Source organism: Neopsephotus bourkii, unplaced genomic scaffold, assembly GCF_033783945.1.
Source record: "Neopsephotus bourkii isolate Nb327-2 ecotype Australia unplaced genomic scaffold, CSIRO-AGI_Nbou_v1 NB_54, whole genome shotgun sequence".
NCBI lineage: Eukaryota > Metazoa > Chordata > Aves > Psittaciformes > Psittacidae > Neopsephotus > Neopsephotus bourkii.
In genome coordinates, this window is record NW_026900571.1 from 816,889 (window position 1) to 1,105,246 (window position 288,358).

At 39.8% G+C, this 288,358-nt stretch overlaps 5 protein-coding genes and 3 long non-coding RNA genes across 15 annotated transcripts; 4 read left to right on the forward strand and 4 right to left on the reverse strand.

The window, feature by feature from the left end:
- Window positions 1-2,463: 2,463 nt before the first annotated feature.
- On the forward strand, window positions 2,464-11,071 carry LOC133211909 (uncharacterized). The gene is made up of 4 exons (XR_009725320.1): window positions 2,464-3,667; window positions 4,315-4,421; window positions 5,629-7,926; window positions 8,740-11,071. It is a non-coding gene; the product is annotated as an uncharacterized LOC133211909 (long non-coding RNA).
- An 11,018-nt stretch (window positions 11,072-22,089) lies between these two features.
- OCIAD1 (OCIA domain containing 1) lies at window positions 22,090-39,128 on the reverse strand. 2 transcript variants are annotated; one of them, XM_061352753.1, is made up of 8 exons: window positions 38,989-39,128; window positions 38,147-38,231; window positions 34,394-34,447; window positions 33,902-33,949; window positions 29,325-29,454; window positions 26,987-27,195; window positions 25,385-25,534; window positions 22,090-22,549 (listed from the first exon to the last, which is right to left on the reverse strand). In XM_061352753.1, exons 1-8 carry the CDS (start codon window positions 39,037-39,039, stop codon window positions 22,512-22,514), a joined length of 765 nt encoding a protein of 254 aa, XP_061208737.1. In that variant the 5' UTR covers window positions 39,040-39,128; the 3' UTR covers window positions 22,090-22,511. The 2 variants fall into 2 exon arrangements, with proteins under 2 accessions (XP_061208737.1, XP_061208747.1); XM_061352763.1 differs by lacking the exon at window positions 38,147-38,231.
- A 61-nt stretch (window positions 39,129-39,189) lies between these two features.
- LOC133212058 (uncharacterized) lies at window positions 39,190-40,480 on the forward strand. Its single transcript, XR_009725374.1, has 2 exons — window positions 39,190-39,531; window positions 39,863-40,480. It is a non-coding gene; the product is annotated as an uncharacterized LOC133212058 (long non-coding RNA).
- Window positions 40,481-44,449: 3,969 nt separating this feature from the next.
- FRYL (FRY like transcription coactivator) lies at window positions 44,450-208,481 on the forward strand. 6 transcript variants are annotated; one of them, XM_061352826.1, is made up of 64 exons: window positions 44,450-44,801; window positions 58,548-58,755; window positions 112,918-113,117; window positions 119,857-119,910; window positions 124,270-124,409; window positions 124,880-124,976; window positions 127,249-127,328; window positions 128,287-128,367; window positions 128,843-129,011; window positions 130,083-130,175; window positions 133,165-133,263; window positions 134,683-134,784; window positions 137,531-137,575; window positions 140,762-140,865; window positions 141,492-141,600; window positions 142,577-142,663; window positions 143,296-143,467; window positions 144,158-144,290; window positions 144,513-144,620; window positions 145,915-146,152; window positions 146,761-146,946; window positions 147,040-147,126; window positions 147,974-148,242; window positions 148,674-148,869; window positions 149,870-149,994; window positions 152,734-152,791; window positions 154,396-154,487; window positions 154,937-155,109; window positions 155,590-155,750; window positions 156,268-156,378; window positions 157,301-157,455; window positions 157,697-157,796; window positions 158,938-159,106; window positions 159,883-160,142; window positions 161,060-161,200; window positions 162,970-163,138; window positions 164,210-164,294; window positions 164,662-164,774; window positions 165,235-165,385; window positions 165,720-165,823; window positions 166,286-166,471; window positions 168,128-168,332; window positions 169,222-169,343; window positions 169,847-170,037; window positions 170,702-170,796; window positions 172,041-172,648; window positions 173,250-173,347; window positions 174,209-174,379; window positions 175,367-175,507; window positions 178,048-178,242; window positions 179,903-180,064; window positions 180,341-180,415; window positions 181,474-181,657; window positions 184,321-184,526; window positions 185,416-185,586; window positions 189,598-189,851; window positions 192,167-192,374; window positions 194,302-194,451; window positions 196,997-197,095; window positions 201,728-201,796; window positions 205,135-205,152; window positions 206,105-206,215; window positions 207,575-207,771; window positions 208,134-208,481. In XM_061352826.1, the coding sequence occupies exons 3-64, from the start codon at window positions 112,998-113,000 to the stop codon at window positions 208,390-208,392; spliced, it is 9,111 nt and encodes a 3,036-aa protein (XP_061208810.1). In that variant the 5' UTR covers window positions 44,450-44,801; window positions 58,548-58,755; window positions 112,918-112,997; the 3' UTR covers window positions 208,393-208,481. The 6 variants fall into 6 exon arrangements, with proteins under 6 accessions (XP_061208810.1, XP_061208785.1, XP_061208795.1 ...); XM_061352801.1 differs by lacking the exons at window positions 44,450-44,801; window positions 58,548-58,755 and adding exons at window positions 70,974-71,326; window positions 91,258-91,350 and having other exon boundaries at window positions 181,474-181,650; window positions 184,323-184,526; XM_061352811.1 differs by lacking the exons at window positions 44,450-44,801; window positions 58,548-58,755; window positions 137,531-137,575 and adding exons at window positions 70,975-71,326; window positions 91,258-91,350 and having other exon boundaries at window positions 181,474-181,650; window positions 184,323-184,526.
- A 5,017-nt stretch (window positions 208,482-213,498) lies between these two features.
- On the reverse strand, window positions 213,499-214,915 carry ZAR1 (zygote arrest 1). The gene is given in 5 exon segments (XM_061352397.1): window positions 213,499-213,702; window positions 213,704-213,741; window positions 213,744-213,849; window positions 213,923-214,015; window positions 214,096-214,915. Coding segments are annotated over 5 exon segments (1,140 nt in total). The 5' UTR covers window positions 214,876-214,915; the 3' UTR covers window positions 213,499-213,579.
- A 420-nt stretch (window positions 214,916-215,335) lies between these two features.
- On the reverse strand, window positions 215,336-217,734 carry SLC10A4 (solute carrier family 10 member 4). The gene is made up of 3 exons (XM_061352408.1): window positions 217,221-217,734; window positions 216,654-216,864; window positions 215,336-216,074 (listed from the first exon to the last, which is right to left on the reverse strand). The coding sequence occupies exons 1-3, from the start codon at window positions 217,604-217,606 to the stop codon at window positions 215,559-215,561; spliced, it is 1,113 nt and encodes a 370-aa protein (XP_061208392.1). The 5' UTR covers window positions 217,607-217,734; the 3' UTR covers window positions 215,336-215,558.
- Window positions 217,735-231,912: 14,178 nt separating this feature from the next.
- On the reverse strand, window positions 231,913-267,503 carry SLAIN2 (SLAIN motif family member 2). 2 transcript variants are annotated; one of them, XM_061352900.1, is made up of 9 exons: window positions 267,056-267,503; window positions 256,874-257,022; window positions 252,128-252,292; window positions 250,873-251,034; window positions 249,463-249,822; window positions 246,883-247,020; window positions 242,035-242,112; window positions 236,395-236,713; window positions 231,913-234,580 (listed from the first exon to the last, which is right to left on the reverse strand). In XM_061352900.1, the coding sequence occupies exons 1-9, from the start codon at window positions 267,412-267,414 to the stop codon at window positions 234,514-234,516; spliced, it is 1,797 nt and encodes a 598-aa protein (XP_061208884.1). In that variant the 5' UTR covers window positions 267,415-267,503; the 3' UTR covers window positions 231,913-234,513. The 2 variants fall into 2 exon arrangements, with proteins under 2 accessions (XP_061208884.1, XP_061208893.1); XM_061352909.1 differs by lacking the exon at window positions 242,035-242,112 and having other exon boundaries at window positions 267,056-267,486.
- On the forward strand, window positions 252,285-255,889 carry LOC133212063 (uncharacterized). The gene is made up of 2 exons (XR_009725375.1): window positions 252,285-252,404; window positions 253,811-255,889. It is a non-coding gene; the product is annotated as an uncharacterized LOC133212063 (long non-coding RNA).
- Window positions 267,504-288,358: the final 20,855 nt, after the last annotated feature.

Sequence of the window (288,358 nt, forward strand, 5' to 3'; positions counted from 1 at the left end):
GACTTATGACCCCATATACAACTCATTTAATACATTCTCTCTGTGATACTCATGTACTAGAAGCTGGTAAAAATAAGTATGTCCAGGTTTCTATTGACCTTTTGAGACCTTTATAAATACTGCTGGCTACTTCTTCCAACATAGGCTGGCCACCTGTGTCGGAATGAGTGTGCATTTTTGTCAGTGTAAAAGCCCAAGCCTCATGCGATGTGGGGGAAGCAGAGTCTTTGCGGGGACGCCCGCCAGGGTTAAGCCTGCCACCTCGCACTGCAATGATGCTTCTCGGAGCTGGTTTCTTGTTAGTCTCCACAAGGTCCTTGTGCCACGTTCTGTACATGGGATTGCGTAGTGGAAGAAATGATTGTTGGGATTTTGTGCTTCAAATATTGTAGTTGTGTGGAGTGTGCTTGTGGGATCCCATGTGTGTGTGTGTGTGTGTTGAGGGCAGACAGTGTTCTGTGTATTTTTTTTTCTTTGTTGTTGGGTTGATATAAAAGTTTTTAATGGGTAGCAGTTTAACATTTCGGGCAAGAAAGGGTTAATGCAAAAGTGCAGTTGCCGGCAGGTATTTACGGTTGCAGGCAGCTGTAGCTGCTGCGGGAGCAGGCTGGTGTTCGGTGTTAGTAGCAGCCGTGCAGGGTGAGTGACCTCGGGGAAAAAAAAAGGGGCAGTGATGCTGCGAACTCCTATTTTAACCTGTCTGCTTCTCAAGAACTGATAACCTGGAGAAGGGGGTATATTTGTGTCCTCCTGCCTACAGGTCCATGGCGACTGCCTGCAAAGTTTGTCAAGCCTTGCAATGAGCTGGACAGACGAATGGAGGAACCTGATGCCTCAGCTGCAGGAGCTGACTGTGAATACCCCAAGCAGAATGAGATAGAGGAAGAGAAAAACTAATGATTGCAAAACATCATTTGGAGGCAACTGAAAAGTAACAGCTTGAATATGTGTGTTTGTAAAGTAGCTATTGTTAGAGGCTTTGATTTTGTGTATGAAACCACCTGTATTTACTAGCCAGTTGCTGATAAGAAACTACACCTTGTATTATATGAATTTGTCACTTGTAAAAGAGAGTATACAAATTTGTAGTAGCTGCTAGAAAATGCTAAAGCAAAACATAGAAATATTCTAATGCAACGGTAGTGTTATAAAGCAGGTAATGGAACAAATTAAGAGGGTGAGAGAATTCCACTGGTAAGAAATTTCTTTGGCTAGTCCCTTGCTGCCATCAGCATCTTCAACATGCTGCTGCACCCTGTAATAGTTACTCTGCTAATGTAAATCTGTGTGCCTTGCCATAATAACAGCTTGTTATTGGATGAAGCAGGTGAAACTGCATTGACAACAAGGTGCAAGGACTGAGGCTGACCAAATGCCTGCTGCCACAATCAAGGGCAAGACTGGGTTGGCCTCTGTGCCTGCCACCAAGAAGAACCTTAGCTCCGCTGCTGGCTGCAACCCAGCAGGCGTGGAGCGGTGGGGACACATGCCATGCCAGACCTTGATGTGAAGGATGGCCTTCCCTGTTACCAGAGAGCCATACAGCAGAAAAAAGGGGCAGGCCCAGCAGCCTGTAGTTGGCGTATGTTGAAAATATGATGTAGCCCAAATCCCCTGCTCAAGTAGGGTCATTCAGAAGATACATAAAACAAAAAGGGGGAGATGTGAAGACAGTGTTCTCACAGGAGAACACATAATTGGTGCAAAAACTGAATAATCCTGAAAGATACAGCAAGGCCGTGAGAGGCCCGAGGAAGCTTAAGCAAGCAAGATAAGAGGCAGCTGGAATTCACTGAGTTAATGAGAACTGTGGACTGTTGGCAAGCTTTCGAGGTCAAGTTCTCACACCTGTGCTTAACCAATTATGTGTTAGTCGCTAAGGGTCTTCAAGACATGTATCCAATCATAATATGCCAAATCACTGTAAGTGCCTGTAAGAAATGGTATATAAGGAGTTAAAGCTTTGTAATAAACTGGCATTTGCTGATCACATTGGTCGTTCCTGCGTTGTCCGTGACTCCTGCATCAACAGATAAGCAAAGTTTTTCATTCTGAAGTGGTCAAAATGGCATTTGTTGCTTCTTTTAGAGAAAAAGATTTCATTAGGTTTCCACGAACTATGTTCAGTTAATCGGACACCCCCCAGCACTGTAGGTCGTGCACGGTTACCTGACTGTGACTTCACTAACAAAATAAACCAGTGCTCTGAATTCCTTTGGGGAAATAAGAGGACTCGGGAGGCACCTCATCAACGTGTTCATTCGTTCCCGGAGCAACCCACGGGGAGACGGGACCTGCTGGGTTGTAGCCGGAGTAGGCGAGACCAAGGAGCCCGGCGCTGAGAGGCGCTAGTCTGCGTTTCGCCTTCGCGGCGCCCCAGCACCACCTGCCTGGCCCGGCGTGCCCGCCTCTCACCGGGACTCGGCGGTCAGCCTGTGCCGCCGGCGGCCAGGAGATGGCAGTGGAGCCCGGCAGGCAGCGGGTCGGCACGTTCCCCGAAGGCGGCTGAGAGGGGCGTGGGACGGAGCCGGTGCCCGCCAGGCTGTGGATGCTGTGCGGCCACACGGGCTTCCGGGGCCGGGGGGTACGGGCTCCTCAGCGGATGGGCCCGCCCGCCGCTTCCCCTTCCCCCGCTGGCCCAGCGCCCCGCGGCGGGGGATCGCTGCCAGGGGAGCGCTGGTCTCCTCCTTTCCGTCCCGCCCAGAAGGGCCTGAGCTCCGCGGAGCCGGATTTCTCCCGCGTCACGACACGGAAAGATCGGGGCAGGAGGCGGCTCGGAAGGGGAATCTGCCGCCAGCTCCGACACTTCGTCCCTGCCCCTCCGTCTTCCCCACCGGCCTTCACCCAGCGCCGAGGCGCGGAAGCTGGGCTGGGTGTAACAGGCCCGGTGCCCGGGTAAGAAGTGAAGTTCACTGCCGGCTGGAGAGGACACCTGCCCATGGCAACCACTCTTTATTCCCACGAAACGTAGCCCTGCCGGCGTTGTCCCCAGCTACATCCTTAGCCTTAGAGAAAGCAGCAAGTACAAAGTAATACCCTGTTCTTGGCTGGCGTGCTGTGCCTCGGCTGAGTGACCGTCGGCAGGCGTCTGAGCAGGTGCTGCGGCTGGCCAGGAGCGAGGCAGTCATCCGGTTCACTTCGTGGTGTCCAGCCAGTTGTTGGTAGGTTGCGCTCTATGAAAGACCCGGTGCAGCTGTTCTGTTGATTCTCCTAAGAAATAAGAGCCTGGTTTTAAAAAATAAAGGTCCAGCTCAGAAGATACATGTGAAACATCATAGTGAGTCTTCCCCTCTTCCTTACAATGGACACTCAGTCCTTGAAAGGGCCTCTCTGAAGTCCTAATTATCTCAGTAATCGTACTTAAGTGCCACCTGCCCTGGGCAAATGCACAGTGTCGCCACTGTAAATCACAGCCAATTCCATACACCAGTTAACATGCAGTTTTGGCTCCCGCCTTCTCCAGCAAGTAATCTTAGAAATTGAATGGTCACCATTCCTATACAAATAGGAGGCTTCTTACTGAAAACAGAAGTAGAGAAAGTTGGCAGTTCTCACATCCAGAAAACTTACTAACTTCTTCCATACTGCTGCTTCATGACCCAGTTAGAAGAATCAAAACCATGAGGGTTTTGAGAATTTCAGGAGTCTTACATTAACTTGTTTTCCTGTAAATGATCCAGAACTGTTCTTGTAGAATAGGAAGGGTTTTTTGAGTATTTGATCCTTGCAAACCAGATTGATTTAATTATGTGTAATACACGTATTTCAGTTAATAAGAATGACATCCTTGAGGAGATCTTCCCAATGCAGCTTAGAGAATATGCTGTTGTTACCCTAATGATTACACAGTTGGGTTGAGAAAACAGCAATAAGTCTTACAGTAAAGATATGTGAGAAAGTTACATTTCTTCAGTAGGTAAATGCAAATATTTTGGGAGATGACAGTTGTCTTTCCAAGACACAGTGCCCCAAAACACTGGAACACTTTCATTCCTGAGATAGGAGGCAACATGTGTGCTAAGTACTAATATTAATTATTACTATTATTAATTAAATAATATTTTGAATAACTCAGCTCTGTGTCTGCTTTGTTCTTGCCGTGTAGCTTTCAGCTTCATTCCAAGTGGGAGAGTTACCGGGAGGCTGCTTATTTTGGGGATTCTTCACTATGTTGAAGTGGAAGTGTAGCTGAATAACTTATAATTCCAGAGAAATGTATGCTGAAGACAATACAGGAAGTTAATGGAAAGCTGCAGCTTGTTGTAACCTACTGTATACTCCTGATTTTATATTTTTATTATTTATTTTCTCCAGTGACTCAGCTTTTTTATCCTCATGAATTGCTTAAAACCCATTGCAGCAGTTAGAAGCCAGATCAGTCAGTACTTTCAGTGATGATTTTTATGCAGCTGTCTGCACAGGTGGACTCTGTGAGCATATCAGAATAAGAAGACTTTGTGTCATTGATTGATGTAAACCTCTTTGAAGTCTTATGCATTTTCTCCCATGTCTTTTTGCACTAAGTGACAAGAGACTGATGGAAAATTAAATTGCTCTTATTTAGTCAAGGTGAGGCAGTCAGTGAAAAGCTGTGGCTCTCCCAACATTATGTGGATTTTCAAACTTAAACTTGTGTGGCTGGGAATAAAATGCAGATTGGTTTGAACACAATGCTTAACTGTGTCATTTTACCAGGGGGAGAGGTGGTCATATTGCTTCTGTTCCATTACCTAAAAAAGCATTGTTGTCCGAATATCTAGAGCGTGTGAAGCAGACGTTGCTTGAACATTACAGCTGTGTAACTGACCCCAAAATAAGTGCAGGAAGTGATTTATACAGTAATATTATGAATGCCAAAATCTATTCAGATTATTAAATTGTTGCATATGCTTCCTGTTTTACTCTGTCCTTTGCAGTTGTTTTAGCCTTGTTTAGTGCCACCGTTCTCAGAAGGTACTTTTTGAAAAGCAGCAGTGCCCTGTACATTGTTAAATAAAATGCAAGCCCATGCAGCAAAGTGCTAGGGAAAAATTACAGTTTAGAAGTTTGAATTACTCCAGAAATGCGATTCCTTCTTGCTTTTCCCTGGTAGTACAGTTCTCAGGCATGGACTCTTAAACTTTTTGGAATCTATTTATTCTTACAGATTTTTATAATTTTTTTAAGGATATTTGTAACTGGATTGTGTTTGTTGGAAATGCATGTATGGTTTGTGATAGGCTTGCATTATGAGTCCCGTGGAATCCAAGCTTGAGGTGACAGCTGTGAGGACAGCAGCAGTACAGTGATTCTGTACATTTTCAGTACAGCACACCAAAGTTAAATTTTTGACCAGCAATACAGTGAAAACTAGGAAGGTTTGGGATGACTTGTTCATATTTGTTCTCATTTCTTTATGTTTGAGAGTGCTCTGCCAGGTCACGATCCAGCATCTACTGCACTTACTGACTTCCCTGTTTGAATTAGGCTATACCTAATTGTATAGCTAGTGATACACTGTGCTGTAAACTGGACGTGATAGGTGACTGGATGCTATCTGATGTAAAAAATATACTTTCATCTTGGCCATTATTATTTCTAGGTGAACACTGAACTTACAGTGTCAATCTTATGCTTTGGCTTTAGCAGAAAGAGAGGGAGCCAAGTGTAAAACACATAATTTCTGCTGACCAAGATCAGCAGCAGGATACAAGGAAAGAGACAATTTCTTCTGGAACAACCCAACAGGAAAGTCAGGCATCTCCACTAAAGCGAATTGGATGGGTATGCTGGGTTTCCTCCCTCTTATTTTGGTGCTGTTACTGGTGAATAACTAGGATTTTGCATTGGTCACTTTTCTGAAGAAACAGATGTCTGTTACCTTAAGCATAGAAATGGAGAGAAGAAAGGGCTATGTGGTACTCTTGCCGGTTCACTACACTCAGAGGGCTAGGAGCTTTTGAGTCTTAAGATAGTGGGCTCTGATTTATGCTATGCTAGGTAAACTAGTTATGAACTGGCAGAGCCCTAATGTCTAAGTACTAGTCCAGTATAACCTGTCCCCATCAAGTCATGCATGCAGGTGTGTATGTATGTATTCTGAAGGGGGAAGGCAAGAGTACTGCACAAGAACCTGCCCTCCAACTGTACAGAAGATGGGCATTCCTCTCTCCTCTGCTGGAGAAATCAAGGAATTTAAACACGATATGACCTTGTTGCTAAACAGTCACTGCCAGAGAACACAAAATTGGGCTGATCTGCAAGGAATCTGGGAGCTACACAACTGTGCTATATTAGAGCTGACTTTGAGCTAAAACAACTAAACACCTGGCAGGGTGTATTTGGGGGCAGAAAGGTTGCAAAGCCTGTTGGAACACTTAGGGCTCTGACACTCATTTCCTTCTCTTTCAATCAGCCTGTTTGGATTTTACTGTGTTTGCTGTGACCTTGCTTTGAAACCAGTTTGGAGTGGTTCTGTAGGGTCTGGAGTGGAGTCAGTTCTGTACTGTTTACCTGAGCAGGACCACCATTCACTTTAGTGAGAGCAGTGCTTGAAGAAGGGCTGATATATTTATTAGCTAAAAATTGAAATGTGTGTTTGAGGCCAAGAAATGCATTTAATTAATTATGCTTACAAAATTGCGGATCAGTCAGGCATAAAATGAGGTAGAATTCCATGCTCTTTTTCCCAAGGCACTGCTTGTTCTACAAAGTCTGGTTTTGCTTTCAAGAATATTTGTAGATGTGCTTTTACAGATTGTTGAAGTTTCAACTCATTTTAACTTGATGATTCTTTTTTCCCCAGCTTTTGTTGCTGAGCACAGCATCATATGGTATGGGGTATCCCTTCGGTCAGTTGTGGTCAGCTGTCCCAGCTGGGTGTCCTACCAAATTCTTGTGTGTCCCTAGCCCTTTTGCTTGTGAGGCAGAAACAGAAAAGGCCTTGACTTTGTGTAAGCACCGCTCAGCAATAACAAAAACATCCCTGTGTTATCAACACTCGTTTGGTCACAAATCCAAAACACGGCACTATACCTGCTGCTGTGGAGAAAAGAAACTCCCAGCCAAAGCCAGTACACCATGGATTTCAGATGTCCACTAATAATACTACAAGTGCTAACGCTGGTAACCAAGTTATCTCCTAAAGGAAACTAGAATAATCTATCCATATGTCAGTACCCAGGATAATGGAACACAAGAGAGCACACTGTCACTTCTTTCTCACAATCAAAATGGAAAAAAAAAGAGCTACCATTAGCCTAAAAGAAGCCTCCCAGCAATCTGATTATTACGAGAGTGAAGCAGTATGGTTGAGTTCAGTTAATGCCATGAATATATTTAAACTGCTCAGAGAGAAAGTTAAGCCAGTTAGGGGAATCTGGCAGAGCTTATGTTGACCCTTTTCTGAATACTTGCAAAATCTGCTTTTAGTGAGCTGAAATTGACTTTTGTATGGGGCAGGACTTAATTTTTAGAAACTACTGCTCTGCCCTGCTTACTTCCTCTCATTCCTTTCCCAGAAAGATGATGTATCTATCTCATGAGAATGAAGTGGCTAACAGACATAAAGCCATGTACTTCTGGGGTAAGCAGCAGCTGAGCTATTTTAGGGAATGTACAGACCAACAGGATGAGTGGTTTTAACTTAAAACCAGTGTAGTCCTTTCTGTTTCTGTATTGGGGTATCAAGTATTTCATCACACTGCTAACAACAGAACAAGGGGGTTTGCTTGTTGGGTTGGGTTTTGCATTGTATTTTATTAGGTTTTTAAATAATTTGTCTTTTTCAATTGATATCTTTTTTCTTCCTGTGAGATTAAATTCAATAAGCTAAGCCAGGTTTATCCTTTCAGCCAGTGTTCTATTGTCCCATCTCACAAATCCACAGTGATGGAGACATTTCAGGGAACCATGAAGAACATAGAAAGGAAAGTTTCTGATGCAGAGGTGAGTAATCCAAACTTGTTTTTATCACACTGAGAATGACTTTTTGATGTACTTCTGCAAAACTGGCTCCAAAATAGCATGCCATTTATTGTAATGCATTGGATTTTGTTGAAATATTCTTGTAGGTTAACTCTGTCACCTTATTTTAAGTTGAGCAATATGTCATTCTAGGGTCAATCCTTGTAAGTAAAGAGGGTTGAATTAACCTGTTGTTTAATATGAACTTACATTAACAATCACAGAGTTGGTTCTATTCTTGAAGTCTGTATTAAAACAACCTTAAGGCATGTTTTACTATATTACATCCTTGCCTTTGAATGAAAGGCAGGCATGGCTGTGCATCTTGGCTCAGTTAAATTCTTTAGGTGTTAGGACATCTAAAAAATCAGTTACCAGGTGTTTTAGTGCCTTTTAAGCCCATCATGTGAGTTTGTATCTAAATTACACATTTCCTGAAAGAAAAGGGTTTCAGCATTTAATCAGAGCTGCTGTCCTTACTAGTGTTGCAGTATTAAGGAGACATTCAGATTATGGAAGCTGTTATTTAGTAAATATATATCATGCATTAGCTACAGATGCTACAGCATGCCTGATGTCTGGCACTGTATGAACACATCCTTGCTTGAAGAGATAGTAATCCAAATGAACAGATGCAGCCGATGATTAAGATAATATGCAAATTTAATGTTTAAAAGATGAATAATGTGTTTATAAACATATCAAATATTCAACATATAAAAGTGTAACGAGTTTAACAAAAAGGTAACAAATTTTGCCTAACACCAGATACTCCCCTCCTTGTTATTTTTACAGCTCTTCCTTTGTCTCTTGGGAGCATGCCTGTCACCCAGGGGCTAGTCTCAAAGAGTAAACGTAAAAAATTCATGAAGGTCCTAAGTTATGAAGTTGAGATTCCGCAATTTCTACTGAAATGCAAGTTTCCTTAAAGCCTTCTGTTTTTCAAGATCAGTATTCCTCTCACTCATCGCCATCACTCTTCCAGTGATTTGATCATTATGTATGCATTACCACAGTCATGCTTTTGAAAGAACATGAACTGAAAAGAGAATTCATTAATTTAAAGACTGGTGGCTACATTCTGTTGCCATGATCACATGTATTTGAGTAGGCTCTTCCCTGGGGCTGCTTGTAGGGCACAGCATTCTACAACCTGAGCAGGGGCACCAGGATCCGGTACTGTAGTTCTAACTGTTAGTTTGTTTGAAAAATGCTGGCAACATTTTTACAGTGACCATGTATCAATATGAATACAGCTTTGGTGTAAAGGGACAAGGAATGCTGCCAAAGTGAGGAGACAGAGAGCTTTTTATAGAGATGGCCTGTTATCTGCAGGCTAACACAAAAGAGGATTGTATTCCATTTATGTAGTGGATGAGCCTGCTTCTACACATTGCACCTTGAGTTTCCCTTCTGGGGGTCTTGACTAATAACATCAAGGTTAGCATTGTGGGTAGAATGAAGGGCATCCACCCTGAAGACCACTGAGAAGGGGGTATACCATAGGAGCAAGTAAGACAGTCCTTCAGCCTGCATCAGTGGCCAGTTACAGCAAGGGCAGGTAGGAGGAAAAAAAAATTACAAAGCCTGAAGCAAGAAGCAGGAAAGAATCCAGGGGCTATAAAGGATGCCCCCAGAAATCATTCTCCCCTGTCTTTCCACATCTTTCCCCCAGAAGAATGTGAATTTTTATGCCTACAGAAATGCCTGACTTAGGAAGAGTGAATAAGCTTTCCATTGTATCTCTGTTCTTCCATTCTTCCCCCGCATAACAAAGCTATTACTTTCCTCACTTGGCATTACACAAAATGGCTATTCATCACTCTTTTGTATTACTCACCTTGATTCTAACTATGTTTGTGCATTATTGGTAGATACAATGGCAAGGACTCTCTTTTCCTGCTCAGAAAATCCTTTTACATTTTGGCAATTGCTGGAAATCAAAGTTAATAATAATGAATGGGGGCTTATTGGCTGAGACATTTAGATGTCATCTTTTGCAGTTTATGTCCCACAGAGCAACTACAAAAATTGGAGAATATAGGCAAGGGATTACTTCTTCAAGAACATTTGCCAGCTTGCTGTGTGGTTGTATTAGAGGTAATCCAGCAAAGTTCTTTCATATTTTATCTGATTTCAGTACTGTAGGCATTGCAATCATACTTGCAAAGAATGTGAAGTAAAATTGGGATCTAATGAGAAAGAGGATTCAAATCCTTCAACTTCCTAAGTCTCAGATAGGCAATCTCAAAATTTAAAATGAATCCTCATTTTATTTACCCTGTTGATGGCACTGTTGTTTGGAACCTTTGAACAATATAGTGAAAATCATGCATCTGAGCATTATTCAAGGAAATATTATCTACCTATGGTTTCTGATGAAACTTGTTTCTTCATTTTTTGCCTTACATACATTTCATGCTAATTTGAGATCTCCCATTTCTGAGGAATTCCTACTTTAGCTGTACCAGAGTATTGCTTGTTCATCTAATTGGAATTAATTTGGATTGACTACTTGTATAAAAACAAGTATAACTCCTCTAAATTTCCAGCCTTTTACTTAAGAATCTAATAATCACGGGTAATGTTGATATTCAAAGATACATTAAAATATTGATAATCTAAAGGCAGACATAGTTGGGAGTGAGTTTGTTTATTTGGTGGTTGGTTAGGGGTTTTTTTGCAGGCAGCACTGTGGCTTGGCTAGAGCCTTAGTAAGGGGACTGTAAGAGTGGTGCTAGAGCAACTACATGGTGGGGCAGGGGATGTTTTAACCCCAAAAAGGGGAAAGTTCCCTTTGTAAAAAACTAAGGTTTACAGGGTGGAAGGCAGGGGAGTGTTTAAAAGCACTTTCCCTCTTTGTCTGTGAAAAAAGAGGCCAGCAGTTGGGCTGTTTAAAAGCATTTTCACACTTCCTGCATGTGGTAAGCTGGCCTACATTTCTCAGAGGCAGGAGAATGTGTGAAACTGTTAGCAAATAGCTTGGCTGCCTGCACGATTGGAGAGCAGAGGGCCTGTTTGAAATCCTGCCATGTGAGTTTGTTACGGCTCTAACTGTGGCTTGGAACAGAAGTCTGATGCAGAAATCATTGAATTGAGTCTGTTTGGTCTGTGTTATATAGAAATATAGATATCAGTTATGATCCCTTTCTTGTCATTAAGTGCATGGCTGCAGACAACTTACAAGGAGGAGTATCCTGGCAGAACCTGTTTCATTACCCAGAAGAGAGATTTTGATGGATTTTTACTATGCAACAATACATTACGGCAGCAAGGATAGTCCTGAAAGAAGCTGTTAGAATAAATTCCTGGTTTTAATCAACTTTGCCACTGCTTGAGCATTTTAAGTCAAGAGCTGCAAGTGCTCACCCACTAGCAGAAAAAGCACTTTGCTTTAGGCTCCACTAATGGGGCTGCTGCCAAAAGGGTCCATGTTTCTCCTGTGCTGGCTGTAGAGCTCATGAAGCACTGTGGCCCTCCAGATCAGCTCACTGCTCTTGCTGGGTATCAGAACCATAAGGAAAAGGGGGGGGGGGGGAATCAAACCTTTCTGAGTGGTAACTTACAAGTGCCAGCATGAAGGAGGGAGCGAACCAGACTTCAGTAACTGTGAATGAACAACACTCTAAATCTGTTAGCAGTTGTAAGCTTAATTGATGCCTTGCATTACTGTGCTGATTAAGTGGTTTTGAAGATTTTATCTTAAATAAATGTTTGCTTATGTAGGCCAGTGTCCTCACCTATTTTGAACAGGGACCCCAAATCATGTTTAATTGAGGATGGTCACTCACTGGCAGTTACCAGTGTAACGGAATCAAATGTTGATGGTGGGATTTACTTCTGCTGTTCATCAGAGCTGAAGCTTGCTGAACCTTAAATCCAATCATAGTCTCCTTTTCAGCTTTTCCCTTTTCCAGCCTTCCTCTCTGAGCTGACAATATTTTTTTTGGTGTGTAAGTTCCAATTAGCTTTTATATCAATTCCAAATTGTCTCAAATACAAAGGAGTCTGGCAGCTGTATGAAGGGAAGAATGAAGGATGCCAGAGGCCCCTCTGTTTATTTTCATCCTGCAAAGGGTCCTGGAATTTCGTCTGTGGAACCTGTTCACTGTTCCAGCTCACATGTTCAAAGACGGTGCACTTTTACCAGCCATGTGATTTGTTTTCTAGAAGGGCAAGAAAGCTTAGTCAGAAACTTAGTCTGAAAACAAATATAAGAGGAGGATTTATTTTGAATTTTAATTGCTGGAAGGAAAAAGCCATTGTATTTGGGCCACTGTGATATTTTGAATTTGCCAGAAATCAGTTTTGATGGACGGGTTTTAGAAACTTAGGAAAAGAAATACTGTAAGCCTTGCGTTGTTTTCTGTGTTGTTAAGTGGTGAAAATAACCTTTTATGTTTTAATACAAATTCTGAATTTAGCATGCTGTGCTCTAGAAATGTACAGAGACCCTTCTGACTGCTTCTCACCACTGTCCAGGCTAAGCATACAGCAGCACAAGCTCTGGCATTGCCTGAGAGAACCACCCAGGTAAAACTATACGTGTGTTGCTGAGCCCAAAGGTGATGTATTTTATCCTCAGGGACTTCGCAGAGTTCTCAGTGAAATCATCAAGAAGCTGCAAAAGCAAGGTGCCACTCAGCTAAATACGGGGTCCTTTCATTTCATTTACAGATGTGCCGAAGATGATAAAAATCCTATGGAACAGCTGCTGCTTTCACAGCTTTTATTCAGTAGAGAAGAAATAATGTCTTTGGTTTGGTGTAAATTGGTTTATTTGAAGTAGTTGCACAGTGTTACATAGTTCTGTTCATAGTAAATAACAGTTTCTTGTCATGCACTTTTGGGTTTTTCCTCTTCTCAGCAAGGTGTGGTTTATTTTCCTCCCTTCAGTGCAAATTAGCTCTTATTGATGAAAAATTAGATTTGTCTATTGCACTTAGATGCTGGCAATACTTTGTGTAGCAAGCAAAATGGCATACACTGGAATGTTTGCCTTTTATGTCAAAAGGAAAGAGTGCGAGGATGTTTACATGCTTTTGCACTGTTAAGCAGCTATTCAGACTGAGCTGACTCATTGTTTCTGGGGTATTTTAAAAGTACTAAGCTAGAAGTTCATTCGGTTATTGTCATGCTGCAGTTGCTGCACTGAACCAACTTTTAATAGCCCGGTTTTACACACAAGTCCACTTTGTCAGGGCTATCAGAAGTGTGTGCCACTTACACAATGAACAAGAAAAAAAAGGTCTGCACACAGTCCAAGGCTAGTAAATGTTGGTGAAAAACACAGATGGCACATGTGCTCTACTAACAGTATGACACACAAACTGCCATGAAATATCTTAGGAATCAAGAATAGACACTTCCCCTAGACACAGCAATGGTGTTCACATGGAAATCAAATGTATGGCCACTGAAAAGTTTGGGCTTCGCTGTCAGTCGATGAAGGCTGTCTTCTGTGTTTGTCTCTCCTTTTTGTTTATTTGGTTTTATACTATGCCTCTGGTTAGAACCCCTGTTTTGAACTAGATTCTTTGGGCATCTTTACATGGGCACAAAGAGATTCTGCAAAGAGAAGTATAAAGTGACTAACAGTTGGTTACTACGCACAAAAGGCATTCTGGATTTAGCAAACTAAATACTCACCACCCTGATGAGGCACTTGGAGGGTCTTTCCTAGCCAGGCAGCAACCAGGCAGAAGGACAAGGGTTACACTAACTAGCCTCCCTTCTTCTTTTGCTTTAAGGTTTTACACCTTTCCAAAGGAATGAATGCTTGAGCTACTGAATTCTTGAGGTGCTAAGAGCACCTGCCTCACCAGGGGCTTTAATGTTACGCCTTTTAACTCTACAGACTTTTTCCACAGCTCTTTCTTTGCAGCCTGTGCCAAGGGTACACAGTTGTGCTGTATCAGAGCTGATGCTTGGTATACCGGCAGGTAAGGCTTGGGGGCCCTTCAGCAGGGCTATGGGGAGAGAGGGTTCCACAACCACGGAGAAGTCAACCTCTTCTGTGAAAAGATGCAGTGTCACTAGTGTGCTGTGATAGCAGCAAAACCTGTGTGGTGCCATGTCTTAGATACTGTCCCTTTACCTCGCGTCTGCTGACAAGAAAACAGCAACAAACTGCACCAAGGTTAGTTGTGCCTGGGCTCTCTGAGGCAAGCCATTACCTCCATGGGATGCCGGGGACAGCAGTGCGTGTGACAGAGGTTGTTCTTGTGGTCAGTGTTACCTCCTGGGATTGCAACTTAGTCACTCAACTTTGCTTTAAATACAATATTCAGGCTCCCCATTACTTTGCTGTAATAAATGTACTCTTATATACTAATTGTGTCGATCTGAGTTCAGGAGTTACTGTGATACTGGTCTGGAAAAGAAGGCTGTTTGTGACTCTAAGCTGTATATATAAATTTGTGCATGTCAAATGGAAAATGGTGCACAGCTTATGGGCAAAGTGTTCTTTAGAAGGTCTTTAAAAGCATTCTTCTGCGCTTCAGCAGATTTATGCCCAAATAATTTTCTAAGCCTGTCGGGTATCAAGCTCCACATAATACTCCTTGCTTTGAGGAATAACAGGGCGTGTGTTTGGGCAAGGTTGTTAGTTAATTTTGTCAAAATACAATTTCTACTGCTTTGCTTGACCAACAGTCCAGTCAGGTGTGCAGCTGGGCTACGAGACTCTATGAGGTAGTAGTGATACTGCAGTATTTCCAAAATACAGCTTAAAACGTTTAAAATAATGTAGCATTTAACTGACTTTCCCCAAAGCACCAGCTACAACAGAAGGAAGACTCAGCACATTCTGTATCGTGGCACTTACCTTGATAAAACTGGGGGCAACTGACTTTGCTTGTGCTGGGACTCACAGGGTGTTGGCATTTTCCCAGTGGCTGGAAGCGTGTTCTAGAGCTGGAATCAGACAAAGCTGGATGTTTTATCACTGGATGGTTTACAGGACCTAGTTGAACTTTTAAGCTGCTTAAGATTTGACAAAGAAACATGAAATAATGCCTTGTAGCTCACCGGAGAAGTTCTATAGGAAAGCAGGCACTGGGGTGTTGGTAGTTGTCCTGCATGATGCAGAAAGGGATGTTTAAATGCATATTGATTATTTTACATTATTACTTCTTGCAAAAGGGAGACAGGAAGAGCTGGACAAAACCTTATGTGCTCTCATGGCCAGACCCTCATGCTTTTTCTGCTTGGGAAGATAAGCTCCTGAGGATTAACAAGGAGCTCTAAGAAATGTAAGTTTGTACGGCCATTTTGTGGTAATTATGCACAGTTTAATGAGCTAACCTGTACTGACAGTTTCTAGCGTGCATTCCATACAAGTCAGCTGAAGAATCTGGTTTTAACTGAGGCAGAAGTTGAATACATTGAATTTGGGGGTTGCTATTTGAAAAAAATAGGGAAATTTTGTAATCTTTATTTCAGTCTGGAATAAAGGGGAAGAGATCTCCAGAAGGAGAAATAGTTGACTTTACAAAGGATCAAGCATTGTTTATATAGTGCTAAAATGTCTTTTAGCATTTTCTTCTACTGAGAAGAAGATACGCATTCCCCTTTGGCAGGAAGATGTTGCAGAAAGGCTAAAAAAAATCCCATTAACATATACAGCTTCCTATTAATCGTTTGTGTGTGGAAAGTAGAGCTTGCTTTCTTCACCCAGGGAAGAGGGAGTTTAACTGTGTGCTCAGACACATCACAGCTTAGTTAAGTCCACGTACTTGCTAAAACCAAGAAACATGATACATCCTTCAGCTGTAATGCATGCAAAGTATGATGCTGCATGTAAGCCTCAATCCACTTTATGAAATTATAACTAGAAAAAGGGTCAAAGAGGAAAGCTATAATGACGTTAACCTCAAACTGCAGTAGAATTCTCTTTGGGATTTTTATATTAGCTGTTTGAAATAATTTTACAAATACTGTATTCCATCAGAATTAAAAAACAAATCAAAAAAGTTGTGTTTTAGAAGAGAAAGCAATTGTAGGCTGAAAACAAAGCATATTCCTGTTTAAATCCCAACTTAGTAGTTGGACTTTAGGCAAGTCAGCTGGTCTATAATTCTCTTAAAACTGGGAATGGAGATGAAAGCTCACTATCAAAGTTTTTATAAATCCCTATAAAAATAAGATATGGCTCCTTTTATTATGTTTTGAGAGGAGAATGAGAGAGTAGGGCATGCTGTACAATGACAGTTAATGGAAGGGAAGGCAGAGGTTGCAATAGGAGCGTGCTGGACGAGGCCAAGTGGGAAGCATGAAGAGGCAGTTGGCTCCAGCACCACTCAAGTGCCTCTGACAGCAACGCTAGTTTGGGAGCAGCAGCTTCTTCCTCATGACTATTTTTAACAGTGAAAGAGCTCTGGTATTTTGTCCCACATTACCCAGCTCGTTTTTGGCATCATTTGGAGCTCCATTTGAGAGAGCTAAAACGATCCAGCTTCTGACATCAGTATTGCGGTAGTTCCACATCTTGGAAATACTGAGCCACCTGTGCTTACAGATTTAGCTTATATAACGTGTACTGTTTTCCCAAGCGTGCACTTCATTTGAGGAATCACCCCTAAAATAGGTGGATTTGTAAAGTCCTATAGTGCCACAAGTATACCTGTGACACATTATGAAGAATCATTACAGCTTTCACATCAGGATGTTATGCCTCACAAATCTGTTGATGTTTTATTGAGGGAGTGGACATGGGAACAAAGGGATCTACTCCATCCATGCTGTGCACATGCCTTGGTGTGAGTTTGGGGTTTTTCCTCTTCTTTTTTCTTCCTGATAAGTCTCTCAAGACAATGAGGTTCTCAAGAAATAAGTGAGACTCTTCTCTAGGCTGGTTTAAAATCTAGAAGGCTTGAGAGGGCATCTGCTCACCATATTAATGGGCAATCTGACAAAGGAAAACGTGACTGAGTTTCTTGATGACAAAACGATAGAGCTACACAAAAATCTCAGCAGTGAGAGCCTCTAAGCTCATTGGCATAGGAAAAAGTACTAACTGCATCACACAGCTGGTTTTAAATTACTCTGACATTCTCAGTGCAGAGATCTGGGAGTCATTTTGCATAGCTTTGCATAGTTGCAAGACATATCAGTAGTCTATGACAGCCAAATGGCAAGTAGAATATTAACAATTCCTAGGAAAAAAATGAGGAATATATAGCCTTATACAACAGAGCAATTCTGTGTCCTGTCCTCATCTTGAATATTGTGGTGCTTCCAGTGCACCTCAGAAAGTGTACAACAGAGCTGAGAGAGAGAAAAAATTAAATGAAAAAAGAATGATCAGAGGTACAACATTATTTCTTCACAAGAGCTTCAATAACTCACTTTCCAGGTTGAAAACAATGCAAGATGAGGAATATGGTATCTGTAACAGTGTGAAAGAGCCATAGGGAATGAGTAATTGTTGCTTTTGTAAAATGACAACTAGTTGGGACTCAGTGAAATCAGATTTAAAGCCAACAGAAGTGCTTCTTTATACAGCACAACTCCATCATGGATGTTCTTGCCACAGAACATGAGAAAAAACCAGCTCCAAAAGGCATGGTCTACAGAGGCTTGGTGGCTGTCAAACATCTGGATTTGCATGGTCCAGGTGCAACCTTCGTGTCAGGAAGAAGCTTCTCTGCTGTAGTCAGAGGACAGGTGGGCATAGCGGTGACAAAGCAACTTCAAGAGGGATACCCAGTCAGCATGGGAGATGGGGTGACCATTATGGTGATTCCTATGTTCTTACAGCTAATGAAAAAACAAATTAAGCACCTTGCCAAATGAACCAAACGCCAGGTTGCCAATATCTGGAAGTGGAAACACCTTCAGTCTGTGCAGAGAGCCCAAGATTCCTGAGAAAACACACCTTTGAATTGTTTTAATTACAATATAGTATTTGTCTCTGCTGCTGAAGGATAAAAAAATACTAAGGTGGGAATGGCTGTTTTTCCCATTGCCTTTGACACACAGATTGTTTGAGAGCAGTGGCACCTCCCAAGCAGGTGCTAGAATCTTGCATGAAAACCCCACTTACCTGAACTTTTAAGTGTCACTTCTCACATATGTATGTTCAGAGCATACAGCAGCAGTGCTGTGGTGGTTAGGCACATCAGCAAACTCAGGTATTTCAGTGCAAGAAACAACTTTAATACTTCCTCCAGAGGTGTAGTTTAAATCTACCCTTCACTCATGCCAGCTCTAGGCTGAGATTTTTGCTGGACATGCCCAAGTTTACTTCCTGTTATGTTGTCATGTGTGTAATACTTCAACATACAAATCCGAAACCTTACCCAGCAGCAAGTGCTTGCTATTTAATCACTCCCATTCTCACAATGAGCTCTACAGATCCAGTAGGATGTAACAATATTGGGAGCTGCCCTGGCTGCTGTCAGACACAGCCTGCCCTTGTGCAGGCAGGGGGCTCACCCCACGCTGCTGAGCAGATGGCAGCTTGGGCAGCTGCAGGCTAGCCTGACCTTCTCTTATGTGCTGCTTCTCCTCCACTTCTCCCTGCGCAGCAAGGACCTGGCAGGCTGAAGAGGCTCCTCCTCACTCGCTTGCTGGTCCCACTGACTTGTGTCTACAATGCAGCCTTCAAAGCCAGCTGACAGCAGCATGTTCTCTAGCATGTACAGAGCAAAAGAGTTAAAATTAACACAGCCCTTTGTAGAATGGTTTGGCTTGGAAGGGACCTCAAAGATCACACAGGTCCAATCACCCTGCCATGGGCAGGGACACCTTCCACTAGACCAGGTTGCTCCAAGCCCTGTCCAACCTGGCCTTGAATATTGCCAGGGATGGGGCATCCACAACTACTTGGAGCAACCTGTGCCAGTATTTTACCACCCTCACAGTGCTTCTTCCCATTATCTAATCTAAATCTGCCCTCTGTCAGTTTAAAGCCATTCCCCCTTATCCTAAAACTACCTGCCCTTGAAGAAGTCCATCTCCAGCTTTCTTGTAGTCCCTTTAGGCACTGGAAGGCTGCTTTAAGATCTCCCCGAAGCCTTCTCTTCTCCAGGCTGAACAAGCCCAACTCTCAGCCTGTCTTCACAGGAGAGGTGCTTCAGCCTCTGATCATCTTCACGGCCCTTAACTCTTCAATGCAAGCATGTAGCTGTATACACTGGACTGCATGACAATACCAGCAGAGATGTTTAGTCCTACTTAGCATGGCTTGTTTAGAAGATGATTTAGACATTGTCAGTATCCATCACTGATGTTTGGGCATCAGCTACTGCAACCAGATTTGCTATTTCCTGTATCAGTGACACTGTTTTAAAATGCTAGTTATCCTGAGATAGTTAACAATAAAATTTAAACCACAGAATTAAGCCAAACAAAATTTATGTTTGTTTTAGATTTATATAGAACCTAATTTTAGCTTATTGAAAATAAAAATCTAATGCACCAGAAATGTGCTTCCTGTACGGATTAGAGAAAATATAGCATTCCATGTAAGGAATGAACTGGAAAGTTCTGATTTAGAAGCTGTTCATGCCAAGATTGCATATCATGAAAACAGAGTCCGAAATCATCACTGAACAACTGGAAAACCACCACCACAAAGGTTACACACCATGGATTTTTAATCCTGAATACTTTTAGTCTCCCTATGGAACTCTATCAAACACTCAATTTCTCTTACATCTTAACTTTTTTTTCTCATTTCAAGGGTAAGTGAAAGTTGTATTTGACTGAATATCTTGTCTCAGGTGATTGTGCAATGTCATCATCATGCATCCTTTTTGTTTACAGCAGCATCACATGGTTATAAAGTAGCTCATATAAGACTCTTTAGTTTTGCAAAGCTATGCTTCTGCTGAACAGGAGATATTATGAGACTGTTGAAACTATGTATTATCCTTCTTCCATGTATCTTAAAAGCTCAGGGAATTTAATATTGACCAATCAAAACCATAAGGTAACTTAGTAACAATAAGTAAAGAAGCAGCAAGTATTAAAGCACTGATATATAAGCAGCATAGTAGCTGGTATCCCTAACCTTAAAGAGAACAAATGCTTTAAATCACAGCTGTTAAACTTAAAGCCATTCCCCCTTGTCCTGTAGTTACCAGCATACAAAATAAGCATTCTGCAAACACTGTTGTTTGGGAGAGCTCAGTCTGAAACAGGCATCACCTCTTCAGCATTTAAATAGCAGAGTTGAATACTCTGGTTGCTGTGTTTGTCCTGTACTTGCTGGTCTCCAGTCAGTATTTTGTCAGGAACACACACATAACCAGAAGCACGCAGCGAGACAAAAGTACATAGAGCAGCACGCACACAGCACTTGATACTGGCAGTGCTGCTGCAAGATGCAGTGCGGCAAATCCCCGAGACTGAAAAGCCAAGGATGGCCAGAACAGGAGGGTTGAGCCAAGGTTCCAGTGTGGATATTAAGTACTTGATTACACATAAGTGAGTCCATTGGCACAATAACGTTCACGGCTAATGTCAAGAAATAGAGGAGGTCTCACTTTTCAGTGTCCACACTGCAGAGGTATTTACAGTAACTCAGTCAGGTCCCCAGATGATCATTCACTTATGCAAATAAACAACTTGTACTACGAGCATGAGTTAAGATTCCTGAGAAAAACAAGTTACTATATCCTTATATTCATTTACTTGAGAAAATAAAGTATTATTCCAAATCCCCCAAAATAATGTAAAAGAAATAAATACTTCTGTTGGTTCAATAATTTGTCTTTTAGGTGTTGCTACTTCCTCAATGCCATAAGCCTGCTCCCGCAAAGTTTTCTCACTTGGAAACTTCTCATTCATCCAAAATTTTCATTCATTCAAAAGAAAAAGCATTTCTTGATTTTAGAGATGGAAAACCACCACCATAGGCATCTGCTCCTACTTTATTATCTGAATCTTCTGCCTCCTGTTACTTGCATAACTCACAACTAAGACACTTTATGAGCAGTTTCATGATAAATCTAATCACAGAATCATAGAATGGTTCAGGTTGGAAAGGACCTTAAAATCAGCCACTTCCAATCCCCCTGCCACAGGCAGAGATGCCTCATGCTACGAGACTCTCTAACTGAAGTCTCTGTCCAACCTGGCCCTGAACGCTGCCAGGGATGGAGCAGTGCACTAAACCCCACAGCAACAGAGTTCTGGCAGACTTTGTATATTTTCAGAGTTCTCCCATCACAGGCACCAGAACCACTCTCTGCAAGTTAAATTTTTGTTCCAACTTCCAAGGTTATCCGATTAGCACATTCCTTTCCCTTTTCAGAAGATGAGTTTTTCCGAAAGCAATCTTCCTTGTTTGATTACTGTGAGCAGTATGCGGCTCTTTGAGCATCCCATCTTCCCTCCTTTTTTTCCTCCCCATTTCAGCTGATGGCTCTGCCCCTCCTCAAAATAATCTTCTCATTCAGGCTGCCCTGCTGCAGGACCACTAAATCAGAAATGTCTTTGAGAATTTTCAGCTTGGTAGGTAAGCCGTTTTCATATCCATCAAGGTTTTCAGGAATGCTTTGATGCCAACAAATTCACATGGGTTTTGCTCTCCTGCAGCCAAATCCCCAAAATAAATGCAACGCTGTGAGATGCAATAGCACAGGTGGGAATATGAGAATCCCTCATGGAAGACAGTATTTGGATTGAGACGGAGCAGGTGATGCAAATATCAGGAAATACTCCTGCAGTAGTTCTGCTGATGTTAACTCTTTCCTTACAGGTACTAACGATGCAGTATTCCACTGATTAGGACCTCTTCTCCATTAACATGGGGGTTTTGTCATGACATGCACAAACTGAGAAATATAACTAAATCCACAATACGCAATATTAACAGTTAATATATTATTCAAACTTTTACCACAGCCTGTAGTAAAATGCAGCTTAAATGCAGCTACTTTAAGTATCTGCAGTTGCATTTGCTCACTTTCTTCTGGAATAACTAAAGAGGCCCAGTTTGGGCAAGTCAGAGTATTGGTCTGAAAATACAGCTGGCACTTTGAAACAGTTCTGTAGTACAGTGAAGTGTGTTTGGTAGGTTCCTCCACCCTTGTTTCCCAGCATAGCTAGCTATTATTCCAGATACCGCGCTAACCAATCATGACACCAGTCTGAAGTCTCCAGCTATCACTTTCAAAACAACACAAAGCAAGAGGCGAGTTCTACAGGTAACTTTTAATGCAAGTCTTGGAAATTTGAGAAGATTCTGATTTTTTCCCCCTTCCCAATACATGTGATCGCATTTCTTTACATATATTTTTACCTTCTGCTATGCATTTATATTAGTTATTGCAAGTTACCCTTTTCATTCTTCAACAGTAGCACAAATGGTTTATAGCCATGACACCTCACAATAGCCTCGCTTGCCATTTAGGCAAAATAAAAAAAAACCCAACACATTAAGCCTGAATGCTTGCTTTCTTTTTTCTTTTTTTTTAATCTTCTGGCAAGTCAGGATTTTTTCCTCATTTATTAAGAGCCGTGCCTGGCAGAAGACACCAAAGATGCTCATTCTTGTGACTAATCTAGATGAAGTTCAAGTCAGCTGACATCATCTTCTTCACTTCTTCATTCAGCTCTTACTCATCCCAGGTATCACCATACTTATTTACTTTCACTAAAGAAAAGAAAAAACAGTAGTCACATATGACTCAATTTAACTGCAAAAGTTTATCTTACAGACTGCCAAAAAGTATGGTGAAATGCGTGACCATTTGAAGCGGTGAGCGGGGAGTGTCAGTCACAGCACAACAGACATCCAATTAAAGCTACTTTGGAATAAATGGGGAGAAGCGTTTGTTAATCATTCTTCTTTAATGAATTAATAGTCAAGAGGCCTACTGTGCTAATTCCTGCTCTACAGGGTTTGTAATTACTTGGAAACAAATGTAACATGTGGATGAAACAAAGACAATGGGAGGAAACAGGCAAGGAATGTTACAATAAATAACGTGGCTACATAATCCAGTTACGTGCACAGCTGGATGGATTCAGGATAGTTAAAAACACGTTCAAAGACAAACAGAAATCAGTAATCCCTACTAGGAAACTACTCAGCCATTATTATTTGGCAGCTTCCTTTAGTATAGGAGTGATTCAGAGTAAACCAAAACCAGGGCACCAGTCTTAATGGATTTATGCAGAAGTATGTCACGAGTAACTGAACAAGGACCAGAAAGTGAAAAGATGGTCTCTTGAATACAAGCTGCCAACTAGTCTGTAACTGACTGCCATCACTGATCTACATGATCCAGTAGGAATGCTGGCACTAGTTAGGGAACTCTTTATAAATCTACTTGCAGGTTAATTACTAAACCCCCTGTTTATTAATACCCATCTGCAGTAGAACCAGTGGAACAGAGCAGAATGCATGGTCTTTGTTTCAGTGAGATATCAGCAAACTTTGCATAATGCACCCACAAGTCTCTTGTAAGCAGACTAATAACTGCAATGAGGCACAATGAAATCTCTCTGAAAGCACAGTTTGATTTCCATTTCTATTAACCCTGGCAGATGAGCAGGCCACACTCATTCCCTGCAAAATAGTCCATTGCAGGTCACTATGCAGATGTGTATGTATTTGTACAGCTACAAAGAATGGAGCAGGCACCAGCAGATGAAAGTTAGGCACTACATAAAGCTGCTTTAAGTGTGGTTTGGCCTTCCTTATGTCCTTGCAACAAAGGGCAGAAACCACTTTCTGTTTGCTAGTCCGGTTCCTATGACCAAGGTAAGAAGATGAACAAAGGGGTAATGCCTCAGGTTGTAGGAAGAGGCATATGACAAGCAGCATGTTCAGTGTGACACAAGAAGCTAAATCAGATCTTAGCCTGCAACATCAGTAGAGTTCCTGAACTGTAGATTTAAATGTACTTCTACTTGTTAAACATCTCTGAATTGCTGCATTCCCCCTTACCCTTTTCCCTAAAATTACAAAGAGGTAATCTTAAAAGTTTATTTACAAATCTCATACACTGCTCAGTGTAGTTCTATTCTTAAAGCCTAAGTATAACAATCAAATGAACACAGAAACATAATAAATAGAATGCAATACTTGGTCAGTATTTTATAGAGGTCTTTTACTGTCCTCAAATAACTAATAATAAAGTAATGAAGGCATATTCTCATTTCACAGCCACAAGATTTGCCATGCAATAAGGCAAGGTTTGCAGAGTACTGCTAAAGATCTGCGTGTATGGTTTTCAAGTGACATTTCTAGGCTCTCTATTTGTGCAGAAATATCCTGAAAAGACACACTGTGTAAATCAGTGAAGTGTCACCTGACAGAATTTAGAGGCAATCTGAAACTGAGCTTCAATAATTTTTTAACATCTCATCTGGTATAGTCACAAGATAAAAGAGAACGACTTTCATAACCTTGAAATAACAGATAAAAATCCTTGTTCTGCAGCTGGTGGTAATTTTTACGTCATGATTGTGTAGATCTGTCCATCCAAAGACGGATGATCTGGACAAAGTAATTCACAAGCATGAAATAAGACCAGTACTCTCTCGTAAGCAACGCTGTTCCAATGCTTACTCTTGCTGCTTCGGAACTTTTTGCTTGAGCATACTTTCCCGTACTTATTACCACCTGTCATGCCTAAGAGGAGATGGCAGCTATTCCTACAAATCTTGTTGCAGCATGATTGACGACACCGGACACTGCACACAAACCCAAACGATCCAAGCTGACTACTTCAGCAGTGTGTTAAACACCAAAGCATTCCTCTGCTAACATCACTTTCACACACATGCCACACTAAATTAAAAAAGTTCTAGAGCAAGTGATGATGAACGGCTTCTGTGTCTCCTGTGCAAAAAAAAAGGACTGAGTCAAAAAGGTGACTGAATGGCATCTTACTGCTCAGGACATTGCAGGCTTATTTTGCTGTGTAAAGTTTTGTTTTTCACTGTGAAAACAAATCTCAATATTGCTGCCAAATACCGTTTCCTTCCTTTGAGTTTTAATGTAGAAAATGAAGCTCTACAAACAATGCCTCTTTAGAAATGCACTAATTCCACATGAAACAACTCGTAAATACCCCCCCTCAAAACCATCAACCATGTGCTCTATTCTGAGAGAACAATGCTATCTGAAGCATGCACCCACTTCCATGGCTAAAACTCTTCAGTATGGCTCAGAGCTCAGAGAACTCTTTGTTGAAAGAGGTGGCTTGATATAGTCAATAACCCCAAAGTTCTGAGATTTTCAGCCTGGCACTGAGCAATACAGCTAAAGAGGAGTTAGAATTTGCTGTTAGAAAATCAGTGTTTTTTAAGAATTAATTTGAAACATGAAACTACAGACCAGATCGCATGAGATCCCTGCAGATACTGTGAAAATAAGCTGCTTAAATGGTAAACAGAATTAAGCCTTGGGTTTGTGACCGTTTTAACATTATTGCCAATACCCATATTGACTATGTATTTCTGTAAACTGCTATATTACCTTCCTTAGCTGGTTTTTCCTGTGAAAACTTGCTTGGAGTTTCTGCCTTTGGTGGCAGCATTACCTCATATGTCTCTCTGTGTTTATTCCTTAATTCCTCGTATGTGATGCCTTTTTTTTTACGGCTTTCTTCTGGAATTGGATCAGGATCTGAAAACAAAACAAACATTAAGATACAAGAAATGTCATTGCACGCCAGAACTTGGCTACAGCCTGTTCCAGAATGCCAGTTAATTACAGCTCAATCCCAAATGAAAAAGAGCATGACAGCTGCAGTTCTAAACGCAACTGAAAATGTATGTGGTCTTTAATTAATCCATTCCTTTTGTCCTTCTCATTGTGTCAAACTGCTTTCGAAAACTGGCAGTTAACTCCTTTTCTTCATTTTACCTAACGGAAATCCTAACAACCATGTGGCAGTTGACCGATAAAATACTTCTGGTTACTTTATGTAAAATTTATGATAATCTTACATTTCATATATTTATGATTTCTGATGAGAAAGCTAGGTGAATCTCAAGGGTTTGCATTTAGGCTTTAAATTCTGCTTTCAAAGAACTAGGACTACTGTCGTATGTCACCTGATAAATATTTTATCCTTTTATCTACATTTATAATACAGAATCTCGGTCTGATAGTTTCTACCAACTATCAGTTGGTATCTGTATCGGTATCTATCAGCTATCACTATATTTGTGATGAAGTGTAAGTACACATTCACATCCAAGTCTTATAAAAGACTCATGTGTGTGTGTACATATATATATATATATATATATATATATATATAAAACCACTAAACCCCAGTTGCATGAAAGGGCCTTTTTCTGAAATAAAGGCTCATCTATAAAGGGTTAAAAAATCCACAGTAATTCAAATTACATAAATTTGCATTTGACAGTAACTTCCTCCTTTGTGCCCCAGAGAGACTTGAATTCAGAATCTTGTGCTTCCCTGCAATAGCTGAGGACAGAGTTCATACTGAAAAGAAGGGAACAGCTGCACCAACCAGTACTTGAAAACCATTTTAAGTTCTCTGTGAGAAAATCAGCTGTTACCAGACAGAATGCAATATGCATTCAGTTCTTAAAAGATTTAAATGCTTGTCCCATTATAAAAAACAGTTTAATGTCACTGAATTATAGTGGTGTACAGTTGCAGCACCACCACTGGTGAAAACACACTAACCTCAGAAAGGCCAACAGGCAAATAAATGGTAGAGACTGTGGTCAGTGAAAAGATGGCGGATTCACCATAGCTTCAATCAAACAGAACTTCAAGTCAGGCTAAGTTTTTTTGCAGATTTATGTTCACAACACATTAAACCATATAAGTTAATTTACAGACTTTACTTGCAATTAGAGCTACAAAATATGAACACCCCCCCCCCCCAATTTAGATTACAGTTAAGAGCACTAAATAATACATATATTGTGTGTACAAGCAATTCTGGGAGCTTCAAGTTGTTCCATTCAAAATCACTATATTGAGCCATGTATGTCTGCACAGGATGAAAATACAAAGTTTAGTAAGAGAAGTATCGAAGAGAAAGGCAAGAGTCATCATACTACAGACTGCAAAATGTTTAAAGACAAAACACACCTTGAGCAGCATAATCAGTAATTCCTGTAGGTGAGGATTCATTTAGGGAAGCACTGAAAGGAACAGGTTCATAACTTGAGAGGGCTCTATCTGTTGAACTATAATCATCTGAATAGCTAGAAGGAAGTGGGTATCCAGCTCTGGGAGAAGAAGATTCGGTATATGACTGAGAAGGCATGTCTGAAAATTCAGATTTCCGACTGGATCGGCTGGAAAATAATGAAATATTAAATACAGAAATATTGAAGTTAAAAATGGAACTGTAAGAGTAACAATATGTGCAGTTAAAGCAAATACTCTTTTAAATGGTTTAGTTTCCAACATGGATTATCATCTTAAAGTTTTGGGTGCAGGTTTTAATTTACATTGCAAAGACCTATACAGTCCCTTCCCCAATACTCCTCCCTTCCTCCCAAAAACTTAAGTCACACCTGAAAATCTCTCAACAGAAACAAAAGAGACAATGTATTTTGCACTTTACAAGACAAAAAAATGACAATCCCTTCCCCCAGGGAGTCTTCAGACAGAAAAAAACCTACCTCTGACACAGACAGAACAGGATGTACCCACCTAACTAGTGGTAGCAGGAACTATAGGTATTTTTAAAGGCCTTTCAAGAAGAATTTGCAATTTAAAACCCTTCATCATTAGAAGCTGCTGTCATTGATCAGTACCAGACAGTAGGAAAGGAGAATGAAGAGTCGTCTTGGGGAAATCAAATTATGAAGGTTTACTGAGTTGCTGAATTCAGCAGAAACATTAATGAATTTTCTCTTCAGAGACAAAGATAAAATCATCTCCAGAATATTCTGGAAAATGATGCTTGATACTCTAAAAAACATTTGCTGCATACTCAGAATGGCCCTGCAAAGCACCACGCAACATGTCTCTATTGAGAATGCCACCACTTGGTGCCACTAGAAAGTCTCTAGAGTATTTATTCATTTTTTTCTTTAAGTTTCTGCTTAGCTGTCCTTTTAGTTTCCTATGAAAAACATCTGCAGTTAGTCTTTGTTTTATTCTCACACTAAACATACAGAACTAAGCCACTTTGGTCTCAATTATATTTTTAAAGTATATGCAAACACAGTCTTAGAGAACTGTGTAACATTTTAGCTCCTTACCTATTTTTAACAGCAAATCAGAATTACCAAAATACATTAACTAGTAAATTCATGACTACAAAATTGTAACGATTTCTCTGGAAGGCTTAAAAAAGCAGAAGATTAATTTAGATTAATCATTCATCAAAGGGTGGGAGGGGAATTATCCCTTGGTAAATAAAACTTAACAGATACAAAAGAAGGGGGCATTAAAGGTTGAAGGGACTTATTGGTGCAGCAGACAATGGTATTTAAACAGGTTCTCATCTAGAAAAAGCAGCTAATGGTCATAATGTCTCACTAGAAATTGGAGCGGGGTGAAGGGACAAGTCCAGCTCCAATTCAGCTAAGAATTTACAGTAAATAAAGTAGCAATTCCTAAAATTATGTTTGATGCCATAAAAACACAAACATTCCAGAATAAAGGTAAATCTTGCAGACAACAGTGCCATAAATCTGAATTTATAAAGTAATTAAGAATTTATTCAAATCCTTTCTAAACATTTACTTAGTGCATGCATACAAGGACTACTCCTCACTATCCAAACAGTATTTTCTCAGTTTTAAATGAAGGCTTTAAGTGAGATATTCCAAAAGGAGTTTGCAATTAAAAACCACTTGAGGTAGAAAATATTCTGGAACAAAACAGGAAATAGTTTTAAGAACCTGATGAGTTTCTCATATGTACAGCATAATGCTGTTACAGATGTAAAGGATTTAAACAAACAGCAGTAAGTTTGACCACCATGCTTCTTCCTGCACTGATATTGTTTACTGGGCTCTTTCCTTTGATAAACACTGAAATCATTTCCACCCTCTTCCTACTTCAATCAAACCAAACTATGGGAAAAACTTTTAGAATGCAACACTACTTCATTTCAGTTAACTTAGCTTACTTCTAAACTAAGTAGGCAACTTCTGCTGTCACCCTACTGTAAGTAAATTCCACAGAAAAACATCTTAATTTACAGGGAATACATTTTGCTAAGGATATTTCCTTTCCTACTCCTTGAAGTAATCAGTTGTACACAAAGAACCCAAAATGCATGTTTTATAGCTGGCCAAGTGATACAGACATGGCTTCCTCAAAGTGGTTGATTTGCGTTAACAGAGCAAAGAGGGAAGGCACAGCTCTGAAGGTCTTTCAAAGCTGCAAATATAGCTTTGATCTCTTAGTGTTTAAAATGTCCTATTTCAGAATAAGTTTTAAATTCAAAAGAGAACTGAATTCTTACTTCGGTGAACTATGTCTCTGAGCTTGTCGTAGAACATCTCCTATTGGAGAATCCTTCAGCTGCTTAAATTTCTCGCTACAGATGGGCAAGTAGGAAATCTTCCCAGCCATGTATCCACATATTCCAGCAACTTTTTAAAAAAGAAAAGAGACTGGTTTATACATTGCATTATAAAATACAACATAGTTTTAAAATAATTCCAAATAAATTATACACTATCTTGAATAAAAAACAGATCTAAATCAAAACCATACGGTAATCATCTCTGCTTCTTTTGCAGACAAGGAGTACTAAAACCAAACACAACCACAGAACAGAGACACAGAGCAACGATTTACCCATGGCAAGAGCATCAAATGATTTCAGCTGGTACCTGATGAATGAAAGGTGACCAGCACATAAAGAAAAATAATTGCAATCAGTTTTTTCCAAGATCCAGAAATAACAATTAACTATCAAAGGTGCTAAAGCAGTCAGGAATAAGCAAAGGCAGTAAATTCTGCTGATTTATTCCATCAGAATAGTGAGATCTGGAAAAGACTTTCACTAGTATGAAGAGAAGTGTACATTAACTTAGCATTAGGCTCAGTATCTTCTGAAGAAGGTTCTATGATACGGCTGCCAAAGGACAAACAACTGAATTAACTGAACCCTTGCAGTCACTGGGCAAATACTTCCAATTCCATGCCTGAGTGATTTTCAGCTGCTAGACAGGATATGAGAATAAGCGCTCATGGCAGCTCTTTCTTGGTTTAAAATTGGTGATTTCCATCAGCTGGCTCCTTCAAGTTTTATGAGTGGGTCAACTGGAGCAGGAAGCGATTCGCAGAAAAACTCTAAGAACTCGCCAACACAGGTTAAGTTGACAAGCACGTATTCCTTATTGTGGTGCCGGGAGACATGAGGGGTAGCTCCTCTGAGTGTGTCTTGCTTGAGCACTAAACAAGCTGTGATTATATAGTCATCAAACATACATATTCATTACATTACATGCATATTCGTAAAGCTACTTTTACATGACATCATTCTTCTAGAAAATTCCTCCTGAATGTGCACAATAATGTGGTCTTTGGGACCCCTGGTCGTCGTTTCTTCTCATCTTCTTCCTCACTTCATCCTTTGGCTGAACTTTAGGTTTGGAAAGTCCCATTGTCATGCCAGCAAACACTAGTTCAATTCTAGCTGGTTATTGTAAAACATTTACCTAAGACACTTCTTCACTGTCATCTACCGCAGTGCTCTTACCCATTGCTATTGTTGCAAAGCTACCAAGCTCAATGTTACTTAACACAAAGCAGAACTAATTTTACTTATTTACAAAAGCTTATACTTCACTTTGTATTTCTTTGTTTCAGAAGCAGCATGAAAGATTCAATGGCAATTAACAAAAGTCCTGTTGTTGACTTTGTAGGAGAAAAGGACTAGACCCTTCTTCCTTCATATGCAACATGTATTTTCTAAGTACAAAGACTAAGTCAGGGAAGAGTTAACTATCACTAACATTAATCCTCTGAAGTTCTCACACTGTAGATTACATCACCTGGGAATCAATATAAAAGGTGATTTTATCCTATCCTGCTGTGCTGGTACTGAAATTATGATTCCTGATCTAATGCCTGTATTTTCAAAAGGTCAAAATGCTTTTTTCAAGGGAAAAAAAGAGAACAGCCACAACTACAAGTGAAGACTACAAAATGAGAAATATAAAGGTTTAGCTGTTTAGGTCAAAAAAAAAAAAAAATTGGAAGACACATCAAATGCTGTAAATACACAGAAAGGGAAAAATTACAAGCCCCCTAACAAGTATTTGAACTAAATACTGAGCAAAATACAGCTAATCAGCAAGGTGATTACCAAAGCAATGATTGCTACGTAATTTGGTTTCTCACAGCCAGATGATTCTTTGAATTCAGCATATTAAATTAGACACTGTTGCAGGCTAACATGAAGTAGGATGTACAGATCTCAGCCTTTCCTAACAGCTCTATGCTATGTTGAAAGGGATACTGTCAGTGTAGCATATCAGTCAGGACTAACTAGAAGGTCCATTAAATGGTCAGAGTGCGTAGAAGACTACTGAGAAAAGCTGTAATTCCTGTGAGCAGAAGAACATCCTGGAATCTGAAAATTCCTATCTAGAAAATGAAGTACCTCACAAAATTCCAGATACAACTAGAGTAGGGAAAGATGAAAGATACAGACAGAGAAAAAACCCTAATTCAGCTATGGTAGTTAGATATAAAAGACCAATTAATGGAATGAGACATAGATACTGTTCAGAATAAGAATCTAAAGACCACAAGTGACATGCACCATTACCAAAGACAGACTACTGTAGTCAATAGATGGAGAAGCAATATGCTCAGATCAACAACACCAGAAAAGCAAGAACTGAAGAACTATCTTACTGTTGTCTACTATCAGCTAGCTATGAGCTAGCAGCAGTGCCTGGAATCACATATGCCTTTCTTTCAGAACTTAAGGAAGAAAAAAAAACCAAACCAAAACAACTGCACTGCTTCCTTTAGCAAGATTTCACTGCAGGAGGAATGTGCAGTTCAATTGTGAGGCATAATTTGGCTCTGCAAACTATGCCCTGGCAATAGTTTTCAGGAAGATCCTGTAGACAGTAGGATCTGACAGCAGACATCATCTGACCTAAGCAATATGAGGATGAAACAAAAGCTGCTTAACTCAGGCCTTTTACACTCCAACTATGTCCCAGAAAAATCCCCGTATTTAAAATGCACATAAATCACAAGAAGTTACCTACTAAAAGACAATGAAAAGTGGAAAATTCTTCTAGTACAAAATGAAAGTCCAGATGCCTCCAGTGTCCATCAGAGAGAAGCCAAAAATATTCTGGCTTATAACCTTAACATCAAGAACAGTTAGTCCAGTCCAGGTGCTCTCTATTGTTCCCCTTGATTTCAAAACTTCATTCTGTTTAATAGGAAGAACATAGCCCTTAACTAGAAATGTGGAGGAGCTCTCAGTAATTCTGTTATTTATTACAACATCTGTGTTACACCATTGTTTGGCATTCAAAGAAAGCAAGTAGAATTTAGCATAAACAAATGGCGGCCCTAGTCCCTCACATTCATTTATCTGCTTAAACAACACTTCCTCTACTACAAATCATGGGTTTTACCCTCTTCCCACTGAAGTAAACTGTAAGGGTAACTGGCTGTATCTAGGCAGATTGGCAAGATGGCAACTTCCTGTTTTACTGTCATGTATTACATTGAAAAGGTTAATTTATTAATTTATTTGTGATTATACTTAATCCAAAATCATTCATTGCCGTTTTCCTACAATTGTACATACATAATGTCCAGGAAAAAAAGGCACTAAAATAGCCTGAATGGGACAAGTGAGATGCATGAATAAAGACCTTCAAATTAGGAAGGGAGGGGTGGCTGTACTCTGGCAAAGTAATTTAAAGTAAGCTTGTACAGTATCTATTTACAATGCTTTTGTCTTAAATTATTACATTACACTTGTCAAGCAATTTTATGGAAAGCTAGATGAATAAATGGAAAGCTCTACCTCTTGACATTGAATAGGTTCCTGCAGTATGAGATGTTGTAGTTAAGGAACGTAGCTAAGAAGTTGCTGACTGACAGAACTAATTCCAGGATGGCAAAACTTGTTCATTGGCTATATCAGATCATTTACTCCTATCTTCAGGCACAGTTGTATCAATGTAAGAACTGACTCTCTATGTACTGGATTCTCTATCTGGGACAGCAAATCCTGCTTATACATACAAACTGAGGGATGAGGGGTTGGAGAGCAACACTGCAGAAAGAGATCTGAGGGTCTGGGTTGATGACAAGTTGAGTATGAGTCAGCAGTGTACCCTGAAAGCCAAAAGGGCAAACCATGTCCTGGGATGCAAGCACAGCATAGCCAGCCAGTCGAGGGAGGTGACTGTCCCACTCTACCCTGTGCTGGTGCAGTCCTACCTCAAGTATTCTATGCAGTTTTGGGTGCCTCAGAAGAAGGAGGACATCAAACTTAGAATGTGCCCAGAGAAGAGTGACCAAGATGGTGAAGGGTCTTGAGGACGAGACTTACGAGGAGTGGCTGAGGTCATGTGGTTTGTTTAGTGGAGAAGAGAATGCCAAGGGCAACCTCATCACAGCCTACAGCTTCCTCAAGGGGAGCAGTAGGATGGGAGGTGCTGATCTCCTTTCTCTGGTGACCAGTGGTAGGTCACAAGGAAATAGAATGAAGCTGTGTGAGGGGAAGTTCAGACAGGACATTAGGAAAAGGTTCTTCACTGCAAGGTTGGTCAGTCCCTGGAACAGGCTCCCCAGGGAAGTGGTCATGGCACCAAGCCTGTCAGAGTTCAAGGAGTGCCTAATGATCTGCTTAGTCATATGGTTTAGCTTTAGGAGCATGGAGTTGGACTCCATGATCCTCATGGGTCCCTTCCAACTTGAGATATTCTGCTCTACAGAGTGGAGTCACAGTGAACCAGCCAGCTAGTTTCATGCAAACTACATCTGTGTAACAGACTCCAGAACCTAAGGCATGAATACAAGCTGAATTTATATGTTGCTTTTACTTACATGCAACTTTTACAAAGGAGCCAAATCTTGAGCTGTCTCTTAGAACACCTGAAAATTAGGATCAAAGTAATTAGGAATAAGTTATTAAGAATTAAGCTGAAAAACATCAACTGTAGTTACATTTCTAGGTAAAGGTTACTCTTTTAACGTTGAAGAAAATTCAAGAAACCCAACATCTAAACTCCCCATAAAATTATAAAAAAGAATAATCTAAGAATTAGCACTTTAATCGTACCACACATATTACGACACATACAGAATATGCTTCATAATCACTAAGATATTGCATTTGTCAAACAACAGAAAGCAAACGTGAATTTTAATTTAAAGTTTTGCTCTTTTGATTTTAGGAATTGCAAGTCATGTAGCTGAACAGTCTGAACTTCTTTTAACTACAATAAGAAACTATATTATTATAGTAACTGTATTAACAGCAGAAATGCATTTCATCTGAGCAAATCCAAATTAACCCAAAGTATGTTTACACTTTACCTTTCTTAATTAAGAAGCTAGTACCAAGCATGCTCACTGCAGCCAGAGGAAAAGCTGTGAAGAGGAAAAGCTGTTTAAAATACGATTTTCAATATTTTCAACTAAATTTAACAGAATATGCAATAACATGAGAGTTTCTAGGCCTTACTGAGTTCAGCAGTATAAGAATGTAACCCTATAATTAACAAACAATATACGTTATGAAACATTCTCGATTCCAGATTTTAAGTCTAACTACAAATTACGTGGTACTGGTTAACGAGTCATCCTGTCTTCATTAGCTTTCATGCTTCCTAAAATACAGATGGTCTACAGCTCTAAGGGCAAGCCTCCTTGTCTGGTTACAACTGCTCAGCATCCTGGTGCAGAATTTTAAACCAGAGAAGCATAAATAGTTCTTCAGGGTGGAAGGCAGTTACATGGAGGCCAGTGCCTCTAAATATTTTTCATCACCAAAAGTCTTGATTTTGTTTCAACATAAAAACTTTGGGGAAAGTCTGACTCTTACAGAGATATAAATCAAATTGATTAGAAGTAGGTAACGTGTTTCATTCACCAGCGAATTACGGAACAGGGCAGCTTTTTCTGTAGCTTACAGATCAAACTGTACAACTCTGGGGAAGGGTCAGGAATGCAGAGAAGACAACAAACACAGAAGAGCTGCGTACTGATTTTTATCATATTGAAAGATTCCCGGTGGCCAGAAGCATGTGAAGATGGCAAGAAACAAAAGGAATGCTTATTTACAGCAATGATAATTTTGATATTGGGAAGACTGACTGAAACTCTTCACAAAGATCGCCATTCCTACACAAGATACAGTGTCACCCATAACTTTAGGCTCCTGTCCTATTTGTTAATTACATGAAAGATTTAGGTATGTCATAATAAAATTACATTTTATGCAAGTCTGAAAATGCGTATGTAACAAAAAAGCTCAATGACTTTAGGGGAGAAACTTTTGCTACAGCACTAGATGTTTACAGAGCTTATGCACATGATCTGCTAACTGAGTTCTTGTTTGAAGATAAATTATATTTTTATCATTTGGACAGCACAGTATTAAACTTTGCAAACTAACAGCTAATTCCTTTGCAAATTCTGACAGATCTAGGTCAGGAATGCAACCAACATTGCAGGGTAAATATGATAGGATGTCACTTTTAAGAGAAAGTATCGGCTACTTGGTTCAAAGCAAGATAACAGCAACACTTCAAAATACCGAATAAAATCTTCCAATCTATTATCAGATAAAACCGTGATGCTTTTGGAGATTTCAGACCTAGATTTTCTGAGCTAGAGAATGGCAATGCAGGTTTGAAGCTAAATTGTAAGACAAAGAAAACCAAGGGCATGTGGGTTGTTAAAAATAAGAATTCAGAAGAACTCATCACAGAGGACTTCAGTCTAACCCTCAGAGGTCTGAAATGGTTTATAGGCCCTACACAAATATTCTGAACATCAAAGACAGGTTACACATTTTAATGGAAACAGCTATTCATAGGTGAGCTTACAATTGACCTGAAATACTCACAAGAAATTAAGAGAGTAATAAATAAACAAAAATTGGGTTCATACATAAAAACTATTAATAATTACTCAAGTGTAGAAAAAAAGTGCAGCTTAACAAATAAGAACATGTCAATGCTTCCCACTGCTACGGGCAAAAAGTACTTTTTTTTGTTTGTTTCAGGAACAAAATAAATCCTAGGAAAAACAACAGAAGGCTGATATATGAACAGCCCATAATTAAGGACGGGAATGGAATGTACCCTAGTCAAAATGGTTTTACAGAAAAAAAGCTGTATCAATCTGGTTTGATTTTGTTAACGAGATTAAAAGTACAATGGATAAAACTGTAGATTATAATACGAATTACTAAGCATTACATTTTGTATTATACCATGTGATTAAAAATTAGTAATACCAGTAAATCATATATTAAACTGAATTCTGAAATTACTAGCAGGCATTTCTGAAATAGAAGCTGCCAACAGAAACTATGGCAAAACACAGAGGGCTTACAAGAATAGGTAAAATCTAAAATTTGAATAAAAAACTTGAAATTTTGAATAAACAACTGAAAATGCACAAATGTATAGCAATAATATGAATAACAAGAACTGATACACTAAGAAGGGAGGATGTCAGGGCAGTCACACAGGTGGCCCACACCTCTTGCAAAAGGACACTCAAATACTGCGCGTTTAATACAGGGAACACAATGCTCCAGGCACATATAATGCAGAACAATGAAACAGAGTAGAGCTAGAAAAAAGTGATGGGCGGTAGGCTTACATAGTGAGGTAACAGCACAGTACACAACCCCTGGAAAAAGCATCTTGCATTTACTGTTGTAGCTCCCTAAAGTGAAATTCGTCAAGGTTCCTCAGATTTGACTGTTCTCAACAGCACCTTCATGTTGCTGCTTCTGCCTCTGCATAAAGATACACAGGGCAGTAAATTACATTGCCCATCAAGAACTCTCAGCAGAACACCTCAAGGGCAATAAACAATTCTCTCCTCTCGTGTCTTCCAGGACAGAGATTATCAATATGCCATAACCAACCTTCACTTTCTTACGAATGAACCCGACTCTTCTCACTTATAAAAATATAAGGAAAATGGCTGGATTTTAGCAAACAAGCTGAAGATTTTCAGGTATCTGAATAAACATGGAAGAGGAGAATACCTCTTCCATAAAAGCAATGGAGAAAGATAAAGCAGAACTTTGAATCTTTAATTCAACATCACAGTGCCATAGGAGTTGCCCCTGAAAGGGCTGGCTTTCAGGAGAAACCAGAGCCCCTGTCTGCTAAATTTAGCAAATCAGCTGCTAAATTCTTCCTCAGTCCTGGTTTCTGCTAAGCCACCTATCACCATCAGGAGTAATCTACTAGTATGTGACAGAATAGTAGGTAACAATCACATCAGAAGGCTTCTTCAAACCTCTTGACCAGGTGTCTAAAAAACAGGTATGCGCTGAACCTTTGGGTTACAGAAGCAATGTTAAAAAGTAATGCCATCAGTTCTCAATGCTTTGTAAAAAAAAAACAACCCACAACACAACAAAAACCCAAACCAACAACCAACGAACATTTCAAATAAATCAAGATGAGACAGAAAGTATTCTGTGAAAACAATGTGAGTTTACGATTCCTGTATACTAGCTGTAATACAGAAATCATTACTTGACTGCAGAATCATGGCTTTTATTTGCAGTGGAAAGGTGCCCAAATGTCTGCTCACACACAGACACAGTTTCTCCAAAAACTGAGCTGAGTGACTACTTATGTTCTGTACTTAGTGTTCTCCTCAGAAGCATCCATAAAGACAGAAAGCAATGGTTGTAAGTTAAACTATTTTATTCTTGCACTCCAAAGATAACAAAAGTTGAAGACAAAAATAACAAAAACCAGAATCATAAATGAGACTCCATTAATTATATCTATTTTCAGACTTTTCATAGGCATATTAATTTAAAATATGAAGGGATCGTATGATAAAGCATAAGCCTTAAAAATTATGTTGTGATGTCTACAGAAATCCTGAATCCTGTCCTACAAACTCTTAATAAATGGAAATCCTCCATGGATCAACTTCCACCAGAATGTAATCTTAGACTATGTGAAACTTGTTAATGAACTGTTAGTGATACACTGACACAGGCCTGCCTTGCTTGCTGCCTCAGACAGCAACAAAAATTAAGGGTGGAGGAAAAGCAAACCAAGTTCACCAGAAAACTGAACTCACCTCTATACCTGGCACTCTCTTCAGCACATTCCTTAAGGAGTCTTCTCTCCTCCTCTGTCGGCACATAAGGCTTAGGTATTTCCCTCTTTCATTGGGGAAATAAATTACAAGAGTGAGCAAAAGAAAGGTTTTGGGGGATTTTTCAATTAAAAACTCTAGCTTTCACACCTTGCAGGACCTGTACTTTCACACAGCTACACTTAAGGAACTGGTGACTTTTGTTTATAGATGTCACAGGAAGTATTTAATTTTTAAAACCCAATGGTTCCACAAGTGATACAAGAGAGTAGAAAACATATTGGGTACAGTCAAATTCCAACTCAGCTCACTCTTCCTCCTTTAGAAAAGCCAGCTTTTGTCCTTGCAACCAGCCCTCCAAATGGACAAAAACCTGTCAGCTCATTAAATCTCTTTCTAAAATACTTGCCAAGACTTTAATTACACAACGCCTGCTGCCCGTTTACACTTATTGAAAGCTAGACAGCTGTTCCTACCAGAGGTGCGCGACTCTGCAGCCGCGAAAGCGTGCGACCGGGCGCTCTGCCAGGCCGCCAGCTGGGAGAAGGGCAGAAGCGAGAAGGCCGCCGGTACCGAGAACACCTCCTGCTGGGGCAGTCCCCCGGAATACCGCCAGGCAGGCCTTAAGGGCACCGTCCCCGCGGTCCGCAGCCCTCCAGGGAGCTCACGGTAGGCCCAGGTAACACGCTGCCAGGCAATCCCGCTGCCCGGCCGGCGGAGGGCGGGTGCAGGCCCAGGGCCTGCTGCCTCACCCTCAGCAGAAACAACCCCACCACCGCTCCCGCAGTCCCCCGCGGGCCGCGCCACCGAGAGAACGACAGTACCTCGGCCGGGTCGCCGAGCTCCCCGCCGCCGGGGCCCGGCCCGGCCTCCATGGCGGGGCGGGGAGGGCACTGCGACCCACCGCTGACCCGGAAGTCCCCGCGACGCTGCTAGCCGCGCTGGCTCCGTGCGCATGCGTGGAGGAGGCGCGGGGATAGGGACGCCCCTATTAGGCCACGGCGGGGCTCCTGCTCAAGGCTAATGCTGGCACGGGTATGGACTTTGCGCGGCCTGCCCCTGAGGGGAAACCTGGCGGAGCAGACCCCGGGGTAGGCCGCACTACTGCGCAGAGGCCGCTGTTGGGTAATCGGGGCCGGGTGTTTATTTATGCTCAGCAGCGGTGCGTCCTGCATGGGAAGGCTGTGGAAGGGACAGAGGGAGGGCGGGGAAGGACCGAGAGGCAGCAGCTGAGGCTCAGGGCATTCATTTCAATCGAGAATGTTTCCTTCCTGTGCCTTATCTTGTTTCCTGCCTGCTTAAAGAATGCCACCCTTTAATGCTGTTTGAGAGCAGGCGCTGCTTCAGGGGCGGCCAGTCCTTTAAAGGTAACCCTTGCGGGGCTAGTTTGCTCTGTGCCGCATTAATCCCCACGTTGGTGCTCCTTGGTTTTCAGAAATGGTAGCAAAAAGCTTTTACCCACCCGTGCCTACTTTAAGCATAGGTATGTTACCAATAGGTAGGTTACCTGGTGGCTAAAGATGCGTGGCCAGAACTGACTGAAGAGGAAGGATGCCTGTTGCCCCCCAACAAGAGTGTATTTGAATTGGGACGAAGAAAGAACCTGCTGGCCAACTGTCTGAATTTTGAAGTGGTAAAGGTTTGGTGGTTGAGGTTATCCTGAAGTGGGTGATTAGGAGTCTGTGTGCTTGCCTCTAGCTAACACTGCTGGAGTGGCAGAAGTAGTGGATGCTTGCAGTCTATCGGGAACTCTGAAAAGCTGAGGAACAAATAAAAAGATGTTTCTGATAGCGCAGTGTGTGCTGTGGCATTTTCTTGTAAACATTCACTACTGTGGCTTGAGCTCACCATATCCTGATCTGCCTCTGCTTGCCTGGAATGCACCACTCCCTTTAAGCCTTTCCTGGAGTGAGCCATTGTCTCTTTACCCTGGAATTCAAGAGAAGAGGCTTAAATTGCTACTGTCTGGTAGCTGTACAAAAAAAAAAATCCCGTGCCTGAAGACAGGAGAGGGAAGGCTGTGGAGATTGAAGGTGGCTGAAATTAGTATGGAATGTGGATGTGAAATGTCTGAAATCAGTAGAGAATGCAGCCGCAAAATAAACACTGTGGGCATGTGTAGGACCCAGGACAAATGGACTGAGGAGTGTGTGGGAAGTAGTAGGTTTGGCTGCACCAATAAAGGTGTAGAGGAGATGGACTTATGAGTATTGGACGCCTGAAATAAGCTGGGAGGGTAGAACCAGAACCTATGAATTGTGGGGTTCTTAATTCATAGCTGTCATAATACAATAAAGACATTTCTAGTTTCCATGAGATTGGTAGTAATCTGTTCTATCAGGCAACCTTAATATCTGCTTGTCACATTGGCCCACCCTCATGAAAGACACTCTAGTATGTGAACATCTGTGATGCATGTCATTAATCGGCAAGGGCAAAAGATTTTGGCCACATTAGCTCATCAAAGTTTTATTTATGGGGCTATATATAGCACAGTTATAAAGGTAATTTATTTCATGCTGCTTCCTGCTGGGCTTTCAGTACATTCTAGGCAAAGAGTGCAACGGGTTTTTAAAGCTTGCATTTTGGTAGGGTAGGACATGTTCATGGATGGCACCCTCTCCAAACATGGAACTTCAGAGGGGAGAAAATGGCTGTGGATCTCCTTCACAGAAGAAAATGACTCTGAGCTGTTGTTTTGCCTCCCCATTGTTAAATTAATACTTATCCATTCAGTTTTCTCACTTCATTATCCCCAAGTCCTTTAGACTTCCAGTGGGGAAAAAAAAATAATACTGCAATCATGCAGGAAAATGCTGAGTTTACTGTCCTTTCAAAAATCTTACCTGTTTGACATGTGCAGGCTGCTTGTGAGATACTTAAAGGCACTTAAAAGTTTCACCTGGCTGCATACATCCATTTGCTGGCTTAGAACTGCAGCTGTAGGGCCACATTCAGCATGGATGGTAGAGCATATTCACATCCTTTGCACTTCATTCTCAGTCCTCAAGACTGTTTTTGAACGTTGCCCTCAGACAGCAGTCTTCACAAGGATGCCCTTTTTGACATCTGGTCTACTTCTACTGCTTCCTTTGTACTCATGCAACTACTAAAAACTTCAATTTAAGGTCAGTGATGGTATCGCTGGGTCCTTCTGATGGATTACGTGGAATCTTGTCTTCAGGTAAGGTTTAGGACTAGCTTTTTAACACCTGTCTATAAATCTAGTATCTTGAATACTATTTTCCCTACTTCTCCTTTGACAGGTGATGTTATCCAATATGGTATTTTTGTTTAAAAGTTGATGTACTAGAGTAGTTCTTTGGAGATGCCAATTGGGGAGCTCTGAACTGTTTAATGACATGCATGATGCTGGCTTGATGCTTCAGCAGCTGTTTTCCAATTGCTGTTTTGTGTGTTTTTAAACATGTTCAATCTACAAAACTGACAGACTATTTGTAAACAGGCATAGCATAAAGTTACATTTTTGCCCTACTTGAGGAGTAAACCAATTCTTTCTAGATGTAATACGGCTCATTTACCTGTGACTAAACTTTTTAACTTTTATGACTTATTATCATCCAAGAGTGATGAGTATATTTGAGATTTAAAATTCTGCAGTACCAAAGCTTGATTGTTAACCTTTACAAATTTGAAATGATTTCTTTTGAAGGAAATGCCTCAAAGAAGGAAAAAGGGAAGCTTTTGAACAATAAGATTCTTTTAAAATGAACCGATTACCTGGTTAGGTAGTCATCAGTGAATATTTAGAACTCTTGAAGCTGAAGCTCAAGAATTAATGGGGTGAGATATACATAGACTGTCAAGTGGTTTAAAAGCTTATCTTTCTGGTAAATTCTTTTCCATCCCCTTGTTCAAGTTAGTGACAGGCTTTATACAGATCCACTGCAAAACAAAGAGGTGGCTTAGGACTTTAGTTTTACGATATTGCAGAAGACTTAACTGAAACAAATAGACATGTGAAAGAGTTGGAATATATGCTGCTCTGGTAAGGAAAGTAGCTAAACCAAGTGCTGGAAGTTTATGTGTTCCTGGAATGGTGATTTTTTTTGTTGTTGATGTTTTCTGCTTGGTGCTGTGGTCAACAGAATAAAACACAACAGCTGAGAGCTGCTGATTCTTCAGCGGCTGCCAAGAGTTAACAGGGCTGTACTTGGAAAAATCACTCTCCCTAATGAAGAAACAACAGAGCCTCATAGCAAAAAAAAAAAAAAAAAAAAGAGCATTGTTGTAACTACCACAACTGGTGGCAAACAAAGGATCAGTTATTTGCCTGAAGCATTATGGTGCATCAGCAAGAACCAAGAGTGGGTGTCTGTGGAGCTGAGACTCAAAGCCTCAATTACTGAGGACTTTACCCACATTGATAATAATTACTAATAATTGGTACTGTAATATACTTTGAAAAGTGCTTTACATCTTAACTAATCCTTAGGGCTATTTTGTAAAGCAGGCAGGTAACAGGATAATCTGGGCTCTGAAAGTGGAAGGATTGTGCATCCTGTGAAGTTCAGGTGCTCAGGGTTCAGTACCAATGGTCTGGTTTTCTTTGGTTGAGAAGCTCAACCACTCATTTCAATTGCACTGGTGTACATGCATTTCCTGGGAAGGTCAGGCTGGGCTCCTAACTCGGGATAACTTCAAAATCAGATGTAACTTGTGACATACTTTGCTTCAACCAGTTGTCTGATATCATGCACACCACCAGTAGCAATGAATCCTGTTTTTCTTGTTAGGTCTTCTATTACCCAACATATGGACTGTGGTACAATTGTTGTAAGAGAATAAGCAACTACTCCATTCACAAAATTCTTAAACCTACAGGAGTTAACCTGAAATATTCTTCTCAGCTGCAAGTATATAATTTTTTCTTCTCCTGTTTAGTTGTTCCTACTGGTTTCTGCAAGTTGCTGCACATAACTGTCTTATGGGTGTAGTGCACATGGACTTAAGTAGTTGAGCATGAATTGACCTTTTAGTTGTACAAAGTGTGCAACAGAACTTGGAGCTTCTCTTAACAGAGACTGGCAACTGTTGTGCTGGCACATTTGTTGTTTGTAAAAAGTGTACTTTTTACTCAGTTTTGTTTTTGTTGGATATGGTTATTATAGCACGGTATTTGAAAGACAGGCTTATGTTTGACAGCGGAGAACCTGTGACTTCACTGTTCTTTCTAGCCCTGTTTTGCAGATCCAGTGTTACCATTTTAAATTGCTTGACATACTGTTTCTTTTCCCTCTCCCTCCTCCCTGTTTTTTCTTTTCAGGCTTGGAAGTTCTGAGGCACTTGAACAGAAAATACAGTTACTATCTAACTGTTTGAATTGTTAGTGGTGGCACTGTTTCTGGTTTTATTACCATCGGCTCCAAAATCTTTGCACTGGTTAGAAATACGCTGTTATGTTCAGCCACCAGACTTCTTGTATTACTGAAATCTTGGCCAGTCCAAGATGGATTTTCCGAGGATGTTGTTGTGAATTCATGCTGTGCCTTTCCGTCCGTGTCACTTGCATTAGAACGAACCTTACAGACTGGCGCTGTGGGAAGTACGGGAAGTCAAGTTCCGATGGCCGAGGCACCAGCTGCGGTGTAGCGTTGGTGGAAGCTTCCCCACTGTCTCTCCGCGAGCCTGAATCCTCTGGGGGGGAGTCCAGCGGCTCGCCTTGGTCCAACAACGAGAGTAATTTCGGGCAAAAAGACGGCAGTTGTGCGGCTGGCCGAGGCACGAGTATTTGTCCTTATTCGCTGTGGGGGAAGGGCGTATTTTCTACCCGTTTCCTACGGGCGAAAGGGAGCCGTGCGGAGGAGACCTCACAGGGCCTCATCGCTTCGTCAGCGAGGAAGCCTCCCCAAGGTTTCCCAGACACGCTGCTGCGTGCCTAGAAGGCCGCTTCATTCCCGGCTACCTCAGCCATACCGGCCTTCTTAACGTCTTTTAGCGACAGCGATCGGTCCTGCTCTCACCGGTACCGAGGAGGCTTCCTTATGTCACAGGCTGCCCCTCGACGTCGGAGACCACCTTCTCCCCGGAAGCGCCCGCCGCCGCCCTGCGCGGGGCCCCGGCAGTGGGCCGGCTGCCCGGGCGGGAGCTCGTCCCTCAGCCTCCCGGGGAGGCTGCGAGGGGCGGGGACCGGGCATCTCAGAGCGCTCCCACGGCGGGCTGGCCGCAGCGCGGAATTGGCTGCCCGCTGGGCCTATCGCAGCCGCGGGAAGTTGGCGGGCGCCGCCAATCGGAGACTCTCTCCCCCTCCCGGCCTCACGATTGGTACAAGGGTGAGGCGGGGGCGGGGCTAGGAGGGCAGGCTTGGCGCTCAGGAGCCAATGGGGAGGGAGCGGAGGGGCTTTCCCGCATGAGTGCCGCTCTTCTGCGCCAGTGAGCGTCAGTTCCTGGTGGAGCAGTGTGTGCCAATGGGGAGCCGAGGGAGGCGGGACGGGCGAGCCGGGCCGTCGAGTTACCGGAGGGGAGAGGCTGCGGCGCGATAAAGCCGGCGAGGGATGCTGGCGGCAGGAGTCGCTCACCAGTTCCCACTAGGGTCGCTCTGAAGGGGACTGTAGCTACGGTGAGGCGGCGGCCCCCCTGGCTGAGTTGGGAGGCAGCGCTTCCACCGGCGGGATAGGTGAGGCGGTGGCGGCGGAGGTGGGACCCGGGACCTGGTGGTGGCTGGGGAGGAGGGGGCCGTCCGCGCCGGGGAAAACGGACCGAGCGGGGCGAAGGAGTTAGGAAGCTTGCACTGTGTTCAGCCTCTGCCGTTGGCTCGGTCCCTGGCCCGGGCCGCTTTGTTTACGGAGGGAAGGGCAGCGTGCCGCCGGGCCCGCCGCCGGGGGGCGTGGACAGGGGCAGGGAGGGGTCGTGGTGCTGGCGTGCGCTGGCTGCCTCCTGGCCGCCTCTACGCTGGGCCGGGGCTCCGGCCCTCCTTACCGGCTACAGAGAGCCCTCCGCGGCCCGCGCCCCGTTTCCTCCTGCCCTCTCTTCCAGTCCTTCCCCTGCCCCGCCCGTGTAGCGTGGCCGGTGGCGGGGTTCGTGCCCAGCACTCCCCTCCCGATCCGGTCTGCGGCCCCCTGAAGCCCCTGGGGTGGGCGCGGCTCTCGTGGAGCCCCCGCGGGCCGAGCGGAAAGCGGCCGCCGGCGGGCTCCTCCTGCCCCACGCCCGCACCCGTGCAGCGGGGCCGGGCAGCCGCTGGCCTGTGCCGCTTGGGGGCCGCCGAGGCAGCCACCGCCGCGGGGGATGGCGGGGCCGGGTGAACGCCAGGCAGCCCGGGAATGGCGGGACGGCGCGGGGAGGGTGGCACGGAGCCGGGCTTTGTTCCCGGCCCCGCCCCGCCGCCGGGAGGCGGGGGGTGCCCGGGGCTGCGCGGGCGCGGCGGGGAAAAGCGCGTCCCGGCTGCGGGTGGGTGGGGAGGGAGGGCAGCGGCCGTGCGTTCTGCCTGTGCCGGTGGGGAAACTTCAACATCACGAACGTCGAAGTGAGATCCGAGCGTGTGCGCTCTCCGCTCAGCGAGTAGCGCCTCGCTAAAGGAGGCACGTGTACTAAAAACTGAAGATCTGGTTTTACTGTCTCGCATAGACTTCACCAAGGTGGCGAGTATTACAGGGGCTTAGTTAGCCCCGTCCTCCCCCTCCGCTTGCATAAATACACTTCCAGTGTTTTGGTTACGTGATAGTTTTTGTTGAATGTAACGGCACTCAGCTGCTTAGTGAACAATTCAGTTTGTGTCTTAACCAGAAATCACCGGTCAAAGCAATCAGGGTAGCTCCGGGTAAAACACCCTGAGGAGTTGGATAGAAAACAAATAAAAACCCTAACCACAAACACCAAGATATTTTGGTTGTCATTCATACCAAATGAGTTTCAAAAGAGTTTGCTAATACAGTCTTAATGGGTAGTAAGGCAGTCTGGAGATCAGGTAGCAAGAGTGTAACCTGGACTTCCTTCCATCTGAAATGTGCATTAGGAAAGAGATATGCAAAAGCATAAAGCAAGTTTTTCTTTACTCTTGTGTGCCGTGCATATCTTCTGGGCTCGGACCTTATGTAGTGAGGTAGACTCGGATGGTAAACCACCTTCATGTAAGCATGCAGACCAGAAAGAGCAGGGTTGTGAGTTATTAACAGTATGAGTTACTGAGGTATTAAAGAGCTGCTCACATCTGCTAGGTACAAGCAATATGGAGCAGAAAGAGTCCTGTGATGAAGAATGTGATTTGTGGGTTGAACAAAGAGGGAAATTAACTTTAGTTACTTAAGATATTTCTTTATAGTGTTGTTACTGTCACGTTGAGGGTGTGCAGCTGAATACTTCAGAATCTCTGTGGAAGATTGTTGAGCAAGGGCTAGGAAACCACACACACGCTGATTCTTATCTTGTGACACTATGGCAGGAAGGAACCAAAGCCTTCAGTAAAAACTGTGTTGCAGGTTTAGTAAGTCAAGTATTTAAAGATGAGCACGATGTTCTCTCTGTCAGAAGCTTCCTTTATCTGTGGTTTGTAGAGGCCTTTAGTGGTACTTGATGGCAGTTGTTGTCAGTAGACAACTGACTTCCCTGGGCGATTTTCTGCTATGAATGGCTTCTTATTTATATTCCAAAATGGATTTGGTTAAAGCCTCTGCTGACTTCTCTCTGGAAGTGGTTTCCTGGGAGCAGAGCAGTGGTATGTTGCTTTGGAATGTAGAAAACTGTTGCTGAGCTTCATTTCAAAAGAAAAGCTGATTAATTCTTCTGTGGGGTTAGTTAAGGTAAGCTTGAAATACTCAACTAATTCTGTTTCAGTTTGGCTGGCCTAGGTGAGTGAAAGCTGGTGTTAGCTGGTTCTCGTTGTGATAATAGCATAGTACCTTGGAGGAGGATGTTGTAGGGTTGTAGGGCTGCAAGACAGAAAGTAGAGCTGTTCTGGTTTTCTTATAATATTAACACTTTGGTGTTATCCTGCTAGGCCTGAACACCTCAAGAGTATTCCTCATATGATTTTTTCTCTGTGTGTCTAATTTTGGGGGCTAAATTAATAGGTATACTGAAAGCTTTTGCTGATGCAATTGAGAACATGCTGTCTGTTTACTGTTTCTAAGAATCTAATGTTGTAATTACCCTTCCTGTTGGCTATGCATAAAGGAAAAGTGTGTTCTGTATCAGGAGTTTCCTATTTTATATCTAGTTTTGTATTTCAGGGAGTTTTCGCTTGGTCACCATGTCTAGTGATAGTGCTTTGTTATTGCACAAAGAACTAAATGGCAGTTTGGGTTTTGGTTTTTTTGTTTTTTTTTTTTTTGGTCTGAGTTCCTTAAGAGGCATGTAGGCAAACTATATAATTCAGTGCACTCACATAACACAGAACACAGGTATATAATGTGTATAATGGCTTAGAGAGCTATATGCTTTCATCAGTTTTTGTCTATATCTAAGCCATAGCATAGCAGAAGCCATGGGTGTCATGTGCAAATAATGATGGGAGGGGAAGGTGCTATAGGCAGGTGTGAGTTATGTGAGTTACTGTGAGAAAAATGAGGATGATAGTTCAGGGTGTTTGACCCTGTAAGTGTAGTTACTGGCCTGCACTGCTTACTGGTAGGAAGTGCTGTGCATCTTATCTCTGGGTGGGAGGGCAGCTGGGTTAGTGCACAGCCTGCCTGTGGGTTACTTACTGCTTTGTACCACTCCTGCATGCTCGCACCCAAACAGCTTTGAACCTTTATGACTTCTGTATCTGTAATAATCCTCCCAGGAATGACTATGGGCTGGAGAACAAGTGTTGCAATGATAGAAGCTTTCAGGATTCAGCGTTATTCTTGTCCGGTCTCGCTCCGAATCCCAGTGAACTCCAGTAAAGGATGTTAGACAGACTGACTCAGCTAGGATTGCTTCTGTCTTTTATTGATTAAAATAACAGTTCTTCTTTCTGGTATTTAGCTTACTTATCCTCAGCATTTGACATCTAATGCTCTAAGTACCTGTGTACTGCCGTATAGCTGTGTCTTCTCAGATTTGCATTGTCCTTCTTTCCTTCCTTCCCTCCCCCAACTGTGTTATAATCCCTAATTCCCTCTGACATGAACACCTCTCAGGAAGAATAACAGAATACAGTCTCAGATAGCAAGTGTCCAATACCATCGCTGGAAGATATCAGCAATAAATAAATCCTCTCAAGCTAGTTGAACAACAGTGTCTGCTCTAGATGTGGCTTCAGTTTTGAGGGATTTTTGTTTATCCCTGACTCTTCCTAATTATTTATGTTCACATGCAAAAGTAGAAGAGGAACAAGTATTAAACAAAACCCTTCAGACTTCTAAACTTGAGTTCGAGCTTCTCAGAAATGTCAAAATATTTGGTCTGATAGAATGGCCTAGTGCCCGCAAACTGTTACTGTAAGCTTTGGGGGTTTAGTGGTTTCTTTACATGGATATTCTTGTCCTTGTCCATGCGAGCCAAGTAAATTGTTTTTTGCAGTTAGTGACAATAGAGAAAGCTGATCTGCATGGAGTTTGCACAGATCTCCACACAGGAGTACTTTGCTTCCTGCTATTCCAGCTGCTGCTCTGGCAGGTGGTGTGTGCAAGTGCAAATGAACTGTCCTTCTTCAGAGCTGGGTTAGTCTAAAATAGCTGGCTTTTCAGCATAGTCTGTAGCAGGAGACTTGGGACTATTGACGTGCACACTTCAGTGTACTGCTGGTTGCTTTGGAGTTAGTGTGGTGGTGACCTATTTTCTTTCTCCCTGTTTCCCAGAAAATGGGAGAAGACTCCTGGCTTGGACCTTTTCCTCTCCTCTTTGATTTTTAATTGAAGGTACACAAGATGATGATGATAAAGCAAGCTTTGTGTGTTCTCAATGTCTTAACTATTGGATGTGTTTTGTCATTGAACTATTGGAAGACTGCTTCAGAATTAAATAACTGATACTTGGGAGTACTTGCAGTTTTCAGGTTGTATATTAAAGCAGCTTATGCCAGTGGCAGTTGCCAACATTATTTTTCAGCTGAAATAGCAATTCTTCCTTTGTTATGTTTATTTCACTTAACTTCAGTATATTTCTAGAGATTAATAGTATAATTTTGCTAAACCAGTTAAACAAGGCTCTGTTGCTTGGGTGCGATGTTTCCTGTTCATCTGATCATCCTGAAATCCCATCCTTGTATTATTTTATATATGAAGCAGTCTTTTTAGTGTGCGTTGATGAGATTTGTATGAAGTATTCCAGAGGAGGATCCAGTGGAACTTTATGGAGGTCTTCTAATGCTCTGGTAGAAATACCTTTCCAGTAAACCTTAGGATCCTGTTTTCTTTCCTCAGCTGTCTCAAGATCTCTCTGCTCTGTCTCAGTAAGCTGCAGCTTAAACTGAAAAATATGGGAAGAGAAGCTATAGGTTTAATACAGCATTGGTTAAGTATCACTGTTGCAAACAGCCCTTGGACCTATCATAGTTCGGGCCATGGTGGGAGTGATGTTAGTCATACTTGTGCAGGGAGTATTCAAGGAGCTTAAAGATGCCTCAGCAATGTGCAAGTAAGCAAGGGAGAAAAGCAGAAAGAAAACCTGTGTCTTATTGTTAGAGGCAAGAATGAGCAGAAAAGGTTGTTGTGAGAATATGGGCAAGACCGGCTCTGCAGTATTCAACCTTGCTTGTTTAGCTTTTCACAAAAGACTTGCTGCTGTTGATCTTTCACTACTTGCACTTAAGTTTATTTGTTTGGAGTTACTGAATATAATGTTGGATGTGTTTATAAAATAAGAGCTGTGGAGAGTGGTGAAAACTACAAATACAACTAGTTTGTTGTACCTGATCCAAAAATAGGTCTGTAGTAATTCAATGTGGGAGACAGTTAAAGGAGGAAAAAAAAAAAAGAGGCATAACTCACTAAAACAAACGCAAAGTAGTGAAGGAATATACCATGAGGCTTGAGAATGTTACAATAAAATCAAATCTTGGGAATACACATTTGAAACTGATACTGTAAAGATTGACTTTATTTCCCTAGTGGTGGTACCCAGTTGTGCAAAATGGAGACGCATCATCTTTTGTCAACACCGTGCCCTAAAGGGGGCTTGGAGTTAACAGCAGACCTGGACAAAGACTCGTTCTCTGGAGAGAAGCTAGCATGAAAGATAGGTTGAAGTGTTCCTAGGCATTTTTGTCTGCCTTGTGTGAGAATAGTCCTTATCAACATCAGTTCTGTTCTTGTGCTAAATAGGAAAGAGCTGTGTCTGTGGCAGCTGAACATTTTGACGACAGGATTTTCATGGTCTGAAATTGAACTAATCTAATCTGCCAGTAATGCTGATCATGTTAAAAAAAGATCACTGTAAGCGACAATGGCGAGATTTCTGCATCTGTAGACATCATCCAAAAAACGTCCAAAAAGAATTACCATCTTGTGCACTCTGCCTGCTGACTGGCCTGCTTACACATTCCCTGGAGTAGGGTGAGGGGTAGTAGCTGGTCCCATTATGGCTGGTTTAGTTGCAGTAACTTGGGAAGCTCCTGGATACCCTGCCTCAGCTTGTAAGGGGAAAAGAGCTGGGAATGAGTACTCTTGATGTCGGGAAGAGTAGCAGCAGTAGGGTAGGTCTCCCTGACACCTTCACTGGATATGGCAAAACCTGATTCCCTGTTTCCTGTATGTACCCACATCATGGCGATTGCTCCCCATTCCCTCTGTTCTTTCAGTTTAGGCCTCTGCCTCCCCATTTGAACCTACTTGATGGTAGGTGTTTCATATAAAACTGGGGGCTAGATATGTTTCTTCAGATGGAGTTGATACATACGTTTGTGTATAAACTTACCCGCAGAATTAATAGGTAACTATGGAAGAGCTGGTACAGGTGAGAAGTGGTAGGTAGCAAGTGTGGGAACAGAAAGTTAGGTAAACACAAGCACAAAATGAATAGAACAAGTTTCTTTGGGAGTAGCCTGAAAATCTTTACCTACCCTTGTACACATTTCTTTAACACTTTTGTATACTTTTGGACTGTTGCTGTAGTAGGAGAAAAAAACACGTAAGAACACTTCTCTTACTGTACATCATGATATTAACGTACAACCTTTGATACTGTAGTCTGTTATTCAAAAGCCTTCAGGTAGGCAAAGATTACTTTTGCGCTTCTGTGGTGCTAAATTGTGAGCAACTGATTTGACCCAGTTCAAAGCCCAACTTTGTATCTTCTGAGAGGGTATCTGAAGAGGGAACTGCATAGTGTTCTAGTGCAAATTGTTCTCTTGACTTGCATTTTGAAATTGAGAACAGATCTGTTTTGAAGTATTTTCTAACCCCTAAATTGTATAATACCTTTTATTGCATGCTTCTGTAAAATCACATCTAGTACTAGTTGACATAAGAATATGAACTCTTGCGTATAACTGTGTAGTTGAAACGCAAAATCTGTATGTGACTGTAGTTAGTGATGCAGATGTTCAGTTTAAGAATTGACACAAGTTGTCAAAAGGTATTTTAAATTTAGTGAATGACTATTTGAAAACTAGTATGCATTTGTTATGAGAAGAGTAGGATGCATAAGAGAGAGAATATCAATATGACTTTTAGTGTTTTGTGCCTAGAAACAAGAGTATTACAAGTACTTTCCTGTTTATCTTATTGTAGTGCTGGAGAATGCAGACTGGCCTCGTTTGGGCTTGTGTTAAGGTGAAACAGTGAGTTCATGTCTCAGCTGTGTAAATACAGACTTTATGACCTCTTCAGGGTAAATGCTATTAAAAAAATAATAAATGGATAGATATGGGCTGCAGGTACAACAAAGTCCTTATACCGATCATTGTATTTCAAAAGCCATTTGCATTACTGCCTTTTATATAGTATTCCTATCAGATTTCCAAAGGCCAGAGAACATTGCACTGGATTAGGCTGTATCTATCAATTTAATCAGGTCTTTCTGCAACAGCAGGAGTAGATAAGAAATCTGCTAACTGTTACACTCCAATGTTTTCTGGTCAGCATATTTGAAGAGCTGCTAGCATTTTATATGTAGGACCTGAGTTTAACCTCTGTTGAAGTTGCTTTGAGTGGAGGGAGAGGGGAAAGCAGCTTCCTACTTTGTTCAAGGAAGTTTTTTGTGTGTGTTTTGTTTGTGTTTAAAATCCATATAGACTTTGATACTGAATGTACCTAAAGTTCATGTTGGTTCCTAATAATGGTATGTAATAGCTAAATAAAAAATTACTGCTGTATACTTTTTCTTTGTACAGACAGTAATAAAACTGGTCGGTGATTTTTCTAGTTTTCAGTACTTTTTAAGAAAGAGAATATGTTTTAGCTTGAACAGTCTATTAGGGGAGAAAAAGTAGTACATAAGCTGTTACTTTTCATTCGGTAGTTCCAAGCATTTGAACCCTGCTTAGATGTTGATCTCCAAAAGCTTACTGACTCAAAAAGGCTTGTTTTGGTTTGAGGTACTTCCAAAAGTAGGAAATTACTGAAAACAGTTTGAAGTTTGTGATATAATCTCCTGTTCTTCATATTTAATTACTTAGTTTCATGCTTATACTGATTTTGAGTTTAGTCTGTGCTTGCTGTTTATTTTGTGCAAAGGAAAAAAAGGAGTTTAGTTTCTAGAACTGTTTTGGTGGTTTCTGCATTTTCCCTACTGTTGCTGTAGTGGTGGTGGTACAGAGGTCAGAATTTGAGGCTTCTTGCCTACACTGCAGTCATGGAAGTTCCTGCTTTTCCTGTTGCTGAAGCTGTGTAAATGTAGATATAGTGAAAGGTGGTGTTTAGATCAATGACTGAGAACTTTCAGTAGAACCGAATGCTCTCAGTGTTTGATTTTGTGCTTGCAGGTAGCAGTGCATCTGTGTAAGAAGAGGGTTGTTGTTGGTTATAGTCTGCCATTTTCCCTCTCCAATGCATATGAAATGAAAGGGGGAAAAAGTGATGATAACTAGTGACATAATATTAGGCAAGCTGGAGGCTTATTCATTACTTCCCTTTGAAATACTTGCGTGTGATATTTAAAACTTGTGCTGGCACAGACTTAGTTGTATCTTTTCCTGGTGGAAGCAACATCCATTTGAGGTAGTCCTGATACATGTATTGCTTACAACCACTGGTGCTAACAGAGCTATAATTTCTTGTTTCTTTTGCAGATTGGACCCTTATTTTGCAGCTTTATGAAAAGCAGCACATACTTTCTCTGATAGCTAGTCCCAGCTTCCAGTTGGTATAATAAAAAATAATTAAAGTCACTTTTTTTGGGCCCAGAATAAAATCGTTGGTTCTTTACTCCTCTAAATCAACAGTCATAAAATACCAGGGGTAAAGCAGAGAGACAGAGGGCATTAGCACCAAGGAAAGGTGTAACTAAGCAAGTCTTGCATCATTGCTTTCTGTGCTGCAGAAGTGGAATGTGGCACTAGTAAAGGCATTTTTTATTAAGAGGCTAATCTGAAAGGCTTGGAAGCTCTTAAGCCTGTATGGAAGGTCTTAAGCCTATATGCACTGTGCTCTGGTAAAACCACAGTGTGAGTTTTGGTGTCTTTCTAATAGTCTGAAATGAGATCCCGAAAGATAAAAAGTTATAGTCAAAATTTAAAGGTCAGGCTTTGTGGCACTGGCCCAATGGACATGATTTGTGATTCATGTGCTTAGACCCTTTTTATGTGAACTAGGAAAAAGAGAGAGCAAATATGCACTTTTAAATTGGAGCTATCATGGTCAAATTATATATTGAGCACCAATCTCTCTTCTGAACTTTATCTTCTAAATCCTTCTCGTCTACTAATGGGGACTGTATGAGAGTCTGTTCAGTTGAAAATTTAACCTTGTCAGTTTATAAATAGAGAACTAGTAATTTCTATGAAGAGAAAGTGTTGAACCAGTATAAACAAATGTAGTTCTCAGGTGCAGGTGTTTGGCTATATTCCAGAGTTTTCCTATGACTGAGAACATAGAATCATAGAATAGTTAGGGTTGGAAAGGACCTTAAGATCATCAAGTTCCAACCGCCCTGCCGTGGGCAGGGACACCTCGCTCTAAACCATATCACCCAAGGCCTCGTCCAACCTGGTCTTGAACACTGCCAGGGATGAAGCATTCACAACCTCCCTGGGCAACCCATTCCAGTGCCTCACCACCCTAACAGGAAAGAATTTCCTCCTTGTATCCAATCTAAACTTCCCCTGTTTAGGTTTTAACCCATTACCCCTTGTCCTATCACTACAGTAGATACCGTTTTCTTCATTTTTTGCATTATTCCATGATTTTGATCTGCCTTGTGAGCATTATCTAATTTCTGTATCAGCTATGTATAAGCTGAACTTACCTCAATTTCTTGCCTGTCGTCTATGCATCTTGCAGTTGCTGCATATGTGTCTAATGAAATTCTCCCTACTGCCCTCTCTCTCAATCCCCAAAAGCTGCTTTTTGCACTGGGGACCCTTGCTGTTCTCCTGTCTGTAACTTTTGAGCTTCCCCATAGGTCATAGATCAGCAGCCACCCAGCCTCACTGGTTGTGTGGATCATGGAGTGGAAAACAAGCTGTGTTTCGGCAATGAGACAGTTGGCCAAATAGGGAAAGTACCGCATGATCACCATGCGCTTAACAGCATTTAATAACAGTCATGTAACTGTTCTCAGTTTGTGGTGGTGAATATTGTTGTATGTTAAATTATTAATATAGCAAAAACTTTCATAAGAAACAAAAGAATCAAATTGTCACTAAAAATCTTCCGTCAGTGTGCCAAGCTTCAGTAAAGCTTAAATCCCCCTTCTTATTATTATAAAATCCAGTCTTGTGGGATAGTTAGCTTAGAAATGGGTTCTGTTTTTTTATTCAGGTGCTCTTAAACTTCTTTTTGGCTATTTCTGATATAAGCACTAGTATCACTTATCTGGGAGGGAAGCAAGCTAGGCACAGTCTAGGTGTGCAGGCTATTGCTGAAGATAAGGTTGGGAGAACAGAGGAACCAGGCAACCTGTGAACATCTTTCAGCCTGTTGGTAGCATCTCCTGGTGCTGTAGTGGAAAATTGCTTAAGTGGTCTAACACAGGAAAGTCTCGTATATGGTCAACATGTTGTATAATGCACCTGGGTTATAGTCACAGTGTTCTTTCTGTCCTTGAATGCATGGTGGCTTAAGTCATGAGCCTTGGGCTGAAGCCTGTCTTTACCTTGCTACCTTGCCCTATGGCCTGATAAGTTTCTTCATTGCGTGGCCTCTTACTGCATCTGCCATCACTCTGATGAGGGGGACGGTGCCAGAGGACCAAAGCTCACACAGAGGGGCAATGTGGTATGTTAGGAGTGCTTGTGACAGCAAGTTACTTAGCCAAGCTCTATGAAACACCAAAGGCACAGGTCAGCCGCGTGTTTGAGTGACCATGGAGCCATTCTATAAATGTGTGTCTCCTAACTGGTATGTTAGCAACTTTTTGTTGTATTTTTTTAAATGATGTCTTAAAACTAATGTGATTAATCTTTGCCTTTATTCTATGTTTGTAAAAGTAAACACAGGGTGCATTGAAGCCTGCATTACGTTTATAGCATGGAAGACACTACTTCTAGGAGTTGGTTAAAACTACTAGTATTTCTCTCTCTTCTGAAGTATCATCCCATGAAGTCTTTTGGGCCAGTAACTATAAAAAGGCCCTAATTTTATGCTTTGTACATGCCTTCTTAACTGCAGGTGCTGACACTTTTATTTCCTGCAACATTAGTTTTAATCCGCTGCCCTGAAGTTTTGGAAGTGGTCTTCTGTACCACTCCTCCTGCACTTTGCAAGGGCAAGTAGTAAGCTGTTGGAACATCATATTGCTGCTCAGAAGGTGGAGCTCAGTCTTGCATAGTAGCCAACATTATAGTTGCTACTCTGTGAATATAATACATCAACTTGAAAATAATTAAGGCAAAAAGATCTCTTTTAAGCACCATCCAGTGAAAGAAGCTCACCGAGTAGAAGTTTCACATGCTGTTACTTGGACAGGTTGGAGGCTGGCTGGTTTTTAGCCGTGTTTTCCAATTCAGGATGTTAGAGGAGTTCTGAATTTCTTTTTTTTTTAAGTATGAGAACTCAGGCGTAGCAGGAGTGTTCTTTGATTCGTTTAAAACCTTTTGATAGTTCACCTCTTGTACTTTGGGCTTCATTATGTAGTTTTCTCAGGCCCTGCTGCTTAGTTTTTTGTAAATCTTCCATGGGGTGAACCCCAAACTCTGAACCTCCACCTGTGTGGCACCTTTGACTTAAAATTTAATGAAGTGTAGTTAAATTTTGACTGCAAGTTGTAAGCTGCAGCTTGGAGATAAAGCCTAATGAACTTCCTTCCAGTAATGTGCCGTAGTTATGCTAAGCTTTGCTCACATCTGTTGGAGACTTTTGACCTTACTGCTGCTTTTACTCATACGTTTTTATTCCTTAATCTGATCAGAGTGATTCTTCAGGATAGCTTAGGTTGTATTCAAATACAGCTCTAGTTGTACATGAAGTTCTGGGCAGCAGCTGCATTTTTGAGTGCATTATTGCTTAGTTTATACCACAAAAAACCTTGAATACCTTAAATGAAGTTTCCTGTGCTTTCTACCCTCAGCTGAACTGAAATGTTGGTATCTTGTCCTAAAGCTTGGACAATCAAGTCAGCTTTCAGCTTATTTCCTCCATTAGGCAGCTGGGCTGTTGGGTGGAGTGTTGAGACACGGGGGCAGATTGAGACTGGCGGTGAAGATGATGTTTGTATGTGTTTGCTCTGGACACAGTGAGAAGGGAAGCCTCTAAACAGAATGGGTTATGTATCTGTGAATGTATGCTCTGCTTGAGAAAGTAAGCTAAAATATCAGCATATGCAAAGGTGAGTTTCTGTCTGGGTGTTCCTTCAGTTTTATGGAGAGTAATACGGCATGGTTTTGGTTTTGTTGCAGTGCTGTTCACAGTTAGTGTAATTGTGGAGGACTTAAAAAGACTGCCAACCCACTTGCTTCTAAACTGGAGTGGATCTAAGGTTTTGCATGAGTTGATTTAAACTACTGCTTCTCCCATCTAAAAATTGGGGGAAGAGAAGAGGAAAAAAGTGAACAGTGCAGTTTATAAATGTAGGGAGGATGAAGGGTATTTCTGCTGCATCAAGCAGTGCTTGCTTGCCCTAATTACTTAAAGAGGAAAAAGTGGTGCTGATTTGATGCACTGTAGTGTCACATGCACAGACTACAGAAAGCAGCTGAAGTTTTATTAGAGTTGCAATTTAGGAGGTAAAATTCAGAGTTAGAATTTTTTAATCTTTAAATACTCCCCTTTATAACTGGCCAAGTCTTTTGAAAGCTTGATTTGCTATTTCAAGGAATTACGTAGTATGTTCCCAATTTATATATAAACATGAGTTTGCTTCCTATTTGCAAAAGCTTACCTAATTTTCCTGCTTGTCTCCCAGTCCCACTTCTAAACTTTCTTTCACATCTTAGAATCTTCAGGATGTGGCTTTTTACCTTTAGATTGCACTTATGTGGGTCTCTTGTATTTTTGGAAACACTAATTAAGAAGTAGAACAAACTGTTCATAGAAGAATTGATGATGATTGAATGGTTCACACATCCCTAAAGGAAACTAGTACATTTGTGTTGCATCAGAGCACTGATAAAGTCATGTTGGGTGTACAGGACTCTTTATGTACCTGTAGTTTTTCAAGTTATGACTTTAAAAATCATTCTCTCCCCCTCTCCCCCCCAGCTAGCTGATCAGGAGTGGTGGATTTGTGGATTGCTTACACGTTGAGACTCGAGTTGTTAAAAGCAGTTAAAAGTGCTTGATCTGCCTCCAGGGTAAAATTAAAAATGCTGAAGTGCTTTTGCAGTAGCTGCTGGTACAGAAGAACAAGAACAAATTCTGCCACTCGGGCAAGTTGTGACAAGTATGCAAGCCTCGTGCAAACTTCTGTTGTGAAGGAATCTCCAGAAGTTCTCAAGGCTTTGTTAGGGAGACAGCTCAAGTATTGTTTGCTTCCTTCTCTGACCACATTCCCCTCCTAACCGAGCTGGGGGGAAGGGGGGGTAGGAGAGGAGGGGGAATCAACAAAAGTCAGAGAAGAAATAAAAGGGCCAATATGACTCTCATTTGAGAGCAATTGGATGTATGATTAATAAATCGTGTTCATAATTAAAGTACAACTAAAGCTACATAAAGAATGGATGTGCATAAAAAATGCTGTGTGGGAAGCTAGATTTTAATTATAATTTTTTCCCTTTTTCATGGGGGAAAATCATTAAGAATCATTAGCTTCTGAGCAGAGCAGCAGTTCTGAAGGCACATTTAACATTGAAAATTCGTTAATTATAAATATGAAAAAAATCGGATTTCTAAAGCTTTTGACAAATGTTGGTATCTGCATTGAGCAGGTGTCTAAGGTTTGACTATGGCTTTTCTCATTTTCTTTTCAGCATTCTATACTTAACTTGTCTGTACTGTGTTTGGAGACCTTTATCCAGTATTTGGCTACATACCAGCGGACTCGTAGCTGTTTACATCTTTGTCTACTCACATCTCTTCAGTACACGTTGGACCTGGGAGGGAAAATGTCTTGATGGATCCATCCTGAGTGTGATATGCTAATGGCTCTCGTCGGTGGTTAGCAATGGCTTCTAAGTGGTAAGACCTTTTTCACAATTCTGTCATAAATACATTTTCATGCATCTAACTTCCTTATTACTTAGTTCTTTATAACATATATTGCATTGTTAAAACATGTGGAACTACTACTTCAATACCAGTTATGTGACTAGAAGGGTGTCAAATGTTCTTACTTGATTTGATGCAATACAGTAACTAATCATGACCAAAAGCTGATGTCTGAGGAAGAGGTTAAGAACAGGGCAAGCAGCACAGCCTCCCATGTTCTAGTCCTCTGCAGCTTGGAGACTTCCTAAGCCAGATATGGCTTCCATGCATTTAGTAATCCTCAGATTGTATGTTTAGCAGTTCTCTCTGTAATTCCTGTATGTTCAATAATTCTCTTTTCTTTCACAAACCTTTGTGCTCAATGCAAATCAGACTTCTTGATGCTAATAGATTCCCCTTCTACGATGTGCGGGCAGGTGTCTGAGCTCTGTCCTCTTGTGGAGGAAGCCAGGTAATGCAGTTAGAAAAGGCAGCCACAATTCCTCAGAGATGCTCTTTACTGCTCTTCATGTAAGGATTTTTATCAGTAATAAATAGATCCGTGTTGTTGTAAAGCACAGGACAATTACTGTAGAAAAAACACTTCTGAGCTGAAATGGACATGGGTAAGTGTAACTAATCCAACATATCTTTCAAAAGGAATGCAGTGCACCACTTCCCTATAGTCAAGTAGCAAAACGGATAGACTGTTCTTCCTGTTGGCCTTTGAGAACAGAGAATATCAGAGAGATAGGAAGAAAATATTGAAGTGCAGTTGTTTCTACAGTGTTTGCTGTGTGAACTTTTGTATTCAAGATATCCTATATTAATTACACATTATATAATATTACTTTATAGAATGTAATAGAATATTGTGTTCTGTTAAGTAATTATCATTAATAATTAGCATATGATATGTTCTATAATATTTTAGCTTAGCTCTTGTTTTTTTGTGATGTCCTACATATTCTTTATCGAGGAATGTGATTATATCGTAAGTTCTGCTACTGCATCATTTTCAGTGTATCATATCCCTCTTGTCTGCCTCTGTCATTGGCTGTCATTTCTACTTACAGAACATGCTGACTTGCTTTGCTGTCTTTTGAACAGTCTTTAGAATTGTATACCATAATTTGTTCTGATGTATATGTTCTTTCTCTCAAAAGATAAATGTTTACCTTGAACATTCATATCTGTTCTGTTATATTCATTCTCTTGCTCAAGGAAGGCAAATATGTTTCTTAGCATTAGAGTAGGAACTCCAGTCTTTTAAATGAAATGGAAAAATGGACGCAGAGGGTTTGAGGACATTGGTATCATTTTTTTACTGTAAGTTGTTCTCCTGTAGGTGCTTATCATGCTTTAGACACCTCTAGTTTTACCTCACTTTAAATGATTTTAATGATTATGTGTCTACACTTCTATATGTTTTTGTAGAAAATGTGCTCCAGTGATAAGCACTGAGTGTTTGAAGTTGAATTGTGTAGTTTTTTCTCAAGGCTGTTTAGTGCTGATCTAGTTCTTGGAATACTTCTCTGCAATTGTATTTTCTGTGGTTACTGCTAGATGTTTAAAAAGCAATCTCATAGTGGGTTTAAAAAACCACTGTCAGAACTGAGTCCTTCCCTATCTTTTTGTGTCTGTTGTATGTCTTTAGTATGAGAAACCTATTGAGTTACATGTAGGCAATAAACTTCTTTTCACTCTCGGAAAAGGTAAAGACAAGTTGTCTGTCAGGGTCGATTGTCCTGTTGGAGAATGCAGAGGGAGTCTTATCTCAAGTGCTTTCCTTTAAAAATATGCATGAGAAGGAAAAATAATATATAGCTGGAAAAATGTGCCAGCTCCCATTCTTCTGTGTTACTAATTTGCTCCATCAGTTCCCTGATCAGCAGGCCCAGTTGCTCAGGGTTTATCCAGTCAGGTCTTGAAAAGCTCTTATGGTGAAGATTACATGACCTCTCTGAAAACTTGTCTGGAGCATCAGGTAGACTGAAAAGCCTATTTCTTCTGTAAATGCAGTTGTTAAACAACACTGAGAACAATTAATGCATGTGTTTCTACATTACAAGTGTTTCTGCACATGTAGCACTTAAGTTGGTTAAAGTTGTGGGTTTTTTTTTTTCCCCAGCATAATTAAGACGATAAAGGACCATCAAAAAGAGAAAGTGGTTGTTCCCCCCCCCCCCCTTTTTTTCCCCTCTTCTTAAGCATTTAGTATTAAAGCAGTACTTGGGTACTTGATACCCTGCTCAGTAGCTTGATTGTGTCCATATAGACTGTAAGATGAATATTGGTGAAATAAATGGAAACATTTAAGTTTGTTTTCTGTTCTGATGTATTTTTCTTATTACAAAGTTTCTGTTAAGGTATGTTTTGTGTTTTACGTAGCTTAGTGGGCTTCAACTACTAATAGGATTTCCCCCCCCCCCCCACTGCTTCATTTGAACATCAGTTCTCTTTCTGCTGCCTGAGCAGAGGTATGTTTCTGCTGAAGAGCTTTGTAGACCACACTTACTCACAGTGACAGATGACTTGCAGAATGCCTCACATCTGATGTTTCATGTTGTTCAAGTAATGTGGAACATCTGAGACATCTGCAAGAAAGAAGATGAAAATGCTAATGGATGGGGCATGGAAGAGCTGCTTAATCTGTGAAGTTGGAAAGCCCTGTGTTTCAAAGGGAGGTTAAACTGTTGAAGCTGTCTTGAAGGATTTCCCTTTTCCAGGATTCTGTTTGGGGTTGGTGTTTGTTTGGAGCAGAGTAACTGCACAAGTTATAGTAAAGACCCTGTATTATATTTTTAATGCATGATATATAATGGAATGGAAATTGGAAGTCTTTAGTGAACTGGAAAATGCCTATATCTTGGCTAGCAGCTAATGAAAACAGTCTTTAAATGGAACAAGTATTTCAAAGACAGGGAGACAGTGATAGTTTTTCAGAGGTTTGGGTGCAGTACAAGTGATGTAGCTACTTCTGGCATCTCCTACCTAGTTGCAGGGCTTTCCTGTGGAAACTCTCTGAGTTCCCCTCCCCTGTGCTTCTGCCCAGCATGGCCTAACACATCCTGTCTTGCTGGGGCCAGGGCACTTTACATGTATAGTGTGCCACTGAGCATGAAGTTGTCACCTCTGCTATCCTCCTTAACTCATCCTCAGTAAACATCTCTGGCTCCGAAGTGGCTTATGAAGTGCACCAAGGGTCACTTCTGATGAGACAATACAGTAAAAGAAGTTGCTAATCCTTTGATTTGAGGCATACCTTGAAAAGAATATAAGGATTCAGGCTAAAATGTACAGCGGAGTCAAGGAAGGAGTAACTGTTGTGTGAGGAAAGGGGACCTCTCTCTATAAGGCTTATTCAGCTAATATTCTTAACTTTAACCCTATTTCATTGGCTCTTCTGCATGAGTGATGAAAGAAGATCCTAGTGTGGACAAAATGACACCTCTGTGTATTTCCATTTGTCGATAGTCTGCTGGCTTGAAGCAACTGTAATATCGGCTCACCTGTGTGTTAAATGTGTGTATGTACCATCTTCTTTGGAGAATGTTTTTTCTTCCTGTTTAAGACATGTTTAACTTGAAAAGAATGGATGTTTTTTGAAAACTAAGTATTAAAAAATGGAAATCAGTGATATTTGTGGGGTCTTCCTTAAGGGGAAAGTAGTTCCAGCCTCTGAAACTTTGGAAAAAGAATCCTCCTGGCAATTGGAAGTCTTTTAGTATTAGTCTATTTAAAAAGTTGCAAGTGAGGAAGGGAGGCAGGTCTTCAGTCTTTCTAATCTAATCTGGTGACTGAAGCCTTCCTGGGTGGTCATGTTCAGCTCTATCTTTAAATTTCAGTGTCCTCTTTCTGCTCTTCAAAGACATTTTTTTTATCTTGTTGTTTCTAATAGAAGCAGGCTTAACCTCCCCTTCAGATAGCTTCCAAATCCAAATAAGGCTTTTTTTTCTTTCCCAGTTCATGCTAATCTCACATTTGTTCTGAATAATCATTTTTAATCTGATGAGATGTTAAACACACACTGACACTATTTTGTCTTAATCTGTATTTTTCAGGTTATCTTTCATGATGTGTGTTGTATAGATCCATCTTAATTTGTGGTACTTTGAAAGAACTAGTACATTGGGTGCTCTCTGAGCTTTTCTCTTGCGCCCAGGTCACTGTCAGAATGCCTGAGCAGTGGAGCTTGTGTGAAGAAGCAGTACCTATGCCTTGATTGCTGTCTTATAAGGAAGATCATTTCACCAGCTTCCAAAGCTTCACAGTTTAGTGTATTGGTTTTGGATTGATTTATTTATGGTGATCTTGTTTACCTCTCTGTAATTTCATAAGCATTAATGTGATAATATGACTATTTTTAGTGAGCAAACCTGCTTGGGTATGTGTAAGTACATAAATGTTCCATACAGGATAAAAATGGAAGCTTTCTCTTGGGTGCCTCAACAGTTTGTTGGTTTAGGTTCCTTCATTTTCACATGTATTCATTTACTTTGTGACTTGGATGTAGTCACTTTAAAATACTTGAGTTCTGCTCTTTGTGAAAATCTGTAGCACTGAAAGGGTAGCTCTCTTTTCTTTTAAGTGCGAATGACATCTTACAAATGTTTCTGGACTACACTACTGGGGTTCCCGTAGGCCCATACGGAGCTCCACTGGAAGCATCCTCTTTTGTATCTGGTGATCTGTTTACTGATTTTATTCCCCACACCCTTAAGACAGGAGACAGTTCAATGTTTGCATGTAGAAATACCTTTATTCTCTTCTAGGGTTACAAATTTACATAGAAGATTTGCTCTGAATTAACAGTGGTATATCATGCCAAATACTGGCTATGGTATATCATACCCAGATCGTGTACATTCTGATAAGATCCTTAAGTATCTTACTTTTCCACTGGCTTGAATGTAATATAATCATTAGATTTTCCTAATAGACAAGGAAGGAATCTTCTGAGCAGGAGTAAATTTGTTTTCCTTTAATGCAAGTGCCAGTCTTTCTGTAGCTCGTGAATATTGAAGACTTCAGCCCATAGTGCCTAGTACAGCTACATTTATCATAACTGATAGATTGGTCTGTTTTCTGTTTGAACCAAATTACATAGTCCTGGCAGCAGCATTTATTATTTCTGGTTATGTTCAAACTATAAAGGGAAAATTACATTCAAGCTAAGTAAAAAGAAGGGAGAGTGATACCTGTATTTCCCAGAATTGGAGTGCTGTTGCTTTACACTGAAGGAAGTCTTGCATTTAGGATTTGAAGAGGAAGACTACTACTATTTTAAAATCTAAGGTTACGTATTTACAGAGGAATAAACTTTTAATGCTTTAGAAATTGTTTCTGTCTTTGAGCTAGATGAGAAGGGAGAAGTTCAAGAGTTATGTCCCAACATACCTGTGGGCAAACATAAATGATATCTAACTTTTTTCTAGTAATATTCTATTTCATTTATAGCTATATTAGTTTTAACTACCTATATCCTCTAAGAGTTGCTTTCTGAAGTCCCACCGTTGGCATCTCAGTGTAGAATATAATTGATGTTCAGCAACTTTATTTAAGCTATCCTTGTTTGCTGATCAAAGATGTAACTGAAGCATATGAATTATTTCTTCTATGACTAATTTTAATATTAACCTGTGACTCTTGATCTCTACTTATATATCCTTCTCTGGCACTGTGGCTTTGTTATGAGAAAGACCACACTGAACTTTGCTATAGAAGGACTATATATTACATGAGATATAAAATACATTGCTCCTCAGCTAACGTAAATCTTGTGTTACAAATATATTTTGCTGTAGCACTGGGTTATATATCATGTTTTAGTAGTATTGGTCTGTATAACAGCACACAGGGGACATACGCTTAAACTAGCAGAAACTTGAGCATGTGAATGGACTTGTGAATTTACCCACTCAGTTTTGGTTTTGCACTAAGTTGGGTATTTTTTTTCTACGTTTGCTAAATAAAACGAAGACACAAACTTTCTGTGACCATGTTCCAAAACCTTCTGTCCGTTTTGCAAGGGAAGAACTAAAATAGTGGATGAATGCTGTGTAAATCAAGACCAAAGCTACATTTAGTCTAGATGTCTGGGAGACTTTAATTGGCATTGGAACAGTTGGTGCTGTGTACTGTGCACTCAGTAAGCCTGCTTTTTTTTTTTTAAGTTATAGAAGCTCTGGAGCAGAGTCCCAGTGAAAACCCAATAGTGATAGTTTCCCGCAAGTCAGTAACATTTTAAACATACCTTCCTTGTATAGAATTTTAAGCAGAAGGAAGGTCAAGCTTAGTAAGGGAAGCAGGATAAACTGGTGCTGTATGCACTCTGGGGATTAGAATGAAAGATATCTTAGACAGTAGATTCTTTCCCTGGCCTTTTGACTTTAATATCATGTCATTTTGTGTGTTTTATTTTTGTTTTTGTTTTTTTAAAGTTGACCATTCAGCGATGAGGAAATTCTACAGATGTGTGCTTTAGTCTTGGAGGAAATTCTAACAGAAATGGTAACAATGGCTGTGAAAATAACCATCAACTAAATAACCAGAATGTTTGTTCAGGACATATATGTTGAACCATTTTTGTTCTTAATTAATTCTGGAGATGTATGTGTCTGCTTGATCCCTGGCTGTAACTTAACTGCCTGTGTTCTGGCTTTTCTATAGGCAAACCTACATTAACAGTTGGCAACTCTGTTCTTTGTATTTCTGTTAAGCACTTAAAAAGCTTTCAGTAAAGATTTTCAGCTCCCAATTCCTTGAAGTTCCAGTTTGGCAGCAGTGTTGCTATTGCTGGTCTGACTTACTGGTAGCTGTCCCACAGCTTTGTTTTCTGAATGTTGGGTTTCTTTTAAATGTCCTTTACACAGAAATATCACCATAGTGCTTGTCATCACTCACTTTGATCCTTTCGTAAGGGGAAGAAAATCTGCCCACTTTGGTTGTTTTGGGACTGTGTAATGACGTCTTCTCTCGTTGTTCCTACTTGCCTGGAATGGCTGTGATTCAGAGTATGTACTACTCCGGGATTTGCTTTGAAATGCAAGTTCTTATTTGAAGAAAACCTGTCAGTGGAAGAAATTCATAGGTTTGGAAGGTCTGGTGTGATGCGTCAGTGCTTGGAACAAGAGAGGTTAGCGACAGGAAGCCCAGATCCTTATCCTGGCTGAGGATTGCAGGAGCTGTGGGGCAGACAATATCTTGATCTTCTCAGGAACTCCTGATGAGTTCAGGAAAGCATTTTATTCTTGCATGTGGTTTCAAGATAAGAACAGTTATAACCTAGCACATAAACAGTAAAAGTTTGGGTTTTTTTTTTTTATTAAATGGATAATAACTGCATTCAGTCAGTGAACATAAGTTGTATTTTGTGTTCAGCTTTTGATGGATGTATTTTTCCAGGTATTTTATTTCTACTTACATTTCACTTCTACTAATGCTAAAGAAAATGAAGCCAAGCTCTTAAACAGAAAAACAAAGCACCCCAGAAATCCCCAGCCTTCCAGAGAAAAATCCCACAACTTGCTCAGGGAAAAACCCAGCCCACCCATACAGAGCAAATTACAGCTGAAGTGATTGAAAGGAAATCAGATTTGTTGTTTGTTTTTTTTTTTTTTTGGGGGTGTTGTTTTGAGAAAAGCGTGGGGACAACCAAAGCTATCTGCATGTTTACATTAAAAGAACAAGAGTAACATAAAACTATAGAAATATTAAATGGCTTAGGTTTAAAGTAGCTGCTGTTTTACATAAAAGAAGCTGCTTACACTGATACAGATACGGTTTATTGCAAAGTTACAAATTGCTTACTCCCTGCTTATACTTGTCCTTAGGCTTTTACTCTGAGATTACGTTGACTGAAACGGACCAAGGAAACCAATAATGCGGAGTGGCTTGGGAATTAACTGTGAAGTGTGATGTGATTTTAAATTGTATGAAGGATAGCCTTTTATCCTAAACAGCTTTTAAAGTTCTGAGACTTCCTGACATGCAAAGTTAATTTAAATATGTCAGGTCCTTGCAGGTGGTTGGTACAGACTGCCAAAAGGTGAGATGACTCCACAATATGGCACTGTTTTCTCCCTATGTGTACATGTCTATGCTACATTGTCTGTTCAGGTTTTGTATTTAATGAACAAAAAGGTATATATGGGACCATGTTATAATTAAATAATAAAAGGAAAAAAGCTTGTCGTTTAAAGGTGCGCAGTGTATACAAAGACATGGTATTCCTTACCTCTACAGTCTTGTGTATGAAATTATGGTAGCATCTCGCTGATTAGCTAATACATGTAATACAGCTGTCTGGTACCTCTCAGGACTTTAGTGCAGGTGTGTTAATTTATACTTGGACATAGACTGCAAGTTCAGTTTCTAGCTCTACTGCTCGTTTGGCTTTCTGTTGTACATCTCTTGTCTGCTTTTTTTTGGGGGGGGGAGGGAAGAGCAGGTTGTTTCACTGGGATAAGACAAATTGTTACAGATTAGGCTTCTATTCTGAGATTCAAGAAGGAAAAACTTCCTGTACTTGTGTTTTTGGGTAGTGTCATAGTTGCTCTATTTCCTTAGCAGATTCACCCCCACTTGAAACTGAGGTTTAAATTAGCAAGTCAGAGAAAGTAGTAATGATGCTTATTTGGTGCATCCTGACGCTGTATTCAGTATGGGATCAAAGTTGTGTATTAAACCCTTGAGCTCAGGGAATGTTAACACAGAATCACAGAATACCAGGTTGGAAGGGATCGCTAGGATCATCTGGTCCAACCTGTCTTGGCAGAAGCAGGGTCCAGGTTAGATGTCCCAGCACCCTGTCCAGCTGCATCTTAAAAAAAATATAAATGAGGTAGAAACAGTTTTGCCTAACCTGGACCACTCACTCGGTCAAGGACGGAACTCTCACCCTTCCCGTACAGAAGCACTTAGGTTGGAAAAGACTTTTAAGATCATTAAGCCCAACTGTTAATCTAGAACAGCCATGTCTACCAATAAACCATGTGCATGACTAGTTCTAAATACCTCCAGGGATGGTGACTCAGCCCCTTCCCTGGGCTTGACACTCCCATCAGATACTTAGTGAGAGCGGGCTTAATTTTTCACCCAATAGCAGAAAAAAAGATGCCAAGAAAGATAAGGGTCTCTTTTCTCCTAGTGATATGTGGCATAATTCCAATTAATTTTAAAGGGGGGGGGGCAATGGAGACTACTTGAATTGCTTTGCGCTAAAGAGCTCTTCCTTCTTCAACTCAAGGCCATTGTGCTTCCTGCTACCACCTATGTGGGGACGCTTAAGAGACAGAATCCCTCTGCTGGGTCTCTGCTGTTGAAGCTGGTTTGGCAGCAGCTCCAGTGCCAGTGTCCGGCAGCAGGATCAGTCCTGCAGTTTGGGTTCTTCTGGCTTCTTTTGCCTGGGCCACGTTGCTGAGGAGCTGGGGCCAAGCGAGGTGCTGTGTGCCTCCGGCAGACAGCCGTGCCGTGCCGCGCCGCGCCGCAGGGGAGAGGACTGCAGCGCTCCGCGCTTCCACCGGGAGGCGCTGCGGCAGCGCCCTGCTGGGCGGGCCCCCCCCGGGAACCTGTGCCTTCCCCTGGGGGCGTGTTTCCTGACCTCGCCGTGATCCCTGCTGGTGCCAAGTCCTGCGGTGTGGGTTCCTGTTAGTGAGGGATGTGGAGCTCGAACCCTGTCTTCTTGCACTTTCAGGAATCACTAGCTGTGGAACTGGGGTGGGGGAAGCCTGAGTGACCTCAGGTGTGCAACCAGAGTTACCCTCTGGGTAAATGGAAGTGGAATACACACGGAAAGACTTGAAACGACGTACTGTAATAGAAATAATAACTCTGTACAAGCTTGAGGCTTCCATTCTTTTTTATTTAGAGGTTCCAGAATAAGAAATTGTTAAAGCTCAACAAATGAGGCTTTTTGTGGCCTCTCTTGGTTTCTTTTGTTTAAATGTGAGTATGACAATGAAGACTTGTAATGTTTTCCCCGGACAGTTTATCTGTAGAGCTTGCTCAGATTGTAGGAAGAAACCCCACAGATCTACATTGTGCTGGTTAGGGTAGACAGTGAGAGCAAGTGTGAGAGAGGCAGAAATGTAAGTTCTGTATCTTGGCTTCATTCTTTATAAAATGCTGCTTTCATAGAATGTAATGAAGTATGGAAGTCCTGGAGTTAATCACCATCCAACCATCACATACATAAAAATACATACATATATATAAACCCATATATATGTGTATCGTGTGTGTATATATCCTCAACTGTCTTCTGCAGAAAACTCTTTCATGTCCTTAAGAGTCAAACAAAAACCATCCCAAAGAAAAAAAAAAACAACAATGAAAAGCTTTTGGATACATCTGTGTTAGGCGAGATTTTCAGTTGGTCAAGTTTAAACTTGAAATATGATCATGTATATGTATGGTGGGGGGGTATTCCTTGTTTTGTTTCTGAATTCTATTTCTTGAAAGGCTTTTGTGTTTTCTTGTTTTAAAAAAAGTATAGTTTCAACCCTTCGTTTTTGTATTTATGGCCAGTTCACCTATTGCTGCATGTTGTGTGGAAACTCACACCTTATGCATTTATCCAAACTGATGCACTAGGGACTTGCACTTCATCTGTCATCTCCCCCTTGTGTCCATATGCGTAAGAAAACCTCCATGGCGTGGTTAAGAGCACTCTGGTGTCTAGTTCGAGCCTTTCAGAAGATGTTTAAGTCTGGCACAACTGAAAATACCTGGTTATTCCCTTCTTTGCAGACTTCAGTTTGGCAGGTGGATGCTTGGAAGCATTCTCAGTCTCTCAGAAGTGTCTGAATTTCTCTTTGGCTTCCAGATGTTAGAAACTGCAAAGTAGGGTTGTGGCAAGATGTCAAAGGCAAAAAAAAAAAAAGCCTATAGAAAATAATACAGTTATGAATAAATGATAGCTTGAGCTTGTAATGACTCAGGATCTTTTATAAGCTCAAATTACCTTTGTGGTATCCTACTGTTTGTTCTGAAAACACATGCAGTGCCTTTCTGAAAATGTATTCTGTGTAAATTTTTGTACTGCTGGAAAAAATACTATGATTGAAATCATTATAGGGGCTTTTTTTTGTTTGCCTCCCAAATCTTCCACTGCAGGAAATTATATTTTAACAATGTGTCTTGCATGGTGAGGTCAGAATTTGGTATTCATTTACAAGGGAAATACAGGCTAACTTCAGTATTTGGGGATTTTAATGCAGATTTGAATACAAAAAATACCATGTTTTCAGTCTGTATAGAACTTGAAAAATGTCTTAGGTGTCAACTTTAAGGAACTTGTACCAAGTTTGATAACTGTGTTGACTGCATTCAGAAGTGTCTAGGACACTGAGCTGCTTTCATAAAAGCAGCAGAAGCATGCAGACTACCACTTAGATGTTCAGAGTATTAGTTGATCTTTGAGTGTATAGTCTTTGGTGGCTGACAAGGTGAGAATATCACCCAGTATCGTGTCTGTGGATCTACACTCTGAGTCTAGTAAATAACATAAAACTTTCGATCATACACTGATGCCTATTCCCAAAAGTGGGAAGCATTAAGGTAAGGAACACTTTTCTATACAAATGTATACCCCCCCCCCCCTTGAGCTTTCTGCTCCAAATTCAGGGTATCTTTCGTAATGGCCTCTTTAAGCTAAATAAAGAACAACATTTAAACTTTACCCAAATGAAAACAAACCAGGCGCACATGGAGGAGTAGCCCTAGGGATAAAGTGGACATTTGGACAAAATGAAGCAGGTTATTTCTGTACTTGGTGTTTTCTGGAAGGTGGTTTGAGTATTTTAAGTGGTAAATATAGCGTCAGAGTCTGTGCAGAACATAACTTAATATTTAATAAATGTTAGTATCTTCATAGCTACTAGGTAAACCCATATGAAATGCAAATGTTTTAAATTGTGGTGCTGTTAGACACTGTTTATAAAGCTGGTGCATAGACTTTCTGAATGATAAGTGCTATCTTTCAAATGCAGATGAACACTCTGTGCACTTAATGAAAATTAAGAGCTGTTGAACTCTGTCAGATAGGAATTTGGAAATACATTGTGCATTTTAGTAGTGCTTGAAATGGTCGCAGTGCTAAATACGGCTCTTCTGAGAGCACAGAGTTTAGCGTGCATTAGTTAATATATAGGCTTGTTGTTGTTTGGTTTTCTTATCAGCCCGTACAGTTAGACGCCTTTAAAATCTGCCTTGGAGCAGCTGGCAGCTGACGTGCTGGTGCTGGCACCACCCAGGTTCAGTATGACATCACTAGGAGAAGTCTACCTCTGTGCTCAAGGAAGTTGATGTGGGAGCCATGCTCCGTAACGGGAGCTAAACTGCGGGATTCAGTGAGAGCAGAGAGCGCAGAGGCATGTGAAAATGGAGTTTCTGAAAAAAATCGTTCCCACTGTTGCTTCTGGAGAGGTAGATCTGGACGTTGGGAGTCCTGCCCGTGAAACCTCCCCAAGGCTACTGAAGATGAGACGTGTCAGGCTGTTTGCATTAGGGCAGACAATAGATGAAGATGAGGAGACACATGTTTTACATCCCGGTTACAGTATGTATCCATGTTACCCACCTGGGAAAAACAATTACTAAGCTTTTTCTTCTGATTATGATTATTTTTCTAAATTGACAAATTTGGTTATAAAAGGCCTTTTTTATCAGAGTCGCTACAATAATAGTGCCTTAAGTTTTAGAACTATGTTGTCACTGGCACACTATCATGGCTTAGTGACCTATTCGAGAGCAATTTTACAGGATTTCTAGTGTGCTCCTTGTCTGCCTGCTTGACTTCTCCCTCACCCCACTCCCTTTCGGGGATAAGTATCCTTGTAAGTATTTAAATTGTAATGTAGCTATGATTAGGTGCTAAGGGTTGTCTAGACAGACTTGTGCTGCACAGAGTTCTGACTGAAATGCAGGGTTCAAGTTTTGTGCCATCTTTTCTCTCCCTGATTTAAATCCTCTGAGTTTTCAAAGTCTTTCCTTATGGAGTTCTTTCATTTCAAAGATGTTTGTGCTTTCCTTTTTTAGTGTTTTGAAGTTTGCAGGGGGTTTTATAAACACAATGTGCAAGTTAAAGAAGTAAAAATATGGACATCATATAGGGAATTTTTAACTTAAGAACATGGATGAGCATGCTTGTATGAAGATGCAGATATATATTTACTACCTGTTGGTGTCTAAATATTACAGTATATTTTTCTGATAAAGAGAAGTATAGTTATATTTGTTTTTCAGGTATTTCAACTGAGTGGCAGTGGAAAAAATCCAATTTTACTTGTGTTTTTTTTCCTCCTTTGCCTTCAGCTAAAATAGTAAGGTCTTGAACCCTTCTGGTCTTGGAACCTGATGGTTATCAGATGCACAGTTTTTACCCTTCGCTCTGTGGTGGCTATTTTCAGGAATTAGCGTGGCCTTGAAGAAATTTTCTTCCTTATGTGTCTTAACTGCAAAGATGGGAGATGGTGACGTCCATCTGGTTGTTGGGTGGTAGACTTGGAGCTTAAAACAGGGAATTAAGTTTGTGATGGGAGAAAGGGGTCTCCCTGGAAAAGACTTCTCTTGGCCTTTCTGACTGTAATGTAAACCACTTATTTTAATGTGTTAGCTTGAGTAACATTGGCAGCTGTGGAAGGCAGGGACAGTTCTGTTTTGTTAAACAAGTTGTTCTGTGTGTAATGAATTAGAACAAGTTACTGTTGTAATCCAGTGCACTATTGAAGACTTTACAGAGTGTAGAGTCTGTTAAGACTGTTAACTGCCTGCATGCTTGAAAACTCTGACCAGAAGCTTGCAGTGTCTGACAGGGTGATGTTCTTTTAGTCAGGTTCATGTCCTCATTTAGCTTTGAATGCAGTAGAGCCCTGAAGTTCATAGTTGATGTCACTGTGGTGTGCACAGCCTACATGTCTCCATAACCATACCTCATGCTCCGTTCTGCTTTTATGCTATGTTGTGGTTTCTTTATAGCTCTTGCTTTTTTAAATATTATTTTCTTTAGAATGTTGTAATTTCAGAGTAGAATTGTCTTCGTGCCAGGTTAAAAGAATACCATAGGCTGAAGTCTGTAGACAACAGATGCCTTCATCTAACCTTGTTCATTGTTTTCTCAACAGTTTGAGCAAATCATAGAATCATAGAATAGTTAGGGTTGGAAAGAACCTTAAGATCATCAAGTTCGAACCCCCCTGCCGTGGGCAGGGACACCTCACTCTAAACCATATCACCCAAGGCTCTGTCCAGCCTGGCCCTGAGTGCTGCCAGGGATGGAGCATTCACAACCTCCTTGGGCAACCTATTCCAGTGCTTCACCACCCTAACAGGAAAGAATTTCTTCCTTATATCCAATCTAAACTTCCCCTGTTTAAGTTTTAACCTATTACCTCTTGTCCTATCACTACAGTCCCTAATGAAGAGTCCCTCCCCAGCATCCCTATAGGTCCCCTTCAGATACTGGAAGGCTGCTATGAGGTCTCCACACAGCCTTCTCTTCTCCAGGCTGAACAGCCCCAGCTTTCTCAGCCTGTCTTCATACGGGAGGTGCTCCAGTCCCCTGATCATTCTCATGGCCCTCCTCTGGACTTGTTCCAGCAGATCCGTGTCCTTTTTACGTTGAGGACACCAGAACTGCACACAATACTCCAAGTGAGGTCTCACGAGAGCAGAATAAAGGGGCAGGATCACCTCCTTCGACCTGCTGGTCACACTCCTTTTGATGCAGCCCAGGATACAGTTGGCTTTCTGGGCTGCAAGCGCACACTGCCGGCTCATGCACCAGTCCTACTCTTGAAAATGAATTCTCCTTTCTTGCTCATTAAATATTTGACAAGTGGTGATTATTAGGAGTGATTTTGTGGAAATGGGTAGTGCCTGACTAATATCACTTAATAGTGGGATGTCGTCATTTGCGAAATGCAGACTTATCGTCTGCTCTGGGATCATGCTTTTACAACAGCAGATAGTAGCTGAATCCTCTTTAAATTATCTGCTTATTTCTATTTTTGTATCTTGGTAATGGAATGAGCTGCTTGGCTGGAATAGAGCAAAAGGACTGTTGTGTTTACCAGCTGGGTATGCTGTAGAAGGCAGGTGCAAGCAAAACAGGTAATAAAACAATAGAATGATCTGGGGGGGGTGAGGTGTTAGGGGGGATGTGAGTAAATATTTACTTGTTTAATGTCAGCAGATGTGGTGTTAATGCACCACCAAACTTAATATAATGAAGCTGTTCAGGAACTCAGTAGGTTCTCAAAGTTGAGGTGGCTTGTCCTTGTAGTCAGTGTGAAAGTGGGAGGTTTTGTTGTATTTCTTTTTTCCCTTCTTCCTTTCTGTTCCTTATTATTGCTGTTCAGGAACATTTTTGTTACTGAGAATTTAGTTGAAATACAGAGTAGGACAACTATTTTAAAGTATAAAAGGTTACAAGGTCTCAGACCAAGTAAACACCCCCCCTCCGCCCCTATTTCTGGCATCCAAAGCATAAAAGTATTATTTTGATAATACTACTTGGGGTTGTCATGTATCTGACCTAAATATGATGTGTGGAATTCAAGTGATGAAATTTTTTCTAGGATTAAAAGGTTTATTGGTATTGCCTTTTAAAATGTTAACTTAATTGTTTTATAGCCAAAACCAAGGCCATTGAAGTGTATGCGCTGTGACACATCTTCCAAAATAAGTAGTTTCTGTCAAGATGGTTTCAAGTGTATTAGAAATCTAATATAAGAATATTAGAACTCCGGGAAAAAAAACCCCAAACATCTCATGTGCTGAAGTGTTTGCATATGGTTTTATGTATTACAACAATTAACAGATGTTAGGAAAAGAGCAAGCAATTCTTTTAAAATTTGCTGTAGCAATTAAGTTGACATGGTCTCAGTTTTAAATCTGCTGTCCCAAGAAAGCTACAATCCAAATCAAACATAGAAGGATGAGCTTGGAAGATCCAGGGAAAGTATTTTCATGTACCGAAATCCACATACAAATGTGTACATGTACAGACACATCTATAAGCTGTTTGATACTGTCCCTTCTGTTGTTTGTAGTGCTCAGGAAGGGGAGTGCTGTGCCTGCTTTGTGCAAACTGACAAGCAACAGCTGTACCTGTGGTGGGTGAAATATGCCCTTCTGTTCAGCTCTGTGTCGTAAGGCAAGGTAGTTAACACTGTGGAACACTCCTAATGGCCAACTCTGTAAGTCAGGTCTGCGATAGCTGTGCAAGAGATGTTAAATTTATCAGTGATGTGAATATTCCCAGTGCTCATGGTACCCATCTTATTTCTGCATATGGAAAATGTCTCCTTTTGCAAACATTAAACTTGCTTCTCTTCAAGTGCCTCTGCTAGGAGAGCAGAAATAAGCTGACAAAAATGTGTTCTTTGATGGTACAGAAATGGGTAACAGTGCTGTAATTGCAGGGACTGGGTCACATAAGCTGCCTATAAGCACTTGGGACCCTGTGATACTAGCAGCTCTGCAGGGCACAGTCTACTCCCGTTTTACATCTCTGACCAGCCTTTACAGCAGAGAGTGACACGGAGTCCCAGTATCTGTCTGGGATAAAAGTCAGTTCTGTACCTGAGTTCTCAGTTTCTGTTAGAAGAGACTGAAGGGGTCAGTGGACAGCTAGGCACCGTGGCTTCACCCCTGCCCCAGTCTCTGTTTGCTTCTTGCTTATGTTCAGAGACTGCTCCATAACACTGGGATCCAGAATACCGTTTACACAGAAATCTCTAACCGTCTCTGCTGTTTTCTTATCACAGCAGATAGTATTGTTTTGCTTGAGTAATGCTCCAGGAAATAGTTCTGTGTATATTTTCCATAAGAAGCAATAAGGAACCTTTCCTAAGGGCCTCTGGAACCTCCCCTTGACTTCTCTTTGCAATAGAAGGTAGGGAAAAAGGATTTTGTTTAGGTTTTTGAGCTCCATTTTACGAGCAGATCAGGCTGATCTAACAGTTTGCTGCTGGTGAAAAGGGCGATCTTGCTCCCAGCTGTGTAACTCTTCCCCATCTCCTGTCAGGCACTAGTGTAGCCTTTCCCCTAGCTGATTCATTTCATGAAGCCAGCAGAAAATGGTCTAATATCTTTATTAGTATTATTAAGAATTGGGAAGGGGAATCAGCTCACTGGGAGGGCCTTTTTGGTCAGTAGTAGGGGCAGCAATATCTTATGTCTTATCACTAAAAGTAGCAGTCACCTTCTGATACCCTCTGTTTTAAATATATTGATTTGTGGAAAACAAACTCTTGAATATTTTAAATGGAAACACAAGTGTCTCTCCAGAGTTTTATTCTGAGTGCAGTGATGATATGTTTTATTATTGCTGCTTATAAGCAGATACAGTGACCATTGGGTAAATGTTTAAGTAAGGCATTTGCTTAAGATAGTCAATAATGAACTGAAATAATGTCCAGCAGGTCTCTTTAAAAGTAATCCAGAGTGCAAAGGGAGTTTGCCTCTGACTTGTCCAATTTACCTTTAATATGGAAAATTGACTATAGTTATATATAATTGTTAAAAAGAAAATGGTATGACTTGGTTCTAGGAGATATCTCAAACATTTTTTGGCACTATATTTTTGAGTTCTGAATTTTTTTATCCTATTGTGTACTTGGCTGTATGCCTAAATGCTTTTACTGTAGTTGTCTCAGGGTTTCATCAGAAGAATAAACATGCAGGAATTTACAATGAATATACTCTTTTCCTACAGTGTTTGTGTTTTGCTGTTTGGGTTTTTTTTTTTTCCCCCAAAACTTATCTTTACCTCATCTCAAAGGTGACGAAGTAACTTAGCTTTTCATTCAAGGTGGGTGACAGCACAACTCAAAGGTACATCTAGAAGGGCTTTTTCTTCAAACTTGGCAGCAACTCTGCAGTATGGATTTCATGAGGAGGTAATATACTTGTTTTCTGAAATGAGGTGAGCAGAGCTTACGATTTTTTTAGTACCATTGTCCACTTAATAGATGAGCTCTGCATCACGTTTTTCAGGTTTTTTTTTTTTTTAACGCATCTTCCAAATGTCAGTAATCCTCATGTTTGGGCTTTTTTTTCTGTTCCGTTTGTTTTTCTGTCTTGCAGATCATAAACTGAAAAGTCAGAAGTAATAAGAACATCTGTTCATTAAGGAGGGGGGGAATATTACAGGTGAAATTGGACAATATTTACGTGCAAATATTCTTTAAAACATTATCTTTAGGCTACTTCTTTAAGATAATGCAGTTAAAACTCAGGGGACTGTAGGTAAAGTAGATATCTCTTATCTTACCAACACAAGGTTACTTTAGGATAGTTGGGAGAGGCGCAAAATAAAGCTTTTGACTTGAAAGAGAGGGGGTGAGAAGTGATGATATGGGGAAAATGTGAGAAAATCTAACAGAGAAAACCAAGAAGTCTTCAGAAGATTCTGCAATAGCTGATTAAGGGGAGCTGTGAAATGCTGAAGTCAACAGGATTTAGAGAAACTCATTGCAGAATATGCTACTGTAAAACCATTCTGTCTCTGATATACTGGTTAGACAAAGACATAAAAGTATTCTTGTAAATTCTTTGTGTCTAACGTTGTTCACAGGTTTTGAAAGCAACATTTTGAGGGGGAGAGAAGGGTTTAGCGTGTTGTTCCTTTTTGATTCATACCGTAGATCTCTTCTTGCATGTAGAACGGATTTTAAAGCATACCTGTGGTGCTGCTGTCTGCTTCTGTAATGTCTGTCAGTGATCCAAGGTACAGTCTGTAATAGGCTGGACAGCAGATAAAATTGAAATCTCAGCACATTTGTAAGGAGACATTTTCCTTTAAGTAAGAAACTGTTATCCTTTTAAAAACACATTCAAATCAATCGCTGGTCTAAAAAATCAAAGTAACACCCCGCTAATGATCAAGAAAGTATTTGTATGATCCATATAGTATTTACCAGCTGGATTAAATCAGCAGTTGCATATAAAGATGACATCAGCAATTCAGATTTAAGTTACAGAAAGATTATAATTTGCATGTTTTGTTTAAACAGTTCTTCATTCTGCAGTTGAAAAGGAAAAAAGTTTGTTTCAAATGTGAAATTTTCAGTTTATAGGACATCAAACTGGTCTTTATCTCCTTTAGGGATGGTGTTTTTTTTTTTTTCCTGTTTCTAATGAAAATGTGAACTGTAAATGGAAGAGGCAGTTGTGACATGACATTTTTCAGTAATTTGTGATACTTTGAATGGCTGTTGGCAGTTTCTGTTGGCTGCACTTGTTAGCTGATTTATGTCTTGATTTGTAGGCCTCCATGTTCCTAGTTTCTTTTGTTTTAAGCTCTTCAGTAGTGGAATGATTCTTACCCTATGAGTGCTAGCTTTATATGTGTTCCTTCTGAAAAGTATTTCATGGATCCAAACTGAAGGAAAATAATTGCAACTAGCTCATCTTAATCAAGGGCTCCTTTGGAAAGCCTCTTCATTTTCAGTAAATGCACTGAATAGCTTTTAGTTGACCTTCAGGTAAGGAAGTACCCCAAGTGCCTTCTTCAGTTGGGAATACATTTTCTCACTTAGTTAAGTGCTGTTAAAGAATATCTGTCATTTGGGGAGTAGCATTTGTGGCTTTGGCTGTTTTATTTGACATGTTTCTTTTTGCTCTCCAGCCAAGTTCTACAAAGTCCCTGCAAGCAGATACCTTCCCAGACAAGAGGGTTCTCATCTTGTGCTTGAAGGTTTTTGGTGTTTGTATTTATTAGTAAAGGAAAGAGAAATCCTAACGCACTACTGATTTGAAGAGACAGGTGAAACTTCTAGAAAGCCTCATTGCTTTAGCAATGGCATCTTCTAAAGGGTACCTGTCTGCAGCAGTTTTTCATGAGGTGGTTTGAATATTTAACACTCGGTGTGCCCTGTCTATAGGCTGTATGATACTCTTTATATATAGATACGACATAGAAGTCATTCTTTAGCTCATTAATATGAGTGAGGTCTTTAGTGGCAAGCACTTGTGTTGGACCCTGATTGCTTTGGAGACTTTCACTGCTCATTGTTAAGACCAGTATGGCAATATAAGCTTTAGATACTTCAGCATCAGGATGCTGCTGCAGTGTTATATTAGACACTGATCCAAAACTCTTTGGTGTCTCTTGGCATCTCTAAGGATGCACGGGGGTGAGCCTTGTCTAAGTTACTTCTGTGAGAAGGTGACTGTCTGAAGGAAGATTGGTTTTAGTTTCAAAATACTGTTTAACTTGAAAGCAGGAAAATTGGGAAGTAAAGCATATAAAAGCAGCTCATAACTTGTATAAAAAATAGTGATTTTCTCCAGTATATTGTTTTCTATTGGCTAGAATTAAAGTATTTTTCCTTTGTTTTGGTTGCGGTTTCCGTAAAGTCTTATTTCATGGAAGAAGCAATGTAGAACTGAGTAGTTTAACTTGCCCAGAAGTTGATTATACCATATACATTTGTAGGTAGACTGTACGTTTGGAAAGATAACATGTTCATGTCAGTTACTGAGAGAAATGAACAGTATGTTAGTGCTCTGTTAAGGAAAAAAAGAACTGACAGAGAGCAGCCAGTTCCATTAACAGAAAAAGCCTAAGCATATTCTCCATTTTACCTGAACATTCTTCTTCCACCTGGTTTCGGTTCTTCATTTTTCTCTATGGGTTGCAGTGGAGCGCTGCTGGCCCTTTCCATGTCATCTGGATGGAGCGTTGCGTGCGGCCGTGCAGGTGAAGCAGTGAATTCTGTAGCTGCTGGGTGGTCTCCAAGTGCTGGCACAAGTGAGATGCTGGCAGAGGCTGTTTTGCAGCTCACCAGCTGAGGTGCTTTGAGGGAACTTTGTGCTGTGGACTTCTTGCAAAACTTCCAGACAACTGTGGCCTTGTCCAGTTTTAGTGTGTTTTAGGTGTTCGGTGTCTGACTGTTGCCTTTGGGTTTGTTTCCACTTGTTTTCTCTCTTCCCAACTTTTATATTCCTTTTCTTGCTGTTCTTCAATGTAACAGCACCCTTAACAAAGGTAAAGGTTCAGAAGTGACACTTGGGAATTCCATTAATTCTGACTTTGCAAATCAATGTGTATGTGTTAATTACATTTTTTAAATCTGAAAAGCATTTCTATTTTGTACTTCTTCAGATTCCTACAAGAGTTACCTGTTGTTTTGCAGAGATGTGGAAGTGTTAAAACTCAGAAAAGCACTTAATTGTTTAAATATTGGCAATTAAAGCATTAAAATACACTCTAAACATTTGTTGTCTTTGGAGTGAAGAAATAGGCCAATTCAGTTCAACTGTGAAGAATGCCATTTCGATGTAATTATTTTACTTACGATATTGGGTGATGGAGCTCCTTATGCTCCTGCCCTGTATAACAGAAGCATTGCAAACAGCAATTTCAGGAGTTGAAACCTCAAGGGAAAATTGCCTGTTCATGCCTTGCCCCTGCTTAGTTACCTTCTCATGCCAGTAACTACGGCTTTCAAAGTCCTTCTACTGTGTGCGCAGAGCTTGTAAAACTGCTACCTACATAGGGATTTAACCTACGGTTGAGTTAGTTGGTAGGCTTGTGCTTGTGAGGTTTAGCTAGCTGAAGTAGTTCCCACTTGTAACTGTGCAGTCCTCCATCCCTTTGCCTCCTATTGGCAGCAGTGGCTGAACCACACCTACATCTGCATTATGTGGGGCTGTAAAGTGCTTTGAACGTATAAACACGCATGGGCTGCACGCTGCCAACGGCAGTGGCTCAGGAGCAAATGCTCAACTTTGCTTATGTTGGAGGGAAGAAGGCAGCAATTTATCTCCTGATGCAGGGTAAAACAATTACATGGATACCTTCAGCTGCTGTGCAAGTCTAGTGGGAGTCTGTAGCTGAGAACATTTTCTACCCAAGTACTGTTGCACTCATGAGGCTTAACAGACTTAGGATTTCTGTGCTGAGTTTACCCTTCTAGGTAATCCACTTTAACTTTTCAAGTTTTCCTGGATGAGTCCTAAACTCTTGTTGCTTTTGGTTGGTGTGGTGTTTTCCCCCCATCCCCCTCCCCAAAAAAAACCCTTCACCTTTCTATAGGGATAGAGTAGCTACCCTCACATAGTGCAAATACGATGTTTTCCATAAAAGTGGCACAGTCATCCAGCAACTTGGGAGGAGCAACAAAAATAGAAACATAGCTGGTTCCTAGCAGTTGTCCTAAGGCCTTGTAGGGTAACAGAGTTAAGCCTTTCCCTAGTCTATCCATTTAAACGCCCAGCAGCTAAGCAGGGATTTTCTGTGTTGCTCCATAACTGTTTCTGGGTTCTGTTTAAAAGGCTGGTGAAAACTGGGGTGTTGGTGTTTGATGCTGACACAGTACAGAATTGGGCAGATCAGATCTTTGGGCAGTTGTTTCAGGTTGTCCGACACGGGCAGAACCATACTAGCCGGGCATCATGCCTTTAAGGTTTATTTGGAAGGCTGAAATTGAGCGTCTGAGTAAATTGCTGAATTCTCTAGAATTTTAACTATGGGGATGCCCGTGAAAATTGAGACTTGGATTTGTCAGGCTTGTGAGATACAGTAACAGCTCTGGGTTTGTTTATCACTTTACCTGTCTCATTTCCTCTTGGAGAGAGGTTCATTAAATATCTCACTGCCTGCTGGGTTGTTTGAAATGTTTCACCTTTTTATTACTGATTCGTTTCCTTGTAATCTTATGATATTTGCTGGTCTGGAAAGCTGGATTTTCAGGAAGGACCGGATTGACATCTCTTTGGTCTAAATCCTTACAGGTCCTTGTTAAACTACCTTGAAAGCTGATTTCTTTTTTACAGGATTTAATTATTCTTTCTTTAAAGTTGTGGGTGTGGTTTTTATTTTGTGTTTCATTTGCCTTTTTATTTTAAAAGGTAGGATTACTACTCAAAGATAATGTTAACTGAAAACTTACATATTAACAGTATCGCCTTTGATCTTACTCCGAGACTCTGCAGGAAAGCTGTGTATCTTCAGTGTCCTTCTGGAACTGGATGGAAAACTCACAGTTACAATTTACATTAAATGGGAAATACTATTTGAAGTTCTTTGCCTGAGTGCATTTTCTGTAAGAGTATCATCCTGAAGATGAATGTAGTAAGATTGAAAACCTCAAAGAAACTTTTGGAAGCAACAGTGACTGCATGTTTTTACATAACTTAAAAGAATGCCTTTAGCTATGTTTTTTAAATGAAATATTTATGTTGGAATTATTAATGCAAAGTATTTTGTAGAGGGGTAAGTAGACAGATTATATTCTGTTATCTCAGCCAGCCCAGTAGAAGAGAGCAAAAACTGCATTAGGGGCTGGGGGAGGGAGGTAGTGTGATATGAATGTACTCCTAGGGGAAAAAACAAACCTGTTGTAGAACCAGGGAATAATGCCTTAAATGGGGTGTGTGTGTGTGTGTGGAGGGTGGCAAATAGCCTAAAAATCTGTCATATTCCCTGTGAAACATAAATAAATGACATATAAAATGCTATTCCTTTGTCATTTAAAAACAACTTTATAAAGTTAAGCATTGCTTTCTTTTGAGATAGCTTACTCAGCAGTATCTTCAGTGATGAAAATCCCCCTACCTTTTCAGCCTGTTAGAGGTGAAGCTGAAATGACACTGTGCAAACCATATTGAAGTATCTTTTTTTGGTCTCACATATTAGCCTTTGGCAGAGGCCAGAGGTCTGGCAGTTAATGCAGTTGTTGCGCACTGCACTTACTTGATGTGTATTGTTCAAAATGGTTACCATTGATGTTTCTGGGTAGCTCCAAGAAAATGGTCTGATGCTACTTTAGTTAAAGAAAAGCTGTGCAAGCAGCCTTTGCATACACGTTTATAGTGAATGTATTGATCCTAGTAAATATAGTGATCCTTTTAGAAGAGTTTTTATTGAATTCCAAATTTTACAACTAAAGAAAAGGAAACTTCTGTTATCTCTACTATCTACAGCATGATAGTGTCTGGTCTCCTAGATTGCTTGGGTCCTGTAGCTGCTTGTAACACCCAGGGCAAACCTTACCTCTTGTGTGACTGGGCTTATTGTACGTGTACTGAATATTACATCTACAGGGTATGTGTTCTTGAAGTGTTGAATTGACATTGCTTGTATAGGTCAAGCGTGCCATGGGTGAGCAGTACCACGAATGATGGTCTAATGCTTCCCAGAGCCAGCTGGGCTTGCTGTGCATGAATCTCTTAATGTATGGGTCTGTGCACAGCCTCAAGCCTGCAGGCTTAGCATCACTGAAGTGGCTCAAGCAATTTGCTTGTGAACATCCTCTTTTCTAAAAGGTTTTCATATCTGAGCAAAAAGCGTGGTGTGGACTGGACACTTGCATTAATCATTTTAGTAGAGAGCAAACAGCTTGCATCTACAGATTGAGCACTTATGCTTTACTACACCTACAGTCCTATTCTTCTCATGCTCTTTAAAGAGCTTACTGATACCATTGTGCTCATTCATACATACCTCACCTAGAGCCTTTGAGAAAGGATGAAAGCCATAGACATTATGGTAGTCTGCTCCCTTTAAAAGTGAAATTTATAAGTGGTCCAGGATCAAAAGGTGTGCAGATACAGGGATCAGTATATAAACTATACATTCATTAGAATTCTGTAATGTCCAGTCTAGTAATTTATGTATGTACAAATCCTCAGTTTGAGAGGTGTGTTTTGGTTGTTTTTCTTACATAAACCAGCTCCAGATCAAAGCTATTGCCTTACACTTAAATGCAGCCTTTTCTCTAGGTAGTAAGATAATAATCTTACAGAAGACTTCCCATGTAAGTATCCCAAAGAGACGGGTATTTTTAGACTGTCTCACAGTGAGCATACTTGTTGCTCCCAGTTTTAAACAAAGTGTACTTTCCAGAAGTCAGTTTCATTTTGTTCTCTGGAAGTGAGAACTGGAAAAGCATCCATGCTGTAAATGAGTACATTTTTTGGTTTTTACAGTTTTAGAAATACATGATTATGATATCTTGTAACTCTACACAGTGAGTTTTATTGGGCTCTTCTCAGTGAATTATCCTTGTCTCCACTTGGCAAGATCCAGAGGCTTATGATCTATGTTATTTCTTTCCTGCTTCTACTATGCTTGCTTTGAAAAATGAAAGGTTACATTTTAAACTTTGGTTTATCCTGAGATCTTCTGTTTGTTCTAGTATCTGGTAGGTTATTTCATTAACTCGATTCAAAGGCAAAGCAAACCCCCAGAAGTCTGAAATTGCAGTAGTTGTCATCTATACATCTCTGATTATAAAAGCCTGTAAATCGGTTATGAGGATGAAGTGTTAGAAGGCTTGAGCACAGTTGTATAATAAGGTAATGCCTATGACAGTGATGCTTATATCATAATGCTAAGATACTGACAGATCCATTACACCTCTTGTTAAATGGTCTTGCACTGGTATTTGTTTTCTTGGGTGGAGGGGAAGTAAAAGTATTTGGTATATGCCATTCTTAAAGCTTGTAAACTAATGATGTCAATTGAATAAAACTTACTCTATGTGCATATATGTATGAAAACACACGTATGTTCATATAGTATTGAAGATTTTTATTTTCAAAATACTTTTGTTCTAGTATTAAGTATTTGTAGTCCTCGTTACTTAAATTTTTGGAAGAAAAAAGCTTATGCTGTTGGTATGTACGGTTCTGAAACTATCCTTAACATTCTGGAAGTTCTTAATGGGCTAATGTTTTTTGTTGAGCTAACTGTATTTAAAATTAATTGCTGGTATCCTTCAGGAAGCCCTGTCTACAGTGATCAGTAGTTGGTATTATGAATAAATAATAGCGCAACACAGTCTCAGATGCTGTGGCAGAAAGCTATGTAACTTGCTTGGCCAAACACATCAGTATCATAAATAAATGCAATTTTTTAAAAATTTCCTAACATTCATTAACTTTTGAAACAGCTTTATGGAAATACTGGCAGCTCTTCTGTTTGAAAGTCTTCTTAACTCTAGAAGGTGGAACATTGAGATTAATGTTTCTATAGCGTTCTTTTACTGTATCTCCTGGGGTTTCTGGGATGATTGTTTTGTAATAAGTCTCTGGCACTAATAACTTAAAGAATAAAAGCTGGGGGGGGGGGGGGGGAGGGAGGGAGGGAAGGGCAACTACAAAGGACCCAAAGTGTATTTTAGAAAGTCATTATTTTTGAGGTGCTGGGAGAGTTGGCTCATGATTTTGGAATGCATGCTGTTAACAAGGATTCCTTTGAAGAGCTCTCTGTAGCCCACTGTTAAAGGCAGTCAGAGACCAGCCATAATTAATACAGTCTTTCAAATTAGTGGTGAAATTCATCAGCCAGTTCCAAAATCTGACCTTTATATCCTTCTCATAACAAAATACCACCTCTGTATCTGCTTGGTAAGAGGAAAAATGAATGCTTGAAGTGTACCTTTGAATGTATTCATAAAAGAAGTGATGAAAAAGGAGTATGATGGAACTGGAGGAACTACATAAGCAGTGTTACCTGAAACAGGCTTATGACAGGGGACAGGCTTGGTGCAATGTCCCAATGAGTTACTCCATGTGGATGTGCATTCTGTACCCTATCTGATAGAGAGGCAGCAATTAAATAGCTTATTATAGAAAAATCATTTTTTGCATGGGGAAATTTGGGTTATTTTTAATCTCTGAAATCTGAGTGATCACCCCAGTCTCTTAATAAAACTATTCACCTCCAGAATGGCTATTAGACAGTAGCTGTCCTGAAGACTGAATGGGCTAGTGCAGTTGGCACCAGTTTCCGTTGGTGTGTTAGACCTGTCATGTTGAACTGCTTTGTTGGACATTGACTGGTCTATCACTAATTCCCTGAGTGATTGTCGTTTGGGGAGGGAAGGTGTATAGAGTAAACAAAACAAACCCATACAAAAGCCCTACCAAACAAAACACCCTGAAGATCCCAAGTAACCAAAACCTGCACCAAAACCCTAACAAAATAAAACAAAACAAACCCCACAAACCTTAACTGATGTACACCGTTCTTAATCTTTTCAATAACTTCAGGTAATTGTAGTTCATCTGAGGGTACAGATACGATTTCCTCCTCATGACTAGGTGACTCTAAATACAAGGTTGGGGAGCAGTTTTCAAACTGTAGGGTAGGTTTTTTTCATATTGACTAAATCTGCTGTACGTCAATCAGTGTACCTTGGGCCAGTCTAATTAAATTTTTAGTTAATTTGTATGGTGTGGGTCAAGTTATGCTTTAAGTAAACCTTATTAAGCTACAGTTAGCAGTCAGAGTCATCTCAGTATCCAGATCTCTCAGTTTTCTGCATTTGACCTAAGGGTGATGTTACATGTGTAGTTTCATGCCAGTTTTGGACACAAGCATTGTTTTCTCTGTATCACTTCCTCCAGTCCACATGTAGAACTATGCCAAGTGCAAGGTCCTACACCTGGGTTGGGGCAATCCCAGGCACAGCTACAGGTTGGGCAGGGAAGAGATTCAGAGCAGCCCTGCAGAGAAGGACTTGGGGGTGCTGGTCAATGAGAAAATGAACATGAGCCAGCAGTGTGCGTTTGCAGCCCAGAAAGCCAACCGTATCCTGGGCTGCATCAAAAGGAGTGTGACCAGCAGGTCGAAGGAGGTGATCCTGCCCCTTTATTCTGCTCTTGTGAGACCTCACTTGGAGTATTGTGTACAGTTCTGGTGTCCTCAACATAAAAAGGACATGGAACTGTTGGAACAAGTCCAGAGGAGGGCCACGAGAATGATCAGGGGACTGGAGCACCTCCCATATGAAGATTGGCTGAGAAAGTTGGGGCTGTTCAGCCTGGAGATCTCATAGCAGCCTTCCAGTATTTGAAGTGGGGCTATAGGGACGCTGGGGAAGGACTCTTCTTTAGGGACTGTAGTGATAGGACAAGGGGTAATGGGTTATAACTTAAACAGGGGAAGTTTAGATTGGATATAAGGAAGAAATTTTCTGTTAGGGTGGTGAGGCACTGGAATGGGTTGTCCAGGGAAGTTGTGAATGCTCCATCCCTGGCAGTGTTCAAGGCCAGGCTGGACAGAGCCTTGGGTGACATGGTTTAGTGTGAGGTGTCCCTGCCTATGGCAGGGGGGTTGGAACTGGATGATCTTAAGGTCCTTTCCAACCCTAACTATTCTATTCTAAATCCACATGCTAAGCTTGGGAGAGGCTATTGATGAGGTATCCTGCTTTGTCCTGGAAGAGTGGTTAGGGTCTGAGCCAGGTCCAGGGGTGGTGGTGGATTGCTCTGTGAGAACCCAGAACCGTCACCCCAGAGATACCTTCCATTGTGGCCTCTGAGAAGATGATGACTGAAGTAAACCATCAGAAACAGCGAAATTGTGTTGTTTAAAAGATATTAAGAAACCCCCCAAACTGCTAATCCTTGGGGGTGCCACAGCCCAATTGCTGGTAGCTTGTCTGCAGGTCGTGGTGGTAGGGCTTGTGCCCCTTTGGCCCTTGCTAAGTGTCTGTTCTTCACCATTGGGGTTTGCTTTTCCTTCTGTGTTGCCAGTCCTTAAATGCGTAAGGCTCACTGTGCTTTTGGCACTGTGCACTGTAATGCTGGGCAGTTTATTTAAAACTCGGTAAAGCGCGAGTAGCCTTTTATAGTCCTTGTCCGTTCTAGTCGCAGGCAGCCGTGTGGCGCGGCCACGGCTCCCTCCGTCCCGTCCGTGTGTCCCGAGGGCGGGAAGCGCCCCTGAGGGGCGGCGGGGGGTGGAGCCTGCCGGGCTGGGCGGGGCGGGGTGCCGCTCCCCGGGCGCTGCGTCAGCGGGCGGCCGCGCGCGCGGCGCCGGCACGCTGGTCCTGCGGGTGCCGGGTGCCGGTTGCCGGTTGCCGGTTGCCGGTTGCCGGTTGCCGGTTGCCGGTTGCCGGTTGCCGGTTGCCGCCGCCCGCAGCGCCGGCACCATGCTCAGCCTGCAGGACTCGCTCCTCTTCGAGATCAGCATCAAGTCCCTGCTCAAGTCCTGGAGCGGCAGCGGCTGTAAGTATGCCGCTGGCACCCGCAGCCGCAGCGCATATAGAAACACGCAAACGGATATATATGTATATATATGTGTATATATATATATATATTTTTTTTTTTCTTTTTGTATGCTGCTCTGTAAAATTACCCTTTAAAGGCAGGTATTTAGCGGTCCCGTGTGCTGGTGCAACTTGGCATAGCCAGTGTGAGAGGTGGGCAAAGTGCGCTCTCTGCTTCCTACTTGTCATGTAGGATTATATATATGGATATATCTTAATTTTCTCAGGCTGCAGTTGTTCCAGTCTGGTAAAGTTCTTTGCACCATTCTGCTGTCCAGGAGAGCTGACAAGGATGATTGTCTCTGCAGAGTTACTAGATGCTTAGTTCTGCCGAGCTCCAGATGCTCCTTTGAAGCAAACCAGTCGTCCTCAGACTGTGTTTTACAGGGGACATTATTTTTATGCCTCAAACCGTTATTATACCTGCAGAAAGTGCCTGCTTTGACCTTCTAAATGGCTGGGATCTAGAATTTCTAGGAGGATTTTTTGTCTTGATTGAACCAGCAGAGGCAAGGATGCTGCTCCCCATAAAGATAACGGTCTGTCCTCAAATCACCCCTTCATGCACGCCTCAATGCAGGGTCTCATCCTAGGAGCTGCCGTGCACTGTGTAGCAGGCTCTGCTGCCGTAAGCACAGCAGCTTAATGACAGCATGCCATGAGATGATAAAGATGACGTAACTGGATGTCAGCAGAGTATTTCCTGTATCATAAGGTTCTTGTATTCGTGAAAATTAAAAAAGCCAAAAGCAGGAGGTATCTGGTATCACCAGTTAATGCTTCATATATTGCTGTATGAGGTGTACTGGGATGCACAGTTTCCACTCACCAAGCACTTCGTCAGAATAACTCCACTGGGATTTTTACCACAATACAGCATTGTTTGTTTCACTCGTCTGTTTCGTTTGAAGGAATTAGTAGCAAGTTTTGTATTTTATAGTTTGTTATGAATCAGTTTGTTATTAATCAATGCTAGGAGAGCATACATGTATTTAGTTTCTCCTTATAGCTTATTCAGACATGAGATCTGCTTTTTTTGCACTTAACTGCTGTAATTCGTGTTTGGGACTAGTAACTTCTAGACTTACAACTTCTAAGTTAAAGCAATGATTATTTCAAAATAGACATCCTTATAGGTTTTGCTTTTCACTTTGCTAAGTTTATGTCTTGCAGATTAACTGTATCAGTTCCAAATTATGCCCTGTAATAGTACTTGGTAGTTATTAGCATTCTTACTGAAATAAAGATAACCAGAAGTTTTTTCTGATGCTTTATAGTAATAGTTGAGGTTGCTTCATGAATATGATTAGAAATCCTCAAAGTTGATTGTAATAATGTGTATTGTTTCCAAATGGAAGTAAAATATAGAATGCATTCAGTTACAATGAATTTAGTCTGCAACTAGATAAGCAATTGCTCTATAGGTGTGGAGATGAATTGCAGAATCTAGATTAGGCAGTTATCAGTTGTAATAAGCTAGAGAGTAGTAATAAAAAAGGGTATCTGAGGAGAGGTTATCAACGATGCCATATTTTCTCCTTTATGTCCTCTGTTATGTAAGCATAGCGGAGGAAGATCTTCACGACTCCTTCTTCAGGAAGTGGTACTTGGATCATCTACCAACAAACTAATTTTCCATGCACACTGATTAGATAGCTGGAGGTTATCTCACTTCTGTTTTCCCCATGACTGTCACTCCATTTGTGAAAATTGCTGTGATCACGGCATCGCTGCGTGCCTGCTCTCTAAGTGTGAGAGTTGCATTCTGATGCTTTCCACTGTGCACGCCAGCCAGGAGCAGATCTCTCCACTCAGCCTGCACTGGGTGTAAGTACTGTGTGGTTTGCGTGGATGGCTCAGTGAATTGAGCTGAAGTGGGAGAGCCAGTTGCTTTTTTCCTAAACTGTTTTCCAATTGAGTGATGCAGTATGTGCAGGCAAAGAATTCCGCAGTTTTTATGGTGAGCGTGTGCTTGGAAATTCAGTAAACATTCACATGCTAAGGAATTACTTGAAAAATTCTTCTCCTGTGTTTTCATAAAATTCTTATATGCAAATGCTATTCTTTATGGCTTATATGATAACTTCAGCATTTTGTGTGCTAAAGACCATTAGAAGAGGATCCAGTATACTTGCATGCATTGCCACATACATAAAAATAACCATCTCTAGAGAGTGTTCACGTATATAAAATAGAGGCAGCAAAGGTCCATGGGTCTGGTTGAGGGCATGCTTAGCTGGCATAATGTTGTTGCAGTGCTAGCTAAGGTTTTATTGTAGTTGATCTTCCTTCTTTCAGTAACAACAATGAAGTGACATTCATATGGCCTAGTTTCAGAATGCTATCTCTCTGCCAACAATTTTAGGCATTACTTCTTTTTAAATGGAGTCAGGAATGTTCTTTTAATCCAACAGTGAAGTGAGGATGTTCCTGCTGAAGAATTAATTTGCTTACTGAAGTTGTGGATGTAATGGAGGCTTTATGGTGGCTTGCCCTCAGGTTGCTTGGCTCCACAGTATTTAAGGAATCTTAGTTGTGATAATGTAACTTGATATTCTTAAAGTTTTGGATTCTGTTGTTTAGTCCATTGCAATTTGAATATGTGGTCTGTTCAGCCATTCCTCTGGGGTTTCTGGTTTTGAAACAAAAAGACTTGTTTTGATTGTTATTTATGTCGATTGTTGTAAGAAAGCTCTCACATTTTGTCCACAAAAGCCTTCGTTTAAAGGCTAAGGAGGTCTGAATGCTATATAAATTACTTTCAGTAATACAGTATATAGGTTCAAAAGCTAAATGTGGTGCTGCACACAATGAAAAGCATTATGTAATGAATACCTTTCTGTAAGATACGACATATGTTTTAATGAAAACTGTGAATATATTTCTGAGCCTTACAGTCTAGACAGGAGCAACTGCTTTCCAGGCAACATTAGTACCACCCAAGCATTACTGCTTTCTTAAGAGCTCTTCTGTGTTCCTAATATTCACTCTATTAATAATCTTGTCTTGTTCAGAAATAAATATTTCTGGGTAATTAAAAAAAGGAACAAAAAAAGGCATCTGTTATCTTTTTAATAACGAATACACAGCTTTCTGTGGCTGTGCTGCAGCTGTGGTGCGTCTGCCTGGTAAGCAGGAGGGCACACTTCTGCGGTGCCTCTCTGCCCTTGAACTCATCCCTACCTTCTGGTAAACCAGTGCTGGAGGTGGTTCATGAGGTTTTCAGATCGTCTTACTCTGCTCAGCTTGATGCAGAAGCTGTGCATATGTTTCAAGAGTCATATGGGTTAAAAAGAATGGGGCTGCTCATAATGTCGCCCCTGCCAGAGCTACGTCGAGGTTATTGTCCTTGACCTTTCTTTGGTGAGGGTTTGTGACAGTGATTTTCAAAGTCCCTTAGACTTGTGAGGCAGGGAACAAAGTCATGGCAGGAAAGCGAGCTGTATCTGCCTGTACAGCAGTCATTTGTGAAAATGTGTTATAGAATCAGAAAGAAATGGAGCAACTTTAAAAGAAAGCAAATTGGAGCTACCGCTGCCGAGTCCTGACAAGTATGTGAAAACTGGGGAGCTGCCTGGTAGGTACTTCTGATTCATTCTTTCTGTGAATGAAAAGAGCACTTGGAGTTGAAGAATTGCTTATCTTCCCTTAGGATTAACTTGACCGAAGATTACTTCCTCCTTTATCAACCAAAAATGAACACTTGGCTCTCAAGAGGTTCTGCTCTGATAATACTGTGTTTAACAAAGTAGATATAATGGATTCATTTTATCCTGTGGCTTTTCGTTTGATGACAGCAATGAAACGGTAGTTTGAATGACAAAGGTGAGATCACTTTACAGTGCCATGATAGGAATATATATGAAAAAGAATCATGAATTGCAGAACAGAAGTATTGTTGCTGGTCTTGTTCTTTGGGAGGGGTGAGGTGGAGTGTGTGTGACAGTGTGTATGGCTTTAGCAAAAGGACAGATTTGCTCCTTCTGTTGCAGTTTGGTAGTGAATGATACTCTTAAAGAGCAACAAAAGCATAATTTGTCAATATTTTAGGAAGCATTATTTTATGATATATTTCAACTTGTTTCCCCAGCAGCTGTTAAACTGCAAAGAAAAACAAAACCTGTAGAAAAGATTGGTCTAAGATGTCACGTGATTGCTTGTCCTCCAAACTCTGCTTTGGGGTAGCAGTTATCAGTGTCAGTACTGTGCTCTAGAGAAGTTTTGGACATCTTTTAATGGCAGTTTTATATTCCAGTGGCAAAATCACTGCTACTTCACAGTCTTGTTTTCATGAGATACTATTTTTTGTGCCTTTTCAAACAATAATAGTAATTAAATAAGTACAGTATTAAGTAGGGTGTTAACTTTATTTCTGCAACATTAAATATCCCAAATAACAGTGTGTTAAGTCTTTCTGTGGGAAGCTTTTTGTTAATTGTAACTTTGACTTAAAGAAATCATGACAATGAGTAGTCCTCTTGTATACTGAAACTCCATAGAATGTCTGCAGAGAATGTACCAATTTTTCCTTATATCTTTAAAAAAAAGTGACATTTCATATTGAAAGATGAATTCAAATGTATGTTAAGTTTTGAAAAACCTACTAAATTACACTAGTTTTTGAAAAAAGTTATTTAGGTAGTAAATGTACTGACAGGTCCCTGTACTGCTGGAGCAGCAAGTTTCTTCTCTGTAGAAAGAACTTAGTGCTTATGATGGCTTCTCCACAGCCTGTCAGTTGTCATGGGAAAAGCAAGTTTTTGTCAGTAGTTAATCAACCAATAAAATGTGAATGTGTAGATCTATTTTATTTTGTTTTGATTTATTTTATCTTATTTGGATAATATAGTGTAACCTCCATATTTAGCTCTATTTGTGAATTTAAGGTGGTATTTTGTGGCGGTCACTTGTATAGTACATCTTGGGGCACATAAGATCATGAGTCACTGCATTTCCTCATACATGGTGTGTTGGCATACATGCAATAAATGGAATGCCGGTAACATTAAAATTTGCTATGTAAGGAGAAGATAACTTTTCTGGTAGTTTTCTTTTGTGGTAAGGTTGAAATGCCATGGTCTATAAATGGATGTAGGCTGGAAGAAGAAACAACAAGGCTGTAAGTAGATCATCCAAACTAGTCAAACCAATCAATGTACCTACCATGCTGAAGCTGAAGAGCACGCAGTGTACCTAAGTGAAAGTTCTGAAGTTGTCAGGCTTTTTCAGTCCCACTCCATTAGAAGTGGGTCACGTGAGCAGGATGAAAACAAGGGAAGTTTTGTAGGATGGGTGAGCTTATCACTTTTGCCAAAAGTGGTGACTTTGCCCCCAGCAGTGCAGCTTTGTCACCTTTTCACCTGCCCATACATTATATAGCTTCTTCAGGCATAGATATGCTAGAATGAGGTTTCTTTGGGAGAGTTCCTTCTATTAAAGCAATATGCTTTTTGCTAAGCCCATAACTAGATTCTGTAATGATTCAAATTGCAAAAGAGAACACTTTTGAAAGGAGAAAGCGCCCCAAATGCAAACCACCCTGTCAGCTACTGTTGCTAGAATAAACTGCATGCTCTGCATGGACTTCAGGAAAGCTCCAGATAGACCAACTGCAGCAACCCATATCAAATGCCCCATTTCTGCTGACTTTTCTTTTTCTTTTATGCTGTAGCTCTGGTGCTTTTGTATTTGAAGGGGAAAGGTTCAGACACGAGAGATTTAGTAGCATTTAAGAGATCACTGACAAAACTGTATTTATTTGGAAAGGTGACTGCCGACTTTAGAGCACTCTGTGGAGCAAAACTGTTGTTTGCTGTGTTATATCCTGTTTGCATGTAGTTACAGGTTTTCCCCTGTACAGAAAGATTCTTCCTCATTCCTCTACAAAGAGTAATGATGTTAGTCAGAGGGAGCTTTCAAATTATGTTAGGTACAGTGCAAAATAAAGGGCGAATTTAAAGAGGAACAGGCAATTTAAATCAAAAGGGGCACTCAGAACCTAAAAGACTCTGGGCCATGCTATTGTAAACATGAATTAAGTGTTTGAACTCTGATGTTCCCAGTTGCCTGTGTGAATGTCACAAGCAAAGATTTATGTTAGTAGGTCTGGTAAAAACTACTTTCTGGTAGAAATTTCAGGGGAGTTTACCGAAACGTGATTTGTACAACAGGCTGCTAAGCTGCAATAACAGAAGAAAGTAAAATGTCGAGGCATAGAATTGTTTCTTTTCATTTGAATATTAGAGTATTAATTTTTTAAAAATTAATGTATAGAAGTAATAAACTTTAAATCATTGACTTTGCAGTGATAGCTCTCATTAAGCAAATCCAGGAGTTTTTATGGACCGATCAAGTAGTATTTAAAATATAATGATTCTCAAAAAGCAGGAAGTGGAAAATGTTTCAATATAGTTACAGAAGTACATGTTTTATTTTTATCAGATTTTAGACTTGGTACCCTAAATAGGGATAGTTAGAACAAACAAGAAAAGCAGTATGTGTAGGTCAGCTTTTTCCTAGTTCAGAATAAATAAAAAAAATTAATCTAAAACATTCATATTTACAGGTTTCTTGCTCAGGAATTAGTTCAAGTTCTGGAAGTAATTTCTCAAAGAGATCATAGGGAAGCACAGCATGGAAAGTACGAATGACCCCTGATTCTGCCCATCGGGCACAGCTGCCATGTGATTTTTGGGGATATTTTCAACTTGTCAAAGTTTCCTGTGTAGACAATTACTGCAGAGCAGAATGCTGGTCTATAGAAATGCACGAATGTCTTAACCCTTGCAAATCAATGCTAACAATTAATGGATATTGGAAAGAATTGTTACATTCACGGTGCTATCAAAGCAGAGTAAGTAGCCTTAAGAATTGTTGATTTTCTTCCTTTTGCTTCTTTCATTCATCTTTCCTAATTGCTTCCTTTGTTCACACTGCTGAACTAGAACTTAAGATCCTCAGGTTAGGAACCATGGTGCTTGCAAGGATGCCAGTGCACCAGGGTCACTGGTCAGTAACAACTCAAAGGCAGCCAGTGTTAGGCTTGGAAAACTGAGTGTTCGACATCTCAGTGGAAACCTGCCTTCTTTTTCTCTCTAGCATCTTGTTTGTGCCGGCTGTCAGCAGGACACTGCAGTTGGGCCAAATATCACCAGATTTTTACTGTTCTTTCAGTTCTTTCAGCTACAAACGAGGTCTTGTCCTGGAAAAAGAGAGGCTGGCAACTGGCACTTTGTTTCTGTGACAGCAAAGCAAAGGAAGATGGAAGCTAACCCAGATATACTGAAGTCAGACTGAGAAGTTAAAAGAATTTTTTGATAGCTATTTGAGACACTGTGGCCAGAAACCCATGATAGACTGAATAGGAATATTAAGGCGGAGTCGTGCATTGTTCTGCCTGTAGGTGTATTCTTGTCTTTGAACCTCTGTCTCTTCAGAAATTAGCAGGATAAGAAAAGAGGAAGGAGGAATCCAAAACCTAGAAATTCCCTAGCAGAAGTGCATGGATGAGAAAGATTGTGGAGTCTTTTTCTCTCTTTTTTTTTCTTTTTCTTCCTAAATAATGATTTAAAAAACCCTGAAAGGGTACTACTCAAGCTGTAATTATTCTTCCAGAGGAAAGATAGTAGAAGTGTATCACTAATTGTGAGAGAATTATGTTAAACCTGGTTTTGCTCATTGTTTTACCTCACAAACACAGCAAAAGGTGACCAAAAGGAAAGTCATTCCACTGTTAAAGGTTTCTTGGCGTCTGTCACTGTAGTGCCGTTCAGAGAATTGTTTGAATAATTTTTGCTTATTTAATTTATAGTTTGCACCTATCTTTTCTGGCTGCATTATCCCTGAAAGGGAATACTCTAAGTGGAAAACTAGAGTGCTTGTCTTGGAGAGGGTAAGGGAAAACAAGAACATTACATGTTTAATCGAGTAGCAGAAAGGATGGCAGGACAAGGCCTTGAAGGAACTTAGGGAGGGCACCAACATTGGTTCTGTATTTTTGGAAGCAAGTCTGTAAGTTTTACTATCTAGAAAGTGGTGAATGGTGTGAATCATGCTACCATTGAGCATGAAAACTTTTTGAGCTAAAGTTAAACCTCATTAAAATTTAATTTTGCTGTGCTAAACTGGTGTTTTCCTGGAGATACAAGTGTTCAGAATAAAAAAATATAGTATGTATTGCTTATTCTGAAGGCCTGAAGTGAGGAAGAAGTGATTCCTCAGTTAATTTTAGTTTAGATACTGTTTACTAGATATATTCTTGCAGGTCCTTGAGAATTACTTGTTTTCATTTTATATTTGTTTGCAGTTTTAACGTGAAGGTTATGAAGAATGACTGTCAAAACGTGATAGTGAATATTGGATAGTTTCAGCTATTTTGGGGGTTGGGAGAGGTGGCAGAGACCCATGAGGGTGTGGAAGAGCACGTGTGCCATCTTGGCAGGATCTTCTCTGTGGGGTTCTCATTTCAGGAGCCTCAGTCCGCGATTCCTGTGGACTGGGAGTTCTACCCAGAACCTGTAGGCTAGGCCTGAGTTAATCTTCCCAGTTACTGTCACTGTGGTGTGTGTGTGCTTTCTGTGCATCTCATCTAAAGAAGTGTTCTGAGAGGAGACAGTATGTTTCTAACCTTTAGTAGTTGTATTGGACTGTGTTGGTAACTTGAAGAAGCTTGCTCGTGTGCGGTCTGTGTTGTGACTCCATTGAGGTGGCAGTGCCTCGTGAAGGGTCACAAGTTTTCATCAGCATCTACAATTAGGAAAAAAACTGGTAGATTTGTTGTGTTTCCTCTGTTTTCCTGTCCTGTGCTTCTTGCCTAGCACAGCTGCTTTAGCAGGGTATTGGTAACATATTTTTTGAGATTAAGCAGTGCTCTTCACATTGAGTTATGTCTGTGGCCGTGGAGCAGCAGAGCGTTCGTTGATGGTCATTCTGCCTCCTGTTCTCCATCTTCAGAGAAAGAAAACGGTAATCTCATTCCTCTGTGGGTCTAGCAAACTTGCAGTCAGCTCAGAAGGGAAGTGGGCTTTTTTAGCGTGATTAAAACAGCTTGGTGTTTTATGGTGGCGTCAGTATGCGACCATACAAATTTAAACACTGCGTCATTAGGGAAAGAGATGTGAGTGATGAGTTCTGGATGTGAAACTCAGATTTCTAGGTCACTGGCTGAGAGTTTAACTCGGCAGAGACCAGAGCTTGTTATCGTTTTGTGGTTTGTGTTTGGTTTCCTTCCAGGTGTCAGGACCAGAGCACTCTGTGCTTTGAGGCCCTAACCCCCGGCCGAGCTCCATAGTTTCATCATAGTCCCACTGTGGCCAGACTGCTTCCCTGCTCTCTGCTTCCACCCTCTCAGAAGTTGTTCATTTGTTAATCTAATCTGTGTTTTGTTACTGTAGAATGATTGATGAGATAATGCTTTCTTAGGATACGTACAGATTTTGCCTGTGTAGCTGATAGACTGAGGAAGCTTGAGATCCAAAATCTTAACCAGAAAAGGTGAGATTTCTGGGGTTGAATGTGAATAGCTGGCCAACACATAAAATCAGTTTTGTTAATAATATATTTGAGTAAGAATGAGCCAAGTATTGCTCTGTTTTCAAATAATGCTACCAGTATATTTCCATATTGCAGCTTGGGAGACGGCAGCGTTGGCTGGCTATCTGCTAATTCTGGTCACTAACCTAAGTGACTTTACTCTTTTTCACCAGTAGCAGTAGTAAGGACCATTATAGAGAATACAGCCATTTTTCAGTGATACCCTCTATGAGGAAATTTTACCCTCTGTACCTGAAGAAGGCCAGATGTTGAGGAATTTTTAAAGCATAACCGTAATAGTTTCATGTCTTTTTTCCAGTATATTTCTTCTTTTTATTTTTTGTAGTGAATGGTATAGTCTAAGTACCATGAAAATTCTGCTGCTGTCATTAATGGCCAAGCCATAAGTTGGTGTGGGTGCATACAGTTAGATGCCTAGTTACTTTTCAAGCCTCAAAACCTGCTATTACTCTGATGATTACAGTTCTGAATGTAGCTGTGATACAGTTCTTCTGCCTCTTCATAGGCAGCACTCTTTAAAGTATGGATCTATCTTTTACCATATTTTTATTCCTGTCCATCAGCATGGAAGACTTCAGAACAGATTTTATCATACTGCATTTTGTAGGCGAGCATCTCTTGTTACTTTACTGAAAGACTGTGGATATATTCTGTGTCTTCCTACAGGAATATGAATCCTACTATTTAACTTTTATCAGAAAACTGAGTAGGAAATACTGTTGCAACATTGTATAAACCATATAGCAGTTGTAAATGTGAGACTTTAGAAGAGGGAAAGGAGATGTTACTTAAAATAAGAACTGAGGGGGAGAAAGGGGTTTACACTTGCTCTCTGTCTCTCAAGCCCCAAGAGCTCCATCCAACAGCTGGGCAGCAGGACAAGGGTGTTCAAGGTGTCTGTACAGCAAAAAGATACTGTGAATGCTTGTGTCTGTCTGTTAAGTCTGGAATCCATGGTTTGGAAGGTAAGGATGCCAGGTGTTTCAGGTTCCTCTTCTGCTCACAGCAGATTCTGGATATGTGTTTTTGCAGCTGTCAGAGATCAGTGTCTCAATTTTGTCCCACCTCTATGAGTCATTATGAGTCACGGTCTAGATCTGGGCATGCTGTGAAACTGCAGGTAGATGTGAGGGGGGGTCTCCATGACCTGCTGACATGTGTGCTGTTCACACAGGCTGTGCTGAGAGCCCCACTTCCCCATGTACCTCTCCAGCCTTCCCAGACCTTCCCATACCAATCTGAGTCTCTCAGTTACAGTTCTCTGAAATGCTTTTTAGAGCTTTTGAGACTGTACTGAAACCAGATAAAGGTTCGTATTGGGGGGAAAGCAAACTACTTTCTGAAGTAAATTAGATAAAAAGTTAAAGTTGAGGAAGGTAAAAGGAAAAAATGTTTTCTTTTACCTTTGAATTCAAATACATACAGCTCACATCTTTCAAATGACCAGTTTAGCCATGTATTTTGGAGTTCTGTGGACAAGCGTACAATAATCTGTTTTTATTTCAGATATGACTAATCTCCTCCTCTGGAACTGACAAAGAAGCTGTTAACTCTGAAAGCTTGGGGTGTTTATGGTGGCTATGAATAGCCCTGCATAGCACTTAGTATTGTCTCTTTACAGAAGCGCAGTTCCAGCACTGGCTCTGTCTGCATGCTGTGTGAGATTTTTTTGCCAGGGTTGTGCTGTGCCCTTGCCTCAGCCCTGAAGGCTGTTGTCTTGTTTTTGTAAGGAGTTGCACAACTTCACATTCTTGCTAGTTCAGTTTACTTTTATTTGTGATTAGCATAGATGAATTTCTTCAGAAGGTCTGGTTACAAATAGAAGTGTCTCATGCTTGCTTTTAAAAAGTATTGTGGACTAGGGTTTTGTGTGAACTAAGTGCTGAGGAGCCTCAAAGTACAGTTCCCACACTAGCCACAGAAGCAAAACAGATTTGGTGAGTGACATAGTGAACAATCCAGAATGTTCTAGGGATTTGCTAATTTTCACATTTATCAAACTTTTTTCCTCAAGGGAAAAAAAAAAAAAGAAAAAGAAAGTAGACACCGCAGCCTATCAGCAGTTTAGCAGCTGATATTGATGTTTTTCTGTAGAGTTTGGTGAATGAAAGGACTTGGCTCAGAAGAGTACATTTAGTAAACAGAAAACCACAGAGGTCCACAACTGATTTAGAAACGGAGATCTACAGCAGTGTTGTAGGATATGTGTGTGCCATCACAAGGAAATTTATGCTCTAGTTGAAAAATAATCAAGCTTTCCTATGTATTAACTCTTTATTTAGCTGTATTGGGAACTAAAGCCCATCAGAGTTCAGAATGTTCAGAAGAGCTGATTCCCTCAGTGCAGAGCAGAAAACTTTAGGGAACATGTTCTTTCTTTTGGCAGTTAAATGCAGATAGTTATCTGCATGTGTGGAAAATTGAGTTTTGTTGTTTTGATTCCTCAGCAAGCTTACTGTAAGAATATACCTTTAAAAATGTTGATTTTTTTCTTTTTTCCCTCCTCAGCATGTTTGTGTTGAACGTGACAGATTGAGTTAGTCTTCAGAGATTTATTTCCCTTTTCAGCTTGTATGTTCATATGGAGGATTACTTGACAGAACTGACAGAATCGGAGCGCAGAACAGTTGTTCTTTCCTGAAGCTGAGTCTTAATACATGAGACTTACTCTAACCCTCATTTGTGTGTGCTTGAATGTATTCCAGTGCTCAAATGTATTTGTTTGTTGATTCTTTTTTTAAATCTTTGTGTGTATAGCTAACAGTTCAATTTTCAAACGATACCTCAGTGTCAGAAATACTATTATATGTCTGATCACTAGGCAGTTGGTTACAAAGATGTGAAAATGTTCTGTATGTAGACCCAGTCTGGGCTAATGTAATGTTTAGGGTTTTACCTGTCGATAACTTGTACATTTTTAACTTGTACCTTTTTCATCTGAAATATTAATATGCTTATATGGAGCATATTAAAATGCATAATTTTGGTTTCATTATAGTTTCTGTAATTTTTTTTTATGATACATACTTTTAAGTTATTGATTACTTTATAGCTGATGCTCCAGAGTCCTTTTACAAAATACCTATGTCAAAGCTGCCAGTATTCATTACTTTTTGCATTTACTCAGGAAAGGTATCAGTTTGACATTAATGAGGATAATTGAGGATAATGAGCATAATGAGGATAATGAGGAGAAAAGTCTTTTCCTCTTTCTACTGGGAGCTGGAATTGCCCTCTTCTCACAAGAAAAGAATAAGCAGGCAGTGGGAGGTGGGGGTTAAACAAACTACCTTGGGTTGTTGTGCTCTGCCAGAGAACTCTGCAGAGCTGCTGGCTTCTGACACTGGTTTTGGCAATAGTATCAAGCACAAATTTGTTGAGCATTTTTGACACTTTTTGTCTCTGTACAGTACATCAATAGGGTTTTTATATGCTTAATTCTTCAAACCGAGGATGTAGAGCTTAGTTTTTCCAGAGAAATGTGGATTAGAAAAGATGGAAGAAAATATGTTTCTTTTTCTGTTTGCTGGTTAAAAGGCATGGTCATGATCACATTTTTATTTGACGCATTTGATCACTTTTTTACTTGATGCAATTTTTTTGTGTGTGGAGTATACAATATGTATCTGTTAATATATTGAAAACAAACAAAACCATCACAGATTATATGTTTGCAGTGATAAGCATTAGAATTGTTATCTGTGCAGTTCATATCAGTGTGTTTGTATTCCTTTTGATGTTATATCCTTGCCTTTGATTTAGTTTTTTAGATAGGACTTCTTAAAGCTATCTTTAAATACTAACTTCTTAGGGTTTAATTTGTGCGTTTCTCTTTTCATGTAATTAGCGTCCCATAAAAAAATGAAGTGTTTATTCAGAGTAAAGTTCACTCTCATCGTTGCTGTGGAAATGTGTGCTTGCTAACTTGTAGACTAACTTGTAACACTAACTTCCTAACTAGTGTATATGTAAATCTGGATTAAACACTAGCAAATGTGATTCTCTTCATTCTCTTCCTACTCTTCTAGTCCCCAGGCCTGACTGGTGTATCTTGCCAGTACTGCCTTTGTGTCCTGTATGTTTTTTAATTTAGCATCACTTAGTCAAGCATTGAAGTAATTTTATTGCCTTTGTTAGTTCATGTTTAACATAGGTTTCAGAGCATCAGTGATTTCCAGCCTGGTGCAGCCTTCAATTTGATAGCCTAGGAGGGAAAAAATAGATTTCTCTGTTAGGAGAGAAAAGTGGTAATAGAGATTTTTCTTTAGCAGAGACATTCCCCCCCAACTAAACAACCAACCAAAAAAAAAAAAAGGAAACTCAAAACAGAAAACTCCACAAGCAACCAGAAATGTCTTCTAATGGTAAAATATTGGAAAATATTGATACAGGTAATAGGATTATGTGTACCTCAAACGGATAACTTATTTCTGGGAACTTATTGGTGAAGTTTGGGTCAATGCTGCAGTGTCCTGGGTTCAGCAGTAGCAGTCATTTTTCTCCATCTTAGTAGCTGGTGCAGTGCTGTGGTTTTGACTTTCAGCCTGGGAACAGTGCTGATAACACCGATGTTTTCAGTTGTTGCTAAGTAATGTTTACTCTGACCAAGGACTTTCTGAGTCTCATGCTCTGCCAGGGAGGAGGGGAAGCCGGGAGGAAGCAGAGACAGGACACCTGACCCAAACTAACCAAAGGGGTATTCCATGTCACAGTACATCATGCCCAGTATATGAATTGGGGGCAGTTACCCAGAAGGGTGAGATCACTGCTCTGGTCAGGCTGGGTATCGGTTGGTGCATGGTGAGCATTTGTTTCTGTTACCTTGTTATTCCCGTATCATTATTATTATTAGTGGTAGCAGCAGTGGTTTGTGTTATACGTCAGTTACTGGACTGCTTATCTCAACCTGTGGGAGTTACATTCTTTTGATTCTCCTCCCCATCCCGCTGGGAGCAGGGGGAGGAAGAAGAGGGGAGAGTGAGCGAGTGGCTGCGTGGTTCTGAGTTACCAGCTGGGCTTAAACCATGACATGCGGTCAGGTTGGGAATCCATCCAGAAGGCATTGGATGGTGTCAACGTTTTTAGCTTTTATGTCATCAGACAAAGTTGTTATTGTTCGTGTTTAGAGAAAAAATTGATAGCATGAATCACTGAAATCGATGCCGGATAGCTGGACATCTATCTGAGCTTCTTGCAGTTGTTCTGCTGACTTCAGGAGCTGGAATTGAAGGAAAGATACTTGGTGCTTTCATGAGTTATGGCCTCTCAGCTATTACGTGAATGCACAGTAGCATTCATGTAATAGCTTTAAAAGTGTGATAACCATGCCTGGTATGGTAATGAGCCTGAGCTTAGAGGTCCCCTTGAAAGCCGAGGAATACTACTAGCTCAAACATGGTCACGGCTTGATTCACATTTTCTGAAGGGCAGATCAGGAGGGCTAAAAGAACAATCCAGAGTTACACTAGTCTATCTTTGCTGTCCATATTCAAAAGGAAGTTGTCATCTTTACCTCTGTTGCAGTAATAAATTTAAATATAAAAACAGTAATAAGTTTAAATATAAAAATAAGCATCAGATACTGCTCTTTAGAATTAGTAAAGTGAGTTGTTCTCTCTGCCTCCCTCCCCCCCCATTTAATCATACTAAATTAATCATAGAATTGCTTCTGTGTTTGCACTGTTACTGAAGCTATGACTTACAAAGAGGTAGAAGCCTAACTTTGAGGTATAGAAAAATTAAGAAGTGTAGCAGTTTTTATGCTTACGTGGTTGGTTGCTCTTTTGAGGGAACACAAAATTTGTCCATGAACGAGAAACTTGCCAGTTTGATATGCTCGGCTCTTACAATTCAGTGTTTTGAAGGAAACTTAGATCTCGGGATACATACCACTGTTACTTGACAACACTGCCCTAGTACTTTGCTGGTGCAGTGGGGTCATGTTAAGTCTTCACAGTGTCTACTGGGAAAGAAGACAGCAAGTAACAGATGTTTGCTCGGGGTCTTATGTTTTCCCTGAGAAGTTTGCGAGTTGATTACAGAACTGTTTTCCATCAGAAATTTGTATATTATGTCTAACTTGCTCTATTTTATGTGCAGCTTTATATTGAATCAAAAGCTACATGTATATAAAACTTCAGGAGAGTAAAAGCATTTCTGATAATTACCACTGGGAATTTAACTTACAGCCCTGAACCTTTACATTCCTGCCATTATTCTACTTCCATATGTGACGGATTGTGTTCTTGATTATGGACAGAAAAAAGAAACGTTACATTCTTTTAAGCTGATCTTGTATGAGAACAGCTTTCTGACACAGAGGCAAAATCTGTTAAATATAATAACAGTTTATAAGTATGCTGTTAGATAAATGTTACACCTTTCTAAGTGAAGGTTTCTTTGAAATTAAATTTAATGAAAATGGTTTATCTGAAGAGGTTTTCTATTCTGGCAGTTGTTCTAGAAAAGGAATTACATAAACTACATTTTTAATGGTCTGACACTTTAATGGTCAGGATTTCCTGATGGCATGCTGTAATCAAGAATGACTGGGCAGGACTTGAGACAATTGGGTTCAAACTGATTTCCTCTTCCCCCTCCAATTTTTGTGCTTTATCACATTGTTTTCCAATGTGTATGGTTTGGTCTTTTGGCATCTTGTGCTGTCAAAATTATGGTTTTGATTTCTTCGTTTTTCTCTTCCTGTCTGATAAAAATCTACATGCATGGTCTACCATAAAAGGCTCTGTAAAGTGATTCACGTAGTGAGTTGTACTTCTTGCATACGCTCATAGCAGTTTCAGCCAGCATTTCCCATCTACGTCCTATCTGTTACGTTGTTAAGGATTTTTAAAAGTGTGAATATGTAAAATTGACTACATCTTAGTGAAATTTTTTGTTTATTTTTTAATTTCTTGTTTGCGAAGGTAGTTACTTGCACCATAGATGGGGCATTCTGCCCTGCCATCCCATATTAATGAATTTAGAATTATAGAATCATAGGATCATAGAATAGTTAGGGTTGGAAAGGACCTTAAGATCATCAAGTTCCAACCCCCCTGCCATGGGCAGGGACACCTTGCTCTAAATTACATAGCATGAGAGATGAGGTGAGCTCCAGCAAATATCTTTGAGACTCTAGCTTGTAGAAGCCTTTGCTGCTCTCAGAGGAGGAGATCCTGCCCCTTTATTCTGCTCTCGTGAGACCTCACTTGGAGTATTGTGTGCAGTTCTGGAGTATTGTGTGCAGTTCTGGTGTCCTCAACATAAAAAGGACATGGAACTGTTGGAACAAGTCCAGAGGAGGGCCACGAGGATGATCAGGGGACTGGAGCACCTCCCATATGAAGATAGGCTGAGAAAGTTGGGGCTGCTCAGCCTGGAGAAGAGAAGGCTGTGTGGAGACCTCATAGCAGCCTTCCAGTATCTGAAGGGGACCTATAGGGATGCCGGGGAGGGACTTTTCATTAGGGACTGTAGTGATAGGACAAGGGGTAATGGGTTAAAACTTAAACAGGGGAAGTTTAGATTGGATATAAGGAAGAAATTCTTTCCTGTAAGGGTGGTGAGGCACTGGAATAGGTTGTCCAGGGGGGTTGTGAATGCTCCATCCCTGGCAGTGTTCAAGGCCAGGCTGGACGAGGCCTTGGGTGATAAGGTTTAGAGCGAGGTGTCCCTGCCCATGGCAGGGGGGTTGGTACTTGATGATCTTAAGGTCCTTTCCAACCCTAACTATTCTATGATTCTGTGCTCTGTGAACAGAGTGTGCCCAGCAACGACCAGTGTTCCATTTCTGAATGGCTGCCTTGGATGTCCTGTCACTGTCCTGAATGTCAGATCTCACCTCTTTTTCAACCATTAAGTTTCTTAATAAAGTATTTGTGTTTTCTCATAATAAAATACTCACTACCTGAGATAGGTGGTTGTACGTGATGCATGTGGCTATTGTTTGTCGTGTTCAGTTGCAGTTCTGTAGAAAAGCAGGTTCTGTATATACAGCATGAGGATCACTGAGGATAATGTTACTCTGCTAACAATCAGTAAAGATTGTTAAAAAAGCATTATGTCAAATGAAAATCTGAAAATCACAGTTTACGAAGGAAGTTGTCAGGGATAGTATTAACAGCAGTGGGCAAAAAGACTGCCGAATCTTGGGAGGAGCAAATCTACCTAGTTATAAATCAGAAAATAAAATTTGAGGATCATCAGTAGCAGCAAGACTGTGTCTGTCTGCTAAGGAATTATAAACTGGCTCAGATACCTAGAAAACTAGATATTGCCAGATTAAGATTTTATGCCTTAGAATTTCTGCTGTGTTGGCCTGAAGTAATGTTTCTGTTACTGTTTACTAGCAGAGGAGTCTGCCTTTTGGGGAAAGCTGGTTTCTTGCCTGTGTTTTAAGAGGCTTTCAAAGCAAGAATTAAGCTTCATGCGAGGAAGTAGACAAATTGGCAGCTGCTCTCCTAGTTGAGTCAACTTTCCATAAAGAAAGTGTGTTCATATTTGTTGGGGATAGAAAATGATTTATATGATAAAGCTTCAGAATATTTCAGTGAGGTTTTTGTTCTGTGGGTTTTTTGAGTCATCTGCCATAATAACCACAGTTCACTCCAAAACCCTTGTTTTCCTTTCCATGTTCCCTCCCAGGATATCTTTCACATTTTAGCCGTATGTTTAATTAGCTACTTGTTGAAATAAACTTATCTTCTGATTATTGATGCACCATTCATTTACATTTCTTTGTTACAGAGCTTGACTAAAATGTAACAGAAACATATTTGAAACTCTTTGGATAAGTTGTCAATTGGGGAAGTGTTTCTACTGCAGAAGTAAAATATGGGTTCCAGTGTAGCCACAGAGGGGAAATTATCAATATACATAAAATCTCCTGTCACTGAAAGGTTTGACTTGGCTTTACAGAAATTACACTGCACATGCTGCTGAACTAAGCCAGTTCTAAACCTGTTTCTACTTCACAGGTGGGTAATCCATTCATCTTACTAGCACATGACGTTTTCTAAATGCATGACAGAAGTACCAGCTACTGCTGCTGGTTATTTAATTGCTTTCATCAAATTTACATAAAATCAGTGCAAGAGAGAGAGGTGAATAAAAATCTGCCATCTGGGCTTTTAGTCCATGTGGCTTGTTAATGAGAAAGTGGTGGTTCTTTGCCTGTTCATATAGTGTAATCAGACACATAGAGCCATAATCTTTGTTAAACATTCTCCAGAGATAATTCACTGTGTACTGCTAACACAGAGAAGAGAGAATGCCATATGTCATGTCACTGGGTGAATTAGTTGTGTAGTTTGTATTGAAAATAATAGGATGTTTGTTCATCAGGAACTATGGATCCAAACTAAGATATAAGAAATATGGGAGAAAGACCAGATTTTGTTTTATTTTTTCCTCAGTCATGTATATTCTAATGTATTTGGACTGACCTTAGTTTTAACCACTGTGTTTATATTTGTGGTGTTACCCATCAATAGTTGTATATTATGTAAATGAAAAGAATATCTAGGTAAAACCATCTATGAAAATTGTTGTGGTCAGTGGACCTTAATAGATACATCATTTCACTGCCAGCAGCTGTGGATTTTACTCACATTATTTAGGTTATCCTAGGTGACATGGCTATGATGGAGTCAGGAGGCTGCTATACCTCTCCCTTCTCTTTTAGGTTTTCATATCAGTATTAAGAATAATATTTTTATTAGGAACTGTTTTTTTAAATGCATCGTAAGAGTTCCTCAGAAATTGGCATCTAACAGAAACTGATTCTCTTAGTCCATCTAAACGCATCATTAGGAATAATCCACATCACTGAAAAGATTTTTTTTTTTATTTTTTTAGCATTTATGTATAACTGGAAGTCATTAAGTATATATTTTACAGGTTTGTAATTTCTTTTTTGTTGTAATCAATTAGCATAATTTAAAATGAGTAACATTTTGCTGGCAAATGAGTGCTGATGAAATAACTGGATAAAGGCAGTATAATGGAAAAGCTAGCGCTTTCTAAAAACTGGTGACTCCAGCATTTGTGTGATACTGGTGAACCAAGAAACCAGCCAGAGCTGCTGGTGCAGTGGTGCTGGTTGTGTGTGAGATCAGCTGGGTTTTGGTACAGCTAGAGCTAGTAAGGCAGTAATAAATCCATTGTACATACAGACTCCATGCACTATCACTAGTGACACAGTTCAAACAAAAAACAGTGAAGTAGACTTGGCTGGTCTACGGTGCTGTCACATGCTCGAGCAGCCCAAGTGAACCGACTGGATAAATGAGTAGCAATTGTATCCTCCCCTTGCTACTCTGAAAGCAAATCCAAGAGATTAAAGCGAAGGTTGGCTCTTTTTTTAAAATACCTGTCTATAGACTGGAGGCTAAGATCTGGAATGTGCATCTGTTGTTACAGCAGTAAGTGTTCAACTTCATTGTCTTCGTGAAGATGTTCACCATTTCTCTTATTCTAATCATGAGGGTTTTTCACTGGTCTGAGTAAGAAGACTGAAAACAATAGAAACCTGGTGTTCTACAGGAGTTGTAGAATTGTGAAATAATGATAAACTTATTGAAGAAGTTGTCTGCTCTAGAGGACAGACTGCTGGTCTGGGGTACAGGAAACTTAGGTTTGATTTCTTTGTCTCTGCTCATAATTTGTTGGGATGATCCTGGATAGGTTGCAATCTCTTTTGAGTATTGACATCCTTATTAGGGAAAAAAAAAAGGATATTGAAGGCTTGTTGCTATGAAGCACTCTTAACAAGATATGTTCCCATGTATATTAATATCCATTCTGTGAGGTAGGATGAAACATTCTTGATGTTTATCAGAGTAGATGACACGGAGCTTCATTAAAATTCCTTTAAGTAACAGAGATAATATTTTCAATTTTGGGGAATTTTCATGTTGTCAGTTGGACATGCAAAAACCATGTGCTGCAGCAAGTGTCACAGGAAACTTAACAAACCTGTGGTATTAAGTGTGCTAAAAAAATAATAATTAAAAGCTTAATTATTAAACGTAAGCTGTGCAAAATTGTTTACTACCTTAGCAATGAACTTAAAAATAGCATTGAAGAATATTATCTGCTTGAGGAAGGCTATGGGTGCCCTCCATAGTGTGTTGAGTGTCCTTATTGTATAGTTGGATACCTTATTTAAAAACATAATTCTAAATGTGTTTTCAGGTATTTTGAAAGAGGGAAGATGCCTGATGAAGGTTTTATGTCAGTCCAACCCTTCCAACATACTGAGAAACAGCAGCGACCAAGAGCAAATTTCTGTTAAAGACATGAAAAACTTGGAAAGTACTACTTAAAGCATGTATGAAATGTCAACACTTGGCTAAGAGTAAAGTAGTACGCCAACAAGTGTAGGAAAGCTAAAAATGATCATTTCACATTAGCCATGGAGTAAAATGCACTCCTAGACTGTCGCAGCCTGGGGCACATTTGTTACCTTTTGGTACCTCCTTTGTATGTTTGAATCCTTAGTAATCGTGTTGGTAAATAGGGCGCTACTTATATCCTCAAATATTTCTTGCATTTGGGCTACACAAAAAGAAGCAGGATGATAAAAATAGTGGTCTTTAATATCAACTTGGGTATTAAGTAACCTTTCCTAGTTCTGGACCTTTAACATGAAACAACTTTGTTTCTCATTTAGCGTACATCAGGGCGTGTTGCCTTTTGACCTAGGAGCATGTTGTCTGTCTAATTATCCTTTGTATTGTTCTACTGTTCCTTGAAACTATCCAAACAATTTGGTGTGGCCCTAGCAACCAAACAATACTGTTTAACAAAGATTTCCTAAGGCACTTGCTCCCAGATTTCCCACATAGTGCTAGCTCGCATCGGGCAAACAAACAGGATATTGTTTCAAGTGGATAACACTCAATGTTTTCAAGTGATTTATGAAAGCAGTTTTTTGTTTTTGAACTGTTGTGAGTGGTCTGATTTTTGACAGCAGATTTCATCTGAAGTTCTGCAGAATGGTCCATGTTTTGAGGCTTCAAAACAATGTTTGAAACATACATTTTCTCTGGCAGCTAAGAGCGGAGCATGCCTTATGCTTTGATGGTAAGGAATAGCAGAAAGGAATTATTTAATCCGGTCCTGCAATGAGATTATTTTTTCCATTAAACATGCTATTTAAAGTCCACCTAGACCCTTCCTACAGTGTTATTGATTGCAAATTCATGAGTAAATGAATCCCACTGAACATAATTATACCAGATAATAATGTTGCTTGACCTAGTTAAGAGATCCGATAACGGATTTTGACTTTTCTACGGTGTCTTCTAACTTACATTTTCCTATTAAATACTGTTAAACCTCTGTCCCTTTTCCCCTCCTGTGTTTTTGTTTTTCCTGTGTGTTTAACTAACTTGACTAGTTTTACGTAACAGATAAAATCATGAACATAGTCATATGCAAGGCAAGAATCGTTAATGTGAACCATTAATGCTTCCATGAATTAGAGTCCTCAGCAAGTTCACAGATGAAAGTAAATCCTAGTCATTTATTCTGTTTTTTGAATACATTGGCACTTCAGCAAAAGTAACATATTTGTAGTCTTCTCATGACAACATTGTTAATTGCTTTGGTTTGACGTTTTTCTCTTGGTTTTTTGGGGGAAGATTTATTACCAACTGAAGATTTTGTGCATGTGAACACAAAGATTATTAACACCACTGACAAAGTTATCCTTAACTCTGCTCTGCTGCTGGGAGAGTAAAAAGGCAAGTGCTGCCCCTGCACTGGCCCTCCTCTTTGTGCTGGCACAAGTGTATATGTGATCATGTGGTGAGTGAATTGGACAACCATTGGGTCAAAATTAACCTGAGGAAAAGAAGTAATGCTGCTTTTCCAGTTCAGTTCATTACAGCTGCACACTTATATTTGCTTGCATAGGGGGAGACAAGAGCTTGTTGAGCACCAGCTTCTCAGTGTTAAGGAGTGTGGACTGGACTGGGGTTGTGGCATGTTCCGTTAAGTCCCTAGTCCTGATAGGGTGGGGATTGTGGCATACTCCAGTAGGTAAATCTAGAAGGAGCCAAAGCAACTGCTATGTGAAATTTCTTCTGCCTAGGAACAGCTAATGATGTTCAAAAGGAGACTTAAACTTCTCTCATTTCCAGCTTGATGGCTTCAATATATGATTTAAAAATAGAGTCCAACAAAACTTTAGCTTTCTCAGGAACTCTCGTATTTAGGATAAAAGCAACTGTTTACAAAGAAATGTGTTGTATCTGTTAGGAGTCCTTAGGTTCTTGAATTTTATTTTGTTCATTTATAGATAGAGATGAAACAAGAGTTGTTAAAATCTGTGTGTTGTAGAATTTTTCAGTGTCATACTTGGTGTTCCTGTTTGTTACCTGCTATGGCTAGGAAGGATGTATTCCTTCTTCTCACCTCTTCTCTCTCCTCAAATCTGTGCTGTTGTTCTTGATGTATAATTCATCTCTCATTTCCTGGGCTGCCTTTAGAATTATAAGGGCTTAAGAATGACAAGTGCAAAGATGCTGGAGAGTATGGACATTGGAAAGAATTTTAAAGCGCCTGACATGTTTATGCTTCTGTACTGAGAGACAAGGCAGTCATCAGATACAGGGCAAGAAAAGAATTTCTGGAAAGTGAGATGTTTTGGGTTGTCGTCCTCCTTTTGCAGCATGCACTTTGTTCTGTTTCTTAATGACTTTGTGTACTTTCATCTAGTGAACTTCCACCATTGGGACCTAGAACAAGGCAGTGTCTTTGATCTTCCGTTGCCTACAGTGTGTGGCACACACTCTTCTGTGTCTTTTAGGACCTCTGTTACCAGGACTAAAGTGCTAGATCAAGATGTTAGAGTGTGTTCTGGAATTATGGCATGTGTAGTGTGTGCGAGTCATTCTGGTGTTGACCCCAGTTGCTGGGAGCTCAGCTTTGTGATCTTGGCAAGTCCTTCCAGCTTTGAAGACAGCATACTGCAGTTTGTGTAAAGGAAAAAATACGCATTACTACAACTAAACAACAAGTTTGTACAAAGGTGAAAAACTACAGGTCACATGTGGTACTCATGTAACCTTATGCAAGGTTACCTTACTTTTTGATTAGTGGCTGAAGTAATTGTGACTGTTCTGTTTTCACTCCCACTGAGCTGCTAGCTTCACTAATGTGTTTGATAAATGATTGCTTTCAATTGAAGTTAAGGAAGTCTGTGTTATGTAAAATGTAACTTTCTGAACTGATAGAAAAAACTGTGAATGGCTGAGATTCAAGATACTTGGGAAGATGCAAAGGGAAGTGCTAACGGTTTTGGCTCCGTGGCAACCAGTATTCCCATGAATGAGTTGAACGCTGAAAGTGTTTGACTAGAACTTGTAGATAATATTTAGCTAATAGGAATGTGTACAAGTTGAAAACAAACAAAAATTTTGCAGGTTCATCAAGATTGGCCACGCGCATCTCCTCATACCTTAACTGCAGAAAGCGTTAAAGCAGCTAACCTGAACAAAATCACAATATGTAATAAAGTAAAACAGACTGAGGCTAGGCTTCCTATACAACTAACTTAGGAAAACAGGTAAAATATCAATAGATAATTCTTAGTATCAATTCCTGATATCAATAAAAAGTACTGTCTGCAGTCATGGAATATACTAGAGAAATACCAGCCCTTTCTGGGTAGGTCTGGGGCATCGTTAGAGTTGTCAATAGATATTTTGATGTAGAGTGCACAAGACAAGAACTGTAATTATTTACTCTTGATAGTTACATGTGTGTTAAACTCATATATGAGTGATCTGATACCAGATTTTAGATACTACGATTCACATTGGGTGGGTGGTAACTGTGATAATAAAGAAATGCTTTTGAGTGCGTAGGGAGGAAAGTAAAATTAGAGGTGGATAAATATATGTAAACTTAGCATATGACAATTTCAATATAAAGGTGAAAGCACTAATCCTTAGAGGAGTCTAATATATCCAGTGTTACTTACATTGATCAATAATATTTCTGGTAAGATTTGTGACTAGACAGTGGAGAAAAATAGCTAGCATGGCATGTCTAGAAAGGCTTTGCCTTCTTATGAAAATAACCTTACTGACAAAAAATGCCAAGAGATGCCAAGGAAATATTTTCTCAGTATTTGTTCACCAGGTAGAAACCTGAACTTCACAAATGCTTTATAAAAGTTGAATCAGGCAAATGCCTCTCACAGTCTAGGGAGATAATTCTTTACATTGAACCTTGTGATTTTTACTTACACTTGAACTGAAGATACCGTATATTAAACACTGTAATTTTGGTTATCCTACAGTTGTATTCAGAATAGGGCGGTTCACACAGTGTAAGACAGTTTTACATTTTGTCAATAACAAAAATGAGTTACATTATAAACCCTTCTGCAACTTACAGTAGAATTTCCTACCTAATTAAAGAAGAAAATGTAGTTGGATATTAAAGCTACTTAATTCCTCCTTCTGGTTTACAGCATTTACTGTGTGAATATGTTTGTATGGTGGATGGGAAAGTAAAGAAGTGACAGACGCTGTGTTTAGAAACTCTGCTTATAGCTTTTTATTTTTTTTCCCTATAGCCTCCACGCCACCCAGCAGAGTAAATAAACGCAGAGTTTCTCCAAGTGTTGTTTCCACCTGGGAGAAGAGAGGCATCATCATGTCTAACATTACTATTGATCCAGATGTCAAACCTGGCGAGTATGTCATCAAAAGCCTCTTTGCTGAATTTGCTGTTCAAGCTGAAAAGAAAATTGAACTTGTAATGGCTGAACCTTTGGTGAGTCCTTTTTTTTCATAGTATCCCTTGAAATGGTCCTGCTTTTTTTCCCTAAAACAGGCTGATTTATCGTGTAGTTACTGTAAAGATATTGTTAACTTTTCAAAGGGATTACTTCAAGAATAAATAGGCTTCTGCAAATAGGGTTGCTACCTGGATTATGCTTTATTTGCTTCTATTAAAACTGTTATGTAGTGGTTACTGGAAACAAGACCTTGTAGTATTCATAAGTTCTGTAGTTATAAAAGGAAACAACGACAGCAAAACCCATTCCTTTATTAGCACTGTAAAATGTGTTTCCTGTTGATGCTTCTTTGAAATAATACTTTGACAATATACTTTTGTGAAAAGATGTGTTTCGTTTGCTTTCCAAAGTAGCGACACTAACACCTGGAAGAGCATTGTAGCCAGCATATATTGTACATTGGGCAAAATGCAAAGTCCTGCTGGTGAAATCCAGTTTTGAAACTTTAGGGAAAAAATTATTAAACAGTCCAAAAGAACACAAAAATGGGGCTAAGCATATTTTGTCATGTCAATGGTGGAATCATCTTCAACTGAAACTGTAGATTAAAGTAGATAGTAAATTAAAGGCTGAGGAAAGTGAAACACTTCATACACACCTACGTAGGTAAACATCATATATATGTGTGTGTATGTACCAGGCAAGCCCACAACTTAAACATAACTTGTCTGTTTCCTCGTAGACATCCAAAAGACTCAGGAGGGTTTGCTGAGAAAGCACAGAAACTTTGTAAGAGAAGGGGCGTGCAAACAGTGAAGGGTGCATGGCTAAGAAATGAGAGTGGAGAGCTGCAGGGGTGGTGATGCTGTGGGAGGAAATGAAGAGAGCTCCATGTAGGGTGCTCTGCGTGCCTACTGCTGTGAATGCCACTCCCTTGGCCACTTTTCCATTCCTCTGCTAAACATACAGGGAGGGTAGTGCTTGGCCAGAACGACATAGAAGTAATTTGGTTGAATTGAAGAGGGCTTTTCCTGCAGACACAGCTAGTTTGGAGTGATATCTCCTAGCTGGAATACTGATAGAAGGTAAATACAATAGCCCTGGAGCTCACTTGTGCTGAAACACTTGTCTCTAGACCAGATTAAATAATCCTCTGACAACAATATCCCAGGCTGTGTCTCCCTGCCATGCTTGTGGCTGTTAGTTAAACAAGTTTTTTTTCAATCTGTTAATTATACGAAATCTCAACATCTCACCAGATTAAAAATTGGGAAACCTGTGAAACTAATGAAATAATGCACTTTTCAGTGAAGAGTGATTCCCAGCTCTGTTGTCTGTTGAGGCTTTATGCATGAAACCTGCCTTAGTCAGGATCTTATTACTAATAAGATTCTGAAATTGGTGTCTTGTGTGTATACAGGATGTATAAAATTCTTTGGGATAAAATAAGAAATTGTAACTATTACTGGAGTAGGCATTTGTGAAGGTCATTAACAGTTCTGTCTGTGTTCATTTGCTAAGTGGAATTCCTTTAAACAAAATACTTTTCAATGCAGTCAAATGTAAATTTACACATCCAGCCAGCATTCCTTAATTTATGTTGGTAGGAAGGAAAGAGTATGTAGAAAACTAGCAATTTAAAAGAGGTGCCAAAAGCTGTGGAAATGTGAAACAACCTGAGCCTGTGTAACACAAAGAGGTAGAAGGGAATCCTTAGGTGTCTCAGTGAAAGGAAGTACTGCACTACTGAAGTGGTTTTACTTTTAAATGTAGTATTTGCTGTAAATACTGAATAGTCAGTTCTGATGCATGACATTTAAAAAGTAAGATAAAAGGCTGACTGGGTACAGGAAAGGCACTGACTAAGATAGAAGAAAAGGCCTTAATGGAAGAGAGGAAAGCCCGTTATCATTTTAGTGTGATTTGATTTTGTGGGATGACTTGGCTACAAATAATAATGTGGAGAATATATATATAGTGTTACATAAATCTTTAATTTGCTAGAAGAAGCTAGGCTGTTGGATGAAGCTATTGGAGAGTTTGGAGCCAGACCAATTAAAGGTAGGAGCTAGACGCTTTTTAAAACTTGAAGATGTCAGTAGGAGAGCAAAATTTAATTAAAAATAATAATAAAAGAATAAAATCATAACTTCAGATCAAGACAGCACCTGGGGCTAAGGGAACAGCACCGTTTCGACTAGATGTATGGGTTTCATTAGAAGTAACTGACCTGTGATTTTAAACAAGGGACTACATGATTTCTCTGGCTGTGAATTTATTTGTGATACCCAGTGAGTAAGAAAGTGAGTTTCCTTTCACTGGTTTTTAATTACGAATTCTCTGCTTGTAAAATTTTAATACCACAGAGTTTCCAAAAGAAGAGCTTTTCAGCAAATGCTTAAAATAAATGATTCAAATAGTGAGCATAGCCACAGGAAGGAAGATCATCTGTTTAGTGAGCAAATTAAATAAAAATGTAAGCCACCTTGTTTGGTTGGTTTTTTTTTTTGTTTGTTTGTTTGGTTTTTTTTCTGTTTTGTTTGTTAAATTAATGTTACTAATTTCTTTTGGTAGTAGTATACAGTTTTAAAACGGGCTCAGACACAATTTACTGTAGCTTAAAAGACTTTGTCAGCTGAGCAGGTTGACTTGAGGCATGATACCAGCCTTCCCCATGTGTGAAACAAACTATACCAGTGAAAAAGCTTAGTAACAAACTCAGTTACCCTGTATTTTGTCAGGCTGCATGTAAAAATGGGTTAGAATTTGAGCAAGGAGTTTAACATGGTGCCACCAAGTTACCAAGCTGTTAACTAGGTAAGCTAACATACTAAATTGTTTGAGTTAAGTCAAAAGTAGCAAGGCTATTTAAGCATGTTGCCAATTGCAGCAATTTTATTCCATCATGGAGAATACTGAACAGTGTTCAGACTAGCGCTGTATGCTCTTTGCAAGTCTGGTTTCCTACAGCAGCTTGGAGGACAGAAGGAGGCGGGCTCACCTGAGCCCCCTGCTGAGGCTGAGGTGTGCCCGCCTCCAGAGGGCGAGCCGGTGAATGCTGGAGGGGGGCCAACGGGTGGTACCTTTTTCCATGGGTGCAGTTGTTTGCCCAGCACACACACGTCTGTCTACATCCTGATCTGCTGCCTGCCATATGTTGACATTTCTGCTTTACACAATGGATGCAAACTGCTCTTTGGTTAATTCAGTAGTTTATTTTTTCTTCTTTTTTTCCTTTTTTTTTTTTTTTTTTTAATTTCATTTGTAACAGACAAATGCAGACCTGTTATTCCCATCTCTCTCTGAACTTCAGGAAGCCAGGAAAATAAATCTTACATAATTAATTCAGTGAAAGTTTCCAGACCTTTCCTTTATGCTGTTTGATAGATTTTCGTAAGTCATGTAAGAAGACCAGTGCCATGACAAAGCAGAGTTAGGAGTATCACAGTATCACAGTATCACAGTAGGTTAGAGATTGGAAGGGACCTCAAAAGATCATCTAGTCCAATCCCCCTGCCGGAGCAGGAACACCTAGATAAGGTTACACAGGAACGTGTCCAGGCGGGTTTTGAATGTCTCCAAAAAGGAGATTCCACAACCCCCCTGGGCAGCCTGTTCCAGTGTTCCGTCACCCTCACTGAGAAGAAGTTTCTTCTCAGGTTTAAGTGGAACCTCTTGTGCTCCAATTTGTACCCATTACCCCTTGTCCTTTCATTGTTTGCCACTGAAAAGAGCCTGGCTCCATCCTCGTGACACTCCCCCTTTATATATTTATATACACTAATAAGGTCACCCCTCAATCTCCTCTTCTCCAAACTATAGAGTCCCAGCTCCCTCAGTCTTTCCTCATAAGGGAGATGCTCCACTCCCTTAATCATCTTAGTTGCCCTGCGCTGGACTCTCTCCAGCAGGTCCCTGTCCTTTTTAAACTGAGGGGCCCAGAACTGGACACAATATTCCAGATGAGGTCTCACCAGGGCAGAGTAGAGGGGAAGGAGGACCTCTCTCGACCTACTAACCACCCCCCTTCTAATACAACCCAGGATGCCATTGGCCTTCTTGGCCACAAGGGCACAGTGTCGGCTCATGGTCACCCTGTCGTCCACTAGGACCCCCAGGTCCCTCTCCCCTGCACGGCTCTCTAACAGGTCGTTCCCCAGTAGACATTGAAAGAGAATTAATTTTAAAACCATAGAAGTAATTCAGAGACCTTGATTAACCTGTGAAGGGTTAAAGAGTATTATTTGGTTATGTTACGTTTGTTTGGTCAGGGTTACATTAACTAAGGTGATATTTACCTTTGAGCAGTAAAGATCTTTAACGCTCAGGAAAAATGATGAAGAGAGGACTGTGAACTTGTAAGGTTTTAATTCTTTCTGATACTAAAAATCTTATATCAACATTTGATGAACAGAAGTGTCTCAATTAGTACAGAAGTTGGGAAAAAGTTAAGCTTTCAGAACCATCTTAACATTTTGCTGTCTGTTGACATGGACTTTAGCTTCTTTGTCTAAAGACTTACAGATCATTCCACTTCTCTTCGGTTTAGTATTCTTTAGCTATTTCAGACACATGCAATGGATATAAGTGTTTGTTCACCTGTATAGTAGCTTTGTAGTACCACAGTGGACACGTGGTGTGTCAAGGCATTGTACTGTAAGGACACTCAAGGAACCTGACTTCTACCATCTTCTTACAGGAAAGTCACTTCTCCATCTTCTTGGGGAATAGTTTCATGGTTACTTTCTTGCAGCCTATTTAGCAATATACGATGTTTATATAGAGTGGAACATTTCTTGTGTTTCTGCTTTATAGATAAGATTACAATAATTTGTGCCATTTATCTAAAAACATAGCACAGATAACCTGAATTTACCTAGAGTAGACATTTCCTTATAAAAAAGGGGGAGGGAGGAGTTCCAGTTAAAAGGGAATTCTGATTTGCAAATCGTCTCTGGAGCTTTTATTATATGCTGCAAAACATTCACATAACAGTATTTTGAACAGACTTTACATGTAAAATTATATGAATTTATAAGATAAAAAAAGGATTTATTTGCCAGTATCTGAAACCTTTTCCCCCTTGCTTTTAAATACACCATGAAAGAACATTGGGTAATGTATCAATTGCTGAACAAATAGAATTATTTCAGAGCATTAAATGCATTTCCTGAAACCACTTTATTTTTTAAAATATTTTTATTTAGGCATACTGGCACTGAACATGAATGACTTTTCTTGGACTATTAAGTAGCTTCCTTTGGCTTATAGAAAATGACTTCTGAATTGGTGGCTATATTATTTCAAGTTGTACTTTTAGAGTAGGAAAATGCTTTTTGCCTGGACAATGTTGAATTCAAGTTTTCAGAGGCTGTAGAAGTTGCTAAAGATTGTGTCCTTTTGAACACCAAATACAACTGCAGTCATAACAGAAAATGCCATAAATTGCCTTCTATTTTCCAGATTACAGTTAGGTTGAGTGTTAATTGTTTGAATTTTAGACTTTGGACATGAAATCCCGATTTGTATCTGTTTACCATACAGCCTGTCTGTTGCAGTCTTGCAAGTGTTAAATGCCAAGCAATATCAACTTAAAAAAATATTGTCAGCAGCCTGGCAGCCTGGATGTAGTCTCTTACTAAATTACTAAGCAGTTATTTTGTGTCAAAAACCCCTGGCTATCAGTACTGCTGACATCACCTTTTACATCCCAGACCAGGCAAATTAACAGCTCTTCCAGTTTATTAGCCAATTTGCTTCATAAACGCGCTCTTTGTTTGCTTACTGCAGTCTCATGTGTCCTAGTAACTCCGTACCTTTAGTACTTTTCCTACTTTCCTCATCAAAGATACCATTTTCCCTGCATGTGAAAAGTAGCTTAAAATTTCTTGAAATAGCAAGAAATGCACATCACATCTTTATATATCTAACTGCTTTGTAGTGTGCCCTTAAGGCTGTTCCTGTGGCACTTGGCTTGGTGTAAATCATTAATCCTCAGAGCCAGTGTGTTGTATTTTGTGTAACTGTATAATTTGGTACTCTCTACAGTGACTAATAAGAATTACTATTAGAGTACATGAGTATTTTGTTTTCTTAATGCTTTAATTCTCACTACATTATTTTGTTGGTTAATTTTGCTTTTAACAGAGCAGTATGTCTTATGGTACTGGTAGCAATGAAATACTGTAATAATTAAATTCTGGTAATACTGCATCTTTTTTGCACCTGACAAAGTTATTTGAAATGTAAAGCAAGTTACTGACATTCTCCTTTTCCTCAACTAGGCTTTCTAGCTATTTTTCATTGCAGTTCAGGGAAAGTGCAGATTGGGAAAGCATTGAACAATTGTCTCTGCCTTTGTGAAGGCATTTTAAAAGTCATTTTTGTAGCTTAGAATAACTGCCTTATATGAACATGAATATGCTTGTTAATTCAGATGAGAATGGCTTTCCTTCTAAGTTACATTTGGCAGCCACCGCCAGCTATCTCCATTGAGCACACTGATGTAGGCCCTGCTGTTTGGAGAGGTGTTTTGACTTTTTTTGTCAGTCTTTAACATTATTGCTACCAAAATAATCTTAGATCTGTATTCTTCGATTATGCGAGTACGCTTCACATCTTCAGAAATGATTCTACCTGAAAAATAATGCAACTGTTCACATTGCAGGTTATTTTTTTGTTCTGTAATACAACTGAGAGGAAAAAAGGGATCTTTAATAACAGTCAGTTGCATTGTGAAATTCATGTTTCTCTTTATGTTGTTTTTTTTTACAGGAAAAGCTCTTGTCCAGATCTCTTCAAAGAGGTGAAGATCTTCAGTTTGATCAGGTAGGACAGTTGAAGGCAGTTTTTATTGTATTAAGGTGGCCTCTGTTTTTGCAGAATAGCGGTTCCACTGTTTTATTAACTTGGAACATTCACATCTGAATCTACGTCAGAAGGTCTGTATTTTGAATGTTAGCCAGACTTTATTTTCCATTGTAGAGTATGATAATAAGAACTGCTAGAAAAATCAATTATTTGAAGGTGGCAGTGAAAGATGATGAAGGAAAGATGCTGAAATGTGGTAGGTGCCAAAAAGACTCGGTTTATTTCTGTTCCTGGTAACAGACTTTGTGTAAACTCAGCCTATATCACTTATTGTTTCAGTGTTTGGGGTTCTGCTTTTGTAAGCAAATAGTGTAAATTTCAGTAACATGGCTTTTACTGAGGGCTTTTTGATTCTATGGCAGAAGGCATAAGGTAGTGTCAAAATGCTTCTTTGTCCTTTTCCGAGTGTCTAGTTCCACTGTGAGGCAATTCTGTTTCACTTAACAATAAATGAGCTGAACCTGGAATAATAGCTCAGTTTATTAATGTTCATTGTCTGTATTTCTCATCCTTTCTTGGCATAGGCATGTTTTTGTCTTGTAACTGCTTCTTCGCAATGAAGAGACAGCATTCAGATAAACCTTCATTAATTGTCTGTTTCTGTTCTTAACAGTATCTTATTGTATGAAGTTTAGTGTTCTGTCCATATCTTCTGTATTTTTGTTTCATGCTTTCTGTTACTCCTTGGATATAGGTATTAGACATTCCAGTGAAATCTGTGGATCTGCCCCTACTTTTCAGTTAATAGCCATCTGTACCTTATCTCCGTACTCCCAAAAGAGAAACAAATGATAGCACATAGTATTTAATGTGTAATTTTCTTTTCAAAGAAAAGTGGCAAAAAAGCCGCTACCAAAAATCTCACATAACCTTTTAATGTTTTCTAACCTAACCTTCTGTAAGGCCATTATCTCCTAAGTTAAAGTTTACTCATAAGCAAGGAAAATCGGGGAATAGGACATAAATTCTTTCGTAACTACAGTTTTGTTTTAAAGCTGACCAAAAGCTAAATAAAATGCGTAATAGGGATGAGCTAAAGAAATATGTAAATCTGCAGTGTTAATAATTTTTCTAATCCTGCCCCCATTCCTACTGCCATGTTTTTCCTAATTTAAGGTTGTTTTCTATAAATCACTAGCAATCATGTAATAAGCCACAAATAGGTTCTAAAAATAAGCTGTGAAGAAAAAAAAAGCATATAACTTTTGAAATATATTAATATAAAAATAAACTTGTTTTTCTTAAAATGTAGTACTTTTAAAATAATTTGTTTTGATTTTGTGGCTATATGTGTGTGTGTGTTCTTATTTTGTTCTATTTTTAATTGTAATGTAGTTCGGGTTCTTTGAGATCTGAATGTAATTATGCTGATTAACTGCTTCAGAGAGTCAGAGCAGAATGGCTCCCTTGTGGTGACAGGGATTGTGCATTTTGATATGGAATTTTGAAGGCTTGGCAAAAGGAATTAAGATTGCTGTCCTCTGTTCATTGCTGGGTGTATGAAACCAACATTAAGATCAGTTCTTCAACAGTGCAGAAGATTGCAGAGTAGAAGGAGATTGGCAAAGTATGGGGGAGAGCAGTATCCAGCAGAGAAGCTAGAGCTGTTGTCCTGCCAACCTTATTCACCTAGAGATATTTATGAAATTAGCAATTTAAGTCTAAAAAAGTGGCTTTAGCTTTACCAGTATAGTGTCTGAGCTAATAAGTGTACTTCATGAATAAAAAGAGTGTGCTTGAAACACAAGCAATACTCTAAGAGTAAGAAGGTATATAGTTAATACTCATTCTCTTAGCTAAGTGATGAAAAGAGGGATGGAAGAGAAAGGTATGTAGTGTTGCCTGTCCCTATAATGAAAAAAATAAAATAGCTGTTTAATGGGATTATAGGTTGGTTCTGTTGGAAGCATAACCAGACCAAGAGTGCTGCTATTAGTCTGAGTGTGCAAAATGAATAGTTTTTAATTTTCAAATAGGACAGTTCTTTGTCACTGAATTTTTGATTGGAACACAAATGTATATTTAGCTAAAAGAGATGGAACTTTGGAAGATGAGAAAGAAATTTTGTGCTGATGCAGCTCTAAACTATTAAAGATTTAGCATTTTAGTATCAGTAATTTCCCTTTGTCATTCCTAGTGCACCAAGAAGCTACTGGACAGGATTTTTTTTGTAGAGCAGTATTGCATTTCTTAAAATATTTTTGCTTGTACAGCTTGAAACTGAAATAGCTTGTATTTTTATTCTGTTACTTCTTGTAGGAATCGTACTTGGCAATTTCCTATGCTTGCCCTAAGACACCAAAACTTTATGATCATGCAGAAGCATATCTTAGCCATCTCAGTGACTGGAAGCAGAGTTATCTCTGATGTCCAGGCTTATTCATGATTAGGCATAACTTGAGCCAGGTTTTCAAGATCAGGATTTTGGCCATAGCTGGAATTTGGGCTCTAGCATCTTACTATAATTTTTCATCTCTTTCTCTCCTTGTTTCTCAGTGTACTGTTGCATATGTTGAGTGCAGCAATTAGCAATGTGTTATGACCTTTAAGACTGGAGCATGCTTTGCTGTTTCATTCCAAGGAATATAAGTATTCGTCATGATGACTAGTGCAGCCCTGTCCTCTTGGGCCTTACAGAATCCCTTTGTCTGGGTTGCTGCTTTCAACATAGACATAATGTAATGCTAAAATAAAAAGGTTTTCTTAAAATTTTTATATAAGACAATCTTGAATTTAGTGTCCAAGAGGTATGTCAATTATTTTAAATAAAAAGAATAAGCATATAGCTCATGTTCTGCTTACCAGCTATGTAATATGAGCAAAGATGTCATCTTCCTGATAATTCCAGTGTCATCTCATTAGAACGTTAAGGATGCAAAACTTGGCAGGAAATAAATAATTATAATCTAAACTTGTTTTTTCATTTGAAGAGGAAAGTGCTTTATAACATCAGTAGTTTCTGGTTTTAGCACTTTACTAGTGACAATGTTTTTAATTCATGTGCTACAGCTTCTTTCTGTGGAAGATGATGTGAACTGCCTAACTGCTGGAATGGTTATGAATGGCAGTGGTATTAGTACACTGTGTAAGCTTGCAGGAAAAACTAAGGAAAAAATTTAATAAAGCTTAAAATGCAGTTTTCCAATTTTTCTTCTGCTAATAAGCACATCAGTCTAGAAGGAGAGCAGGGGAGTAGAAATGCTTTGTGGGGTCATTTTACATTGAGAGTAGTGGGTAACTTCAGTGCTTGCTTCATCTGTTTGTGTCCTTTTGTGTGTGTTCTTGCTGTATGGACATAGCACTGTGCAATATATTGGATAAATCACTATATTTAGAGATAAAGTACTTGTTATTTTTAGAGAAAGTGAAATTAATGTACTTCCACAGTGTTAAGGTTATTTGGAGTATGGGAATTGACAGTAAATCCTGAAGGCAAAGCACATTTTGGATTGCTGTGGTTGGTGACAGATCCTTTCTTCATCAAGTTCAGCTTTAGCTTTTAATGTAAGGGTTACCTTGATGATTTTATGCTGAATTTAACACCTTTAGTTTAGTAACACATGAGGAAAGTACGTTCTTCCTGCTTTCTGAATAATTTTTTTTTTCCCAAATAATATTAATGCTTTTAACTTACGATTTCTGCTCATGGCTGGAGTGAGGTCAACAGAGATGCTTGAGTGCCCCAAGCTGATGCAAGTAGCACATGAAATCTCAGTGAAGATTTTTCAAAGCTTTATCAATACGAATGAGTCTTTCGAGTTCTTTTTTCCAGTGCTTCCTTTTCCTGAAGAATAATAGTTTTAGTAGCCCACAAGTCTCAAATTTTCTCATAGTTTTTCTTTCATTTCCTTTCCTTTTTCTACAAGTTTTCACTATAGTTTTTTCCCAAAGAAGTTTGTCAGACCTCTGCACATCAGAAAATTCTCTTGAACAACAACTTAATTTGTACATTGTACAATTGTACACGTATCTTTAGAAACAAAAACATGTAGCGATAGAATCATGACAAGATTCGTGGACATCCTAAAATCTCTGCTGTTTTTTTGCCTTCGATGGTTTTATATGGGTTATCTGTATACATTTAGCATTCTGTGATCCCTGGGAGCTGCAGAACACTTTGCTTAAATTTATTATAATAATTGACTTGATGTGTCATATTTACAGTAGTTGCGCTAGGTTGAAATGATATAGAAAGTTGCCACTTTGTAACATTATATATTAGTTTTAGCACCAAAGCCCAATTTGAAAGAATTATGATACTTCTAGGATTTTTAGATTGCTTTATCATGCTGAAGTATTTTTCTTCCTTTTTTTCAGTTGATAAGCTCTATGAGCTCAGTAGCAGAGCACTGTCTCCCTTCCTTATTACGCACCTTGTTTGACTGGTACAAGCGTCAAAATGGAACAGAAGATGAATCTTATGAATATAGGCCTCGGTCTAGCACGAAATCGAAGGGGTAAGGGTTTTCCTTGAAAAGTCTGTCTGATTTTTGTGTGTTCTCTTGCAACAAAATGTGTGCTTGGTACTTTTTTGACGAGTATTTATATTAGGATCTGTCATAACCTAAATCTGTGTGGAAAGAGTATGGGCTTCTTTGAGATAGTGTATTTAGCTTGTGTAGATGATATGCGTGAAGTGACTTAATTATTTTGGGGTTGATGTACAGAAGGAGGTTGGATGCTGGTAATTTCAAGCTAGTCTTTCCCTTTTTAAATTGTTTTGGTTGTTGGCAGGTCCTGTCAGGAAGGGGTATGATGTTAGTGCTACATCAGGCCCCAAAGACTTTCCTTTTGTATATGTGCAGCAATGATCACATGCAATATATGTATTATAATTATGTATTATTATGTATATGTAATATATATATATGAAATATTTGTGTTCAGTCTTGTGTATGATATGTGTGTTCTTGATTTCTTACTTCAGGGATGACCAACAACGTGAAAGAGATTATCTACTTGAAAGGAGGGACTTAGCTGTAGATTTCATTTTTTGTTTAGTTTTAATAGAGGTTCTCAAACAGGTAAGCTGCTTTGCTTTGGCAAACTTCTTTTAATCTTTTGCTTTTAATGTCAGTTTTGATGATATCCTTTAAATTTTTATATTAAAAACTGGAGCATATATATGATGAGCATACGCATAGCTGTAATTACACTCTCAGTTACATAAAGCCTTTGACCTCTCCTGCCTTTTCTTTGTATGTCTGCATTATCTCAGTTCATGTCTTGAATCCACTAAGTCAAATCTGCTGATGTACCGCAAAAAGCAAAACTGTAAAAAATAACATTTTACTTACATTCAGTACCTTTTGTCTGCTTAAACATTTTTGAAGTACAATGTGAAATCACTGAATGACAAGATTAAAATGGCGCTACCAACTTACCTTGTAGTGCTAGATGTCGTGCTACAGGTCTGTTCATGCAAAATCTGCATTAGTGTAGGGACAGAAGATAGAGTTTGGCTTCAAATAGCAGCATTTTTTCCTTGTATTTTTTTTGAGAGGAGAGAAAGTACTCTGAGAAACTGCTTGAAACATGAAGCAGACAAGCAAATTTTATGTTTTCAATGCTTCAGTAGTTTGTTTTTTATATATAGACCCAAGAAAATCAAATGGTTTTCTGTACCAAGCAAAGACTGTGGTTTAGTTTGCAAATAATTTTTGGGAGATTTATGTTTATGTGGTTGTGTATGAGATGTTTGTGACATAGGGAAAAAAGAAAAGCTGCCTGTCCTTCTCTCAAAGTGACATTCCTATACTACATGAACAGAGATGCAGAGAACAGTATTAAAACCATCAAACTCTTATATGTTAATGTTTTACAGAAAATCTTTAGCTAATGCTCTCTCCCTGCCTAAAATAGCTTCTGTATTTTGAACTGGTACTAGTTTTTCTGCTGAGTAGAGTACGCATTGCCAGTGATTCATATGTCAGGAGAGGTGCCAAAGTTTTGGTTTTGAAGAGAGTCTGTGGTGACTCCTCTAATGCTGGTAAGCCTCTCGTGCCTGTACTCCAGACAAGATTTGTATTTTTCTGATAAGGATATTTTCCTCTACTAAAGGCCCAGAATGGACCACTAAACAGAGATATATCAAGTAAGAGAATCCTTCAGTCAATTTAGTATTAAAAGTTAGCTAAAGGGGGGTTCTGCCTTTAATGTGAGTCTGCAGTGAGGCAGTTGAAGTGCAGAAAGGATGGTTTTTTATCAGTAAACATATTTGCATTCAAATTACATTCATCTTTCCTGGGAGCCATATCATTATTTAATTGTTAGAAGCTGACTTTAGGGGGTGCAAAGGGTATGATCCAGCCCTTTCTGTAAAATGCACAGAACAACCAGAGAGAGTGTGACACATACAACCTATGTAGGAACAAAAATCTTATGCTTAAATAACTGCATATTACTCATTGTATGAATATGCATGTAAATAGCTAGTTCCAGTAACTAGAATTTCTTGGACAAATAGCTTACTTGATGCAGAAGAGTATGAAATTCTCAAGCAGTAACTGCTTCATTTTCTGCAGACAAGACAGTAGCCTTTTTTTCTAATGTATTTTAGCAAAAATCTTAATCATTCTTCAAGCAATAATGTTTGCTAGGGTTGTCCTAGTCCCTACATAAATTGCAGTGAATATTTAAAGATATCATGACTTCATAATTATTTATACTGCTTTTTTAAAAGAATACATTTAATTTTTAAGTAAATGTTTTCTTTTAAGCCTGAGAAAAGTGGTGACGTCAAAGAGAACCTTGGTGAAAAAGAGCCTTCTAATGAATGTTTCATTTTGGTTTCTCACCAAATCATTACTTCTTGCTAAGAAGGCTTTTACATGTTCTGGCTGCTTTCACCTGCAGAAAGTCTAAAATGGAGATTATTATCTCTTCTGCATTCTTATTTTTTGGTTTTGCCTTCCTTTATATTGAGATGCATTGTGTTTTGAGGTTAAATCTGTAATAGTAACACCTCACAAGGCAGAAAGTGTGCAAAGATGCATAGTTAACCTGGTCTAATAAATTTAGATGTCAAATGCATAATGTTTACTGTTGTTTATTACTAATTTAATCCCTAAAAGCAAGTATGCAGAATAATTTAAGAGAATTTCAGTGCAGGTTGTGTAAATGTTCAGACATTGCAGAATTAACTTGGTACCGTATGTCAACAAAGGATGTGTCCTTTGGCACTGGTGGGAGAAATTTTTACGTGCTGTTGCAGAGTACTGTTTATTACTTCATACATACTTATGTATGTATATATACATGCATACTTACATACATATAAATTTGTCTGCATTTCAGATACCTGTTCATCCAGTGCCAGATCCTTTAGTACATGAAGTTCTAAACTTGGCTTTTAAGCACTTTAAACATAAGGAAGGGTAAGTTTCACTTGTGTACTTCAAAATATTTTATGTATTACAGGCCTGTGCTTGAATGTTGTGATTGTTCTTTGCCTTACATGTAACATATGGATGATAAAACTGTAAACAAATGCTGATTGATATCTTTAAACTGATAATGTATCTTGAAAGAACACACCTGTGTTTCCTAGAATCATAGAATAGTTTGGGTTGGAAAAGACCTTAAGATCGTCTAGTTCCAACCCCCCTGCCAGGGGCAGGGACATGTCGCCAAAGGCTCTTTCCAGCCTGGCTTTGAACACTGGGATAGAGCATTTACCACTTCTTTGGGCAACCCATTCCAGTGTCTCACCACTCTCACGGTAAAGAACTTTGTGTATCTAACCTAAATCTACCTCTTTTCAGTCCTCCTGATTGGGTGGCCTGTAGCAGACCCCCACAGTAATGTCCCACATGGCAGTTCTCCCTTTGACCTTAGCCCACGAGCTCTCAGTTGGTCCATCACCCACCCCCAGGCAGAGTTACATGCTCTCCAGCTGATCATTGACATAAATAACTACAGGCCCTCCCTGTCTGCCCGACCTGTTTTTCCTAAAGAGCCTATGACCTTCCGTTCCACCACTTCAGTCACAGGATCCTTCCTACCGTGTTTCTGTGATGCCAATATCGTGTTTAGTATATTGCTGAGTTTATTTTGCTTAGAATATACGGAATGGTTTGCATTGCCAGCCAGAGTAAGAAAAGTCAGAGTCTGGATAACTGTAGTAAACTTCCTATACAGAATATGTCTCTTATGTCGACTCAGTGAAACTACATGACTTTAAATGTCACCCATGCATTTTATGCTTGACTTCTATTGTTTTCATGGTAATAATCTGCCTTGCTAGGGAACAACCTTTTTGCATTTGAGAACACACTTAGGGGTTAGAAGAACAAAGTTATATTAATACTTTTTTATTCTTTTAAATACCTTTAGGTATTCAGGAACCAACACTGGGAATGTGCATATTATTGCAGACCTGTATGCAGAAGTGACAGGGGTTCTTGCTCAGTCAAAGTAAGTTCAGTCTCCGTTTCCTCTTGCACTTGGAGAAAAATCACTCCAGGCTTAAAGACCGTTGAATATAGTAGCGTTTATTAAAGACCTCTTAATAAACTAAGTAACTAACCCCTTAAGTGTGAAGTGTAGTCAGGTGTAGTCTGGCATTTCTGTTTCATGTTCCAGCACAATAAATCTGAACAAGAAATCATCCTTATACAGCACTGAATTGTTTTGCTGTCAACTTGTAGGCGCAGGGAAAGGAGGCCTGGTCAGTCAATAGTTGTAAAGTTAATGAGTTTATTCTAACGTGGTGTTCATCAGAGGCATTGTTAAATGCCTAGGTTTTAAGTGTCGAGGTTCATCTTGCTTGTGTTTCTTATACTGTAGATGATGTTACCATTAACAGAATAAAGAAAACTGCTCAAAGTTGTAGATACCATATAAAAATAACTAAGAATGCAAATAATTGCCATCTATATCCCTTGTTCAGATTCCAAGCTGTTAGGAAGAAGTTTGTCACTGAATTAAAGGAACTGCGACAAAAAGAACAGAGTCCTCATGTAGTACAAAGTATCATCAGTTTGATAATGGGAATGAAGTTTTTCCGAGTAAAGATGTATCCTGTGGAGGATTTTGAAGCATCATTTCAGTTCATGCAGGTAAATGAGTGTTACAGAAAGCTGAAATGAGCATCATTTTCAATGTTTGTCATGAAGCTAGAATGATGTGTGCTGTGATCAGTCGCTCTCTCTACTTGTGTGTCATCCTTCATCCTTTTCTGTTTAGTTTGTGAGCTCTCAGAGGTGTGAATCATTTGTTTCTCTCCAGTTTGTGAGTACCTAGTGTAATGAGAACCTATTCTCTGTTGTCTCAGTAATGTGGCAAACCTGTAATATATGAATTTGTTCAAAACTAAATAAAAATGGGTAGCAATCAAATAATTTTCTTTCTTTATGAAATCAGCGAGTTAAAGAAAAAGTTACTAGTTATATTATTTTTTTTTTAACAGCTGAGATGCCAAGAAACACTTTCCTTTAAAAAACACTTCAGTTAATTTTCAGAGAGACTTAAAATCTTATTTGTTTGCTTCTCTTGATTGTGGATTAAAATTGTCCTAATTACTAACTTGCCCATTCCACAGTAACTGAAGTTACTGCAACTTGATCATAAATTTTATTAGAGCTGTTTAACAGTCATTGACATTGATCTCAATCCTGAAAAAAACTAACATACACATAGGTGCTTTAGATTGTGTCCAGAGCGGTCAGTTTGGTGTAGTGGAGTGTGCAGACACATGTATGGATTATTTATTTCCTGTAAAATCTTCTTGGCATCAAAGTCAGCTTGAAAATGAAAACAAGTATGTATGTGTGTATATATATGTATATATATAAATACTATTTTCTAATAATTTCAGTAGAGGTAAGCATTTATTTTCTATGTACGTATTTATGTTTTATATCCTGGGAACTCTATTCTGAGTAGGAAGTGAATAGCTATCTGCTATTAGAAATGCTCTTTCAGTTTCTTTTCAGTTGCTGGGGAAGCAGGTTTTAATGTTTCCAAAGTTTTGTAAAGTTGATATTGTCAAGGAGTGTAAGAATGACTTAAACCACATTGCATGTTGTAAATTCATACTGGCAATTAATCTGATGCTGCTAGTAGTTTTTATGGCATAGTTACACTTGTCTTCATTTTTCTAAGTATTTTTCTAATGCTTCCTTACTAAGGAATGTGCTCAATACTTCCTGGAGGTAAAAGATAAAGATATAAAACATGCACTTGCTGGTTTGTTTGTGGAAATTCTCATCCCTGTGGCTGCTGTAAGTATTTTTAATTTTATGTTGGGTTTTTCCCCCCCTCCACTGTTCCCTTCACTTTTACTTAGGCTCTCATTGTTAAAACTGCTTCCATTGAGTCTCACAGTGTTACATTTTTTACAGATTCAGAAAGACCATTAAGTAAATTACAGGCACCTACATAATTTTTACAAGAGAAATGTGTGAGTGTGATTTGTATATTAGCTAGTTTACAATCTTTTTTTCAGAAATTCTTAAAACTGTCTGGTTTCTAGACCCTTTTATCACCAGAGCACTGTGTACTCTTATACTTGCTCTAAAAATCTGGGATTTCTTTGGTTGAGTATTTGTTCCCTCAAGTGTCCTCTTGGATTTTCTTTAATAGCTGAACCCTGTTAAGTTCTTTCTAGAATAAACTGAGGTATGTACGATTTTTACAGTCCAATAGAGAGAATGGGAACTCCCATGCAAGAAGGAAGAATGTAGGGTTTGGATAATTAAATAAAAATTGTAGAGGTGAGTGTCCACTAGATGTAATCCTTCAAGCAGAAGAACAGGCAATCATCTCCTGATTGTGTTTTAAATCTAAAACCAGTAGCTGTGAATAAGGAAAAAACCCCACCTCAATATCACCACAGTGTTGCATCTACGGTGCCTGTAGTGCTGCTTGTGAGAGCACTTTCAGTCAGGACAGGTTCTTTCCTCCTAAGTCACTTTGCTCAGTTGTGTAAACTTGGTCAATCCAAAATGGTAGTTGTATTAGCAAATGCTAAAAACCACAGTGTGTTTAGCATACTGCCCCAGACAATGTCAGGTGATGTCTCCATGTTATGACATAGCACATATCTTGCTATATATGGAGGACTGGAACATGTAGATCCCATTCTGCAAAATGGGATCTACAAAGACTAGCAAGCCAGGTGGGGATCCCATCTAAGCTCATAGGAAAAGAAAGATAAATCTCTCTGAACTTCTTTCATTGGTCTCATCCTTGGATTTTTTTTAAAAAAATACTAGAAAGGAGAGAATCTGTCTTAAGACCTGATCACAAAGTGATGCTCTTAGTAATAGCTGTTTATTGACTGAAGTCTTGATCTTACCTGGGCATACTTACACTCTTCTAGAGAAGAATTTCTTGTCATGTTAAGAAGTGAATGCATTTGTTGTTTTGAAGAAAGTGAAAAGTGAAAGTGAACACAAGTATTAGTTTGCAAAGTCATAATTTTAAATATAGTGAAAATTGCATGCATAGTAATGAGGCAGAAGCAGCATTTGGGGATTGGGTCTGTCTGGTTGTAACCGCAAAGGCACACACACTGGTTGTGCAGAACGTGTGGTGTTCTGTGGGTTGCTTCCTGCAAGCATAGCCTGAATCAGCTCTTTAAATGGTTGGTGAAGGAGTCTTGATCTTTCTTTCCAAATCATTTTGTCTCCAATAATTTCATACAAATTGAGCTTCTTAAATAGAAGAAGAGTCCATCCCAGATTGAGATGCAGTTGAGAGGTCAGTCATTCTCTTCGAAGATGTGAGACAACTTTGAATCTTTTTGAAGCAGATGAACTGAATCTAGATTTTTCTGCATCTTGGATACAGAGAATTGCTGCAGTGAGGAAGCTATTAAGTTTTGGCATTGTGACTTGTTTACTGTTACTTTCTTGCTTAGTTATTCAGGCATTTAAAAAAATACGACATGATTTGGACCCTGCAGGTATAATGGACGACAGCATGTGACAGTGTATCTTACAGCAGGGAAGTTAAGGCTGATACATAAGTCCAAGGTTATATCCTAAACCCAGAGTGTGGTGTTGGCAACACCTGACTAATTTCTTACGTGGAGCTAGCTTTAGTATAGCAAAAAGATAAAGAATTGGGGGGTATGTGGGAAGTGATTTAAAATATAACTGCATTCTCAGTTCTTTCCTTTTGGATTGTACACATTACAGAGATATTATACACTATTTTTTCTGCTTTCCCTTCATGAATTTTTTCAGAGTGTTCTTAGCTAGGTGGACAAGACATATCTTTTAACAGCTTTGAATAATAAAACCTAGCAAAAAATTGCCTTACGTTGTAGGGAAATTACGAGTATAGCGGATCTCTTCCACAAAGCTAACTCCCTCTCTGAACATCCCACCCCTACCTCGCAATTTGATAAATAAAACAGAAACACATTATAAAAGAATAGGTTAAGAATAATCATGGAATTATAGAATGGTTAGTATTGTAAAGGACCTTAAGATCATCTAATTCCAACCCCCTTCCCATGGGCAGGGATGCCTCACCCTAGACCATTTTGCCCAAGGCTCTGCCCAGCCTGTCCTTGAACACTGTCAGGGATGGAGCTTTTACCACTGCTATGGGCAACTTAAATTAGGTTTAATAAGGATGTTTAAATGTATCATCACAGGTAGCCAGAGAGAAGGTTAAGAGACTTGCAGAGGTTTTGGTAAAGAAGGTAGCTGCCTGGTTTGTGGAAGGAAGGCTGTGCTGTATACAGGGGCAGAGTGGGGAAAAAGTTGTAGAGCTTCATGTATCTGTTTCATTAATTCTAGAAGCTGAACATTATGTTTGGCTGGTAATGCTGTCTGTCGCTTCCTCAGTTTTCAGTTTCCAGAACTGGAGGTGCATTAAAGAGGGGAACAGTGAAAAATTCATAGGGGTTGTTTTGTTTGTCTGGTTTTCGATATATGAAATTATGTTTATAAAGAGTTTTAATGTATATTTTATTTGTTAGTTGGTGGCAGATTTTCTTCTCTAATTCTTTAAGTATGGTATACAGGCCATACAGTGGATTTTTTTTTTAGTGGGTTTGGGGTTTTATTGTGGGTTTTTTGTAACTGTATGGTTGTAGTGTATGACATGATTTCTTATGCTTCTATTTATATTTCAGATAAATACTTACATAAGATTTAACTTTTGAATGTTCTTGAACTCATGAACATCTTAATCTGTATTTAAATTGCCTACAGTATAAACTTTTAAACCCATTTATATCTTTATTTTTTTTAATAGGCTGTTAAAAATGAAGTGAATGTGCCATGTTTGAAAAATTTTGTGGAGATGCTTTATCAGACTACCTTTGAACTGAGTTCAAGAAAGAAGCATTCGCTGGTATTTTAAAGAAATATTTAAAATTCTCTGTTTTGCATATCTTAGACTTTTAATCTAGTACATTATATGAGGAAAAACTAACCGCTGCATTAATTTAAATCTTAACTCCTCAGTTGAAGTGTAATTAAATTTGCACTGCGTATATGCATTTGCTCTTAATTTTGGTTTGTTTGTGCAAGATAGGTGCTCTGTTCCCGCACTTGTGGGGTTGTCTTCAAATCAGTACTTGATTTTTATTATTTTAGTGGGCTTTAGCACAGTTATTTAACCTAATGTCTCTTCTAGAAAGAGCTTGCTTTAAGGGAGTTTGGTATTTAAATTATGTTTAGTTAAAAGTGTCAGACAAGACTTTTCCAGCAAAGTGGCAGCCTGGTGATAGCCCTACTTTATTGCCTCTCTTGGATATAAATCTGTCAGTTGTTTTTTCTTAATACTGCATCTTAACTTGTCTCCTAAAATGGCATTTTAGCAAGGCTTTAAATCTCATATTAATGCAGTATTTGGTAATTCCTGATGACCATGGCAACCATGTTCCAAGTTGATTCACCTCACTTTGCTGGAAATGTGGAGCTAAATTTTGCATTGCAATTTGCATATTCAGTAACACAAATGATTTTAAAATTATTTATTCTCACTTTCATGTTAGGGTTGAGCTTTATTTTCTGGTATTCTGAGCATATAAAGCATACATCATTGGACATGGTTATACTTACATAAGAATAGAGCAACGTAGTTGAAGTCGGCATTCACAATGTAATTTAATTTATGAAGTCAGAAGCATTGTTACATCAAAATTACAATTTACATATTCACTCTCATTCTTTAATTTTGCTCCATTAACAAGACAACCTGCAGTCAGATTTGGTGTTAAATCACCATCGTGTATGCTTTTAAATGTATGTGGTGTTTAAAGAAATCTTATGTTACTAAAGCAAAGCAAAGTCATGCTAGTCTGCATATTCAAAGAGTTTATTAAATTATGCTTCATTCCTTACAGAAAGTGGACTTTGAGTAGAAGTAACATTTCTGACAACCTAAAGTCTGCCTGAAGTTTTGACTGAGTTGATGATGTTTTTCCTGAATATTCATTCATCTTACAGGCAGTTCCTTCTCCCATGAGTTGAATCATATGGTTTCAGGGAAGGAGGGAATATTGTACCCATGTGTGAGACCAATTCTCAGCCTTTGAGATCAGGCCTTGCGAGGGGATGAGCTTCACCATGGTCTCACTGCCTTTTCCTTACACCATGCACTCTTACAGCATGTAGATTCCCTGGCATCCATGTGCTAGTGCAGGGGAGAGGCTGCTGTGCAGTGCTAACACTGTGAGAGAAAGAACCAACTGTGTGCCTTAATATACAAGATTTAGGAGGTCTGCAAAGATCATTTTGATAAATCCTTTTTCCTCCCTACTCATAGGCTTTGTATCCATTGATCACCTGCCTCTTATGTGTCAGTCAGAAACAGTTTTTTTTAAATAACTGGCACGTTTTCCTGCAGAACTGTTTGTCACATCTGAAGGTAAGAATCCTTTTCAATTCAGAAACTGTCGCAAATTGATGGCATTTATTCCAGTGTGTTCTCAGCATCCTCGTGCCGAATAAACAATATTTAAAAGGGCACTGTGAAATACTTTTCTAAAAAACAATGATGTTGTCTCCATTAGTATTAAGCTTAGTAGTGAGTGTTTGTGATGTTATTTAATGTTGGAAATAGATGTGGCCCCTTGGGGAGTGTCAGTTTTATTGAGTAAAATATGCAGAAGTATCTGCTAAGAAACACTATTTATGCCAGAGAAAGTACAAACTGCAATTCTTCATGTGCCATTTATATCTGGTAAAATACGTGGCTTGTCTACTCCTGTATAGTAAATGCAAAATTTCTCTCTCTTTTTCACTTATTGAAGGATTTGAAAGTGAATTGGGAGTTCAGGAAAGAGATTATACCTACAGCCTGTGATACATGTTTTCCAAATAAAAATTACAGTGTCCCTTTACCTTGTGGCCTCAGTTGATAGCATTGTAAACATGAGTTGATTGATAAAGAGATCAAGATACTTGGAAATGAGGAATCTGCTTTAATGACTTTCTTGTAGCATTAACTGTTGTACATGTTCTTTCCTTAATTTTGATTAACACAATTCATGATTTCCCTAATATATTGATTTTTATAATCTCACTAAGTTCTTTGATCCGCTTGACAGTATTCATTCTGGTTAGGTATGAGTAACAATTCTGAAGCTTATTAGTAAAATACATAAACCAGCATGAAGTCAAAAGAAAACAGGTTTAGCTGCTTGGATTGGGTCATTTTGTTTTCATGACATCTTTCACACTTTTCTGTTGCTTGTTGGGTTTTTGTATATTTTTCATCTAACATTGCAGTTCTTTTGCAATATTTGCTTTGATTTATGTTTTGTTGTTTATTTTGCTTATGGAGGCTGCTTTTTGCCTTTGTTTTTAAATCTTTAAAAAAACCTCTTCCAGGCTAGGAGTTGTGTTTTTCTGGCATAATGTCCATTGCTGATAATGGATATATTAAAACTATAAATGCCATTGAGTTTAACTGGTAGTTGCTGAGCATGCATTTTATATTTTACTTAGTTTTGTTAACCACTAACAGCTTAACATATTTACTGTAAGGCTCTATTCAGCAGAAATTCTACATATGAATTTCTGCAGTGTTATGGTGCTGTGTCATTGAGTTATTTAGGATATTTTATGGCCCACCAAATACTACTGGTTCTCTTGGTACTATTTGGGTGTTTGTTCAGAAACTTTGTTGAGTTTAATCTTGAGAAATACACCACCCACTGTCCTCATGTGTCGTACGAATTAATGTGTTCCTTTGTTTCTGAAGCTGATTAAATGCATGCAGTCTGTAATAAGTAATCTCATTAATTTGTAAATCTGAATTCATGGCAGTTTAGTCTGTTAGATTTCCTCTTCCCTGTTTTATTTCCTGATTGTCCTAATGACTAAATTTATTTTGGAGTTACCTAAATATGTAAGATGCAGTAGAATTCCAAGTCTGTTGTCTCTAGTGTCTTTTTTTCATTTATATGTAGTTTTAAGGGTTAGTGGGAGATACTTAAGAGTACTGAAAAGGTTCATCGACCCCTACTGTGTAAGTTAAAATTAACTAATTAACAAAAAGAATAATGACAACACTTAGACTCTGTTGCAGGGATATTCTATGAAGGGTACAGGCCTGTTAACAAGTGACCAAGAGGTAATGTAGGGCATGAATTCATGGTGCTCAGTTCATTCCCTGATGACTGCCCAGTGCAAACTCTTACCTATTAATGAACACCATGTGATCACACTTTGGTGACAGAAATAAGCAATTTCCCATTTGCCATGGTGTGAAAGCTCACATCTTTGTAGTTCATATATTTATTCAGTATATTCATATATATATTCAGTATATTCATAACCTGCCTTACCCTGCATTAGTACGGTGCTATGTTATACTTCATAATACACCTGAGGGTGCTTTGAATCCTAATCCAGTACTGGCAATATTTATTGCCCTTATAAACACTTTGTACTGGCTTTTGGTGCATGCTACCTTTAGTTATCCCCAGAGGAATCTTATTCTGTGGGGAAAACATCCTGGCCTCGTTGAAAGGAGGAAACGTAGGGGTCCGGGCCAATGCAAAAAGCAGATAAGTGAGTTGTAAGAGTCAGTTTAGACCTAGAGCCTATCAGGATGTCTCTTGGTAGATGTATGGCTGGCCTTGTTCCACAAAGCAGTTGGGATGCTGTTTCGGCATTGAGCCCAGCAGGGCATTTCTTTACACACTGTAGTGTAGGCGAAATTCAGCAGACAATAACACTGGGTCAGTATTGTGAAACATTTTGATTGCTTTTTAGACTAGTATTTAGATAGACTAATTTACCAGTTTTCTCAGAAAAGCTGATAGATTCTTGGATGAAGCTGAGTTGTGGTATCCTTACCACATCTTCTGGGGAGAGGTAGGAACATTTAAGAAAGCTGCTGAAGTGGGAGAGAGATGTGGCAGTAATTTTGCTCCACTGTTGGGTGGAATAGTTTTTGTTCACAGTTTAACCTTAGTGGCTGTTACCACAAAACCTTGGAGGCTGGTGGAACATTTTCTTCCACTACAGCAAAACTCGTATTTCTGCTGAATAGAGTCCTTACTAGACAGCTATCTGTTGGTTTTGTGCTTTTTTTTCATCTAACATGCATGTGCCTTCCATTCTCATGTTTGTTATGTTTTGCTGTCTCACATTGCTTTATTTAGATGCCATCTAACAACAGTATCAGAAAACAAATAGAAACACTGCAGGTGAGTTAATGCATTATTGTAACTCAGTGAAATGATACTTTGTCTCATGTGAATACTTTGTTTCCGTTTGGTTTTTTTTTAATGTTAGTTGTCGTATTCTGTGCTTTCCTTTCTCTGTAAAATCACTGTTGGTACTGTTAATAAGCAACAGGTCTAAGAATAGCTAATGTTTCAGAGATCTTTTCTTCTTGCCAGGGATTAAAGGAGAAAGATCAGAAAATTATCTAATGTCAGTTTTCTAAATTGGGGTGAAAATGTGGCTTTGTGAGATTGAGTATCAATATCACAGCTGGTTTCCCTAAACAGCAGTGCATGTTTCCACTGGAAGTACACCGCCTATTCAGATGTATGGGTTTTCCTGGTAATACATTTCAAAAAGTGTCTTGCATGCAAGCAAAGTTGAAAACATTTTCACAATTAAAAACTGTGAAACTGATTTACTCTTAACAACTTGTACTGCACTAACTTGAAAGACTTTTGCGCTGTTGGTTTTGCAGGTTTTAAAAAGTAGAAATTGTTTTAGTTCAGAACAGAAGAAAAGTTTAACATCAGTATTAAAAAGTACTTTCTTCAGTAAGTGACTACATTTGACTAACATGGAAAAAATGCTGTTTTGTTTCTTGCCCTTGTTGAGATATGTTTCACTGACATCTTAATCTGTCATGTAAGACCACAGTAGATTTGCTCTTGCTTTTTTGGCTTTGTAAGAGAGATACGGTTCATCACAGCTTGTTCCATAGTCTGCTGATATAATTTATATTAAAAATATAGGATTTTAGACAAAACTATGTTTGGAAAAAAACCCAGATAGAGTGCTTTAAAATCTGACAGGCATCAGCTAAAAAGGCTGAAATTCAGACAGACAGTGAATTATATAGCCATATAGACTGTATTCTAGTTGCAGTAATATCAAAGGGAAAAGGAAGCACACATGAACACCAAGTATACAAGCAGTATGCCATAAATTAGACCAAAAAGCCATTTCCTCCTAGTATATTTGTTTAGTTCCTAAATGTAGGAAGAGGTAATGAAAATTTTCAATGCTTAAGAAATTAGAAACACTGCTGTATTTATTTTGTAACCATTTTTAAAATGGTTACAAAACTTACACACTTCGCCTCAACAAAGAAGCAAACTTTGTCATAACTAATCAGAAGTAGCTGTACTGATGATAAATCTCCTAACAGATGGATGTTGTGAACACATTGTAAAATACCTTCTTCCTATACATTTTATTAGATGATTGAAAGCTAATAGTAAATTTTGTTTTTCTTCTGGACCTCTAAATTAATCTCCCATTGGAATATTTGAAGAAGATTGAAGCATTACTTGGTTCTAGACACTGCATTTCAGATAGACTTTGATAATGTGTGTACTACCAATGAATTCACCAGCCTATTTTGAACATCAGTAACTGTTAGCCTGTAGATTAAATATGATGAATAGTAATACCGTGTAGTAATAGCCTGTAGATTAAATATGACGAATAGTAATACCATGGGTTTGTTTGATGTTTAAGTTAATTAAAATCAAAGCTATCACTTTCTCACCCTCTTATACAATTATGAGTGTTTGCTTCTTCCTCACAGTAGCACTGCTGGTAAATTAACTTGGACAGTGGGGCAGGCAGATCTCTGTTCTAATACTAACCAAGGACAGGGTAACTCTTTACTGGTTTAGATTTTGTCCAGATCACCATCATCAATTTACCCACTGCCTAGTTGCAGAATGCTAAATCAGAGGCAATGGCAGGAAGACATAGGTGAGTGTGAAGGGAGGGTAGAACAGCATTATCACTGACATAGACTGGGTTACAAAGTCATATATGCTATTTTTGTGTGAAATCCCACTTTTGCCTCTGATTTTGTGATAGGCTTTAGCCTTTCTTAAAGTGAGCTGCTGCCAAACCAAATAGTCCTGACCCACCCATCTTAAAGCCATCCAAATTACTCTCCTTCATATAGTCTATTGCAGAGACATGGCCATGAAATTATGTGAATCAACTTAATGGTGTGAGTTGGACTTTCTTACTATTAGAATCCATGCAAAGGGAAGGGAGCAGTGAGAGATTTCAGAGGAGGGAGCCAAAGATGAGACCATCTCTTTTCAAACAGTATGGTCTTAGGTGCAAAGTTCACAACCTTTGTGAAACTGCACTCCACTTGGAGGACGCTTGAGGACAAAGTAGTCTGCTATTCTGACTCACTGGCTTGTGGTAGAGGCCAGAAAATATGAAATTGGTTAGGTTAAAGCCATCATATATATAGGTCTTGAAACAAAGAGAGGGGAGTTTTAGGCTTCTGTTTTTTGGGGGGTGGTGAGATGGGGTGGTGTGTGCTGTGTTTGGTTTGGTTTTGTGGATTTTTTTTTTTACCTGAGAGAATGCCTAAAAAGATGACCTCTGGGAATCATTTATTCTGTTCATAAGCTCATACTTATGTACCAGTTGGTATATACTTATGTACATGTTAGTTACTTATTGGTTTACACAGTTTAAGAGATAGGAGGAGCAAAACTAAACTCCTAGTAGCAGCTTTAAGACATTTTTTTTTTCATACAGTGCATAATTTAAACTGAATTATGCCACAAGAATTTATTGTAGTTCAAGAGAAAGCTAGCTTAATTGTTACAATAAAAATCAATTGGAAGTGAGTAAACATTGATACAAAATGAATGGCAAATTGGGTGAAGCGTGGAGGGCACACCCAGAGAAGCATCCGTGTGTGGCCACCTCCTTTTGTGTTCTTCTGCACTTCCTACTGTCTGCTGTCATAAACTGAATGATGGATGTAGACTTTGTGTCTAATTCAAAGGAGCTACTCTGATGTTTTAGACAAACTTAAGTTGGTTTGCTATAAAAAAGGTATTTGTTACAATTGGCTTTCTGAGAAAAGTTCTTGGAATTAGTACAGTCTTGGTGTTCTAAAGAGGAATATCTGCTTTTTAGTTACTTCTCTGCTCTCAAGAGTGAAAGACGTGTAAAATGCTCTGGAACTACTAGTTAAATATTCAAGTAGGATTGGAAATAAGCAGTCCAGCGTTGTTTTTTTATGAAGTCATATGAAACTTGTCAGTATGAAACATATCAGTTTTCATTGTTATTCTCAAAAGTCAAAAGAATAAAAATTGAATTTCCTGAGTGTCTCACAAGCAACAGTAACTGTATTTTTTTCATTTATTTCACAGAATAAAGATCCCAAAATGTCCCGAGTTGCACTGGAATCTTTGTATAGGTTATTGTGGGTTTATGTTATTAGAATAAAATGTGAAAGCAACACTGTAACTCAAAGGTAAGTTCATTATTCAAAGGGTTTTAAAATACTGATTGGTGGGTTGTTTCTCTCCCCATCCCCTAGTGATATCAGAAGAGATATTGAAGCCAGCTAGTGGTCTAGTGGTCTAGTCAGGTAAACAGGCGAACAAAGTCTCCATCTCAAAAGAGAAAACCAAAGGAGCTTGATTATTTTGATGAGGCGAAAGAACTGAGTCTCCATTGATCTTTGCAGGGATAGAAGAGGGCAGAGAGATAAGCAGCAGGGCATTTGTTAAAGAAAAAAGGCACTAATAGTAGCAGCACTAAGAGGGTATGAAGTGGCCATCACTAAGTATGGGCTGGAAATTAAAAGGTTTTCTTTATGACTTAGTGAGAATTTGGAATAGTCATTCAGATTTTTCCCCTTCCCCCAGCTATTATTAACTAGTTTAAAGCAGGATTTTGGTCACTTTATATGAACCCAGGATGCTGTTGCCTGTGACAGTAGAGGGCTGTACTTTCTAGAGGTGGTCATACCTGTTACATGCTTTTGTATTATTTAATAATAAGACCCCCCCTCCAGATTTGAACTGTAACATCTCTGCTGTTATTAAAAAGTTATTTTAAAAAGTTTTTTTTCTTTTTTTGTCTGAATTCCTGTAGCCGTCTCATGAGCATTGTATCAGCACTTTTCCCAAAAGGATCACGTAGTGTGGTCCCACGAGACACACCTCTGAATATATTTGTGAAGATTATTCAGTTCATTGCTCAGGTAAGAATATATCAAGGTAGAGGTATAAGACTAGGATAAATAGTATTTGAAGAAATGTAAATTTAAGGTTAGTTTTTAAATATTTGCATTGAATTAATGGTCTTCTGTCTTGAGTAGGATTTCTGCAGATACATACAACAAATGAAATTACTTGTTCTGTTTCTATCTGTGGCAAAATTATTTTACTTACACTACAATAACGGTTGTGTATGAAAATCATGATGATTAATATTTACATTTGTATTGCACTGTTGTGTGGGGGTGTGTATATAGATACATTAATATAGTTAGTATATTCTATAATAATATTTTTATAAGGAACAAAGCATTTGAATAGCAATATCCACTTATATTTAGCCTGGAGACTAGCTTCTGTAGACAGAAAAAATATGCAACACGTGCAGTACTTTGTAGTTAGTGTTGCATTAGGATTTATATTGGTTTTGAAGCTTCTGTTGTCCTAGTATCAAAATGCAGGATATGATCTCACAAGGCAAACTCTAATTCATCTATAACCTTATAGATTAGAGCATGTTTTCCTGTCTTACAGATAGTTTATTTGTGCTTCAGCTTCCGAAACGTTTCACTTCTGATCAGACAGGGTTGAGGCAGGACATGTTGCACTGTTTATACTGGTTTCCTAGGGCTCCTCTTTCTGTCACTAATTTTTACTTACCTAAAACCGTTCAGGTCATTTGTAGAAATGTGTTTGACCTGAGCAGAATTGTCTAGGATTTTTTTTTTTAGGAGAAATAATTGAACCATATCAGGGGATGAGCTGTGTTGAATTGTACTAGATTTCAGAACACCAACATGAAGTCGTAAAAATAAATAGGAAATAAGGAATATTTTTAAACATTTTTATTTTTTTAAACTTTTAGAAGTTGATACCCAACACCTGTGCAAAGCCAAGAAGTTAAGCTATGCATATTAACAGAAAAGAGATGATCATATCGATCCATTTTTCCCTTTCTAGGAACGTTTGGATTTTGCAATGAAAGAAATAATATTTGATCTTCTCAGTGTTGGAAAATCTCCTAAAACCTTCACAATTAATCCAGAGGTAACAAAAGCTCCATTACTTGCATACAGTGAGAACAGGACATTGGGGTACTTTTGGGGGAAAGTGGTTAACTACTTTTGAGACAGGATGAAAGCAGATTAATGGGTATCTGAAAGGGTGTTCTACTAAAACTAAAGTCGTGCTCACTCGCTGTTTCATTTCCAGTGTTTAAGCTATCAGCAGTATACTGAGTTCAGACTCATTTCAACAATAGTTTCAGAAAGTATGTGTGAATTTTTGTTACAGTATAACTGTAAAGCCTTTTTTCACGGAAGTCGTACCTAGCTCCTATGGTTCAAGACCCAGTCTAACAGATAAGACCTTTATGCAATGTCTGTCTTCAGTATGTCATTCTCAAGATTCATATCAAGTCATTTAGTGCTTTGCACTTCAAAATTTTCAGTATATTAGCCTGTGCCAAGTCAGTTAAGTGGAATCACAGTTGTGGGGAGGCACTCAATGCTTAAACTTTATTCTTGTTATTTCCTTACTCTAACATGTAGCATTTTAATTAATGCCTTTCCTACTGGAACTGTACTTCTCTGTTTAAAAGAGAGGAAAAATGCAATTTGTGTTTTGCCTTGCCTGTGTTACTTTAATGTTATAATTTCTTCCCTTTTTTGCTATTGAAGAGGATGAATATTGGCCTCAGAGTCTTCCTTGTCATAGCAGACAGCTTGCAGCAGAAAGATGGTGAACCGCCAATGCCAACAACAGGAGTTGTTCTTCCCTCAGGAAATACTCTGCGTGTGAAGAAAATTTTTCTTAATAAAACACTGACAGATGAGGAAGCAAAAGTTATAGGTATGTTGTATTCTTCTGTAAGTTCTCATTCCAGTATGTGTGTATGTGTTTTCAAAAATTCTTAACCAGTACATTTGTGTAACTTTATTTCTGTATTCATTTTAGTTGTTAGAATCCAGTGATAGTCTGTTGTAACAGAATTGCTTTGATTCTTTAAAGAGGGCTGCTAGACAGTATTGACCTTTTGGTGCCCAAGACAAAATCCATGGCTTTTTTTGAAGTGTTTTGCACTGCACAAAGAAGCCAGAGTGCAGTTAGTGTGGTAAATAGCATGGCCATATTTGTTGCCTTGATGTCACTCTAGAACATCCCCTATGTCCCACAGCTGAAGTGGAGTAAGACAGTTTTGATACCTACATTCTATTGATCTTCAGCGGCTGAGGTAGTTGTCTCTCAAGGACTGTTTCAATATGTAAATTTTTAAATTAGAACTAAATTGCTTGGAATTGAGAAAATGGAAAAGCAACTAACAATTGCTTCTTTGTTAATGTTCTGAAACTTCTAGTTTCATACAATACCTGGTACTAAGTAATATGCATTTCTTTTGGCACTTAAAGTGTGTGTTTCGTGTCATGTTTTGTGCAAGAAAAAAGTGTTCTAAACTGAGTAAGTGGCAAATATTTTAATAAAAAATATGAAAATTAAATGAAAACAAATGAAATTGGTGATCAGTTCTCTTTGGCTTTTCAGGAATGTCCATATACTACCCTCAAGTCAGAAAAGCACTAGACAGCATTCTTAGGCATTTGGACAAAGAAGTTGGAAGGCCCATGTGCATGACTAGTGTGCAGATGTCCAATAAAGAACCTGAAGACATGATTACGTATGTATTGAATTACTGTCACAGTTAAGTTATGCTGGTTTTGTGCTGTAATGTTGCAATGCCATCACTAATGCATTACAATTGTTGGCTTTCTACTTGACTAGTAAATGAATGTTAATTTCATTAATTAGTGATAAAAATTTTTGCTAGCTCCTTAGTTTTGACATGAAATTGAAAATGTTTGTGGTGTACTGAAGTAGAACTCTCCTGTTGTTTTTATAGGGGTGAGAGAAAACCTAAGATAGATTTATTCAGAACTTGCATTGCTGCTATCCCAAGACTGATTCCAGATGGCATGAGCAGGACTGACCTCATTGAATTGCTTGCAAGGTAAGAGAAATAAAATTCTGCTCCTAGTGGGTGTTCCTTTTTAAATGCCATGTGTATAAGAGTTTGTCAGGTAGTGTGAGTCCAATACATATAAAATCCATTCTTATTTCTGCCTACCTTTAGCAGTCGGTTAAGCGTTACTGACCAGTAGTAGGAGGTAAATTTATCCTGAAGATCTTGTACTTTTTTAGAGATAATTTTTTGAAAAGTAGGAGTTTATTTCTGTTGGGTTTTTTTGCACTTGCCTTACCTTTTGTTACTACAGTCACACTTTTTTCCCTTTTTGTTCCAATTGCTAGTACTGTAAACTATCATAAAGATATTCTTGTTTGACATTACCAAAATGTAAGGCAGGGCACTTGGGGGAAACATTTTTTATTGTTCTCTACTAATCCTGCTTCCTTTTTTAATTCTTTTTTTTTTAATCCAACATTACCCATATTCTTCCATCTCTTATCTCAGTTTAAATTGAATGTGCCTTATCAGTACTGATAAGTAGTTGAGACACCTTGGCAGGCAGGTGTTTTTGGGGTGAGTAAATTTGCATTCAGTGAGAATATGTAGTTGTGGGATATGCACAGTCTTTCCATATTACTAGAGTGATAAACCTTCCTCTTTAAAACTTTAATTATTTAGTACAGAAATGGCCTTGGTGACGAAATAAAGGATAGCTTTTAGATTTGAAATTATAAATTCATTGGCATATAATGTATTAAGTTGCATCTACTAGAAAGTTAATAATAATTTGAGAGAATAAGATTTTTCTAAAGCTTTATCTTCATCATCAAAAATCACATAAAAGACGTAAAGTACTAACTAATAATACAGTACTGAATAAGTTTCATCTACTGTAGTGGGTTGAGACATATTTTTAAGTATATATGTGGAGGTTTTTTAAGCAAATTTTTTCTCATACCCAAAGTAAAGCTGCTTTATCTTAAAAATTAATCTGTTCTTCTCAATTTTAATTTGACAAAAATAGCCTCTACATCACAGCATGCATGAATACTGAGCTCTGAGGTGGTTGCTCAGCTTCATGCAATGATGTACCTATATAAAAGACTTGACCAAATATCTTAATTTATTTTTTTATATTAACTTTTATGAAGTATTGCATTATTAGTATCACCTTCTGTTAGTAGCCAGTTTCAGATGTATTCAGTGGAGAAAATGAATCTGTGTGGAATTATTCTATGTTGTACAGTAAAGAAGGAAGAATTAACACTGTCATTTATAAAGGCTGATTAAGAGTATGCCAATTGAGGGTGATGATACTGGTATTTTTTCTAAACAGGCTGACAATTCATATGGATGAAGAACTTCGTGCCTTGGCTTTCAATACTCTCCAAGCGTTAATGCTTGATTTTCCAGATTGGCGGGAAGATGTTCTTTCAGGATTTGTATATTTTATTGTGCGTGAAGTGACTGACATCCACCCAACGCTTCTTGACAATGCAGTAAAAATGTTAGTGCAGCTCATAAATCAGTGGAAACAAGCTGCCCAAATGCACAATAAAACCCAAGATTCTCAGGTATTTCTAAATAAGGTCCTTTGATGTTAAAACGTGGGTTGAATCTACGTACAATTTTATTAGTAGGCTTTATTGGTTTTATTAAGTAATAAAAATTACAGTGCTTGAGATTTTGTAAACATATTTTAAATTAGCATTTTTGAAAAAAAAAAAGAAAAAAATAAGTATTACCTAAGTACTAATTCTTGTCCACATTTTTGCTTACATCAGAACTCATAATGTGTAACTGGAAGTAGTTAATAAAACTAGAAAAAAGCATGATTTTGTACTAGCAAATAGAAAGGGTTCAGATAATTTAACTTTATACAGTCCTATTTGTAAGAGTATTATTTACTTGTTTTTAATTTTGCCCTCGCTATGTCAGTCTCATGAGAAAGTGAAATAAGACATACATTCTTGTGGTATTTTTTTCGACTGAATTCAAATTGATACTTAAAAAACAAAGTAGCTCATATTATGCCACTCTCACAATGCAAAATTTGACTAGTAGCCAAACAAGATAGATCTCAATACCTTTTGATGAATTCTGCCATCTCCAGTAAAAGGACGATAGCTTGATTGTATTTACTTTTTTGTTCATTTGTTTAACTTCTGTGTCTTTTTCTTAGCGTGGTGTATCCAATGGGGCTGCCCATACCCTTCCTCTGGAGAGGACCCTTTATTCCAGTGTATTCCACGTGGTGGAAGGGTTTGCTTTAGTCATCCTTTGCAGCACAAGGCCTGCCACCAGGAGATTGGCTGTCAGTGTTCTCAGAGAAATAAGGGCCTTGTTCACAGTTTTAGAGATTTCTAAGGTAAGAACTGATGATTCATTTTTGTGACTGCTTAAGGAAACTGCTTTTATCTTGACTTTGAGCTTTTTGTGCTTTGCGTATTTTCTTTTGTAGACTGATGATGAGTTGGCTATAGATGTAATGGACAAACTGAGTGCTACTATCCTGGAGAGTTTCATACATCTCACTGGGGCTGACCAGGTAGGAGAGGTTTGATGTAAAGTTAGTTGTAAGATGAAGTAAGTCTGCAAAGAAAAATTGTATGTATTTTAAATGGCAGCATCACTATGTTCACGCTAACTTCATTGGCAATTTATCACCTTAAAAAACCACATAAACAAACCAACCCAACCAAAGGAAAAAGCAAACAAACAAACCAAAACAAAATGAAAAACTCCACACAAACAATAGAATAAAAAACTTAAGGAATGTTGTGAAGGTGACCCCACCATTATATGCTTTCTGATCAATAGTGTCATTATGACCACCATATACACACAGACAGCTATATCCCTAGCTGTTTTTTCTCATCTTGCTTGTAGATTATAAATTCTTTAAAGGAAAGACTACTGCCTTTTCCTGCAGCAATACAGTGTCTTGACGGGAAGCGTGTCTTTTACCTGTGATGAAAGCTGTAACTTTCAATGAATAACAACTGAATTTCGTTCTTGTATATTTATTGCTATCTCTTAAGTATCAAGGTAAAGCTCTTTTAGGTTTAGGAAACAAAGTGGAGGTCAGTAACAAGGCTTTTAGAGTCCAGAATCTTCTGGAAGAGAATTAAGTCATCAGGAGTGAAAGAGCCTCTCTTTGGAATTTACTATTTCCTAATACCCAGTTCCTTCCCAAACACCATATTTTTTTGTGGACACCATATCCACATTAGGAACTTAAAAAAACCCCAGCACATAAATTAAGTAATGTGTTTCATTTATTCCAAATGTGATTTTGATGTTGAGACTTTATTAGATATTTAACAATGAAAAGATAGTTACTTAATATACATAGATACTAAATATTGCTATGTTATCTTCTTTTATGCACACAGACAACTTTACTGTACTGTCCCAGTTCAATAGATTTACAAACTCTGGCTGACTGGAATTCCTCCCCCATCAGCCACCAGTTTGATGTGATCAGTCCATCACATATATGGATATTTGCACATGTGACTCAAGGCCAAGATCCATGGATTATAAGCCTCTCAAGTTTTATGAAACAGGAAAATCTTCCAAAACACTGCCCAACAGCTGTAAGCTATGCTTGGACATTTGCGTATACCAGACTCCAACTGCTGTCTCCACAAGTGGATATAAAGTAAGTTAATTTCTAAAGTAAATACAATATATTGTATTGAATATTCTTTCAAGATTTATCGCTATTGTAATGTCATTATGTTTCAGTGAGGTGATGTATGGACTGCTTATATGTTCTGTGAGTTTAATTGAACTTTATATAGCAAAAAATTAAAATAGTTCTATCATGGGAAAGAAAACTTCCCTGCTTTAAAGATTATTTCATTACTTCAACCGTACTGTAGTTCAACTTTTTACTATAAAAACATATGTTATTGAGGTACAGGTCTATTCTGAACTGTTCAGAGTTTACCACGTTTACAGTTTTGGAAGCAGTGGCATATGTATATATTGAAAAGTAAGTTCAGTAGAAAACCAAAGTGAAACTGGTAAGCTTTATTTACTATACTGAGCTTTTTATTTATGGTGTTGTTTGTTTTTTTTTTTTAACAGCAGCCCTATCAATGCAAAGAAAGTGAATACTACTACAAGCAGTGACTCCTACATTGGGCTCTGGAGAAACTACCTGATTCTTTGCTGCAGTGCAGCGTCATCTTCAAACTCCTCCACCTCCACAGGCTCTGTGAGATGTTCCCCTCCTGAGACGCTGGCGTCTACTCCTGACAGTGGTTATAGCATTGATTCAAGGGTAGGTTCTTCTAATGCTTATCGTAAATAAGTCTACATGTTATTAGGAGTAGAAATACTGAGGATTATAATAGCTATCATGATTCTTAGAAACTGGTGTAAATTATCTGCAAGCATGTTTTAGAATACATTTGTCTTTCATTTGTTTAGGGTAGTGTTTTAGTTCACTTCCCTTTATCTGTACTGTAGAAGCGTTTCTGTTTATGTATTTCTAAGGCAAAATCTAGTCATGTAATGAAAATCTTCACCCAGTCTCAAAGTCTTATCTAGTGGTAATGAGGAAAAGTTTCATTTACTATTAAGAGCTGGGTTTTTTTTTTTCTATCAGTAGACTTCTGCAATTCTGAGCTAATAGCCTTTCATTTGAGATACTGAAACAGCTACCTACTCAGGATTGGTGTATATTGTTACATTTTCCCAACCACAGACAGTCTTCTGTCTGCCTTGCTTCATATCACCTGCAGATTTTTTATTTTTCTCTTTTCCCCTCCCTGCTTCTATGCTTCTTTTCTCCGTTTTGGCTTCCTGTAGAAGGTACAGTGGAGATGAAGATAACTCATGAACTATGTGGGAGGTTTTTGCAGAAGCAGCCTGCTCAACTTGTTTGTTACTGAGATCCTTTCCCTAAATCTGAGGAAGTGTAGCCTGAAATGCAGCTTTGTTCTTTTTCAGAGCCACAGTGGAGTCTAAGGAGTTGAACAGCAGAAGTCTGCTCCCCCTCCCTAATGAGGGCAGATACACTTAACATGCAAACTATCTGTTTATCCATTCACTGTCATCTGACAATGAAAATTCAATTATACAAGGAATGGAGGAATAGTTAATACTGCTTTACTGTTTCAGAAAGTCTTTCTCCATGTCAAAAATAAAATTATAAAAATGAAATTCTTTAATTCACTGATCAGCGTGAGAAGGCTGTAAATTTACAGCATGTTTTAATGTCGCACCACCTGATTGTTTGGTAACTGCTTCATTATGCTTTATTCTGTTTTTCTTCTTAGATCATTGGCATTCCATCCCCTTCCTCCCTGTTTAAGCACATAGTTCCAATGATGCGCTCTGAGAGCATGGAAATTACAGAATCCCTTGTGCTGGGACTTGGCAGGACCAACCCAGGAGCTTTTAGGTAACTGTTGCGTTTCATCTGTTTTTGTGCTAATTGATTACAAACTGGGAGGTCAGAGCTAAGATAAAAAGGTTTGGGTGTTTTTCTGTTAAGAAAAAAAGTTATGAAAAGTGATTACTATTGTCTTTTCTACCATTTCATGGTGTGGTAAAGATTGTTAGAGGTTGAAATAATTTTATGTAGAGCTTATGTCTGCATAAAGAAAAAGAAGGTAGGTGAAATAAAATAAACAGCTGCCTTTTATTGATATTAAAGGCTGGCCTTATATGAAAGAACAGTCTGTATGGACTATTAAACATTTGAAATGTTAATTATAATCATGTTGGTAAGAGTTACTGACCCCTCTGTATTGGTATTGGCAACAAACGTACAGTTTTGAGCTCTGTATAGGAGTTTCATGGTAACTGTATTCTAAAAATAGGTATTTGGATCAAGCTGAAAAAACCCCGTTACAACTGTGTTCTGATGAGTGCTGGAGCTTCTGAAACCCATGGTGCACCCCTTTCCACATTTTCTTTCTTTTTTTTTTTCCTGCATAAAATTCCTGTAACTTCATAACTCATACACCTTTCTCATGCATTGTACCAATGACAAGTCCATGTGGATTAGTGGATTACTTTGAGTGCTGGTAACTATATTCTCCTGTAGCAGAATTAAATCTGTGCCAAGTCACTTGTTCTATCAGTTTAATTTCATACATCTTGTTCAGGATATTTGGATTCAGCTCATAATCCAAAACTTTTGGTTACTCTAGTGTGACAAGTCTTTATATAATTTTTGGAGTCAAAATGGGCTATCTAGCTATCGTGGCATTCCTACCTCAACTGAGATTTACTTTTCTTTAGATCCTAATGTACTGTACTGTCAATGTCTATTACAAATCCACTGAGGTGAAAAGACAGCTCTATGCCAGGAAGCCTTGAGTTTTAAAATGCATCTCTATGTTGCTTTCCTCAACTGACAACTCTCTAAGGAGGACAGATGAAGAGGGAGAACATCTGAGGGGAAGATTTCCTGGGAAGGCCGGTCCTCAGCATCAGATGTTCTCTGACAGCAGCCAGCCTCTTACAGTGGAGAGTTATAGAGTTGTACCGTGCTACAGCAACCAACTTTGCTTCTGCAGAAGGAACCAGGGATCACTAACATTTTTGGTTTTGAATTGGATGCTTCTCTCCAATCACTTCTGTGCCGCATTATGGCAGATGAGGAGCTGAAGATGGATTTGAAACCGTAATGCCAAGTCCTCAGTTATAGTATTCTGGTTTAATCTTTTGATAATCTTCTAATAATTTTATAGTATATCTGACTTTACTCTCCTACCAGAAGTAAATAAACTTTGTCCCATGACCCTGAAGATCTACTGAACAGTTTAAATCATAACTGTGCTATACAAGTCTATAAAATGCTTTTCAGAAGGATTTCACCAGAAATCTTTGTTTTCTAGATTAGAAACAATTCATTCAGCAAACAACAACAACAACATCTTATTCTTATCGGTCCTCTGATTTCTTTGTTGTGAATTTTATGTTTATGATGGCCAGCTTTTTCGCTCTGTCTAGTGTGCGTACTCACACCAGATGCTAATTGTATTCACCATTGCAGCTCTGTGCCGATTCATTGGTTTAGTTTTGTTTATTAAGCACTGTTCTTCTCACCCTGTTATTTTTATCTTGGGAACTTTTTTCTGTATAGGTGATATGTATATGCAGGTCTCTTAAACTTGCCAGAAAAATCCTTTGTTTTCTGTTTCTGATCATTACACTTCCATGAACTTCTCTAGGCGTCTCTTGCTCTCCATTGGAAGCTAACCCTGTACTGTGTTTTAGCACAAAAAAAGCTTCCTTCATATTCTTTTCTGTGTTTGGACGGAAGCATAAAACAATCCCTAACTATGCGTAAGTCTCTGGTAATTGAGCGCAGCACAAAAGTTTGTGCAGCTTTCTAGTCACTTGGACCCATTCTCTGAAGGTGAACCTTTGAATGATGTAGTAGAGGAGTCAGCCACTTACCATGAAAACTTGAGTGGTGTATGCTTATGATATGCCTGAATTACAGTAGCACAGAAGTAGACAAATGTATCACCTTCCCAATCTAAAGTGGAGGTGGTACTTTGTTAACAAATATTTAAGTAAAAATAGTATGTTTTTACCTCAGTATTTTGTCTGCATAGATTCATACTTTTGGAGTTGTAAGGCAGTCTTAGTTTGGCAGAGGGAACTGAATACTAAGAAAGCAGGTGGAGCTTCAGAACAAATAGGGAATGTAACCACCACATGAATGCATGTTGCTTTTCAGTTTTCATAGAGACTAGTCTGATTTCTGTCAACATAGCATTATTTGCCTTAAAAAAAACAGTCTTTATCAACAACTAAATGCATCATGACAACTCAGAGCATTGTATGATAAGCTGCCAACAATTTTTTTCCTAAGGGTATCTGCACCATAAGGCTTTGTTAAACCCTGCCTATGAAAATGAAATCATTTGTGATAGAAATATGCTTGGTGAATGCAAATTTGGTGGTAATTAGAAACATCTGTTTAGTCATCTGTCTTTAAATTGGGAAAATAGCTTTCTAGGAAATACCTCTTTAAATGCGGATTTATTTCAGAAAGTTATAGGTAAAGAAAGAAAACCTGAGGGTTTTTTAACTTATGTTGTAATACTATTTGCTGTGAAACATCTTTTGTTGAGATATGAATTTAACAGTTGTTTTTATTCTTTTTATTCTTTCAATTCAGGGAACTAATAGAAGAATTACATCCTATAATTAAGGAAGCACTTGAAAGAAGGCCAGAGGTAATTAGATATTTTCCACTATATTCAGTACACAGTTTTAAATATCTTCTCACTAATGGTAGTAGAGGAATGTTGTATTCTTTAATTCCTGCACCTAAAATCTGTCACTACACCAGATAAAAAGGTGAGCTGTTACATCTTCAAATGATTGTGAGGTGTTTACAGAGCTTTGTGTTTGTTTTGAGCTCTGTATTATTCCTGTATCAGAAATTTTGTTTAAAAACAAAATAATAAAAATTAGTGTAACCTTTTCTTTTTACCTCAGAGCAGCTTTACACAGTTGTTAACTTCATTATATCATCAGTAACATGCCCACAATTAGTAGCAGCTAAGACATGAAATTGAATTCTGTTGTCTGCCAAATTTTGGGTTGTCTTTTGTGGTTTTGTGGGTGGAGAGGGTGTTTGGTTTTTTGGTTTGGTTTGGTTTTGGTTGGGTTTGTCGGACTTTTTTGTAATGAAAAAGGCTGTAAACTCATCTGATGGACTGCTCTGAGTAAAAATTTTCTGATGCAGGGCATGTTTTACAGCGAGGTTTAGAACCCTTAGTAGGTATTCATAGAAATAATAATAATCTCCACAAACACAAATTCAGAGGTGACTGCTCAGTATTTTTTTGTAGTAACTGCAATATTCTTATTAGTAACAAATTTGTAATTAAATACAGATGATGGGAAGGAACATACTTTTCTTTCAAAATGTTACTGGTCTATAATGTGTTTTGGCAGTCTTATATGCAAATCATAGAATAGTTTGGGTTGGAAGGCCGTGTAGTCCAATCCCCCTTGCAGTGGACAGGAACACCTCCAGCTAGGTTATGTTTCTCAGAGCCCCAGCCAGTCTGGCCTTGAATGTTTCCACATACGGGGCACCTACCACCTCTTGGGACAAACTGTGCCAGTGTTTCACCACCCTCATTATAAAAAAATTCATCCTTGTATCTAGCCTGAATCTCCCCTCTTTTATGTTAAAAACATTATCCCTTGTCCTATTGCAGTGAGCTCTGCTAAAATATTTTTCCCAATCTCTGTTATAAGCCCTGTTTAAGTACTGAAAGACTGGGGAGATAAGGTCTCCCTGGAGCCTTTTCTTCTCTAGGATGAGCAACCTCAACTTTCTCAAGCCTGTCTTCACAGGAGATGTGCTTCAGCCTCTGATAATTTTTTGTGGCCCTCCTTTGGACCTGCTTCAATAGGTCCATGTCTTTCCTATGCTGGGAGCTCCAGAGCTAGCACATTACTCCAGGTGTGGTCTCACCTGGGTGATGTGAGGGGAAGAATCACCTCCCTCAAAATATGTAGAATGGCATTTGTACTTCACAGGTTTACATGTTGCACTTTGCTACAAGAGACTGATAAAAAACTTTATTTTGATAATATGTGTAATAGAAAAGCTGTTCTAATTTGGAGTGGCAACCGGGAAAGATTTTGTTCATTGTTCTGTTAAAATTATCAGCAAGTTGGGTAGCTCATCTCGAAAGGTTGGCACCCCTGATAGTTAATGCTAGCTGTAGTACAGATACAGTAATGCTTTTATATGCCACTCTGGTTTTATCCTTAGTTTTTCCTCTGCTTCATTTAATTTTGTGTTTCCTCTGTTGACTAGAACATGAAACGGCGCAGGCGTCGAGATATTTTACGAGTACAACTAGTACGAATATTTGAACTGTTGGCAGATGCTGGTGTCATTAGTCACAGGTAGGGGCGGCACTCATGAGATGTGGTGTTTATGCTTCTGAATTAAGTCACTAGTATTCTTATGACCCAATAATACAAACCTGCAAAATTCTTCAGCGAGTTTTAGTATATGGCTAAATAGACATGGTTTGATAAAACTTGGCGTTTTGCTGACTTCCTAATCCCTCCCTTTCACCTCATTATTGCCAATACTTGTCCCCAGTATAAGAAATAGTTCTGTGAAAGATGAGTGGCTTGTGATAGTGAGGCTTGATTCTTAGTTTGTTTTCACTAGAGCTTTTTGTATAATCTGAAATAGAGCCTGATTGAAGAAATTACATTTAATTAAATATTTGCAGCAATCAGGTTGTAGGATTTTTTAAAAAGACAAAAAAAGGATTGTTTTCAAAAAATCATTATATGTATTTATCATACTGGTTAAGTTCTTTTTTTTTCATTTTATTTTTAAGTGCAAGTGGTGGCCTTGATAATGAAACACATTCCCTCAACAACACTTTACTTGAGTATGTTGATCTAACAAGACAACTCCTAGAAGCAGAAAATGAAAAGGATTCTGATACGTTGAAAGATATCCGATGCCATTTTAGTGCCTTAGTGGCAAATATCATTCAAAATGTTCCAGGTATGTAAAAATGTTTTAGTAAGTTCTGATGACTTGTGTTTATTATGTACTGCATTACCAACCCTCCTCCCCCCAAAAACACAACCCTAAGGAAAAATCCACTTTTTTTCTGAAGTTTGAGAGTATTTAAAAAAAAAAAAATTATACCAACAATTTTTAATATAACTTTAGCAGCATTATTTTTTAAGGGAGGTTTTTGGTAATGTTTGGAACTGTGCAAGTGACTTTCTAATTTAGGAAAAGTCTTTGTGGTTGGCAGTGCACTTGTATTCTCTAGACTAAGAAATAATTTATTCTTGTACACTAGTGGCATTAAACAGGACAACAGTAAACCTACATCAGCTATTATGAAGTTGCAATAGTATGTCTTTACATTGATTTTTTTCTTTTATATTCATCGTTTGGGTTTGTTTCTGGTTTACACACTGTATTTTAAAGGATGACAATAGGTATGTGTCTAACTGTGTGCTTTTCTTACAGTACACCAGAGGAGAAGTGTCTTTCCTCAGCAAAGTCTACGCCACAGTCTATTTATGTTGTTCAGTCATTGGGCAGGTCCTTTTAGTATCATGTTTACTCCCCTGGACAGATACAGTGATAGGAACATGAGAATAAACAGACACCAATACTGTGCATTAAAGGTATTTTAGTACTTTTGAATTTTGGAAATAGATCGTTACTTTGACTTTTTTAATGCAAATTTAACATTTGGACTCTGGATGTGGTTTTCACGTCCTTGTTGCCATTCATGACTTAGTTCCTTTTTTTTTTCTGCCTTATGTGTATTTGTGACAGTTTGGCTTTTTACATACTATAAACTTGCTACACTTGCTGTAGGAATTTCTTAAAATTACTTTAAAATGTTCGCTTCCTGTGGGTTCAGTCTTTAGTTGCCTAAGAATAAAAGCTTTTATGTAAAAATACATTAACAATCAAACTGGCACATTAACTCTTGCATATGTCAACATTTCAGTATTGACAGTTTCTTGTATTTGGGAGTTGAGAAAAATTGGTAATTTATTGAATAACGTGTTAAACAGCTTTTGTTACCTTGGTCTTCCTCCCTTGATTGAAGTTCGTTTTTGTATATTTTAATGCTTTTGCTAAAAGCACTTCCTCTGAGTTATTAAAATGTAGATTTTCAATTACTTTCTAAAGGCTATGTCTGCTGTACTGTGTTGTGGCCCTGTTGCAGACAACGTTGGGCTATCATCTGATGGCTATTTGTACAAATGGCTGGATAATATCTTGGATTCACAAGATAAAAAGGTAACACACAAGCAATGTCAACATTGATTTGCAACTGTCAGTGCCTTCAACATCTGCTTCAACAACTTTTGTAGTCAGATTGGCCTAAAAGCTTTAGGGTAGCTTAAGCTCAAAGCTGGTTTAGTAGTGCATATTTTTGTACTGTCCTGGTTTCACCCTGTTGAGGAAGGCAGTCCCTAATCAGTCTAAGAATGGACAAAACAGAATGGAAAAGGAAAGGGCAAGGAGTGAAAAACTGAGTATTGTTTATAAATTAATCAACCAGGTCCAGTTGTAATATTTAGCTGATTTTATAGAAACTTAAAGGACACAGGATTTTGAACATGAACTCCTGTAAGAATGTAGTGTCCATCAGGGCTCCTGTAGAGTTACGAAGACCAGGCTTTACATCTAAACAAGCAAGCTTTATATTTAAAAGGTAGGGCCTCCATTGCACTCTTACTGGGACTACATAACATATAGCTCCATTGAACTACTTCGACTCAAGAGAACAGGCAAGCTTTCACGTAGATCTGCCTCTTGTATCCCATTGGAATTCTTGTGTATGTTTAAGTGCTTTTCTGTGTTTGGTGCTTTCAGGTCAGTGTTCAGCTTGTAGTAAGACAAGTAAAAATAGTAAATAGCTCAAGGTAGCCTTGGAAATGAGGTATAAAAAGTCGCTAGAGCTATCTAATTATTTGCTTCACTTATTTGTGAAACCACTTATTTGCTAGTTTATGACTGTGTGTGCAAGTTGAACATTAAACAGTTTGATACAATTACCTGTTATTTTTAGCTGTGGTCTCATTGGTTTTAGAATTTTGCATATTGCAGTTCTTTTGCTTTTAAAATTAAACATTTATTTGCCTATTTTATGCCATTTTTGAAAGTTGGTCTTTTTTTCTATATTTATAAATATATATTGGTTTCTTCTGGAATGCAGGTTCACCAGCTAGGCTGTGAGGCAGTCATGCTGCTCCTGGAACTCAACCCCGACCAGAGTAACCTCATGTATTGGGCTGTAGACCGGTGTTACACAGGTTCCAAGAGGGTAGCAGCTGGCTGTTTTAAAGCCATAGCCAGTGTGTTCCAAAACAGGTACTATAGCGTTTTTCAGAACTTTAAACTTTCATTTTCAAAGAGTGTTTTCATGTAGAACTGTGTTTTTTTCTGCCCTAAAGAGAAAGGTTCTCTCCTATTTGTGTGTATGTATTACTAAAGAAACTTCTTAAAAAATTCTGATATCCCATACCATACCCCTGTAGAAACTTTTAATAAATTCAAATTTTAAACAGCCAAATGTGATTTTCATTATTTCACACTTGCAATTTTTCCCTAGGGATTACCAGTGTGATACAGTGACCCTCCTGAATCTGATATTATTTAAAGCAGCTGATTCTACTAGGGCTATCTATGAAGTTGCTATGCAACTATTACAGGTTTGTAAACTAATTTTGACTTTTATTTTTCATTTAAAATAGGAATTGTCTTGTGCATTTAAAAAAACCCCAAACCAACAACCTGCTACTATTTGTTTGTCCTTTCAGTAATGAAATACAACATATTATTTTTTCCTTCTGTATTTTAATATTTAGTTAGGCCAGATCCTTACCTGGCACAGGTAGACTTCAGTGGAAGTGTGTCTGTTTTCAGGAATGAATGACTTGAGACTTGTATAATACCATAATATCTGCTTTTTCAAGAGACAAAACTGAAATCAAGGTTCTTCTGGTTTGGCCCTGAAACAAAGTGGTACATAGCTCCATTTGTCCAAAAGCACCCCAGAGAGAAGCATATTGCTTCCTGTGCCTGTGTTTACTGGAGCAGCAGTCAGTTTTCTGATTTTTACATTTATTTACATTTTTTCATTTGTCTGTGGAGAGGTGATAATGAAAATCTTGTTAGCCATTTAATTTACTTTTGTGTATTTCTTTCAGAGGTCACTTAGAGGTAAGCTTAATCCTACAGGCAGCATTAGTGTTTAAATGTGAGTAAATGAATCGGTGCTGCTTGTGGCTCAGACCACAAGGTTTGGAGGTTTTTGAAAAGGTTTTTTTTTTGTCAGCTAAATTCAACAGTAAAGCGCCCACTAAAGTCACACCCTTGTTGGTATATCAGCACTCACCACCCTCCTGTTCAGCACTGTCTTTATTCTCAAGTGAGCACCATTGCTTAAGATCAGCCAAAACAGACTTTAATGTATCTTACTCTTTTAGCCTCCAGCTGCATCTCTGCTGCATCAAAGATTACATTGCTCCTATCCATGTCTCATATATTAGCAGAAATTGATGCTGTTTGTTAGGACAAGAGTTTCACATTTTCTTATAGAGAAATCTAATATGGTATTTTATAAAAGCAGATTTCTGAAATTTATTGCTGGAAACTCATCAAGTGGATTGAGTCTTAGCTAGTCTTCTGTGAAATTACCACAGTGTTCGTAAATACTGTAGGTGTATGGAGATCTGCGTAGGCAGGAAGCATTAAATGAGAGTAGATGCATGAATCTGAAAGGTGATTTTATATAAAGATTTCCATTGTAGCTCTATACTTAGCTTCAAATTCTGAACATTACTGTTGTAGATCTTGGAACCAAAGATGTTCCGTTATGCTCACAAACTGGAAGTTCAGAGGACCGATGGGGTTTTGGGTCAGCCTTCTCCTCTACCACATCTGTATTCTGTGTCATATTATCAACTGTCAGAAGAACTAGCAAGGACTTACCCTGAGCTAACACTGGCTATCTTCTCAGGTATGGTTTAAAAAAACCCCACAAAACTTTATTGGATCAACAGTGTTGTGCAAAATGTGTCATTCTTCTTTTTCAATAATTAATTTATATGTAATTCACTAAAATCAGGACAGCAGAATAAAGAAATAATTCATTTATAAATAAATCGTCATAATAAATGTAGAAAATGGGATTTACTGAATGACTTTTGTTCAATTGTGCTTGAAATATATTGAAGAGGAAACAACATGTATCAAAGATACTTTTGCTGACTTTCTGATAGCCATGAAAAACCATGTTAGAGAAATAATTTGCAACTGTTCTAAGAATTATTTTATTATTCTTTTTACTGTTTTCTTATTTACTGTAGATTGCTTAGAAATATTATTTCATGGCAGTTTTAAACAGTTGCAGAGTAATAGCTTCTCACATCAATTAAAAAAACAAACTAGGACTAATATGAGGAAGAAAACATTTTTAAGTGCCTTTTTGTTAAAGTTGATATTTTTACATGCTCTGGTTTTTTAGTTTCCTCCTGCAGTTAGAGGAATATACATAGATTCATATACTAATATGGTTTCTTCAGCATACTGTCTTTCAGCAGTCTTCAGTTAGTTCTATTGCAGACTGCAGCCTTTATCATTATGAAATAGTGCTAGTCAGCTAAACAAAAAAAAACACATCTGTGTCAGCATTACTTTGTATCAGTATGGTCTTTCGAGGCATGGTTGTTAGTACCAAAACAGTTCTTATCACTGATTTGCAGTTCATGTATGTTTCTAATTTTTGCATGACAGAAGTAAGTCAGAGAATCCAAACGGCTCACCCAGCTGGGAGACAGGTGATGCTGCATTATCTTCTGCCATGGATGAACAATATTGAGTTGGTAGACTTGAAACCTTTGCCAACTGTTTGTCGACAAGATGAAGATGAAGAAGATTCTTTGAAAGACAGGGAAATAATGGTGAACAGTAGACGATGGCTAAGAGGAGAAGGCTGGGGGTCACCACAGGCTACAGCTATGGTTCTGAACAATCTGATGTATATGACTGCAAAGGTAAAACTAATTACTTAAGTGCTCCTTCTTGTTCCAGTGAATTATTGTATTAAGGTGCAAGCAAATTCAGAGATACTGTATTATCAAACTTTCAAGAGTTACTGTTCGTATTTGTGGAGTTGTTTATGTATACCCAAACTATGCCATGCTGTTTTGGGCTATTAAAACAAATTAATAATATGTAATATACATGTTATAGTAATTGCTGGTTTTGTATATATTTTGTAATAGTAATTGTTGTTTTGGAATATAGATGTCCAGCTGTATAGATAATACCAAGTCACCTATATACCTATGGTCTCCAAGCAGAGTTTTGGAACCAGTCTTGTTGCCAGAGTCTGATAGACCCTTCTCCTTCCTGTGATAGCTGCTTCCAGCAGAGAAAAAGTATTGGTCACATGCAGTGCTCCTGCCAGTTCTTCATGTCTTTGAATCTTACTGATGAAAGGTCATGTTTTAAGCTACAGATTAAAAACTCTTGGCAGCCTGTGATCCATGGAATTTTATTCAGGACTGTAAGGAACTGGGAGAACGAATCTCTGCTAAATTTAGATAGCTGCCTTTTTTTTTAGTAATGTAAATAAATATATAAAATTAGAAGTAAATTCACATAGAAATAAAAAAGTGTGCTTATATAATGTATAAAATATATCATATATAGATAAAATATATGTGCATATATATGGTCAGATATATTTTTGTCTGTTTACAGCTGTAAAAGAAAAGTTATTTCCAGAATGTGTTTGTAAAAATGAATTTATGTGAAAGCTTCATTCTGTAATGTAAAAGGCAACAGCTTCCTACAGGATTTGTGTCTGCTTTTTCTAGAACCTGCCCCACATGCTCAGTTCGGATCACTTTCAAATACAGTGTTTTCTGTTGGAATTTTCAGGAGAGATATTTATTTTGTTTTCTAGTATGGTGATGAAGTGGCTTGGTCAGAGATAGAAAATGTCTGGACTACTTTGGCAGACAGCTGGCCAAAGAATCTGAAAATAATTTTGCACTTCTTGATCAGTATCTGTGGAGTGAACAGTGAACCCAGCCTTTTGCCTTATGTGAGTATGGGATACATCTCTCTCTCCTTAGTGCTGTTGATATTTAAAAAATTAGTTGTGTGTCTAGCAGCAAAGGTGACCAAACAAAAAAAGTGAGGCAGGATTTCTGTTGTCACAATCTCCAACCCAATTTTATGACCACTAAATACTGTGAACGAATCAAATTCAGTTCCTCTGTTTGAGTTACTTTGGACACCTGTGTCAAAATTTCAGTATCACTTTCAGTTAAACTGGGCATTCATGGAATGGGCTTGAGAAAGGAAATAAACCAGAAATGATATCACAGCTTAAAGATAGGTAAGGCTTCCTTGAGACAGCTTACTGACTATTGCTATTTATTCAGTATTATAAATCTGAAATGGTCCACAAGCCGTCTTACAAGTTGTCAAAACGCAGGGTGGACCATAGACCTCATTTAGTGCATAAATTGCACAAAATGGGAAAGACTTACTAAAACGTATGCATCTGTCTTAGCTTTTTTATTTTTTTTCCTTTTGCCATAAAAAGGAAGCTTAAGAGCTAGCTTGCTAAATTTACATTAACTTCATTAGTGTATGCTGAACAACTCCCTGCCATTATAAAACGCAAATCTACTGCCAGCTGTTGGTCTCTGTTCATTAGGAAGAATCAAGATAGTTCCATAAGTAATATTTTCATAGAAGTATTATAGCTTTTGCTAATAGTAAAAAAACCCAAACCCAAGATATGAAGTAAACAGTCAGAAGCTAATAGTATTGTTAAGTTCTTTCTAAGAAGAGCTTAATTTCTTCATTTCAAATTAGGGAACCTAGTTTAATGCTGCAGCCCAAAATCTCTGTGTGTATAGTTTGAACAAAGTGACAAAGTAATTCCGTTGAGTCAGACGTCCTGGATCACTTGCTTACCATTCATAATTAAGTTCTCTCAAAAGAATGGAAATGAATCATTGAACAGTGATGACTCAATATAATGCTAGGAGACAAAATATGAACCTATTAATGTCTAGAGTAATCAGTAACTAGCAGGCATCTGCTGCTGCTTAGCAGTGACCAGGATTAATTTGCTCATGTAGCGGAGATTTCTTAATTGCTATATGCTTAATAAAATTTTGCTATATCTAGGTGTTTATTCTTATCAGAGTATATAAAGGCCTTGAATATTTTGGGAATTAAACATTTTTTTCCCATACTGTAATTTAGGATAGTCTTAAAAAGCAGACAGACTAAAACAAAATACCTGTCACACCATATAGGGACAGTGTAATTATTCTTGCATGACCAAGTATTAAACAAAAAAAAACAACCCATCCTGCCCCAAGCCTACTCAAAACCAGTTTTCCATCAATGCATGTGTGGGAGCACGGCAGAATAGCATGAGGAAAAATGATACCTGCTGGAGAAGTAGTAGTGTAGACACAACTGTGAAGCATCAAAAATATATCAGACTATGTTTGCTCCAGTGTTGATCTCAGATGTTGCTAAAACCTTTATAAGAAAATCTGCTACTGCTTAAATAACCCAATGAACTCAGAAGACTTACTTTACTCTTGTGATATGTTTCTGATACTTCCTGCTGTTGATGGCTGTGAAATCGATTTTGTTTGCTTTTAGAACTAGAATAAGTTTCAGTTATCCTCACTTGCAGTGCAGGTAGATAGTAATTCTACAAGTTGTGGTATTCAAGTCTCTTGTTTTCTTCATATATATATATTTTTTTTTTTTAATCAAGTTACTGCAGTAAAGATTTTATATACATACTATTTGATATACATATACTTTTTTTGATGGCAGGTAAAGAAAGTTATCGTTTATTTGGGTAGAGATAAAACAATGCAGCTACTAGAAGAGCTGGTGAGTGAACTTCAGCTCACAGATCCTGTCAGTTCAGGAGTCACCCATATGGATAATCCACCATATTACCGCATTACGTCCAGCTACAAAATTCCCTCTGTCACTTCAGGTGAGAATTTATTAAACTTTTATTATTGTCAATGGTAAAGGTGCTGTCATCAGTCAGTTACCATATTCGAGTTCATCCTTAAATATTCAATATGAGTACAATGTTCTGTTTCTGAAAGTAAGGTCATAAATTCTGTTATAGACACACAATGCATCCATAGGAATCTATTCAGGAGGATGTAAGTACACTTAGGAGAATTTATTTAGAAATAATCAACAATTAATAATAGTTAAATCATTAAAAAAAACCCTCTGAAAATATAAAAAGTGTCTACCTTGTGCTTCAACCCAGGAATATGCCGAGAAATGTGTGAAAAAGTTGTCTGGTTTTGGTGAAACATCTTACAAAGTGAGCCACAAAAGGCATGAATGGGAGGGTATCTAAGCAAGGACTTAGCTTTTGTACTGCAAAACTGTCAACGTTACAAAGCAGCCTGGACCTATAATATAGGGATTATCTGGATCACAAGATGGATACGTTGGCACTTGTTCATTCAAGTGTTTGGAAAGTATGAAAAAAATTATGGAGCTCTTTCACTGTAGTGTAATTGAGAATAGCAAATTCTCTGGGGTGGGTGCAAAATAATTTCCCTTTGCAGTTTTCTGTTCAGCTTCAGGCTTTCAAGTTTCTCTTGAAAAGAAATTCATACAAGCTTCACTGCAGACTGTTAGATGTTAATCACTAATGTGTTTGTATTAACTGCATACCAAAATCCAGATACATTTTACAGATTACTATAACATATAGGAAAGAAAAAAAAAACAGGTCTCTGCTTCAAAAACAAGCATTTCTACTTAATTCACATTGAAGACTTGGAGATTACTGGAATGGATTCTTTTGGGGGTTTTCTCCAGTTAGTGAAATTATAGTAGCTGCTCAAAATCTTTTAGTCTAAACAGCAAATTTTTCTTGAATGTGGAAGTAATTTCTGTGGCTCATTTTGTACTCGTGCCAGGTGCTGTAGTGTAAATGTGGTTACAGATCTTGGCATGGACAAGTAAATAAGGATTGTGCAGTTCTTAAAACTGCTTTTCTTATTGCCCAATCTTTTTCTTTGCCCATAATTCACAGGTACCACTTCCAGTAGCAATACAATGGTAGCTCCCACAGATGGCAACCCTGACAGTAAACATATAAAAGACAATATTGAAGAGAAGTAAGTATTTCCTCAAATACTTGTGTAATGTATTTGTGCAAGATCAAACAGGGATTTCATTATTCTGCTCAAGAGTGAGAACAAGTCAAGTATAATGGTAACAAATATTTTAATGTGTTTGAATGTTAATGCAAATGAGCTAACAGAAACATAATTTATAGTGGATTATCTCATTGAAACCCCTTATCTAGCATTGCTATAGAAGTTGTGTTCTACACAGCTAAGATGCTTTGGCATCATATTGATTGTCCTTATAAGATGAAATATATTTGCCTGACACTTAGTTTTGCTCAGTTCTGCTGAGAGACCCTGATTATTTTTTGTCACAGAGTGCCAGTTACTAGTGCTGCCTTTTTTGTTCCTACAGTTACGTACATCTAGACATCTACAGCGGGTTGAACAGTAACTTAAACCGCCAGCACCACAGACTAGAGTCTCGCTACAGCAGCAGCTCTGGAGGATCATATGAAGAGGAAAAAAGTAATATTTTTATTTCAGAATATTTCTGTGGATAGGAAACATTTTCACAAATTAATACTTTGGCTGAAAGTTTTGGAGCATGAAGAAATAGGCTTATCAATGGGTTTTGCATAAACTTATTAAAAAATAGGTTTTTTTTACGTTCCTCCATCTTAGTACTGCTGTTGAAATCTAGAATATGTTTGATTGCAATAGGATGTGCAAAGAAGATGGTACACTTTCATTCCTTCTCTCGTGCTCTGGAATGAGTTGTGATAATTTTCCCAAAACTGTTACATGTGTAGTTTTAGTAGAGTCATCCTTATGCTTCTTTTTAAAACTGTGTGCAACTACTGCTGTGTATGGCTGGTTCCCTCTCCTCCACCCTCCCAGACCTCAGCTTTTCAAGAATTTAAAAATATTTTAGAAGACTATACAATACAGAAACATAACTTTTTTTCTGGTTTATCTACTGTGTTAGGTGATTCAATGCCTCTATATTCCAACTGGCGGTTGAAGGTGATGGAGCACAATCAGGGAGAGCCTCTGCCTTTTCCACCTTCTGGAGGATGCTGGTCACCACTGGTGGATTACTTGCCTGAAACTTCTCCTCCGGGCATGTCTCTTCACAGGTAACTCTTTTAACGGTGCTGATGGCAATTCGTTAATCTGTGTTGCACAAATACAGTAATTAAAATGCAATAGATTTAAAGAGAGTATATAGTACGTTTGCTTTCTGCAGTTTTACTCATAGGCCTAGCAGTTTAAGATTTCGCAGTCTTTTCAGTTGGAGGACTGAAGTTTGTCTAATCTTCATGGAAAGCATTCTTCTTTTCCTTTATAATACAACTTTGTGGATGTTTATAGATCAAGAATTAATACTGGCTAGTAGCATATTAAGCTCTTTGCAGCTCTTCATAAAGTTCATGGTAAATTCTTCTAACAAGTAATTTTTTTGTCTTTTAGATGCAATATAGCAGTGATCCTTTTGACTGACTTGATAGTTGACCACAGTGTGAAGGTGGAATGGGGAGGATACTTGCATCTTCTGCTTCATGCAATTTTTATAGGTAACTAAGTTCTTACAGAAATATGTCTAGTAATTTAGGAGTTGTTGCTATTTATGTAGCTGTTCTTTTCCACATTTAAATGAATATTTGCCATTTTATTGAAACCACATTAATTTGTTAATATTTACAAGATTTTAAAGAATTCAACTAAGTATCTTTCAGCTTGAGTAATATGAATATAATTAAGAGGTTTTTGGATTTCTTTGAAAGCACTTTTCTGTTGGAGTCCTGTTTACCTCTTGTAGAAGACACAGTAAAATTCGTTTCTCTTTCTCTGTGTAGCGATTTTCATACAGAGCACAGATCAAGTTGCTTACTGCTGTGTGAGAAACAAGAGAATCTATTAATCTTTGTAAAACTGTATGCTTCTGTTTTGCAGTTCAAATACTGCTATTTCTTAAATCATTTATTCAGCATGCCCTTGGAATGTAATAAAGCTTTTCCATTCTCCTTTCGTATTAGGTTTTGACCACTGTCACCCCGAAGTCTATGAGCATTGTAAACGACTGCTTTTGCATCTGCTGATAGTGATGGGATCTGGTACTAATGTCCAGTCTGTTGCTTCTGTCCTGCTCAGAAATAGAGAGTTCAATGAGTCCAGGGTGCTTACTGTCAAGCAAACTACACATTTAGATTATACCTTCACAGGTATGCTATTAGATTAAGTGTTGCTTGTTAAAATTACATAGTTATATTTTCTTGCAGGTTATTATTAAAGTTTCTGTTATTTGCAATATTTTCTGAGGCCTTGCTATTAAAAATAATTTCTTCAGATTTAAATTAAGTCAAATTGAATATGGCTCACATTAGCACTTTGTGCCCCGTCATTGGAGTAGGGAGTGCAGTTGAATGACTAAATAGTAGTGGAAGCCACAGAGGGTGCTCTGTGTTTTTGATCTGCAATAAAGCAGCTTTTATGATGCCCTTGAAAATAAAACCCCAGAAGATATATCTCTTACTTGTTTATAGCACCTTCTAAGTTTCTGACTTTTGTCATCTGTAATTGCATTGTTCACAGGCTGTCAGAATACTCTTTTGAGATACTACCTTTTAATTTTCACCATAACATTATGATATTGTAATTATACAGGAAATCATATCTTTTCTATGTATCTCTTTATGAAAGGAAAATTTTGATGGCCTGAACCTATTGTGGTTTCTAAAGAAATATGAAATAGTCCATTTTTTAAAGTCTAGTATTCCATATTATTTCAGTAGGTGGCAGTATATTGCTAAACAAACTGGTTTTGTTCACATCAAAAGTGGTTTTGTTACTTAACAAAAAACCTGTTTTGTGAATTTGATATTCACAGCAATGAGGAATTAAAAAGTGGGCATAATGGAAGGATTCTTTTATGTAGACCATTTCACAGAACTTTACAGTGCACCTGTATGGTGACCTATACAGACTATTCCATTCCTAATCTTTACAGTTTTGGGTAAATGGTCTAAACATGATATAATATTTTGCTATTATTATAACAGAAATATCTGATAGAAACTAGAATAAGATAAGCATCAAACATTTCCAGCTGATGATTAAGATAAAGTGATTACAGGTGTGCATGCCTGCCACAAGTTCAGAAAAGCTGACGTTAATTATACTTAAACCAGCTAATACCCAGTCCAAACCTTGTGCTTCTGTAAAGAGAAAATTCATGGTAGAAGTCAGGGAGTCACAAGCTTATGAGCAGCTGTTACTGTCAAAGGTTCATGACAAACTTTTCTGTGCCTTGTTTACTTTCTCCCAACACATCTTAGATAGATAGAGGCATAATGTGAGGGGTTACTGCAGTTGTATTTTATTGCCACATGATTCTTTACAAGGAGAGAAAGATTTTAGAGCATCAGGATTAAGCTAACTTCAGAGAAACACTGCACAGCCAGAGGGGCTCTGCTTAGAGCTGATTCATTAGCTAATACTTGGTGTTCACTGATTTAAAGTGCTGTCAGTTACACTGGACTGAGTTTTAACCAAAAAAAATAATTAGGAAGTAGATTATGTAATTTGTCTCAAGTTATGAAGATGAGCTGCCTCAGAAGCCAGAAAACTGTCATATTGCCAATACAAAATGAAACATAATTCAGTGGTTTTAAAAACGGATCTAGATGTTCCTTATTTAAAGTTCCAGTCATGTGAAGACTTTGTATATATTGGGCTTGTTGATTTTGTTGAAGTTACTGCATCCATTAAATTATTCTCATTATGTTTACTGAACTGCTGATTTTTTTTGAGTGCTATTTTTTTTGACATATTTAGTATTGTCAACTTCAGAGTGCATAATCATCTTGGTTTTATTTCAGCAGGTGTTAATGATTTTATACCTGATTACCAGCCCTCCCCAATGACAGACTCAGGGCTTAGTTCAAGTTCTACCTCTTCTAGCATCAGTTTAGGAAATACAAGTGCTGCCATTTCTCATCTGCACACCACAATCCTCAATGAGGTTGACATTTCAGTAGAGCAGGATGAAAAAGTGAAAACTCTCATAGAATTTATTACCTCAAGGTAAGATTTCAATTTTCACTTTTGTCAAGGCATGTGTTTTGTGGAAATAAGACAAAACTTTTACTATTTAGCATCATGTTGTCTAATTTTGTCCCTCTTTTATCACCAGTATGAGACAGTTTAATCCTGAAATGTTTTTATGTGATACAATTTTCCAACAGTTTCAGAGAATTTTGACTGCCCAGTTACCATGTTCTATGCACATTTGTTATTTTGGCTTGCTGCACAGTTTATAGAATTCCTTTTTCCAGCTAAAGGATTAGGGCTGGAATACATAAAGTGATTAGGGAGCTGCAAGATTTGTATGGAGTTTATGGATTACCACGTAGTAGAGAGCTGGCTATTCAGAAACAGAAATCTGTGGCAAAGAACATCTGTAAAACACTTGTGCAGTTTTTATGGTAGTTTACATAAGACTTTAGAGATTTTGTAGATCTGAAATCTGAAAAGTTTCTCAGAACTTTTGATTGCTTACAATTTACATCAGCCTGGAATAGTGTGGTGTACTGATGGGAAGAAAATGGGAAGGACGGACATTGTTTTAAGAAGTGTGTTTTGGTGTTAGTTGTACTGATTTGTTATTAGGAACCTAAATATTATCTAACAGAGAACACCTTTTCCTAAACTTAACGATGTTATTTCAATTGGATCTAATATATTGCTTTGCACCTTAACTTCTTGCATATTGTTCTATAATACTGGGCAGTCGTCAGACTTCTTCCCAATTTGTGCCTTCAGTTCTGAATAGTTTCTTTTATGCAGTAAGTAGTAGATTCTTTTGCAATTAACCTTAAAATGCAATTAACTTTAAGATTAAAATAACATTTAAATAATATTAATGTCAAACACTATGTTTTATATTCTGTTTACTCTATTTTTACATTTTTAGGAAAAGAGGCCCGCTTTGGAACCACGAGGATGTTTCAGCCAAAAACCCTAATATAAAAAGTGCTGAACAGTTAACTGTCTTTTTAAAGCATGTGGTATCTATATTTAAACAGTCTAGCTCAGGTATGTTAGAAAACATACAATGCACAATACAATGTCTAAGTCTGCAAACTAAATAAGTTTTTTGAATGCCTGTAAATTTACAGGTTATCTACAAGATCACTCTAGGTCATCGCTTACTGGTTTTAAAATAATAGATTTTTCTTGTGTATTGCACATTTGGTTCATGTTTCTATTATGACAAATTTAAATATAATCTTTTAGGAATGAGGTCATGGAATCATAGAATCAATTATGTTGCAAAATATTTTTTAGATCCTAAAATATCTTATTCATTTATTACAGACACTTAATATTAAAATCATAAATGTTTTATCTCTACAAGTATTTAAAATGTTTACTATTACAGAATACAAGTTTACATGCCAGAAGGATGTTTGAAAATAACGCTTTTGAGAAAATGACTTGAGAAAATGACTTTGGCAATATAGTCTTAAATTCAAGTGGTTTTGAGGATTTTTTTGTGATGCATTATGTCACTTGAGCTTATTTATTTGCTTTCGTAGGAGGATTTCAATTGGAACACCGTCTCAGTGAAGTTGCTTTGCAAACTGCGCTTTCATGTTCCTCTCGACATTATGCTGGGAGATCCTTTCAGATTTTCAGGGCTCTGAAGCAGCCTCTTACTGCATCTACACTTTCTGATGTTCTCTCCAGACTAGTAGAAACTGTTGGAGATGCAGGAGAAGAAGCTCAGGTATTTTAATTTTTCCCTCCACTGTATTAGAAAGTCTGCCTAAATGAGATACTTTCGGGATTATTTTAATGAAAGGAGAATTAAAAAACATTTTTTATTCAGTTGCTCTTTATTTTTAAATAAAGATATTTCAAATATCAAAACAGTTTTAAATCATGGCACTTTCTGAATTTTCATCAAATTAAATGATGAAAAGATGAGGTGTGAACTTGCTTTATCTGTTTCCTGAAATCACCTTCTCTTTCATAGTCAGAGAATCCTGAGATCAGACATAAAAAATAGGTTAGGTTTTATTATATTAAGAAAAATAACATGATAAAATGTGAAAAACCATCCAACTTAGTGTCATTGTGCATTTGGAGAAGTGGATATTTTAATATTACAAAATGACAGTCTAAGTGACTTCATCCTTAAGTCCATCCTTAGAAATAATGCAAACCAGGATGAATTCTGTGCATATTTAGAAAAATACTGTTATTTTCCCTGTCTTGAAGCTATAGTGCTAATTTGAGCTGTCTCGTGAGAATTATGTTCTAATTGAAGCATAAAATAATAATTTAGCTATTGATACTGATCTCATATTTTTATATTACTACCCAGTAGATTTTCTGTGATCTTCCATGTGCATATTGCATCATTTATAATGACCTGTGGCTTTTCCCAGGGTTTCGTCATAGAACTGCTTCTGACCTTAGAGTCTGCTATAGATACGTTGGCTGAAACCATGAAGCATTATGATCTGCTTTCTGCCCTTTCTCAGTAAGTTCTTTTATTAGTCAAACCGCCTTACACATTTTTATACATTTGAATCACTAAAGATTTGTGTTACAAACATAAGGAATAATTTCTTGTCTTTGCCAGAATAGGTTTATTGCTATAGCAAAATTTCTTGCTTTTATCATTCTGTCTCAAGCAAAACTCATAAGGATCTGGACTTTAAAAGGATTTCTGCTACCTTTCAACTTACCCTGCTCAACAATTTAAAAATAAAATAAAATTAAAAAGAGAGATGTTCCAGGTTTCCTTATGGCTCCATTCTGAAGTGTTGTCAGTTCTTTTGCGACTTTTCAAAAATAAAGGCACTGAGTACATTTAGTACTTCCTTTTTAAATCAGGTTCTAGTGACCTTCGTTAGTAGTTCTTGGTAGTCCCATTCTTGGGAGACTTATTTTTTCCCCATAGGTATAATGAAGGTAATGGCACCAATCTTCAGAAGATAATTTGAGATAATTTAAGTTTCACAGATGAAAACTTGTGTGCTGCAATAAATACTTTTATTCCAGCGTTAATACAAAAAAAATTTCTTCAGTGACAGCAAATGCTGGCCTCAGATTTGTTGTCCATATATGTGAGAAGTGTAATTGCATAGTCTGAGTCATTTGTGTGTCTCATTACAGTCTGAGTGGTTAGCTCAATGACTTTTTGTCAAACTGAAAGAAAGAATCCCTAAATGTACAGACATTGCTTGAGTTGATGACAGAATTGTTGAAAATGTTGATATTTCTAGGAATATATTCTATTTCTCAGTATCAGAGCTTGAAGATGTGGGTTTTCTAGGTCTGATACTTCATATAAAACACAAGGCAGTAAGTATACTAAGTAAATAATGCACTAATTCATTTCTCTACCTTTATCACATATGTAAGTAAGTTCGAGTGCTAGATCTTCATTCACAGATAGTCTACATGCTACAGGCTATTTTTTCTGATTTTACTGAACTGTTACATAATTATTAGGGTATTCTGGGATTGTAACAAATAGATTTGGTAGCAGAGATAACAGGATGCTACAGTCTTGTTCTTATTGCTGTAAGGATATTTTAGTGTTCTAGATAGATAAATCCTATATTTTCATAAGATGATCTTCCAGTGATGAAGTGACTCATTGTGTGTTTGTATGTGTGGGTAGTGTAGCATCTTTTTCCTTTCTTCCCTTTTTCTAAACTGCATATTATTAAAGTATTTTTTATATGGAATAATACATGATATTGGTTTTTATTTTAGAGCCTCATACCATGATTCTGTAATGGGAAACAAGTATGCAGCTAATAGGAAAAGCACTGGACAGATAAATCTAAGCACAAGTCCCATTAGTAGTGGCAATTGTTTGGGATACTACAGCAATACAAGGAGTAATTCTTTAAGACTGAATTTAATCAGTGAGCGGAGAGGCGACCGTCGGCGGAGCAACACACTGGATATAATGGATGGAAGGATAAATCATGGTGGAAGTTTGGCCAGGACTAGAAGCCTTTCCTCCCTTAGAGAGGGAGGGACATATGATGTGCAGCCCACTACTGACCCTGTCAACTTGATGGCCACCATATTTTGGATTGCAGCTTCGTTGCTGGAGTCAGATTATGAGTATGAATACCTTTTGGCTCTCAAGCTGCTCAACAAGCTTCTTATTCACTTGCCTCTGGATAAATCAGAGAGTAGGGAAAAGATAGAAAAGGTGCAGAGTAAACTGAAATGGAATAACTTCCCAGGCCTTCAGCAGCTTTTCCTGAAAGGCTTTACTTCAGCATCTACACAAGAAATGACAGTTCATCTCCTCAGTAAACTCATCACAATTTCCAGGCATGCTCTGGTGGATCCGTCTCAGTTAGCAGGTATCTTTAGTAGATGTGTGTGTAATGAAAATACATTTTTTCATCAAATTAAATGTAATAAAAATCAGTAGTAATTATGCATTTGCCTTAAAAAAAAATAAATCCCTTCAGTTAAATGCTTTTTGCAGTTATCACTATTCTAGTGCTAGATAGCAGGAATACATTGCAGACAGCAATTATCTGCCAAGAAATACTGCTTGTAAACTGTATATATTGACTATTAACTTGTTTACAAGTGAGTTTTAGGAGCACATATATTATTTTTCATGATCTTGTGCTAACTAGCTCAATTAGTACTATTTCAAACTTTTAAGAAGCAATGTGACCGTACTGCCTAAAGCTGTCCAGTTTCCTTATACTTTCACTTAATTGGTCTGATGATGATTTTATTTTCATCTTACGCATATCTATACCTAACACAGACACATTTATATGTATTCTACATACATACACACTTAAGTACATGTATGTGTATTTATATATTGGTGTGAATGTATGTGTCATGCTGTAAGGGTACTTAAATACCAGGTAACTCCACATTAAATTAAGTGATATTAAAAATCTTTGGGGCTCATGTAACTGTGTTTATGTATGTGTTTAGGATTTCCCTTAAACATCTTGTGTCTACTTCCTCATCTGATTCAACATTTTGATAACCCAACTCAGTTTTGTAAAGAAACAGCTGACAGGATAGCAAAGGTATGTAAAATGGTGCTTGGAGAAATGGTCAGAACTTTATACCAGCATTGTTTCTATATTTTTCTGCTCTCTTATATTTTTACCTAATATTCTAATACAGAAATAACTGTAAAAGGTCATATTTTAAAGACGAGATTCAGTCCTTAGTTTACATAGTTGGACCTCCTATCAATCCGAGTTTCTCTTTGTCAGTGCAAAAACATGTTCAGCTTATTCTGTAAAATTGAGATGTAAAGAACAAATTTTCTTACTAACAACATCAGTTACTTTTCCTTACCTGGTCTGACTTTTCAGTTTGTAATTTTAAATGTAAATCCCTTTTTAAGTAATCTTCCTAATTATGAGAATGAGGTCATCCTTACCTTTTGGACTGAAGAAAAGATAGCATGTTCTTTAGTGTCTGTTAAAACAGTACATGATACACACCAACAATCTCCAGCCAGGATGGTGGTGTGCTGGCCTAACACACTGTATTGTAAGGAAGACTGTGGAAAGGGGAATAAGTGCTATCTCTCATAGAGGATGCAGTTGTAGCCCTCTGTGATACATAAATGACTTACATGTGCATAAGATGCCTCAAAGAACTACATGCCTGTTGTAAATCCAGACATTACTGCTGTCCCTTAAATACTTGATCTACTAGTTAAGGACTCTATTTGAACGAAGTTTGGATGAGTAGATCAGCTTGGAGTGTGGGTGCCGCAGTACCAAAATTCAACAGAAGCTGTAGGTGTTGCTTATGTGAATAGTTCAGTTTCAGTTATTAGAAAACAGAGTGCAATCTGGGAATAATGAGTTGTGAATGCTTAGGTTAAACAATTGGCATTTCTAATATAATTAAATATGCTTTTTGCTTTACAGGTTTGTGCAGAGGAAAAATCACCTACTCTTGCCAATCTGGCTCATATGATGAGCTTATACAGTACACACAGTTATTCCAGAGACTGTTCTAACTGGATTAATGTAGTGTGTAGATATTTGCATGACTCTTTCTCAGATGCCACATTTAACCTCGTAACATACCTTGCAGAGGTAAGTATGTATCTCATATTAACAATCTCTGATCAACATTACATTTACTCATTGCCAGTTCCTTATTTTTCATGATTCTGAATATTGGTGGGGAAAAAAGTCCACCTTCCATGATGAAAGAATAGTGTTAAAATATGCCATGTTAGAGTGCAACAATTTAAGTATACCTAGAAATAAATTGTAATCCCTCTAATGAAAGATTCCTTTTCATGATAGTTGTGTTTCAAAGTTGATATTTATATTCTGTGCTATGTGAATAAAATGTGGACACTGTCTTGGCTTTAGTATAGTGCAAATTCTAAGAGACCCTCTTTTAGCCAACTGCACATTTAAAGATTACCTTATCACAGCTTAAATTAAACTTGGAAATTATTGAGTATTGCATTGTGTATAATCAAAGATAATTTCAAGTACAGAATTCAGTATGTGAGTCTGCCAGCCATTCATACAGGAATACTGTTACTATCTTTAAAAAGTGTCGTGTGAAAACCTTTTAGACTTGTCCTTGAAGTATAAAACTTCAAACTGATGAAGATGTTTTTGAATATTTGTACATTCTCATGAATGACTTTATATGCACTTATTTTGTTTGTAAGATTTTGTGTTCCAGCCTTACTTAACGCAGAGACGTAATTGTTTTTCATACAGTAATGAGATTTTGAATTTGCATGAACACTTCTGTTTAATGAGAAGTGTTTTATTATGAGGTGGTTTAGATCTATGCTAATAAATATGTCAAACTTCAGGAGAAAAAAAATGAATTAGGACAGAGAACATTGTTCTGATTTTCTTTTAATGCTAAAACAAAATTTTGAAAAACATGAGGTGATACCAGTAAAGTGGCAACTCTGCTGGTTTTGAAAACAAGTTCCTTAAAAGGGAAAATAAATATGTATGGAAGTTGGCTGTATTTTAATACTTGTTTTCCCTTTCTACTACATTAAAGGCCCTAAGTGAATTCTCTGTTTTAAATTTTATTTTTTTTAGCTGTTAGAGAAGGGTTTATCCAGTATGCAGCAGTCCTTATTGCAGATCATTTACAGTCTTCTAAGTCATATTGACCTATCCACAGCACCAGTGAAGCAGTTCAACTTGGAAATCATAAAAGTTATTGGTAAATATGTTCAGGTAGGTACTGAGAAACTGTAAAAGCCTTTCTTATATTATCAAAGTGGTAGTGAAATTACACTTACATTTTTATGGGGATTAATTTATTTCAGACATAAAAGTAGCTGTTCAAGGCCAGATTTCATAGTTTCATTATTTTGTCCTACGTACTTAATTCACTATATGCTTATGTGTTTGTCCGATTTGAAACACATTTTGTGGGACCAAGTATACATGGGTGAATGTGCATCTATTTGCAGATAGAGGCAACTCTACATATGTATTTAGAGGACATAATCCTTCAACTATTAAAATGCAAGGAAACCTTTTGTTGTGGTTTAAGCCCAGGCCATAAATCAGAACCACGCAGTCTACTCCCCCCACCCTTTCTTCCCCCAGCTCCTGAAAGGATGGGAAGGAGAATCAAAAGAATGTGACTCCCACGGGTTGAGATAAGAACAATTCAGTACGTAAGGTATAACACAAACCACTGCTGCTGCCACCAATAGTAATAATGGTAAGGGAAATAACAAGGGAACAGAAACAAATGCTCACAACCTGCCGACCAATACCCAGCCCGACCCCGGCAGTGATCTAACCCTTCCGGGTAACTGCCCCCAGTTTTACATCCTGGGCATGATGTGCTGTGGTACGGAATACCTCTTTGGTCAGTTTGGGTCAGGTGTCCTGTCTCTGCTTCCTCCCAGCTTCCCTTCCTCCCTGGCAGAGCATGAAAGTCAGAAAGTCCTTGGTCAGACTAAACATGATGTAGTAACAACTAAAACCATTGGTGTTATCAGCATTGTTCCCAGGCTGAAAGTCAAAAACACAGCACTGCACCAGCTGCTAAGGAGAAAAAATGACTGCCACTGCTGAACCCAGGACACCTTTACTGCTAAATACTGCACAAATGTTTTATTTAAATGTATATATTTTCAAAATTCAGTTTTACAGTTAAATACATATTTAAATCAGTTTGACCAATGTATCTGTGAGGAACATTAAGGTGCACCGTAATGGATTTGAGTGCTTTTTTTATTAAAGTCCCCCAAAGATGAACAGCAGTGTTTTGCTCTAGGTAATTTGATCTGTTGTACTTGGAACAGAATTGACTGAAAATCTATTTCACAGAAGAAAGTCTAGCATCTTGCTGAAAATGAAAATGCCTGGAGCATAAAGCTGTTTCAGTGTACAGCATTCTTTTTGTTTCTTCCCTTTGCCCCCCCTTTTTCCTGAATTCCATTATTGCCAAATGTATTTCAGTCAAGTGGTTTAATCATAATTAACTAGGAAGAGTAGTGCTCCCTGGATGTTTTGTTATTGATGGATATGTACTTTCGATATTGTGCTCCTGTCAGAGTGCATTAGGCAAAATGGAATGATTAGCATTAACTATAGTTTGCCTGGCCTGAGAGCTGCTTGCTTCACGTCTAACCTTTATTTGAGCTTTCTATGCCCACACTACCATGGAATCTCATTTTAATTAGGAGATGTTGGCTATCAAAATAATAGTACTAGTGAAAAAAAACCCTCCAGAGAGGCCTATGTATTTTTGATATGATAAAACATGTTACTATTAATGACAAAAGAAGATCGTAAATGAACATGTCTTGTTTAAATTTGATGCTACTAAGCTGATGTTTTTAGCCTTTTGCAGTCACAGTGCATCTTAATTTAAGTTGCTACAGGATGGTTCAGGTTTGAGACTACTTTTTTATGTTTATGATGCACAGAAATTCAGGAGATTATTGAAGACTCTTATTATGGCAGATATCCTGCTAATTAAAAAAATTGGAAGATTAAGTTTCAGGTAGAATCCCAACATTTTCAGGAGTGTAAATCTTAACCCTCCCAAGGTGCTGCTTTCAGTGTCTCTTCTGCGATTGACTCCACAATTTCTGTAGTTGAAGCTGCTAAATTATTTACATTACCATTAACCATTTTTTTGAGGAGAGTGCACTCAAATCAGGATCTGCCTCTTATGTTCTCATGCTTTTGCCCTGGCTGTTTTAAGCACTTGGTTTGATACTACATAAAAACCTTGTAAATGTATTGGTTTGGTTTGGTTTTTTTTAAGATTTTTGAAATACCTGAAGAAATAAAGCACAAAATATTTTTGGCTGTTTCAAGTTCAGTTTACTCTGCCCATAAATGTAAAATAATTGAAGGTGGCAAGAGGTGGAAGTTGTTTTGCTTTTAAATGCAATTAGTTTTTATTTTCTGGGGCATGAAGGGCAGATACTTCAAACAATGGTAAAACACACAGTGCAAACGCAGGGAGTAAGGGACATAGAACAGAGTCTGGTGTGGCTGGCACTTGGACCTGCCTGCTTGGCTGGACCTGACCATCCACCATGGGATGACCTGATAGCTTGCTGCTGCCTTCTTGGCACTTCAAGGTCCAAAGCTGCCCATGTGTGCTAGCGCCTTGCAGCCACCTGTAAATGATTAGATTCTGGTTTTGGGAATCTTGCAATGAATTAATGTAAAATCCCACTGTACATTAAAAACGGTGTCTTGTTTAAAGTAACTGTTTTGCGATTTGTATATGTTCTCTTTAGAGTCCATATTGGAAGGAAGCTCTTAATATTTTGAAGCTGGTGGTGTCTCGGTCAGCAAGCCTTGTTGTACCTAATGATATCCCTAAGTCTTATGGAGGTGACATAGGTTCTCCTGAAATATCTTTCACGAAAATTTTTAATGTGTCCAAAGAGCTACCTGGGAAGACCTTAGATTTTCATTTTGACATATCAGAGGTAATTACTATATTGAAATTACAATGCAGTATGATTTTCTGTTGCAAACTCAGATTTGTTTTGTTAGCCTTCTACATTTATGTATTTTAAGATAAATATAATTGTTAAGAATGACAGGTGTTGAAGTTTTACTTACAAGTAATTAAGAGTCATACTGAAAGATAACCTTTGAATGCTTTTGTTGTGTTTTTGCCTTTTTCCCCCTCTTTGAATGTCTGAAGAGTTAATTACTAAAAGTCAATGGGATTATTCTCAAGGGTATTTCAGCTGTGTCAGAGAGCAGGCTAATGCAGCTGGCTGCTGCTTGCAGCTGAACATTCCAGGCTTTCATCAAATGAAAGGTTTTGTGTTCAAGGGCTGAGAGGATTAAAACCCTGTACAGTGGTGCTGGTGTGGCATTGGAAGGGGGAGAAAATTTAGAGAAGAGAGTAGGATACACAATATAGATACCTCAATGTAAGATGAATGAAACTGGAGAAAATCCTGTAGTTAAAAACAACACACCTAACCCCCCCTCCCCCTTAAGGTTCATTACAACTGAAGATAGTACATCTGATACTCATTCTATGTCTGAAAATGGGAGCATAACCAAATGACTGCAGTGTAATATAAGGATGTGAAAACTGTAGGACATTACAGTTAATCAGAAGTAAGGGCTCCTGGTTGAAGGTGACCCTAGATAATGCTTGGAGTTACAGATGTCTTAAGACTTAAATTGGCAAGTTAATTCCTTACTGGAAGTTTCATTGCATGTATATAATTGAGGGACAAGATGAATTCCTGCAGAGTTCTCTGGAGTGGCATTTGTTGTCAGAAGGACTGAATTTGCTGCTTGGTTCTCAGAAGTCCAACATAAAAAGGACATGGATCTGTTGGAACAAGTCCAGAGGAGGGCCATGAGGGTGATCAGGGGACTGGAGCACCTCCTGTATAAAGATAGGCTGAGAAAGTTGGGGCTGTTCAGCCTGGAGAAGAGAAAGCTGCATGGAGACCTCATAGCAGCCTTCCAGTATCTGAAGGGGGCCTATAGGGATGCTGGGAAGGGACTCTTCATTAGGGACTGTAGTGACAGGACAAGGGGTAATGGGTTAAAACTTAAACAGGGGAAGTTTAGATTGGATATAAGGAGGAAATTCTTTCCTGTTAGGGTGGTGAGGCACTGGAATGGGTTGCCCAGGGAGGTTGTGAATGCTCCATCCCTGGCAGTGTTCAAAACCAGCTTGGATGAAGCCTTGGGTGAGATGGTTTAGTGTGAGGTGTCCCTGCCCATGGCAGGGGGTTCGAACTTGATCTTAAGGTCCTTTCCCACTCTAACTATTCTATGATTCTGTGATTCTAAGTGTGTGTGTTAGTTGCTTTTCTGTGAAAACAATTTTTCAAAGCATGTTTGAAAACATATAGCTGGATTGTCAGCATAAATTCTACTTAATTCAAAAAACCACAAGTGAGCAGAATGGCAGCCTACTGCGTAGGGTAGACTTATTCAGCTTTGTATTTCCCAGTGTACCAATGCTCAGTGGATTAGGCATAGGCTTCATAGAATGCTTAAAAACAGACAGACAAGCCCTTCTTTTTACGTAATACTAAATTCTGAAAACAAATGTGCAGTCTTTACTAATACAGATTTGCATTTTGAGGAAGTATTTGTTGTCTTTGGTAGACACCAATTATTGGAAATAAGTATGGTGATCAACACAGCGCAGCTGGTAGAAATGGGAAGCCGAAAGTCATTGCTGTCACGCGCAGCACTTCTTCAACTTCGTCAGGCTCCAATTCAAATGCATTAGTTCCCGTCAGCTGGAAGAGACCACAGCTATCTCAGGTACATTGTCTTGAATGCTTTATATGTGTATTACAGAAATGTTTATGAATGTATAAAAAAATTGATGAAGTCTAATTTGAAGTCTATATTGCGTCTTAGCAAAACAGTAAATGAATATAGTGTAAATTAAAAGCCTAGTACTGGTGAAAAGAAGAAATGGTCAGATTCTTCTTAGTGGATGTCAGCATGTGAGATGACTAGTTAAAATGCAGACGGTTTCCATTTTAACCTCCAGCAGATGCCTTGCTATGTGATTTTCTTTGGTATATTTTTCAGAGAAGAACTAGAGAGAAGCTAATGAATGTGCTTTCTCTGTGTGGTCCAGAATCTGGTCTTCCCAAGAATCCTTCAGTAAGTGGTGATGGTGTTTTGTTCTGGTTTTTAAATCCCGTCAGTGATAATGTTGCATTTTCAGGTATTGGTGAAGTTATGAAGAGCGGTTTTTGACTAACTGTTTTTGGTTCAGTAAATCACAAATCCAGTTTGAAGAATCAGAAAGAGGTGGAATCATAAGTAATGAATTTTTCCTTAAGAAGTCCAGGGGGCACCTCTCTTCACCAGACATGTTTGAAAACACTATTTAAATTCAGCCAAAACTAATGTTGCTGTCTCAGGGAATGGACCTTAGGGAAGGTCTGTATGTTTTAAAGCAAAGATTAATTGCTAGGATTAAGTCTTAATTTTTATCTTATGTGGTTATCAAAACAAGATTTTTTTTTAAGTTTTTGGACTGAAACTCAAATCTCTCCAAGTTAAATTAATTGACTACTAAGGAACTCAGCTGATCAAACTAACCTTTAGTACTTCTTCACAGAAGAGCAGGACTACACTGCCAGTCCAGATTAGTGTGTTTGGGGCTGCATGTATAAATGTTAAGTGTCTTGGCTAGAAGAGGGAAAAGAACTAGGTCTCCCCTGTTCGAAGTAAATCTTTATCTAGCCCATTACAAATAACACGCACTTTAGAGAGAGGGGGCAGCAATGGCTGAGGACTGCAAGGATGTTGATGCTGTATTGAAAACACCGTAGAATCCATTGAAAAAAAACGATGGATTACATGCCTTCAAACTTAACATGGGTATCAGGAGGAGCAGTAGTCTTAACTATTAAGTAAACTAGACTGATGGTTTTACTTCTGTGCATGGCATAGAGAAGACCCCCAGTGGCATACTAAGCTTAATAGTGGTTATGACATTAAGAACTTTTTAAAATGAAGTGAGTAGCCCACCTCGGTTGTCACTAGTTTAAAGATGTAGTTTAAAATCCAGCAAGTCTCTAAAACAAACTGCAGTCTACCTCCCCCTAGTGGCTAATTGCCCCTAATGCCATTAAATGTGGGAAGCAGGATAGCTGACTTCTGGAGTTACAGAAGTTGTAAGTTTTTATTTCTATTTTTACCCATATCTGCAGGTTGTGTTTTCTTCTAATGAGGACTTGGAAGTTGGTGATCAACAAACTAGTCTTATTTCAACAACAGAAGAAGTGATTCAAGAGGAGGAAGTGGCTGTAGAAGACAATACCAGTGAACAACAATTTGGAGTTTTTAAAGACTTTGACTTTTTAGATGTTGAATTGGAAGATGCAGAGGTGAGACCTTGGGATTTCTTCTGTGTATTTCCATTTGAGAACCTTTTAAAAATAAGGTTATGTTGGTGCAATTCTAAGGAATTGGCAGCTCTTATAACTAATCCAGTTGGAAAGAATTTATGATGTGATTGAACTCAACTTGAATGATAAAGAAACCTGCGTCACAAACTTTGCAATGTTAATTTGTTGCAAGTTGTTGGGTGCCTTTGCTTGGGAGATTTGGGATTTTGTAGGGGGTGTTAAGTGACTTAATCTGAAAGTGAAGCGATATGACAGTATAAACCAATTACAGGATGAACACCTGGCTATCATGCGGCTGAAAATTTAATCATGGAACAGTCTGTTAAGAAAATTGTGTAATCTTGTTCCTAATGCACTTCTGCATTTTGAAAACATGAAGAATAGGTTTCAAAGTTACAAACTGTATGATATACTATCTCATTATATATGATTAACTTGGTCAGTGTAAGTGGTTGCACTGACTTTTACATTATATCTGGCTTGCTGCAGTTCTTACATTTCCTCTACTTCTCCTCTCAAAAACAAGAGAGGGGAGGTAAACCAAAATTAAATATTGAGAAATAGTAAAGATTCTGTTAACAGTTGCTACTTGCTTGGGATAAATAAAAGGCTTCAGACCAGAATTTGCTGAAGCTTAAAAGTATGACTCTAAAAGGACTGGGGATAAGTACTTTGAGGTTTCTTTCAGTGTTTTTGTTACAGTCTGTACAAAATAACTGAATTAGTAATGGAGACCCTTGTGGGTTTTGAGTCAACAAGCTGCTAAGAATAATATCTGCCTATCTAAACTTCAGGACTGTTCTTTTCATTAATCTATCCCCTTTTACAAAATCTTGCTTTTTCCCCCCTTAATACTTAAGTTTTATCCCACTTTCCTTCCTGTATATTGCTTCACTTCAGCCAATATTTGCATCTTCTAGGAAAAGTATAGGCTCATTATGGTCTGTTGCATAGATGACTGACACACTATACAGATACAGTTTCTTATATTCAAAGCAAGTATAACAGTTCAGAATTGGCTGAGTAGTAGCATAGCATTATTTTAGCACTGGATGGGTCTTTACAGGTAGGATGCCAAAAGTCAAAAACTTTGCCAAACCAAGTTAACCTTTAACTTCATTTTCTGTATTATTTTAATAGCAGATTAACAGATCATGATGGAGAAGAGACAGTTTCTTTCTCAGTACTTGCCTGTATGCAGCATGTAGTGCTATATTTGCAAAAAAAACGAAAGAAAAAGCACAGATTGTAAAATTTAGGGCATTACATACAAATTGTGCACTTTATCTAAGAGCTGCCTAGTTTTGCAGCAGAAATACAGAATGTTCTTTGTTTCTAAGAATTAAATGTCAACAGTATGAACTGAGGCTCTTACATTAAAATCTGAGTAATATTTGGATTAAACAGAAGTGCTTCAGCTCACAGTAGAAGTACTTTATTATAGTTGGGATTCTTTTGCATTGCCATGACTTTTTGCCTTATTTTGGAGCAAACCAAATCACTAAGAGAGAAATGTTTAGTTTGCTTTGCATGTTTAATACATCATAATGATCTCATCATAATGTCACCACAAGTGATATTTTGTCAGAGCACTTTTGGAACCCATACTTGCACATCTGGGGCTAGATGTGGTATTTTAGGAACTGTCTTCAGACTGGTGAAGTAACCTTATCAGGTTTTCCATCTGTAGATGAATTGTTGAAGGTTGACAAAGTGCGTGAGAAAATCAAAGATAGTTTGTACTTGTGAATTAAAACAATGTGGGTTTAAGATATGGATTTCACTTAATATGTTGGATGTCTGAAACCCAAGTAGGCTATCTTTATACTGTGCAAACAGAAAGGATCTAGCTTTTGGTGTTTAGGGTGTATTTCATAAAACTGACACAAAGTAGCTGGTAAAACAGTTAATGAAGACATGTTTTTTTCTAGAACCTGCATATAATTAATGTTGGTGGTGCTTTGTCAGTCGGATGTGGTCAGTTTAGATTCATGTGTGTTAGTTAATGAATTTCATCTAATGTTTGTTGAAACAGTTGCTTTACATGTTATGCTAGAGAAATGTATCATAAGCATGCTGGTTTTAGTGTTTTGTCGTCTGTTTATTTTTTCAATCAATCTCCCATTCGAAAGAGAAATTATTTCAAATACTAGCTTTTTGATCAAAGCTTTTTTTCAGAGCTTGAATCAGTCTTTTACTGTTGGCAAATCTTATGTAATAAAACATTTTTCCCTGGTTCTAGCGTATCTTTAAGTGTTTGTCCTCGTTCTTTCTAATTATATGTGTTTTCCTTTTTGCTAACCAGGAGCTGCAGGTAAGTTGCAGCCTGGTGCCCTGGCTTGTTCTTCTGTTGTTGTCTGTGGTGTGTTTGTACTTTCTAGTCAGATATATATGAATTTGATACTGATATAGTTCTAGATTATATATTGGGTTACCTTCCAAGAAGATACTAAAAAGATTTCTAGTTCATTTGCCATATATATTTTATCTGCGAACGTCATTTAACAAGGTATTTAAATAAAACTCAAAGGGCTGATTGAAACTCTGTTCATAATACATTCAGTACTTGTGTTGTCTCGGTTGCATTTGTGTATTAATTTTATTACATTAAAATTTGTATATACATATTGCACGAACTTTTCTTATTACAGGGTGAAAGCATGGACAACTTCAACTGGGGCGTTCGCAGGCGCTCTCTTGACAGTATTGACAAAGGAGACACACCATCTCTTCAAGAATGTCAGTACTCTGGTAGCACACCCAGCTTGAACTTGACCAACCAGGAAGATACTGATGAGTCTTCAGAAGAGGAAGCAGCCCTGACTGCAAGTCAGATATTGTCTCGTTCGCAGATGGTAAGTTATTTTTCTGTGAAAGGAATCTTAGAACTTAAGCTTTCACTTGCACTTTTAATGAATAAGTATGGCTCACACCTTCAGCCTAAGTGAATTAAAGAGGAACTAAGCTGATGTGGCTAAACTTTTGCTTTCCAACATCAGTGAAGAGAAGGAGTTCCTTTACCACATCAGTGGTACATAACAGGTTTATAATTGAAGTACAGTGTTAACTTTTTGTGTGCGTGTATGTCTTTACACTTAATATATTTGTTTCAGTATAAGGGCAAAATTGAATATGTTATGTATGAAGTATGTGTCTTCCTGGATTCCTAAAAAAACCCCAAAATACTAAATAAGAACAAGAGAAGTAAGTGATCCTGTGGGAGCCTCAGTTGCGTTTAACCACTGAAATTGCTAATTTAATTATGGATTTTGAGGCATATGTGTACATACAGCTGAGGGAAATGGAGAACGCTGGCCACTCTGAAGACTCTCTCCATTACATAAACGAAATCAGAAAGATTCACTGGATGGGGAGCAGCAGGGACAGTATGCCACTCTCCACACTTTAGGCAAAGTTTGTACTAATGTTGCCTGTAGCAAAGAGCTCTGCACCTCAGTGTTTTCAGTCTAGCATTTCACCACTGCCAAAGACCTTTAAAAATTAGAAAGGAAGTAATTTTCTGGATTCTAAGGGTAACTTCACACATTAACTTCTTGAAGTTAAATGTTACAGAAGTAGATGTGATGCTTCTAACAGTTTAGTGTAAAGGTGTGAAGCTCATCATATGTAAACAAATTCAAGTATCTAACCATACTGAAACAGCCTATTGTAAAACTAATGTGTGTTTTCCCTGGAATTTATATGTTCCATAAACTATGAATATTTTCATGTTTCTTTTCTTAGTTGAACAGCGATTCTGCCATAGATGAAACAATATCAGATCATGCTGGTTTATCACTTCAATCTCAAGATTCCACTAGCAGTGTGGGAACAGAAGACGTGCTTCAAATAAGAACTGAGACGCCAAGTTTGGAGGCTTCTTCTCTAGATAACTCTAGCAACCAGCTGCCTGAGGTGGGGAGAAATGTGGGCTGGTGCATGGCTGATTTGGGCTTCTTCTAGTGTTCAATAGCAACTTTGGCTTTCTTTTCGATTGAATTTTCATCTGTTACACTGATTAGTTGATTTGCTTTTAATATTTCTAACCTGTTGGAATGTTCTGATAAAATGTTTCCTCAGTATGAAGACTGCTTAGGGTGGACTGAGGGAACTTACCACAGGTTAAAAATATTCTTGAAGGGCTGATAATGATCATTTCATGGTGCAGAATGAAAATAGGCTATTATTCGAGATGCTTTTACTTCAGATGGTTGAAATCCTTCTTGAGCAACATTTTCTTTCAAATACTTTTTTATTTCCCCCCCTTTTTTCTGCTTTCTGTGGGTTAATGTGATTGGTGCTGTATGGGAATAAAACCTCAGGCCAGCTGTGTTAGCAGTTGGTTCCACTAAATAATGCTTTAGAAAGGACCACAGATGCTAGTGGTATACTTTTTTGGAAGGGCCTGTGTGGACTGAGACAGATTTCAAGCTAATGGCTGCCTGCAAATCTGTGAGTACTCAAGTTTCTTGGTTTTTAAAATATTTTGAACAAATTGAAAAAAAAAATTTAAAATAATCATCTGCTACATTTCGTACAATATTTAGCAGTTGTACCTAAATCCTCAATATGGTTTTTATTCTTGAATTTGAAGCAGCTTGGTTTGGGTAGACATTTTATGTATAAAATTATTGATGCTACTGACAATCTTATTTTTATTCGGATAAACAATAGCAATCCCACTTTTGACAGAACATACATTTGTATTGAGTTTTCCAGAATATTAAGCTATTTCTGTGTGTATGTGATGTACACTTAAGAATGAGTCTGCAGTCAGCTTTGTTTAAACAGTCGACTGACTGGTTAAAGTGACTGGGATTTCTAAACAAAGGCTCTCGTCTACCTGTTTGCTACCTAGAAAGTCGCTTGTGCTAACGGGGAAACCACTCACCTAGCTAAACATTTAATGCAGAGAACTGTAAGAACAAAAGACGTACTTGGAGAACAACAGAGGGAAAGTATGGGTGACTGGTTTCATGTGATAAGATCTTCACCTTCTAGAATTATGACATTGTGACATTTATAAAGCAGCTTTTTTCCACTTTTTGCATATTTTTTTCATTAATATTATCTATATGCTTTCTTCTGCAGTGTTTGATTACACTGCAATTGATAAATTGTCTCAAATTTGTAGGGTTATCTGTACTTAGGTTGGCAGACAAGTCTTTTAGCACTTCATCTACTTGTCTACAACATGCATTTTTGCTGTAATAGAATTTTGGGTGAGGAAGAACACTTAGTCTGGGTTATTCTTTTTTATGTCAAGATTTCAAAACACAGAAGTGATAAGGTGGGATAAAAGGGAGAAGTGATAGATAAGCTAGGAATTTTTAGAGCTAAACATTATAATTTGTCTTGTTTGCTTGTGGTGCATTCTCAGCTTTAACTCATTTACAAAACCTACGTTTTTGTAGTTCTGTCTGAGACTGCCTTTATACTTGGATTCAGTGTTCTTCGGCAGCTACCTTCATAAAATCACTATACTTCTGATAACACAGATGAAAACATTCACTCACTAAAAGCAGCAACATTGTTGAAAATACTGAAAACATTTACACTGGGCTGTAAAGTAATTTCATGACTAAGTAGCATCCAGAAAACATTGCTATATAGATATATATATGTACACACACGTCCCCCATCTATATATATGTATAAAGACTGCAGATGCTGTCTGCAGTCACTACATGGGATGTGTTCAGAGTTTATTTTGTGCATGTTAGAATGTGGGATTCAGTCAAAAATGTTTTCTTCAGGCAGAGTTCAAGCACTCAAAAGTTACATCTACAAGAGTTAGCTATCTAGTTGGATTTTGTTCCTAAAAGGGCTTTATGCCTCTTAATAGAATGAGCTTGAGAATATCAACTGTCAGCTCACTTTGGGAAATTTTTAAGACAGTAAACCTGATCTTTTTTTCTGAGTTCTTATACTGCACAGCTCACAGCATAGTGCAGTTGTATGTGCTTATATACGTAAACTCTTTCAACACAGACATTTCATTGCATGCCAGGTGTCAGTTATCAAAATGTGTGTATTATAAATAAATATCAAAATTTATCCAAGGTAAAATTAAAAAAAACCAATTACTTAAAAACAGGGGGTGTGTGCTAGTTAGATGCAGTTCATAGAATCATAGAATTGAGTTCCTTGCTTCTCTTGTAGGAAAACTGAAGATATAAAAAGTAAATAATTTACTTACTTGTGTTTGGCTGATTCCGAGCAATAGCAGGTACCTTTACAAAAAGGACGTTTCATATTCCAGTTAGACATGTCCAGTCTAGTTTACAAGAATATTTTCAAATTTGTGCACAAGGTTTTACAAGCTTAAGTGTGTGAAAGTTTATGACTAAAACGATTCTCTGATTTACTAATTTGCACTGTGGATTTATGAGGGAGTAATTTACTAGAATTTTCCTTGGGTGCTGTGGAGTTGTCAACTATATAATATAAATGACATTTTAAAGATAATTAAAGAACATTCAGTTTGGTAGTAAAGATATGCCCAAAGTTGCACACCAGATTTCAGAAATTGAGAGTCATGACACTAGGAAGACTAACTTAACTGTAAATTTACTAGCTAGTAATTAGCACTTAAATATTTTCTAGAAGTGTATCTCTCATATGTACATCTATCAGCCATGATCAGTACAACTATGTGTCATCTCTTAACATCTATAATAGAAATGGACCACTGCTTCAATCCATATTATTTTGCTGTGGTATTGTAAAGGGTCATGCATTTCTGTGTGCCTTAGCTGCTCAGTGTGACAAAAATGCTGTTCTGTGCAATAGAATTCCAGATTTAACTTCCAGACATTGTAAGTGAGGCCACTAGCTGTGTCAAATGACAGCAGTATCATGTTGAGGAGTACCATAGTCAAAGTGAGATAAGGTTCAGATCACCGTGGAAGAAAATGATACAGTTCTGTTTAAAGCTGAATTGTCTTTTCCAATACATGTACAGTTATTTATCTCTCAGAGGATCTCTTTAGACTGATGAAAGCCATGAAGGGATGTGTGTGCTTAGAGGCTGTTCAAAGGTTTGTTGACCAGTCTTGGATATGCCAGTAGAGGAAGACAAGCACACTTAAGAATGAAAATGTGTGGTAATTTGTGCCTTTAGGAAATAGCAAGTACAATAAAGTATTATTCTTATTCCACAGAAAAATCCAGTAAAAGGTTTCAAATGAGTTCATCATAAATTATCTAAATCTGAATTCCTCTATTCAGTGTTGCAATGTTAATGAGTATAATAATGCTAATGGAGGAAGAGGGAAGGGAGAAAGGGTCATTCTAATGTTACCTACCTGAGTTTTATCATTGTCTCTTTGTAACTGTCAGTAATCTAAGGCCTACATTTAGAGGTTCAGAGTTAAACCCTTAAAGCGCCCCATATTAACAGTGATTGCAAAATAATAAAAATAGTGGAATGTCCCTTTTCCATTGTTTGTCTGATACACTGTTGCTCGGTTATGCTTTAGAACATTGTTAAAATGAGAGAGGAAAGGAAAAGACATTTTCTCTACTGGTTCCAGACCCCAAAGGCAAGCATAAGGCAGACAGTTTGGTCCTTACATAGAAAAGTAAAATATGGCAGTCTTAGTTGTGTTTGGTCGTGATCTTAGTTGTGATCTAAATATGTTTGAGGCTATTTGCAGGTACTTTTCTGAGAGTGTTCTCTTAACAGATTTGAGTGTATTTGAGAAATCTAGGATATTAATGTTAAGTAGAAGCTATAAATATTACGAATAGACTCCCTGTCTTGACTCCAGTAAAACTGTGTGAACAAGCCAAAGAGTTGAATGATTAAAGTATGAATGGATATTTGTAAACAGTTTTTATAACTGTTACTTTACCATCATAAAAACTGGTAAGAGTAGATAAACCTTGACAATAAAAATAAGTAAAAGTATGTTTGATTCACAGGAATGCAGTTCAGCAGTAAGGGATGAGCAGGTTAGCACTGCTAGTGAAGATACTGGGTCGTATCTACTACAAGAACAACAAGACTGTCTGGTCTGTCATGAATCTCTTGAGTTGGAAGAGACCACAGAACTGGCAGAGGCAACAGCTCCTGAGAGCTATTCCGAGTCTGTCTGTGAAGAGGATGTTACGCTTGCTTTAAAAGAGCTAGATGAGAGATGTGAAGAAGAAGAAGCTGACTTCTCTGGTTTGTCTAGGTAAGATTAATATTGGTTCTAAGTAACAAATTACATGTTGCCAGTGTACAAATCAAACAAAGTAGGATTTCCTATGGTCTGGGGTTTTCCATGAATCCCATAATGCAAGCATCTAAAACGATATTTTGCATATCAGAAGTAATGGTTGATTGGTTTTGCCTGTTATAGTAAATAAATTCAGTGCTTTTCTCAGTAGTTGTTTCTGGTACAGGGAAACCAGCCATGCAGGAAAAGATGAAAATTCTTGAGTAAAAAAAACCATCTAGCACATTTTATCACCGTCAATAGCATAGAAATAGGAAAAGAGGTCAGAGGATGTTCTGAATCCTTTTGTTGGCAGCCACCAGCTGCAAGCAATATAACAGTCCTTCAACTGCTTTGAATTATGGCAGAACCTATTTTGACACCCAAAGATGGGGGAAAAAAAGGGTTTGGTTGGGGGGTGGATAGGTTTGGGTTGGGTTTGGATTTTTTTGTTTTTGTTTTGAGGGGGTTTTGTGGGGTTTTGTTTTAATCAAAGATTCTGCAGGAGTCAGACCATTTTGTCTTTGAATTTGCCCAAGGTTTATTTTCAGTGTTCAGGTTAATCAGTCTCTTGTATGTTTCTAAGACATTTTAAAGTAAAATAACATTTTCCCATTTTTAATATCAGAGCAAATATAACTATTGAGAGGAAATGTTAGAGTTAATCCTAGCTGGTTGAGTCATATTAAAAATGAAACCCTAAGTCTCTCGAAGGTAATGGTCTAAGAAGGAGGGAAGACAAACAAAAAACTGCAAACAAATAAAAACACAAACAAAACCCTCGAACCAACAAACAAAAAAACTAAACCAAATGAATTCCAGATTGGTCATAGGCTCCTTCATACTTAAAACTTTCTCGGAAGTTTAGACTAAATAATATATATATACCTCTTGTCTATAGGAACATAGAGTATATTCTGTCAGAGAGACCATTTAAGGAGTCTTTTACAGAAAAGAACACAACAGAAGCTGTAAAAGACCAAGGCATTTGAAAAGGTTCTACTGTAACAGAGAAATTCAATCTGCAGTTCCATACGCAACCTATTGCAATATGCCTTGCAAGAATTACAGTCTGGTAGCAGTTTATTTCCTAATGTGTAACTGAATCGTAGACTCATAGAATGGTTAGTGTTAGAAGGAACTTTAAAGATCATCCAATTCCAACCCCCCTGCCATGAGCAGGGACACTAGACCAGGTTGCTCAAAGACCAGACACTAGACCAGCACTTCCACTAGACCAGGTTGCTCAAAGCTCCATATCCAGCCTGGCCTTGAGCACTGCCAGGCATGGGGTTTTAGTTTATTTACACTGAGTGAACAAATGAAAAAACCCATAGTTTGAAGAACAACAGAAGTGATTACTTACAGGGTTGATACACTAGTGAGAAAATAGCTGAAAATCTTTTTGAAGCTTTGCTTAAATGTAGTATTCAAAAGGATTGCATCTTAGCTGTTGAGCTTCGTGCTATTGAAATGAATGTACCTAAAAACAGCACCCACACTTCTTATTTGTGTTGAAGTCTTGTTTAAGATGTGTTTTAAGTCTTGTTTAAGGCATACGTGGTGCCTCTGTGACTGAGGTTGTTCAATGAGAAAAACAGTATGTGTTAAAAAAATTATTTTAATAAATTATCTGTACTTGGAATTGTCTCACACTATTTTGCTGTGTAACTGTAATTATACAAGAAGTGTCAAAATGTGTCATTCCTTGTGATACAGATAATTTTAACGAATTAATGATTGTAAGTAGTAGCATTGATAAATTTACAGTTTGATTTTTTTATTAAATGTTTGGTGCCTAATGGAAAGTATGACTGCAGAATGATCTTTGAACAAAGGTCTGTTAAATTGATTGCCTATAAAAATGGAAGTCTTCCAATCTATTTCCATTTTCTTATGATGTTACTTAAGAGTTACAAAGTAGTATTGCATTGCCATGTGAGTTTGTGTGTTGTATTTGGTATTGGAGGCAAGCAAAAAATACCAATTTCTGAACGGAGGGGGTGTGTGTATATTTATATGTAGGTATCCCTTTGACGATACTAATAGAAATAACATGCTTTAATGAACCTTGGAGGTGTTTGAGAGTATAAACATTTTTTTATATTGCAGTAGCAATACGGGTTTTTAATTTTTACTCTTTTCTTGGTTCATAGTTACCTTAGTTGATGCATTATTTATTTTACAAAACACTGTTCTGAATTCAAACCTCTTATTTTTTCCTTCTTACCGAAATGAAGGTGTTTTTCATTAAAAATGTACTGAGTAAACTTGTTGTTTGTTATTCACAGCCAAGATGAAGAAGAACAGGATGGTTTCCCAGAAGTACAAACTTCCCCACCTCCTTCACCATTTCTTTCTGCCATATTGGCAGCTTTCCAACCAGTGGCATATGATGATGAAGAGCAAGCCTGGCGCTGCCACGTCAATCAAATGCTGTCAGACACGGATGGATCTTGTGCTGTCTATACATTTCACGTCTTCTCAAGGTTGTTTCAGGTCAGTGAATGGCCAGTGCATGGTTGTTTGTCTGAATTCTTTTCCTTCTGCTTTTAAAACTATTTTTCCCCACTGTAACTGCAAAAACTGCAAGATTATGGTAGAAAGCAAATGAAAAACAGACAAGTGTTGCTAAGACTGTTTAATGGTCATGCACTATTTTTCCGTGGGATATCTGCTGTGTTACACATTGTCCAGGAGTGATTCTACTTAGGAATAAAAAAGGCAGCTCAAAAAAACCAAACCAGTTCAGTGTTTCTTGTAAGCTCTTAGTTCAGGTTCTGTCCCTTTATTTTCTGAACGTCACCCAGGTTCTGTTCTGATTACAGACTTAATCAGTCTTCCTCCTGGGTTTTCCGTGGGATTCATTATTATGGGATCACAGCATGACAAACATTAATGGATTTATCATGTATCTACTGAGAAAGGTTTTTTTACTGCAGAGAAGTAATTGAAACACCAGGAGATCAACTAAAGCTGCAAGTTTCAGATGCCTCTCTTTAACTGTATTTACCTCATAGATCTGGTATCCAACACAAAATGACTATGGCTTAACTTTTATTAATTATCCTCCCTATATGTATGGGATGGCTATTTACCTATGGTGCATTTGGTACCACTTGGATGTACATTATTCTTTGCAATAATATTATTTGCAGTAATACTTTTATTTATGGGCAACATGCCAAGTGAGCTAGAGCAGATTCATTGCTACAAACCACAACCTTATGACTCCAACACTTTCTCACATCTCCAATATTAATTTCACCTGCTGTTGGGTAGGTTGTAATAAATTACTCTGTGAAAGCTTCACTTTGTTTTACTGTGATAGCACACATTTTATCCATATTTATGGGCAGGTTTAGGGTGAGTGTCATGAGATCACTTATATGTGAAGAATTTATATTCTGCTTTATCTGTGCAATAACTTATTTGTGTATTGGTACCCGTTTTCCATTTTTAATGGCATAAGTATTTTGTCACAGCACTGTAAAATTCCTATTTACTGGTTTCAGATTTTTTGCCTTTCTGCTTCACCTGAGACATCATGGATTTAGTTCCTCTGTATTACACCAAAGCTTAGCTGCAGTTACACAACTGCATTTCCTGAAAAAGTGGTATTTCCTGAAAGTGGTAAAGCCAGCAGTTCATATTCTCCTGTGTTCATTAAAGAGAGAGCTCTAGAAAAAAAAGGTGAAACTTTTCTATGGCTTGACAAGGTAGCCCTCAGTAACTGTAAAGGTGGATACTTTGGGAAAGGTGGGTAGTAGTAATTGAGGGCTCAAACCTGAGCAAAGAAGCATTCCTGAGGAGTTGTTGCTGAGTCTTGTTTGACTGAACCTTTCCATTTTGCCTTCTGGCTCCTACACCATGTTTAACTTTGCAGCTGTAAATATCTATCTTTGTATAGTTTTATTCTGCATGTAACTTGCTAGGATTTATGAAGTTATGTATTGCAAAGCACAGTGTTGTCTTAGGCCAAGCCGACAGTCTACATAATCGAACATGTTACTCGCAGGACTGATTTTTGAAGAAGGTAAAAATCCTGCAGGTGGCAGTTTTGGACACAGATTGTGCTACACAGATCTTGTAAAACTGGATAATTTTCTGCAACATGAACACTTCAAATGAATTGAACTACTGTCTATACTGCATACAGTCAAGTAGTCATGCTGCTATACTGAAGCTAAAGGCTTAGATGGGAAAGGAGTTACTGTCTTCATGGATACAGGCTGATTTTATTGACTGATTGCATTTTCTGGAGCTAGTTTTACATAGATATTCAGAGCAAATTATGTATTAGTTTGTAATTTAATGACAAAAATATATGCTGGCATGTTGGAATTTTGCCCTGAAATTCTCAATCTGAAAAGCCTGAGGAATAAATTCCAATGTAAAATAAATGTTTTTCTGATCTGATTTCTAGACTATTCAAAGAAAGTTTGTATCTATAACAAATGACTCGGTCAGCTTTCTTGGTGAAAGTCTACAGCGCATTGGAACAAAGTTTAAAAGTTCTCTGGAAGTGATGATGATGTGTTCAGAATGTCCAACAGTCTTTGTGGATGCAGAAACGGTAAAGATCTCATAAACTCACACACTGAAATGCCCGCTTAAACATTCTTATGTAGCATACAAAATGACGCCTTAACTTTTGGAAAATAGCAAGGCTTGGGAAGGTTTTCAGAGGTTTGAATAAAATGTGTTAATTGTATTTTTGCCTTTTAAAAGGTTGCTCTCTAACGTCAGTGATTGAAACAGTTGAATAATTTGGGGATATAAAAAAAAAAAAGAAAATGTGCTTTTTCTAATTGCAATCAGAAAGGAATTAAAATGTTAGGTGGCCGTTATGTCATAAACATTTGAAAACAGAAGCGAAAAGTGCATTTTCTCCAAAAATAATCTCTAGCTGTAACAGTGAACAGTGAGGGAATTTACTGATACTAGACACCATTTGAATTCACTTGCTGTTCTTTACCTTCCCTGCTTGTTCATATTTATTCTGTATTCTTTGCATAGAGAAAACCACTTATCTAGCAGCAATTTTGCCTTTTTTAAAAATTGTATTATTAATGTGTAAATTTAAGGATGCATGTGAAAAACATTCTAGCTACAGATACACAGTGAAGGCTTTGAATGGTTTGTTGTTTTGCAAGTTGAAATCCTGGGTTATAATCAATATTAATGTGAGAAGTCAGCTCAGTGTTCAGCAGCAGTCAAAAAAAAGCTGTGCTAGAATAATGAGGAAAAGAGACAGCAAAACAGAAAATGTTATTGAGCTCATGTACATATCCCTGGCCTTTTTTTACTGTCTGTGTTTTCAGTCCTGGATAGATTTTTGAATATGCAGAACAACAGATTGACAGAGGCTAAGAAAGCATTCTGGAGCAAGTGGGTGACCACATGATTGGCCCATTTTTCCCTGCCTTAAGCAACTGCTATTAGACATTGTCAAATGGAGGGACTGAGATAGATGGATCTTTGTACCTGACCCAGTGTGAGACTCTTCTCCTGACCTGTTCTTCTTCCATTGATGCTTAGGGGCAACTCGGCTCTTACACTCTCACTTTACACAATGGGGACTAAAAAAAGCATGATGTGGATAGCGTGTTTCAGGGGAACCATGTGTAATGTTTTTTTATTTAACTTATGCCACTTTAAAAGCAGTGGGAATTAACCAAAAGAAGGAACTTGTTTGGGCTGAGAAGCCACAATAAGAGTTTTACTAGCGACTAGCTAGAGTGGCCTGTATGTTTTAAAAGATAAATAGATATATAAATTCAAATATGAAAAAGCATTAATAAATGGAACATATGTGCACTCAAGTATACAGACTTTTGCGCACACATTAGTGTTCTTATGTTGGCAAATACTGTGTAGATAAATCTTTCCAAATAATTTAATTGAGATGAACCTACTTGTTTATCAGATTACTTCTCACTAAGGAAGAATGGTTGATCCAAAATAATACTCACATGCAAATCTTCGGTTTCATGATGTCACTCGTGTACAAGTTTGGCGTTTGAGGCAGATTTGGCCTTTGATTCATTCTGAAAATAGTTTTTATCAGAAAGATGCCCGTTTACATCAAAGCAGGGTTTTGCAAGCAATTTGAATGCAGCTGGTGGCCAGCTGCTAATACAGGATGCCCACTGACTTCTTTGCACCTTGGCTTATTGCACATGTTGAATGCAGAGTGGCAGTGTGCTGCAGAACCATAGCTTGCTTCTTTGTTGATGTAGACAGAGAGGTTGGGAATACAGTGTTCTAATATGGTGGTAGAATAATAATGCAGTTGGAAAAACATGTAGGTATCATTTCCCCTGAGTAACGTGGGATACTGTGACTCTCATACTGTGACACAGGTTTGTGATCAGTGTCTTCTGCTTGCATTTTCAAGCTGCCCAAGAGGTAACAGGGATTGAAAAAAGCACAGAGCTCTTCATGTGTGCAAGGGGTGACCAGTGTGAGGGAGGAAGCATCAATGTAGAGTCATGATTATTACAGGAAGTGACAGGAAAAGGATTAATGAGAAAAAAACTAAGTGGAAATAAAACTACAGCAAGAAAGTGTGGAGCAAAGCTGAGGTAGCAGCCCCTGAGGAGAAAAAGAGATTTTGAAACTTATGTTGAAAAAAGGCAAAGCCATTAATGGTAGAAAATTCTTCACATATCCAAAAGACTGAAGCCTTTGCTGGTGGTGTAGTTTGTGTCTTGAGAAGAGGAAGCAACCCTCACTGGGCTCTCCTTCAACTGCTACAGGAGCAATCCAGGGGAGCCTTTTTTCCTGCCGCAGGCTATTCAATTTATACAAGCTATGTGTATATCAACTATTATTCTTCTTCTTGAAAGATCTAAAAATCACTTTGAAATCTCTTCTTCAGGTATTAACTAGGTACTGCCCTTATTTTGGAATGAAAACTGTTGTTCACTGATTTAACTGACGCATCTACCTGTGTTAATTTGCCAACTCAAAAGTGTCACAAGTGATCTGTACCCACTAATTCTAGTTTGATTGTTTTTCCAAATGTGGACTTGGAATTTCATATTACATAATACTAAACTATATGGATTATAGTCAGATATTACATGACTACAGAGGTGATTGCTTTTGTCTTCCAGCTATTGTCTTGTGGCCTGCTAGAAACATTGAAATTCAGTGTTCTAGAGCTCCAAGAACACTTGGATACTTACAATGTCAAAAGAGAGGCAGCAGAACAGGTGAGTTTTTAATATATCAAAACAAAAAATATTAGAACCTATTCATACAGAAAATATTGCCAGTCTTTATCTCTCAACCATGATTTCTTACAAGGAGACTAGGAAAAAAGTTCTGAAATAAATTCCTGTTTCCTACTATGATTCTATTTCTGTTTTCTTCCATGTGTATAATCTGAACCTGAGGTATAATCTGAACCATACACCTTCTTATGTGTAATTCATTTTTGTTGCACTTACTTCTGAAAATGGCTTTGAATAGCTAACATTGCACAAATGCACCAGCATGGGGGAAAGTGCATTCCTCATTTAAAAATAGTCAAATATTTTTAACAGGAATATCAGTAAATCATGGGGAAAAAACATTCTTTACAAACACTCTGGCTTACTTTGTTAGATTAGTAGGGTGGGATTCACCTGCAGATTAAGACACTTACAGGTAACTACCTATATGTAAATTAAGTGCCTTAACACCCATAGTATTCAAGGATCAAGTCAATACAATAAAAGAAATCAAGAAAGCAATGTATTTTATTCTAATAAAGATACTTACTCTTCGGCTGAATAGACTTTAGACTTCTTTCTGCTGACTGGATCTCCACTAACTGTAAGGGGGTCTTAAACAGCTGTGTCATACGTAGACACAGAAATTCAGATCTCGTCTGGCAACTGGATCACACTGAGGCTGACATTTGTCAGTTATTTAGAATAATACAGTTTGGTTTTCAAGGCATATGTTAGTGGTTATATCTTTTTGCAAAGAAGCATGGAGTTAAAAGTGGAAAACTTCTGTAGCGAGGGTCTGTGTATTTGTTTATGTGGACTTTTATGTGAAGTTCAGAAAGGAAGCTACTAAGTCCAGAAAACTGAAACGGGCAAAATCTCTATTTCAAGAGCCAAAAGAAAATATGCTTCTACAATCAGTTTTGCAGGTACAGGGAAAGGATATATGGGGCTGTTGTTGTAGAGAGACAGTGATTCCTAGCAAAATTGAACTTGGCATTTGAAGGCAGTTCTTACTGTTCTCAACAGCCTGTGAGGCCATGACAGGGGCTGTGTAAGCAAATTTGAGTGATGTGAAACAGAACCACAATGCAAGCCATGATGTCTTGGCAGAGCTGTATTTTGTAGCACGAGTGCCTGCGTGTTTCTTGATTATGCTGAGTTTATTAGGAAATGGTGGCCTCTGCCTTGCAAAGGTTGTTGTGAATTCATCTGTTGAATAGAACAGACAAATAGACACACACCTTTTTGTGGAAAGGATCTCAAAAGAAATGCAGTTTCCTCAAAACCAGTGCTAAAGTATGCCACACATCACTGTTAATGTAGAGACACCGTTTCTAGGATCCAAGCCAGCATTTCTGCCAAAGAGTTGCTGTGGTTTTTGCTGTGCTCTGTGGTAATAACAATTTATTTGGTCTAGTATAATGAGCTACATTTAGCCATTTAGGCTTAATCAGAAACAAAGTGCTTGTCTAATGGCCAAGATTGCCTTACTTAATGTAATATTTAATGTCTGACAAGCTCCAATGCATAATGCTGTCATCACGCCTATGAGAAAATGTATTTTATTCCTCATTTTAGAGAGCAACAATGAAGCACAGAGAAGCTAACTGATTTGCCCCAGGGTCATATGGAAAGATTGGAGGCAGGGTAGAGAGGAACTCATGTGTGTATTCAGAATGGTGACTATCCAAACATTGAGGAATTCTCCCTATATAAACTTCTTATTTAGCCTACAGTTTGTCATAGCAATGAGAAACGGTGTTGTTTGCTTGATTTGTCAAAATATGAAGAGTTAAAATTGCATCCCTTTCATATGGTCATGGATTCACTTAATGTATTTTTAACTAATTTTGCACTGTCATGAATCATATTGACATAAATCTGTGCTGGATAGTAGGAGCTTGTTTTTATTTTCTTTTCTTGATAAATGAATATGGGTATCTTGTTTGGCCTGTCATTATATCATACTGAAAGACTTGTTCTTCTGTAGTGCAGCTGTCAAAAGAGTGTCCAGTAACGTGCCTGTGCTCAGCCTGTCTTCAGTCACAGGAGCTGTAAGTGACTGGAGAAGGACAAAAGTTCACAGGATGAAAGGAATTGTTCTGAATTAACTGAAAGCATTTTGCCAGGGTTTTACTTTTATTTAATTTATAAATAGGAAGAAGCAGCACTGGGGAGGAAAAAATGTATAGCTTCAACCAGTCATTTTGGACTCTTGATAGCATGTCACTAAGCTCATTTAGTGCATTATTTACTTTTTTAGCATGTTAGTTTACAAGTAATGGCTAATTATCTCAGATAATTTTTCTAAAACTTTTGAGTTGTTGGTCCTTGATTTTTTGGGGGGTGTGTATGATATAGCATATAGTATACGTAGACTGAGTCTTCCAAAGCTACCTGTCAGATAGGTTTGACTGGTTTTCTTACTCTGCTCTGTTAAAGAGTAGAGGGAGTGATTGAAAGAGTCTTCCTTCAGTCAAATGTGAATTTCTGTTATTGCAGACAATTGTACTATGTATCCTATTCATTCTGAAAGTACTAATGAAAACACATAACGAGCTTATTGCAGATCCTTGCTTTATTTATAGAAACATGTAGAAAAATGATCAAACTAAGCTGATTGGTCTATTGTATAATAAAATATATGTAAGTTAACATATATGCACATTAATGTGGCATCCTCTAGAATTAACCACAGGAAAATTCTCTGTTAACTTCTTTCATGAAAAATTGTTTAAAGCTCACCCTAACAGATGATGTTTGTCACTATCAGTGCTATGTGTTGTACTGGCACTGACATGAATCAAATTTAAAAACTAAGAGGCTTGGGCTGCAGTTGCTTGACACTCCTACTTGTGTACTGAGTTGAGAAAGGTACCTGCAGCATAGGGGTGGCTTGGGATGTCTGCTTTGGTGTTATTCTGACAAACCAACCCGTGCTATATGACCAATACACAGCCTTCCCTACATTATGCTTTCAGGAATGTTCTTCACCCTCTATCTTTGTAGGAGATACATGGCGAAAACATAAAGTGATGTAAAGCAAACATCTAAAGATTATTTTGTTACACTATCTACTGCTTTTCCCAAAGAGGAAATCTATGCTAAACATATATTAGGTAAAGATTTTTAGCAATTTAATTTTGTCACCCTTTTGGAGCTACTATTCTATTTCCCTGCAAAAAAACTGCTTTGATTTCATGTGTATATTAGGAGAAAGATACTGAACCAGGTAAATGTAATAGGAAATACAAGGTTATAGGTATGTTGTAACATTCTAGGCACATTCTTTCTTCAGACTGGTTTCAAGATTTAAAAAGATCTTAAAATGGCAGTATATGAAAATAAATAGTAGCTTCCCAGTTGCTCATGCTGTTTGTTCCAGTGCAAACCTATTGTTCTGTTACCAATGGATGCTGTCAGATAAAAAGAAAAATGAGATTTGCTGTATATATTGGTATCCATGTCACTAATTGAAACTGACACTGTGGTGTTTCGAGAATTCCATTTCTCCTCTTGATAAGCACACAGGCCTAGTTAATTCACTAAGTAACCTTTATTAAATAGAGCAGATGGGAAAGCACATCTTTCTTTTTCTTGCATCAGACAAAGGTTAGAAAAAGGTCACTAAGATTTCCTGTGAGACTCCAGATATCAATACAGTATGCTAAATTATTCTTTCTTGGATGTATGGAGCCTGTTCTTCATTTCAAAAGATAATCTGCGCTTTATCTCAACATGACGCATTCCCGTTTCGGTAATATGCACATTACCTCATGCTTGCAGTTGTTTACACAGTACAGAAAAATGTGCTGGGCACTGTGTCCATGAGATCATCAGTTCTTATTGTCCAATAGGAGCATGTTTGATTCGGCAAATGCTTTATATTAACACTTTTTAATTTGCATGGTCGGTCAAAGCTAAAAGAAGAGGTAGTTCACTGAAATCAATAAACTTGTCTGCTGTAGGAACAGGGGTTAAATACACCCCTCTATTCAGGAAAGAGAGTGGAATCTGCATACTTCATCTTCCTGTCTTGTACAAACTGGAGGTGGTGCTAAACGTCCATTGAAATACTCTTTTTTCTTTCTGTCTATCCAGTAAACCCACACTTGTATCTAGTTATACAGGAGAGCTCTATTTCTTTTTGTTTCTGAAATGGTCCCAAGAAATCTAACAGGCTTACTCTTCCTCTCGATTTTGAATTAGTGCTATATTTTAACGTGCATTTAATCATGTTGCTGTAAACCTTGTGCAGCAAGTAAAGAGAAAATATGATCCTATTTAATGAAAGGGATTTCTTTGCCTCCACCCTCTACATGTCTCACTGAAATAGTACCCAAAGTCAGTCACACGTTAGTATTTATACTAATGTCTGCTGTCCCTGTCTGAGGTAATGAAGGCTACAGGAAATGTACATCGGAAGGGACACAATAAAAACTACAAAGTGACATATGAGAGTGGACATCATTAGTGGAAACAACTTCAGTAAAAAATTCATTTCATATCACAGTTTTCATAAGTAATCTGAGAATTTGCAAACGTGATGAAGTGCCTTACACAGTTTTACCAGTCTTATATTCACTCTGTTTCAGAAGATGTTTAATCATGTTTATATTTATTTTCCAGTGGCTAGAAGACTGCAAAAGAACATTTGGTACTGATGATGGTATTTATGGCGCCAACACAGATGCCCAGGTAGGTGTATGTCATTTGTGAGTCTCTGGATAGGAGATTAAAAACCGTCTTTATATCTGTTGTACAGAAGTTTCAATATTTTCAGAGAGATTTAAAATATTAAAAGCTTTTCATTTCAGTTATCATCCTATCTTTTGGATGCTTGGACTCTTATGAAGTACTGGTCTAATAAAAAAAGCTTGGCAACCCATCTTGGGTTCTAGACTTAATAACACTGGGTAGATAAGCAGGCTAGATAATCATCTGCATACCAGGAAGCCTGCTTTTCTGCAGTTGTTGTTAGAAGAAGAATATCAGTATTCTGCTTATGTGCTCAGGTGAATTATTTAGCCAAAAAAACCAAAACCCTCTTCTGAATTGAATATAATTAGTACTATATAAATACATCTGACCTTTCTGGAGCCACTATCTGGGTGGGAAGGAACAGGGAGTAAAGCAGCAGTATGGCAAAAATCTCACGAAACACTTCTATCAAAAGATCATCTAACAACAATAGGTGAAGTAACCTATTAATATTAGTTCAGTATTTTATATGTATTTGCATGGCAGTCATTCATGTTTAATATTACTAATTGCTATAGTAAGTGATAGCTTTTCCCCACGTAGAGGGGATAGCTGCATAGTATTGGCACTGTAGATAAAAAAGGAAATCTAAAGCCTGTCATTAGTAGGTACAAGGAATCTGCCATCTAGAATCCTGTAGTAAGAACAGTGAAAGATGTAAGAAAGTAGAGTTGCAGGTAGCAGATGAACTTACTTTTTCCCAATTTCATTTTGACAAAAATCCCAAATCCAAGCTGAAAAAGGAGGAATTTTATTCCTTTTATTCAATGGAACTCTAGTCATTGATGCACTCGGTTATGTTTCTGCTGCTGAAAATGCAGTGTTCAGCAATAGAAATATCTACTATTTATTTTTATTATTTTTTATCTAATACTGTGCACAGACTATTTCTTCTTTTACACAGTTTTCATTTGTGTTTATATATGTAAAATGTGTGGTTTTTTAATTCAATCACAAAATGCACCTGAATTTGAGTAATATAATGTGTGTGATAATATACTGTTGATTTACATTGCATCAAAGTTGCACATTAAAAATAAATCCACATGGACAAGCATAGGTAATACAGCAAAATAATTTGCTACTATTTGCAAGGATTTTTGCTTTGTCTGTGAACATAACGTTTAGTGTATTTTACATTTGGTTTACTTTTTTGTATACTGATACATGTTTAGAAATATGCAACAACATTTACTACTACAGTAAATGTTCTATGTATTAATAAAAAAGCAGCACTTATGTATTTCAGTCCGTATTTAGAATGTTGGTTATATACACCAAGAAACCATTCTAATATTTAGCTGTTGCAATATAATCATTCTTACCATGAAGGTAAACGTTACTGTTTCCACTGTATAGCTCGGAAAACTGGGAAATGGAGAAACATCCACATGCAGGCGTTCATTTGGCTTGTATGGAGAGAATCCAGGGCTCCAAGTGAGGCAGTTTTGTCTGTTCTTCCCTGTTTCTGGAGGGTTTGAAGACAGTCCCTGGAAAAGGGTTATGTGACCATTCACATTATTTGTGGGGACCTGTTTTGATCTGATTTTAAATCATAACCTGCAAGGCATGCATTTTCTTGTGTGCTCCTTGCACATAAGGAGGTTCAGTTGCAGGTTCAGCTAAAGTCAGTTGAATGCGTAGTACCCAAAGAAAAGACAGGAGTCCTATTATCCTGCTTCATAAATATACACCATTTACAGAAGTTCCAACTTTATTCACAGAAGCATGTAGAGCCTTGAGAAGTTATCAAGTATGAGATCATTGTCTCAAAAGTCCTTGTAAATATAGTGTTGGGAAAAGTTTATGCTGGCAACCAGTTAATGCTAAAAATAAGGTTGTGTTTCTTGCTCAGGAAAACAGAGCTGCTTCATTCAACAGATATTTTTCATTCACCAACAAATAAGATTTTCGTACTAATTTTTAGCACTGTGGTCAATACAGTTAAGAAACAGCAAGATGAATCCTGTTCTGGCTCATGCATTGCCAGCAGATGTGCAAGTAAATCTAATTACTGGTTTTTGCTATTAGTACATATGTGCAAGCCTGAAATAATGGATCTGGACTCTGGCTAGACTGTTTGTACAGGACTGGCAGGTAGAAAAATCAGATTTTCTCCAGCCAGCAAGTATGTGAAAGACACTGAAGCAGTACAAAGACATTTCTAAAGCAAAACCTCTCTTAGATTTTAGAATAGCTATCAAGGTGTGATTTCAGGGAGAGGAATTATTTATGGCTGACAGTAATAGTGACACTTGGCTTGAAGGACCCTGAAATTTACTGGCTAAAAATATTAAATAATCAACCCTGCCATTCCTCAAAGTCAGATTCTCTTGCTTCATTAAGCAGGGAATTCTTATCCTCTTTTGGCAGTTCAAGATCTTATTTCTTCACAGTGTTCTCTCCATCAGAGGTTTTTGCCTATATAGTAACTGTGCTATGTATATGATGCCATAGAGTACAGAACAAAAACATGCAATGTTTATAGTCTGTTAAGCACACATATAATTGCTTACACACATTGTGTGTAACTATGTGCTTAGTAAAGCTCAAATGCTTCTGTCTGTTGGAATCAGACATCAGTTGCGTCTCTGTATGCTTACTGTGACCATTTTACTTGCTGAAATGTCATCAATACACTTAGTGCTTTACGAAGCACAGAAGTTCCTGCCCCTAGTCTGACAAGTGTATTTTCTGATGATTTCCCTCCCAAACCCCTCCTTCCCAACCATTTTTCTGAAATAGCTCATAAAAACCGAGTGCAGTGACATTACAGAAATCTCACAATGAGGTGTTGAGAATTGGGTTTGGCAAAACCAGTAATTTTCTAAACTGATTCAGAATCCAAATTAACATTATATCTCAAATTTTTAAAGGTATTATTTTTGCTAAACTGTAGTATTACAGAAGAAGTAAGAAGCAATGTACAGATGTTCAGACCTAAGTGCCCTTGAATTTTACTTCCTTAAATCTGCATACCTCTAAGACTACACAACGTATAAAGACTAGACAGGGTTGTAAGTGAAGTATGTTGCTCATGTTGTGGGATGACAAAGCCAGTGCTGCCTATATTTAGCTATAGTAGCAAGTAATTTCAGTTCAAATTCAGTCTGTTAAGTTTTTCCATTCAGGGTATATTTGGAGCATGTTACTTGTATTTCTTCCTCCATTTTACCTGGGACATCTTTTACCCTAATTAAAATTATTTCCTACACTAATTCTTGATCTTCTTTTCTTTCTTTGTATTTTTGTGACCTGCTCATCTTCTTGCTTAGCAAATGGAAATTCTAGCAGTAAGTGATGGTTCTTGATTTATCACATACTTAACCATGCCAGTCACCAAACTGGTCTCCATCTGTCTCGTTCATTTGTGACATAGTGGTGTCTTGTCCTAGACTATTACAAAAATGCTGTGTGCTTCAATTTTGCATCGTCTAACCCATTGAACTGTTGGTCCTTCATAGATAACAGGATCCTATAGTTAGTAAAATGTTATCGAAGATTATTCCATTAGCACTAGCTTTTATGTCTGTATGTAAAGCAGTATTAATACTGTCTGCACTTACTGGTGTTCTAGACACATAAAAATGGAAGCAAGATAATGCATAAGTTAATGCTGCTGCTTCATTTCCTTAAGAATATATCACATTTTTTTCTAAAATAGAATGAGAGCTACCTTTATACAGGAAGCATTACTCTTGCTTCCAAAAATAAAGTTACTCTGCTCTTGCTCCATGAGGCAGTTGTAAGCTAAAGGCTAGGTTATATACTGTGCTTACATATTTATATTAATGATTATGAAAGATTTCATACATACAGACCACAACTGCTTCTTCTGGATATTAGATTTTGAATTTAAAACAGTAAAATATCAACAATACAAGTAAGTGATCTATGAAACTCTTTATCTTGGGAACATGACTTTTCAAAATGCCTTTTCAATCCCTTGACATCCCACTCCATGCCCCTTCTTGGAAATGTAACTTCTTCTTAAAACATAGACTTTAAACCTGTATGAGAGAGGCTACCTGTAAATCTGGAATGAATGAATGAAGCTCTCCTCTGCTTTTCATTAGCTCCCTGCTACATTAGCTTCTAAATCTTTTTGGCGTTTTCTTCAGTAACCAAATAACTACTTTTAATCTTGCAAATTCTGTACTGAAGAAGTTGTCAATTATTGTCTCTTGTATTGGATAGTAGATGTTTTGCACTTCCTGAATATAATAATGTTGTTTACATTTGTAGGAGCTGGAGTTGTGTCGGAGGCTATACAAGTTGCATTTCCAGTTGCTGCTTCTGTTCCAAGCCTATTGCAAACTCATCAGCCAAGTAAAAACAATAAAAAAAGAAGCAGAGGTAATTAAAACCATGCCATTTAGCTAGTAATTGTTGACATTTTAAAGCAAATCCATTTAAAATACATTTTTACAGTATTTTAATCAGTGGGACATCTTTTTAGAAGCAGAAGGAGGGTATGAGCTGGTTTTTGTATAGCCAATTAATAAAAGGTTTAAGTAGAACTGACAAGAATTTTCTGAGATGTTGAACTGTCTGTTGATTTTTGTACAGCTTGAAAGCTCTTAAACAGGCAGGAAATGCAGGGAGTCCAGTGATGAGGATTTAAAGTATTTCAGTAGCACTCCTGGTGTATTCTAATCAAGCTACAATCAGGGCACATCAACTCCAATCAACAGCGTTCTGTGATGAAGCCCCCTTCCGTCATGCCAATGTTTCCTATTGCAAACACCATCATTTGCTACCAGCTGATTTATAGAGAACTCTGTCATTTCAGCCACCAACCACTTTGCAATCTTAGCCCCCATCCTACATAATGTGTTCTAGACATCTTACGTCTGATTTGTTGTACTAACTGTAGAAGTAAAATGTGTTCTTCAGATGTGCACATGTACATATATGACATTAATTAACCTGAAAGGCATTATGCTATTAATAATGGCTTCTGAAGGTTCTCCCCTGAGTCTGTAATGCAATAAATAGAGGTAGCAAGAAATATAAACAAACAGGCCTGGTCTTGCTGTGTTATGGGGGAAAATGAAAAGTTGGGTGCAAATCACTGGGTTTTAAGTAGCTTAAGGAAATAACGATGCATGTTTCCTCACTTGGACTTAAAGGGTTTTGTAGAGGCTGCAAATGAGCAAGTTAATTTCTGTATGGGGAATGTTGCGGAAGGTCAGCATCACAGCTGTCCTGCCTCTTGCCTAAGTTAGTCAGATGTAAAATCATATTCTGATTGCTGGCCTTGTCTTATACATTGGAGCTAAAGCTGAAGACAGTGTATACATAGGCTGCACTACAGTTATTCTGTTGGGTTACCAGTCTTCCAGCTTTCTTAGTCATATTTAAGTTGTTCTGTAATAACACAATTGCTGCTGTACTTTTCCAAAGTGTTTAATTCTTCTTGTCAGTTTCATTGTTATTAAGTGATGTGGGGAGAAAAGAAATGTATTTTTGGACACAATTTTTAAAAGACCTAACTAACATGGAAACTTCATCAGGAGAAAGCCGGAATGCCTGACCATGCATGCCTCAGCCATTTAATTAACTGTATGCTTAGGCAGCAGATATTTGGATGTACTTATTTTGCCTCTCAGTTGTGGTTGCAAAGAGAAGGAAAATGTTAAGTCTGAACTGCTGAAAGTCAATTTGGCTGAAAATAATTTTAACTAGAAACGGTGACTCTTGTATCTGTTTTAGGTCATAAACATGTCTGATGAACTTGCTCTTTTGGAGAGCTGTCTGAAGGAGGCTGAGGCTGCATCTGACAGTGGTATTGAAGAAATTGAAATTGCAGAGGCTTCCCAAGCTAGCACAGAAACTGCTATTCACTCTCTCATTGAAACCCTGAGAAACAGGGAGTTTGTGTCAGCTGTAGCACAGGTCAAGGTTTTCAGGTAAGTGTTTAAGGATTGCTGTCAGACCCGAGTTTGCTAATGGGCCTTTTTAATTTAAAGGTAGGGATAGGCACTATTCCAGGGTTATTTTCAGCTCTTGCTAGATGTTCTTATCGAAAAGGACAAGCACTGTTGCTTCATTACAGCTTGTTCATACACACTTTGCAATTTAAAAAAGAAAGGCAATTCTAGTAGTACTTGTTCTTTTGAATTTCTGAGAAAATTGTCTGTTAACTATCAGGACTCTGAAGAGGAAATAGTGACCTTGCTCTTTCCTGTGTCTTCTGCTCAAATGTCTGTTTAAAGAACTTGTAAACATTTTCATTATTTTTCATGTCTAAATCCAAATTGTGTGCTTACAGAGCTATCTGGCCTCATGACATCTTTGGCAGTTCTGAAGATGACCCAGTTCAAACACTGCTGCACATATACTTCCGTCATCAGACACTTGGTCAGACTGGTAGCTTCGCAGTAGTAGGCTCCAACCAGGACATGTCTGAGGCCAGCTCAAAGCTGATGGAACTGAATCTGGAAATTCGAGAGTCTCTACGCATGGTGCAATCCTATCAGCTTCTAGGGAAGATCAAACCAGGAATCAATCTTGTGAGCACTGGATTCTGAACAGCTGTCATTTAGAAAGATAACAATGAAGATGCTTCAGACTATTATTGAGCACCTTTCATGGAAAAAAAAATTAAAAAAAAAAAAAAAAGAAAAAAAGAAACCAACACAGTTTCATCACAGCAAGAAATTGTTTCATCAGAAGTGAAAACCTGAGAACTGAAGTGAACATCTTACTTGACTGCTCTTTCTACACAGTACCTGTGTGGCAGTAGTATTTTTTTATTAAATTTATGTATAAAAACTACATGAAAGGAAAAGGGCTTAAATATAATGCATACATATGCATTATTTTCTGTTGTAACTCCTGTATAGTTCTGTTGTAACAGAACTATAAATGGTGTTTGCAGTAACAGCCTCTATAGGTTGAATCAATATTGCAGGTGGGATGAGGCTAAAATCAAAGCTGGGTTATTTTGGCTGAAGACCTGCAAGGCTTCCTGGCTTTCCAGCAGCAGTAAATGTAATCAACTAATACGTAATGAGACACTTTGCAAGGTCATGAAGAATGTGCGGTCAAACATGAGTAGAATGACTTAAACGACTGCAAAAACCATTGACTTCTCAATGTTTTATTTGCTTTTGTTGTCTGTAACAAGGAAATGATGTGTGTGAGTTAGAATGTATGGCTATGTGACAGTTGTTTTTTGAAGGTATGGATGATTGTTAAATAAGGTCTCAGAGCATGCTTAAAAGAGCTGCAAGATTATTTTTGAAGAAATTTTATTTTATTAGATCTAATCCTCATAGCGTGTAAATGTTAGGACATTTAATAATATTTTAAACTGGGATTTCCCAGTGTTTCTAAAAGAAATAATATATCTGTTAACTTTATTGGAATGCTGCTCAGTTCTCTGATCAGTGCTTATGTTACAAATATTGATAACAACTAACCAAAAAGTAGCTGCCTGCAGAGACTTTAAAATGTATATTAAAGATATATGCTGCCCATCAGCAATTCTCATTAGAAGTTAACTTATTTTATTCTGTATATATTCTAGAAACTGTATAGTGCAAAACCAGTATTTTTCTTGTAAATTTGTGCAATGCACTGTTAAGACAGTACGTGTATAAAGCTATGAGGGGAAGGGGGGGTTCTCCCTGTGGGTAGTCACATACATTACTTGCAGTCTGCATAGTCTGCAGGGTTCAAAGAGTTTGAATGCACATATATGCAGCTTCATGACTCAACTTAAGCCTAAGAAATTGGGACTATATAGAAAAAAACAGACTGACTACCAAAACATGCAAACAGGCAATATACTCATAGTTCAGTGTCAACGTCTGTAGCATAAAACAAACTGGATTCTGTCGAAACCAATAGCATTTTGTAGAAAAAAAGGGAAAAAAGAAAAAAAAAAAAAAAGGAAGAAAACCCAGAAAAGAATGTAGCCCCACAATTCCTGTGATTTGAGAGGAACATCCAGTATTTTTATATACATCTCTTACCCACTGTGATTTTTTTTAATGGGCTCTAATTCCAGAGTTTAGAATGTAGAACTGAAATTCTTAGCTCTGCCTTTTATGGGGAATTGGACCCCACTAGAAATGTAATTTTGCTGAAATGCATTAACTGAAGGCACTGTGCACGCTGTTGGACTGCTGACAGTAGTTATGTTATCCTAACAAGCTCTGTAACTGGTCAAGGCACATCCATAATCACTGTATTTTTTTCCCCTGTCCCTGATAAAATTGAATTATTTTGATGGTTTTGTGGTACTGTAGATGGTGTTCTTAATTATTTAATAAGTATTTACAGGGGATAAGTAGTTTTATTTAGGGGGCGCATTACACTTTTATTTACATCATCTTTTACTAGCTTTTTTTGTAAAAATAAAAAGACATTGTATCTGTTATTTTGTGTATTTTTACAAGCTAGAGTTTAAATACTTTAGCTAAACAGACTACACACTGACAATAGAGGCTGGGGTGCCCTAAAAATCATGGAGGTTCCTTTTATGCCCTGTCAATGCCAACAGCATTTTTCTAGGCATCTTCTGAAGCCGCTACAGGATTTCTCATGCAACTCAAACTTGAATTTTTGTGTGCATAATTCCTTATGTTATACATCTTCCTCCACTGACAATGGCTAGTGGAACCTGCCCTGCGCAGCAGAATCATGCTACCTGGCTGTCTCTCATGCTGCTTTAACTCTGTGAAGCTTTTCCAAAATCACTCATTCCCAACTACTTCATAACTGTCATCCTACATTAGCTGGTGCCAGCTCTGTGCCAAATCTGAAGCAATGGTTAAGATGGTAAAGCTTGCCTAGAAACAAGCAAAACATCAGACATCTGTAAAAGCAGAGCAAATACAGCACTGACTGAGCTAACGCATGCAAAAGAATCTCTTCATGAAAAAGCTGTAAAGGGCAAGTTAAAGATATCTTTGAAGAACTGGCAGCATGAGAGCTGTTCCTTTGTGTTTTGCATAATCACATAGGTCATGAGTAGCTTTCCTTGTTTCTGCTGAGTCTAGGAAGCAGTGCCCATGATACACAGTACACTGTCAAGGATGTGACGGAGCAGTCAGGTGAAAAAGGATACAGAACTGTACTTTGGCATCAAGCAGCAAAAGCTCTGAATATATATTTAAGACGAATGGGATGTAGAGCTACATCTACTACAGAAATTCCAGGATGAGGAAATCTTGTTTAATATTGCTGTGCACTGCACTCAACTCCTCTGAGCCTCAAAACCTTGCTACCTGCTGCTTGGAACTTTCATCAACTGCTTGCTTAGACTAGTTGCAGTTGAAACACACCACTCACCTTGGATAAGCCAGGCCTGTTCCGCTTCTTATCGAATAGAAGCAACTGCTGCTTTCACTGTAGTTAGCAGGGATGACAACTCTTAAGTTGTACTAAGTTTCACTTGGACTATTACTAACTGTGTAAGAGTCACCATATTCACAGCAAGTAATCCTCAAAGCAGTGCTTGCAAGGACATACGTTTAACTAGGAAGCACTTGACCGCTCATCTTGCTATGGATTGCCATATGACTTCACACTGACATGGTACAGATTTCAAGTTTTCAAACTCATTACCAAGGCGCACAGATGCATCACAGCTGGTCCCCCACCCTGCATCCATCAGGAACAGACTACAGCTGTTTGTTAGAATGGCAAAGGCAAATGAGAAAACATACTGAAGAACATCCTTAGAAGGAACTACATTCAGAAATAAAAGACATCCCAGATCACAGCTGCAACCACAAATTGAGGTGCACTGTGGGTAGATAACTACAGAGGGGGATTCAGCTGTGTATCTCCTCAAGCTGGAGACTTGTCACTGCTCATTACTGTAATTACAGGCAAGTTCAAGGTACATAAGCCTGCAGCAGAAACTGCCCAGCTGCAGTTGTACTTTGCAAGCTGAACAGGAAAAGGATGGAGCTGTGGAAGTCTGAGTGAGCTGCTGAAGCAAGGAGTATTCCCTTTTACTGTGATACAGGGGAAACTTTCAGGTAGAAGCATGAAATAGACTAGTACCCTATTCAGGAGTGTGACAGGTCTCCTTGTTCCTGGACCATCTCATGCTGCTGTGATAGCGAACAGAGCAGGAATAAGTAACATCACTTGTAATAAATTGGTGCCAAGGCACTAAGCCCTAGTTACTGCAGCATATTCAAGGGGCATGTTAAACTACACCAGGAATCTACAAGAAGATGAGTTAAGCCTACAGAATTAACACTCACTGCACCTCTAAATGGGCATCTGTTAGTACAAGGACAATGTTGGCCTACTTTGCCATACACACTAGCTTCCATTTAGAGATGTACAACCACCTGGCACAGGACTCAGACTGGTTCCCTTTCAGTCTTTAATAAGAATCGTCTTAAGTAGGCTACATACAGGTGTTGATAAGTTTGTTACAGCCAAGATAAATCAGTCCTTCCAAATAGAAGCTACCTCAAGAGCTCTGCAGAAGGCTTTGTGCATTATTATGCTCAATTTTGAAATTAACAGCTTTATTAGCATCCTAAAAAAAAAAAAAACAAAAAAACAACACACAAAAAACCACAACCCTCCCCCCCCCCCCAAAAAAAAAAACCAACCAAAAACCACAACAGGTTTTCCTCTAAGTTTATCCAACTCCTTTGCTACAAGGTAGACTGGGGGGGGTGGGTTTTACTAGGCTGTGAATCTGCTCAGATGGTGATGACATAGTCCCAGAGCCAGCTTGTAACACCTTGCAGAAGCATGGTGTCCCTAGAGATCATTACCACTGGCAGTACCAACAGGCCTGAGAGAACACCATCTGGGAGTAGCCCTGCTGATGCTGCCACTACTACACAGCCCCAGAAGTACGACTCCTAGTTGCAAACCCAAACCCAGACGGGTGTTACTGGGGAGCTCCCAGAGACATCTAAACCATGACTAGATTGAACTCAAGTGTAAGCCACTAAGTGCACAGCTCCTGTGCATCACTGCAGGTACAGGAAGAAGCCAGGCTGATGTAGCACCATACTTCAAGCCTTTGAAGCATCACTCCTCTTGATAAGTTTGTGGAGGTAAAGACAGGCAACTCATTCACCAAGAGACCGTAATAGGAGCGACTCTCTTCCCCAGCAGTTTGTGAGAACTGCCCCTGAATGATGCAGTAACAACCACCTTTCTTTGGCTTTAGTCTACAGAAAGGAACACCAGCTTAGCTAAACACAGCTGCAGAAATGATGTAGCCTTTACACTTCATTTCTGAATCATTTGCTAGTGATAAAGAACAGGTGCAGAGACTTTCCACCACAGGGAATACAAACATGCACAGTAAGTGAATGCTATTAGGTGTTTTGCTTATGAATGATGATCTACTACCTAACTTTGAGTGTTTGATTAGTTCAAGGGGAAGAGCAGTAACAAACATCCTTTCCCACCTCAGATTCTACAAGGTCTCAAGTCAGCTGCTGCCAGAGACCACTGCTGATTTACAAAACATTATTTGTAGGCTCTTCCCGTGTGCAAATTACAGAAGTTGCAATAGGCAGTCTCTGAGCTGGGCACAAACCCACCTGATCATCTCACCATGCTTTGCAGTATCTTTATTTTCATGCTTTCCCCACCTACACCTCACCAAGTGCCTTCAACAATACCACCACCAAAACCAAAACCCAATCTGCTCTACTTGCAGTTCCCTATAGGAGCCCTCAACAAAACCATCCATTCAGATGATGTATTTGAAGCTGAACGTGCTATCGCAGGACAGGCGCTTCCCCTTGCACCTCCCGCAGAGGTCCTGGCGGTGCGGCCGCTTGGGGTCCACATGGCGCATCTTCACCGGGCAGGTGCACCGCGTCTGCTTGCAGCTCTGCGGGGAGGAGGCGGCGGTCGGCGGCCGGGCGAGGGGCGGCCCAGGGCAGGGCGGGGCTGGGCTGGGGGTCCCTTACCTGGCAGGTGATGTCCTCCACATGGTACGGGTTGTAGGACTTCTGGCAGGTCCGGCAAAACTGCCGGAAATAGACCTGGGGGAGAGGCTGGGGTCAGCGGGGGGGATCCCGGCTGGCGACGGGGTGACCCCTGCCTGCCGTGCCCTACCTTGTTGGTGCCCTGGACGCACCAGACGTAGGCGCTCTCCCAGCGGATGTTGCAGTCCTTGCAGTGGTAGTAGCCGTATTTCTGCTCCAGAAACTGCCGGGGACAGCCGTTACTCGACGGGGCAGGCACCTCCCGGCCCGGCCCCACTCCGCTCCCCCTCGCCCGCCCCTCACCTGGAAGCGCAGCCGGGTCTTGCCCGCCGCCGGCTCCCGCTTCTGGGGGGCGGCCGCCGCCTCTTCCCGCGCCGCCACCTTTTTCTCCACCTGGCTGCCCTCCGGCTCTGCCGCCGGCAGCTCCGGGGTCGCAGCCGGACGCTGTTCCAAGGGCTCGGTGTCACCCTCGGAGGGGTTCTCCCAGCTCTCCCGCACGGCGGCCGCCTCCGCCTCTCGTTGTTTCCGCAACGCGGCCTCCTCCTCCTCGACGGCCACCTCCACCTTCTCCTGCTGCTGCGGCCGCCGCTCCGGCTCCTCCAAGAAGGCGGTGAGTCTGCGAGACGCCATGGGCGAGTAGACGGCCATGGTGCGAGGGAAGCGGACGGCGCGGGTGCTGGTGGTGGCGGGGCTGCCCTGCTCCTGCTCCCGCTCCGCCGGGAGGTGCCGTGACCCGCCGGGGGTGTCGGGACGGCGGCGCAGCAGCGTGCGGGGCCCGAGGGAGCACTGCACCGAGGCGTCCTGCCGCGGGTTTACCTGGACGCCCACCTCCTTGGTGTTGGCCTTGCGGAGCCGCGGCGTCAGGTTGGGATTGACCTGGGAGAGGATGGCCTTCAGCTGCGCCCGCTGGTAGTTATCGAAGTACTCGGCGGCCGCTGCCGCCTCCCCATAGCCCGAGAAGTAGCTGCTGCCCCGCGGCCTCCAGCCGCCCGCCGCTCCGCCCTTGCTCTTGGGCGGCGGGTAGCGGTAGGAGTAGGGGTGGTAGGCAGCGTACAGGTAGCTCTCCATCGCCTCCTCCGCCATCCCACTGCACCCGAGGTAATCCCCCTGGGGGACGGTCTTAAATACCCCGGGCGGGGCGTGACCGGTGCTGGGCTTCCCCCGCCCCCGACGGGCGCCGGCCTTGCCTGCCCCTTCTCATCCCCGCCAGGTGTGGGCCTGGGGCCCGCTGACCCAGCACAGCTTCCCGGGAGAACCAGGCAGCGCGGCCCTTAATTGTCCCCGCGGGATTAATCAGCGGGGAACACGGGTTTGGTTCAGCTTCGCCATGTATTTGCTGTGGAACAACGAGCACAATGGTTTTACAGCGGGTGAGAGGCACGGCGATACACGCACGCAGGGTGATTTTGTCTGTTCATCTACACTGGTGCCGTGTTGGCTTCACTTCTGCCAAACACCCGTCTCCTTTCTCATACCCATTCGTGCTGCACTCCGGTGGGCAAGAACCTCCTCGTGCTAAGACTGATTCGCATCATCACAGTGATACTTTTTCCTTTGCTTTTTAATTTTATCCATAGCTATATTTGAGGAAACATGACTGCCATGGTAATAAACACGTAACACCTTGTACAATGGGAGCGGCTGGAGAAACGATGGAGGCCGGGCAGCTCGGCTTGCACAGCGGTGAGCACAGCCCCAGCCTGGCTGCAAACACAACACACATCACATGTCCCCCCCCCCCCCCAGGTGTCACCTCCTTCTCTTGCCTAAAGCGCTGTCTGCGTTGGCTCCATTTGAATGGAGTTGTGCTCCTCCGTGGCCACTGTGCCATATGAAGTATCAGGAACCTCCTCTTCCTTCAGTTTCTTGTAGGATATATCTGTGTCTTCCTCCTCACCCAGCATATCTTGCTTGTAGCTGTCTCTCCCATACATCTTGTATACCAGCACAAAGAGTCCCGCTTCTGCCGACTGAAAAAGCGCATAAAGCAAGGGAAACATGTACATGCTCCCGATGAGCTCTGGGGGGAAGGTGAGTTTGAGGATGGCGGTGCAGAGCTGGACGTTTTGGCACCCTGTTTCCAATGACACTGTTCTCCTGCAGTGTGGGGGCATTTTAAAGACCGTGGCTAAGCCGTATCCCAAGGCGTACCCTGCTAGGGGCATCAGCACAGCAATGGCGTAGACAGACGCAGGAATATGTGCCATCAGATCTGGGCCCAGCATTGTCCCAGTCAGGATGAACAGGATCACCAGAGTCACCAAGAGGGACCACAGGGAAATCTGGCAACAGATACATTGATAAACAACATGGAGGTTATTGGTTTAAAAGGATAAGCAGAGCAGGTACAAGCTTGATAGAGAGTCTAAACTGCAAAACATGGTTGCATTGCATTTCCAGCTTTGCTTCTGCCTTGGGACTTTAGTGGTGGTTGATCATATCTCAGGGAAGGAAGGGGCTGAGCTTTCCCTCCATCATCCTGCTTTGGAGTGACTTGCCAGGGCTTGTGCTTTGCTTCTCCTTTTGTGATTAAGCTAAAATTGCTTGTGTATTTGAGGAAGTGTCGCCGTGCCTGTGGGTTAGTTTTGCTAGCTCTGGGTGCAGAAGGAGCTGGGAGAGAGTAGGATGCAGCGAATGCCTCTGCTCCAGGTCTGGGCTGCCTCCCGGGCACCAGGGGATGGATAACCTCCCCCTTCCCACCCCTTGTCTCTGTCCTGCCGTTTTATTTCAAGACTGTAAATCCTTATATCCCACCTAAGTAGTGGAATATGCCTGTGCGAAGCTGCTACCGGTTCGGAGGGACAAGAAAGGTCACTGCCATAGGACACCACCACCCCCCCCTCCAAGCGCCCCGTGCCTACCTTAACCAGGAGGTCGGCGGCCCGGGGGTACCGGTACCGGATGAGCACCCCCAGGCCGATGGGCAGGAGGGTGCTGCCTAGCGTGAGGCTCACCGCGCCCAGGGGCAGCAGCTGCACCACGGTCGTATTGATCCAGGGGCGGCTGTAGATCCAGAGGCAGAGGGGCATCAGGAAGAGAGCCAGGAGCGTGGAGGAGGCCGTCATGATAATGCTGCGCCGGGGGACCAAAGAGATACGGTATTGTTGGCCGCCCGGCCGGGAGGCAGCCCCCGCGGGAAGGGGGCTCTGCAGCCGGCGGGGTCGCTTTTCACGGTAAGAGACCCCGTTCCCTGCCCCGGCCAGGATCGGGCAGGCAGGCTTCTTAGGGAAGGGGGTAAGAAGCGTGTCGGGGTCCGTAAGGTGCGTCCTCCCCGGGAGAAGCAGGAGAGCAAGGTTGCGGATTTCCAGCCGCGCCGTGCCCGTCCGTCCCGGCGCCACCGCCGGCAGGTGCCCCGCAAACCCTGCCCGCTCCCCGGGGTGGCCGCAGCCCTCCGTCCGGCTACAAGCGAGGAAGCGCGGGGCGCCTACCTGAGGTTCATGTCCCCGTCGACGAGCACCGACATGAGGTTGGAGAGGTTGCCCCCGGGGCAGCAGCCGCACAGCAGCACAGCTACGGCCGCTACTTCATCCAGGGCAAAGATGAGGGCGAGGAGAAAGGCCAGCAGCGGCATGGCCACGAACTGCCCCAGCAGCGCCAGCAGCAGCCCCACGGGCCGCCGCAGCTGCTGCCCCAGCTGCCCCAGCTCCACGGCGCAGCCCAGCCCCAGCATGGTCACGCAGAGCGCCAGCCCCACCAGCACGCTCAAGCCCTGGCTGAGGGAGCGGTCCGCGAAAACCTCGCCGCCCCCCGCCAGCGACCCGCCGTCGAGGCCGCCGTCCCCCGCCGCCGTCGGGGGCTGCGCGGAGCCTGCCATGGGCTGCGCGACCCGCAGGAGCCGCCGGCTCCGTTGGGCCGGGCTCCGAGGAGGGAGCGGGCGGCGGCGGGGCCGTCAGAGCGGGGACCGCATCCCGACCGGGCGCTCCCGAGCGCTGCCGTCGCCGCGCGCCGGCTGTCTGCTCCGGGCACCGCCCGCGCGCACCCGGGACCGCGCGGGGCCACCCGGCGGTGGGCGGAGACTCGGTACCGCCCCGACGGCGAGCAGCGCCCCCGGCAGCGCCCCCGGACCGGACCCACAGGCGCAGCGGCGGGGCACAGCTGGACCTTGCTCCACGGTGCCACCCTCGGGGCGGTGTCTGGAGCCGGCCCCGCCGCCTCCCCCCCCCCCCCCCCGGGGGTCGCGGCTTCTCTTCGTACTGCGGTACCGAGGGTTCGCTTCAGCGTCAAATGGCAGTCGGTGTCGCAGTGTCACCAGAGGTAGGTGGGCAGCACCGGGCACCCTCAGCAGAGCTCGTTCACCTTCCAGGCAACAAATAAAACCAAATAGGATGCAGATTGCTGTAGTTCGTTCCTATTTGGGGGCTCTGTGTGCTGCTAGAGGAGGGGAGTGCAGGGTCTGGTCAACTTGCTGGGCCAAGAGCATCCTCTGAGCTTAATTTTCAGGTCTGTGTATGCAGAGAAGTGCTTGCAGTGTATTTATTGTGCTTCTTAAAGTCTTACTGCTGCTGTAACTTATACCATCCTTCATGTAGCCGATAGCTGGCTTCACAATGTGCCGGTCATTTGCTTATCATAACCTCCCTGGTTTGTAAGTGATGCCGGTGCGGTTTGCCTGTCTCATGGGCAAGCCGGGATCACCTTGGTCAAGACCAGGCTGGGTCAGTTGGGCAGAGCAGGAGACAGCTGCTTATTGAGCAGGTGTGAAGGGCACAGGCCAGGCCTCCTGCTTTGGGTGCCACACCCCAGACTCCCTGCTGGAGTAGGGCTGGTTGTGGGAAGATGCTTTTGTGTCACAACGTATAACATACATCATATAGGCAGCTATAGGAGTTTAGTGAAGCTAGATGCCAACGGAGCAGATGCATCCTCGTCCAGAGCCCACCCAGTCATGGTAAACCTGAGTTTCAAGGGACACTGAACTGCAGTAGGAATATATTGTGAATGCATCGTAACACATCAAGACCTCTTGAGGTTTTCCTTAAAATGTATCAGCTGAAATTCAAACCCGGCTCTTGGTTTAAACAAGAGAAGTACTGCTGACTTCAGGGAGAGCCAAATCTGAACCCTGGACGGACAAGCGCTGTCACCCTCGTGGCACCCAGCATATTTCCACATCCAGCACGTACAGTGAAATAACTTACCTGCTGCTGAACATGGTTCTTGTCTCTTTAACTCACTGCAGGCTTCCCCAGTATGTCATCATAAAGTACAGGCTGGAGCCTGGAGTGATGCTCAATGGTTTTGCTGTGAGGCAGCTGGCTCACACATAGTGCACTCCATGATGTTTCTAAATCGATGGCCAGTTCCTTTTGTGGAGGGCAGGAGAAAGCATACTGCCTGCCCTGCTGTTACTGGAAGCAGCAGATTGAGTATAAAAAGACAAATAAGCCCAATTGTGTATGATATTATTCCTCATTAGTCCCTCTGTTGAAAAATGAGCGTAAGAGATGGCAAGAGCAAGGAGAGGGAAGACTCACTGAAATATAAGCTTGTTGTAGTTTGTAACTTTTATAAGTAATACTGCCTTACATTATTCTTAGAAGGGGTTTGATTTCCATAGGAGAGCACCTCCTGTGTTGTAGACTGGTCTGGAGTAGCAAAAGTCTTTTAAACACTAGGAATTTTGTTTGCTATTTTATAACAGGATTTTTTTGTGCCTTCCCTTTATCAAATTGGTGAAAAATAGAGGATGGGCTTGCAGGGACTTTTGCTAGTGCTGTAAGGAATGAGCAAAGTGACCTTGCTGTTCACTTGGCTAGTGACTGGCTGCTCCACCACGCTGGAGGTGCTGTCTGAATCACTTGCTTCTCCTGCCAGAGATGGAAAGCATCTGGCATAGCCCAGGATTGTTGCAAAATTGTGAGCATTGCATATCTGCAATGAAGTTCCCTCAGTGTCCCCCAGGGTAAGGCACTGCGGGTGTTGTGCACTGTTCTCAGTTTGGGGCAGCAAGGGGAGGTTTGGTGTGTGCAGCCATTATACTTGTTGGTTCTGCATGCTCAGGAGCCTTGGGCGAGAAGAGTTGGTTTGCCCATCCCAAGCAAGTAAGGGATAAATCACAGTCTAGGACTTGGAAGCCTACATCCTGACTGTGTTGCCCATCATGTGCGTGTATGCTGTGGTTATGAACGCTATGTAAAAGCAGGACAGTGGGGTGGGGAGACAGAGCAAAGGGTGGTCACCCCTCTTTTCCTGCTCTTCCCATTTCAGCTCGGTATCCATTTCAGCTCCCTGCTCCTCCCACCCTGCCTCGTTGTGTCCATGCCTGGGTCTGCAGGAAGCAGCAGAGCTCAGCTGCTGTGGGATGGCGTCACCCATCCATAAGTCATGCTTTGCTTCTCTGCATGTCTGTGCCGGCTGATTTGTGGAGCTGTGCCGGGCGTTTGCAGGGGAAGAGATGCCTCCGGAAGATAGTCCTGGAGGATGGAAGGCTTTCAGTCAGCCCTTTAAGCAGTGGTGCTTAAATGGGCTGGGACAAAATGCTGCCATGAAAGTGATGTTCACATGAGACCCGTCAGGAGTAGTTTCTGATTTTCAGGGGATGTACAATCCCTTCATTTCTAATTTGCTTGCTGTGCACCTAGGTTATGGATAAAAATTAAAAGGAAATTTAAGGTTTAATAGCACAGGAATAATTTTCAATGGAAAAAAGAGAAAAAGTCTTTGCTGTCATTGACTTGGCTTAAAATACTCCTTAATTTCACACAATGCACCTTAGGGTGTATTGTGCGATCCTCCCCCCACAGTTTAGGGTGAACTTGTGGTAAACTCCAGGAAATGCATTTCTTGTTCTTGTGTTAGATCCGCTTAGATCCAGAGTGGTTATTTTTGTGGCTTAGGAGAGTTAGGAATTGGAGCACAGCTGTGCAGAGGTGATTTTGGTTGTTCTTCCATGGTTATCTTTGTGCTCGGAAGGATGTGTCAGCGGGTCTTGTGCTGAAGTAGGTCCCTCTGATACCTGTCTCCAGCTCCTGCTCTTAAAAGCAGCAGCACAGAGGGGACTCTGTGGCTTTTGTCACTCAGCTCCACTGAGCCAGTGACTGTGAGATCCTAGCAAGCTCATGGCTATTTTCTGTTTAAGTTTGTATTGTTTAGGAGCTGCTTCACCAAACAGGTGAGAAAACACATTTTTGAAATCAGATGAAGCACTGAGATCTGTGCGGCTGAGTTGTTCCTAAAACCCTTCCCAACCAGACAGACAGAAACTGCTTTGGTGAGGATGCGCTGATCAGTCAACATTGCGCCTGCCCCTGCCCACTTTGTGTTTCACACAAAGGCAGAGTGCAGCTGGACCATGTAGGTGGAGAACACACAAGAGCCACAGGTTTCCTGTTAGTTCGTTGTTCCTGCAGCAGTCTATAGTGCAGAAGGCCTGGGACAGACCTGCCTTCCCTGCCTCCCGGGCTTCTCTGCTACCCTTCAGCATGAGACCTGGCCCCACTGCAGCCCATCATGCCTTATCCCAAGCTTGCTTTTCTTAAAATCTCCTTTGTCCTTAGCACAGTGCCATGGCTTGGTGCTGCACAGTAAATCTCCACAATAATCAGCATCTTTTATGCCTTTTATCTGGTCCTTGACCAGACCCAGGGTTTGAATTTCAGGGTGAGAAAAATCAGATATGTCTCCCTCCCTCCCCTCCTCAGTGGGAGTCATCACCAAGTCCCTGTTGTCTCCTCTACAGGCGGGATCCCACCAAATCATCCTTCTCGTCCCCTTGACCCAGGTGGCAAAGGCATCCAGGCACCCTCCTCCTCCTCCCTCCTCCACTGCATTGTATCTGCTTTGCTTCTTCCCTGTGCCTTTGTGATTTCTCCATTCCTGGGAGTCCCGTCCCCTTCTCCCTCTGATTCCATTTTCAAACGATGTCTGTTTCAGTCCAGCTCTCCCATGTTTACACCTCCCTTGGGAGCAGTGCCCTGCAACTCACAGTCTCTGAGATTCTATTAAATAGAAGTGGTGTGGAAGGAGAACAACACAAGCCTCTTTTGTGTCCCCGCTATCTGCTCAGACTATCTGGGCACCTGGGGATGGATCTTTTCACTGGAGCTCTGGGTTAGCAGCCAAGGGCAGAAATTATCATGATAAAACCCTTCTTGTCATATGTGGTGTCCCCCCTGTTTATTTTTACGATGCCTGGAGACCATTAATCAGCAAGTAAGTGCATGATGACTTGGGCTGCAGTGTTCCAGTAATTCATAATTAGAATTAAGTGCTTAAGGCTGCGTGATCTGCCTTTAAAAACGAGCTGAAGGGATCTTTTGCCAGCCATCACATTAGAAAAAAGCTTCTGGTCCATGAAAGGAGACAAAATCAGGGGATTGCTGAGGAATGATTTTGTAAATTGATGGCTGGGAGTCAGTTGTTGAGGCTGTTTTACCCTACAACTGTAAACCAATTACTAGTACCAATTTTTCCTTTAAGCAATTAAGTGCCTTTATGTGAGATACCTTTACTCAAAATAAGACAGAATTCTGCTTCCCTGTTCCCTTTTGTTGCTGTTTGATCTTTTTCTGGAGTTGGAGTATGATCAGGATTAAGGTGAAAGTCATAATAAAATAATTGACCTGATGACTAATGCATGCCTTGGTACAAAAGAGCCGAAATTAGCATCCTGTCCAGCCGGGCGGGGACAGGGGGTGAGATGGGGCTGGCTCTGAAGGCACCGGATTCAGTTTTAAAAGCCAGATGGTATTCTGCACCGTAGGCATGGGTCTCACTCTGCATGGGCAGAGGGTCTCAGCTGTCCTGCAGATACAGGCACGTCTTGGGTGCTGCAGCCCTGATTTACACACAGCCCATTCAGCATCTGCGGGAGCAGGGGAGGTGCAGGGGGACCCCAATGGCTGTGAGGGTACAGCGGTGGCATCGAGGGCAGAGAGCACACTGAAAATAGGGTGTGCACAGCCTGGTAAATGGTGGGGCTCTAGGGTGCATGTGCAGCTGCAGGCCTGGATCCAGCTGGGCTTTCCACTGCCTATTGAGGCTCCCGGCCCACTCTTAATTTCCTGTGCAGGAACCTGGTCAGGGGTAGGGACATAATTCAAAGGAGGTAATATGGAGGTAGATCACACAAATGTGGTTTTGTGCCTTGTGAAATCTGTATTTAGGGGGTTGCAGGAAAGCGCCAGATCAGAGTAAATGACACCAGGAGTGTATCATCCCACAGAATAATTGACATGTGGAGAATGCAAGAGTAAATCTAATAATACCTACAGCAGCAGTTGCTTCACAGAGTATTTGTTTAATTGAAGAAAGACACCCCAAAGACAAATTGCATCCCTCTCCCACCAAAGCTTTCTCCATATTAAAAGGGATGTTAATGGTGAGCCCCATGGGAAAGATGAGAGTTAACATCATCAATATGCTATCTCAGGTTACACACAAAAAATCTTTGCATTCAGCTGCCATTTGTATTGCTGCATCAAAGGTGCCTGGATGTGGGCTAAGTCTGTTTTATATTAGAAACTGTACAAACAGAGAATGAAAATGCTTCTTGTCTGCTGCCAGATACTTACCAAGTAATAAAAATGAGTATCAGTAATCCTGATCAACAAATAAGCAAGCCCGTCAAAATAGGTGCACTGTTACCCATATTAAATCTCAAGGTGTCTAGAAGAAATCTCAGGCAAATGGGAAGAAATAAATCTCAAACATAATAGAATCTCTTAATGCTTGTCTTATATGACGTTGTATATTAATCCCATGAAAGTGGCCTTGGCACATTGTGCTATGTGCCCTTTGAAAACCGTGATAAAGTAGGACACTTTAAATAACCTAAAGAGTCTTCTGCATTTTGAACCTATGGTATCAGTAGAACCTGTGTGTGGCTGCAGCTGAGGAGGGTGCTCCCTGGGTTTTATGTACCTGTTGGTTTGCCACCAAGATGGAAGTGTGAATGACAGCACAATCTTCGAGCTCCTTTCTGGAGTGCATAAGCAGAAATGCTGGGTATGAACCCCAGAGAATATTGAGTCCTGCCTGAGGTGTCCACTTTACCACTAATTGAAAGCAGGCTGTGTATAACAGCCTCATGAGTCCACAGAGATACATACATGGGTTTAAGGCCTCACATCTCTCTGTGGTGTAACTGCGCTTGTGGTCGTAGCTACTGGCAGCACAACGGGGAGCACAGGGACCTGGCCATGCTGGAAACGGCAAGCGGGGTCCATAGCCCAGAGCTGAAGTCTGTGGCCTGAACTGCCTGCAGGGTTTATTAAGCTGGCAGTGTGCCTGCCAGATAATGGGCTCTGAGTTCAAGGCTGGATAGTCAGAGGGAGGAATAAAAAGCCATCGGCCCTTTATTTCAGGTGAAGGAATTAAAGAAAACCAAAATATCAGAATAAACATGTACAAAACAGCCACTTTAAGAGCTCCTGACCCCTGCTCAGTCCATGCTAATGTCAGAAACAAAAGATTAGGAATATTATTGAATTTATTTTAATGTATTACATATATAACAATTATTAAATATATCTTTTCTTACATATAATTTCTAAATAAAATATTTGAAACATATATTTTACCCATATATACATGGGCAGCCTTAATGCTGAGTATCAGTAGGAGAGTCTTGCTGCTGGAGTCGATGCTGGGACCGTAAGAGGAGCTACCCAAAGAGGTGTGTAAGATACCAGTGCTCAGCATTCCCACCTGGGTGTGAGCAGTGCCCTGCAGTGATCCCAGGCCCAGAAGGGAAGTCCACTCAAACAAACCCTGCCCAAAGCCCTTCCAGGCAAGGGAGCCCAGGCAGGACAGAGGTTGGGGTGGACAGGGAGATAGTGGAGTCACCACTTGCCATCTGGTGTTGGTACAGAAACATCTCCTCACAAAGCGAACTGTTTCAAACTGCTGCCAAGAAGCCCAAACAAAGCCAGCAGTAATACACTGAAATTAATTCGTTTGCTCAATGTAAGTAGTGGCAAAGCTGCACACTGGAGACAAGTGCACTGAGCTCCAGCAGGTACCTTACTCCCAAGGAGTGAGCCCGTGCTGCGTGATCCCTTCGTCACAAAGGAAATCTCTGCCTCGACAACTGCTAAACATCCACAGAGTCCATTTTCACTTGTAGTTTCTTGACGGGGTATTGCTGACACCCTCCGTAGGACGTGCCACAAGCCAAGAGCAACACCTGCAGTCTCTGTATACAGACAGTGTGTGTGCACTCCACTCCCAGAGGGGCTCCGCAGTAGGGTGACTTGCTGCACTCCTCCACCAAGCAGCAATAACCAAGCACAGGGATTTCACTGCACAGACTTCTTAAACCCTTTGATTCAGTGGCACAGCAAACGTGTCCAAGCACTTTTGTCACTTCAGGTAGCAAGGCTGCCTTGCAGCTTATGGCTGTTCGCTGCAGCAGGCTGGCATTCACCATTAGCATCCCTGTCCTTTTCAAATTCAAGAGATTTTTGGCAACAATCTCAACCTTTACTGGATAATGAAAGATATTACCCAAAAACTAAGGGGGAGATTTTAGATGTTAAGTAACCAAAAATTGTATTTTAAGGGCATAACAAACAGTAAGAGCAGTTGGGCAACCAACGTACTGAGCACTAATATACCAAATGCAAATAACACTGTCATTTGTGTGAAAAAGCAGGGTGCAGCTGAGCTCTCCCCAGGGAATTTCTTGGATAAGATGCCCAAATCTGGAAGCCCCGAGAAGCCAGGCTCTGCAGAAAAGGACACCGGTGCATCCTCCCCATTGCAGAGGGGTAACAGCGTCATTTGCAGTTGCTGCTGTTGCCCCAGAGCTGAAGCAGTCCCTTTGCAACGCAGGCTCCAACCCCACCGTGCCAGTGGGAGTTGGTGGCTCATTGCTCCCCTAGGTTGTTCAGAGGAGCTGCTCTGGGGGTAGGTTGTCCTTGAGTGCTGTGTTAACTGCAGGTGGACCTGCTGTGGAGAGAAGAGAGGGGCGTGTGTCTCATGTAATCCACACCAGCTGTGGGGAGGTCAATACAAGCCTTTTTACATCCTGCAGTTCTAAGGTGATGCTAAGTGATACTACACATTTAGATGGAAAGCCCCACTATTTCTGCAGTCTTAAACATTTCAGGAGGTTTAAATCCATCTGACCCTGGGTAAAAAGTCCAACAGGGGTATTTCAGACTCTGAATATCTAGGCACCAAGATTGAAATATCAAAACTGGCATTGGAGCAGTCACTGCTAACCCAGGTGCAGCCTGGCATCCCTAAGGATGAAAGGTGATGTGCAAGAAAGATAAGCTGAATTTTCTGCCTTTCAGGTAAAGTCACGTACCTGTACGGAAGGTGGTTTTTATGGCCAGCTGGGCATGGCTTGGGCTTCCCTCCGGCTGAGGCTTTCCAGGCTGAAGTGTAGCTGTTAAATTCATTGAGGACCTTAGGGGCAGTTTCGTGTAAGTCTAGAGCGGTGTGCTGAATTGAAGCTGAACTAGAGCAAACTTTGGGATGGAAAGTGCAGAGGAAGCAAGACTTCCCCCTAGTGTCTGGGAAGGCAGCGAGCAGAGCAAAACCGGGAAACCCAGGAGCGTTCGTAAGATAAAAAAGGCACAAAAGACAGTAAAATAGAAAGGCTAAAAAGAGTGCGTAAATGGGATATAAATGTAACCTACCTGTTGTTCTGAATATCGAAATGAGGTTCCTGGTAGGCAGATTTCAGTGATTTGCTTTGCTAATTAACGTTAATTCTCTTCATAATGAGGAGGATGCAGGAAGTGGGAACACACTGACAGAAAGGATCCCCTGTTGAAGAGACTTTGGAGAGGAGGGCAGCGCCGAAGCATGGTCTGGGCAAGGAGCAGGGGAGATGGGCTGAGCCAAGGCCCTGCAGAGGGTACGTGGTTTGAGCCCTGTAATGAGAACCACTCCAGTTCTACCAGTGAGTCCTCAGGCCTGGGAAGGAGCCCTAAGCTGGCGTGGGTGGGAAGATAAGGGTTAGAAACCAGTAGAGCCCACAGCACAGCAGCAAGCCTCAGAGCGGTAGGTTGCAAGGTGGTTTTGGGAAAGGACTTTTCCATTTCTTCTATGACAGACAGGTCGGGAAGGCTGTGCTGGTGGCTGAAGGGGCGCACGTGCCCACAGGGTGCTGTTTTCCACTGCTCTGGGCTTATTTCCCTGTGGAGATAAAGGTGAGAAGCTCACCAGCCATTGATTAAATAATCCCTGTGTTTTGCTCAGGAGGAAGGCTTGGCAGAGCCTGGTGTTAGTGAAAGCTGCTTTGCTGCTGAAGGTGAGGGCTGCACTGGTCTCCCCCATGCTCTACCAGAGCCATGCCTTTAAGAAGTCCCTTTCAGTATTCCCAGACACAGTGTGTCTGTGTACCTAGGCAATACCATTTGCACTCAGTGGAGCTGAGCCCCTGTGAATGGCTGCATAGCTACAGTCACTGAATCCCTCTTGGCTTTTCCTTTTTCTTTTTTCTTTTTAAGGAAAAGAAAAATCCCTGTGACATTTACAATAGACATTATGTGCTCTCTGACATTTGGGCTCATAAACCAAGGTCGACCCAATTCCTGTTCTTAATTTACCCCACTGTATCAGACAAGATGTGAACTGACTGGCCAACCCTTTAAGTAGTCATACATCTGCCCCTGGCTCCCAGCACAAGTTATGAAGACTGGTGGTTATTTCAGTGATGATGAAGAGAGCCTCAAGAAAATAAACGAGTCCTCCTTGAAATGTGTGTGGCAGAGCAGAACCGACTGTCGGTCTTCTGTAGCCCAGTCTGGTGCCATGATGACATTTTTTGTTTCCACAGGTATTCAGGAGGGCTGCATGCACCAGATCAACAGCATGAGCTCTGCACCAGCAGCTTGGGAGGAGAGGTATGTGATGTGATAGGACAAGGGGGAATGGGTTCAAAGTTAAATAGGGAAGATTTAGGTCAGATATAAGGAAGAAGTTCTTTACTGTGAGGGTGGTGAGGCACTGGAATGGGTTGCCCAGGGGAGTTGTGAATGCTCCGTCAGTGTTCAAGGCCAGGTTGGACAGAGCCTTGGGTGGCATGGTTTAATGTGAGGTGTCCTCTGCCCATGGCAGGGGGGTTGGAACTTGATGATCTTAAGGTCCTTTCCAACCCTAACTAGTCTAATGATTCATTCTATAATTCAGTTGTTAGCAATGGCTGCTGTTTGCTATGCATCTGCACCCTCAGCTTCAGGGTAGTGACCATGCCCATGCTGCCTGTGCAGTGTGTGCAGGCAGGGGTGTTGTGTAGCTCAGGACCTGCCAGTACCCGCCAGTAAGGCTGGGCATGGATGGAGGGGGCTGCTCGGGGCTGTGCTCCAGGGGCTGAGTGACGGTGGTTGCTGTCACTGACATCAGACAGGGCTGGCTTTAAAAGGACAAGAATTAGGCCAAGGCTTTCGTAAGTCCTTTGAAGTCAGGTCAGTTGAAGCTGCATTAACAGTGGTTTTATGTGTTCCATTAGCCCAGTGGGGAGCAGATGCACAGAAACAATGTAACACTGCTCTGGGCTCAGGGTTGGGTGAGTAACTATGGGAATAAATGGACAACCTTAGAGCCAAGAGATTCAAGTTTAAGACAAGGTCTGAGGCAGAGCATGAAAAGCAGAGGTTTTGCCTGATCTCCCTCCCCTCACTCCTCTTTTCTTTGAGAGGGGACTCCAGATGGCAGCATGTGCTTCAGTAAAGTATCATTTCTAAAGGAGGAGAGAGATGAAGATGTATTTAAGGTGGCATAAGATAGTCTTGTCCTGCTGATCTTCATTAAGATAAATAGATCTGCTTGGAGAAGGATTATGTAGCACTCCTTTAACTTGGTATGTACCAGGCTCACTCAACCAGCAGTGCAGCTGGCCTTTCCCTCAGCCCCAGACAGGATGCAAACCACATTCCTTGTAATCCAGAGCTTGGTTCAGCATCAATTTCTCACATCAGCATTTTGGCACCCATCAGAAGCAGGGAGAGCAGGAGCACTGTGAAATGATACAGCAATATTAACCTGCTGAGTGAAAGGGAGGTAAGGATCAGTCAGGTAACGAAGCTTTTGTAATGGGTTGTACAGATTCATTTGCTCATAATGGCTCAAGGAAAACAAAAATCATAGGCAGCTGCCTTGAGACAGAGATAGGAGAGTGCTAGGAGTTAGAGTGCAGTGGTGAGCAGGAGGCTGAGGAAAGTCCCATGTGTCCATCCATGCTTCCATCACCATCACGTAACAATCCAGATGTTTTTGTTCACCTACTTGGCTTTAAGCAGTAAGGCCATGCAGTCCCAAGCTGTGTCATTGATACCTACTTCCATGTTAGTAAGCACCTTTTTCTCTTGAACAGGATGCAGGTGGAGAACAATTTAGAACACAAGTGTTTCTATTCACCTTCCTGTTACTATATAGAGCCCTAACATGGACCATTTTTGAAGACATAAACTGCCTTTCTTAGAGACAGAGACTAGTTTAATTGCTGTATGTGCATGCTTTCCTTGAATGCTAAATCTCCCAAGCTCATTAGAAAACAACAGAGAAATACACTACTTGGCTAATTTTACCAAATACCAGACCAAGAAATGCCGGTGTTCTCAGAAATGAGTTACCATTCACATTTGAATGGGTTCCATTCATTTCAGTTTTATGGGCAGACATAAGCTGTAAGAAAGCATGAAAAATGTATTAAGCCAAGTATCTCCCAAACTGCAGCTGCACAGGCCAGAGTGGTTGGTGTTCACCCTGCTCTTCTCACAGCCTTGTTGCTGGAGGAATGTGGAGGAAGCTGTTGTCAGGCTTCTTGAGACGGGGTGCTTGGTGCAGAGAGTATTCCTCTGACATCAGGTCAGGTTGTTGGTACTAGCAGGGCTGTTAAACAGCCTCTCCTGGCAAGGCTGTGAAAAGCTGCCATTTTGGCTACGGTCCCAAGAAAACCATGGAAAAGAAAATGGAAAAGGACAGAATAGTACAATTCATAGTTTATGTTGTGCACGATAACCAAAAGCTGAGTGATGCTGGGGATGGGCAACAGCATCACCTGCTCGTTATGGCACACACCACTCATCCTGATATGCTTATTTTTTGAGTCACACTTGCTAGAGCTGACAACAGCTTCTAGGGGTAATTTAAAAGCAGCAGGGAGGGCTGAGCACTCTGGAAAAGAGGGCATCACATGCCAGTCTCTTTTAAACTTTATCTCATTTTCCAAAAGAGAATGCATTTACAGGGTTACCTGTGTTCATGCTGATAGGAGCTCAGCTTACAACAGAAGTATCTTCTTTTGTTTGTGACAGGTATAGTCCACTTTTCTCTCGTGTGCCATAGCATAGGGACCCTCAGGCTTTCCGGGTTTCAAAGCTAAGAGTTTAAATTGTTTTTTATTGTAGTTTATTTTAGTTGGTTTTAATTCACTGTTTGCAACAGGCGTGGGTGATACACCAAGCTGAAACATCACTTTGCTGGTAAGGAATCATTTTAGCTACCTGTTCCTTTAAAACCTGCTGAAGATCTGCAGGTTAGTTTCAGTTATTACAGTTATGCCTACGGCAGATGGGTTGGAACTTGATGATCTTAAGGTCCTTTCCAACCCTAACTATTCTATGATTCTATGTTTTGTGTGCTGCAAGATGTTTATGTAGTCACCACAGAGTATACAATTTGGTGTAAAGAGGGCAGTGACGCATAGTATAACTGTGTGAGACACAGTATCTGCTCCCTTCAGGTCTCGAACTCTTGGAGCAGAGAGCAGCTTCCTTATTGGGAAGTTCTGGGTACACCATGAATGGATAGATGCTTCAGAGTGCGCGCAAATCCCAGCCACATCTTCCTGAGCCAAGACACACAGAGGGACTGCCTGCAGGTGTCAGCCCTGCACTACAGAAAGCACACGAACCAAGTCAAGAGCAGGTGGAGTTTGGCTTTGTTTTTTGACCCAGAGCAACCTCAAATCACATCTGTTTTACGGAGAAAGTAAAGATTGGAAAATCTCATTTACTGCTGTTCTCACAGATTAGAAGAGGAAGAACTAAAGACGCATCCCAGTCATATTCTTGTCCCACAGCTGTTCTTCTTTCTCAGACAGAAAACTTACTACAAGTTTTAAATGACCAAATCTGCGTACAGTAAAAACAGTTTCAACCTTCTGCTTCCTTACATGCTCATCACTTTTCTTTGCTATTGCCATCAGACTCCTAGAGGGTAACACCCTATGGAATAAAACATGACCTAGTGCTTCTACAGCAAACCCGAAGGAGCTGTCAGACCTTCACTCAGAATAAGAGACTGCAAAACCAGTATTTTCCATACCATGATGCTAATTATAAGGAATAGTTTAATATGGAAGAGTTTGTTACAGCAGCCTACTGCAAGGGAAGCGCAGAAGGCTGTTGATTGCCTGAGATTTTGACACTGCTGTTTTCCTGAAGGGATGTGAGGCAATCAATACTTGACTGCAGAACTAAAAAGCAATGAGGGCAAGGGTAGTGGATCACAGTTTAGAAGCAGCAGGTGCTGCTGTAAACTGCAGCTCTGCATAAGTAGGTCAGCTAATTAGGGGGAAGCATTTTTATCTACTGACTGAACTACAACATAGGGACAGTGCCGAGATAATTAATAGCAAGCCTCCCACGTTAAATTTTGTTAAATAGATCTAATATTAAGTGGCCACCAAACAGAAATCAGCCTGTTTTATTAGTACCAAGATAAGAAAAAGATGGAATTCACATTACTATTGGATACGTTGCTTTGCAGCAAAACGAAGACTATAGGAAGTTACCAAGTTCAAGACAAACTTCTTGTTTCTATACAAACCTAAAGATATGAGCTAGATGAAACAGGTACTTGAAAGCATTTGTTTCTTGGGGTGGTTCAAACTGATCCTGTAAAACTGAAGGCAAATTGTGCACTTAGAATTGCACAAAGCACTCTAGGTGAACACTCAGAATGCAGTTCTTCACGTAACTCTGAATTACACTTTGTCCTTCAGAGCACAGGCACAGCACAGGTCCACCTCAGACTGTCAATGGACACACACCACCCTTGGACTCGGTTCATGAATTACAGGGGGCAGGAGCTGATGTTGGTACTCCTAGAAAAGTGAGGATGGTTTTTGAAAGCCAACCCAAAAAGTCCTAAACCATTAACCTCTAAAGCTCTAAATGCTTTTAAAACCACTTTGTTATAAAAATAATGATCCAGGAAATATTTTGTGGTAAGAATATTTTATATTTATATTTTTTTTACACTTTTAACACTTACAAAAACATTCAAACACAAAAAATTAAATAACTTTGGAAGCAGAACAAGTCCTTCTGCCTACACACATACAATAATTCCAAGCTGTTGGCACAAAAAGTAATCCACATTCATAAACCCCTTACTACTATATCAAACATAAGTTAAGTAAATCATAGGCACTAGTTTATCAAATCCGTATTTCCACACGTCTGCAGTAAATCTCTAAACACAGAGCCCCATGATTTCCTGATACAAATAAACTGGTAATGCACAAAGGCCTTCTAGTAAACAAGCAGTCTGTCTTTTCAGGAAGTCATTTGCTGTATTTCAGGGGAGAACAGCAGAGAAAAGAACCCTTAGAAAACTTAAGCTGAACTTACCCAAGTGATGAATTACTTAAGGAAACGCACACAACAGTTTGATGCAGCCATGGTAACCCCCCCAGTATCATCATCTAAACTAACCTTCCAAATTTAAGTCAATCAAGTGTTTGATAAAATCCTCCCATTAAAATTCACCCTTTTCAATGAAGACTGCAGCATTGCTTTCTAAAATGCTGAAATGTTAAAATTCAGGCTCTAGTGAGAACGTGCATTTGATCTAGTTCTCTCCTGTGCTTAACAGTGACATGAGATACTGACACCCATCACCTGTGCCAGCAGATGCCACAAGGCTAGATCAGTGGTATGTACTGATTTACTGGTGCAAGGTAGTTTCTGTACCCCTGCTGAAAGCTTACTGAATTACAGTATATTTGATACCCTGACTTCAAAGTCTCAGCACAGATCTTGCTCTGAAGTGTGAAGTCATTCATCAACCCAAAGTCTGCTTGAGTAATGAGAGCTGCAAATTAGTCTCCACTTCTTCCTATTTGGCTTCTTCAAAATCAAGTAGAATCTCATGGCTTTTCATCCAGGAATATGTTAATGCTGGCCTAAAATTCAAGTGCTAGAACTTCAAGGTTAGTTTTCCTCTGAGTGGTTGCAGTCAGAATGCACCAGTAGTTCCAAACTCAGATACTAATGGGGTTGAAGGCTACCTACCGTCCAATCCAACTTGTAGTGTTCGTCAGTCATTGCACAAAGGATATACCATTCACATTCTCTTACTTCATTGACTGTACATCCAAAATACTGAAAAAGCTTCAAACAAAATCCCTTGCATTTAACTAGTCCCACCCAATACAACTTTAGTTACAAATGTTTGTATGATGTCTTCCAAAACAGAAAACAATGGTTCAAATGCTAAATACATGAATGAGTTGTCCAGGGCAAAATGTGTTAGAGTAAGTCAGAGCCACCAGAGGAATTTAATAGCTTGTAAACAGACATAGCAGGTTTCATACTCTTTTACCAGTAATGTAAGATACACGTAAGGCAAAGTACATATTTAAACACACTTACATGGGCAATATCTTCTGTAAAAATATTTACAATTTAAAATAAACCAATTTAAGAAATGGATGAAAGTAAAAAAATAGGATACAGAAAACTCCCTCATACCATGGAACATCACCTAAATGAATATCATTTGGCATCAAAAGTCAACTCATTACCTTAAAATTTGTATGTTACAAGTGCATAGTTGTGTTTCCTTCTCCTTAACTATCAACATTTACAGTTGCTCCAGGCTGCAAGCATAGTGGTATGGTATTAGAACAAATTAACATTGTGACTTGCTCTTTCCTTTGTATGGAAACCTGCTATAAAAAAAAAGTTTTCCCCAAATAGTGAGCCATGTGTTAAAAATGTGGCTACAATAGCAAACGCCATCTTTCCTGAGCCAGGAACTTTAAGGTTAGAAAGATTGTACAACTGGTACAAAGCCCTTTTGGCAATCGAATGTATAAGAGCATGTAAAGCTGATAAATCAACATAGGAAAGATGCAATCTATACTATTGCATTTGTATGTGTCTGCTACATTCAAACGTTTAATGTTAATAAAAGCCATGGCTACTACTTACTGTTCTGCTTAATCCTCCAGACTAACTTCCAATTCTTTCTAGAGGACGTACGTACCACTTTCCCCAAAGAGAATCTCATACAATTGTTAAAAGCAATGTTTCACTAGCACTGTAGCAGTCTGCAATCAGAATACTAGCTCTGATTAACATAGTCTTGTTTCAACAGTACATATTCACGAATCTTTCTGCTGAATTCAAACAGGCTGAAAATGAAGTTTTAGACAATGTAAGTTGACTGTTATCATTGCTGTTTTTCAAGATGGGCATTTCTTTGGCATTCATTAGGTTTTTGCCCAGACATTGGCCACTGTCATAAATGCTCATATTGATATAGTTTTAGCAAGCAAGAAAAAAATAAACAAAACCCTAGAACTGATAGCAATGTAATGTAGACATGATTGTATGACCACCAAACATCTGATGTTAGATGTCATTAAAGTGCTGCTTTATAATCTCTGCCAGATTGTGCTAATTAGAGACAGAGAGGTCTGGAATTTTTACAAATCCCAAAAGTCACATCTGAACAGTCTGTATAATCAAGCTGTCTTTTAGCCTGGTGAGGAAGCATCCATGAGCACTGGAACTTTGCGTTAAGCTTTGTAGTTCAGTAGCAGCCATCTTTCCAACTCTCGTCTTTCACGTTGCCATAAGTTTTCGGAGCGGGCAACGACCTAAAATCAAATGAGATACTTTTCAGTTTCATACATAACTGCCAAAGTCACAATACATAAGAATTTAAACATTTTCTAAGTAATTGAAATATCCACACTTCGTTTGCTTTTCTACAATACAGATTAAGATAAACCCCAAAGTATTTTCAGTTTCAGGTTCTGTGTGTTGTATCTTGGCAACTGCCATGTCAGCTAAACATCTGCATATATAGTCAGAAAACATTTTGCTATTACAAGTTTGTATTCTCACAGAGCAATCTTCCACCACCTAAAAATGGCTTTTTCTCTCTCTCCCCCAACCCCTGCCATGATGTATAAACAGGGAAATCCTTGTTTAGTTTTATATTTTGCTTATATCAAAACCTTGACATGCACAGGTAATTCATTATTGCACTGTGTACAGATATTGCATTCTACATTCACAGAAACATTTTGGTTGGAAAAGATCACCTTTAAGATCACCAAGTTCAACGGTTAACCCAGCAGTGCCAAGTCCACCATTAAACCATGTCTCTGAGTGCTGTATCTACCTGTCCTTTAAATACCTCCAGGGATGGGGACTCAACCACTCCCCTGGGCAGCCTGTTCCAATGTTTGACCCCCCCCCCTTTTGGTGAAGAAATTTTTCTCAATATCCACTCTAAACCTCCCCTGGCACAGCTTGAGGCCACTTCCTCTTGTCCTACGTATATAAACCTTAAATTAAAAAACACCAAAAAAATAGCTGTGTAAGTGAAGCACAAGTTGTGATTTGGCCAACCACACTTCACTGCTATTAAGAATTTCCTGTCAAAAACAACTGCTTTTTGTTGCACAAAGTTTCACACTCCTGACAGTGCAGACGCAGGCTGCAAAACAGTCATTACTGTGACAGTCACTTGTCATTCCCCTGCCCAGCACTCACTGCAGAACAGAACTCTTCCATGTTGCTACTGACAGGTGTTCTATCTTTTTTACAACACTGGAGACAAACTGTTAATCCTTTCTGTTTATGGAGATTCTTAATATTTCTCAGGGGTGACTGCTTCTTTCTGTCAGCTGCCTTCCACTTGACACCTTCAGTGAAAATCCACACTAGTATGGCATTAAGAGCACATACTCTAAATGATGCATCACTTCTTCTGATTCTTGTGAAGATGTATCCTGGGAAAGGGGACAGATCCATGTAGCCTTTTCAGTTAATACTTGGTCTGCTTTGTGGTTGTTCTCCAAAACACTCTGACATTAAGCAACTTTACAGCTGGGTATTAGCACAGAGGTTATGTTTAAGCTGAAAATTCTGCTTTGTCCTGTGGGTTAATTGCACTGATTTTTAAGTTTAGCAAATGCTAAGGATGCCACCTCTGTTCTCATGTGTCTTCCTTCCTAATATTTCTAACTATACAAGAATTCACTATGGTCCACTTCCTGACTTGCGGATTACAAGAGGAAAATAGTTCTGACTTCACAATGTGTCACTCAGTGGTACAAATGAATTTTCACTTGCCAGCTAGATTTTGTAACGTTTTACCACATGCAGACAAATTCTTACTGCCTTCTCAGACCATATTAAACCACTTTATTTACTTAATTCAGTATCTTTTATTATTCATTTTACTTTCACACTCTAATTCAAGAACCTGTCTCTCAGTTTTGAGACCTAATTTTTCAAAAATAGTTTTCAAGCTCAGGCAAATACTTCATGTAGAGGTCCCCATTTCCATTCTGAAGACCATGAGATCAAAGTAAGAACTTCAGGAAGGAGTAGCACAAATACACAACATACAAAATTCATTATGAACATGTCAAGCTAAGACTGCCTTTCACATACTCACCTGCGAATAGGCTGTGCAAGTTTGCTGCGAGGCACTGGGATGCCCCCTGCAGAAGGGGCACTGGGTCTGGGCAAACCACTCCTCATCCCTGCTGTCCCTGCTGGTCTGGTAAGAGTAGTACTGTTAATACTGCTGGCAGGGCTTGGCAAGCCTGAACTCTGGGCTGCAAGAGGCCCTGGTGAAGAACTACTGTGTGTCAGCTGCGTGGCTTCTGGAGAAGCAACTGAACCAGGTCCATGGCTACTAAATGCTTTCACTGGTTGTCGGAGAGCTAGGGGAGATGGTGCTGCAGGTGAGCGGAATTTACTTGAAGGTGGTACTGAAAAATAAAATACAGATGTTACTTTCACGCTTAAGTTACATTATAACTGAAATTAAACCCAGGAAATTACTTTATGTGAATATTCAAACAATATGGAATGTATAATGGAATACAGCCAATCAAGCAGCAATGAGAAACAGGAATTCAGATGTCCTCTTTGTCATGTGTTTTTTGATAGCATAACTCTAATGCCTCACATGCTTACTACAAATATTTATTTGGATTTATAAGTATACTAGTAAGCCTCTAACATTCCATCAGTCAAGTCAAACAGAGGAGAAAGTATTTGTTAACTGCTTCTGAAGCATGGGAACCTAATTCCCATTCCTGAAAGAACATGTTGAAGAATACAGTATTCTAGTGTGATACAGTCTTTAAATAGATTCAAAGTGTGTATTAGTCTTCAGTGACAAAATTCTGAGTGCAGAGCACCTTGTTTTTTCTTATATGCTGTTCTTTTAACCTAATCCATTGAATTGGAATTCACCTAAAGACATGGTCACGGTCCAGATTTATTGGCTGATGGAAAAAAAAAAAAAGAGATAGAGGCAGCCAAACCCCAACACCAGGAAGATTAAGATGCTGCTATGAAACTTAAATCAGACAACTGAAACAATTTATAGCCTTCCTCTTCTTACAGACATTATCCAAATTATCTGTATGACTAACATCTGTATGCAAATACTTTCTATCTGAGTTAGTATTTAAGGTCTTTATCAAGTCCTTTCTGGGAAAGGTTAGTAAGCTGGAATATTCAACAGTTCTTTGATAATGCCAAACCTTAAGCAAAATTCTTCACACGTATGAGAAATCTGTTCAAATTATGCATAAAGTATCACTAAACAGAATGCTTAAACTAATACCTCATCTTAATACAAATGGAATTTCATCAGCTTTTCCAACTGACTAGCATCAGTCAGTAACAGTCAGCCTAGGACAATCACGAAAGTAAAACAAAATCATATTTACATTTAGTGAATTTGCATGAATTATTGTTTCCTCCACTAAATAAACTTTTTTTATACAGAGACCAAAGTTGTGTCCTCTTTGACAGATGTCGTACGTAAAGATGGTCCTTCACATAGCTTTTATTATCATTTTACAAGGTAGATCTACTAAGAACATGAGGAGTGAGAAAAGAGATGAATGACAGGAACATGGCATCCTAAATGGGGTACAGAGGAAGTGGTAGTTTTCAAGTTGCATTCTGAAGTCATTTCTTATTAATCTTCCTAGACATCCCCTATACGTGCCTCATTACAGATGTGAATTGGATTTGATTCCTTTCTTGATTATCCAAGAGAGCCTTTCCACTGACAGCAGTATAAAACAGAGCATGAAGCTGCTCATGGGAAAAGCTGACAAAAAAGGTGGCAGACATGTCAACAAAACATGGCAGTTGGTAAGCAGTGAGTAGAATAAATAAAAACCTCGGTGTCAAGCCAGAGGATGGATTAAGGAAAGCATTAACAACAGAATGACTGGACAAGAGCAGCAGCAAAGACCTCCTAGGACTAAGTAGACTACATACTAAAAGTTTTTAAAATGTGATATTGCCTGTAACGTTGGTGCAATTGAATCTGCACAGTTTCCAAGTGATTTTACAGTGTAAACATAGGGAGCTTTTATCACTAAACTTCTCATTACAACACTTGCCTGGAACATAAACACAGCATCATGTTAGCAACTGACTAACAGAGCAAATCCAGTGTATAAAAAGTGAATACAGCTTTGGGCCTCTTACAGGCACAACAAGGAAAAGAGTTTTAGGTACAGAAAATAAGCAATGAAAAGTTGTAACTGAATAAAGCATGTCACATTCCCAGTGAAAGTAAGCAGTCAGTAAATCAGTCCTCTCTATTCTCTCCAGTCTTCTGTTGACCGTATTTTACCATACTTCCAACTTGCGCTGTCAATTCATAAACTGCTTCCTGTCAGCACAGCACTGCAGACATTGCCAAGAGCTGTATTTGTTCTTGTACATAAATGAATGAATTGTCTTCCAATGCACTGTGATCGCCAAAGCAGTCCACATGATGCAGTCTCTGGCAAACTGCCTAATAATTAAGCTGTACATATAAAGGATTTTGTTTTAGAACAGTTTTGGATATTTAGAAAACCCCGTCTGGTCTATTTGTAAGACAGGATCACAAAGAGTGAGGTACTACCATAGTCAAAGGCTATTTGGTAACTATACCCATGTGAAGTATTGAGCTGATCCACATTTAATAAAAACCCACAAACATGCAAGGGTTAACAACTTTACACAACTCCCATCTCCTTAGAAACCAAACAACTAGAACCAAATACAATTAAGACGTCTCACAACAGTAAAAATAAATGGCATTATGTAGTCATGACATTTAGATCTCCCACCCTTCCTGGACTGTGCACTGGAATGTGTGCAGGGAGCAAGAGGTCCCTGTGTGGCAAAGTAGGATGCTGCAAAGCTACAGTCTTATCTGGCTTGCACCCCAAGGCCAGCTGGTACATACCAACCTGAAACCAAAATCTATTCTAATGCAGTTGTTAAATCATAACCAGTGTGATGAGATGATTCAGACCGATACAAAAGAACAGATGAAGTAAAATGATGGGAATCAATAAACTGTTCTGTCATCACAGTACAGGAAAGACATGGACCTGTTGGAACAGGGCCACAGAAATCATCAGATGGATGTAATACCTCTCCTGTGAAGGCAAGCTGAGAGTGTGAGGCTGTTCAGTCTGGAAAAGGCTCCAGTGAAAGCTTACTGGTGGCTTTCGGCACTTAAAGTGGCTTGAAGAAAGACAGGGACAGACTTTTTGGTAGGGCATATAGTGTTAGGACAAGGGGCAATGGTTTTAAACTAAAAGAGGGTATATTCAGACTAAATACAAGGAAGAAATTCTTTACAATGAGGGTGGTGAAACACTGGAACAGGTTGACCTGAGAGGTGGTGGATGCCCCATGCTTAGGAACACTCAAGGCTAGGTCAGATGGGGCTTTGAGCAACCTCATCTAGCTGGAGATGTCCTTGCCTATTGCAGGGGGGTTGGATTAGCTGACCCAAAGCATTCCATGATTTTGTGATCTGACTGATACTGGATTGCTGCATAAGTTATCTAAATGTATTTTAAACTGTTTTACACAAAATGGTAACAAAATAAAAGCCACAGTGTGTGTGAAAGGGGTCAGGCTGTGTATTTTAAAAAACTAACACCAACTGCTGCTCATAGTTGTTTATTATTCTGAAACAAAAGTCTTGTTTCATTACTGCATAATGCTCCTCTGCTCATAAGACCCCGAACAGAAGCGAGAAAACAAAAACAGTCAAGGAGTATAAAATATCAACTGAAAAGAACATGCTGGATCTTCATTTACAGTGACAAATGACAGCAACTGGATGTAAACTGGAATATGTAACTGGAAGTGCAACATGCTCTGTCCCTCATTCTCTAAGGTTAAATAAAATTTTAGAAGTAACAGAAGTTAATTTTCTGTGTATTTCCATAGCTCTAGCCTATGCCATTGATATAGTTAAGTGTTCCACGCATCCCATTGAAAGTGAAGGCATGGCCACTAACTGGAAGGACTGCACAGAGGCCTTTGCAGAGGAATTGAGATGGTGGTCTTACGCCAAAGCAGAACATTCAAGAGAACTTTTCTGTATTTGGTATGGAGTATTGTGAAGACTGTTAGAGACTTCCTATTAAGCTGTGTGAATATGTGTCAAAGTCATTATCATTTGCTCAAACTTTCTGCATGGAATGAACTTCACTCAAAAAGATAAGTGTTACTAAACTATGGAGAAACTTAGGCATTGTGTTGGCTGCCCTCAGTATCTGCACAAAGGACTTAACAGTCCTTAAAAGATTATAGCATATAGAGGGCTTATGAACTGGTCTCAGGTGAAACATGATCTTTAAAATGAGACCTTCTAGATTATAATAAACAGGACCAATTATCCTTGAAACCAAAATCATGAACTATTTCATCTTAGTAGTGAAATCAAGGCAGTGTTGCATACAAGACTGCCAGAACTTACTAAAAATCAGTTAAAATTTGTCTAACAGGATTAGAGACTCAATATATATAGTTTCCTTCTCAAAAATAAAAAAAGCCAACTTCAGCTGTTTGCAAACTGAAATATTCCATGCGTTAGTCTCTAATTGCTTGAGACAAAGCCCAAACATCTAAATCACCGTATGCTGGGGTTAATCTTCCTGTTTTGAGAGGAAAAGAGAAAGCACAAGCGTGTGTGCATGTATGTGCAAACCAAGTTGACATTCCATGCTCATCTTCTCAAGGATAAACACATTAGCTTTTGTTTCCAGCACAAAGGATGGATAATATTCTCATTTGCCTGCATGTTTTTTCACAATCAAAAAATTAACAATTTTTACAACTTTTGTTTTAAAAAATGTATTTTAGCATTAAAAAAAAATCCAACCACCACCAGCTATCAAAAGGAGCATGATCAGCAGGCTGAAGGAGGTGACCCTGCCCCTATACTCTGCTCCTCTCATGATACCTCACTTGGAGTACTGTGTGCAGTTCTGGTGTCCTCAACATAAAAAAAGACATGTAACTCCTGGAACAAATCCAGAGGAGGGCCACAAGGATGATCAGGGGAATGGAGCAGCTCCCATATGAAGAGAGGCTGATATGAAGTTGGGGCTGTTCAGCCTGGAGAAGAGAAGGCTGCGTGGAGACCTCATAGCAGCCTTCCAGTATCTGAAGGGGGCTACAGGGATGCTGGGGAGGGACTCTTCATTAGGGACTGTAGTGATAGGACAAGGGGTAAAGGGTTAAAACTTAAACAGGGGAAGTTTAGATTGGATTTAAGGAAGAAATTCTTTACTGTAAGGGTGGTGAGGCACTGGAATGTGTTGTCCAAGGAAGTTGTGAATGCTCCCTCCCTGGTGGTGTTCAAGGCCAGGCTGGACAGAGCCTTTGGTGGCATGTTTTAGTGTGAGATGTCCTTGCCCATGGCAGGGGGCTTGGAACTAGATGATCTTAAGGTCCTTTCCAACCCTAACTATTCTATGATTCTATGATTCTAACTATCCAAACGTCCAATGTTCACATCCAAATGGATATGGATTTGTGAGTCTACTTTTCTAATCCAGATTTCCTGATTCACACTTGAAGTCACCAGTGCGGGGTTGCATTTTTAATGTTTAGACCAATAAAATTAACTTTCATACAGCAAGGATCACTTGGTTAATCCTGACATGCAATAGCAATTTTATTAATCTAGATTATGTGAAGTTTAATGCAGGTGAATCATTATCTGAGATTGCTGGAGCTTGATAAGAGGTTGTAAGTTAATTACCTCCTTTTGTAGATGGTGTTTGAAGAAACTGTTTGGTTTTGAAGGCAGCACGAGGCAAACTTTTCTGCCTTTGCAGAGCTGTTGAAAGACAAGAAATGTTATATTTGTCTAAGGAGAAGAAAACTAAATTTACTGGGAATTTCAAAATTGCATCCACTCGTGAAGTATCAAGGAACAGAGTGAGTGAAACACTCAAAAAGCCGTTGGGGTTTAAGTGGCGCTTGCTCTTAATGGCAGAGTTATAGAGGAGCATGTCAGAAACTTTGCAGTGCAAAATGAGCAAATTCCTAAGAGTAAAGCTTCTTGCAGGGCAAAAAGCCCAGAAAGGCAAAAAAATTAATACACCAAAGGGAGAACAAGCCACCTAGCAAACATGCTACAGCAATGAGTGCAAGATTAGATACTAACTTGAAAATTAAACTCTCATATCTGACCTAGCAAAACCAGTTGTTTGTTTTAAAGATTAAAAAAAATATTCTAACACTGCAAAACCACAAATCTTTGTCTAGATGTGATCCTCATAGAAACAAATCGTTATTTTTCAGTTATGAAAACATAAGACATTTTGAGGTCTGTTCTTTTCCTCTCCAAAAGCATATGCAAAGGACTCAGACATAATGCTAAAATTTGTCATGTGCCGGCATGCAGACAGCATGACAGAAATTGTTTTTATTGCTTCTTTGCTCCTTTATCCTGCCTTTTTTCTAGTAATGTTCAAGGACTGATACTGCCTTTAAATGATCTCATTATCAATCAGTTATCAAGAGAGAAGCCACTGTTCCAAGAGCTGTAGAATCTTGGTAAGGAGAGAACTGCCTATTGCCAGAAGGAACGCATTGAAACAGCGCATTTTCACCGCAGCTTAAGCAGTGGGAAGGAGGAAAGTAGTCAATGAAAATACAGCTTTGCCTACACAAAAGCTTTTTACAATGATAGTGTATGAATAAACATCTTTGTTCACCCCAGTGAACCAGCATAAAACTTTTTACACTAGCAAGTCTTATTTCCACAGTGAGAAGGAAGAAAGATGGGGGAACAGCTGTGCATAAAGATCCTGATTCTGAGTAAGGAAGATCAATAATCCTATCACCAACTGCTGAATATCACTATAAAGAAGGTAGGGGAAGAACAACTGGAATCCTATCAATATCAGTTAATCCTTTTCTAAACTTGATAGCATGCAACAATTGCCATCACCTTTCCTATCCTTCAGGCAGTGCAAAATTCACAATGTTTTCTGGAATATAAAAGAAGTTCATCATATGTTTTACCTTCATTCTGAAAACATGACTAGTGGTCATATTTTCAGTCTTAACCAACATGATAAAATGCTACCTGTGGCTATTAAGAAAAAAACCCTGTAAATTCCTTCTAAGGCATACCCATGAACAGCCAATTAAGCACAGTAAGATGTTTAAAAGTGAGCACAATTCCTAGGAATTTAGTGAGGCAGACCAGTGGCCAGAGTGTTTCTGCCCACAAGTATTCCATTATACCTTTTTTTACTGAATCAGTGTTTTGTTATAGCACACAATGAAGAACAGCTTTTTTCTTCATATTTATGGTCTTGAATTTAGTTTGCCCTAATTCATTCAGTTATGTTTAAATACGCTGCTGTACATGGGACCAAGTTTCTTTCCCCCATCATTATTTACACTACTTGCAAGTCAGAAATGTGGAATGATATAGAAAGGATTTTAAATAAGTATATCAAATTCCTTCCTTCTAAATGGAGACTCTGGGAAATAGAGACTTGATAGCTAAACAATTCTGTGCACTGAATAACTGAGAACTCCAGGCTGCACGACTTGAGCAATGCTGAGGAAACATGCAGTTTGAGACAAGCGTGGAGTGCATGCTTATCCACACTATTGCTGCTCTTTAAGTGCTCTGTACCCTAGTACACTACCTGTCACAAATGCTCAATACATGTAGTTACATTTACTTCTGATCAACTGAAACAGAATCCTCAGTTTCTTCAAAACATACATTTTCTTCTTTTACATGCCAAGCAGCTGGATCTTGACAAGCAGACTAGTTACTGAGAAGTTTGAACAATCTACAGCTCAGCTCTTTGAAAAAGGATTATACTTAGCTCTACTTAGAGATTTAACATCCATGTGCTAATAGTGCCAAGTAAGCACAAAAGTATCACACGCACTATTCGCTGTAAAGCACGTAGATCCTATGTGAAAGCCACCCTAGAAGTTTTACAGCTTTCCACAATCTATGTGGTATAGGACCCAAATACAGAGACTTCCTGTCACTCTAACACTTTAAAATATACTTATTCCTTGGAAAACAAGTATTATTTTATCCTCCAGTGTTTTAAGGTGAAATATTTACTAGCTTTTGTATTAAAAAAGTGCTTTCCACATAATGGCATGGAGAACTGGATGTAAGGGAAGGTTCTAATAGTTACAACTGCTATTTAATTCACTCTCTTAAAAAAGAATTTTAATTTTTCACCATATTACAGCTGAAACTTAAAATAACAAATGTTTTCATGTTCTACAGTTGTACCTCTGAATGTATTTATAAGTATTCCCTCTACTCTTTAAGCAAGTGTGTACGATTTGCCTATGTAATCATAACAGGAATTGGATTTTCAGAAACTTACTGGATTCCTAACTCATTTTTGAATGCCAGCAACCATAGCAAGTTCAGTATTGCAGCCACAGCAAATGTGCAAATAAATTATGAACAACAGATCTTTGACAAGGAGAAAGTAGTGACCTTGAGTGGCAAGCCAGCATCCTTGCAAATGTAAGCTCATGCAAAACTAGCAGGTGTATGAGGAAGCTTCAAATCCCAAGACCCAGAAGGCATTGCCAAGGGAAAACAAAGATTTGCTGCAATTTAACAACGCTTTGTGCAAGATGACAAAATATAAAACCAATGAAACAAAAAATAAACAACAAGGAGGACACAATTCTGGATATTTTTATACAATGTACATTTTTACAGAATTTTTTTTAATCCAGACTAAGCAAAGATACTTACTCATCGACTTCATACACAAACCGTTTTACGATTGTCAATAGCAAGACTCTGACAAACATCTGTAAGAGCAGGGAAACTGTAAAAGCTAGAAGTCTGGGCTTTATTAGTGATACTTAACTTACACTTAAATGTAAGTTGGTCTACAATGGTTCACATCTGGGGAAAGACTCTATGAAAGGCAAGCAAATTTACCTAATAATTTCTGAGATTCTCAGTGCATCCACAAGTTTAAAAGAATTATATATGTATAAACATAAGTCACACTACTTTGGCTCCTGCAATTAAGTAACTCACTAAATACCAAATATTGAGATTTCTGTCTGACCTTTCCATAAAGTTTCACTATGAATATACTTTTTAATACCAAAAATAGCCTTCCAGCAAGCTAAGCTGCCCTCTGTTCTCTTCCATTCCCAGCTCACTCAATTTTACAATTCACAAAGATTTTAACTAAAAATACTTTTTCCTTCATTTTCTTTCAAGTGATTTTGATTAATCTTACGATCATAAAAATTAAACAGTTGGAAGAGCTGCTGTTCAACTGGTCTGAGTGCTTTATAGTTTGATAAGCTTGCCTAACAGATAACAGTCCTGCGTTTGAACTACAAATGTGCCCTTTCTGTTGTAAATCCCACATAATGAGTGTTTGCGAATAGTGGCAGAAGAGGGCAAGAGGAAAGGATGCTGGATAACCTATATAAATAATCACTAGGTCACACTAACTTCTTCGGCTACAGTATCACACACTTGTGTCTCGTATCTCATCTAAGCCACTAGAAAGATAGAAATTTCATAGTCTTTGGCATGGTCTGTATTCCTTATTCTGTATTTAACTGTATGTGGTTGCATTAACATGCTGTTATGAAAGGACCAGTTAATAAAGCGAACTAGGTATGTCCTTACTACTGAATGGGTAAAAAAACCTATTTCGTTTCATTCACAAATATTATCTTACATTTCCAGTCAAATATTTATATTACTGATGAACTTTTATCACAGAACTTTCATAGTTCAAAGCTCTACGCATAATAATATTCATAATGTTTTCTTCCTTTGAAAATGTCACATAAGGTTATTAAATTCTGAAACTTGTTTTAAAATAAAAGTCAGGAAACATTTAAACAACAGGAACTGGCAATATTGACATATAAAGAAGCACTGAATATGTTTCTTTGCTTTGGCTTCTTTAAGGTCACCATTTTCAAGACTTGTGAGATCAGTAGCATTCTCCTGTCAACATTCCCCTTTTGGGCAAGCAGCCAGTAGCCCAGCAATGGGCTGATTTGTTTCATGGGACACAGGTTCATCCAAGCATTTTCTAAGGAGCAATCGTCTCTTTAAAAAAAGTAAAAAAACTGCAACTGAATATAATTTCCAGGTGACAAAAGAAACTGAAGAACAAAGGTTAAACTGGCATCTTTTTTTTTCAGATCAGGTTTCACTAGTTAAAAAAAAAAAAGCAATATATGTCATCTAGATACTATTTTAACAGCCTAGTCAGTTTCTATAGTCTGAAAACAAAATTCAATACAACAGAGCATTGTACCTTCAGTAAATCACATAAAACAAATGGCTTCTGACATGTCTAACTACTGTATTTAACTACTTCTACATATATTTTTAGGAAACTATGAATGATATAGTAAGAGATCAGACATTCTTTGAATATAATCAGTACTGGATTTTTTGTACCAAAAAAGCACATTCACACCGAAATAATCCAAAATCAACATCAATAACTCCAGTATGGCATGAAATGTTTCTCTTTGCCGTGAAACTGGAAGACAACTGAGGACCACCACTCCATTCTAAAAATACACTCGAAGTGTCACTAAAGGTACTTACTGGCTGAGGCTTGAGGTTGAATGCGAGGTATTCCTCCGTTTGGCACTTGGAAGTTTGAGTCACTTCTGCTGTTTTTCACAGACTCAGCTTGGATACTAGGTGTCCTGGACAGGTTTGGAAGACTACGCCTTAGTTTTTCTGTGCAAAATAATACAGAAAGATACCACAGCATGTAATCTGATGCTGGACAAAGTTCAGGTTACAAACCCATAGTTGAACTCCAAATCTAAGCAACGCAATGTTAGCCGTATAAAACTATGCTGCAAATAAAAAACTTGTTTTGTTACATTACAGTTCTTCCGTTACCTTGAACTCAAGTTCTGTATTATTCTCAGATCTACCACATACAAAATACTTACAGAAAATCCTAAGAATACATGTTTCACTGTGGTGAAAAAACAAGTCAAGCATAGTGTATTTTGAAATTGAAACTTATCTGGATGAGCATCTGGGTTTTGTTTTGTTCTACTCTTATGGAAACTGAATGGCAAGCCTAATTTGCAGTTCTGCACGGTTTTCAGACTCTTTACCTAGAAAGTTATTTATAATACAGAATGCTAACCTGAAGATTAAAAACACATTGTTATTATCCAAAGTCAACTTTTGTGACTACCCAATCACATATTGGCACATTATACAACAAGTAACAGCCACCCACTTGGAAAGAAACTTCATACACAGCATTCAAAATTATTGAAGTGTCTAGTTATGCTTTATCTTTCACAAATGACTTGACCATCTATTCAACTAAAACTGGTTCTCCAAGGGTCTTCAAAATTTGAACTATCACTCACAGCACACAAAAAGATGCCATCAAATATTTCTTAAATCTAACAACATTCTGTGTATCTCCAACCCATGCAAGGCTGGACTGATGACTATGTTGGATAGAAGTCTGCAGATACCCTGTCAGGATGAGACGTCCTGATTGCATAGAGGGATGCAGGAAAGAAGTACGCTAGTGCATAAGCACTAAAGATGAAAACAAAAGAGTCTACACAGGCTGAATATTCCAACAAGTGTACATTCTGCACTTACTAGCTTGCATTGCATTGCTTTGCCCTGAAGTTTTATCACTGTTGAACCCTGTCAACTAAATATCCCTCTAACCATTCTAGAGGAAAAAATAAAGAAATCCCAAGCAACTTTTTTTGGCTGCTGCTGCATCGACTCTGCATATCCAAGTGACGTTCAACTTCACAAAAAAACACTACAAGAGAATTCCTTGGAAGCGTTTCAGAAACACATGATCCCATGCTCTATTTTGATCCCTCTGGTATGCAGGATACCAACTTTTGGTACCTTGCCTCTCATGGGATATTTTGTATAGCTCATCTAGCACACATTAAGACTTCCATGAAATCCCAGAAAAGAATGGAAAGGAAACTCAAGTCACATATAATTGATTAGCTTTTGCATTGTATGTTTTCCTATATACTTAAAATTTCCTCAAACCACTATTGCTAGGTAAGACTTGAGCTAACCCTTCCAAAGATATTCTTGAGCAGCTAATTAAATGTGCAGGATCATCTTCCCAGGCAGCTCTGGTTTAGCACACTTATCTTCCTGATTAAAAACCTAAAATTTCTTGGTTGATAATATTCTGTAAGTGACACAGACCTCTCTGCTGTATTAGTGGGGAAAAAAAAGCCAACAGAACAAACACCACCCACGCTCCTTCCGTACCCTCTGCCCCCAAAAATAAACTGTTTAAAGATACATTTCTAGATTATCTCCACTACAGACATTTTGCATCCAGCTTACCAGAAAGTGAAAAAAATACAGTGAATCCCTAATATCTAAATGTATATTCTTCCTAAATTTAAGATTTTATTTTCTATTTTTAACAACTACATTTGTTAAAAAGGGAATATACTTGTGAGATTTCAGCCCAGTTAAAGGAGCTTCTGCCAGATTGCTACCAAGAAAAAGTATATTCAAGCAGCAAAGCCGTATCAGTATCACATTATTTCGTTCTATGCCAATATAGTGTAATTGTCTCAACTTTACCAAAAGCTTTATTTTTTGTTATGCCACAGTTTGTTCAGCTTTGCGATATCTAAAATATCCAATAAATGCATGACTTAAGTACTAATACTAATATTTTTTAGGCTATATTCATGCTCAAAGAGTCCAGAGTCCTGCACTGCTAAAATAAAGCATTCAGCTATCTCACAGGCTACAAGCATGCATAAATTGCCATATTACTCTCATCTGACCACAGCTACTTTTCCCTGCATTTTATTCCGCCATCTGGAAGGCCTAACCCTACTGGTGAGTGATAGTTTCCTTGGCGCTGCTTTATTTTAGTGCATATGCCTGCCAAAGATAGAACTCGGTCACCATGAAACTCAATTACACCAACAGACTGGATAATGTCCAAAATAAAAATAAGCCTATCAACTCCATCTGACTGTAAGGGTTCCCCAGCAGAATTTAAGCTTTCCTTGCTCTGCTTTTTCTTCAACAACTTCAGGATTAAAGCATGATGTTTACACTGGCATATAGTTTTAAGCACCAAAATTCTTTACAGGAACTACACAACTACTTGTGCAATTATTTTGAAACAGAGCTTTTTACCTTCATTTTTTACATTACTAGTCTGCAAATCTGTAGGGTGGCCTTGAAGTGAAAGACGAGGTTGCTGTAAACGGCTAATCATAGGCTGGGGTGAAACTCTGCTGTATTCTATGCTTCGAGCAGGTGATCGAGAGCGAGGTGAATTCCTTGGAGACTGTTTTGGTGAAGGCCAGGGAGAACTGCGAGGGGACGGTGAGAACCTATTAACAGCAGGGTGCACTGTGTGATGCGTGCCATCTTCTTCATCTTCTAAACTCTGTGCATCAAGCTCCTGATCGCTGAATGTGCCTCGCCTTGTAGAATTGCAAGAAGAGCCAGAACTACGCCGAGAAGCACTTGCTGCATACTCTTGCCGGAGGCCTGGCAACCATGAGAACATTGTTTTAACTGTTTTCAGCCCACAAACGGTTCAAAGTAGAGACAATACATACCAATTATCTACCCAGTGCTGAAACTCAAATGTGGCTCACCTTAACTCCTTTTATTTAAGGCATTAATTCCAGATTACTACCAACAAAAGTTCTCTACCAGCTGATAATATCTTGAAATAAGTAGGTCAGCTCATTCCTTTTCTTACTACAGCAATCATCAGTATAGGTGTGTTGTGTACTTGTTCATCTCCTCTCCCAGGCTGGATATGAGCAGCACAAGCTACATCTTAATTTTGGTATCATGTAACATAGTAATAGCAGCCATGATGACATGTCTCTTCCAATGTATTAGTAAATGTAACAAAACAGCTGTATGATAAGCTACCCCTAGAGAAACTAGAGTTTTTAAAACCAGTGGTCTCCAAAGTGGAATGCACACACCCCAGGGGTATGCAAAACAAGCCACTCATAGGTGTAAACAATAAAAAAGACAAGTCTGGAGACCACCTAGTTAGACAAGTGAAATTACTGCCACTTTTTGCAGTCTCAAGGGACAAAAAAGACTAAGTCTCAGCTAAACCTATAACAAGAGATACATCTACACAGGTGTTTTTCTTAACTATTCTTTGCCCTATTGACTTTACATTTTGGTGATTTAAATCATGGTTTAAGCACTGATGTCAACAACACAGGATTAGATCAAGAAGGCACATATCTTCTGAGAAGACTGGTGGCAAGCAGTAGCCCAGTCTAACGATCACCCTTTTAGCATGTAGTAAGTACATGCTACAAGTTCACACTCTCTAGCATTTCTTTTGTCCACTGTTCCTAAAGAACACTTCTGCAGAGCAACTTCCTTTCCTTATCCTGAAGGCAGAAGTTTTTTGCCAACCTTCTCAGGAAAACTACATTTGTACATCCATAATAGAATCTACACCCCTTTTTCCATTCCTGCTAAGCAAGTGCTAATGAAATTATTCAATTTAAAAAGGAAAAAAAACAATTGCTCCACTTTGTTTTCAAAATGGAAAATACCTACTTTCTTCCTGCATTCGTGCTAGAATTTGCACATCTGTAACATCATTTAGCTTGTAATTAGACCCAATAGAGTCTTCATCCATCTCTGATGCACTTAATTCACTGTCCAGAGAAGACTGCGGACTTAATGGAGGATTTCTATCTGCTGCACTTTTAAGATGACCTACAGAAAGAAAATAAATAGGAAATGTTTAAAAATAATAAAAAGGCAAGCTGTATCATTTCCTAGTGAAAGAACCACCAATCTAAGAACAGATTAAGAAGAGATTCTGACTGAGCCTGACAGGCAATTCTGTCTGACGAACAGCTCCACATGACCTGGCAGTAGGTGCCTGCATCCCAGAAAGCTGACTGTATGCTGGGCTGCATCAAAAGGAACATGGCCAGCAGGCTGGAAAAAGGGTGATTCTCTGCTTATACTCCACTCTCATGAGTGCCAATTTGGAATACAGCATTCAGCTCTGGGGTCCCCCAGTATAAGAAGGACATGGAGCTGTTAAGAGCTAAAGCCAGGGGAGGGCCATGAAGATTATCAGAGGCTGGAGAACTTCTCCTATGAAGACAGACTGAGAGAGTGGGCTTGTTCAACCTGGAGAAGAGAAGATTCCAGGGGCACTTTAGAGCAGCCTTCACGTACCTAAACGGTGCCTATGAGAAAGCTGGAAAGAGACATTTTACAAGTGCATGTAGTGATAGGACAAGGGGGAATGGCTTTAAATTGTTTATACTGATGACTGCAAACCCTAATGGAATACCTTTGATTAAAATACATGCTTCTTCCTTTGATTATCTTGTTCACGTCTCTGAGGTACTGATGGATACACACTGCATACCACATGTTGCAGTCAATAAGTAACAGGGTTGTTGCCAAGACTTTACAACTACCAGCACCTAACCTTTAAACACCTACTATCGCAGTCAATTACATGGCCAATTCTAGAAGCCATTTATGTATGTGGAGTTGGGACTTCATGGAACTAAAGCTACATGTTTTTGTCTAACTGCTAAAATGCATCAGTGATTTCATGGACATGGCCATCCAGAGAAAACACTTCAAACCTATCTTATGCCAGTAAGTCTGTAAAAAAAGCCTTTCTTAAAAAGCTTAAGTACTGCATGATGCAAACAACCTACAAAAGACTGACAAGGTTTTGGTATCTTTCTTACTCTAATACAATACAGATATCTATTTGAGCACATGTTTTTGAAAGGAAGAGGAGGAAGAAGTAAGGGAGAGAGGAAACACACATATTTACCTGAGGTAACAGGAGGTATGAGCTGTTTCACTAAAGCAGATTTCATTGGTGTTGAAGAGGGAGAGTTGAAACCACTGCTGTAGGGGCTACTGGTATTTGGACTATAGGAACTCGAATAACTGACCGCACTGAAAGGGCCGCTGTACAAACTCTGTCTCTTGAGAGCTGTATGAAAAAGGAGGAAAGCAACAATTTATACTGAAGGAACCAATGAGAAATGAATACAACCCTATATGGTATCTTCAGTGTGATTTAATTACTACAGAATCATAGAATAGTTAGGGTAGGAAAGGCCCTTAACACCATCAAGTTCCAACCCCCCTGCCATGGGCAAGTACATCTCACACTAAACCATGTTTCCCAAGGCTCTGTCCAACCTGGCCTTGAACACTGCCAGGGAGGGAGCATTCACAACCTCCCTGGGCAACCCATTCCAGTGCCTCACTACCCTCGCAGTAAAGAATTTCTTCCTTATAACCAATCTAAACTTCCCCTCTTTAACCTGTTACCCCCTATCCTATCACAGTATCACAGTATGTTCACTACAGTCCCTAATGAAGAATCCCTCTCCAGCATACTTACAGCCCCCCTTCAGATACTACAAAGCTGCTATGAGGTCTTCACGCAGCCTTCTCTTCTCCAGGCTGAACAGCCCCAACTTTCTCAGCCTATCTTCATACAGAAGGTGCTCCAGTCCCCTGATCATCCTCACGGCCCTCCTCTGGACTTGTTCCAACAGATCCATGTCCTTTTTATGTTGAGGACACCAGAACTGTACACAATACTCCCAGTGAAGTCTCATGAGAGCAGAGCAGAGGGACAGGATCACCTCCTTCAACCTGCTGGTCATGCTCCTTTTAATGCAGCCCAGGATACGGTTGGCTTACTGGGCTGCGAGCGCACACGAAGCTGGTTCATGTTCATTTTCTCATCAACCAACACCCCCAAGTCCTTCTCTACAGGGCTGCTCTGAATCTCTTCTCTGCCCAGCCTGTAGCTGTGCCTGGGATTGCGCCAACCCAGGTGCAGGACCTTGCACTTAGCATGGTTAAACTTCATGAGGTTGGCATCAGCCCACCTCACAAGCGTGTCAAGGTCCCTCTGGATGGCATTCCTTCCCTCCAGTGTATCAACCAAACCACACAGCTTGGTGTCATCGGCAAACTTGCTGAGGGTGCACTCAATCCCACTGTCCATGTCACCAACAAAGATGTTAAACAAGACCGGTCCCAACACCGATCCCTGAGGGACACCACTCGTTACTGGTCTCCAGGTGGACATTGAGCCATTGGCCACAACTCTTTGTGTGCGGCCATCCAGCCAGTTCTTTATCCACCGAGTGGTACACCTATCAAATTGGTGTCTCTCCAATTTAGAGACAAGGATGTCATGTGGGACAGTGTTGAACGCTTTGCACAAATCCAGGTAGATGACATCAACTGCTGTGCTCCTGTCCATCAGTTCCGTAGCCCCACCATAGAAGGCCACCAAATCAGTCAGGCAGGACTTCCCCTTAGTGAAGCCATGCTGGCTGTCACCAAGCACCTTGTTGTTTTTCATGTGCCTTAGCATGCCTTCCAGGAGAATCTGCTCCAAGATTTTGCCAGGCACACAGGTGAGACTGACTGTGTAATACCCTGGGTCATCCATTTTCCCCTTCTTGAACACATACAACTCAAGCAGAACATTCAGTTACCAGGAAGTTTTTCAACTGATTTCTTTATTTCCTACATACAACCGTACTGTGGAAGGAGTGGCAAGAAAAGACAGCAGCAAATATTTTCTTTATAAAAATAAGATTCAAGATCACTACAACTTCCCTCTTGAAAATGTTCCATGTAGGCGTTGGAAAGAAGGAAGGATGCAACTCAGAAGACAGCAGTAGCTAAGCTATGCTAACATACATTCTATGCACAATTACATGTGGACTAGAGCACACCATGAAGTTTAATTCTCCAGAATTCACAGACGTGCCTAGATCACACGGTATTTCCAGAGTAATGCCAAGACTGGCACCACTGAGCAATACCACCTACAAAATTCCCCAAAGCATATGCTAGAATGAAAAACCATTAAACAGGGCAAATGCTTCTGTTTCTATTTCTGGGTATCACAAACCTACTGAACACAAAAAAGCAAAATGACTGTAGGATATTTCCCTTCTCTGTATCTCCTGTTCTAATGCTTTGGGATTTTTATGTCCATGGGTTTCAATCCCATATCATCAAATCACAGAATGAGTTGGAAGGGATGTTAAGATCACGTAGTTCCACCCCTCCTACCATGGACATGGACACCTTTCACTAGACCAGGTTGCTCAAAACCCCATCCAGCCTGGCCTTGAACACTGCCAGGCACAGGACATCCACAACTTCTCTGAGCAACCTGTTCCAGTGTCTCAGCACCCTCATAGTAAAGAATTTCTTCCTAGTATCTAATTTAAATCTGCTCTCTTTCAGTTTAAAGCCAAACAAAACTGTATTCTAACAAAGAAGAAATTAAAATGCTAAACATAAAATTGAAAGCTAGAGAGGTGACCTTTTATATATAAATCTAGATTAGATTAAATTGCAGCTCACCTAGCTGCTAGAAACCAAACTCTCTAAGGCATGACAGTATTGAAACTACACACACATATTAACAAACTGACTAGAATATCCCTAGCAAACATATGGCAATACACTAAAGCAGTTCTAAAAAAAGGCCGAAATTAAGCTATTCAAAGAATATTGTGTGACATTTCTGTTACTGAAAAGGAGCAAGGAGCTTCAATTAGTACACTAATAATTAGGCTACTGATAGTAGTGGCCTGTCCTGGTTTCAGCATAGAAAAGTAATTTAACTGTAATTTGTTTACTAAAAATCCCTTTATTCAGTGTTAAGATTTTTTTGTTTGTTCTGACAATTACAAAGTATTTCAGAACTTGCAGGGTAGGAAACACATGCAAGATTACAAGCAGCACTGTAGAACTTTCTGTTAACCTGTACCCTGTAAGTAGGCTGGTTGCTGTAAATGACAGTGTGCTTTTTTTGCTACAAATGAATGTTTCCATACAACCCGCTCCAACCAGTGGCACTGGTACCCATCTCTTCTACTGCCAGTATTTTTGCCTATTAATACTATAGATTAATTGTGATATTCTTGCAAGTACCACTGTCAGAAACACATTCGCAGGTCTATGAAAAAACAAACAAAAAAGTCAAGTTGCCTAGCCACATCATATAAATGATCAAACTTTCAAGTTAGTTCATTTCAAGGGGAAGCTTCCTGACACTCTCCTTCAACAAAGGCTAAATTGTTGACATTACCCTAAAGGTAAAGAATTTGTGGTACTTATGGAAAATCTCTAATTGCTTCTGAAAAGAAGTTAAACCATAAACAAGATAGTTCATACTTAGCCTAACTGCTATCCACTCCTAAATACTCAGTAGTATTCAAATTCCCAAACTTTTATCATCATTCATACATCCCTGTGATTTTAATACTTTTCTTTGTTTAGAATTTTAGCCTTTACCTGTAGCAAGCTATCATTAACAGACATTCTTCAGGGCATCATACACAAAGCCCAAGAAGTAGGAAAAGATCAAAAGGAAAAGGTGACTCACACTGAAGGAGCTTTCACCAATATATCCATGATTTTCAGAGTAAGAAATGGACTTTTCATGTGCTCTACCAGTAATGTTTTCAAATTTTATTAAGAACAATTTTAGTACAAACCAGGATAAAGACTGAATTGTTCCAGAGAAGAATCCAAGCGGGGGGGGGTGGGGGGGGGGGTGAAGGGGGAGTTACAATCAAATAAACTCAGCATAAAGTTTATGTGTGATTACGCAAAGGAGCTGGCAGTTGGGAACACTCCTGGAACTGTGTGTTCGCATATTCTTAACTCAAGTCCAGCCATTCTAATACCTTAGGATAACAGTTAAAAAAAGACAGATTACATGTACTACAAGACTGCAAAAAGACAGAAATATAGGGGAAGAACAGATATTAATAGCAAGAAGGTCATATCTCAGCACAACTCTTTTGGGTTTTTTTTAAATACAATAGGCTCTAACAAAGAAATTAAAGCAAGAAACAGGTGGACAGAGAATTCTAATCAGATCTTCAGTGTTCTGCTGCTGATTTGACATCAAAAAGGCTCGGAATAAAAGGGTGAGGATTCTAAGTTTTCTGCCTCACAGGGTGAAACTCACAGACCTTCTCCAGTTTTGAATATAACCAACTAATTCGTACCAAGGGAGACTCAGAGACCCTGGATTTTTTAAATCTGACTGTGACAAGATCTTAAGTTATTTGGGATAGGAGGAAAAGAAATCAGTATTACCTCCCCAAAGTATTGAAGAATTTCAGCCTCCATTTCCTTAGATGAAATAAAATAGCTCATCTAGCAGAACAACAAGTTCTGTGTTAAAATACTAGCAAGCACTTAATTATGATAGTTTAATACAGGTTTTTATTTCAAAATAAGAAAACCTCCAAGATCATGTGCTTACTGAAAACCTCTGACCAAACTCTCATTATGCAGCTAGTACAGAACTCTGGTATCCTGACTCATGGTCTAATGCTTCCTTTCATTTTATTCCTATAGTCCAGAAAATTAACAGAATTAATTACTGTTTGCAAGGCATAATGAAAACTTTAGACAGAAATCAACGGCTGGATCTCATAACTACGTATTGGCTAATTCTGACTCTGTTTCAGAATAAATATGCACAACCCAGTGTCAGTATGCAGGAACTCACCCGACATTGTCTGTTCCAGCCTGTGGATCAGTGACTTTTTAGCACATTCAACATCAGGACTTGGGTAATCCAGTACCTGCCTGCACCAAACTAAGGGACTGACACATTTTTGCACTGGAGTCAGTTTCTTCTTTGGGGACGTATATAACCTGAAAAGGAGAAGAACAATAATTATGAAGATAGGCAAAGCAAGCATAAGATCAGGCATGTAACAAAATACCACATACTATGCTATTTCTGTTTTTACACTGTATATACAGTATAATCCAAAATTATACAGAAAGCACAAGTTTTACCTTTAAATTAACTGCTCTGGATACAGTATAATACTGATAACATATGGCTACCCACGGACTTCTGGCAAGAAGTGATGCCTGTATAGCTACACTGGAATACACTGACTGATACATCAAGAAACAAAACAAAAAGCCCCAAACATTTTCAATTTTCAGACACCTTGGGTATACGATCAATTACCCTACGCCACATAAATGTACAAATCAGGATTAATCTCTTCAGATTTAAGCACCATTCACCTGAAAGAAGGAAATAAAGCACTATACAATAAGCAATGGTTGTTTTCCTGAACACAAAGATGTAGTAAATGATATGCATCTTACTAGCCAAGGAACAGTGCAAAAGTCCACAGAACACTTCTACTATTTCAGTAGCCTTGAACAATAAATATTTTACTTTTACTTATAATTTGTATCCGAGCACCTGATCCTTTAGTTTTCCTTTGAACACAGAACAAAGGGACTACCTCTGTCCTAAGGGGTACACAGTCAAGCATTAAAAACAAAGAACAAGAGATAATGCACATAGAGCGAAGAGAAACAATGAGATCATATTGTTCTGCAAGACATGCTGAGGCCTTTGCCCATCAGCATCTCCATTCATTTATTTTTAAATCAGCATTCTGACTGAAGAAAGTATTCTACTCTAAAGGCTCTAGAAATACAGTTGAAAATTTCTCCCCCCTCAAAAAAGAGATTTAAGGGAAAGTCATAACCAATCACACTCTCAAAGTATGGATATTTAAGCCTTATATTTGGACTAGAACCAAACCTGGAAATCTGCTTCAGCAACAGACAAGAGTGAATTGCAAGATCTACGGAGTTCATACAAAAATGGCTAAATGAGTATTTCTTGTAGGAGTAATAACAGACTTCATAGTCAGAGTGGTTGTATGCTACACACTAACTTAGGAACATTTGATAGCTTAATCAGCCATGCTCCCATACAAACCAGGAAAAATTCTTGTTTCCTTTATGCCAATGACATCAGCAACACAGAAGTTATTTTCCATAGAAACTGTCTTTACTTGATTATTAGCTGATCCTTCCTCTGTAATTCTAGACCTTGAACTCAGTTTATTTTATAAAAAGCTTTAAAAGATTTTTTTAATTACTACCCTTAAGGTCTCTTCTTACAAAAGCTTCCCAAGAAGCATGCTCAAAACACTGACCACTATTTAGAGCACGCTCTGAAACACTCTTCCTTCATAAGCACTGAAATTTGAAAGCTATGTCTGCAAATGCAGGAGAGAGGATTTTTATTAGCTGCCATGTTTTCAAACAAAAATGAAGCTGTAACAATGCAAACAGCTACTGCCACACTATAGACCATGTGGCCTTTGCTCTGGCCAGCATCATGCTGGTCATTAAAATTTATGTTTTAGAAAGCCTTACAGCCTTCACAGGCATCCTGTCCACAAGAAAAGCTGAGTCTATCATGTATTTATAGCCCTCAAGATCCTTGGAAAGCACAAGAATCACTCAGTTATTACAGATCTATGTGAACAATTACACAAATTGCTATACTTGCTGCAATTATCTCCTCAGAGTTAAAACAAACATTTTTTACTAGCTCTTTAATACTTCAAATTACTGTCTTTTTAGCATTTATTTGCCTGTACTCTTTTCTGTCCTGAGGTATGTTTATGCAATACTAATAAGTGTTAAAAGCAACAAAGCCAACTTTCGTGCTGTACAAAGTGTGCTAGTAGCTCTCCCTACAGCTGACATGCCTTGCTGTGTTTGAGAAGTTCCATGCACATTTGAAGTGTTTACAGTAATACCCAGTATAACAGGCAAGAAAATAAAGTGTGTGTCCTCTCTGAAAGACACACAAAAGGGCATCTTCAACAAACCTACCTGACTAATCAAAATGGCACCTGGTATTTTAAGCACTTAAAACATTATTTTCTGAAATTTCCAATTGTTGCGTTTCACACATAGTTTATATACTGAAGCAACCCAGGCTCACGCAGCTCCCACTTTTCCACCTCCCTTTCTAACCCAAACATACATTGCAAATTCTCCCACCTCTTTCCAGTCAACTGTTTTTCCTTAAACAGCTTTGTTTCACACCTTACATAAAAAAAACAAAAAAACAAACCAAAACCCACCCGCCCGAGAACTTTAGACTATACATACTTCATGCAACTCCACTACCTCACGACAAACATGTGCATTGATGCAATAACACAACGGCTTTTTCAGGACAGTTTCTTGTACATTCTGCAACTGCAATGTCTCATTATTTTAAAGCAGCGATCTTAATTTCCCACCTGACAAAAAACACCCAATCTCAAGTTTTGAAGCTGACGTAACCCCACTTGCATTGCTTCATTTGGATTTATAAAACCAAAGACCAAGGGAAAGGCTAAAAATCAGAGCGATGCTTTTATTACTTCTTCCTCTCTTCCGAACAGCAGGAAAAGAAAAAAGAGCATAAAGTAGACCATGAAACATGTATAGATAACTAAGTGATCTCTGTCAGACTACAGTTTGACCCAAAAATACAGGTTCTCCTTAGCTGAAGAGCTTTCCAGAAGAGATTAATTCCCATTTGTATCTGTTAATGCATTCTTACAAAATGCAATGGCGCTGACTGGCAACTTTAAGAGTGAGGATTACCCGTATGACTTCATACATCTTGAAACACTACTAAATCACTTTCTCAAAACAGGAAGTTGAAAATCATTGAGGAAGCTGACACCTTACAGTTGCCACCCCCACTACAAATGGTAAAACACCAGAAACCTACACTTCAACTTCTCCACAAGGGAGTAGTAAAGAGTCTACAGTTCAGTGACACACAATCAAACAAAAGAAAACAGTATATAAAAAGAAGCCCAGGAGCTTCGATCTATTTTGAAACAGCTTTAAGAAGCCCAGACACCATGATTCCGCACCCACAGTAATATTCCCTCCTTCAGCTGTCACTAGTCAACTATGCCAATCTAAAGTTTAAAGCAGCCAGGGGCTCTCCCGAGTAGTTCCAGGAAGACGCAGCACAAAAACAGCAGAGCTTTTGCAGGATTACTGTCACTACACACTCATATGATAATGTCAGCCAAATAGGGCAAGCTGCAGCATGTTGCACCAGGACACAGCTGAGTCTGAAAAAGCTTTGAAGAAAGAGGACACAACACTGAGGCAAGAATGGTGTATCTTCCTAGGGATTACCTCATCTGAGGAACACCTCCCAGTGCATTAAAATGCAAGAGGTTAGCTGCCACAGGCATGAAACCAGAAGGCAAGCTTCTAATCAGGAGGAAAGGAGGTGTCTTTTTGTATCAAAATCCTTCTATTGCTCAGTGCAAAAGTGAAAAACATGCAGATGAGTATGAAGTCACAGATCTGAATTAGAAAGAAGATGGCAAGTGGAAGGAACTTGTATTAGAGCTTGTTTATTTTACCTACATTAACCTTAAGCAAAAAGTGGCAGTTACAATAGGGGCAATGAAACAAGAGAGTGGACAAACATATTGCAGGCAAAAGCAGGATCAAGAAAGCTACCTGAAGAGAAGATACAAGGAAAACAATTGAAATCTAATGACAGACTGGCAACAAATTCCCCCGAAATACAGGAGGGAAATTCCACAGTGAAGTGCTACTTAAGTCAGGAGACAATAATATTGGAATGCCTTATAAATAAGACAGCCTAGAATGCAACAGTGCCAATCTAAATTTTTGATCAATCTAAAACTGTCAGGCGATCCTAGCTGAAGCAATTCAAATGAGTTAAAATTTAAGATGGATTTTTTAACAAACAGCTACAGGTAAAGAGCTGACGAGAATCTCTGGCTGTAAAGAAAAAAAATCCAAATGAACCAACATCGCAGCACATATCTGGCCCACGCATTTCCTCTTTCCTCCTCCCCCACTCCTGCAAAGTTCCTATCCTGCAGTTGTAACTGACTGATTTGGTCAGCGTGTAATTACTAATTTGTAGGTGTACTTAACTGAATGCTTCTAGTTCTGAGAAGCACCAGCTACAGCAAAATTCAGTTATCTCAAAAATAAGGATATCAATACTACAAAAATGCTCTGACCATCTTATTAAACCTTCATATTAAAGCAGCTCATTTCAATTACATGTGACTTTGAAGCAGAATTGAGAGTATTCAGAGAGGGTGCAAAGTGCAGCTGGGAACACAATTACCTTCCTGTCATCAACAATTAAAGATAGTTAGCTTTGCCCTGACTAGTTACTGGAAATTATAGCCATTATTCATTTCCTGGTCTCCAAAGAACATGTAGCTGTCTGAAAGGGATGCTACAGAGTGGGAAATGCGGCCTTCAAAAGCTTGGAAGACTCCTCTATGCTACCATGGCAGCTTCCCTCGAACTGCCACACAAAAGTCTGTACAAGTTTCCACTGTTTGAGAAACTTTTCAGAAGAAATTTGTGAAAGCATATATGCTCTAATATGGTATTGTTGGAATACAACAATATTGTATTACATATGGAATAGAAAAAAAGCTGGGAATTCCTGTGTCCTATTAAAAGTGTTCCAAAATAAAATTCTGCTTAATGACTAGGCTTGAGAGCTCTACCAACACTTACAAGAAGTAGAAATGGGAATTATGCCTAAACAAGACACGATTATGAAATAAACTTCAGGAATACCATTAAGACAATAAACAAAATGGGTATCAAACTTTCATGATATACAAACATGAAGCATGTTTAGAAGTCAAAAGTATTACAGAATAAGGTAGAAACAGAAGAAAGTTCTCCTTGGGATTCTTCCTCCAGTCCTAAAACACCTGTTTCACAACAAACATGGACATCGCAAAGACATTAGTCAAATGGAGTATTATTTGATGTTACTAGTAGCTTCACTTGATAACCAGTAAATTCTGCAACCTTCAGTTCTCTTACATGCTTGTTTTCACATTATCTTCCTAGTCTGAGAAGACATTACACAAATTGTTTAAAATCAACTTCAAATCAGACTGACATTTAATCTGCTACAAAATGAAAAGCATCAATTTCTCTTTTACTTAGGTCACAGGGCAGGAATTGATCAGAACCTGTCCAGTTTCCAAGAAGCCTACCACATTAATACAATGAAATTTTAGCAGCTGAATAAGAAATGCTGCAATGTCATTTCAGCAATAGGTTTTCATTCAGGTGCAGTTCTATCCCAAAAGACTCATCCTGTATTTTACTAGTTCACTATGGCAAATGGTGGGGTTCCAAACTAACGTTAGCGTTCAATGGACATCAGGTAATATGAGATGAAAGACAGTCCATTACAGATGACAATCATCCTTTTATCCTGTACCTCAAAATAGCCACTTAGCCAACTAACTAGAATGGATGGCTCAAATGGAAATGTAAACAATTAAACATAAGCACCAACTTAATAGAAGTAGCTGCTGAATGACAGTGTGTGCAATAGAAAAAGTACATGCCTTCCATTTTAACTAAAAAGGATACATAATCAATCTGAGGTCTTCAAAACCACTGAAAATATTACTTTGAACTATTAATATAAACAACCCACCAATAATTTCACTTCAAACACAGTAACTGCCTTTTGTTTGTAAATGAAGTCAGTCACCTGAAAGCTATTTCAGCCCTACCAAGGAGACTTTAGATTGCACTGACATGAAATCATTGAAAGTGCTAGGCTAGGTTTTGTAGCACCATCATTTAAAGAGGACACAACTGTTCTAAGTTTGCTGAGCAATTAGACGTGCAAAACAGATGCACAGCAAGCCCTATTCTTTCTTATGCACACGCTGCATATGTATTTTAAAGAAACAAAGCACTGTTATGTTTTGCTCACATTTAAAAGAAAGCATCCCAGAGAGCATACATGACAGCATGACAAGTTACAGTGGATTCACAGCACATTAACTAATCTACAATAACTGCCCACATGTGCATATTTATTCTGCAATAAACTTAAGACAGCTCACTTTTAAGAAGCATAGCAAGCCACCTTGCACATTGTTACCAAGTTGTCCCAAATGTGCTGTACATCCACACCCAACCTTACCCAGCAAGTCAGGCAAGGAGTTGTACACCACGTCCTACCTCAAGATTTCTCCACTCTAGTCCCACTTCCTGCCCTTTTGTCTTTTTAATTAACTAATAAAAACCTGTTGAGATTCAAATTTTAAAAACTTTAGATTTGATGCAACCTGGTTCAAGAACAGCTAAATTGGAACACCCACAGAACAGATTACCAAAGTCACTGTAACTGCTTGAAGAAGTAATTAGCAGGCCTAAAGCAAAGTCTCCATGGCAGTAGGTACAGCTCAGTACTGTGTGCATGTGCGTATGTGCCTATTTGCAACCTTCAGTACCCTACTAGGAAGAAAGTTTCAGCACACTAAATGGGATTCAAAACCATACAGACAAGAAACTCAATCTCAATTAACTGACCTTTTATTAACTTATGATTTGAACATCGTCTCACATGCAGGACTATTTAAAGCTTAAAACAGAACTGGATTTAAATAACCACAGTGAAAAAAAAAACCAAAACCCCCCAAAACCCCACACAAACAACACAAAAAGAAACCATCAAAAAAACAAAGAAAGCAAGAATGTAAACGGTGCCAAAGTTCACTAATATTGTATTAGCTATTTAATAGCTAATACTGCTACTAAAGCAGCAATATCAAAGTTGTTGTCATTTGTTATTCACTTGTTATTAATTCCAGCTAGTGCTACCTTCCCATTTCATTTTTCATTTTACAATTCTGTCTTGTGCAGACTTCTCTAAAAGCATTTAAAGAATCACAAGCTAAAAATGAGCTAATCAACTCCAAAATGTAGTCTAAAACACCAAAACATCACATTCCAGTACTGATTTCAGTCAGACTATCAACTGTTCCACCTTAAACTCATAGTCAAAATTCACAGGCACTAATCTCATGTAAGCATTAAATGTAAACCAATGTAATTTTATCAGTGTCATTACAAGGCTGCAGGCAATTTCATAATTGAGTATATGAACACATGGACTGAAGAATGCCAGCACTACAGAAAACAGAGGAAGAAGAGGTGATCAGCAGCACCCTTCATCACCTGTTTTCTCCCACAGCAAAGTCCTTGTGAAACTGAAAGACAAACCTAAGCTTCCGTATATAGACAAACAAAACAAGCAAGATTAATCCATTTTTGTGTACAAGCCATGATTTACATTTAGTTTGTTTCCATGTGAGGTTTCCTCAGCTGGTACCTGGTGTTTGACTTAGAATCACAGAATAGAATCATAGAATAGTTAGGGCTGGAAAGGACCTTAAGATCATCAAGTTCCAACCCCCCTGCCATGGGCAGGGACACCTCGCCCTAAACCATATTACCGAAGGCCTCATCCAACCTAGCCTTGAGCACTGCCAGGGATGAAGCATTCACAACCTCCCTGGACAACCTATTCCAGTGCCTCACTACCCTAACAAGAAAGAATTTCCTCCTTATATCCAATCTAAACTTCCCCTGTTTAAGTTTTAACCCATTACCCCTTGTCCTACCACCACAGTCCCTAATGAAGAGCCCATCCCCAGCATTCGTATAGGCCCCCTTCAGATACTGGAAGGCTGCTATGAGGTCTCCACGCAGCCTTCTCTTCTCCAGGCTGAACAGCCCCAAAAATCTCAGCCTGTCTTTATATGGGAGGTGCTCCAGTCCCCTGATCATCCTTGTGGCCCTCCTCTGGACTTGTTCCAACAGATCCATGTCCTTTTAATGTTGAGGACACCAGAACTGTACACAATACTCCAAGCAAGGTCTCACGAGAGAAATCCACTTAGTCATATCATCCTTCCTACTTTCACAGGCTTGTTTCTTTTTGATTGCTTCACTCTGCAAATTTCCACCTTCATTTAGAGCAATAACCTCCATCCATCAAGTGCATGAAGTTATCCAACCCTCATAAGAACAAAAACAAACAAAAAAACCCCAAACAAACCCCATCCCTCAAAAAAAAAAAAAAGTATTTACTGCCTTAATAGTAGAATTAAATGGTGTTCAGAAATTCCAGGAGTTTGATTTCCATTTTTATAGAGCAATTTGGAAAAATAAATCCATCATCAGTCAATCTAGCCAAACCACATTTATCATTAAGTGCATAGTAAACTAAAGCATGAAAAGACAGGGGTTTTTTAATTACATAGCCATAGCTCTTCATATGCACAACAATAAGTAAATTTTGACAAGTGCTCTTTTCAAGGGGTCTTTTCTGTCTTAGTCATTGTCCCACATCTGAGATTCAAAATTAGCATTATGATCACTAAAATATTAGGGAAGGAATGAAGGCATGTAATTGTAATAGTCTGCACTGAAGTTTTGTCTTTTGACAACTAGAACTTGCATAGAAACATAACTGAAGCCACAGTAACAGGCAGCATAAGTAACATGACAAACACCTGACACCAGCAAGAGCTCAGCCAACTATACTGCCTGCCCTATGTGTGTCCAGAATGGCACACAAAACCATAGAGCATTTACGCCATCACTGTCACGACATTAGCTTCCACTGAAGAGCTACATTATGTTGCCCATGACTTAGGATTAATATATAAAATAACATTTCTTGTCACTAGAATTCGTGCCATTCACAAATGTGTCCATCCTGTTCCAAACTCGCTGTGCAAATTTAGCATATTCTGTTTCCCTCAACTGCTATAGGCCAGTCAATTATCAGCCATGAGCTGAGAAGCAAGTGTAGCCCTTGTAGATTCACCACCTGAAGATGATGCCTTCTGTTAATTTAGTAAACTCGTGTTGGATGAGAATAAACTTATGCTCTCATACTTCTCCAGTGGATCAGGCTGGACATCAGGAAAATGATTTCTCTGAGGAAGCACATACACGGTCTCCTCCCTACGCAACTACAACATTGCTCATGCATGGAACCATTCCAGCATTTTTGAATGTGTTTCTGACTCTAAAAGGCATTTTTGTTTGGTTGGTTTTTAAACTGCATGTTCACTCACAAAGACTTTTGCAGATGATCCTACAACCAGTTCTGCCCCAAGTCAGACTGCTTTTGTTACACTTTTCCTGCCACCTGTCTCTCTGTTGACAGAGTGCTCCTCCCCACCATTTCTTTAACACTGCTCCTCAGCTGGTGTCATAGGAAACTTTAAAAAGACCGCTGGAAAACAGCATGCTGTTTAAACAGAGCTAACCTTGATTCTCCGTAGAAGCTCTTCCAAGTGTAATAAAGAGAGGGTGAACGGCCACCTGCAGGTGTTTCTGCTAGAGCAGCAGGGTTGGCAGTCCAATTAGAAGAGGAAAGCCACCTAAGGTAAACCGTGGTCCTACACCGTTAACAATAAAGCAAAACACCTAAGGACTACACATTTATGAGATGAAAGAGTATGTTACTTTTGCTGCCTTCAGAGCTGAAAGAAATCAAGGCTCAAAACACGCTTGCTGCACATACGAAGAAGTGCAACCGTACCTGTGGGCTAATCTTGCACTACCTTAGGAATCTTCCACAAGTTTCTCAACGCCTCCACACCTTCTGAACTTGCGAAAACACTGGCAACTGATTTTGAGCCAGAACTGAAGCCTGCTCCGGTCTCCCAAGTGACCCGATGTAGTACTCTCGCTGCGGCCAAACAAAAGCACAGAACAGCAGGCCGCCAGGGAGGTGCTATGTTATGTGCAGAAACTAAAATACCCTTCCCCTTAAGGCTTCGGTACCTCTTGGAGAGCTAATTCCTCCACCCAGCCCCAGAGGGCGAGGCTGCCTCCCTACACAAAGCCCCGAAACCACCTCCGACAGCAAGCACACGCCTGCAAACGGCCTCTTCCACCCGGGGACGCAGAGGTAAAGGAAAGACAGTACCCCTAAACCTCCTGGCGACGGGGGGCGGAGAAAAGGTCCTCCCGCACCCCATCCCCACCCCGGCCGCCTCCTCACCAGCCGGTCTCGTCCTCCTCGCAGCCGGCCAACCTCTCCAGCTCCTCCGGCCTGAGTAGCGCCGCGTCGTCCAGGAGGCTGTTGCCGTCCTCGCCGGCCGCGCCGCTCCCGAGCTCTTCGAGGGGCGGCCGCCGGGCGGCGGCCCTGGGGCTAAGGCAGCGGCCGTCGGGCGGGGAGGCGGCAGCAGGGGGCGACGGGGAGGGCCCGCTGCTCAGGAGTCGCTTGGGGCTGGCGGGGCCCGCCGGTAGGGCGCCGTGGCGGCTGCGGAGCTGCTCGTTCTGCTTCTCCAGCTTCTTCACCAGCTCCTGCAGCTTCCGCACCTCCGCGTCCGCATTCACGCCCGAGCCGACGTCCTCCATGGCGCCCGCCGGCAGAGGGGCGGCTGCGCGGGGAAAGGCGGCCGTGCCGCCCCGTCTACATGGCCAGGCGTCCCGGGGCGGGGGAGGGCAGTGGCGCGGGAAGGGCGGACCGCAGGCGGTATTGCCACCGCCTCCTCCTCAGCGGCGCCGGAGGGGCGGGGCAAGGGACACGCATCCGGCCGCCGCCATCTTATCATATCCGCCCTCCGACCTGACGTCATGGGGGTGACCCGGAATCATCGTCGCTTGCGGCTGTTCCTGACGGGGTGGGACCTTCCGCGGCGGTACCCGGTTGCTGATCCGTGTGTGGAGGTCCTGCCTCAACGGAGCCGGGCGCCGGGCCGGGGGCCGCGCTCCTCACGGAACGACACAGCCCTGGCCCGCCGTCAGTCTCGTCCCTTAGGGGCCGCAGATTCCAGTCAGCGGTTACACGGAGGGGGCCCGGGGTACTTTCCCACAGTGCTCTAATCCTCTAAAGGATATGAGGTGTGACTCTGGTGCGGGGCCTTGACGATGGTCATGGGCCCTCGTGTGAGATGGGCATGTGAACTGTTTGCCTTTTGTGCTGTATAAATATATGTATTCGTATAAAATGTACCAGTGAGAGCCTTGCGCCTTTATGTTTGAGGAATTGGTGGATCGTGGAGTTTGAAGATGAAGTCTCCAGACTTCATCTGCTGGCATAATGGGGATGCTCAGCCCTCCCCCATGCCACTGTAGGGCATTGTCCTTAGAGCCAGTCCTCTACTCCCTTTTCCTCCTTTTCAAGCTCCATCTGCTCAACAGGTTCATTGTGGAGCCTGTATTTGCTGGGGAGAGGAAGATAACCAGCAAGCAGGCTGGAGGAGAACTGGAGCCTGCAGGAGATGACCCTGCAGATGACTGTCATTTTCCAGGCTTGGAGAGGGAAGACGGGAAATGAGGCTGGTGCTCAGACCTGTGAGCTATGCTGACAAGGTGCAAGGTTTGGGGGCAACATGTGCCACATGATTCTGTTTGGGTTGTGCAAGGTATGGGGCATGGACTGTTTGGGTATTCGGGTTGCCAGGCATGGGTATACAGCATTATTATGTATAGGGACAAGGCTGGGGTCACTTCCTCACCTTATGCAATATTCTCCCCTTATACATTGAAAATTATGTTACGTCTTTATGTACAGCATTGTTGAAGAGTTTATGCTAGAGTCATTATCCACTGGTAGTTAGGTCCTCACCAGAATCCGGGCCTTTGATCCATAAATACAATTTATATCATTTTTTCCTCCAAGCCAATATCACCTTAAGTATGTAATTGTATTAAAATACTTCCAGGCTGGTATCTTTCAATAAAGCAATTTAAATTACTCTTATGGTAATGCCTTCATTATCTCCTGGCAAAACAAACTGTTTATCAACAGCAAACTTTATCACAAATTTAGTATAATTGTCTCAACTATAAAAATATTAAATAGTTTTGGCTCATGAGCTGAGATCTTTGAAACTCTTCTTATTGATACCACATTAATAGCAATCTTTCAACCCTTGGTCAGTAAACCAGGTTGCAAATCCAGCTCATTCTCTCTTTAAGTCTGTATCATTTGGTATCAAGTGCCTTAAGGGAATCCAGATGTATTCTGTTAGCACAGTTACTTTATTAACAGAACTTAAAGTCTTTCAAAAGGCTAGCAAAACAAAACGTTTTTTACAATAAGGATCTTGTGTGGCACTGACAGTTCAGTGACACTGCCGACAATTCAGTGGTTGATGGGTGCAATAGCAGTCTTAACCTATGTAGGGAATATTTATTAGTGGGACTACACAATACAGATTTTTACTTCTTTAGCTGTCTTCAGTCCACATGTTGGTGGCATGATAAACCTTCAGTTACTTGCATTAATTGTGATTTTATAATAACAACAGAAGATCAGCCCTTTCTACCCTGCAGCTATTGGGATCAGGATGGGGCTCCGTGAGGGGGAAGCGGCAGAGTGTGAAGTGGGGCTGTGAGGAAGGGCTCTGCCAGGAGACACAGAGTGGGGAGAAGGACCAGGACCATAAGGAGCCTCTGGTTCCTGGGAGCTGCTGAGTCAAACTGCAGCTGATTGTGGCAATTATGTCATATTTAGGGTCTTCCTCTGTGATGACCTGTGAGAGCCCCAGATGTGCACAGCCTGTATCCTGCCTTGCCTGCCCTCCCATTCCATTCCCTTCCCTCCACTCTCCTTCCTTCCCCTCTTTTCTCCTCTTTCCCCAGCCACTTTTATGGTCTGCCTGTCCCCTGGATTCTCTACCCCAACTTTCTGTCCCCTGCTGACACCATTACTTTGCTGCCAGCAGCTCTAGCAATCATTTATTGCTACAAGCTAGTCTCCCAGCAGGTGTGTGGATCCGGGGGGGGAGGTGGGTGAGAGATGAGGGGTTGGAGGAGTGTGTGAAAAAAGGTTGAGAACTGCCGAATCATCTGCTGTTTTTTACAAAGAGTAAAGGTGACTGGGATGAACAAAGGGAGTCATTGGTTAATAGTCACCATAGCCTATGGTTGAATAGCAAGGGCGGTGATCCTGCCTTCTCATTCATGCTTGTGCTGCAAGTGCTCTTCTCCTATTTTGGGAACTGAGGAGCAGCAAGGCTTGGGCCAGAAGCTTCCCATTAAATATCAGGTCAATAATGGGCTTTCATGAGCTTCTCGGTCATCAGATTCCAAACTTGCACTGGCCAGATGTTAGAGACCACACCTAAGCAGAGGCCCCTGGGTGATTATACACAAATAGCATTAATTCATTGTAATGCCACAAAAATTAGATCTTTCCACTGTGTCATAAGAGCAAGTCCTCTGAATGTGAAATTAGACGAGTTGCAGATTTTTTCCTGAGCGCCTGCAGTTGGTGCCAGTGCTGTCTTTTCCACAGCACCATTTCCACAGCAGTATTTTCAAGATCTCAGTACCTGCACGGATGCTTTGCTTCTCTGACATGGGGCAGGTTCTTACCTCACATGATGAGAGGAAATGAGGAGCAATCCCTCCAAAGGAAAAGAAGCCTTAGCAAGGCTCCCGTATCACCCAGGTGATTCTGCACACCCCTCTGACAAGGAGGTCCTGAGAAAAAGGCCACCAGGACCCTTGTTTTGATGGCTCTTTGAGCTCTTTAGCAAGAACAACCCTGTAGTTAGTTTCTCATGGCTGTAATTGCTTCATTGTTGGTTTTACATCTGGCAAAACTGTTGGAATCTTGACTGTGAAACCTTTCAGTTGTTTCAAACTGAAATAACTAGGAGAACAAAAGATCCCTCAGGGGAAAGAATATGTGAAGATGGGCAGATGCATCTGGTGGGAAGTTAACATTTGTAGCAAATATTTAACTTCATGCCTGGAAAACTGACTGGTTTATAAGCAGCTTTGTTTAGTTTCTTGCAGAAAGTTGTTGCCTGTCAGACTTCTCAAAGGAGGTGTTCAACAGGCCCACACATGTTCGTGTTAGGCAGTGTTTATCTAAACCTTTGACAAAATAGAAAGTATAATTTGTCATTACAATGCATTGTATGTGCACACATTGCATGCACAGTGGAATAAGTGTGTCTCTTTCATAATATGCCCCTTTCAGAATTAATTTCAAAACTGTTCTACTGAAAGAACCAATGTTGCAACTTCAGTTATTTAGAAAAGATGTCTCTGAGTATATCTGGCCTTGTCAGTGGTGAGACAACAAATTTAGCCCTTTAGATTAGATTTATGTTGATTTGCACACTCAAAAATACAGCCAGTGTCTCTGCACACACCTTCAGTAACTGTCCTCTAGAAACTGTGAGCAGCAGTGAACTTGTTAATGGCATTGATGCATAAATACGCTTAAAAGTCTTTATGAATATATTTTAAAGGGTGTTCACAACTGACACTATCATGGGAGAGACCGACATTCGGTACACTGGTCTTCTTGCCAAGTTACAAGCCTGCCTGGAGGGCAGGCAAGGTTCCAGCTAAGTTTTGCCATTGAAAGTACATCTTTGGTGTCATGAAGTATAAAATGTAGTTCTTTGGCATGAATTTATATGCTGCTTCTTTTCTGCACAGAAAAAATGTTAACATTTTGACCACAGCCATCTTTAAACATGCATTTTATGCTTCAAAGCTGGAGCAAGAACAATTCTAGGATATTATGTGCAGTGTCTCCTGATGAGGCTGGTATTCATGGCATATCATGTGGCTAGAAAATGTATGAATAAGTATGTACTTCAATCTTTATTATTTGTATAATTAATTTATTGATTACTTTTTTCAAAGATTATCATCGCAACTGAGCATTGTAATAAATCTTCTTATCACAGAATCACAGAATACCTGAGGTTGGAAGGGCCTCTGGAGGTCAACTGGTCTAAACCCTTTGCTGAAGCAGGGCCTAGACAATTGCCCAGGACTGCATAGGGCTTTTGAGTATCTCTAAGGATGGAAACTCCTCCACCTTTCTGAGCAACCTGTGCCAGTGCATCATTACCCTCATACTAAAAAAACCAAACCTGTCTCCTGATGTTTAGGCAGAGCCTCCTGTGTTTCAATTTGTGTCCATTGCCTCTGGTTCTGCCACCAGGCACCACTGAAGAGAGCCTGGCTCCGTCCTCTTTGCATCCTCACTTCAGGCTTTTATACACATTAATAAGACCCTCCCTGAGCTTTCTCTCCTGTAGGCTGAATAGTCCCAACTCTATCAGCCTCTCCTCACAGGAGAGATGCTCCTGTCCATTTATACCCTTTGTGGCCCTTCGCTGAACTCTCCAGTTTCTCCATGGAGGCCTTGTTCTGAGGAGCCCAAACCTGGACACAAGGCTCCAGGTGTGACCTCACCAGTACTGAGTAGAGGGGAATGATCACCTCCATTGATCTGCTGGCAATACTTTGTCTAGTGCAGACCAGGATACCATTCACCTTCACTAGGACATGTAGCTGTCTCATGTTCAACTTGTATGCATCAGGAGCCCCAGTTCCTTTTCTGCCAAGCTTCTTTCCAGCTGGGTGACTCCCAGCATACACTGTTGTATGGGGTTGATCCTCCCCAGGTGCAGAACTTTGCATTTGTCTTTGCTGAAATTAATGAGGTTCCTGTTAGTCCATTTCTCCATCCTGTTGAGGTCTCTCTGGATGGCAGCATGACCCTCTGGTGTTATCAACCACTCCTCCCAGTTTGGTGCCATCAGCAAACATGCCAAGGGTACCCTCTGCCCCATCATCCAGCTCGTCAATGAAGGTGAACAGGAGTGAACCCAGCATTGACCCCTGGAGTACAGTGCTAGTTACTGGCCTCCAGCTAGGCTTTGTGCTACTGACCATCACCCTCTGAGTCCAGATCACTGCAGATACCCCACATAATATTTGAATATTTACACGAGGTTCATCATCATGGTATCTGAGTACTTTCAACAGCTTTAGGATCTTTTGCTTCTTCATTTTTATTTTTTTTATATATCTGCATGTGCAGTTCATTAACAAATGCAAATTCGGTTCTGTCATGGAGTTAGCTACCAGTATTTCATGTTTATCAATCACTTGGAAAGAACTTAATTGCTCTTTAGAAAACAACTGAGCTCAGCATACTTAAAATGCTGTGGTGAGACCAAAGTGACTCAGAACACTGGGAAAGGATTTCTGTTGCCAAAAAGATTCATGATTTATTTTCATTTCCAGACTGCAGTGATTTCTTTCACTTGGGTAACACTGAGTGAAACCTTGTATGTATGTCTCCACCCTTATGAAGCAATCTTCTGCTCTAATATTCAAAAAGTAGTTTCTAAATTTACTGAGATCTCTCCTGGCAATGCTGGAAGGAGAAAGATTTCATTGTGCTCAAGAAATGTTTTAAAAAGATTTCCCTATGGACTTTTTTAACAGGAAAAAGCACCAAATGTATGCTTCAGAGTGCAAAATAATTGAAAAGTGAGCAACTCCCAAACATGTTGGAAATTTGGAATACTGTATTTGCATGCAGACTGGAAAAACTAGTATGTTTTAAGCATCTTTTTGGTGAGATTTTCATGAAAATTTGTAACTGAAGGGGGGAGACAATGTATACAGAGAGCGTAGACCAAATATGGCTATTTTGCGCTCTACAGAAGCTATCCGTCGCCATCTAGTGACACCAGGTTGTAGCTGAGTCGAAATCAGGCACTTCAGGCGAGCGTTCCCAGGGAGAAGGCTGTGCACCAGGGCTCTTGCCAGCCTTTTCCAGAGGACTTGAGGTTGACAGACCTCGGTCACGGCTGGGGGACTGAGGGCTCACTCCTGAGGGGGTCGCCCACATATGGTACAAAGGTGTGTGCAGAGTTTGTGGTGGCACAGCTCCTGCCAGATCAATGCTTTGGGGAGGTAGCACAGGTATGTGCATGCTCTAGCCTCTGTGCTGACAATTCCCTGACCAGATTTTGAGAGCACTTGGAGAGGAGCCCCTGCTTATTCCACTGCGGAAAAAATTCTTTGCATTTGGAGGGTGCCATGCAGTAAACCTTACAGTGTATCAGGTCCCAACACTTACTGATCTTCTCTTCAACAACAGTCCTGCGATTTATCACAGTGTCATGATTTTTTTGCATTCTGATTTTTGTATTGTAATTTTAAAAAATATCTCAAGTGAGGCCTGATTTTACTCAACAGTGGTAAAACAACAAAGAATGTATAGTATCGACCAAAACATTCCTGCTTATATTTCTGCTTTTTCTAGTGCCATTCACTCTGTGGTCTCCTGCTGCTTAACTAAACTAGCTAACCACAGGGGAGCTGAGTTAGCCACTGTGACCTGTCAGCAAGGATGAGCAAAAGGAAAGGCCCTGCAGGGAAATAAAAGAAAATTCAAATTCATTTGTTTCCCAGAGCATGTTTCTCAGTGCCTAATTAAGTGCATACCTTCTGACTGAAGTCCACAAGAAGAGCCATCATGCAATTTCCCACTGTGAGAATATTATAGGGCTTGTGAATGAGAGGCAAATAGGGGAAAATATTGTTTAGAAGCCACAATGGATTACAAGAGCAGGTTGTGTAGGGAGGGTGGGCAAGAGGTCTCCTGGAAGGGGTTGCAGGAAAATGGCCCTCTCAAGGTGGCTCTCAGCGAAGTCAGAGAAAAATACCCTGATCTCGAAATGGCAGGTCATGTACTATAAGTCAGTGATTTATAGTCAGTGTGAGCACATATTGAGCCAAAATAGTTCAGTCAGATAACTGTGGAAGGCAACTAGACTTCTTTAAGCCAGTCCTCCAGAACTTAAGTATGTCTCCTAAAGGGGAAAAATTACAGCAAATAACTCCACTCGCAATTAACTAAGAAACCCTTGATACTATGTGTAAAGACAGATCCTGCAAGGAACACATGGAGTTCTATATAAGCATATTTCTACATGCCAGAAGGCATATAGAAAGGTGAAAATGTCAAAAGTCAAACTTTAGTAGAGAGTCAAACTTTGATTTGAGCAAATAGTAAAAGCTACCTTGGCCATATAAACAACAGAAGTGGATACCTTATAGAACATATATGTGGTTGCACTTAAACATAGTGTAGGGCCTGCCCCAAACTACCTGAGTATTTGGCTCAGCATCAGTAATGGTAATGCCACAGTATACAGGGGCAAAACCAAGGATGTTCATGAGAATGGGTGTGGAAAGAAAAAGTGTCATCTGGAAGGTGAAACCAAAAGGCAAAGACCTCAGCTGTCAAGGAGGCATAGTAACTGAGATAATAAAGCCAGTGGTAAAAGTTTTAAGGCATTTACTAAAACGGATGGCAATACCATATAATTAAAAAAATGAAAAATTAAGTAGTGATCTTTAACGAGAAAATTGATCCACTTCTGTGGATCAGTTTTCAATATGATTCCAAGTGTATTAGCATGATCTCAACTGCCTACAAGGACTCAACAGTTTGTAAAAGAAATACCTGAAAATGGGAGAAATAGTTACCAAAGATAGATTGTGCCAAATTAACTTGCTATTTTTCTTTGCCAAGATACACAATGATTTTAGAGAATGGAATTACAGTAAAGGAAATCCACATAGATTTCAATAAAGTCACTGACATGGGTTTATGTGGAAGTCAGTGTGATGATGTGGGAAAATCAGAGGGAAGAAACCAGCTGAAGAGAAACAGCAATGGCTGTACTTATAGGAAACGGCTCAGGGAACAGGGAGATGAGTTGTGTAACTGTGGATTAGGGATTGACTGCATTTATCATTTGCTAATGCTTACATACAAAGAACAGAAACAATTAATGAAATACGCTGGTAACAGAAAGAGGGTATCTGGAGTGCACAGTAGGGACTGAACTGCCATAAAGCAAGGGCTCATTTAACAGAAGTCTGGTGCAACAAAGGCAAGGGACTTAGAGACTAGGAAGAATTTCTTCAGGTCCATAAACTGCTGATGAAAGATGAAGAGAAAGGCCTGGCTGGTTTAGTCAATTGTCCATCACAGGATGTCTAAAGACCACTACTGTGACACCATCATGAAAACTCAAAACACATCTAAAGATCTGTATAGAGGTGCTGCATTTCGAGTAGGCTAAAGGGAAATACGTACACAACCCTAGAAGCTGATACCTTATGCAGAGTATTTAGAACAACTCTGTCACAGTGAAGCAAGATTAATACATGCTGGGTGAACTTCAGGAAAGAGGACCTTAAAATGGCCAAGGAAATACCAATACTTTCAGTATAGGCCAGAAAGTGTCTTGTTTAGCTCAACCAGATGTGGTTTCAGAGGGTAACAAGGGGAGGGAGTAACTGGGGAGGGAGAGCTATGCAAGTCGAAGGAAATTACCTTGAGAACAAATGAATATAAACTAGCTTCCACTGAATCTGAATTGATAACAGACTCCTCACCCCAAGTTCATTAGTAATAATTATTATATAATAATAATAATTATTAATAATTGTTAATTATTGAGGAGGGTGGAGACAAGCAGCTGTCTTCCATCTAGAGTTTGCTACCCTTGCTTGTGGCCCATGCTTGTGAGGTTGCTGTGGTAACAGAGGTGGGAAGGATTTGAGTTCCGAGTCCCATGTTTTCCAGCTTCCTTCACATTCGAGTTGCAGTTCTGCACAGTCTGAACATTCCTGATGAAAGCCATACATTAACATGCAGTATATTAGTGCACATGCTTAACTTTAAACACAGATCGGTCCCACCTGATCTTCAGATTTCAGGGGAAAACCTGAACCATGTGTAAAGAGTGATGTGCAATGGAACCTCTCATTTAAATTCAGGCAAGGCAACACAGACAAGCTTAACAGAAGGAAAGATACTGCTGTATTGTATAAACCAAATTTAACTCACTATAGTGTAAATACTTCAGTGCATAAAGATTAAATACACGTATACTATAACCAAAACCTGATCTCGGTGTACTTCCTACTAAACTGGTGGGAATTAAAAGCTTGTAAGCATCAGGATCCCTCAGGACTGTTTGTAATTCAGATAAGCTGCAAACTTACAGATTCGGTGTTGTCTTTTGTTAATCCATATTATAATTATGAGTGTGCCAGTACATATAACATGTTGCAGGTGTCCACTGACATATATATCTAATATACATATTTTTGTATATATATACTTCACTAAAGATGCTAAACTGAGGTATTGCAACATGGTAAGTAATGTAGCGATAGAAATATTCTGCCTCATTACTAGATAGACTCTAAAATTTATAATCCTTTCAACTGTGATATTTCTCTACCAAAATTGTCATAAAGAAATAATATCTGAAGATGTAGATACCATCATGGAAAATCCCTTTATTTAGAGCTTGACAATAACAAACTCAACACAACGTGTACATTTTCTTATAAGCTACCTTCTGTATGAATCTTTTTCTGTAAATATTGTTGCCCCCTTGTAGTATTGTACTTTGTACACACATGATTTGATTCTGTCATTTGCACCTTGAAACAAACTTTGGAGCATGCTAGTGAGCTGAGACCTTCTAAATGTCTTTGTTGCTTGGTGGAAAGGCTGAGTCACTCATTGTGGGGGATTGTGGAGGATGGAAACTCAAAAGAATAGATTGGACAGACTCAGCCCAGGTGTGGCTGCAGTCAGTGGTGCTCTAGAGCTAAATCTGAGCCAAGATTAGGCTTCCTCCAGGAGTAGGGAGCTGCCTTGGACTAAGGCATCTGCAGTAACACTGTCTGGCCCCCATCACATCCAAGCTCCCACGTTAGGGTGTGGTAGGATGCTGGCATGGCATCTGGTGCAGTAAAGTAGATTTTGCACTGCCTTCTTTAACAGGTCTGAGCCTGTTCCAGTGCTACACAATTCTTTAAGTACAGAAAGCCCTACATAAAAGCTAAACTATGTTCAGACTTCAAAAGATGTGCCAAAATGACAAAAGTCAACCCTTAGTGGAAAGTTCAGAGTAGAGAGAAAATTCAAAGGCCTCTTATTTTTAACCAAGAATGGTAGCAGTTTGTCTCGATTTCCCAGCTCAAACAATGTGGCAGGCTGGCGAGAGTGAGATATTTTCTATGGGCTCAGTTCCTACTATTGTTTACAAGCCAAATGTGTAGCTAGATAGTAATGGGTCAGCCCACTCGTAGTCATGGCACAGGCATCTCTTACTAGTGACATGCCTGTGTATTAGAACAAAGAAACACATGAAGGCAACGGACTTACAGTCTTCTTCCTTTCTCATAAGCATTTTGGCAAGAAAATTTTGAGAAAAACATAAGGGTTTCTCCAGAGAATTTTATATGTTTTTAAAAATGCTTTTAGTGCTCATCATGTTTTTTTTTTTCACCAAGAGTTAAGCATCTAAGCAGTGACAGCTAAATAATTCTCTTAAAATACTGGATTTATGACAGAATCCAATGAAGCATAAAGGGGGGTACTAGTTTGGCAAGAGTAGGATTATTGTCTGGTTTTTATATTGTCTTTTTTCTGCAGTTCAAAGTGATGAACCAAACTGTTTTAACTTGTCTTTCAATATTCAGTTGTGTCTGTGTGCATGCATACATGTGCCTACATCTCTGTGGCTATACATGAGCATACATACACACATGCACACATGGACCTGTTAAGCACCATATTTGCAGACCCATGTTGGATCTGAAAAACTACTAAAAAGCTGGTCTTCAAACAAAACAAGATCAAGCTTAGTCTTGAATTAAAGGAGATTGCAAGAAAGCGGGAATAAAGGATAAAATAGAAATGCTCTCTTTGTATCACTTGAGGCTCCCTAACTACCCCTATACCTCAATTTTAGGAGTGTTTAGGAACAGTGAAGACATAGAATTGTTTTCAGGAAGACCACAGCTGTGGACATGACATTGCAAAGGATGCAACATTCATTTCCACTCAGCTTTACTCACAACAGTGGAACTCATGGGGGTTGAACTAGAAAAAAAAAGTTGTATTTTACGTCCCTACTCTTTTTTACTGGCAAATATTACTTAAATAGTGAACATCAGTTAAATAAAACCTTCTAACGTGAAGTTACTAGTTCTTTAAATAACAACACAAACACTATTTGCTACAACCCTTTTGAAAGTATATAACATTAATGGCTGCCAATGAAGATGGGAAAAGTTGTTTTTAGGGTGGGTGCAGGATGTCATGTTCATTGTAGAATAAATACATGTAGGTAACTATCACAGTGGATTTACCCTGAATTGTCATTAATGGAGTGCCAGCCTGATAAATTAAGGTCATGCAGCAAAATGCTTGGACTAACAACTACTGTCATACTACTGATTGCATTGGTTGAAGTAGTCTTACAAAGTCAACCAGATGCATGATGTATTTTATTCTCTGGTTTGCAGTTGCATTAGGTAAATCCCAAATACACTAAAGCTCCGTATACAAAGGCACAGTCTGATCTATGTGTAAATTCAGAACAATTTTACTGGGAATGTATACACAGTAGTGTTGAATTATGTTTTTGGAGTGATAGCCTTCTAATGAAAGTTGTTCTGCATCTTCTGCTAACGAAATCAGTGTAACACGGTTAAGTAACACGATCATACAAACCTCTATAAATGGACAGATAGTCTTGTCTCGCGAGAAAGGAAAGTGTTGTGGTTTAAACTCAGTCAGCCATGCAGTCTCACTTGCTCACTCCCCCTCTCCCTTCCTTCCCCTCTCCCCCCCCAGCTCCCGGAGGGTTGGGGAGGAGAATCGAAAGAATGTAACTCCTATGGGTTGAGATAAGAACAGTCCAGTAACTAAGGTGTAACACAAACCACTGCTGCTACCACCAATAATAATGATAAGGGAAATAACAAGGGAAGAGAATAAAACCGCTCACCACCCGACGACCGATACCCAGCCTGACCCGAGCAGTGATCTAGCCCTTCCGGGTAACTGCCCCCAGTTCTACATCCTGGGCATGACGTGCTGTGTTATGGAATACCTCTTTGGTCAGTTTGGGTCAGGTGTCCTGTCTCTGCTTCCTCCCGGTTTCCCCTCCTCCCTGGCAGAGCATGAGACTCAGAAAGTCCTTGGTCAGACTAAACATTACTGAGCAACAACTAAAAATATCGGTGTTATCAGCACTGTTCCCAGGCTGAAAGTCAAAACCACAGCACTGCACCAGCTACTAAGAAGGAGAAAAATGACTGCTACTGCTAAACCCAGGACAGAAAGTTATGTTTACATTTTTGCTTTGTGTTGCATAAGACTTTTTGTACAAGCTAAAATTATCCATTGACCACCATTTCAGTAGCATATTCTAGCTAAACAGACCACATCCTGACACAAAATCTCCTTTCAGCCCTTTTTCTTTCAATCTGGTGTAACTTCATGTTGAAGTCAGCTGTGAAATTCCAGTTTTGCTGAACTCAGAATCTGTTCACTGTAGCACCCATGCCCATTGATTAGATTTTGCCCTGACACTTGTATCTGAAGGCTAAACTTGCTTTTGGATCCTAAGAATTGCCTCTTGAAGCAGGATTACTCTCTTTCCTCAGCATCTGCACATGTGGCTTCTAAACCAGACGTGGTGCTACCAGTGTGTCGGGGACTGCCCTGTAGTGTCACCTAGCCACCACTTTTGTTTGGGGTTCCTGTAAGCTGCTGCAGGGTGCAGACAGCCCACACTGCCTTCACACCACTCTTAAGATGGCAGGGCAGTAGTTTTCAGGTCTAAGGCTCATTAGGGATAAGATACTACTGAATGAAGTGTGGCCCTTCTTGGTTACCTCCTGTGGGTCCTCTGAGAAGTATCTAGAGGCCCAGGGATCACAAGCTGAAAACCATCAGAGCTAAGCAACGCAGCACCCCAGTCCACATCCTTGCCTTGTTAGATATCTATTGTTTGTACCAGTACTAGCAAGTAGCTTCAATATGTTCCCCACTGCTACTGTGCTGACACTGCATGTGAGGTACAATCTGTGAATAAATAAAGAGTTCTCACATTCTCTTCCAGTTTATACACGTTACTTCCTGCCATCTTATTACATGGACACATCAAGCCATGACTCAAACCAGGCTGCACTGTGCTGAAGAGAGGGACCTATTTTTAATAACTAATTCCCTGGGTTATAGCAAGTTAGACTGCAGTGTTATACAGTAACAGAGAGAGAACAGAAATAATGAACTGGCAAATGTTTGTGGTTATATGATCTTACCAAACATTGTAGTCAAGAAGGCCCATCACTTAATAGTGAAGTTTTTAATTTAGCCTGATATATATCTTTTGCGTTTTAATTCTTAAATCAATAACTGTATTAATGTTCATTCCAGTGTCTGTGAACTTTATTTGTAATATATAAATCACCTGAGTGTTTGATAATGTATCTTCCCAGTTTCTTTTTCCTACACGGAATTAACATTCATTGGCTTTACAGTCTTGCCTAGACTGTGGATATGAACATCCCAAATCTTGGGTGGCATAACTGTGCATTCCAAAGGAAAATCTGGCATAAACTGACAATAGTTAGCACTGAAAGGATAAGAGTCATCATGATGAAAATCATCTAGAATCCGTAGGAAGGTTAATCCCAGCTGGATCAGCAGGAATTATCATCATGGTAGGTCATGGCCCTTCTCCTTCCCTGAGTCCCAGCAGAGGCAGCTGAGACCTCCCACTTAGAGAAACTGGCTGCCTAGTCCAGAAGACCTGCCCACAGCAAGTGTGGGAAGAGAAATGAATAGAGGAAATGCTCAGTGACTGAACTCCCACAAGCCTCTGAGCAATGAAAAGGGCTGAATACGGGAAGAGTGTTTGACAGGCACAAAAAGGAAACAGAGGAAGAACCTCTCTGTGACCAGAAAGATTGCAGAGAAGGGGCTTTTTGGACTTAGAAAAAACAACAGTGTCTCCAAAGACAGAACCGACATGGACCATGAGATAATGATGCAGAAATAGGTGAATAACTGCTGGAAAAGATGGTCTATCAAAGTTGCTTTCCAACTTGTATATGTTTCTTTCTCTCTTTGGTACTTTATACTACATGTGGGCTTGAAATTTCATAAGCCCCAGTCTTTCCTGAAGTGGAGACTTCCTCCGAGAGAGGGGCAGTTTGGCACAAGAATTCTTAACCACTGTTCCTTCCTTTGCAGTAGAGCAAAAGTCAATCACTCTGGGATCTGGGTGCCTTTAGTCCAAATGGAACAAGCCTACATCTCAGTCCACTGAGTCCCTGGGGCTTACCAAAGAAAAGGTTCAGTCAACAAGCACTCCAGTCCCTGCAGCCTAGGGGTGGGATTGATCCTACCCCACCCCACTCGACAGAGGTCCTGAGCATCTAAGAGGAAGAAGAGAAAAGTTGGAAACGGCAAGTAACACCAAGCTCTGCTAAGAATAGAACCAAAGCCCTGAAACATCGCCTCCTTTTTGCATTCTCCACGTTTGCATAATGTGAAATTTTAGGGCAATGAAATAATTTCTGCTTTTTCTGCAAAGTGTTTGTTTGGGGTTTTTTTAATCCTGAAGCCAAAACTTTCTCCCAAATGGAAAGCTCAGCCGCCTCCTGGCTGTAAAATTTGTACGGACATATAGAGAAGTGTAGTATTTAAAAAGCAGTTTTGCTCTTTAAATACATTAGATCAGGACATACTAGTAACCCTCGTGATGGGCACTCTTAGGTATTTATGAAGTACAGAAGGAAAACAAACCTGTCCTTGCAAAATGAATACTCCTTCCCCCAGTACTTCTGCAAACCCTGGCACTGTGCAGCGATTGCTATGTCTCTCAGATTCAAATCACACCACTTGCTCTGTTTTAACAGGAGGGAAAGCATACAGGCCATGAGAAGCCAAAACTGTGCATCAGAAATCCAAATGCACAGTGCTGACCTGCTCACCAAGCTGTGAGAAGTTACGTGGAGTAATGGGTAATGCTTTTCCCCTGGCCTTTTGGAAAACTTTCCCAATGTTTTAACCAAAGCTTTTGAATCTTTCCTCAATGCATGTGCCCAGCGTCTATCTAAGGGAGAGTTTTTCAAAGACTGCTAAGCACATCCTTGTCTTTCACCACCAGACTTTGCAGAGCTCTTTTCCTTGCTCTCACTGCTGCCATCCAGCCCAGTGCAGGTACAATTCTAGGCAAGCAGAGCTAGTCAGAGCCCAGCCTTCAGGCAGTGACCAACCCTCTTCAGTCCCTCAGAGGCATATGGTGTCCTCAGAAGCAGTGCCATCTTGCAGTTGCTTTGATACCACTGTCTTGCTGATATCTTTATCTGCTACTGAGGCAGAAGGTGGTGGGAAGGGAAGAGAGAGCATTTTTAGGACTGAGAACTGGTAAGCTTAATAAAGCTTACAAAAACCCTTGTGATCCACACCCCACTAAAAATGCTTTGTTGGTTGACCAATCAGCATCAAGTGATTAACTCCTGGTCAGTAGTTGTAGGAGGAGGACACCTTCAGCACAGCAATAGCCACATGCTTTGGACCTTGGAGATGTACTATGCTGTCCCTTTGCTGCTGCTGCTGTAGTAATGTAGCTGCAATAGCCGCATGCTTTGGACCATGAAGGTGTGCTCTGCTGCCCCTCTGCTGCTGCAGCTGCAGCTCTGAGGTAGTCTCAGGTGTAATATAGCTGCTGATGGTCAAGTCACATTGCAGGATAACTGCTCTCTGTGAGACGGCATTCCTTTGTGGAGCTCAGAAATGGCACCTTATGGGGTAAAGCTATTCCAAGTCCCTCCTCCAGCAACTGTTCAGTTTTATTGTCTTTTCCTCCTGCCACAGCAGCAGCAGATAGGGTGAAGAAAGCTGTAGCTGCTGTTGCTTGAAAAATGAAGCAGAAGTTGCCTGCTTTGCAAAACTGATCTAATCATGGGTAAGGATGGCTCTGTGGACACCTGAGTGTGTGCTACTACAAACGTGGGGATGGAGTGGAGGGAGGGCTGTGGGGGCAGGCTGGTTGGACAGGTCATCATGAAGTGGCTGCATGGAGGCTTCCCGTGTGTTCATAGTGAAGATGCCCTATGCAGTAGGGATGGAGCCCTGTGGCTCCCTGGGCTCAGCAGCAGCGTGACAGGATGGGAGACATGGCCACAGTGACAAAAGTGTAAGTTGGAGGAAATCGCCCAAGTGAAAACAAAGACTTTGTAACTCATTTCCTCCAAGCTGAACAGAAAGACATCTGTGTTGATCCAGCTATTACGCACTAGTCACAACAAAACCATTGGCTTGCAAGCATCACAGACCCTGCTTGCTTTCTCTAGACTGACATTTAGAAACATGAGAGATGTATTTCCACTGAACTTTACAAGCAATTTTTCTCTCAATGAGGTTTTGCAGGTTGACAGTTTCTATAGGTAAGGTTTTGCTAAGAGAAGGAGATAAAGAACAGAGCCAGCGTGACATCTGGCTACAGACCCTGAAGTTCAACACGGACTCCTGATGGGTGCAAAAAGACACCTTTCTTTATTCTGGATATAGATGAGTGAGCTCTGGGGGGACTGGATGTGATCATTACATACAGTTAAGTATGGAGTAAGACACTGCAACCCTGGAGGCCACCTGGGCATGAACGGATCTGAATGGATGTTACACAAGAGCAGCCTCAGGTCACCCAGCCTGCTTAGTACAAGGAGCCCTGTACCCACCCGTTCCCCATAGCCCTGTGAGTGCTCAGTCTTCACCGCGGTATGGTACGAGAAACACCTGAGCCAAAGCACTGGTTACACCCAGTTTAAAGCCAGCTGGTGCCGAGCCCTGGGGTGCAGCCAGATTTTGGAAAACAGTTTACATCCTGTTCCGAGTTGTATAATGTGCCCTTTCCTTCGCTTTACTGAAGCGCTTTCAGGCAGTTCTTGTCAGGTCTGCTGGATGTGGGACACCCTCTTCCTTCAGCTCTTCACCCGCCCCGAGCACAGAGGGCGCCCAGGGCCCCGCCACCGGCCCGCGGCGGGACGGGGCGGGGACGGGAAGGGAGGGGGGGGAAGCGGAGCGGAGCGGGCTGTACACTCCGGCCGGCCCACTGCTTCTTCCATCGCTGTCCCGCGGGGAGCCGGGCGCGGCGGCCGGTGGGCGGAGGAAGTGGAGGTGCCGCGGTCCGCCGCCTCCCCGGGCCGGAGAGGGGCAGTGCGCTGCCTCCCTGCGCGGCGGCGGCAGCAGGGACACCCAGGTAAGGCAGAGCCGGGGCTGGCGAGCAGCGGGGATGTCCCCGCGAACGGAGCGGGACGAGTTCATGTGCCCGCGCTGGCAGCCGGGACTGCCCTGAGCCCCGGTGTGCGGCTCCCTGGCCGGGAGGGCTGGCGGAGCGCACCCTGTAGCAGCCGCTCTCTGCAGCTTCAGAGGTGCGCTACACCCAAGAGTCGAGGCATTCCTCTCCCGGCGTGTGGCAGGCGGGTCTGTAAGCGGGAGCTATGATGAAAGGTGCATTTTCAGCATTTGCTTAAAACTGATGTAACTTGTGTTTACAAGGGGTTGTAGCCGGGGCTGGCAGACACATTTTAAAGCAAACAGTTGCTGAATATTTCCGTGTTGATGTGACTTTCTTCTTGAGTCCTTCCCTATATCCCTGTAACTACTGTGGTTTACTAAGACTGTTCCACCTTGTCTCAAAGCAGTTTGCCTTGTGTGTGAGTTTAGTTCTGCTAATAATACCTCTGCTATCTGTTCCACAGCGTGTTTATCCTTTTTTGTTGGTGATTACTTTTGTGTAGCTTGGTGCTGGGACCTAGTGTACCTGCAGCTCATGTAGTGGGTGAGTTGCATGGTGCTTCCACAGGCTTCCCTTCTGCGTCCCTGTAAGTTGGAGCTGATAATTATTTGAACTGTAAATTGAGCTTTTAGTGTAGGCATGGCCATGATCTCTCTGCTTGGGATGACAGATGAGTGCTTTACTGTGACACATGCTAATCTGAAATACCTAGTGTTGTTTTATGAGTCAAGTAAGTGAGTTTGTAGTTTTCATAGATGGAAAAGCTGACCATAGTAGAAATGCAGATAAAAAGATGTCTTGCAAGTACTTGCTTCTGGAGCATTTATTTTCATTTTAGTGTAAATGTTGCTGATACTTCATCTGTCACCTTTAGTATAGCATGGCTGTAGTGTGAAGTGTTGTTAGTTAATTTGTCGGAACTCTCCAGTGGCTGAAAGATGAGTTGTTACTTAACACCTGCTATATAAATGTTGGGGGTATTTTGGGCCATCAAAAAGCAGCTCTCAATTACACAGAGGGAGTACTCAGAGGGTTTTTGCACATGCTCCTCTTTCCTTTGAGTGCACCAGCTGTGCTGCTTAGCTCACATCACCCGCAGAGGAGCCCCTTTAGGCATCCTCATCTTGTTTCCTGGGTACTGCTCTTGTAGGTGGGGAGGGAGCTCCTGCGCAGGGTGTTCCTGGTGGCCTTTTGATGGTTATGGTTTGTGAAGCAGGAGAGAGCCTATTTGCTCTCAGGAGCTCCTCTTGATGTGTCTCTAGCTTTTATTTTATTTATTCAGAATTTATCTTACTGAGAAATAATAAATTTGTATTCTGTATTTAGTCATCAGTGAAAGGGTTCAGCTGAACTTCTAAATGAAGAGTAAAAGTATTTTCAACCAAACGATTTCTGCATGAGCTTGTCTGATGAAACCACTGAGAACGGAGCAGTGGGATTATATTTGGCACCACCAAATGAGGTTACTCCACCTTATTTATTTAATAAGCAAATCTCATAGGTGTGAAAACCAAACCCAAAGATTTGGTGTTCATGTAGTTAAAACATACTGTCAGTTACACCTCCATCCTGAAGTAACTCTAGTTCTTAGCTGACTTTGTTAGCCCTTCAAAATTCATGGAAGTACCACTGAGGGGTTTGGGGATGTTAATGTAGAGTTTTTATAACCTTAAATCTCTTAAAACCATTGAGAGGCAGCTAGAATTCCACCCTAAGTAAAGTTGCATTTCAGTTCTTAGCTGTGGGCTCGGTATTGTGGATGTGGCATTGCAATATATCCAGTAACCTGGCTGCCTGCCTACAATGGCTAAAAAAGAGAGAAAAATAAAATCAAGCTGATAACAATATCAGCTCTGTATTATTTCATCGTACCCTGAAACAACATTGTATTCAGAAATGCCGTGATAGTGTGGTATCCTGTAATTAAAGTTAAAATAACTGGGAAGTTGGGTTACTTTCACAGAATTGCTTGGCAGGGTCAAGAAAAGTCTTCCCTTCCACCAAGTGTAAGTGCAACCTGTTGTAGGTTTAATTGCCTCTGTGGTGTGTCAGCTTATAAACTGGATACACAAGATAAGGTGCATAATGGTGTAAGTTTCATACAAATATTTGTATCTCAAATATGCAAAATATTTTCTGTTTCTTAGACAATGGAAGTCTGTGCTTCCTGCTGTTGATGCAAAGATCATGGAAAAACTGTCTTTAGCCCCACTTAACCATTGACCTCTGAGATGTTTTTCTACTTGTTTTGACTTTTTTCAGTAACCTATTAGCTTTTTGCTGCTGAACTTGGAACTGTGCTTTATAAAAAGGCAAGTTAGTGTATGCCAAAGAATCAGTTGTAGCAGTCTGCAATTGCTCTTCTACAGAAATAGGGTAAGAAAAATATCACTATAAAAATCAAAAGGTAGGGAAAGCAGTACTCGGATGGAGTGGGGTAAAGGCTGGCATGGAGAAGGAGGGTTGAGGTGGTGGGTCTTATAGTTCAAAGAACACACATGCTTCTGAAGGACAACTATCGTATTTTTGGATTTGTGGTACAGATGTTTTTATCATTATGTAAATGCATATATTTGCATAGAATTACCAATACCTTGGCTAAAAAGTGATAGCAATGATCAGTCAGTGGTTGTACTGTGGAAGTTAGACTGAAATGTTCGTTACATGACCTGCTGGTACCCATAGATTCCTCGCTTACACAAAATGTGAGGGAAGGACTCACACTGTCTGCAGTCCGACAGATCTCCTCACTGCAGTGACATCAGCCCAATTTACCTATCCTCCTGGCCAGGGCCTTATGATAGCACTAGGCATTAGTGATACCACTGGTACAGTGGGGCATAACTCTCTAGAAACCAATGAAATTGCACTTGTATTTTACCAAATGATCAGCCAGGTCTCAAGAAACATATTTTTGTTAAGGGAGGGTGTTCTCCTAAAGGCAACTCCCTGGTTTCCTCTGCTGGCAGAGGAGTGTTCTGCTGTCCTGCTTCTGATCTGGTTTTCTAAGTGTATGTTCTGAAGGAAAAAGCATTAGGAAAGAAAGTGGTGTGTAGGTGAGGGAGGCCAGTGTTCCCTCGTAGGACTCGCAATGCCCTTTGTCTGGTGTTGCAGAAGGGGAACTAGGGAGCAGAGGCTTGTGATTGACCAGTGCCCCGTGACCATTACAGCTCTGGCAGTTCTCAGTCATCTCCTGACCCAGCTCAGACACACAGACAATGATTCAGAGTTAGGGAGAATACCATGTGAGATAAACCCCTGAAAACAGAGCGACTTCGTTTTACATGGGGTGAGATGAGCCTCACTGTAGGAGGTGCTTTGCAAGGCAGGGAGCAGGTTTTTGTATTTCTCCTGGGAACAGGTCTGTCCATCAGAGGCAGTGTTTACCT

Bases quoted from the DNA above. Each gene is read 5' to 3' on its own strand.
- OCIAD1 (XM_061352753.1), bottom strand. From the start codon at position 39,039: ATGGAGGCCGGGCCGGGCCCCGGCGGCGGGGAGCTCGGCGACCCGGCC. The intron at 33,950-34,393 runs GTAAAGTGTAAA...CCTAATTTTCAG, and splicing joins TAGCTTCTTAATTAAGAAAG to GTGTTCTAAGAGACAGCTCA. The intron at 27,196-29,324 runs GTAAGAATTCAG...ATTATTTTCCAG, and splicing joins CAGAGACATAGTTCACCGAA to CCGATCCAGTCGGAAATCTG.
- FRYL (XM_061352801.1), top strand. From the start codon at position 71,149: ATGGAGTTTCTGAAAAAAATCGTTCCCACTGTTGCTTCTGGAGAGGTA. The intron at 172,649-173,249 runs GTATCTTTAGTA...GTATGTGTTTAG, and splicing joins GGATCCGTCTCAGTTAGCAG to GATTTCCCTTAAACATCTTG. The intron at 175,508-178,047 runs GTAGGTACTGAG...TGTTCTCTTTAG, and splicing joins TTATTGGTAAATATGTTCAG to AGTCCATATTGGAAGGAAGC.
- SLC10A4 (XM_061352408.1), bottom strand. From the start codon at position 217,606: ATGGCAGGCTCCGCGCAGCCCCCGACGGCGGCGGGGGACGGCGGCCTC. The intron at 216,865-217,220 runs GTAGGCGCCCCG...CCCCCGGCGCAG, and splicing joins GACGGGGACATGAACCTCAG to CATTATCATGACGGCCTCCT. The intron at 216,075-216,653 runs GTAGGCACGGGG...ATCTGTTGCCAG, and splicing joins CCGCCGACCTCCTGGTTAAG to ATTTCCCTGTGGTCCCTCTT.
- SLAIN2 (XM_061352900.1), bottom strand. From the start codon at position 267,414: ATGGAGGACGTCGGCTCGGGCGTGAATGCGGACGCGGAGGTGCGGAAG. The intron at 251,035-252,127 runs GTAAATATGTGT...TTCTTTCTGTAG, and splicing joins CATACCTCCTGTTACCTCAG to GTCATCTTAAAAGTGCAGCA. The intron at 236,714-242,034 runs GTAATTAACTTA...TTTATTTTTCAG, and splicing joins AACACCATCTACAAAAGGAG to TACCACCTTCAAGTAAATTC.